The 243793-nt window shown below is 45.4% G+C and overlaps 1 protein-coding gene across 2 annotated transcripts; it reads right to left on the bottom strand.

Moving 5' to 3' along the window:
- Nucleotides 1-903: 903 nt before the first annotated feature.
- Nucleotides 904-223927, bottom strand: LOC146797466 (protein SSUH2 homolog). Of its 2 annotated transcripts, none has more exons than XM_085624492.1 (13): nucleotides 170690-170756; nucleotides 108541-108608; nucleotides 105640-105750; nucleotides 99875-99953; nucleotides 96030-96159; nucleotides 94455-94515; nucleotides 73967-74091; nucleotides 73526-73588; nucleotides 65576-65655; nucleotides 54786-54878; nucleotides 42261-42366; nucleotides 40813-40920; nucleotides 904-5243 (listed from the first exon to the last, which is right to left on the bottom strand). In XM_085624492.1, exons 1-13 carry the CDS (start codon nucleotides 170710-170712, stop codon nucleotides 5103-5105), a joined length of 1188 nt encoding a protein of 395 aa, XP_085480618.1. In that variant the 5' UTR covers nucleotides 170713-170756; the 3' UTR covers nucleotides 904-5102. The 2 variants fall into 2 exon arrangements, with proteins under 2 accessions (XP_085480618.1, XP_085480619.1); XM_085624493.1 differs by lacking the exon at nucleotides 170690-170756 and adding an exon at nucleotides 223550-223927 and having other exon boundaries at nucleotides 3554-5243.
- Nucleotides 223928-243793: the final 19866 nt, after the last annotated feature.

The raw sequence follows: 243793 nt of genomic DNA, 5'->3' as shown, positions 1-243793 counted from the left end.
ACATTTAGTGGCTCTGTAGTGCAATTGCAAAGTTTACATAAAAAGGAATTAATGAGACCATTTACTTATATACTTTTTCACCGTACATATTGGCTGCATAACTGGTTTCAACTTGCAATCATGAGTCGACTGTGCATTATCCTGGGGCATACTTTGCATTCCCTAAATCAGAAAAGACTCCCACCTTTCCATCTAACGCTATTTCAATAGATAATCTATTCTAAATTTCAGAGAAAACATACTCAGAATGTGGCTAAAGATTAATTGCACAGTCTTTGGTGTTAAAAAGAGCCACGAGATTGGCCAGACATAATATGCCACATAGTTCCTAAGGAAGTACAAATAGTGCTTGACAATATGAAAAGGCCTCATCAATTATAATTCATTTTCAGCAGTGAGGATAGATATTGGTGGCAATTCACAGATACGTTAAGACGCGTATTCTGAAGACTCACAATGCTGCAAACATTCTTTGAACTACAGGCAGTTATGCAATGTCTATAGCTTCCTGTAGTCAAATGAAAATGAGGGACAGCATCATCAGCCCTTTGCAGCACGAGACGCCTATTTCCGCGTATAGGAGATTCGTGCTGCTCAGCAGCAGTACCCCACATAGTCTGGTTTCACCCAACCATCTCTGTGCATAAAGTTTCGTTGCTTGCTTGGCGCACCTGCACACCGCCTCTGGCATGCATCCTGTGTGGCTCCATCCACACCCAATAAGGCCTTCATATTGCTGCACCTCAACCACCACTGTCCACCCCATGGCCCCTACAATGATCACATGAGAGTTTAGTTTTCAAAACTATTGCTAGGAACATCCTAGAGCATTAAATTATGAGGGCAGATGGGGCTGACTAGGGCTGGTGCACTTGGGAAAACCCAGAAAAAGTTGGTACAACCTTTAGGTCAACATTTTCAGTTTATTTTAAATTTTTGTATTAAAAACATTTGATAGTAAAAAAAATCTAGGTTGCATAAAGTTGTACATAGTAGCAGAGGTGATTCTGCTTGGCTCCAATCTTCTGAACAGAAGAAAGCATACTTTCTATGAGTTAAGAAAATACATTTTGGGTCTTCGTAGCAGACCTGCAGGAGAATACCACTGTTTGGTTTATAACACAGTAAATCATGTCTCATATAAAATATCCAAATTAGGATAATCGGAAGGTTGTGGCCATTTCACTATATACACTTAAGTAACTGAGACAGGGCCATATCAAGAGATGTATTTGCTGTGTTGAAAGCATGAGAGCGAACTTACTGTGAAACAAAGTCAGCCTTGTTCAATGAGGTTGAGGCCTACACATTAACCAAAGTCAATACATATACTGAATTGAAATTGAAGGTTGATGATCACAAAATTAGGAGTCTCATGGGATACATGAAAATCATATACACTAGGTAGTGAATACAATTAACATAATTCAGTGGTGCATCTGTAAAGGCTTAGCAAGCATTAGAATTGTGTTCCTTGAACATACAGGCCATTTTAACATATGTGTCAAATTTGTTTAAAGCCCGATTAGTGGCGTGCCACTGCTCGCTCTGCGCAGCACTGCTGTCAGATGCTCACAGCGTATACGTTTCATGACAATGGAATACACTGGTATGCAAACCTTTGTCACAGTATAGCAAACCATCCACTGAAATTTTAAAATACACCACTAATAAGATTGGGATGCCAATGGTGATATATACAAAAACTGAAATATGCATGAACATGGATATGGAATGCTCAACATCCATTGAATCTGGAATACGAGCCGATACAGATAATTTGCTATAGCTGGCAGGACATTTATAAAAATAAGCATCAGTATTTCTAAATTGATCTTTCCCTGCAGAAGGCTTAAATCTTGAACAAGAACTATTAATGATGTTGATCCATAGATGGCTATAAATACAAAAACAACTGGAATATGCCTCAATATTGACCTTTGGATACAGAACGTTCAACATTCGGATTCATACTTAATAGATTAAGAATGTTCAGGGCACAACATAGATCCTAGTCAATGGATGGCAGAACATCTAGAAAATATGGAGTAAACATTATCAATGACCGTGGCCTATAGAAATCACAACGTACCACCTGAAACAAAATACTGAACCTGACTTATGGACAGCAAAACAAGCACAAAAAATGCAATAAACATAGGTAGTAAGTAATCTTGAATTTGCAAGTCATAACATTTATGAGAAGTGAAAATTATTGCAAAAATGCCCTCGGTATTTGGAAGAGACAACATATATTAAAACTAGAATCTGCATCAATAATGATCTTGAGATTTAGAGGGCACAACCATACGTCATAAGGATTTATATGTGTCGTGGGAATTTAATAACACACGGATTTTTTTTTTTTAAATGAATCAATAATCCTTTTAGGTTTTTACAGAAGCAACATATTCTGAAAATGCAGTAAAATAAAAATTATCTTGTACTTTACAGGAGATGACAAACTCAAATATATCTTAAAATAAGGATATAAATGAATGATGCAGAAGGCATACCCTAACATAGAAACTGAAATAAACATCAATATTTATCTTAGCCAATTAATGTCATGTATATAATGTGAGAGAAGCATCAATAATCAACCTGGGTAATAAAAGACACACAAAAAAAAGGCCTTATTTAGAGTTTGGCAGGTGGGATACTCTATCACAAAGTGGTAGATATCCCATGTACCATATTTCAAGTGTCATGGCCCATAACACACTTGTAATTGTGACAACGTCTCCTATCTGCAAAGCTCTAAATAAGGCCTAAAGAAAATAGATGATGTTTTCAAACTTGGCCTTTGGGAAGGAAAAGTGCAATAAAAAATTCCAGAACACTGTCTACTGTGTGTTTTGCTGAACAAAAATAAAGATTTTGAATCTAAAAGATCAATCTAAAGGAAGGCCCCAAAGTCACTTTCTGATAGCCTTTCCGTGTCCGAAAGTCCGGCACGGAAAGGTTGTCGTGAATCGACATCGTAGTCTCGGCTTCGGAAACACCGTCCATACGGGATTATGGTGCGGGTCCAACCGGCCGGAAGACTCCGACCATGTCGGATTGACCGGCCGGTTCACGCTCTGTCAGCCGACATCGTAATTCGGCAGTCGGACCGCAAACCGACCGTGTCGGACGGAAAGCCTCCGACTGCGGTCAGAAAGTTTCCGACTAGCGGTTGGAGGAATTCCAACCGACATCTTAATCGGCCCCTTTGTGTTTTGCTAGTTTTTTCCTACTATTATTACATGAAGGAAAATAGATTCTCAATGCAACCACTCCAGTCATTAACAAACAGCAGCGTGTTTCGCCTCGCTCCACATGCCCACCCTATATGTATTTGCATCTATGTATACCCTAAAGTAAAGTGGAGTTCCAAAATATCTCCAAATGATTCAAAAATCTGCTGCTACATTTGGAAAACCCTACAGAAGTTAGTGGCATTTCTCATATCCTCTAAAGATGGCTATTGCTTTTCTCACAATTTATCAGAAAGCAAAACCTCCCACATAGTTTGTTTAAAAGAACAAAACATACTTAGGTACTCATTGCATCTGAAAGTTGTAAACCTCTTTATAATAAAAGTTGTTTTACCACCTTTCAAAGTGTAACAAACACTTGCGTTTGCTAATCGGTAACAAACTTCACATAACACAAACATAACTTTCACTAGCAAGTGGTTTGGGGGCTTATTTTTTAACATGGCTGCTGGAAGAATGTTTTCCAGCATTTACATTGTGCACTACAAATTACCCGCATTATTATGACAAAGCAATGTGAAAATACAAAACAGAGAATACAATACAATAAAATATAGCAACGGTTCAGGAATGACATGTTCTAGTAAAAATAACAGCAAACAGATTACAAAGGAAACAAATTAAAGAGTGGCAGTGACACAAAATAAAATTATAAAAACATTGTCTGCAAATGTGATAGAGGTATGCGGAGTTGTGAAGGTTTTTGAAGTAATGATGACGTTTTTTCAACATTTTGCAAACTGAGTGAACGTTAAGAAATTTTTTGGGGAAAAGAATGTGTTTAATTTACTTTTAAATATATGCTAATAGCAGAAAAACTGCTAAATCAGCTTTCGGATCCAAAGCTTTTTAACATCTTATTTTTTGTGAGAACCGTTTTTGCCGGAAAACACCTCCAGAAGAAAAGTTGATTAAAACTGCTTATGATGGGAGACAGGAAACCTTTCAAAGGCACCGGAGTGTGAATTTTGCGAGCTTCTCCTTGGGTTGAAACCTATAGTTTTTTCCATTTCTTGAATTTGATTGAAAGACTTTTTCTGCAAACGGAATAATCTCTAGGTACTATGAAAAATGTTGCTTTAAAAAGTATTTATTTTACAACAAAGTTTATTAAAACCTCGTTAAAATGAAAATATGTAGAAGACTACTTTACAATGTGAAATGTGTTGTTTCAGAAAATCCTGCACTGGAAGCCCTGGAGCCGGAGGTCTTGGAAATCAGTGCCAACTACTCAAACTGCATGAAAAGGCAGACAAGCCACTTAAGTTTATATAATGTAATTGTGAGGCCTCTAATGTTCACAGAACACTGGATGAGTGCTCCTGGGGTGTGAGATGGTGAAGGGGTTAAACAGACTTTACGCATGTGCCATGTCATTTCGCTAAAATTGTTAACCCAGGTGTAAATTTACAAAGCATGCTTTGTGCATGTGTGTAGCTTTAGTGACAATACATGTACTCTGGATAAATAAAGACATGTACACATGGAAATCTGACACCATATGAATGTCTATTTTTCAAAAGCTTCCTACAGTGTGCACCCATCTATTCATTTACTTATAGGTTCTTTATATAGGAATTGCATCACTCGCATGTTATTTCAAAGCATTGATATCGGTATGTAAATACAAAAGCCATAGAAAATAACTGCAAAAGAGATAACTGCAAAAGGTGCTTAGATATAGACCTAAAATAGATAACAACCACCAAAGGCGCATTAAGAAGGGGGGTGAAATCATTCTGATGAGATTAGCCGGTCGACGTGTTTAGCCGATGTAGTCCAGGGAGAGTATGGTTCGTTCCTTTTCTTTGCATTTCACGGGCTGACTGCTCCCTCTGCTGGTCACATGACAGAGCAGCAGCACTTCGCCGGATAGTCGTCTGTGAACACCTGATTCTCCACTCCATACACGAAATAAAAGTGTGACTTGTCTTTCCAGGCGTACTCCACTCTGGTGAGTGGAATCAGCTCAATGGTCTGCCTCTGGAGGAGAAAGCAAAACAGAAAAGGTAAAAAAAGAAAAACGTATACATGATTACTCAACTTTCCTTTTCATCATAGGTGGAGAATCATTAATGAAACTGGAAGGAATTAGAGAGAGAAGGGGCTCACACACCAAAAGACGGACATAACCCTTATTTTCTACTAATAGTAAGCCTAGGCACCATATCATAGTGGTGTCCACTGGGTGATATTGTCGACCTGGTGAATAATGATATTTCTCCCGCATTTTATCCCTGGACCAGTTTTTCCTTTTTCGCCGAAAGAACTCCCAACCCGGTTCTATAGCATCCATGCCAACATCTGTACTTTCTTTTCACCGGTTATGATTTTCACTTTCTATTGTTCATCTAAACATTGTAAGATTTGAAAAAAAAAAATCTCTGTCCTATGCTCCTATAATTGTCAATCAGAATTCTATTAATGTTAATTAACTTTAGTACAATAATATTTGTGATGAAGCATTTTCCTTTGAAACAAGTGAATGGCTCCTGTTTTCTCTACCCATAGCCACGTTAATACAACTAGGGAGGTACTGTTTCCTCTGTCTGCCCTTGGACTGTGGTCATATAGAATGCACAGGCTTCAACCTAATGCTCCTTTGTGCTTTGGTTCATTCCTGTGCCACTGTGAGTGAGGCGAGTAAGTGTGATACTTTCAAACAGGGTCTGCTTCTTGCCAGTTGCAATTTGCTTTATTGGACCTACTACAGTACCTGCTATTGAGAATGCAGATGATTCGAAATATGACTCAGTAAACCCATTCTCAAATTCAGTAGGTACACTTCCATCTCTTCACATCTGGTGTGGCTGCAGTGGCTTCCTATTGCCAAGTGTGGCACAAATAAATGGCTGCCGTTCTGCCATAGAAGTATAAATCTTATAGACCCTGGTTTAACACATCCCAGGGTCATTAAATCCAACCCATGCAAATCCTTTGTTCCTCAACTCCAAATTGCTGGTGGCCACTTCTGTACATTGTTACCGCCTGGGAGGAAGCCCTGTCTCGTTAAACACTGCTAAAGCTTAGAACTCGCTGATGTCTTCTTAGCATTCGTTCCAAAATATATATATATGTTCACAGAAAAAACATAGGTTTCAGGCACATTATAGTTAGAAATTAGCATTTAAAAAACCTTAGAAATTCACAGAAAAAACCATAGGTTTCAGGCACGTTATAGTTAGAAATAAGCATTTAAAAAACCTTAAAAATTCACTGAAAAAACCATAGGTTTCAGGCACGTTATAGTTCGAAATTAGCATTTAAAAAACCTTTGAAATTCACTGAAAAAACCATAGGTTTCAGGGATGTTATAGTCAGTTGGACATTTGACTCATAAAACCAGAGAAATTCCCCTGTTATAGTTAGTTGAGCTAACTATAACTCACGCCCCCGCAATGCACTGCTGATGACGTCACATATTACATCATTCATGACATGGTCAGTGACATCACTGATGACATCACTGATGACATCTCAAATGACATCACTGTCCCTGCCCTGTTCCGTCGTACGCCACGCCACTGTGATTACGTTCCGACGTTGGCCCCACATAGCTACCTGTCGCAGGCGTACTCGCTGTTTGTGTGCAGGTCAGTGGTCTAGTTCTCAACATCTCACGACCACTTCTTCAGGGCAGGTTTGCGCACACACCACACCCATCCGGCACATGCGTCACAGGCCATGTGACCACGCAAATATAATAGATCGACAACGTCACATCCTTTATTGACGGTGCTGACTAGATGGCGCACGCTCCACGTGTCTCAACCATAAAGAGTCTTTGAAAAGTTGCGCAGGTTAGTGGCACTCTGATCTGTGTAGCCATCAGGAGTCTACCACCCCCTTGGCACTGACTTCAGATGCACAGGGTTAGTGCCACCCGAAGCTCATATGGCCATCAGGGGCCTACCACCACGTGGCACAAACTTAACTTCCACAGGCTTAGTGGCCCCAAAAGCTGATGTGGTCTCCGCCATTGATGACTCAGGACTCAGCGACATGTGTGAGATCTGCCGGGCCGTGGAGAAGATGATGTGGTCTCCGCCATTCATTACTCAGGACTCAGCGACATATCTGGGATGACTTTTGACGGGCACGTGGAGTGCCCACTGCTGCACACTCAGGTGGCACCAGGTAATTATTTGCTCATGGATGCGCAGAGTCGGCAGTGTCTGTCTGTCTCTCTCTCTCTTCCTTCTTTTCCTTCTATCTCTCTAACTCTTTCTCCTCCTTCTCCCTTTCTTTCTTTCGCTCTGTTTTGTTCTCTGGTTTTTTTTTTCCATCTCTGTTTCTCTTGCCTCTCTCCTTTGATATGCCCATTACACACGTCCTTATTTTGTGCTTTATTTTCCAGGCTCTGTCGTCGACATCCATGGTCCCCACATGAGTGTTCCGCCTCCTTGTTTTCTATTATTTTTGCTACATTTTGTTTATTAGTTTATCACTTATATATATGCTAATAAAAAAAATAAAAAAAATAATTTTGCAAATAGTTTTTCGTTTATCGTTTACATATATATTTATACAAAAATAAAGTTAAAAAAAATTAATAACGTTTTTAGTTGTTCTCTTCACTGCTGTGTGACTCTTTCTTGTTCTTATTACTGTTATTTGATGGAGTCCACCATGGTGTTAAATTTTGGGGCACTTATCGTGGCACTTATCGTGGGAATACTGGTGATGTCTGCAGTTTACACCAACTTCTGATTAGTGTGTTAGATTTATCTCAACTTTACTTCCATTAAAGTGCTGATAATGAAATTCAGACTAGCCGTTCCCGTACAAAAAGACACGAGGTGCACCTTTGCGATTTATTCTAAATACTAAAGTATTGAATTGCACTGAGGTAGCGGCTGCACTTACAGTGTACACACAAAATCAATAAAGAACTCTCATTGTATTTATATTGATTGGGAATAGTGCGTCATGTGCTGGATCTTGACGAGATACACTGCTCAATTTGTATATTGTTCTGCACATGAAAAAAATCACATCACAACTTTCACACCAATTGCAATGCGAAACAAATTCTGGCGATAAGCCACGTTAGCACCAGATATTTTACACCTGCTTTCTGCTGGTGTTAAGCAGGACGACTACCTGCACCATGAAACGGAACACAGCCAAGAGCCACACCAGAACACCCACAGGTGCCATAGAATCAATGAGCATGATGCAGGGATACCCATGAGGGCCACAAGACTCATTGCAACAACTCCAGGACCGCCAACGCCCCTCAAACCCGCATCTGAGCAAGCGTGTCCCTGTGGTCATTGTCTTAGCATGATAGGCACGAGCCCTGCAACATCACAGTGTGCTGTCACCTCAGCGTTGGCAGCGAGCCTGGACATGTAGCTACGCACGCATCCTCCTGCATGCACAACCGGCATGTGCTGGTCTGGAGTACACAGGTCAGCGCAGGGGTGTGGCTATCCGGCAAGGGGAACAGGGTGTCTCGGACATGTCCATGTACAGGAAGTGTGGAAAGTGTGTCTGTGTTCTGGTGTGGCCTGCCACAAAGGCCGCAGCACTCAATGTTGTAAAGTGCCATGCACCACCTCCAAATGGCACTGTGATGGTGTAGTTTGAATGTAGCAAGACATGCGTGAATAGGCATTACAATGGTGTGCCGTACGAGTGCACGAGATACAACAGCGCACCGTAGAAAAGTGTGGGGGCTCGTGGGAGGGAGAAGCAGCTGTTTGGCAATGTAACACACAGTGAACTCACCCATGTGCCACGTGCTGGGCATCTCATCCATGATAACCAACGACCGGCCTTTGTACACATCCTGTATGAATGCAGCGTGGTTTTCACTTCTATGCTCGTTCAGTGGTGTGATGTTGGCGGGTTGTGTGACTTGTGCTCCGTGTTGGTGTGTTTCATTCTGGCCATTGTTTGTCTATACTTGTGCTGTACTTAATTGTGCATGTGTGCCATTCTGCCCATTTCCCCCCGTCCCCCCACTCCCTGCTTCTTCCTCTTCCTGGTGCTGTTGTGTCTATAATTTTGTTGCTCCACACATAAGCACATGTAAAGAAGAAATTAGAATAGTTCCTTGATTCTTTTAGGTTTCAAAACTTCTCTCTATTGGTTTCTTTTTAATTTTCCATATAAACTGTTTTTAGGTCTCGGCTGCGAAGGCTGCGCTTGCGCAGTCTCGCTCAGAGATTTAATGACTTGGAGAAGAGGGGCTTGAACCCGCCCCTCTTCTCCCCTGTTCTCCATTGGCTGGCCTCTTGAATGCTGGCCAGCCTTTGGAGAAGAGGTCAGTCATTCAGATTAGGCCCCGTCCTTTTCGGATCGGGGCGCGTGTTTTTTGCGAGAAGTCTCAAGGAGGAGACAACAGCAAAACACGCCCCCGAATCCGAAAACGACGCTGCCTTTCTCCGAGGCATTTCTGCTCTGCCTCGGAGAAAGGCGGTGGTGTGCTTCGGTGTGCTTCTTTGTTTACTTTTCTGTGAGGTCGGCCTGTTAATAAATCAATCGGAATGACGCGCTCCTCTTGCTATCATCCCACCGGGTTCATTAAAGCAAGAAAAATAATATGTTTTTCAGGAAAGCTCCGGTTGAAATTGTAATTCCGTCCGCCAAGGGGTTCCTGTGCGCCGGCTTGCATGCTCCTGGCCCCGAAGGACGCGTCCGCCTCACTACGTAATGCACTGTTTCTTTTAAGATGTAAAGTTATGTAAGTGCGCAAAGTTGTCGAGCAGATGCTTTGTGTGCCGGGGCTTAGCTACATTTATTTTTTAAATCTGCGCCGGCTTGCATGCTCCTGGCCCGAGGGACGCGTCCGCCTCACTCGGATGATTTCTGCATTGTCCGCCTTACGTCAGTGGACGAGAGTTACCCGCTGTAAGGAATCCCGCGAGAGTTCATGATTGGGCACTACGTAATGCACTGTTTCTTTTAAGATGTAAAGTTGTCGGCGAACGGCATATTCCAGTGTCAGTACTTGTCTGTTCTGCCTCGCCGCCTCTCTTTTTCTTCCTCTGTCTCCTTGTTTCCTCCATGTGCATAGAACTGGAAATGCCTTCCTCCGATTGTTTTCTCCTATGTCCTCTCTCTTTGCTACCCTTCTAATCGCTTTGTGTCTATCTCATGTCTCACCTCTTCCAACCTTATCACATTGTCACTCAGCCGCCGCCCTTCCCTCTCTCTCTCTCTCTCTCTCTCTCTCTCTCTCTCTCTCTTTGTCTTTCCACTCCCTTACCTCCATCCACTCCTCGACACAACATTGCTTTATTGCCATAGGATAAAGTGTTTAAGGCAGCGCCAGTGCAGTGCGTATGGATCACTTAATCCTTGAGAGACAATGTCAGAGGCTAAGAGATTTACTGCTCCGATACCCCCGTCTCCTCTCCCCCCTTGTCTCCCAGGCCGATCTTTCTCCACGTCCTCTCCTACCTTCGTGCCTCGGTCTTTCCTCGTCTCTATACCTTTGTCTTTCCTCCTTCCTATACCTTTGTGTCCATGTCTTTCCTCATTTCTATATCTTTGTGTCTGTCCTTCCTCGTCTTTGCAACTTTATGTCTGTTTGTCCTCCTTTCTATACCTTTGTTTCTGTCTTTCCTCCTTTCTATACCTTTGCGTCTATGTCTCTCCTGCTTCCTCGTCTCTCTCTGCTTCCGCGCATATCTCCTATATTGCTGGGATTCTTTGAGATGTTTCGTTTCCACCCCTCTCTTTCTTTTTAGTCCTCTCCTAATTCTCTTTCACTCTAGTGCTCTCTCTCATTTACTTTCACCTTTCTCGCTCTCGTCCTCTTCTCTCCATTGCCCCGCCTTCTCTTGCTTCTCTTTTTTGACTCTCACTCTCCTTCCTATATTTCTGCGCTTCACTCTTCACCTCTCTCGGCTTTTCGCTCTCTTTACTCGTCTTCTCCTATTTCACTTTCTTTCCCTGCCTCTCTCCCCGTTCCCTTTGTGCTCGTTCGCTTCCCTCTCCATGTTCACAACGCTCTCTTTCCGTCTCTTGCTTTGTGTCTTCCTTTCGCCTTCTTCAGATCCTCTTTTCTGTGTTTCTCAGCTTAAAGCTGCCACTTACTGAAACCCATGAACTGTGCTCCTATCTCTCACACCTCGTCATCCAGCACACTGCTCCGCACTGTGCCCCAGAACACCATATAACCATGTCGGTGATCATACACACCACAAAGGATCCCAAAACAAAGACCACAGCCTTCCAGTCGCATACCCGACATGGTGTAGCTGGCTGCCCACCTAGGCAAGCGCTTCAGTGCCCCACAAGCGCTAGATAAATGGTGTAGTACTGTACAATATATGCCGTCTCTTCTGCTGCTCGTCTTCCCCTTCTCATTTTTAAATATTTATTTATATAGTTCTTGTCATCAGGAAGGTTTCATGGCACTGACATGCCAGGCGAGGGCCATATTAAGATTTCACCAAAGCTTAATCGGAATAAATAAATTACTGTAGCCCTCTACAAGACATATAGGGGGTCATTAGATTTCTTCTGACAGGTCTCCTGTCTTAGCACTAGACAGGAAAAGGTGCGTCTCCCTGTCCACTCTTTCTTCATTCTGGAGATACAGAATTTCAGGTCTGTCTTGGGATGTAGTGCACAATAAGGGAGAAACTTACATTTAAGATTAGCCATGCCAGATTGTATGGCCTATGGAGAGACATTTGGACTGTACACTTTTCTCTCTTTCTCTTCTACTCTCTTTCTTACTCCATACCCATTTCTCTCTCCACTTTTCTCTCTTTGTCCTTTTATTCCCATCTCTCTTTTACTTCCCCCTCCTACCCCTGCCTCTCTCTATTGCCCCCATTCCACATGGTTTTAGTTTAGACCACTGTTTAGATAACACCAGTTTCTGTTAGTAAAGTGCAAAGGTCATCAATTCATGAATTTAAACGAAGCACCAGACGGGGCCCTCCGTGACATGTAGGTTGCAGTTTCCGGGGAAAGGCCAACTACCACTGAAATCTCCCTGATTGGTTAATAATACCCCTTTTACTAATTTTGAACCCAAATAGTCTGAAAACTGTTCACTTGGAACAGCCCTAAAAGCCCCTTTATTGCCATAAAACGTACAGTGTCGAAAGTGGAAAATGTGAAAGGAAGTTGTTTTCTCGAGTTGGGAGTCCACTGATTTGGGAGCAGCGGCCCTTGCAGCTCCCCTGCCTAGTGTGTGATGGGACCAGTGGTGGGTGGAGAGAGTGAGCATTCACGAAACCCCGCATGCCAGCAAGAGAGCTCATAGTTGTGTTTAAAGGCAGCTGCCTTCTTTACCTACACAAATAATCTGCACACAAGTCACATGGTGTGATTATTACTCTATACCTGAGCAATCCCTAGTCTCTTCTGGCAGTGCCTGCTTCTTTGGAGATGTCCAGAACCACCAGCCTCTTCATGGACTGAATAAACATTGTCGAACTGTATCCCTCACCTAGCAGTCAATAGTCAAACTGACCCTTCCCAACGATGAATCCTTTGCAAAAACCCCTTACCAGAAAGGTTCCTGACTAGGAACTGACACTCTCCAGTCCTAATAGCCTTTCAGAGGTACCTTTTGTAGGAAAAAATGTGTTTCCTAGAGGCTGTTCCACCTCACCTATTCTTGGGTTGTTGTGGGCACCTCGTCACACCGACATCTTAATGTTCTCACTTGTGTACTCAGTTGATAATACACCTTCCATACCAAAACATATAAAATACAGACGAAAGACCACAGTCTGTTGGTATTCATTGTAGGACATAGCTTTCTTTACTTTATATCCAAACACCAGATATGTTAAAGTTTACGCATTCTTTCTTTACAGACTTCTTAATGGCAGAAGATTGTAAGACTTTGTAAGAATTATAATTACATCCCCTCAAGGCAGGCTCAGATACCTGACAACATTCTTTAAATAGCATATCATAAGGCAACATAGCATCAATTATTCACAAGTGAAAGCTATGAGAACTTCCTGGGCTGCATCCCTGCTAGGGGCACCTCTAACTGTCCCCAGCCACATCCTGATGAACTGTCCATCTGTGGGCAACTTTGGGATAGGGCCAGAAGGATTGAACCACCATCATGCCAGCCCTACCTCCAGCCAGCGCCTAACCCACCAAAACCTCACAGCAAGAGCAGACAAGGAGCTTCCAGGCACCATCGCTGCTCAGGGCACCCATGACTCAAGCTACACCCCAATGAACTCCCCATCTGTCAGAAACTCCAGGATAGGACAAGAAGATCTGGTTCTTTTATTATTGCCTGCAGACTGGGAGGGTGTTTATTGTGGAAGGTGAAATGGTGATTTTGTTTGATGTGACTAATGGGTTCTCGTTCGGAATTATGTTAATCACGTATGGAGGGATGGATACACCCCAGGATAAATCACAGAGCAAGTGGTAGGTGAAAATGTAAATAATTGAGAGAATGCATCTGCGAGGAGCACACTGATGTATGCATGAGTGATTTATTTCGAGAGGCATGTCTGTGCCAAGACTGGAACACAGAAGAGGCGCTGCACACGGGGCAACAGGAAGGGTTGTGATTCCAATACAGCACCACCGTAGTAACAGGATGGGTTAGTCATGCGTAGGATCCCACAATCCGGTCAAGTGAGGACAGCCAGGATAACAACACAGGTCTTCTTAATCCTACAGGTGACATATCCACTAAACCCCATCATAGATTTCACAACCATCTGAAAGGGGAAAACTGTACACACTCAAGAACACTGCCTGAACACAAAATGAAGGCTGCTTGTATTTTCCTCTGCGGAACATGTTTTATTTAGTTTTTAGGTCTCGGCTAGCGAACAAGCATTTACAATGCAACGGTCTCGGCATTGTTAAAGTTAGAGCTATTGGCATTGCTCATGACATTTTTTTTGTTTATGTTTTTGTTTTTAAAACATGTAAAGAAACGGCATTGTTATTTACAATGTCAATAGCTTAATCAGTGTGTGTGTAGGTGGCTCTGTGTGTGGGTGCAAATGCAATAGGCCTCGCATTTGAGAGTGATTAAGCTATTGACATTTTAAATAACAATGCCGTTTCTTTAAATGTTTTAAAAACAAAAACATAAACAAAAATAATGTCATGAGCAATGCCAATAGCTCTAACTTTACCAATGCCGAGACCATTGCATTGTAAATGCTTGTTTTAATATTCAACAACACATAGAAGTCAGAAGTGCAACGTATTCGATCAACACACTTTCTAGAACATTCTTCAACACGTGCAGGTTAAAAGTTCATCAATTTTTTTTGGCCTGGGGGGGTAAGCAGCCGAGGGTGTCCTGGGAGACCCTCACTCTCCCACAGAGACAGGGTGGCCTGGCTGCGCCGGACTTCTCCTTATATGCATACTGTGCACAGGCACAGTTCTTGCACTACTGGGCACACCCCACACCGTTTCAACCGCACGTGGCGATCGAGACCGACAGGGCGGCACCGCTGCCGCTGACTGTTGCCCTCTATGCGCCGCACGTCCGAAGGTGCACAGAAATCGACCCGGTACACGCGCTCAGGTGGGCCTGGAATGGTTTGAGAAGCAGGGCCGGATTAGATATGCTTTATACCCGCTCGGTGCCCCTGCGCGGGAACCCGATGTGGCTGTCGCTGCGGGCTATGCGAACCGGGAGGCGGGCCGCGGAGCTGGGCCTCCACACTGGAGGCGATCTATTTCCGGGTGACACCTTCCTAACGCTGGAGCAGATGTGTGGATCGGAGGCACCGACGCTACTAGACACGCTTCTGTATTACCAGCTCCGCCATTCAAGCCGGAGGCTGTTCCCCACTTTCCCGGCGCCACCGCCGGATCTGCTTGCTTTGGAGAATGTGTTGTCTGTGGATTCTGGCCGCAAGCTGGTCTCCAGATTGTATGTGCGAATGCAGGCTAACCACCCCGTGATGCATCCGGCGGCGCGGGGCATGTGGGCGGCGGAATTGGGAGCGGAAATTTCTGATATACACTGGGATCTGTGCTGTAGGCAGCTTGAGCTTCTATCCCCTAACTACAGGCTGCGCCTGATCCACTTCAAGTACATACACATGCTTTACCGCACACCAAGACGGTTGCACCGCATGGGACTAAGGGATACCGATGAATGCTGGCGCTGTCATGCACCGGGGGCCACCTTTATACATATGGCGTGGGGCTGTACTGCAATAGCGTTGTTCTGGACAAGGGTGCTGGAGATAATATGTACTATCACGGGCCTACTGATCCCCTGCACACCCCAGGTTGCATTGCTGGGGATTTTGCACATGATTGAGCCCAAACACCGTAAACTGCCAGCAATGCTATTATTATTGGCTAAGAGACAGGTTGCTATGCATTGGGGGGCGGGCACGTCACCTAGCATTAAGGTATGGGTTCAAAGCGTTGTTTACTGCCAAACCCAGTTAGCCCTGTACTGGGAGCTTATGCCGATGCGGTCCAGGCCCAGGGACATCTGGGAGCCCTTCGTACACTGGCTGGAGCAAACCCCGCTACAAATGCTGTAACACGTTGCTCTCCACTCGGATGGGAGGGGAACGTTAATATTTGCTGCTGCTCGTGGGGCGGGTTGGTGGCTGTCGAGGCGGGATACCCGGATGGGCAGATGTGGCGGATTGCCGGTCGGTTGAAGCGTAGATTGCCATGTAATACTGACTTGATGTCCTTTACATTCCGTACCCTGTGCCTTGTTGGGAGGGGAACTTGTCGTCACTGTCTGCGATGTGTACATAGCAGTGTGAAGCAATGTTTTAAGTTTGTTATTGAAAATGTCAATAAAAAGAATTTAAAAAAAAAAAAAAAGTTCATCAATTTTTTTAAACTTAACGATATTTTTTTGCAACATTTTCTCGAACATTTAACGGCACGTGCAGGTAGTTCACGATTGTTTTAAGTTCGAACAGTGCCTTCCAAATGCAAGTAGCAGCTGTGGTACAGTTGAGCAAATTTTATCCTATTATATGTACTCCACGTTGAAACTGCTTTTTCTCAACCAATCACAAAGATGCTGTTCCACAAAACAAATGTGCACCCTACTTTTAAAAAAGAATGCTTTTCAACTCCCAATCACGTATTGTTTTGTATGGCAAAAAAACTACTTCCCCATCTTTTAACATATCTCTTATTCTACCAAGGAACTGCATGAGCTACAGACATATTTCCATACCTTTCAACCATACCTTCAAAATGCTAGTGTGGATCGTCGAACATAGCTATATTTTCAGGTGCAAGAGGTATGCAGAACACAGACGTATTGACTTAGACCTAGGTTTACAAAATGTGGACATTAAATGGTTTACACAAAGAAGATTGAAGTTGCACCAATTGCTACCTTTGGTTAAAACCTCTTTGCATCTTCCACACCCTGACCTCATGATTGTGCATTGTGGTGGAAATTACCTAGGCACATTGACTGGGGTAGGTTTGGAAATGCTTATGAAGGACACCTTTGGACACCTCAGCTCAGCACCATGTGACTCTGGGCAATAGCTCACTTAATAGCTCACATAATTTCCACGCCGGCCTCGAGGGCCTTCAGACCCATAGGGGTGAGTAGTTTGCGCTTTACAAATACCGTATTGATTTGATACGCGCAAATTTACCTTCACACTCCCTGTATAACACACCCTAAGCACCATACACAAGTTACAACGTTCAAAACAAAAGTCCTCCAAGTAGGTATAACTACATGCTGACACTACTTGACAGATGTGGCACAGCGGCCAGAGCACATGACTGCACAGCATATGACACACAGTTTGGACTCACGCTTTCCTCCCCGACTCCGGCAGCACCTCAGCATAGCACCATGAGACTCTAGACAATACCTCACATATTTTCCGTACCCCAGGACTTTCAAATCAGTAGGAGTCAGTAGTTCGTCCTAGTAGGTATAAACACATGCTGACACTACTTCCACAGGTGTGCTGCAGCAGCCAGGGCACATGACTTCACACCATAAGACACACAGTTTAGGCTCACGCTTTCATCCCCGACTCCCACAGCAGCTCACCTTAGCAGCATCAGACTACGCAATACCTCACTTAGTTTCCGTACCCAGCACTTTCAGACCGGTAGGTATGAGTAGTTCGCTTCGCACCCCCTCTATAGCACACCCTAAACACCCCACAGAGGTTACAGTGCTCCTATCCTCCTATTTTCCTCTTTTTTCCCCTGACTCGCTTCAACTGAATAACAAAATGGCGGCCAACACTTCCTCCTTCCATGAGACTCTAGACAATAGCTCACATATTTTCCGTACCCAGGACTTTCACACCACTACGGGTCAGTAGTTCATCCTAGTAGGTATGAACACATGCTGACACTACTTCCACAACTGTACTGCAGCGGCCAGGGCACATGACTTCACAGCATAAGACACACAGTGTGGGCTCACGCTTTAATCCTCGAGTCGCACAAAAGCTCACCTTAGAAACATCACACACTAGCCAATACCTCACTTAATTTTCTTAGCCTAGAACTTTCACACCGGTAGGTATGATTAGTTCACTTCACCCCCCCTCTACAGCACACCCTAAACACCCCACAAAGGTGCTCCTACCCTCCTCTTGCCCACATTTTTCGTCCTTTTTCCACCTTACTCGCTTCAACGGAATCAAAAAATGGCGGCCAACACTTCCTAGTTGCAAACGCTCGCAGCCAATCAGCAGCAAGCTCGTGCTCGTAACGCCTCAGCCAATCAGATGGCAGAATTCCAAAATATCGATATCTGTAAATTTAGATATTTCTCAAATACTGCTGAACGGATTTACACCAAATAAACAAAAGCGTGCTTTCTAGACCAAGACCCTTCTCCCTGCCAAATTTGGGGTAATTCCGTTCACCTGTTCGACCTGTAGCCTTGTCTAAAGTTTCCTATGGAAATTAACATTGAAATACACGTTTTGGGACCCCTATTTTTTCCCGGCCCCCCTTTTACGAATCACCCCCAAACTTTCAACATAGGAGCTGATCTCAACAAAGAATTCGTTTTGAAAATTTCATGAAGATTCATCAATCGGCGCCAAAGTTATTGCGAATAGAATGTTGCCATTTTCCTATAGTAACTAGGTCCTAACTATAACTACCTACTGGCGACCGCCAGTAGGTAATATTATTTGCAAAAATCTCAAAACCTGGTGCTTCTCTGCCATTGTAGATTAAACTACTGTCATTTTATTCACACTAGGCTTTGTTCATTTGATCCATTCGCTTTTTATGGTCTTTTTTTCCTTCTTTAGAGCAGGAGGACACCCTGTCTCAGGGCAGCAGCTGTGCTTTAAATGTATTATGTTTCCTTCAACCAGGGATCCATACCCCTCTTTCACAGGTATGGACAGCTAGCCCTACTTCTTAGGTACAAACCGGACTTCCTCTTATACATACATGGAGCTGGACACTCCTGCACAGGCATCTGGGCTATATTACACCTAGAGGCAGCTCAGCCATATTCTCCAGCAGAAACTGACCACTACTTTACCCTGTGGCTCCCACTTCTGAATGTCAGCACTTTCTCTGTAAAGTAGCGACAGACCCTTGGGCAGAAAAAAGACACAAACTGGGTTTGGCTCACATGCCATCCACACACAGCCCATCATGCATGCAAAGTGTATTTTTTTAGAGAAGTGTTTCTCAAACTGTGGGTCGACGGCAGATTTTTGGTGAGTCGTGAAATTACAAGCAATAAATAAAGATGGCTTTACATTCTGTATTTATCTTGTCACATTTGCAGCGCTTCAAAGACAGTTGTCAAATTCTCAGGCTCTTTCTTCTGACAAATTGCTGTTTATTTTTAGATTTGGCGTCAGTGAACACCTTTTTATTTTACAAGAATTATATGTATAATATACTTATTTAAAGAGGCTTTCAGCCAGCTCTCTTCGTCCATTGGTCTGCTGCTGTGTCATTCACATTTTGCTTCCGCCCACTACAGCATACATCAAAGGACAGTGGGTTAGCCTACTTCAGCCACTGGCTAACTTTACTTTGAGTGACTGCATTTTGCTCTTTTACAAGGAGCACATCCAATCACAAGGTAGTTCCCTTCAGTGCAAGTGCTTTTGTTTGTATTGAATTGTTACTCTAGTATTGCCTTTGTGTTTAGAGTCAGGGTCAGACAGGGACACAAGATAGGCCCGGTCACCAAAATAAAAGTGGCCTCCCGTTAGCAAACCAGATAACTAAATAAAGTGACCCACATTTGCAAATCAGTCCAGGTTTGAACTTGTAATGACACCTCTATAGGTATTGTGAAAAGTATGGGAAATTGCACACATTTGTGTTTGCTGCAAGCAATGCCTGTGGAAATATCAGGGAAATCCGCAGTAATAAAACAGCCTACCTGGCCACAAAACAGGCCCACAACCTACATAAAAACCAGCATACGCACTGATCTGTCAGACCAACCCATTAGGCACTGCCGGATTACCCTATAGGCCAGTCCGACACCGTTTAGAGCCTGTCTTGATAGCAGGACGCGTTCTACCAGATCTTTACAGCACAGGACACATTACAGTTTTGTCAGTTGCTGCCTCCTGCTAATAATGTTGGAAATTCCTTTCAGAGCTGCCTTTGTTATCTGATTGCTGCTATTTCAGAGTATACCAGAATGTGTCCATTTGAATCTACTATTTATAAAATAGTTCTCTCTTTAGAATGCACACAACGAAATGCATTCATAACTGCACTCCTGTATGTATTTTACATGAGGACTATGTCTCTACTTCTAAACCAATTTAGGCTGTATGTCTTTTTAGTTTGCTTTCAGTGCTCTTGTATGTCGTTATTATATCCATATTTAATTATTATATGACTAATAGAATTTATGCTTTACTATTTATCAATCTATTTTTGCAACCCACTTTATTTGCCTATCTACCTCTCATGTGTCTATCTATCTGTCCCTCAGTGTATCTATCTACCTCTCTGTCTACGTGTCATCTACCCATCTATCAACATGTCTATCTACTGTGTATCTATCTATCTATCTATCTATCTATCTATCTATCTATCTATCTATCTATCTATCTATCTGTCTGTCTGTCTGTCTGTCTGTCTGTCTGTCTGTCTGTCTGTCTGTCTGTCTGTCTGCCTGCCTGCCTGCCTGCCTGCCTGCCTGCCTGCCTGCCTGCCTGCCTGCCTGCCTGCCTGCCTGCCTGCCTATCTATCTATCCATCTATCTATCTATCTATCTATCTATGTAAGTCCATCATTCTTTCTGTCTATACAACCCCACTTGTCTTTGTGAGCCCCTCTAGCTGTTTTTGCAAGGTTCTCTATTCACCTATCCTTTCAACCCTCTTTCCATTTGTAATAACGATTTAGCAAAGCAAGAGGGTGGCAGCCAACACCAGATTGATTATTTTTTTTAGGTAGGTGTTAGTTTAAATAACATAGTAACTTATAGGGGTTTTCAGTCCGACATAATCCACATGTCTTTGGTTGTGTCATTCACATTTCTCCAGCTCCCTCATACATACATCAAGGGGCAATGCGTCAGCTCATTACAGACATTGGCTGACTTAACTATGAGTTACTGCATGATGGTCTTTCACAATGAGCACATACACACATAAATTAGTTCCCTTCAGCACCAGGGAGTACTATAGTAAAGTATGTTTTTATTAGACTGACGTACTTCTGTTAACTTGCCAGACAATAATGTTTTGTAAAAACTATGACAACACAAAACAAGAATTTAAAAAAGCTGACGGACACTGGCAGACCTATTGGCTTTTTCAATGCTTGTTTTAACGTGGGGATAGGTGTTTATAAATCCTCTCACTTTGCAGTCAGAGAAAGAAAGGAATATGGTACTTACCAGTATGCATCTGTTCTTGGCATGTAGAGCTGCAGATCTACACACTTTTGCATAGATCGCCATCTGGTGTTGGGCCCGGATGTTTGCAGTTTGTTTTTCCTCTTGGAAAGTCTTTGGAAGTCACAAGGTCGGTGACTCCTCCTTTGGATTGTATTGCGCATTGGCTTCGGCTCCATCCTCAGATTGTTTTTCAGCAACAGGGAAAGATGGAGCGTAGTAATAACAGTGAAGAAACCCATGTGTGTTGTATCTAAATAAGATAGACTGGAACAGATACAGGTAGCCGGGGAGGCGGGTGGGCGTGTGTAGATCTGCAGCTCTACATGCCAAGAACAGATGCATACTGGAAAGTAGCATATTCCGTTCGAGGCATATGAGCTGCAGATTACACACTTTTGCATAGACTATATAGCAGTTCCCAACCTTAACGGCGACCACCGGTATCTGTTGCAGTGGTTTGAAATAGTGTTTTTAGTACAGCCTGGCCCACACTAGCGTGTTGCTTGGTTTGCACATCTACACAGTAATGTTTAGTGAAAGTGTGCGGTCTTGACCATGTAGCTGCCTTGCAGATATCATCTAATGGGATGTTCCCTAGAAAAGCCATAGAAGCCCCTATCTTTCTTGTAGAGTGGGCTTTAGGGGGAACAGATAGCGTGGTGTACCGGAATGTGGAAGTATGCGTCTTTCAAGTCCAGTGTGGTGAGGAAGTCATTCTGGGAGAGGAGCGGAAGCACCTGCTGAAGCGTTACCATGTGAAAATGGTCTGAATGTATGTATGTGTTTAGGGGCCGGAGATCTAGAATAGGTCGTAGAGTCTCGTCCCTTTTTGGTATTAGAAAATATAGGGAGTAGACCCCTAAATTTTGCTGATTGGCGGGAACTTGTTCTATTTCCTGTTTTTGTAGAAGGGAGATTACCTCCTGTTTTAGTAATGTGGAATGTTCTTGTGACATTGGGCGTTGCCTGGGTGGAATGTTTGGGGGGGTAGATGTTAATTCCAGGCAGTATCCTGACTGAATAATTTGGGTCACCCATTTGTCTGAGGTGATGGTCTCCCAGACCTGAAGGAAATTTTGTAGTCTGCCCCCGACCAGAGTGGGATGGTCTGGAGGGAGCGGGGGGAAGTCGGTGGGTAGGCGGTGTGGCAGAGCGGGCGGTATTTGTTTTGCCTCTGCCTTTATTGTTATTGCCTCTATAGCCGCCTCTTTGATAACCCCTTGTGAAGGTGGACTGAGTGGGGGATTTGTAGGAAGTGGACACGCTATCTGAGGAGTAGCCTCTAGACGTGCTCCGAAAGGAAGAGCGGCGAAAGGAGCGCCTAGGAAGGTGTGACTGCAGGGCTCCCATGGATTTTGCCGTATCAGTGTCCTTCTTCATTTTTTTGAGGGCCTCATCTACCTTTGGGCCGAATAGGTGTTCTTGGTCAAAGGGATGATTTAGGAGGGAGGCCTGTACCTCTGGTTTGAAACCTGATATTCTCAGCCAAGCATGGCGACGGAGGAGGACGCTAGTATTAATGGCCCTGGAGGCTGTGTCTGCTGCATCTAAGGCACAGCGTATGGAGGTGTTAGTTATTGTCTTACCCTCTTGAATTAATTCATTGGCCCTATTTTTGTATCTTTCCGGGAGATGGTGCATTATGGTTTCTAATTCATCATAATGTGCCCTCTCGTATCTGGCCAATAGCGCTTGGGTGTTGGCGATATGCCATATATTGGCTGCCTATGACGCAGTGCGCTTTCCTGACGCATCCAGTAGCTTTGACTCTTTGTCAGGTGGTGGTGCTTCGCCTGACGCCTGGGAATTTGACCTCTTTCGTGCAGTGGAAACCACTAGGGAATCTAGTGGCGCTGGCCCTTTGATATAGGCAGGATCTGTGGGGGCAGCTTTGTACTTTTTCTCTATGCGTGGGTTAATGACCCTGGCCCTGACTGGGTCCTAAAAAACCTCTGGCGCATGTTTTACCACCCCCTTGAGCATAGGTAGTATGGAGGTAGACCTATGTGCGGTATCAAATGTGTCGAGGAGGAAATCCTCCTCCACTGGGTCAGTGTGTAACTCTACCCCGTGATAATGTGCCGCCCTCTGAAGTAGGTGGTGGAAACCTAATGAGTCTTCCGGTGGAGATGGCCTGGAAGGGTAAAGGTCATCTTGTGGGACGTCTGGAATATCTGGGTTATTGTAGTTGTCCCATAGGTCTGGGGATCCTGTAGGGGTGGGGTCTTGGGGCACATCCCCTGGATCGTTATATGGGTCCCCCTGATCATCATCGTCTGGAGACGGGGTCGGAGATCGACGAGGTGGGGGTGGAGAAGGCGGAGGGGGCGGAGGTGGAGAGGGTGGAAGAGGTGGGGAAGGTATTCTGAAAGGGGAGGTAGCAGAGTCCTTCCTCTTTGGAGGTGGAGGCAGAGCCGGTTTGTACAAATGTCTCTTTTTGGACAAGAGTGCCAAATGTCCAGTTTTTGGATCCTTGGTAAGAGTTTTTTGTAAGGGATCCGGTGTAAACAGTTCCTGTGACAATGTTTGTTCCATCGGCGCCGAAGTCTTCGGGGCCGATGACTTTTTAGGCTTGTCCGTGCCGGTTTGCTTAGCACTGGGCTTGGAAACCTCCGATTTCTTGGTCGGTGCCGAGGTGGGCTTCGGCGTGGAAGTGTCGGTGCCGAAGGCCTTATGGGGTTTGGTCGGTACCGAAGATGGCGTCGGTACGGAAGCGCTGGGTTTCGACACCGAGGACTTCGGTGCGGAGCTCGGTGTCGAGGTTGAGGCCGGTTTCTTTTTCTGTGCCGAAGTGTGTTTCTCGGCACCGCTGGAAGGCTGGCTCGAGCTCGAGCCCGAGCCACCGGAAGGCTTATTTGGCTTCTTCATCGGGCCCGAAGGTGGGGTGTGTGAAGCAGTGTCTCTGGTCTTGCCTAGGCCCGGAGGCGAAGGCGTGACCGAAGCCTTTTTGGGTGTCGGCGCGGGTGTGGGGGGGGGCGTATATTACTCACGACCCTCTGCGCCGGAGTGATGTCCTCCACATCTGAGTCGTCGGCTTCGGAAGCACTGACGAGGTCCTCTTCGGTGCGCTGCTGTCCCGGATCTTCGACGTCCTCTCCGAAGATGTCGACTGGAACGGAGGTCGAGGAGTGTCCCATGTTTCGTCTGGCTCTTCGGTCCCGAATTGTCTTTTTCGATCTGAAAGACTTACAGGCCGGACAGTCTCGAGCCTCGTGTTCAGGGGAGAGGCAGAGGTTGCACACCTCATGAAGATCGGTGTGGGGGAATTTGGACCCACATCGAGGGCACTTCTTGAATGGAGTTCTTTCCATCAGCCGGGACCGGAGCTTGGGTAGGCCCGAAGGCTGCCGTCGACGACTGGAACCGAAGATTTGTCGATGAGAAGGTGATTGAGGAGATCGCGATCTGAACAATACCGCGATGTGAGTGAGGATTCCGCTTCGATCGTCGAACTGGAAATGTTCGGAACTGGAGCGCGAAGATTACATCCAAGCCCGATGGCGGAAAAAAACTATCTGAGGATGGAGCCGAAGCCCATGCGCAATACGATCCAAAGGAGGAGTCACCGACCTCGTGACTTCCAAAGACTTTCCAAGAGGAAAAACAAACTGCAAACATCCGGGCCCAACACCAGATGGCGATCTATGCAAAAGTGTGTAATCTGCAGCTCATATGCCTCGAACATAAAGCACCTTTATTTGTAATTCTGAAGTGTGATCAAAACAAATCAAGACACTTTACGTGATGATGCACAAATGACAAATATTCACTGACCCCCGATTTCCACACATTATTATTGGTATCCAATATACCTTGATCAGTAAAACTGTATGCCAGTGCAAATTTTGTGGCCATTTCAATGGAAAATGTGCTGTCTGTAAATGACAATGGGTACCACGAGATGGATAGTGACACTAAAACGTGGCTGGTCGCAAATGTTTGTCATTCTAAAAAGTGGGTCTCGCTTATAAAAAGTTCAGGAAGCACTGGGTCAGAGCACATAGTTCATAGTTTCTGAAGAACTCTATACATCAGCACTCTAAAACCCAATGTCAGACCTTCCATCACTCTTGCAGTGTGACAGACATCGCAGGGACTCCATCTAGGTTATGTAGAAGGGTGAGGGTGGCATCCGTTGTACCAAAGCATTGCACAGAGACTCATCTCCTCAAGTATCTCCAGTTCCGTTGGTAGCTTTCATGCTAAGCACTAGTAATATGAGTAAGATGATTTAATCACTGAAAACTATAAATGTAAAAGAAATAGAGAACAAGTCCTCCTGTGAGTGAAACTAGAGGGCAGTGCGAGCCATCACGGTCAAGGAAGGATTCACTCTCCTTACAAAACAGTTCACACCATCACTGTCAAGGAAGGATTCACTCTCCCAACAACGCATTGAGAGCCATCACTGTCAAGGGAGGATTCACTCACCAAGCAACACAGTGCATACCATAAGTACCAAGGAAGGATTCACTCCTCCGAGCAAGTCAGTTTCACACCATCACTGTCAAGGGAGGATTCACTCTCCCAGCAGTACAGTGCATATCATAATAGTCAAGGGAAGATTCACTCTCCCAGCAAGACAGTGTGCACCATCACGACCAAGGGTGGATTCATTCACTAAGCAACACAGTACATACCACCAGTCTCAAGGGAGGATTCACTCTCCCAGCAAGACAGTGCTAACCATCAGAGCCAAGGGAGTATTCACTCTCCTAACTGCTGATCTGTCGCAGGCACTGTGGTTCAGTCGAAGAGCCAGGTCTTGAGGTCCTTCCTGAATTGGGGCAGTGACAGTGATTGCCTTAGGTGGAGAGACAGGGTGTTCCAGCTCTTTGCTGCCAGGTAGGAGAAGGATCTTTCCCCAGCCATTGTCTTGTGGACACATGGGATGGCGGCCAGGGTCAGATGGATGGAGCGGAGGTCTCTGGTGCATGCTTGGAATGCTAGGCAGTGGTTGAGGTATGCAGGTCCTGTGTCGTGTAGGGCTTTGTAGGTGTGTGTGAGGAGCTTGAAGGTGATTCTTTTGTTGATTGGGAGCCAGTGGAGGTCTCTCAGGTGGCTGGTGATGGGACATTGAGGATGAGCCTGTCGGAGGCGTTCTGGGTGCTTTGCAGTTTCTTGAGGAGTTTCTGGGTGATGCCGGCATAGAGTGCGTTGCCGTAGTCGAGTCCGCTGCTGATGAGTGCATGGGTGTCCGTCTTTCTGGACTCAGTGGGGATCCGCTTGAAGATCTTTTGGAGCAGGCGTAGCGTGAGGAAGCAGGATGACGAGACAGCATTGAACTGGCGGTTCATGGCGAGCGAGGAGTCCAAGATGATGCCAAGATTTTGTGCATGGTCTGTGGGTGTGGGTCCAAGATCTGTGGGTCACCAGGAGTTGCACGAGGCAGAGGGGGTGGAGCCCAGGATGAGGACTTCGGTCTTCTCTGAGTTTAGCTTAAGGGAGCTGTTCTTCATTCAGGTGGCGGCAGTCTTCATCCCGTCGTGGAAGTTGTTCTTGGCGACTGTGGGATCGATGGTGAGGATCAGCTCCGTGTCGTTGGCGTAGGAGACAATGTGGAGTCTGTGGTTCTTGATTATGGCTGCAAGCGGGGCCATGCTCAGTGGGGCTCAGGGAGGAGCACTGAGGCACTCCGCAGCTGATTTCTATGGGTTCCGAGTTGAACAGTGCTAGCCTGACTCTCTGTGTTAAGCCAGTGAGGAAGGATCAGATCTATTTCAGGGCTTTTTTGCGAATGCCGGCGTATTGGAGTCTTGTGCATAGTGTTCGGTAGGAGATGGTGTCAAAGGTGTCCGAGAGGTCCAGGAGGATGAGGGCTGCAGTTTTGCCTCGGTCCGACCCTGTTACATCCAACCCTACCTGTGTAATGACTGTCTGGAAAGTATGCACAAAGCCTAGCTGTCACTCTGCCCTAGACATGGATTGGAGTCTGGTTGTAAAGCACAATTCATTAGCACAGAGAAATGCCCACTTTCTAAAAGTGGCATTTCTATCATAGTAATGCAAAAAACACCATTATTCCAACCATACTAAACATGTCAACGCTTCCATTTCCATATCAGAAACCACACAAAAACATATCAGAGGAATCCCAATGCAAACCTATAAGAGGAGGAGCAGCACTCACCTTAGTGAGAAACAGGGTGTTTGGTGGAGGTGGCCAATCAGATGACCAATAGCTGCCTCAAACTAAATGCTATTAAAACGGAGGTTCTCATTGTGAGGAAAAACCCTTCCATCTGAACATCAGCCTGGTGGACCGATGTAATGGGTTCTACTCCAGTCCCGAAGGAGAAAGTAAAGAACTTAGGAGTCTGGCAGGCCCCGGTGCTATCTCTGGAACATCAGATAGCTGCAGTGGCAGGTAAATGATTTTACACCTTGAAACTACTAAGGATGATCTTTAATGTTCTTCTGCTCTCGGCCAGGAAAATCATCGTACAGGCAGCAGTCACTTCGCAGTTAGATTACTGCAATGTCTTATATCTAGGGGTCACCAAAGGGAGATTTCAGAAATTACAGAGAGTTCAAAATGCTGTGGCCTGCCTAATGCTAAGTCTCCCAAGGCGTGCTCCTGCAGGGCCAGCTTTGGCCACTTTGCATTGGTTGTCAGGATGTAGCTGTGGCGCCTGCCTGAACTACAGTTCCCATGATCACCGGGGCTGTAACTATATTTCCCATGAGCCTGAGCAGCCGGACAGGATATAGGGAGGCGTGGCATCTTAGGAAGTGTTCGTGATTTTGGTGAACACAGCGGGAGCGGCTGCTCCCGTTTTCAGGCTTCCATCCCAGTTGAAGCATTCCTCGGAGGATCGTTGCAGGTTCCCAGCGACCTGCAAAGGTATTGTGTATCGGGAAAGATCCCGTGTTTGGATTTATTGGTTTGGAGCGGAGGGCTCGAACATTTGAGGGAGAGACAGACAGTCTATCTTCCGACCCGGTAGCAGCTGATGGTGCGTCTGTTTGCACGGCGAAGCTGCACGCCAGGATATAGAGTGTACCGGCCTTCGTGTTAGGTTATTGCAAGTGGCGGAGTGCAGGGGGAGGACGACTCCGCACTGCCGGCACGAAGAGGGTACGATTGTTTTCAGGATTACAAATGTCAAAGCGGACGGCGGTAGTAAATACACTATGCCCTGCCGTATTTGTCGGACTAGTGAGAGGGGAGGAGTCCAGCGGGCTTCAGTGTATATGAAGGAATATACACAGTGGACCTCCATATCTTTAACTTGGATCACCTTGGTTGGAACTAAGGAACTGATAACCTAGACCACGACTGGTGGGGGGTTTTTGGATACACTATTGCTTAAGTACTTCACGGAAGGGTATGTGACTTACTATCGTATCAGTGTTTTGTCTCGAAGTAACGCATTGGTTCATACTAATGGGGGTTTGTCTTGTATTAGGTAGGATCAGGCAGACAAGGAGAGCTCCATCGCTTTGAGGTTCCTTCCAGAAGCTGCTCAGGTGACCACTCTATCTTTAGCGAGACATTACTGAGAGTAGGAATTGGCTATGTACTAACCTGTGTGTTTTATTTTACAGCTTCCTCTCCCTGCCGTCCCTTCCCTTCCTGTGGTTTTTCCCCTTTGGGTTTTTTTCCCTTGCCGTATCCTTCAAATACCCTGTATACATCTGTGACTCAGGGTGTTTGGAAGGTCCGGAGGTGGAGGTTATTGCTGCGATTGAATCCTGCAGAGTGACGGCCTGACAGAATCACGAACCCACGAATTGCATTCTGCCCGGTTCAGTCATAGCAATAATGGCGTCCATGGAGGAGGTGCTACATGCTTTAGTCCTGGTTCAGCAGGAACTGGCGTCAGCTAGAGCTGAGACCACGGCGTTACGAGATAAGGTGGAACAACTAACTAGGAATCCTTTTAACGCAGCTGCTTCTGCCTCCCCCATACAGGTGACCGTGCCTCCACCCATTCCTTTGGCCACCCCTGAAAGGTTCTCAGGCGATCCTCGCAAAACACAAGTTTTTTTAACACAGATTTTGTTGCACTTTTCGTGTAAGCCGGCTTCGTTCCCCACCAATCACTCACGAGTAGCCTTTGCCATATCGTATTTGGCGGGGGACGCGGCCAATTGGGCTGTACCTTTAGTTAGAAACAATGATGCTATTCTGTCCGATTGGTCTGCCTTTAAGGCAGAATTTGAAAAGGTATTCGATCGCAGGGCAACGACGTTTAGTGTAGACAAGGAACTTCTGGAATTGAGACAGGGCAAGGGTGAGCTCATTACGTACTTAACCACGTTTAATAGATTGGTGGCTGAGGCCGAATGGCCCGAGGAAAAACGAATGTCTCTCTTTTATCAGGGGTTAAAAGAGGAGTTGAAAGACGTGGTGGCGCAAGTAGACCCACAGCCCACTACGTGCGTGGATATGATTAACCTAGCATTAAGACTGGACAGTCGCCTGACGGAAAGAGGGGGTAGCCGGCGGAAATGGGGATCATTTAGTTATGATAGGTCCACTCGTAAGCCATCGGGAGGGATAGAAGGCTCTCCTGAGCCTATGGAGGTCGGAGCCCTCCGAGCCCCGTTATCGAAAGAGAAGAGAGAAAGTCGGCGTACGCAGGGCCTTTGTATGTACTGTGGGAAGAAGGGGCACTACGTTAGAGAATGCCCCTCAAAAACCAAGATCCCTAGTACTGCTAGAGTCAAAAGAGTCGCTGTTTCTTCCCTAGCGTCTGAAACGGAGCAGTTGGATAATCCGAGAGCTGAGGCTGAGGGAGGGATGCCATGGAAACTCACATCGCTCTCCTCTATGGGGATAGGGGAAACCGAGACACACCTTGTCATAGGCATGACGATTACATGCGAGCAGGAGATCCACCAAGTATTGGTTATGTTGGACTCCGGAGCCACGGGCAATTTTATCGATGAAGGCTTGGTGTCCCGTTTGGCATTACCCCGTGTTCCGAGAGAGAACCCTGAGGAGATCTTGGCTGTAGACGGACAACCGTTGAAATCAGGTCGCATAAAGGAAAGAACGAGCGAGTTAGGTCTCTCAGTGGTAACAGAAGGGTATACCCATTCAGAGCTTTTGACCTTAAACATCATTGCGGCGCCTCAATATGAGGTCATCTTAGGTATGCCATGGTTATGTAGGCATAATCCGGTGGTGGATTGGAGGTCTAAGACGCTCCTTTTCTTGCCCGAGTTCTGCCAAGATCATGTTATGCCTAGTTCCCCTGCGCACGTAGCGGTGTTAGCCACCTCTTATTTGGCGGCTACGGCCGTGGAAACCAACGTTCAACTCCCGGTAGAATACAGTAGCTATAGTGATGTGTTCAGTGAAATCAAGGCGGAGTCACTCCCCCCACATAGGGAGTATGATTGCCGCATTGATTTGGTGGAGGGTGCAACCATTCCCTCGTGTAGAGTGTATTCTCTGTCAGTCTCGGAAACGATGTTATGTTATGTTATGTTATGTTATGTTATGTTATTTGTACACTTCTATAGCGCACGGCCACTCCACTGGAGTATCCCGGCGCTTTAACGAAGACTCCCAACCGAAGATGGGGAAAAACATAACACCAAAAGGGCATACAAACACAGAAACAGCATCAAGATTACGGGAAGAGCAAAGTCTTAAGAGCCTTGCGGAAAGACAGAAGACTAGAAGTCTGTCTTAGAGAGATTGGAAGATCATTCCAGGCATGAGGGGCTAAGTGACGAAAAGATCGTCCTCCTGCTCTTGCTCGTTTGATAGTGGGAACACTCATCTTTGATAAGGACGAGGATCTAAGAGATCTGGGAGGGGTATACCAAGACAGTCGTTTGGAGATATATTTGGGGCCTATGCCATGCAAGGCCTTGAAAGTCGTGGTCAGAGTTTTAAATAGAATCCTTTTTGCAACTGGGAGCCAATGCAATGTGGCAAGAAGATCCGTGGCTCTGACTTTCCTTGGAAGACCAAAAATGGCTCGGGCTGCAGAATTCTGGGCGATTTGCAGACGCCTGACCAAATATTTGGGAAGTCCCAGAAACAGAATGTTTGCATAATCCAGCCTGGAGCAGATCAGTGCCTGGACAATAATTTTTCTGTGCTGGATAGAGACTAGAGGGAGAAATTTGCGAAGCATCCGCAGGATGCCGAAACATTTCCCAGTAAGAGATGAAATATGTGGTCCGAAAGATAGCTTGTTGTCAATCACCACTCCCAAATTTTTGGCTTTCACAGACGAGCTAGTGGGAGGAGACATATCTTTCGGCCACCAGGTTTTCCAATCGGGTTCAGATGTACAGCCAAAGAAGAGCAGCTCCGACTTGTCTGCGTTGCACTTCAGCCCATGGCGTCCAAACCACTCAAAGACAGCACTCAAACATCCGTTGACCTGGACGCTATCAAACTGACCATCCCTGTTACTTACAAAGAGGAGCTGGGTGTCGTCAGCATAGCTGACAATCCGGGCGCCAAAAGCCTCCGCTGTCACCGCCAGGGGGGCCATAAAGATGTTGAACAGGAGGGGGCTCAAGATGGAACCTTGAGGGACCCCCACTTCAAGTGGTGACATTTCAGCAGAGAAGGGTGGCGCCCAGATTGTCTGCCGGCGGTCGGCTAAGAAGGATTTAAGCCAATTCCACACCGTTCCCCGCAGACCAAAGTCCCAGAGTCTGGAGAGAAGAAGTGCGCGGGGAACGGTGTCGAACGCCGCCGACAGGTCCAGCATAATCAGTACCACTTTTTTACCAACATCCAACTCCTCCCTGATGGCATCTGTGACTTCAAGGAGCGCGGTCTCCGTGCTGAAATTTGCACGGAAACCAGATTGAGTATTATGCAACAGACCCCTTTCCTCAATAAAATTGGAAATAGATCTGTGAGCAAACCTTTCAGTCACTTTCGCCAGAGCAGGGAGTAAGGAGATGGGTCTGTAATTTGCATAGACTGCAGGGTCGAGCGCAGGTTTTTTTATAAGTGGCAAGATCATGGCACTCTTCCAAGCTTTGGGAACTACCCCGGAAGAGAGTGACAGATTCAAAATGGGATTAATCAAATCATTAAGAACAGGTGCCATATTTGCTAGACACTTGGCAGGGCAAGGATCCTGTGGAGATCCGGATTTGAGACTTGTCAGAATAGCAAGAGAGCTCTCATGATCTAATAGGGGAAAATTGGACAGAAAGGGGCCATGATCTGGCAAGGGACACCCCAGACTTGTCGTATGCTGCTGGAAAGTGGCCTGGAGAGATGATTGAATAGAGGTGATTTTCTGTACAAAATAGACAGCTAATTCCTTCAACCAAATTTCGGAGTGAGCATGGATCGGAGTATAAGCAGAGGGGGAGGTGAAATCTTTAACCACCCTGAAAATTTCCTTGCAAGAATGCTCCGCTTCATTTATTCTAGATTCCAGATAGGATTTTTTACCATCCCAAATTAATTTATGGTAGGCTCGAGTCAGCGTCTTAAATTTTTGCCTCAGAAAGATCATAGGATCGCCTCCATGCTCTTTCTGCTTTCTTAAGATCTGGTCGTGCTTTTTTTAGATGAGGGGTAAACCAAGGGGCAGATGTTCTCTTATCTGCAGAGTTTTGTTTCATGGCCGGAACCAAGCTCTCTAGACGGTCTGTGAACCAATTATGGAAGAGATCGCTGTACTCCTCTACATTGTCAGAGGTGGGACACGGGAAGTTAGTTAGAACATTTGATAGCATCTCTGTAGTAAGAAGATGGAAAGATTTAGAGAGATGCTTTAGCGACCCTACTGGTTTAGACCGTGATGGAACCATGACAGAGATGGAAAAAGTGATGAGAAAATGATCTGACCACAAAACTGGCATGGGAGGGTCAACACAGATAGGAGAAGTAGAAAAAATCTGGTCGAGCGTGTGGCCTTTATTATGAGACGGTCCTGCCACATAAGGAGATAGGCCAAACACGGAAGTAATATCTAACAGTTTTAGAGTGTCCGGATCCGAGCTATTATCCATATGGATATTTAAGTCACCTAATAAAAAGCAATGATTGGACCTAAGGCATGGTATTGATAGGGCTGCCTGTAGTTCTTCCAAAAACAGCCCCACCGAACCTGGTGATCTATAGACCAGGATACCAGTACAGGCCTGGGAAGATGAGAGCTGGAGAGTAAAGCCTAATGCTTCGCAGCCCTGTATATTATCTACTGAGAAAGTATGGCATACAATATTCTTATTAACTATAATAGCCACTCCACCACCTCTACCAGATGACCTATCTTTCCTATAAATGTTATAGGCAGAAGGTACGGCATTTGCCAAATCGGGTGAGGAAGATTCGGACAGCCAAGTTTCCGTAAGGAACAGACAGGATATCTTAGAATCCTGTAACATATTCCAAATGTCTAGAGCGTGGCCGGGTAGAGATCTAGTATTCAGTAGTAAACATTTATGCAGAATAGGTGGGCTGACCTGTGTAAAAGAATTCCGAGCAGGAAGGCGCCAGCCACAAGTACTACACCCTGTCTTCAAAGCCCGCCCTCCCGGGAAAACATGATGGCAGTGACCACACGGGGGGCGGAAGGAGCGTAGCTCGGGGCTGGAATACCTGAGTATACAGCGACACATAGTGCCACTGGCACAAATAGAGGGTATATACGTAGACCGTCCGGCACCGTCCGCCTCCGTGCCGCGGACTGGCGCAGACTGGCTACTCTTTGGCGCCTCTTCGGCGCGTATTCGGCGCTACCGCTGCGCGTCACCGCTGCGCTAGTCTGTGAGGGGTCTTATAGATTAGGTGAGGGTGGAGACTAGTCCGCCGACCTCTCCAAGATGGCTGACCAGGATGGAACAGCCAGGAACCAGGAAGTGATGACGCTCCAAAGCTCCCTCCACGACAATCAGCACAGAAGCTGTGGTGGACCGGGGAGTAGCGAGCAAACTGCAAGTATGGGCAGAGCAAAAGTTTTCTAAAACACAGTATTACATTTAAAGCACACAATCAATAAATCACGCTCGAAAATGTTTTAAAATCCTAAGAGATCAATAAAATGCTATAAGTTGTTTGTAGTAATTCTAGTGCGACTATAGCGCTGGTAAAAGTGTAGCGCTGGCGCTGCAAACTTCGTTTAATCAATGATTGCGCGCGTGAGACTCCCGCCCTCAAATAGTCAGGGCGAGGGGGAGACTAGTCCGCCGACCTCTCCAAGATGGCTGACCAGGATGGAACAGCCAGGAACCAAGAAGTGATGACGCTCCAAAGCTCCCTCCACGACAATCAGCACAGAAGCTGTGGTGGACCGGGGAGTAGCGAGCAAACTGCAAGTATGGGCAGAGCAAAAGTTTTCTAAAACACAGTATTACATTTAAAGCACACAATCAATAAATCACGCTCGAAAATGTTTTAAAATCCTAAGAGATCAATAAAATGCTATAAGTTGTTTGTAGTAATTCTAGTGCGAGTATAGCGCTGGTAAAAGTGTAGCGCTGGCGCTGCAAACTTCGTTTAATCAATAATCAATGATCAAGGAGTACCTGGATCACTATCTCCGCTTGGGGTTCATTAGGCCTTCTCGCTCCCCTGCCGCGTCCCCGATTTTTTTCATATCAAAAGCTAATGGGGATTTACGGGCTTGTGTGGATTATCGCGTCTTGAACAAGAACACAGTGCGCAACCGTTATCCTCTCCCCCTCATCTCAGTGCTGCTCGATCAGGTGAGGGAAGCAAAAATCTATACCCGTTTGGATTTGCGGGGGGCTCACCTGGTCAGAGTACGCGAGGGGGATGAGTGGAAGACGGCGTTCAAGACGCGTTATGGACTTTATGAATATTTGGTGATGCCGTTCGGGCTTTGTAATGCCCCGGCGGCTTTTCAATTTTTCATTAACGATGTGTTGAAGGAGTATGTAGACCGTTTTGTGGTCATGTATATAGATGATATCTTGATATACTCCCAAGATGAATCTGGCCATGCAGAACATGTGAGACAAGTTCTGGAGAAGTTGAGGGAGCATCGTTTGTACGTGAAATTGAGCAAGTGCGAGTTCGGGGTACAGGAGGTGGAATTTCTGGGGGTGAACCTTAGTCATAAGGGGTTGCAGATGTCGGATCGGAAGGTCCGGGCGGTTCAGGAATGGCCGGCCCCAAAAAACGTGCGGGAAGTGCAGAGTTTTTGGGGGTTCGCCAATTACTACCGTCGGTTCATTGTACAGTTTTCACAGAAGGCAGTTCCCATAACCAGGTTATTGAGAAAGGGGGTACCTTTTGTATGGACCAGAGAGGCCGAAGAGGCATTCAAGGCCTTAAAAAGGGCGTTTACCACAGCGCCGGTGTTGGCTCATCCGGTGTTAGAACATCCCTTTGTGGTAGAAGCTGACGCTTCTGAGGAAGCAATAGGGGCTGTTCTATCTCAGAGAGATGCGCACACGGGCCACCTCCATCCGGTGGCATACCTGTCAAGAAAGTTGAGCCCTGCGGAGGTCAACTATACAATAGCGGAGAAAGAGCTTCTCGCTATTAAGCGAGCGTTTCAGGAGTGGAGGCAATATCTGTGGGGGGCCTGCCACGCGGTGACCGTTTACACCGACCACCGCAACCTCCAGTATATGACTTCGGCTAGGCATTTGACACAAAGACAAATGCGTTGGATGCTTTTCTTTGCCGAATACAATTTTGTTGTGACCTATAGACCTGGCATTGACAACAAGAAAGCAGACGCCTTGTCCCGGCAAGCGCTACCAGTAGAACAACGAGAAGCGGTTCCTCAGGCCATCATCCCGGCAACCAAAGTGGTGTGTGTGGTTCGGGCGGAGAATTTTCTGGAAATGATTAGGAGTTCCAGGTCATTGACGGCGTGGGAAAGATGGGCCGCCGGTAAAACTGGAAGGGTAGTAAGACAAGGGCTGCCTTTTCAAGGAGAGTGTTTGTACTTGCCTAATATTAAGATTAGGAAAAGGGCGTTTGGTTGGTGTCATGTAACGCCTATGGCAGGTCATCCCGGAGTTACAAAGACTGTGCGCCTGCTCCGACGATATTTTTGGTGGGAGTCCTTGGTTACTGACGCTAATCAGTGGGTGAAGGAACGTGTGCGGTTCAAGTGCCTCCTCGTCTGTCACCGAATTGTCTGGGGCAGGTCGCCCGCCTACCTTAGGGATCTAGTCAGTCGCTACGAACCAACAAGGACCCTCCGGTCGGAGGGTGCCGGGCTGCTGACAGTACCCAGGATAAGGAAGGCTAGAATGGGTGGTCGGTCTTTTGCGTGCCAAGCAGCTCAACACTGGAACAAACTCCCTCCTGCTCTGAGGCTGGAGAGCAGTGAAGCACTGTTCAGGGCCAAGCTTAAAACACATCTATACACTGGGTAGGACACAGGCTCTTATGGTGATCGCTGGTAGCTCTAGCGCGGGGACACGCCGAGATGGCGTTACTGAGCGCTCTATAAGCTCTTTAATAAATAAATAAATAAATAAGGAATGTGAAGAGTGTGCCAGATCTAAGGGAGAGAACACCAGGAGGAAAGGACTACTAATGCCCATGCCCACGCCTGCTCGCCCATGGCAGAATATCAGTCTAGATTACATCACAGGTTTACCTCTGGATCAGGGCTGTTCAGCCATACTGGTGGTAGTAGACAATTTAACCAAGATGGGTCATTTTATTCCTTGTTCGAACCTCCCCACGGCGAGCCAAACTGCCCAGCTTTTGGCTTCTCAGGTCATAAGATTGCACGGCCTTCCTCAGGTGATAGTGTCGGATAGGGGCCCGCAGTTTATTGCCCGATTTTGGAGAGCTTGGTGTCGGGCATTGGGAATCGAAGCAGCACTTTTAACGAGTTTTCACCCACAAACAGACGGACAGACGGAACGGGTGAACCAGACCTTGAAGAAATACCTACGGTGTTATTCTAAGGAAGCGTTTGAATCATGGGTCGACCTGCTATGGATGGCCGAACTGGCATATAACAATGCGTGGCATAGCTCCACGGGCATGTCTCCTTTTAAGGCCAATTATGGTTATGATGCAAACACATTGCCCATTCACATCCCTCCGGAGGTAGCTAATCAACCCTCTGTATTGGCTCGCATTCGAAAATTGAAGAAAGTGCATAAGTATGTGCATACACATTTGCTGAAGGCCAAAGAAGTGTATAAGAGGTGGGAGGATAAGCACAGGTCTCCCTGTCCTCAGTTTCAAGTGGGAGATCAGGTTTGGCTATCCACCAGGTACATCCGATTTAAGCTCAGAAGTGTATTTCATCCACGCTTTATTGGCCCCTTTCCGATAGTGAAACAGATCAATCCTGTGGCGTTCAAACTAAAGTTGCCTTGCTCCCTCAGGATCCATCCCGTATTTTATGTCCAGTTATTGAAGAAGGCGCTCACGTCCCAGAAGAGGAAACCGCCCCCGGTGGAGAGAGACGGCGGACTTGAATATGAAGTGCGGTCCATACGCGACTCTAAGTTGCGTAGGGGGGTGCTTTGGTACTTGGTCTCCTGGAAGGGTTATGCGGCGGAGGACGACTCCTGGGAACCCTGGAGTAACGTACACGCCCCGAGAGCCGTCGCCTCCTTCCATAGGAGATACCCCTCCAAACCGGGCCCTAGGAGGCGCTTGGGAGGAGGACGTACTGTCAGGATGTAGCTGTGGCGCTTGCCTGAACTACAGTTCCCATGATCACCGGGGCTGTAACTACATTTCCCATGAGCCTGAGCAGCCAGACAGGATATAGGGAGGCGTGGCATCTTAGGAAGTGTTCGTGATTTTGGTGAACACAGCGGGAGTGGCTGCTCCCGTTTTCAGGCTTCCATCCCAGTTGAAGCATTCCTCGGAGGATCGTTGCAGGTTCCCAGCGACCTGCAAAGGTATTGTGTATCGGGAAAGATCCCGTGTTTGGATTTATTGGTTCGGAGCGGAGGGCTCGAACATTTGAGGGAGAGACAGACAGTCTATCTTCCGACCCGGTAGCAGCTGATGGTGCGTCTGTTTGCACGGCGAAGCTGCACGCCAGGATATAGAGTGTACCGGCCTTCGTGTTAGGTTATTACAAGTGGCGGAGTGCAGGGGGAGGACGACTCCGCACTGCCGGCACGAAGAGGGTACGATTGTTTTCAGGATTACAAATGTCAAAGCGGACGGCGGTAGTAAATACACTACGCCCTGCCGTATTTGTCGGACTAGTGAGAGGGGAGGAGTCCAGCGGGCTTCAGTGTATATGAAGGAATATACACGGTGGACCTCCATATCTTTAACTTGGATCACCTTGGTTGGAACTAAGGAACTGATAACTTAGACCACGACTGGTGGGGGGTTTTTGGATACACTATTGCTTAAGTACTTCACGGAAGGGTATGTGACTTACTATCGTATCAGTGTTTTGTCTCGAAGTAACGCATTGGTTCATACTAATGGGGGTTTGTCTTGTATTAGGTAGGATCAGGCAGACAAGGAGAGCTCCATCGCTTTGAGGTTCCTTCCAGAAGCTGCTCAGGTGACCACTCTATCTTTAGCGAGACATTACTGAGAGTAGGAATTGGCTATGTACTAACCTGTGTGTTCCCTTCCCTTCCTGTGGTTTTTCCCCTTTGGGGTTTTTTCCCTCACCGTATCCTTCAAATACCCTGTATACATCTGTGACTCAGGGTGTTTGGAAGGTCCGGAGGTGGAGGTTATTGCTGCGATTGAATCCTGCAGAGTGACGGCCTGACATTGGTTGCCACTTAACAGAGAGAATTCTATTTGGCGTTTGCCATAGAATCTTTAAAGATAGGGGTCCACGTTATCAAACACCAATCCAGTCAGAGTCTTAGATCTTCTGGCACAAATCTAGCCGTAATCCCACGGGTGAAAAAAGTCAAGTGGGGCGGCTGGAAAAAAACAGGAGGAAGGAAAAAAGTGTGGGGATAACCCCACAAAAAGGGCCAGGTCCAACAGGAGGATTCATTCTCCCAGCAAGATAGTGTGCACGATCAGTGCCAAGGCCTGATTCACTCTCCCAGCAAGACAGTGCACACCATCACTGTCAAGGGAGGATTCACTCTTCCAGTAACACAAAGTGTATCATCACGGGCAAAGGAGGATTCTGTCTCCCAGCAATGAAGTGTGTACCATCAGTGTCAAGGGAGGATTCACTTTCCCAACAAGACAGTGGGAACAATCATTGTCAAGGGATGATTCACTCTTCCTTGACAGTGACTGTATGCACCATCTTGCTGTCTCCCATGTGGGCTGAACTATTATCATTTTATCATTACAATGAGAACATGCACTGTACCAATAGTCATGTCCTGACCCCTGATGCAAGTTAACCAAGTACCACTGCAGGTCCTAACGTTGTGGGCCGCTTCCTGACTGTTTACAGATTTCCCCACAAAGGTATTCACATGTGCGCCCAACTGAAGTGCCCTTTGGATGCTTCACTTTGGAGCACACAAACAAATATAGTGGGTCTTCACCATTAGGACCTGCTGAGTGAGTACAGTTGTGTTGCCTTCACCCTGGTTTTGACCTTTATTCTTCAAGGCTCCTTCCAACCAGTTTGTACCCAGTTTATTCTCAGGTTCCTATTGGCAAAATGGGTCGCTGTTGTAGGCTTTAAAGCCACCTGTGTTAAGCATCCATCTTACAAAGTTATTTTTTCTGCACTTCTTTATCATTGCATCTATGGAAACCCCTGTCTAGGCCTCTGTCTGGCAAACCTCTGCTGAACTACCTGTTGGGCAAACTCTCCTGCCCAGGGGTGAGGCAGCACCATCTCATTCAGAGATCTTGAGGATTCAACATTCATCTCATGCATCAAGGACTGACACTCTTTAGTTTCAGATGACAAATACTGAAATGCCTCTTAACTATTTGATAATATAAAAAATATAAAACGCAATAACCTAGGTGCCTGAGTTTCACTCCCTTCCTAACAATACTCAATAGGTTACCTTCATATTGGGCAAGCTTCTAGAGGCCACTATCTTTATGGCCCTGTTATTCATACCCCCACATTATCTGTACACTTCACTTACTAGCATTCTGCATTTACGTGAGAATGTCACAAATGATCTCTGACAAACATTGTTACCATAACCACCCCCCTGTGAATGTCTGTCCTGCATCGCTGTGCTCAAAAAATCAAAGTCCTGCACCATTATTGCCTGAATAGTGGAGTGATGACAAACCTGTTCAGATCTCTTGGGTCATCTCATCTACTGCAGATATATCTATTAAATGCTCATTACCTACATGAGTCTGCAAACCGCCACACAAGATACCAACTATCCGTGGTCAGGAACTCTACTTCTCAAATTTCTTATCAGTACCATTTCTGGACATGTGCTGTAGAGCTCACCTACTTCTAAAGTGTCCTCCAAACAAGCACAAGAGCAGAGGAGACAGAAGCTACACGGTCATTGGACGTGGCCTCCGAAATAGCCTTCCACTGGAAATCGGCAACATCCCACCGATGTTGACCCCTGTCAAAGCTGCTGGTATACTGTTTTGCACATGACATGTGACACTAGATGCCTATGAAATCATCTGATGTACATGTGTTTCATATATATGACATTCTGCTCAACAGGCAGAGATCAGATAAATGCAACTCATGCTGCATATCAAGAACATACGAATACCTAAGAAAACTACTTGGAAGCGCCTACTCTCAGCTCAAATGCAAACAAGCCGCCTGTCTAAAGAGTACCTAGACTCAGTTAAACTAACTGTAGACATATGTCAGAAGGAACCATCCTCCCTCGCTGGGTATCCATGTGTGGCAGCCCCTCTGCTTTCCTGGTGGGTCACCTACACGTGTCACACCAACATAGCCTGAAGAATCTGTTGTGTCTCACCTGTCTTACAATGCGGGATGCTGAAGCAAACTGGGCCTGATGTTGCTGAATAGCAATCTGGGAAGCCTGATTAATGGAAGCTTCAGGGAATGTCATCAGCGGATAAACCTGGGAAAGGAAAAGCAATTAAGATCACGTCTGTTACTTCTGAAGCTGCAGAGCCATCTTTTTAAACACAAACCTAACATCCTACAACACTCCTGAGCTAAAGTTTGAAATTCTGATACTTAGGACAAAGTTAAGATAATTTTTGCCTTCATTCATTTTTTTTAAATGTCATCCAACAGCACTTGCATAGTGATCTATTTGTGACATACTAAATCTGAAGGTGAGAAACATTCTTTATCTTGAAGCCATTCCAGTCCTCCAGCAGATTTTCAGCAGGTCTATATAATGGATCCTTTAGCAACACCAACCAAAGGTCCATTGACGTGCCAACCACAAGTGACAATACTGGCTCAAAAAGGACACACCCAGCACTGGTGAGATCAGTTCTACCTTATTTTCTGTGATTCATGGAGGCCACAATGAAAAGAGAGCAGAGCCAAAAATTAAAATTGAATAATCTTGTTAGAAGGAAACCATTGGCGCTGCAGTACTACGGAGTGTAAATAAATGTGTGCTAAGATTGAGTTTTTAAATACAATGCTGCCGGGTGATGTTGCGGTTGGTTAAGTGAGGCAGAGAAACAAAATAGACAGCACACCAGAGGAGTGTGGGTGCATTTCAGGCTCCTGGTGCATTGGCATGGACGAGCTGTGTGCAGGTGTTGCAGTACTACAGAGTAAGGTGTAAATGTGTGCTAAGATTGAGTTGTGCAAGCAATGCTGCAGGAGTGTAGTAGGGTTAGTCAAGTGAGTTAGAGTGACAGAGTAGACTGTACACCAGGAGTGTGGGTGCATATGAGGCCCATGGTCATTGGCATGGATGAGTTGTGTGCAGGTGCTGCAGTACTACAGAGTGAGGTGTGAATGCATGCTAAGATTGAGTTGTGCATGCGATGCTGCAGGAGTGTAGTTGGGTTAGTCAAGTGAGTTAGAGTAACAGATTAGAATGTGCACCAGGAGTGTGGGTATATCTGAGGCCACTAGTGCACCAGGCATGCATGAGGTGTGTGCAGGTGCTGCAGTACTACAGAGTGAGGTGTAAAGGCATGCTAAGACTAAGATGAGCATGCAATGCTGTAGGGGTGTGGTGGGGTTAGTCAAGTGGGTTAGAGGAACAGAATAAGCTGTATACTGGGGGAATGCGGGTGCATTATCAGGCTTCTGGTGCATTCACAGGACTGTGTTAGCAGCTGACGGTGCAGTCCGGTAGACAGACATATAGAAGCATCTACAGCGTAAAAGGTACTTGTGCTCTGTACTCACTAATGATATATACTTTTAAAAATAAATATTCAAATGTTGGTGATTCTAAGAAAATGAAAATCATGGATCATGAGTTACCATGAATTGTTCATCTGTAAAGAGCTGCTTGCCGGTGACCTCTGCGAATAGCTCAGTGGGAAACCCCAAGTTCTTGTCAGACAAATATTCATGGATATTATTCTTCCTGTCCGGTAGGAAAAGAAACATTCTTGTATCATAAAGTGAACCAACACCAAAGACTTCGAAAGCAGTTCCCATTACCTTCTCTATCCCTAGCACATCCTGTTTTTGTAATTTGGTGTCAGCCGGACTCTGCACAACATACTCTCTCATGTACAACATCAACAGGACCCCGAGCAACATATTCTAAGCACAATATCTACAGGAACAACATACATTTCCATGTACAACATCAAGAGGACCCAGCACAACATACTATTGTATGTACAACATTGACAGAAGCCCGCACAACATACTCTTCCATGTACAACATCAACAGGACCCCATGCGACATCATTTTCTATGCACAAAATCAACAGGATCGCGACAGGACCCGGCAAACCATACTCTTCCCCGCACAAAATCAACAGGACCCCGCACAATCTACATTCTACTCTTCCATGTAAAAGATCAACGGACCCCACACAACATACTATACCATGTACAACATCAACAGGACCCAGTCAGGAGCTCTCACAACATACATTTCCATGTGTATCAACAGGACCTCACACAATATACTATTCAAAATACAACATGAATAGGACCTTGCACAGCATACTATCCTATGTGCAACATCAACAGGACCCCGCACAACATACTCTTCCATATAGAACAACTGATGGCCGACAGCCACCTCCTTCAAAGACAAATGTTATCACTAAAGCATTCTACTGCTCCATGGTTGGTCTGTGCTTTACAAATGCCACCCAATGTAATTTAATAAATAAATTGAAACTTTAAAATCTGTTTTATGTTAGTTAAGAGAAGACTCAAGGATCATTGTGTTCAACTTTTGTGTGCTTTGGAGATTTTGTGCAACTATCTAGTGGATGAAGATTTTTCTAATAATAAAATATATACCACATTCAGGCTAAACACAAAAATGTTGCACCCAAGTGTTGAGTCTTGTGTGCTGTGGTCATGCCCAGTGTGGAAGGCTAGAATAAGCAAAAGGTGAGTAGGATGCAAAAGGTCCCATCTTGTTGCAGCCTTCCACACACCTGTGCATCAGCAGCCCTTCTGCACAGCAGTTCAACAAGTCATGCTTTTAAGGTTTGGCTTTAGGGTGGAAATATTCAGATGCCAAACAATATATGAATATTGTCAGAGTGATGGTGCAATGAAATGACTGTTTTTTCAAGTATCAGGGGATAGGGGTTAGCTTCTACATAATAGGATTCCTAAGGCAGCTGCTGTGTGCACTGGTGTCCCAGAAATAGAAAACAACATTAAAGTGTTACTTCAGACACATGTTTGTTTAGAATGAGGTACACCCAAAAAGCAAAGAACATTTCAAAGAAATCATAAAGAGAAAATGTGTCTTTTATAGCCAATCAAAATGTGTGTCGCTCTCAAGGCCTTCATATCATATATTCATTTTACATGCCACAGAGCACGAACGAGCCTCAGATTCAGTAGCGCTGATATTTGCTGAAATTGAGATATTTTAGGCTGCTTTAGGAGGGTTTATAGAAATTTTTAATAATTTTAGATTTGTTATTGTTTTATTTATTGACCGCCCTGCAATACCCTGTGCTTTCACATTGTGTTTAACCCCTTCGATGCTGCGCAGATTCCGCCGCTGTGCTGACGGAATCTTGCGCGGGTGTGGTCATGACGGAATGGTTCCGTCATGAGCACAGCTCAACCGTGGGTCATGACGGAACCATTCCGTCATGAGCACCGAAGGGGTTAAAACTGAAAATCGGCACCTACCCGACCCGCTAGAGCGGGGGGAACTGGGCACTCGAACACGTCCACGAGTACCAGCCGCCATCTTAAGGCTGGCTCGGGACGCGTTCTAGCTCTTCTCCACTTCCGGGAGAGAGCTATATAGTCCTAGCTCACCCAGGATGCACAGCGGACGTGCGCAGCGGGCGCGCGCCGAAGACGCGCCTAAGACAAGCCCGTCTGCGCCCGTCTGCGCCAGATCAGGCCCAGGGCCACCCCCCCTGGTCCGGCTGCCACTCACGAAGCCATATCTACCCTATGCTACACCTCCGCACAGCTGAAACAGTGGAACACAGGTGTGGGTAGGTCTTGTAAAGTATTATTGCAATGTAAACACTTGCCTACCGCACCTATATCATGTGTAGGTTGCGCTTTTTCTTTGCCATCTCCACGGCTTGCGACAAACACCACACCCTACTCCCAGGAAACCCCCAGCGCTTCCCCATCTATCGACCAATATGTAAAAGCAGCATTAATCAATGTACGCTCACTCCCTCAACATAGTCTGGTAATAAGGGAGACTATTATTAACCAAGAACTGGATATACTTCTTATTACCGAGTCATGGGGAGACGATGCTTCCGGTCCTGATTTTGTACTGGCTACCCCAGAAGGCTATTGTGTAGCTAGACAAGATAGGATCTCAGGGCGAGGTGGAGGTTTAGCCATCATTTATAGGGACACCTATCGAACAAAATGTGATCCTATTCACAGCACTAATTGTGAAGCTGTTGCATTCGCTATCAATCTTACCCAGAAACAAGCTTTTAAAGGGACACTTGTGTACAGACCTCCAGGAACACGTACCAAATTTTTAGCAGCTCTTACAGATATCACAGAATCAGTAATAGGTTCACCATACTATACGATTCTTGGGGACTTTAATTTCCCGCTTGAAAACATGGATAATCATGATACAATCCAACTTATCGCTGACATGCAGGCAATAGGACTGCAGCAGCTAGTGAGGGGCCCCACGCACAACGCTGGGCATACACTGGATGGTGTATTTACTAACGACCCCAAAATTGAGACATCAGTAGTACTTCCTTTGATATGGACTGACCATCAAGCTATAATTTTTAGGATCAAACTGTTACCTCCCAAACTCTCTCAGAATAAAGTCCTCCTGCCAGTGGGGGCACGGACGTGGAATAAGGCAGATATGCCGTATTTTATTAATCTCCTGATGTCATCTATTCCAGAAAACACAGGTGATACTGAGACCATGTCCACAAATTTTCAGGAATGGATTTTAAAGGCAGCCAACCAAGTTGCACCTGAAAAATATCATCGCCCCAATAGAGCTACGCCATCTGCTCAATGGTACACAGAGGAACTGCGCCTCCAACGTCAGTACTGTAGAAATCTTGAAAGGCGCTGGAGGAAACATTACAGTCCCTCTGCTAAGCAAGATTATAAGAGCGCTCTAGCAATCTACAAAAAAGCCATCAACACGCAAAAGAATCTCTTTTACACTGGCCAAATTGAACAAGCACACAACTTAGCCAGGATGCTCTTTCAAGTTGTGAATTCTCTTTCTAGTCCAAAGGGACCTATAATTGAGAACTCGCAGGAACTATGTGATTCATTAGCCACTTTCTTCAAAACCAAGGTGATGGACATCTATTCCACTTTTTCTAATGAACAGGCAGGAAAAACTGATGCTACACCCATCATTTATCCAATACCCAATAACTCCTCTTTTGATCAGTTTCAGCCAGCTACTGAAGATCAGATCAGTGCGCTGATCTGTAAGATCAAATCAGGTTCCCCACTTGACACTTGCCCTCCTACAACAATGAATAAACTACAGAACGTTATCACACAGCCGCTAACTGAAATATGTAATTCCATATTTAAATCTGGTGTCTACCCAGCAAGCTGGAAGAAGGCCATTGTTAAACCTTTAATTAAAAAACCTTCCTTAGACCCCACTATTTCGTCCAACTACAGGCCTATTGCCTGCCTCCCCTTCACGTCCAAAATTATAGAGGCAACTATGAATAAACAGCTCTCAGAGTTTATTGAACATCATAAACTCTTAGACGACACTCAGTTCGGGTTCCGGAGGGAACACGGAACTGAGACAGCACTAATAAAATCCTCAGACGAAATTAGAGAGATTATGGACTCAGGAGGAGCTGCAATTCTTATTCTATTGGACCTGTCGGCGGCCTGTGACACGGTCGACCACACCATCTTGGTCGACCGTGTCGCAACCCGTGGGATCAATCATCTGGCCAAAGATCTTATAGCCTCCTTTTTAGCCAACCGTAGACAGGCAGTAAAGCTGGGCAATTATTATTCGCCCACTACTGAATTGCCTTGTGGGGTCCCTCAAGGATCCTCGCTGAGTCCTACACTCTTCAACATTCATGTTTCGGACTTGGCGAGGGTCATTAAATCCCATGGGATGCGTTTAACCACCTACGCCGATGATACCCAGCTCGTGTTGGCGGTGTATAAGAATGGCCCCGTGGTAGCAGCTAAGTTTCAGGAGGGTTTACTGGATGTACAATCATGGATGCACAGTAACTGCCTGAAACTTAATGCGGAGAAGACTGAGGTTATGACCTTCGGCACAATTTCTCCAGAATGGTCTCACACATGGTGGCCTAGTCAGATGGGCCCGCCTCCGGTGCCAGCCACCAAAGTCAGGAATCTGGGAGTGATTTTTGATAATAAGTTATCTTTTGGATGCCACGTTAACAAGGTGGTTTCGGCTACTTTCTTTGTACTGAAGAAAATAAAAAAACTCTTGCCGTATTTACCAGTATCTGCAGGAAAAACGCTAGTTACCACACTAGTATTTTCAAAATTAGATTATGGAAATGCTCTCTTTCTTGGTACACACAAATACATCTTAAACAAGCTTCAGTCCGTCCAAAACATGGCAGCACGGATCCTGCTTAACATCCCTAGGCGTCATTCCACTTCTGCAGCCATACGCCATCTTCATTGGTTAAGGGTTGAGAGCAGGATCAAATTTAAGGCTCTTTGTATAGCCTATAAGGCCATCCACCAGACAGGACCAAAGTTTCTAAAAGAGGCTTTTCAGGTGTACATCCCCAAAAAGAATCTAAGATCAGCAGCTAGCTATCTTTTGACTGTCCCCCGCACAAGAACGGCCACCTGGGGTGACAGGCGATTCTTGGTAACAACGCCTGTGCTCTGGAATTCACTTCCTTTGCACATTAAAACCGCTCCCACCCTTATTAACTTCCGCAAATTACTGAAGACCTGGCTTTTTAATCAATGAGAACGCGCTCTGATCTGTGCTGTAATCTAGAGTATCTCGCTGCGCCTAGACACCTTAGGGTATTAGTTGCGCACAAAAAAATCTCATAAATAAATAAATAAATAAATCATGTGTATGTTCAGCCGGCTGTAGATTTTAGCCTAAGAATGTTGCATTTGTGTAGTTTCAATTGTACTGCTAAGTCTAGGCTTAAAAGTCCCAGCATTCCACACAATGCTGACCAGTAACTCAGGAGTAGCAGAATAGATACTCCTGAGTTACTTGCATTTGTCTGGGCAGTGTCTTCTTAAGGATTTTGGGAGGCCCGGGCAACAATATTTATGGGGCCTCTCTATGGAACAAACCTGAATTTTATCACCCATTTTAAAGCCCATGATGCTAAAGAAAACAAAATTATGTATGTTACATTTGAACAAGGTCATGCAAAAGCACTTGGAATATGTCATGAGTTAAGACTCCAAAAACCTTAGGATGACACTGGTTTTGTGAGACAGAGTTAGAGGTAACGGTAGGCAGAAGGGGAGAGATTTAGGAAAGAGAAGTAGAATAAACAAAGGTCAAATAGAAAGAAACTTCAGTTTCCCAGGGGACCTTGCAATTGCACACTTTGACCATGCCCTAAAACGTCTCTGTATCTGGGTTACGAATTTCGATCTGTATGGCTCTATGTATTACCTGTATACATAGGGCTATGTTTGTTAGCTCTATGCGCGGTCCTGGTACAAAACAAATCCATTTTCAATATGGTATCTAGTAACACATAATTTTCTTTATACCTGTAAATGGATTACTCAAATACATGCAATAGAAAGTCTTTACATTAGAACTGTGGTCATAGATAATACACAAATGGCATTATCTGTATTCAAGAATGACACGAGTAGCTTATTCTGTCATAACGTTTATGTTCTAGAACAGCACCACATATGCACCACTAGGGTAAAGTGTTCTGCAGTAATATAGCAAGGAACCAATAGGATTTCAGAAACGAGGTACATCACATTTTGCACCTACAGTTTAAGAGTGCATCATGCCACTTTACCTATGGGTGCAATCATGGCACAAAAATATTGTGGAATGCAGACTGCTTTTCTCTCACTGTGAGTGACTGGATACATTTTCTGAACAAATTAACCATTTAAAATGGTGTATTTTCCCATCAGGAGGATTTCACATAAAATGAAATGTGAACAGGCTTGCAAGCAAAGTGTTACACTAACTATGTTTTTACTTGTGTGCATAAAAGATGCAATCATTAGCAAACTTGTAGTTCATAAAAGCTTATTTTCTTGATTTACAATCCTGTCCAATGGTTACTAACCCCTCGGTATTACCAGAAGCATGACTTATTGTAAAGTCTTTCATGGTAATCTATTGTTAATGTAGACAAGTACGAGGACCATTTGCATCTGTGTAGGAAAGGATGTTAATGTCCTTCTCTCAAGACTTACAACCAGGCTTTCACAGGGCCCTCACTGTGTCCCTTCACCAAAGTCGGAAACCTGTACTCCTGTTCCCATTACATCCATGTGATCTTCAGACATGCACTTCGGATAAAGACACGCTTCCTGGCATGCTCAAGGCAATTTACTCCAGTGTATACAAGTATTAGCCACAGGCCCTTTTCTACACTATTGGGAGACATGCGATATATGTCAGTAAGTTTTCTAGGTTCGCATATATTAAAGTTTCAACCCCTTCTAAATGTTTACAACTTAGTAAAGTAATGAATATGTAACAATTAGTGCAATGAAAAGGTTTTTTTTCACCCTAGTAAAGTTATGTTTAAACACAAATTTTTAAAAATCAGGTACATTGTTTTAAAATGTTACGGTCGACATGTATTTCCCATGTACCAAAACACCCAGATATTTCATTTCTACAGATGTTCCAATGGTCATGTGTATCAAGGTGCTAGTATGGGTATTTATATTTTCAGGTTTTGAATAGTAGTCTATGTTTTCTTCTCATAAATTGTACTTCATCAATCTGTGATCACTGGTCTTGTGTGCTTTTTTTGTATGTTCGGTCATCCGCTCGACATTCATCAGGATCAAAAAAAGTCATGACTCCCACTTATGTTCTTTTTGCAAAACAGGTAGCCTTGCACACTAGCAATTGTTCAAAGTGTCTGCTGCAGGAAATGAACCCGGGCCCAATTCATAGAACTAACTTAAGACAAAATCCTCAACTTACTACCATTTACTCATGTTGGTATTCACAGAAGGCACTTACTCATCAATGAGTAAGTGCCGTCTGTGAATACCAAAATGAGTAAAGTGCCTTCAGTGAATACCAAAATGAGTAAGTGCCTTCTGTGAATACCAAAATGTTAGTAAGTTTAGGATTTTGTCTTAAGTTAGTTCTGTGAATCAGCCCACCGCTTTTTAGGAACACATGCATTGAAGTGTCTGAATTGTTGTGTAAACTAGAGCTCTGGCCTAGTTCTACAACGTTTGGCTTTCCCACCCATGGGTACCTGAACTTTGATCAGTGTACCAACGTTTGAGTGTTAAAGTCCAGGCTATTGTAGCCTCACACAACCTCACGTGACATACTTGTCAGTGTGGTGTCTGTGCTTTCTGAGTTTCTAACAGTACTGTAAAGGGGCCAAGGACGTAGTGGTAATTCAAAATCAATTTAATTATTTAGAATGCCACACAAAAGTACTGCAATAAGCAAAGACACATTGGACCAGACGTACAAACATCAGGAATACCGATTTCCTAATTGTGATTATGTCTGAATTGGAATTTGGAAATCGGCATTCCTAATGTATGAAACTCAATGAGTCTCATTTAGGGATTCCTTGTGTGTCGCAAATTGATATTAATGAGGTAGGTTGCAGTTTGCGATCCATTACGAATCACAGCCATCACAGGGATGGTGACCTGCTGAGGTCAGCAGACCACCATGTCTGTGAGCGCTTTTCAATAAAGCAATCTATTTTTTCTAAACGCCGCCCGTTTTCCTTGTAGGAAACGGGATGCGTTTAAAAATAAAAAAATGAAACCCTGATGTCTCATTTTTTAAGACTAGGCAATGGCCCCTGGGACCACTGCCTGCTCTTAAAAAAATATTTGTATTTTCATTCTTGCTATAATCCAATCTCTTCCCTACTTCTTTCCTTTTTTGCTGGGGGAGTTTAGGTGGTTCTTCATTTTCATTCTTCATGCAACTTTTCTACTCCCGCCATCTTTCTACTTTCCTCTCTCTTTTATCTTTTCTGCTCCTCATCTGCCTCGTGACCACTAACTAATCTATCCCAACATTTTAATATCTTCTGGACTGTCTCACACTTTGAGGTCACCTTCTTTCTTTTAAGATCTTTGTAGCGTTGGATTAATCTCTGGTTGGCTATTTTTACACTCTTAGTAAGTAGCTATTGTTCTTGTGTGATACCTGTTGCTTTTTAAATACAATGCTGCACATACACTCAAGAACTACTTAATGTGTACATGTGGTTTCATTCCTGTCTCCATGTGTAAAGTTGCTACATTTTGTCCAGTAAAATTATTCAGAGAGCTAAACACTCCTGTAGGATTAACAATTTGTTTTTCTAAGCACTTTAAAAACAATGTTACTGTTGCACAGTTTAAAGACATTCAATTTACAGATGAATGAACGGCTAATTTTGCCTTGATGGGATTTGAGAAGTAACCCTGAATTTGCAGCTGTGCCTTAATAAAATAAATGTGCCCTAGCAATGGATTACCCTGTGAACTAAGCAGTGTGCCTTGAAGGGACAGTGTCTAGCTACCAATAGGAAGTAAAGAGGCTCAATGACTTGTGTGATTTGATGAAGCTGCCAAATGTGTAGGATTTGTCTTGCTGTCCCATACTGGAACAGAATAGTAGGTGCGAGGTCCCTTGGTAGCTTATTTGCATCATCTAAGTGAGACACTACGAGGACAATGGAGGCTGGAGAATCTACAGAAATATAAATAAAAGATGTACAAAGAGTTTGTATGAGAAATGATTTCTTGTGACCTGGTTAACTAGGAGAACAAGTAAAAGGCTGAAGTCGTTAATAACACGTTGGGCCTGATTCACAAAGGTAAACATAAACCCGAAGTCTAAGGGCCCATTTCACAAAACTAAACTTAGATCTGAAGTCTAAGTTTACCTTTGTGAATTGGTCCCTTGACCTGAAGTCTAACTTTAGACCTGAAGTTTAAGTCCCAGAGTATAAAGGTAACCTTAGACCTGAAAGGCTTCTTCCATGGAAATTGCCTTACGGACGATTTCTGATCTGTTGTCTCGTGACATAAAGGAAGGGTAGCAAATCTGTTATTTCAGCGAGTGTGACAAGGGAAAAGTGTAAGTGTAATGATGACTCCAAAGTAATTCTGTGCTGGGCAGAGATTACAAAGATGAGTAAGAGCAATAAATCTCCATGCCAGTTACTGGAATACGCGTATAACATCTGAATGGAATGCAGACGTTTGTGAAATTAATTTGCGGGTTCAGTAACAAAAAAATTAATGGCCCTGTAAGGTCAAACTAAAAGAGATTTTGGAGGCTTTTCAAACTCAGTGCAAAAAGAGACTTCAGGGATGAAAGAGTTTTCCATGTAATTTTCCATGTAATTTGTAACACATTCAGCCAGTACTGGAATTTTAGCCAATAGCTCACTGCCTTGTTTCCCATTAAAAGATGAAGGAAAAGAAAGTAACATTTTTTTTAGTATCTAACTTTTACTCGCTTTGGTATGTGTAGTAAAACAATAGTAATGCAACATGCTAGTGGGGACAGAGTAGGGTATGTTATGTAATGACGTGGATCAGTTTTCTTCAGGCTCATAGTGTTCATTATTGCCGCTGATTTTAGGGTTCGATGGGGGACTTATCAAATTTGGTCACTGGGTTTTTTGCAAGGGTATTAGTGTTCACAATTTCAGTACTATCATAAGTTTTCTTGTTCACAGGGGAGAGTTGATGTTTATGACTTACAAAGATTTTTGTCCATCAAGAGCAAGCACTATTTAGTGTTGATGTTGAAACACGCCCAGTTTTTGGCTTTTAGTCAAACATGCTTTAAAACACACCATTTGCCACATCTACATATCTTAAATGAATGAATGAGCCTCCTTGGTAAGGAACACACACCAACCATAATGAGGTATGCCGGCTCTTTGATCTACCAATAAAGGCCGGGTGACCTGGATTAGACTAAGATATCAGGGGAGGTGAAGAGGCAAGTTTGGAATGCTTTCCAAAAAGCAGAGTGAGATGAAATAATCAGAAAAGAAGTGAGGAAGATTTCCAACATTTAGAAGCAAGATATCTAAATGAACGCCTCCCACTCTTTCACACCTGATTCAGGCAACAATGAGAAATACGGCATTGCATTTCCTTTGGGGTTGAATACATACCCTTCACTTTAACCCCTTCCATGCTCATGACGGAACGGTTCCGTCATGAGCATCGGTTGAGCTGTGCTCATGACGGAACCGTTCCGTCATGGCCCCGCCCGCGCTCGAACCCTTCAGCACCGCGGGGGAATCCGCGCAGCGCTGAAGGGGTTAAAGTTATTCTTAATTATATCCAGTTTTTGCCATGTTTACTCCATTGTACTAAGAAATCTACTATTTGCCACAAATCATCTCTGTATTTCCTGCAAGGGATCCAAAGAATTATCTGTAAAGTTGTACTTAAAAAATTTCTTGGGGTGGACCTCTAAAACCCATTCACATGTACCTTTACATTTGTCCACTTTTGGTCAGTTACGGGTAAATGGGCATTATACGCACATCAGGATACTACTGATCCTCTCCCTCACCAAGGACCCAGCCTTCGCCAAATCCAACCTACACGAGGGAATGAAGGCCGACGCAGAGTGGATGAAGGCCGTCTGAAACTGAACTCTGACAAAACGTAGGTCCTCATCCTCGGCTCCAACCCGTGCACGTGGGACGACTCCTGGTGGCCGACCACGCTGGGAGCTGCACCGACACCCACCGACCATGCACGCAACCTGTGGTTCATCCTGGACTCAACCCTCTCTATGACCCAGCAAGTCAACGCTGTCTCCTCCTCCTGCTTCAACACCCTCCGCATGCTCCGCAAAATCTACAGATGGATCGCCACCGAAACCAGAAGAACGGTCACCCAAGCCCTCGTTAGCAGCAGACTGGACTACGGCAACGCCCTCAACGCGGGAACCACAGCCTAGCTCCAGAAACGGCTCCAACTAATACAGAATGCCTCCGCATGCCTCATCCTCGGACTCCCTCGCCACAGCCACATCACCGCCCACCTGAGAGACCTGCACTGGCTCCCGGTCAACAAGAGGATCACCTTCAAACTCCTCACCCAGGCTCACAAGGCTCTCCACAACGTCGGACTAGCCTACCTGAACGAACGACTCTCCTTCTACGCCCCAAACCGCCAGCTTCGCTCCACTGACCTCGCCACCGTCTCAAGCATCCGCCACCTCGCCACCAAGACATGGAACACCCTCCCCATCCACCTGCGGCAGACCCAGGACCTGCTGACCTTCAGGAGGCTCCTCAAAACCTGGCTTTTCGATCAGTAGCTGCGTCTTTCCCTCCCCTTCCAGCGCCTTGAGACCCTCACGGGTGAGTAGCGCGCTTTACAAATGTCTGATTGATTGATGACTGTCCCCTAAAATTCCTTTTGGTGAGTGCCAGACCACTTGTAAAGATAAGTTTATATTCTAGTTCCAATCTACATGCATTACAATGTTTCTCACAACCTTGACCCAGAAATCTTTCACTGGAAATTAACACCATAGTCCAAACTCAAACATTGTGCAGTGTAATATAAATTCACACATAATAAACTACATTTTTAAAACAGAACCCTACTTTCATTTTTATGATTCTTGGTTAGAGAGATGGAGGGAGGGAGAATGGGATCACCATCCTCAAATTGTTGTTAAACTCTGCCAAAGTCAGACAAACACCATCTCTGTGAGGACCACCACCCTACAGAGACGGATCTTCATAGTGATTTGGTCCACAGTATAACCTATTTCAGTATCAATGCGCACATAGATTTAGAATAGTAAAAGCACACTCCATTGAAGTCAATGACAGGTCTTGATATTTAAAAAAGGGGAGAGAAAGAGAGAGAGATGTAGAGAGAGTGTGTGCGTGTTTTTTTTTTTTGCATGGAAGGGTGACGTGCAAGCATAAAAGTGAAAATCATAATTAAATAGCCCGAGAAGGCGTTTCTTCAACAAAAAAAAAATAGCACATCTTGATAATAAGTGAAAACATGGTGCAAGTCCGGTTATCGTAACATCACCTGTAGCCCAAAACATATGGTGCTCAAGTATTCTCCTTTTTGCATATTTCGAATAGGAAGCTGGTGTACACCAGACATACAATACCCACCCCAGCCCAGTAAGCGGGCCATGCGTACCATGTGACCTTCATCTCGATGAAGCATAGCAGCTGCCTCCTTCCATTGCAGACAGTACAGGCCGTGCGGCCTTGACCATGGCAAGTAGAACAACTGCAAAACAAGGAAAACACAGAAGCTCCTTTGAGTACAGGACTACATCAAAAATATAATCTCCACACATATCATCCCACCTCTTCTAACCTCAGTGGCATTAGCACACATTCCAAACTTTTCTTTTTATCTCCAAACCCTGTCCATGCTTGACCCCAAAGTTCGAGGAGGTACCAAATGGCCACTTTACTATGAATGGTGTTGCATTGTCCTACTTAAATGCACTTAGCTGGAAAGCCCCCTTGAACAGCCCTATTAAACCTCATGAGTTCTTCCATCATTTCAACAGAGAGCGTGCACAATACACTCTAAATTCTACAATCTATTTTTTAAGTCAATCCTGTTTAAGGTCTGGTTTATTTCTCTGCTTGCTAAACATGATTTTTGTCCTTTTTATACTGATGGTCACAAGTTATATTTTCAAACAGGATTGTAATCTATTTGTTGATATAACCATTTGCTTATTGCCTGTACTTTCCTATTTCAGAGTTTCAAATAATACAACATGTTATCTTCTGGATCCTGTAAAGTCCTCAGTCAAGGAGCATAGCACAGGCTGAAGAAAGAAAATGACTGCTGGAAATTATACTCCAACCAGGTGTGAATCATGACCCCTTGACGGCTTTTTCTCAGCCACGACCCTTGACACTGCAGGGCATCAAGGCAGTCTGAACAGCTTAGTTTCCAGAAATCTCTTGTAGAAGAGATGGCTCAGGGCGTTCCACAGTTGCGGACCCTGAATGTTCAGCTCTCTTATTTGGTGCTTTTACTGCTTAAAAGCTCATTCACCAATGAGCTTTTAAGCAGTAAAAGTGAGGTGAGCTCATAGCATGAGTGGAGTACCTGTTTTTGAAGGTAGCAAGCATCGTTGTTCTACATGCATGAATCTACCCATACGGATTAGGCAAGGTCTGTACAAGGACTGTGAAAGATGTCTCAAAAACTGAAGTGATAGCCTCTAAAAACTGAAGTAATAGCCTCTTGAAGGTGGAGATGAAAGGTGTGATGACTTAGGGCATGGGTCATTCCTAACCAATAAATCAAATAAATTTAAGAGTACAAGAGGATAAACTGACTAGCATTTACCAGTGCACAGCATATTACTAGGACTTGAACTGGTTGAGCACTGTAACCGATTAGACGGTTTCCCATATTGAGCTAAGTAGTGATGCGAGTAGACTGGTCTCCATGTTGGACAACTGACTTCGCATAAAACAGTACTGACAGAAGTGGGATTGGTCAATACTACAACAATTAATCATGTTCAATTGTGCATGATTAATTATGGTAGTGAGATTGCTTGGTCTTTAGTGTGTTCAGCAATAACCACTGCAACCAGGTTAGCCGGTTGTAAGCATTGTCCTTGTAAGAAATTGAGTTACTGGTTAAGGGGGGTGGGGGGAGAGGGAGGCACCGACTACAATTCTTTGCAGGGTGAAGTCTCAACAGATCCTAAATTAACCAGTGTTCAACCCTCCGGTAGCATGGCACAGAGCACTCAGGCTTACCTTAGAGGCAATGTGTAAATTATTTGTGCAATACTTCAAACAGTAACACAGACCACGAAAGGAGCCCACAACTGAGTTAAATAAATAGTGGATTTTTTAAGAAGTAAAACAACAGATATCAAATTAGTAGAACCAGAGATATTGAATTTGAAAGTTTTTAGTGAAAATAGTGCCAAAAGGCGTTAAGCAGCAACTGTGAATATCTGGTTGTGCCGGACCAGTACAAAGTCACAAGTTCAGGCCAACTGCACACAGAGCATGTGCCGACGACAGGGACCCAGTTCGGCCTGCTGAACAAAAGCACCTTAACTCCTGGTTTGCGGAGCGTTACGTGGATCCACACCGAAGATGCAAAGCGAAGCCAGAGTGATGCATTGGTTCTGAAGATCCCGGTAATGGGGCTTGTGATGCTTCCGAAGAGCTGTGAGGCCACGATGTGGAGTCTGGTGTCCAGGTGCATGGTTGTTGGAAGCCTATCACGCCCCTGAGGCTTCAGATCAGGAGTCAAGTCAACTAGCCCTTGGAGTCACTCTGGGTTCTGGATTCAAGAGCTGCAGGTCCAGCCCTTCTCCACCTGGCAGGTGGTCAGTATGCAGCAGGCCAGCACGGCAGGGCAATAGTCCAGCAGAGTGGCAGTCCTTCAGCAGTACAGCAGTCCTTTGCCCGGAAAGACTATTCATAGGTCCAGAAGTGAATTGAAGTGGTGATATCTATGGTCTAGTACTTATACCCAGTTGTGCCTTTGAAGTGGGGGAGCAGCTTTGAAGTGAGGGAGAGGTTTCCCTCCGAAGTCTCCAGGCACCCTGCCTCCTCTGCCCTGGCTCTAGACTTACAACAGGGGGTATGCAGCCCTTTGTGTGGAGACAGGACACATCCTATTCAGGTGCAAGAGGGGCTATGTCTCCTGTTTACATCCATCCAGTGATAGCCCATATATGCACACCTAAGTTCCCTATTGTATGTGGCTGTCTAGAAAGAATACACAAAGCCCAACTGTCAGATACACCCAGTCGTGTGACCAGAGACAGACTACGGACACTAAATGGAAAAGGCAGTAAAATGCCAACTTTCTAAAAGTGGCATTTTCAGAATTGCCATTCAAAATCAGACTCCACCGTAAGTTAGGATTTTAAATTGTGATTCCAGAAACACCAAACATGAACTGGTTATCTCTTCCCATTCGGAAATTACAAATATAAAATGTAATGAGGCAATTCTAATGTTATACTACGGGAGCGATAAGCCGGGCAAGAGGTTAATTATGCCAAGTTGAAATGGCAGTTTAAACTGCACACACAGGTCCTGCAATGGCCGGCCTGACCCCTGTTTAAAGGGCTACTTAAGTGGGTGGCACAATCAATGCTGCAGGCCCACTATTAGCATTTAATTTACAGGCCCTGTGTACATGTAGTACCACTCTCTTAGGGACATATAAGTAAATTAAATATGCAAATTGGGGATTAGCCAATATTACCATGTTTTTAGTACATTGACTTTAGCACTGACAGCAGTGGCAAAGTGCTCAGAGTCCTTAGGCCAGGAAAAACTACATAAGTAAAAATGGAGGAGGAAGGCAAAAAGTCTGGGGGAAGACCACCTTAAGGCTAACAGGTCTAACAGTCCTGTTCTGGCTACTTGATTAAGCATTGCAGTAGGAAATTAAATATGGATCTTGAAGGGGCACACTTAAATAGGTCAACCACTAATGTGAGATATTTTTTGGGAATGGCCCAAGCAGGTCAAATTCCACTCCAACCAATGTCAGACATGGACCCTTCCTGCCAATATTCATCAAGCGATATGATCGACATTGCTTTCCATACTTTCAAGATTGCAATGTCCATTGCATCATGACATGCTTTGAATCGATGTGACAATGCAAAACATGTTACGTCACGCAAATTGGTGGCCAACTTGAAACTACAGAAACCAATGTTTTGTTGTTTTCTATACTTCTAACTTAGCAGTGGAATTTTGGGAGGGAGGGTGATAAGCGACAACCAGAGCATCATGAAGACTGCCATCTGGTCTACTGTAGAGAAGCCGTAAGGGAAAGAAGAAGAGTCTGGGTTATTAAATTAGAGTGCACATGCATGCTCTGAAAACAAAACCATGCATTCTTATCGAGTGCTAAACCACTAAAACAAAGTAGTTAAATGACATCAACAGAGCAAGGCTCTACCCTAGCCAGCCAACTAAAAGCAGTGGCGGCTTCTCCGCTATGGCGGAGGAGTGTCGCCCCACTGCTTTCAAGCAGTGCGGGAAGAGGAAACATAAAATGATAATAACTATACGTTATTATCATTTTATGCTTCCTGCTGCTTTGCAGGCAGGCGGGAGGGTGGGCTGCTCTGCTCTCGGAGCTGCATTACAGCGTGCATGGAGAAGAAGCCATTCCCTGGTTGTGCGTCGAACCAGGACGCTCAAAAACAATCACAACGCTACATTGCAGCATTGTGACTGGGCAGGAGAGCCTCAGTGGCTACCAATCACAATGCTGCATTGCGGCATTGTGGTTGGTCAGTGGGGCTTGGCTGTGCTTCTGTCAGTGAAGAGCAGGAGCGGAGACGCGGGACCCAGCGCAATGGTAAATTTATTTATTTATGATTTAAAACGAATATGCTACTTACCAGTATGCATCTGTTCTTGGCATGTAGGGCTGCTGACATTCATATCTGTGCATAGATCGCCACCTAGTGTTGGGTCCGGATGATTGCACATTGTTGTCCTGGAAGAGTCTTCGAAGTATCACGAGATAGGTGGCTTCTCCCCTGGACTACAGTGCGCTTGGGCATCCTCTCCATCCTCAGATTTTTTTTCGCCATTGTGGCAGTGATGGAGTAGATATAGTAAGTGATGACCATGCTATACAGTAATTCTGAGTGCTGCAGCCGCTACAGGCGCCGGGGAGGAGGGTGGGCGATATGAATGTCAGCAGCCCTACATGCCAAGAACAGATGCATACTGGTAAGTAGCATATTCGGTTCGAGGCATGTGGGCTGCTGAATTCATATCTGTGCATAGATTATATAGCAGTCCCTCCATTAGCGGCGGCTGCCCGTGCCAGCTGCAGCAGTCTGAAAAAGGGTTTTGAGAACAGCCTGTCCTACAGCTGCCTGCTGTCTTGAGTGTACATCTACACAGTAGTGTTTGGTAAATGTATGTATAGTGGACCATGTGGCTGCTCTACATATTTCCTCTAAAGGAATGTTCCCTAGGAAAGCCATGGATGCCCCTAACTTTCGTGTTGAGTGGGCTTTTGGAGGAATCGTTAAAGTGCGTTTAGCTTTTTTATAGCAAATTTGAATACATGTAACGATCCATCTGGCTATTCCTGCTTTGGAAATGGCGTTGCCCTTGTGTTGTGGAGAAAAGGCAACGAACAGTTGTTTTGTTTTCCTAAAATCCTTTGTTCTGTCTATATAGTACATGAGGGCCCTCTTTACATCTAGTGTATGGAGCATTCTCTCTGCAACATTTTCTGGATTTGGAAAGAAAACAGGCAGTTCAATAGTCTGATTCATGTGGAACTGCGATATCACTTTAGGCATGAATTTGGGGTTGGTACGTAGTACGACCCTGTTTGCGTGAACCTGTATGAATGGCTCTTGAATGGTTAGTGCCTGGAGTTCACTAACTCTTCTCAACGAAGTGATTGCCACTAAGAAAGCTACTTTCCAGGTGAGGAACTGAATCCCACATGAATGTAGAGGTTCAAAAGGTGGACCCATCAGTCTGGTGAGGACCACATTTAGGTTCCACACTGGTGCTGGTGGGTGTCTTGGAGGAATCACTCTTTTGAGACCCTCTAAGAAGGCTTTGATGGCAGGCACTCTGAATAAAGAGAGGTGCTGCCTGTTCTGAAGATAGGCTGCTATTGCGGTTAGATGTATACGTATGGAGCTGTATGCCAGCTTGCACCGGTATAAGTGTAGCAGGTAACAGATGATGTTCTGAATGGATGCATCCAGCGGGTTAATGTGATTGTTTTTACAGTAAATGACAAATCTCTTCCATTTAGCTGCATAGCAAGCTCTGGTTGTGGGTCTCCTGGCCTCCTTGATGATATTCATACATTCAGGAGGCAGGTTCAGGTTGCCAAACTCTAAGACTTCAGGAGCCAGATCGCCAGGTTCAGCTGTTGCGGATCTGGGTGCTGAATTTCGCCATAGTTCTGCGTTAGAAGTGTGGGTGTTAGCCGCAGCCTTTGATGCGGCACCACGGAAAGTTCTAGAAATGTGGTGTACCATGGCTGGCGTGCCCACGTTGGAGCAACCAGGATGAGCGTCATTGAGTGTTGCCTCAGTTTGTGTGCCACTAGCGGTATTAATGGCGCTGGGGGAAAAGCGTACGCAAATCTGCCTGACCAGTTCATCCATATTGCATTGCCCTGTGACTGTGGATGCGGGAACCTGGCGGCAAAGCTTTGGCATTTTGCGTTTTCCCTTGTGGCGAAAAGGTCTATCTCTGGATGACCCCACTGTTGGAAGTATGGTTGAACTACTGATGGATGTAGCTCCCATTCGTGTACTTGGTGGCTGTGTCTGCTGAGCAGATCCGCCATCTGGCTGTCTTTGCCTGGGAGGTGTTCCGCCATGAGGAACATGTTCCTTTGAATGGCCCACTTCCACATGCTCTGAGCCAGATGAGACAACTGTGGAGAGTGTGTTCCTCCCTGCTTTTGTATGTAGTACATGACAGTCATGTTGTCCGTCCGGATCAACACGACTTTGTTGCACAAGTGTACTTGGAATGCCTTCATGGCTAGGAAGATCGCCATCAGTTCCAGAAGGTTGATGAGCATCTTCTTTTGCTGTGTCGTCCATAGTCCCTGCACTGTGTAATTGAGTACATGAGATCCCCATCCCTGGAGAGAGGCGTCTGCCGTCCGTATTATTTGTGGAACAGGCTCTTGGAACGGTCGGCCCTTTCAAAGGTTTTGTGGATTCCACCAATGCAGAGAGTTGTATGCCCGACCGCTCACCAACACTAGGTCCTTCAACTGACCCTGAGCCTGAGTCCATTGACGTGCCAAGCCCTCCTGAAGCGGGCGCATATGTAGTCTCGTGTGCGGGACTATGAAGATGCAGGAGGCCATCATGCCTATCAACTGCATGAACACTCGCGCTGGAAGGGAGTTTTGAGGTCTGAATTTTTTTATCAGCAGTTGTATGCTGTTGATCCTCACAAGATTTGGCTGAGCTTTGGCTGCCAGAGTGTCTATGGTGGCGCCCAGGTACTGCCGTACGTGGGCGGGTTGAAGATGTGATTTTGGATAATTTAGTGAGAATCCCAGACTGTGAAGAAGATGAATGGTGTGGGACATGTGGCTGGCACACTGCTGGGCTGACTTTGCCTGAACAAGCCAGTCGTCCAGGTAAGGGAAGACGTGAATGTGCTGTCTCCGTAAGTGTGCAGCCACTGTTGCCAGGCATTTGGTAAAGACCCTGGGTGCTGTTGTTACCCCGAAGGGGAGGACTTTGAACTGATAATGTTGATCCTGAATAGTGAACCTGAGATATTTTCTGTGTGATGGGTGTATGGGTATGTGGAAATACGCATCTTTTAAATCTAGTGTTGCTAGGAAGTCTCCCTGACTGAGTAACGGCAGAACCTGCTGGAGGGTGAGCATATGAAAATGCTCTGACAGAATGTATTGGTTGAGAGGTCTTAGGTCCAGTATAGGTCTTAGAGACCCGTCCTTTTTTGGGATCAAGAAGTACAGAGAGTACACTCCTGACCCTTGTTGTTTTACAGGCACGGGCTCTATGGCTCCTTTTTGCAGCATACTTAGTACTTCCTGCTGCAATAATGTTAAGTGCTCTGCGGACATAGGAAGGTGTATTGGTGGTATGTTGGGTGGATTGGATGTTAATTCTAGACAATAACCGTACTGGGCAATGTCTGTGACCCACCTGTCTGTGGTGATGGACCTCCAGACCGTCAGGAACTGTTGTACTCTCCCCCCGACAGGTGTTATGTGGTCGGGGGGCAGTGACAAGACGTCACTGTTTGTTATTGGCGGAGGACCTGGTATTATTGTTGCCCTTGCCTCTGCCTTTGGTGCTGGATCCACGGTATCCACCCCTATTGTTCTTATTATAGGTACTCTGGGTACCTCCCTTATTGTACTGCTGCTGGGACCCCTGACCTTTAGCTGCTCCTGCATTCCTGGGGCGACGAAAGGAGCCACTCCGAAACTGCTGCGATTGTAGAGCCCCCTAGATTTTGCATTTTCAGTGTCCTTTTTAATCTTTTCTAGTGTGGCGTCAACTTCTGGGCCAAATAAAAAGTCTGGGTTGACTGGTTGATGCAAGATATTAGTTTGAATGTCAGGTTTGAAACCTGATATTCTCAACCATGCGTGCCTCCTCAACATCACACTAGTGTTGATTGCCCTTGCTGCAGTGTCAGCTGCATCTAGTGCGCATTTGATGGACGCATTTGTAATGAGCTGTCCCTCTCTGATGAGGAGCTCCGCTCCCTCCTTGTAGTCATCTGGTAGGTGTTCTATAAGTGTTTCTAGGGTATCATAGTGGGACCTGTTGTATCTGGCTAGGAGTGCCTGGGTGTTGGCAATGCGCCAGATGTTTGCTGCTTGTGCTGCCACCCTTTTTCCTGATGTTTCAAGCACTTTGGACTCTTTGTCCGGAGGAGGAGCATCACCAGTAGTCTGCGAGTTTGCTCTTTTGCGAGCATTAGAAACTCCCATTGAGTCTAATGGCAATTGACCCTTAATGTACATAGGGTCTCCTGGGGCTGGTCTGTATTTTTTTTCTATTCTTGGGTTTAATACCCGTGTTCTGGTTGGCTCCTTAAAGATGTCTTTAGCATGTTTAAGAACCCCTTTTAGCATTGGTAGAGTCTTGACCATTCTTTCTGATGTTGAGAACGTGTCCACCAAGAAATCCTCTTCCACAGAGTCAGAATGAAGTTCCATTCCGTGATTGGCAGCTGCTTGTTCAATGAGGGCATTAAAAGCAGCAGTATCTTCAGCGGGAGATGGTTTTATATTATAAACATGAGTGTCAGGAGCATTTTGTGTGTCTCCAGGGTCATTAGGGTCACCCCATGCTTGATCCTGGTCGTGCTGTTGGTCATCAGGGTCATCATCCATAGGATAAGTGATATCCTCATAATAGCCGTCTCCTGCATCCGCCTCCGAGTGTGTGGGAGAAAAATATTGTGGTTCCTGTTTATATGTTTGGTAAGGTTCCACAAGCACTGGTGTGGAACCTGACGCCGTTTTCTTTTTGAGTGGGATTTTGTATGAATCCAAAGTGTTTACTGGGACAATTTTGCGCTTGCGGAACAGCAGTCTACCAGTGTCTACGTCGATAAACTGCTCCTGTGAGTCTTCGACATCTGTTCTTTCAGTGGACGTTGTTTTTGGGTGCTCGATACTCTTCCTAAGTTCGAACATCTTAGATGTCCCCGGTGGTGGCAATCCAAACGTGATAGGCGCCGGCGTCGAGGGAGCTTTGGCGACCTTCTTTGGTTCGGGGCCTTGTTTCGGTTCGAGAGTGTCCCGTTCCCTGATGCGCTTTAGGGACTCCGATACCTGCTTTAACATGGATGTTGACGGTGCTTTTGATCCGACAGGCTCTTTGGAGACAGGCTTCGACGCGGTCTCCGGTTTCTTTGCTGTTTTAGGGGCTTCGATCCGAAGTTTCGGGTCGACGCTTTGTTGATCGGGCATCTTTGCAGTCTCAGCACCCCTCGGTGTCGATGTAGTCTGATCGACCACCCTGACTGTGGTCTTCGGAGCCCCAACCTTCGGTGCCATAGGCCTTTGCGTCTTTTCGGGACCGAGGGCCTTTGTTTGTTTCTCGGTGCCGAAGTCCTTGTTAGGTTGTTCGGCTCCGATGTCCTTCTTTTGTGTTGACGGATTGGAAGGTTTCGATGCCTTCGATCCGACCAGGACCAGTTTCAGTTTCGATTTTACTGGTGCAGCTTTTGGTTTCGATTTTGCGGGATCGACTCCAGTGTTTTTAGATATTTCTGGCTCTTTTGTAATGTTCGAAGCCGGGCCTGCAGGCGGGGCTGTAGAACGATCCAACCGATCTTGGGTAAGGCCCGCAGGCGATCCCTCGACCTGAGCCTTATGGAGACTATGTCCCTCGGCCTCCGTATGGACGGATTGGCTTAGCTCTTCGCCTGAGCTATCTTCCTCGGCCCCAAGGGCCTCATCGTCGTCTCCTACCTCGTCGACGACGTCTTCTTCCTCGAAGATCTCCTCGTCGTCATCGTAAGATTGGGAGTCATGCTCCGAAGCAGGATCCGATTCTACTTCTTCGACGCTCTCGACATCTTCATCCTCTGTACCGAATATATTGACCGGGGTAGGCGCCGATTTGTTGGCCTCCAATCGAGCCGCTCGTCGATTCCGAAGTGTTTTCTTGGACCGGAACCGGGCGCAGGCCATACACTTGGTCTCATCATGATCCGGTGATAAACATTTGTTACACACCGGGTGGACATCGACGTGTGGATATTTGGCGTGACATAGAGGACATCTCTTGAAGGGAGTCCTCGATTCCATCCTCCAACGTTGATTGATGTTCGGACCGAACTCGATCCGATAAAGGTGAATAAAATAATCTATCGATACCGAAAAGTTTTTCCTAACTTGAGCTAAGATAAGCACATCTGAACCCAATGGCGGAAAAAAACAATCTGAGGATGGAGAGGATGCCCATGCGCACTGTAGTCCAGGGGAGGAGCCACCTATCTCGTGATACTTCGAAGACTCTTCCAGGACAACAATGTGCAATCATCCGGACCCAACACTAGGTGGCGATCTATGCACAGATATGAATTCAGCAGCCCACATGCCTCGAACATATATATATATATATATGCACAACCCCCATTCCCCCCCCCCGTGCAGCCCGCGACCTGCCTGTCCTGCCACCTGCAAGCTATGCCAGCCGCCTCTGATCAAAAGCAAGGGTAAAATAGATGTGTTCCCGGGGAGGTACAAACAAAGAATTGGGAGGAAAAAAACAATAAGAAACAACTGAGATTGATGAGAAAGCCACGTTATCATATGCAAGGGTACACTCTGTGGAATATTGTGGAGCTGTCTGTAGCAAGACTGTAAAAATAGAAAAGGTGGCAAGAATATGTATGAGGGTATATCAGAAAAAATAAAACACTAATGTAGTGGGGTTGTCCGTAAGTGCTTACCTTGCATTGCCAATGCCATTGCACTGGGAACAAGCCTCATTCCTTTGATATCTAGAGCCATTGCACACCATGCACACAACCTGTGCAAAAAACACATAAATGAGTTAAAAATAATCATTTCCGATACTGCCGCAGTTTTCTACTTCCCTCAAAGCTTTTGGATTGAAGCGATCGTGCTTTTGAACAATAACATCACATTCCCTTGTCAACCACTGACCGAGCTGTGCTACCTCCCTCAAGGATCTCTACTACTACAGTGAATACTCAGAGACCATTTTCATTCATTATTTTGCAAACTCAGGTTCCTGTTAGCCTTGTTATTTTTGCATCATCCATAAGGGGCCCATTATGAGCCTGCAAGAGGCCTTTACTGGCCAAAGCAGGAGCATCAAGAGAGGAGGAATGAAGCCCTAGTTACAGTACCAAAGTAGAAAACACAGTGCAATAGAAGACCTTTCAAGTGTGTCAACTTTCAGCATTTCACAAGAAATAAATATTACATTTTATTAATGTATTTATTTATTTGCAGTTTTACTTAATATGGACCATATGGAGCAGCAGAGAATTTTACAGATCGTAAATGATACAACTTGCAGTTTATCCAACTTTGCATCAATAGACACACTTATTGAACTGTACAGCGGGTGCAGAAATAAACTCTGGGTCAGAAAGAATGCAAAAAAACATACAGTACAATAGTGCAAGAGAGTAATCCATTGTGCGAGCGGCTTCACTATAGGTTCTATAAAGCATAATCAAAACAGCAAATAGTTCTAGTAAAATATACGACTAGAGCAATTTATCCAGGGTTTGGCGAGGGCCATCAGTGCACGCATTCGGACCAGGTAGGCTTTCATAGAGGGGATGCTGTATCAAGAAGCGTCTCTGCTCCATTCTGATTGCGAATGTTCCGTAGGAGCAATATGTCCTGACAGGGGGAGGGATAGAATTCCATATCCAGACTATGCTCGCTGAGAATAATTGCTTAAATGTTATTTTTATCCTCGAGATTGGAGTTTCTATAAGCAAGCTATCCAATGGCGTAACTCCGCTGAGTGGAAACTCTAATATGGTATGCTCCAAGCTTCTACCACCCACTTGAAAAAGTTACACTCTACTGATTTTTTCGGGTGCACAAGCAATACATAAAAAAATATTTCTATTCTTCTTAAACTCGATCCCCTAACGATCACTGTGTGATCTGTAGCATTCTCTGCCAGAAGGAGTTGAGGCCCTTGATTCCTGCCTTATGTCTCCACCCTTTGATGATTTCATCCACCCCTTTCAACCATGAGGTCCATTAGACATGGACACATCAGCTCCACTTAGCGTCCCACAAGAGTCCTGCCTACCCTAGGTCTGCCTGTTGTAATATCCAGCGCAACAACTGCCCGTATGTAACATAATCCTGTAGGAGTAAAGAGGGTTCAGCCTGAAGCTCAAGAAAACTGTTCATGGTGTTCCAATTCATATTATCCCCATAGTTCTTAGACAACTAATGATCCAATTAATAAAACTTGTCTCCATAATTTCTGCAGAGAACATAGGGTTTTCAAAAAGAGCGGTGGCTCTGGTATATATTGGTTTGTGCAATTGCTATCAAGGGTTTAATACATCTAATGTTGCACTTCTTTCAGCTCATGTCTCTTTTTTTGAAAACATTGATGTAATTTAAATGGCTATCCTTTTAGTGTGTGGGGCAAAATCAATTCTAAAATACACACTTTGATGAATTTTGAAGAGAGTTCTATAAAGAAGTTTGAGGATGCTTCTTATGATGATTTTGCACTTTGTAATTACTGTAGACACTCAAATTACAAGGTGTTTTTATAGTTGTATACATTTGAAGAGCTTTCATACGGATGCATCATAAATAGGACGACTTGAAACAGTACCTGAATTCAAAAGCAGTGGGGGTAGGAGGACTTGGAGTAGCACCTGAATACAAAGACAGTGGGGGTGGGGTGGGGGCGGGGGGTAGTCACATTGAAAGAGGAAGAGATTTCGATATCCTATGGAGTGAAGACCAGGACAATTTTTTTGTTGTTGTTTTTGCTCCTTGAACCACGAGATCTCTTTGCTAGCCAGTTCTTGGCATTTTAATGAGCAGCTCCCACAGGAAATAGAGAGCTTTTTGATGGGGTGTGTTGGTAGTTTTGGCTTTTTTTGATGAAACAACATATAAAGTACAAGATTTGAATAAAATGCTGGTCTGTAGGCAGAGCAAAGTTACTTTGGCAAGGGCTGAGTAATGTGGCCAACCCTAGCCATGCTTCCTATGACATTTAACAATTTGAACTTGGGGGTATTTAGCTGGACGCACTGCTATTTGAAAGTTCAAATGTTTGTATAGTTGTCGGGTCCTCGGGGAATCGCTCTCTGACCAAAGAGCGTAATGTGATACAATAAGTCGGTTGCACCACTCAACTGAGTGGAGTCCCCCGGGCTCCTATGCCCCTCAATTGGGTTTCAATAAAGTAATCAAAAGTTCTACATAGGTTGATGTTTCATGGTGTTTTATTCACACACAAGTTTCTTTAAAGTTTTCTTTTAGCATTATTCCAATGCGGAGTCCCAATGCATTTCGGCATTAACATAACATGCCTTCATCAGGGGGAACGTTTCGAGTTAGGCGTGATGATTCTCGCGTAGTGTGGAATAATGCTAAAAGAAATCTTTAAAGAAACTTGTGTGTGAATAAAACACCATGAAACATTAACCTATGTAGAACTTTTGATTACTTTATTGAAACCCAATTGAGGGGCATAGGAGCCCGGGGGACTCCACTCAGTTGAGTGGCGCAACCGACTTATTTAACAATTTGAGCAATCTTGATCAGTTTTCCATGTAGAGGTCTCAAGGAGGACCAGGAAAGCCAATGAGTAGGTCATTACGTCATCAAGATAGTAGAAGATCATGTATTTTACCAGGGCTGTATGTTCGTTTAGGGCACATACCATATGGTGTTGCAGATAAAGGATGGCTGCAACATTGCATCTTGAGTTTTTCGGTTTTGAATGGCTGGTTAGGAGTCAATTCAAAAGACAAATAATTTGTTACTAGAGGTGGTGATAGGAGAGAAAGCGTAGTCTCTTGTTATTCACAAGCATGGTGATTTTATTTGTAAGAAGAACAAAACCAATCTTGGTTGTAGAGGAAGAAACTATATATCTATATCTTTATAACGGACCAGCAGCCTTCTATTTTGGACAATGCAGGAGTAGAAAACAGGTATAGTTGGATGCCATTGCCATATTGAAGTATGAGAAATAGTTGTATGACTAGCAAAGACCAATAAAGCCTCCATGTAAGGGTTGAAGAGCTTGGGTGATAAACTAGGTTCTGAGAAGGGATGCATACAATAGGTGATTTGATCTTCTACAAGTGAGCCTATGCAATTTGATTAGAGAAGAATGAGGAGAAAGAACTCCAATCAGTTGTGCTCAGGTAGTGAACTATGTTTTGTGGCCTACCATGTCGAAAGCTGGGAAGAGGTCCATTGGATTAGCTGACCGATGCCTCTACGATTGCAGTGGAAAAAAGAGTTCTCCAGTATATGAATTGTGGTAGTTTATGAATTTTACCAGGAGGCTAGGTGTTCCAGTGTTTGTTTGGAGTTTAACAGCAAATTACTTTTAACTTATTTTCCCAAATGAGTGAGCAATCAGGGAGGCACGTGCCAAGTTCAAAAAGTATATGTAGGAGGTGTAGAATGTATTCACTTTCAGAGAGGCATAAGCATGATTGAAAATGTGGACAACCAGCGTTGTCATCCTTATTGGAAGTGGCTACAATGGGTGAGTTGGTATTGGACTAGTCGATTGGTGTATATAAGTGAATGGCCAACCATTCAGTTGTCTGGCAGAGAATAGTGGAAATAGGCATAGCTGGTTGATTGCTTAAATAATTGCTGCAAAAGATCTTGCCTTTTTTCAACTAAAAACCCAAATGATGTCTGTTGATTTTTCAATGAAATCTGGTATGGAATGTGTGTGGAGAGAACTGATGCATTGGGCACCATTACATTAAGCTTCACATTAATTGATAGCATTACCATTGGTTTGTCAGTAAAAGCTGGAGTTTGCTAACGAGATCTCCTTTTGCACTACGTCCATAGGTTTTTTTAAGATTCATCTGCACAGAAGATCAAGTATTGTTACTGGCAGATAACCCTTAAGTAAGGTTCTTCGGTGTACCAGAGGTTGCAGGGCTTACGTTTAATATTGTGGAGCTTACCTGAAGCATAACAAGAATCATTGTTTTTGGTAATCTGGCTGTGGGTGTGAAGTAAGGGGCTAACATATTGATTCAGATGTAATGTTTATTGACAATGCATAATGGTCTGTGCTATGAAAGATATTTTGAACTTGAACCATAATTGTGTCCATTTGGCTATGGCAAGATAATTCAGAATGCATCTCCATCACCTCACAAACGATATAGTGCCTCAAGATGAAGCAAGAAATCAACTTTCTAGTTAATGGGGGGTGGGGAGGGGTGCAGGGTTGTTGCTTAGCGGGAACATGCATATGGGTCTGATGTGGCTGGAATGAGGGGAGACATGACAGTGCCATTCCCCACTGACTAAAATTAAGACAGCAGGGGTTGATCAGCTCCTTTCTCAGTCTTCCCTTCTCTGTCAAGTTCCCACTTTCACCCAGGCGCAGTTGTACTTCTACTATGTTTTCTCACAGCTCATTGAAATGAGCTTTGAATGTTCAGAGAATTAGTTTAACCCACTGCCAGGATTAACAATTGTGACCGTCACCAGCTCCCTGCCCTCCCTTTTCTTCCAGCCCCTTTATATTCTCATTTAAACAAGTTCAAAACCTGGTTCCAGGAGGGCCTCTCTCTGCTCACATTGGCCTTTAGGAAAAAGAACAGCCAAGCAAATACTATTAGAATGGATATTTATATTTGGCAACATACAAACCTAATTTATTTATGTATTTAGCAGTTTTATATAGTGCCAGAACCCCGATAGCTACTCAAGCTCTTTCGTAAAACAATGAACAGAGAACCTCAGTAAACAATAAACAGAGTACATTTGGACAGTTTAAGTAACAGGGGGACTTTCAAAGTGCTGGGGAGAGAGGTTGGGGGAATAGGGAGGCGTGCAGTGAAAAAGTGTGGGGGCCCTATTATGTCATAACTCACTATCAAGAATCAAGCGTCCATGGCTAGAATCCAATTGGAGTGTCTAGATTCAGTGTAATACAACAGAATTAGAGTTCTAAGGGTCAAATATTTCAAAGTATATTCTGCCGAGGTGCATTTTCAGACCTTTGCTGAAAGAATAGTGGTCAGGAGCCAATCTGAACTGCATGGGTATGGAGTTGCAGGTGCTTGGGGCTGAGCCGGAGAAGGATTTTTTCTTTACCAGCCATGATTGACAGGTTTTCAGATAGAGAATTCCACTGCCTGCATCTATCCTGGATGACCACAGAGCAAAATGCAGTTCTCAGTTGATTGTGGGACAGTAAATGCTTTAGTTCCTTTAACTGGTGTAGGTGAAAATTGGCAGATTGAGTCTATTTGTTGGCGAGGAGGATCAGAGATGGAGAGAAATCCATAATGAAACCTCAGGATTTGACCTTGATGTTGAGTGATGGACGTGACCAAAATTTGATAGTTATGTTATTAAACATGAGTGGATATTACCTTTCCTTTTCAGGATAGGAGAATAAATTCAGTTTTTACAGGTTTAGTTTTAAGCAGTGTGAAAACCTTCAATAATACAATTTTCTTAGACTGACCTGTAGAGTGGGGATACCATTGAATGATGACATTTTTGAATGCAAAGGATTGTCATTTACACATTTAGGTCTCTTGAAGGTTCGGCGTGCAAATAGAATAACATTTGGGAGAGTGTGGCTCCCTGTGGAACTCTGCAAGTTTCTTCTTTGTGTGAGGGTAAGTAGTTGTTCAGTTTTATTTGATGTGATCAGCCTTTTAGGAAGGCCTTGAACCAGTTGAGTACAGTGTCCCTGAAGCCCACCTGTGCTTGAAGGTTTTTAGTAACAGATCTTGATCCATTGAGTAGATGGCTGCCTACAAGTCCAGTAGTATCAGGAGGCAGGCTTCACCTTCATCCAGTATGTGAGGAAGGCCATCCTTTTCTTCCAGCGTGGGTGTAACCTGCCGAGTCCTTCTCAGAAGCCTGATTGAGAAATGGCTAGTAGGGAATTCTTCTTTATGAAACAGTTAAATTGTGGAGGCAAGGAAGGTTAGTGATAGGCCTAAATCTTTCCATATTTTGGTCTGAGTTGGTTTTGTTTAGGATCGGCAAGATCTGATGAATCTCTGAACTAATGGCCCAATTTGGTTGACAATCTCATAATGAGATGTGGCCAACTTTACAGGAGCAAACGCCACTTTAAAGCAGTGAGACGATTTATATAGCTAACGTTAGAGACATCAGCTGCAAGATGTTTGTGTAGAACTAGTGCACATTCAAAATGTCATATTGGGAGTGAGGGATTGAAGATTTAGGGCATTATTTACAGTTTGGGGGGTAGTGTGCCAACCCACCAGGGTGGAAGAATTCAGGCTCCATCAGCCTGGAGGTGAACCATTTGCAATTGTGAGATATGTTTGCTACCTCGCCAAGGATCATTTCACCAAAGGTGCTCCTGCAGCGCAGGCGTTGCTTTAGGTGAAAAAGCACTGCTGGCTGGACAAAGCAGAGGGGTTGTTTCTGCAAAATCAAAAAACCCAGACATTCCTGATAACTACAGAAGGAGGGTGAGAGCACATTGCCTCACATCCCAGCGCTCAATTTGCCCAAGTGCATCCTAGTAAATACTGCGTATGATAACACTTACTTACATTTTTTACCCTTGTTGGTGCAACTTGTTCTGTGTATCGCTAGAAAGTGTTTCTGGATTCATTCATTCATCAGTAGAGAGTAACAAGTCATTTTGGGGGTGAGGGAAATGCTGCTCAAAGTCTTCCAAGGGCTCTGTACCACTTACTGGGCGCTGGTGCATCAGCACAAGCTCATCAGCTTAGAAGCTCAAGGAGGCTTTTTAAACAGAAGGAGGGTGGGAACACACTCCTCACATCCTCACAACTATCCTGAAACACGTGACAAGAGATAAACAGTTGGCTGCACCAAAAAGGGTGAAAAAGTAAAGACTGCCACTGAAGTAAGTGTTATCATGCACTGCGTTTACCATAATGTACTGGGGAGAACTGAGTGCTGGGATGTGAGGCAGCGTGCTCCCACCCTCGTTTTGTTCAAAGAGGCTCCCTTGAGCTAACGGTCTCTGGCTGATGCACCTGCGCCCGGAGAATGGTACAGAGACGCGAGAAGACTTTGAGCAGCATTTCCAGCATCCCAAAATTGATGTTTGGCTCAGTACTGAAGAAGGACAACTATCCTGAAACACATGTTTAGAGATACACAGCAGTGGCTGCACCAACAAGGGTGAAAACCTGAAGACTGTCACTGAATAAGTGTTATTATGCACTGCATTTACCATGATGTATAAGGGAGAAATGAGTGCTGGGATATGGGGCAGAATGCTCCCACCCTCCTTCTATAGGATCCTGAAAACTACCATGGATAAACGTCAATCACAAACTTGAGAAAAAGGGCATCAGAAACCTAGCTGAAAAGGCAAAATCCTTTTGATACTATAGCCTGTGACTAGTAATTTACACGAGCTATAAGTTTATGATAGCAGAGTCTGGATCGTTCATTGCAGACCAAGCAGCTCTCTTATTTCTAAATGAGAAAGGGAAAATGTTGGCTTGTCAGAAATATTTAGGGAGACAAACTAATCGAGGTGGCTCCCCATGTACTCACCAATCTCTTAATGTCTCCTTTAGTTTAAAATTTTCTGAAAGGCTTTACAAAAACATGTCATGCCTGAGCCTCACAGGAAAACAATATTAAGCATGCAATTCCTACCAGTATGAGCTGATATTGCAACAAGATGCACTCACCCTGCCGGCTCCATTACATTTTTTGCAGATATTTTGTCCCAAACCCAAACATGATTCACAGGGCTGCAATCAAGGAAAAATAGAAGAAAATAAAGGTAATTGTATGGACACGTCATTTATACTATGTATTTAATTGTTTCTGCATATATGTCCACACATAAAGCAAAAACTAAGATTTAGAAGTGAAGTCCTTGGATCAAATGTCTAAAATTCATATAATGGCCTATTGATGAAGGTGCTCATCTGTTTGTCATATCGAGAAAGTTTAGAAGAGAAAGCAAGCCATCAACCCTCAAATGAGATCTGGATTTCTACATCTTTTTAAACTATTAAAAGGTAATCTTTGGTCAAACTGCCAGATGGAATATTGATCAAACAGGGTGCTATTCCTGCATCACGGATGGTGCAACAAAAGTTAGAAAACACATGGTGCCAGCATACCTTAACAGAGGACGAGCGAGGCACCTTGATCGTTTGGTTAGCATCTTTGAACATGGCAGGAACTGTCACTGGGATGTCCCACGGAAGAGGGACTCGACCACTACCATAAGCATCTATAACTTCACCTGAGATGAAAAATGCCACGTTAAGTAAATAAAGTTTAAAACATTTCTTATAAACGTATCAGATCACAAAGTCATTGGAAAGATACAATAAAGAATCAGGCCACACAGCAGTCAGCCAAGTGTTCATAAAAGAAGCCATGAAGCTCAAACATAAACCAAACTGATGCACAGCACAATTCTGTAACATACCCCTCTCTTTAATGGTGCCTATATGTGCACGCATTTGGGTTTAGTGAGTGTATAAGCAATGCACAGTGTAATAGGTTCTTACTGACACTCCGAATATTCAGTATTGTACAGCAAAGTTGACCTTTGGCTGCTGGTTAATAGATCTATTCATTATGCTTACCTCTCCTGAAAAGGAGACAGACACTCCCAACATGCACCATGTAAACAGATTTTCCTCCATGTGCTGAAGCTGCATAGAACCTTAGTCTAAGCCAGTTGTGAAGATACTGTTAGTACATAATTACTTTGAAAAGTTTTTCAAAAGCTGGAAAGGTAATTATCCCCTGTAGAATGGAGGAAAATGATTTTAGAAATGACTGCTCCCAGGAGGATATTTTCCTAGCACAACCACCAAAATCACGGCTACGGCTAGTGTTGACAATGATAAAATACCTCCCACAGAACTGTTGATATGTTTTTTCTTCTGGTGCCAGCCATATGTGCTTGGGATACAGCGAGTGCTGACTTCTGAATGTTATTTAAGAAATATTCCCTAAGTTGTATTTGTGATGTTGCCTTTTGTAAGAAAATGGGTTAGTATCTAGGAAGGATGTGAGTCCTTCTCAAATAATGAGGCCACAATCTTCCCTTTACTGAGAACCAAGGGCCTCTTTTAAACACTTTTCACTCAGGGTGTTAAGGCAGAGCAGTCCAAAGCTTACTAATGGGAGGAGCTGTGGGCCAGACATGCAGCCCTCTGGAATGCAGCAAAGAACGATTAGTCAGCTATTTATCTTATCAAAATGAAAAATACTTTGTTTATTGCATGCAGTATGAAATACTATGCACCAATTCACAATAATATACAGGATGGCAGATGGAAACTGCTTAGGGGAAACCATCTAAAGGACCTCACAACTAACAGAGGGCGCATACTAAAGAGAGTCCCATGAATAGGTAACTCCCTAAATGCACCCTGTAGCCTCTATGCTGGAGATACCACTTACAGCCTGCTCAACAGCAAGCCCGGAATCCGAAAACTGCTGAACGACCCCCTTCCCTATATGATGAACACAACACACTGGGTGCAGTTGATGAAAGTCAGGCCAACTGGACTTGTCAGGATATCATCACAACAGTTAAAGTAGAAATGTAAAATAAAAAACCAATGCAGACATTGTTGTGTTGCTTGTTCTGCTGTGTAGGTGCATGGAATGTCTGGTGGATGACATGATGGTTAGATCGTTGGATGCAAGGGAGCCTAGCAGACCTGTTTCCTGTGTAAGAAGCTTATTAACGGATTCAATTACAGGACGTGAGGCTTCGGATTATGCTATCTCTTTCTTTTACTGTAAATCACAGCAGCCAATTAAAACATTCAATTAGTTAACAAAAACTACATTGTCCATGATACCTTGCATCAGTCATGCCCTCTTAGCACCCAATAAGAGCCATGAGCACAGTCCCATCATCCTCTTTCTTTGCTGCTCACAGCAGAGCTAAGTACTTCCCCTCTTGATATTGCATTATTGCATTGTTGTAATTATCGTGCTTGACAAAGTGCTTAGCGCTATAGTTACTTGAATTTGCATGAGTTGCTACATGTATTAATGCTGCTTATTTACTATATTTGAGCATTGTGTGCTTCGTGGTATTTTTTATTGTCTGTGTTGCACATTGTGAGGGCGCGCGTCGCTCGCAGAGACGGGACTCTGTCCTGCTTGCCAGTACTGCTGGGTTTGATTCCTGACAGACGCGCTACTCGGCACGAGAGTACCTGACCGCTTTGGTGGTGGATTTGGGTCTGGTGGCTGGTGTCCTGGCCTTCCCTAATTAAGGGTTCACGGCCGACGTGCTCAGCGCAAGCGAGCCCATTGGGCTCCTTTTGGGCTTGCGTTGGCGAAGAGAAAACAGAAGGTCTATGCGGACAGATACCACTGACACCGACACTACCACAACAGATGAAGACGCCTCTCCCAAGAAGAAAGCTAAACAGGTGGCTTCATCCACCCCAGAAATGCCACCCAATACTCCCTTTACCTTCAACCCAAGCGATATCGTACACCCCGATCTTCGGATTGGGCTCCGGCACCGGATGTTACCGAGTATCTCCACGAGAACCTTCGCAAAGAGTTCGATAAGGAAGTCCGTAATCGGCTCAGGTTAGAGTGTCCTCGGCCTGATTTACCAAACAAGGTGGCTGAAACTCCCGAGATCGACGTTAGACGTGGGTCCCGTGCTCACTACGCCACCGGAGTCAAGCTATCCTGGCTGAAGAGGGGTGAAACCCCGAAACCGGTCCTAGAATGCTTGATTCCGGTCCAGGGAAGACATGGCTTGGCAGTTCGGAATGGACTGTTCCCATGAGGTACAGGGTCAAGACTGATTTGCATATGGCCATGTCTGAACTGGGGTGGCGTGTTGAGCAAAATAACGATGGAATAAACCCAGATCTGTGACTGGGGGTGAATGTTTTGCCAATGTGCAACATTCCGTCCATCATCTTGTGTGTTTTGCTGTTCGCCCTATGTGGGAAGGGTAGGCCCAGACGTGGGTCCCGTGCTCACTACGCCACTGGAGTCAAGCTATCCTGGCTGAAGAGGGGTGAAACCCCGAAACCGGTCCTAGGATGCTTGATAACGGTCCAGGGAAGACATGGCTTGGAAATTCGGGCTGGACTGTTCCCATGAGGTACAGGGTCAAGACTGATTTGCATATGGCCATGTCTGAATTGGGGTGGCGTGGTGAGCAAAATAACGATGGATTAAACCCAGATCTGTGACTGGGGGTGAATGTTTTGCCAATGTGCAACATTCCGTCCATCATCTTGTGTGTTTCTCTTTAATAGTTGGCGAGCGAACAATCTTCTATCTAGGAAACAGTTGTTTGCCAAATTGGCGATGCTTTTATGTTTATCAGCTTGTAGGCGTTCATCGGACGTGCGGGCCTTGGACATTACAGGTAGAGTATTTACTCCGGAAGGAGTTTCCTTTACTATCACAGGACGTACAAAGACTCTTTCAAGACACATTGATTATAATGCTTTTCCTAGCAATGACAAGTTATGTGTTGTGCAATGTTTAAAAACATATGAGGAATGTACTCGTTCTCTGAGACCAGAGGGTTCTACTCAACATTTAATTGCTTTGCAAAAGCCCTTTAAGCCTGTGTCGGCTGCTACGATAGCCAGATGGCTTCGTTATGTTATGTTATGAAAGAAGCTGGTATTGACATTCAAATGTTTGGTGCCCATTTCATGCGTGGTGCCATGGCATCAAAATCTTAAATGTTAGGTTCTAACATTCAAGACATTATGCGTTGTGCCGATTGGTCATCTGAATCAACTTTCAAACAATTTTATTATAAGCCGGTGGGAGATATAACATCTGTTGTTTTTGATAAGCGTTAAACTAGCATAATCCAAAGCCTCCGATCCTGTAATAGAATCAAAAATTTGCTAGCATTCGGGCAAAGAATTTCCAATTCTATTAAGGACACAGAGACGAGGATTATCCCACCCGGCTATGTACAATAAAATTGTTCATGCTTACCCATCCGTAGATGAAGTAATGTTGGAAATTTACAATAAGCAGAAATTACGGGTTGTTCCTGCTTTTCTTCTAGGAGCAGATAAAAAATCTGAATACGAAGCTTCTTCACGTTGAAGTCTCTCTATGGACATTGGTTTCCTGTTAAACTTCCTTGTTGGAGGATGTTATTTGATCGTTTTGTTGACTTAGTGGACTTTTAAAGTTCGAGCAAAGAAAGAGGATGATGGGACTGTGCTCATGGCTCTTATTGGGGGCTAAGAGGGCGTGACTGATGCAAAGCATCATGGACAATGTAGTTTGTGTTAACTAATTGAATGTTTTAATTGGCTGCTGTGATTTACAGTAAAAGAAAGAAATAGCATAATCCTTGCCTCCGTGTCCTTAATAGAATTGAAAATTCTTGGCGCGAACCTCACTGGAGTTATGCATGCTATGTTTCCAGCACACTTCAAGTTGGTGACGAGCTGGCGAGGGACATATTTTTAATGTCCATATGGAATCCTAGGAATGTATGGAATTGTAGCGGAGTTTTAGTAGGGGAGGAGCTGGAATACGACTGTCCTGGTGAGAAGAGAATCCGTGAATGGCAAGGAGATCTATGGAAGTGCCTCGATGTGTGAGTATTGAGAAAAATTTCATGTGAGGTGTGCGTACGTGAACAGAGTTAACCGCTTGACTCAGCCGCATTTGTCGAGCGGCAAGCGGTATTCTCTGCACGCGTCTTCAGTATCGCCGAAAACGCCTGCACGTCAGCTTCTGCCTCCGAGTGAAGCTGTCATAACGTACAGGTGACCTCTACATCTCTGACATCACAGTGTGACCCTGCGTGGAAGCCATATTTGTTTTGTTACATCTTCGTGTGCACTTTTCTTCAGCATCGGTACCTGAAGCTGGAGCGAGACGTGGCCGACATCGACAGCAGGACTGCAGGAGACAGTGGACCGCACCCGTTGGCTGCTGACAGCACTCCGTATGTGATGGGGGCCCTAGTTCGTGGAGACCCTGTCACAGGCAGAGACTCGCGCTCCCCGCTGGGAGACTCGTGGATAGAGCATCCCTACATGAAGCATGACAACAGGTGAGAGGCTGCACGAGGGGGAAGCCAGGGAGCCCCCATTGACGCCCACCACGGTGCCCCGCTGACGCGGTGGTGAGTGGAGCCCAGCGCCTGCGGGTCAGGCCCTGTAAGAGCGAGCGGTCGGGTGATGTCCAGAAGGGGTGCACTACTCATTGGAATACATTTGCAGGGGTGAGACGCGCTGTGGCAGTGCCTCAGAAGAGTCCAGGAAGCCGCGTGCAGTGAAGGATCTCGTCCCGGGCATAGTAACGGCCCATGGAATATCGGCAGTGCAGTGGGATCCATAACGCGGCCTAGCAGTGAATCGAGGTGGGGCCACCAGGAGCGGGAACCAACACTGCGTAGCAACCGCCTAGCCGGTGCGCCTGCCGGCAGCACAGTCAGGTGAGCCCGGTGGCCAGATCAGGCCCAGGCCCTGGCAAGGTAGCATGAAGGGACATCCAGTGGTTATGCCTGTGGTCACTAGAAACGCAGCCCGCCTCCTTGGGAAGACCTCAACACGATAAACAGGCGCCATCTACAACCACAGCATCACAGAGGACACACCCCATGAGTTAAAGGCACCGCCTCACTCTTGGGGAAACCTGGTAGGGATGCACCTCCATGAGGAGGCCCTGGTTGCGTCGCACCCCAGAAAGGGGCCACAGTTGGAGCATTGATCAATAGAGACCCGGTAACAGATCTACTGCCTGGCACATTGACTCTTAGCCCAGTCACACAGCCAAGTGGACGAGCAACACGTGCGCTTACACAGTAACAATCCACTTGTGGTGAATGCCTTCAGCACAGCAGTTAGCAATAGGCTGGCTGCGCAAAAACGCTCAGCAGAACAGCACGTGTACTGGCAGCTCTGAGTCAGTACGCACAGACGGAGACAAAACCGGCGGCACGCCACACACAGCGCTTGCTGCCAAACTTGACTCGTTGCTGGTGGAAAAGATCGGGCTGCACTGGACCAGACAAGGTCCTCCCTAGAATCTAAGATCCACAAGGTCACCTCGGACTTCCCCGTACTGCTCGCTGACCACCATAAATTAGTTGAGAAGGTTCATTTACAGGATCAATCTTTAATGGAGCTGAAACCCAAAGCCACACCGCGGACCTACAGGACATTCTAGACCGTAGGCATGCACTAGAAGACAGGGTCGAAGACGGGGAGGGCTGCTCCCGCCGCAATAACGTCCGGGTGGTGGGTCTCCCGGAGGGAGAGGAAGGGCAAAACCCAGAAGACTATGTTGATCGCTGGCTCACAGATATCCTGCCACCAGGAACACTATTGCCACACTTCGCAATTAAAAGGGCGCATCGAGTACCGGCACACAAACCTCCCCCACGGGCCCGACCACGACTGTTCCTTTTCAGACTTCTCAATTATAGAGACAGGGACGCGGTGCTACGAGAAACCCGTAAGATTGCAGATCTCAAGGTCAGCCGAAGTTCGATCATAGTATTCCCAGACTACACGGCACAAGTTCAGAGGCGTAGGAACACTTACGCAGCTGTGAAACACCAGCTCCGTGAACTGGAACTCACCTACTACCTGTTGCTTTCCGCCAGACTGAGAGTGGTAGCGAAAGGTGTGGTCCGCTTCTTTGATTCACCCGCCGAAGTATGGGCTGGTTGGAGGAGTCAGGGCTGTGGACAGTGCCCAGACCCTCTACAACGAAGCCTACTAAGACACCTGGCAGAAGGGATCGTTGGCACGGAAAACGCAGGGAATCCGGCTTTGGTCACAGCTGCTCTGAACTCTGAACAGAGGAGAATGGAACGTCAGGACGCCTTACAAGTAGCCTTAGCAATTGGGATTACGACACATCGAGAAGGTCGGCATGCGAGACCCTCTGAGTCAACGACAGCCAGCGGTTCATCGTCCCCAAGACCTGACGACCTGGACGACATGCAGTTGCCCGATGTCACTCCGCACACTGCAGATGACATCATCTGATTGAGCACAAATTCTGTGAATCGAGAAAGAGACTGCAAACGCAAGTAGAGACTTTATAGCTACGTCCTGCTGAGGTGCCGGTTACACACATGAACAATGTTAAATGATGGTATCCCAACTGTTCACGCGTGCATGCCACACACAATTTCAAGACCAGCGATGCACGCAGCTCACACACGTATACCCTTACATGCTGGCTGGGAAGGCGGGTGGCAATACTTCGACATAGAGGGACAGCTAAGCTCCAAAGTCAGCTATACACCGCACATACCCTTACCAGCCACTAGACTGGAATAGTTACTGCCATAGTTGGGCACAAAAGTTTGGACGGACGTCACCGCAGAGTTCGCCCCCAACAGTTATAAATGTTACTGTTCAAGCTTATCCTTTTGGTTTTAGTAATGTCAGTCCGGGCTCCCATATGCACCACATATTTAGTCATGTTCTACTCATCCCAGGTTCCCCTGAAGGGCGCAACAACCAGACATGACACAAGTTAACGTAATCACGTGAAATGTATGCGGAATGCACACACCCACATGCAGATACTCCATATTTTCATATCTACAGCGTCGCTCAGCCGGCATCGCCCTACTACAGGAAACACTTATGTCGCACACTGAGTTGGAACGGTTGCGGAGGAGGTGGAGAGGCCAGGTAGTTGGTACCACTTACTCAGCGCATGCGCACGGCACACTGATATGTCTAAGAGCGGGAGTCACGTTTATCCGCGAAGGGGACATGACTGATACTGAGGGCAGATACACACTCGTGAGAAGGCAGTTAAATGGTCAAACAATATTGTTTGGCTCCATCTACGCCCGAACATAGACCAAGCCTCCTATGTTACACGTTTAACAGAGACACTGGCTCAATGGAATGGAATCCCGTGGTTGGTGGGAGGGGACTTCAATTCAGTGCTCAGTGTAGACTTAGATAGATCATTGCCACCCCTCAACAGAACCCCTGCCACATCCAATGCGCAAGCCCTGACAGACTGGCTCATGCATTGGGTACTACTAAATATATGGCGTACCCTCAACCCCAGGGCACGGTTTTATTCACATTACTCCGTAGTACATGGGCTCCATGTGCGACTTGACAGGTTGGTGGGATCACAGTCGCTACTCCCCCTAGTTCCCCTGATCCCCAGGTGGCGACTCCAGACTAATGCACTGGAAGACCCAGTGGTTCACTTGTCCCTGGGTAAGGCAACTCTCGCATACTCTGAAACGAACGAGGATACGGCCAGCAGCGCACTGATAGAATGGGAGGCATTCAAGGTAACGATAAGGGGGCACTGCATGGAAGCCATGTGGAATGTCCGCACACAATTGTCTGCCTCCCTTGCAAAAATAGAATCCCAATTGCTGCAGTGTGAGCAGGAGGGGGAGGGGACGGGCAGGGACCCACAGCGATAGGAGGCACTGCGTGCAGAGCACGCTGAACATCTAGAGCGCCTCTGATGCCACAACTACACAGCACACACAACCCACACACACGCCATGGCTGACGTGGGCGCTGCGGACAACCACGGGGCCTATACTACATACGCAACATGCAATACATATGGCCATGAGGTAGCACTACACTCAGTTGTATCAGTCCCAGGGGTGCTGTAGTGAACAGTGCTTGGAAAGTTTCCTGGGCCTCTTACAATCACCTACGGCGACGGATGAACACAAGGAAATACTTAATGAGCAGATCTAGTTAGAGGAGATTGGAAACTCCATAAAGTCATTAGCCGACGGAAAATCACCAGGACCGGACGGCCTACCAGCAGAATATTACAAGGCGTACCGGGCGTCACTAACGCAGCGGCTCCATGTTCTATATATCACTGCTGTGGAGGGATGGCAGACCCCCTCCATGCAAGAAGCGCATTTGGTATCCTTATTAAAGCCCGACAAAGACCCCATGGAAGTAGGTTCGTACTGACCCCTTGACCTACTCAATACTGATTACAAGATACTTGCAAAGTTTTGGGCGGACAGACTAACACACGTCGTCCCTACGTTGGTCCACGCGGACCAGAACGGCTTTGTGCCATCTGGTAGTACCTCCCTCAATCTGTGGCTTTTTTCAGAGTGGCAACAGATACTGTGCAGGAGTGTCAAGGGCCGGTTGTCTCATATTATACCTGGAGAAGGCCTTCGACTCCTTAGAGTGGGGCTATCTCTTCACTACACTCGAGAAATACGCCTTAGGCCCAGTGTTCGTTCAACTAACACGTCTGCTTTACACTGACCCAACTATCAGAGTCGAAATGGGCCCCTACATTTCGGATGACATTCCAGTGTGGCGAGGGACAAGGCAGGGATGCCCTCTATCCCCCCTCCTCTTCGCGCTGACAATAGAGCCATTAGCAGAGACAATATGTACCCAACTGGGAGACGGTGTCCCTCTAGGAGATGCCACACACCAAGTATCGCTCTATGCAGAGGATCTCCTCATTTACATAAGGGACATTGAGAGGGTCCCTGGACAGTTGGCACAAATATTGCAAGACTTTGACACACTCTCCGGGCTAAAGGTAAACGTCGATAAGTCCTGTATATACTCGTTCAGCAGAAGTAACCACGATCCGGGCCTTATCATCAATGACAGAAAGGTGCAGTGGACAGAAGACATGATCTATTACCTGGGCATCCAGATCTATCGCCAGCCGAAAGACCTGTTCGATTGGAACCTAGGCAGAGAGCTAACAGCCATCAGATCACATATGCAGTTCTGGGGCACACTTCCACTCGCCGTAAAGGGTAGAGTGGCACTCGCCAAAATGGTAATCCTCCCAAGGCACCTATATTACTTCACAAACCTACCTGTATATATTCCAGCTCCCTTTTTTGACACACTGGAGAGGCTAGTAAGAGACTTCATCTTGGGCAGTACCAAACATAGAATTGCACTATGGAAGTTGTACTTACCAACGGACCAGGGGGGTTTAGCAGCTCCTTGCTTTGAGCACTACTATTTAGCCGCTCAACTGCAGTGGATAGCACAGCGGCTATCAGACCGACATCGCGAGGACACAGCAACCACACAGCCGCCCTACTCATTGCAGCGGATTGTCGGGCTCTTCCACCCTGGCACAAAGGCGAGACCTCCAGACCCCCGGTTACTTGCTGTGGCGTACAAATTTTTTCACAGGAGTCTCCACATAACTCGGGACATTATCCCCTATGTGCCAGCGATACCCTTAGAGGGGTCCCCTAGAGGTCAGACAGTAATCACAGTGCATGCAATCCGGGAATGGCAGGAGGGGGGCATCCAAATGCACGGGGATTTGTACCGAGAGGGGACGCTTATACCATATACATCTTTGTTAGGAGGGGCTTCCACCAGCGCAGTTCCTAATACACCGTTCATTGATAGCCACACTCACAGCCAAGTGGGGTGACATCACCACAGAGCCACAATCGCACCTCACCATGCAATACTTGCCTGTTATGGGGCAGGGCAGGCAATTCACATGGTGGTTTGCGGCTGTGTTCAGGACCCACGCATCGGTAAGCCTAGATTCGCTCCGACACAACTGGGAACAAGACCTAGGCCGTCAGTTCGCAGACACAGAGTGGGCTCGGGTGCTAGAAGTGTGTGTATTATCCTGGTCTGGTATGGTTAAGATGTGCCAGTGGAATGCTGACAGTGTGATGCTGGATGGAATGTTGGGAGTGGGAATGGACAGTTGGAGAAGGGCTGAGCACCTGGAAGGCTGCTCCTGGTGGGGCTAAATACTGGCTTTACTCTGTTTAATTACTGGCTTAATTACAACTAACTTACAACTTGTAACCAACGTCAATAAAACGACATGAAACTACCTCCTGGATCCTGGCATGTTTACGACCATTTTATGGTGACGATTTGAACTAAAGAACCTGCGTCTGCTACCTCTGTAACCTTCAACTTCAAGTCTACTTCAAGTCTGGAGTACCTACTCTCAAGCTAAAGCAACTCATGTAACTACAGCTGCGATTATTCAACCAACTGGCACACCATAGCCCCACCAGTGACCTCTACAACGGTCGCCCTCTACGCTAAGGTGCCAGTTCCTGTCTCAACTGCAGCTCAAGTCTCTGTTTGATGTCAAGAGAGGGTAAGCCTCTGCTGTGCCCTCAGGAGAGGGTAAGCCTGACTCTCTATAATGTTTTTTTTAATGATCTGTGCCTTCAAGTGACCACAAAAAAAAAGGATTTTGCGCAACAAGTATAAGGCACTGCATCTGTGTTATTTTTATGACCCAGCGTCATGTTTTGTGGTTTGGCAACAAACTATGGCATTTTTGAAAAACTCAAGAACTGTTCCTGTGTTCTTTGCAGCGTCTCAATCTACAAGGATTTAGTGTGCCAGGTCTTTTTAAAGACTATCTTCAGTTTTCAACTTTTCAAAAAAAAAAAGAAGCTGTCGTCGTTTTTACAGGCTTCTCCTCGCTGCTGCCTTCCCACACTGAGATCGTGAGTACAAGCTTCCCTTTGCTGCTGCCTTCCCATACTGGGATTGTGAGTTTTGGCATTTCAAAGGGGTTGGAAGTAAAGGAGAAATCAGGCGTCGCTTGGTACAAGACATGGGGAGTCCCTTCTATCTCTAATCAGCATGCGTCCGCAAGTAATGCTGCCTTCCACGATATCATTTGGGACAAGTTTTTTTCTGCCACTAGTTCAGCACACCTTGATGTCGCTGCGCAGAGTGTATAACTTTAACTATATGTCTGTCAACTTTGTTACATCTAATCTTCATTACTATGATGGTCAGGTTACAAGACGTGTCTCAGCTGGAGAAGGAGAGGTGAGACATTGATGGTATATGTTTATTTTGCCTTTGTTTCACTGTTTTTTTAAACATTGAGTGTGGGGGATTGTGTGGGGAATACTGTAAATGACTGCTTATTTACAACAATTTTATGGCGACGATTTGAACTAAAGAACCTGCGTCTGCTACCTCTGTAACCTTCAATTTCAAGTCTACTTCAAGTCTGGAGTACCTACTATCAAGCTAAACCAACTCAAGCAACTACAGCTGCGATTATTCAACTAACTGGCACACCATAGCCCCACCAGTGACCTCTACAACGGTCGCCCTTTACGCTACAGTGCCAGTTCCGGTCTATACTGCAGCTCAAGTCTCTGTTTGCTGTACCTACAGCGTCTGTTTTGTTGCAGATCAAGCCTGACACTCGTCAAAGCTTGTGTCAGGTGCTGTGCCCTCAGGAAAGGGTAAGCCTCACACTCTACAAAGTTTTTTTTTCTGTGCTGTGCTCTCAGGACAGGGTAAGTCAGACACTCGACAATGCTCTGTTCCTGTGCTGTGCCCTCAGGAGAGGGTAAGCCTGACTCTCTACAACGTTTTGTTTCACGACTTGTGCCTTCAAGAGACCACAAAAACATAGTTTGCGCAACAAGTATAAGGCGCTGCATCTGTGTTATTTTTATTTGACCCAACGTCATGTTTGGTGGTTTGGTAATAGTCTATGGCATTTTAAAAATTCAAGGACTGTTCCAGTTGCCCCTTCAGCGTCTCAATGTTCTGTGCCAGCTTTTTCAACACACAGGTGTCATGTGTCCAGTGACAGTTTCTTATCAATCTTTAGTTTTCAACTTTGCATCCAGAAAAAGAAGCTGTCGTCATTTATACATGCTTCCCCTCGCTGCTGCTTTCTCACACTGGGATCGTGAGTTTTGTGCATTTCAACCGGGTTGGAAGTTTTGGATAGTTGAAGCTTCGCGCTAATCTAAGTGGGAATTTCCTACATATTTTCTCTCTGTGCAGACATTTTTTACACCGGACCAGAGTGGTGGACGTTTGGTTTTGTGTTTTTAAACCATTCGAGTTGTGCCTACGTTTGTGACATCTGGGGTGAGTTTATTTTTGTTTGTACTTTGACCCCCAGTTGCACCCTCAACATGTGGCAGTTCAACCGTCACCATAGTCATTCAAAGTGGGTGAGCACGAGCCATGCAATGCACGCGCTTACCTGTCCACTCTCTTCGTCGCGCGCTGCTACTTCTGAGTCCCCACGTCACCTCCATCTCGGATCCTGTAATCGTCCTTTTGGTGCACGCTGATGCCGGGAGCCACCCAGCACAGCGTGAAAAAGCGTGCCGCCATCTTGTGGCTGGAACTTGAAGCTCCGTGCATCCTATGCAGTTCATATGGGCCCAAGAGATTTGATCCCGATCACACTGGCCAACCACGATCTGTCCTGTTCAAACCACTTTCTCATTTGAGCAATAAAGTTTTTTGTTCAAACCCGAACCGACGCGAAAGAACGACTGGGATATTTTTGACGTGAACAGTGGTCCCAGTGCATCGTGTTCTTGAACTGTGGGGTGAGATTCGTTTTGTGACATTGTAGTGCTTCAGGTGTTCTATACCTGTGTTACGCTGCCATCCGGTGGGGAAAATCTATTTTGAGACTGTTCATGCCATCTGTACGACGTCGCTGACTGAGCATCGAATCTGTTATCTTATAGTGTTTTGAGAGACTGCATTTTTGTTTAAATTTGTTTTGAGCACGTTTGTCTGGGAGAGGCAATTTATTCAACAATTATATGGGTCTGTAAGATCTTTTATTTGTGTTAAGTTTTCAAGTTACCTTTGGTTTTCTTTACAGGCGCTTAGTTTCCTGTTCTGTGCACAACGTTTCCTACCTCCACAGGGGGTGTATTTATGAATGTCGTTTTTATTTACAGTGCACAATATTTCTGGTTTTGTTTAGTGCACGATTGGTTTTTCTTTCACTACTGCACAATGTTGTTCCCCACACGAGGTTCATTCCTCGGGATGTTTTCACAACTATTACAGTGTACAGTGTCTCATGTACACATGGCTATGTGTGGACTAGTATCCCACTTGCGCATGCTCATCTATGGACCTCTCCGTGAGGTGTGTTTTTGGGGTTATGCTGGATGGAATGTTGGGAGTGGGAATGGACAGTTGGAGAAGGGCTGAGCACCTGGAAGGCTGCTCCTGGTGGGGCTAAATACTGGCTTAACTCTGTTTAATTACTGGCTTAATTACAACTAACTTACAACTTGTAACCAACGTCAATAAAACTACATGAAACTACCTCCTGGATCCTGGCATGTTTACAACAGTGTCCAACACGAATCCCCAGGAACATGCGGTTCCGGCAAATCCAGTTGTATATAAATCAAAGGGCAAATCTCACACCTGCTAAAATTAATTAGTACTTCAAACGCGTGGATGCTGCGTGTCCGAGACGTGTTGAATTGGGGGCAGATCTGATACACATGCTTTGGGGCTGCGCTCGGATCGGCGCTTATTGGAGGGAGGTAGCCACTATACTACACTCCTGTACTGGGCGTGAGGTGCCTTTTGAATGGCCGACGTACCTACTACACAAATTCCGAAGAACACCCAACACCAAAGAAACATCCAGATTCCTAGATTTAGGAATAGTTGTAGCCAAGAGGCTGATAACCAAGAGGTGGAAAGCACCAGATCCCCCACATATACAGGCATGGCGAAATTCATTGCTGGCATGGGCCAAACCGGAAAGCCTCGCATTCAGGCGAGAGGAAACCTTGGGTCTACGTCAGGTCCCCATTGCAACATACTGGGATGCGCTCTTGGCTGAGCTACAGCGGAACGCGGGTGAGGATGAAGGGGATTCCTCAGTAAAGTAAAGCTGCAGTTAGACACCACAAATACTCGCCTACACACTTGTTACACAAGCACACATATATGCACGCCACAGTAGGGAGGTAACAAGCAGACAATAGGCATAGAAACAATGCACAAGTTCCAAACAGGGAAGTGGGAGGGGTACTACGGGCTGGGTTAATGTTTCAAATGTTTTTCTTTTACGTTAATCTCTCAGTTCTGATCAAAATTACACTGATATTTGCACTAATCTGGTTAAAAAACTGCAAACACCACATGGCATGCAATGATATGTATGGTTTGCACAATGGCAAGTTTCCTATACTCGTAAAAGTCGTCAGGATACACTAGGTAAACATAGAACGCATTGTGTTCAGCAAAACGCCTATGATGTAACCTGTAGTGTACCTTTAACTTGCTAAAGTATGTACACCATATTAAATGTGTTTGCAAGAAAGCAGAAATTACTGTATGTGCAAGTACTGAAAAAACTGTAAAGTTTAATAAAAATAGATTAAAGAAAAAATCAAGGATGCCTGCTCCTTTGGATGAATGTGTGGATGACCCGTGGAATGATTACAAACTAGCATTAGTACATGACTCTGGGATTCCGGCTATTAAAAAAGGGGAGTGGGAGGCGGAACAGAGTAAGGACTGTGTTTTGCAAGGAGTTTTGAAATGTTTACAGAATGGAAGGCCAAGGAAAGAAATTGTATCTGAGGAATTAAGGCCTTTTTAGGAAGTAATGATGGAATTGTCAGTAGATAAGTATTTGGGTTTTAAGGGGTGAACGCATTGTTCCTCCCTGTTGTGTCACGAAGGACATTTTGGGATAGTCTGGACAAAAGCTGTGGTCAAGAAAATCATCCGGTGGCTAGGTGTGGACAAAGTGGTTGATAGATTTGTAAGATCATGCACGGTATGTTCCTCGGCAGAGAAGTCTTTGTGTACATTGAGTCCCCCATGAGTAAAGGTTTAATTACAAAGCAACCATGGGAATGTGTGGCTTTAAACTTGTTGGATCCTGTGGGGGAACTAAAGGAATATGTTATGATGCTTATGGACCTTTTCACTAAATGGCCAGTGGTGGAAATTGTAAATAAGGCTGATACCACCACGGTTTTGAAATTCTTAGATAATGTGTTTGTGTCTGAAGGTATTCCAGCTGTATTGTTGAGCAACAATGGAGTGCAGTTTACATCTAATGTGACTAAGAGTTACTTTTAGAGGATTGGAGTGAAGCACAGGACAACATCGCTCTATAATCCTAGTGGGAATGGCACTGTGGAGAGATTTAACTGCGTAGTTATTCAAGGACTGTAAACTACAAAAAGATTTGGCTTGTGGAAGTAAAAAAGGCCATGTGGGCGTATAGGGTCACTGTCCATGATATCACTGGAGAACCCCCATTTGCCATAATTAGAGGTAAAAGACCCAGGGGCAAATATAATCCAGCATGGTTACAGGAATGGGAGGTGGTCCCTCAATTCTGTCAGAGGGAAATTAGATGAAACGCATTTGAGAAATAAATCATATTATGACAGCGTTCATGGTGTTAAACCTGTGCAGGTGAAAGTGGGTGACTGGGTGCGGGTGAAGAAACCAACAAAAGTTGCTAAGGGAGAGAGCAGATTCTTTGACCCAGAGGAAGTGGTAGAGGTTTTGTGAAATGCAGTTCGGCTGAACAGTGGTAAGGTATGGAATCTTGAGAGGGTTGCTTTAAGAGCCAATGAGAGAGAGTGGACGAGGAGGAGGAAGGAAATAACAATACTGAGTTGTTGGAGGACATTTTTTAAAACAGCGTAGTTCAAGACGAAATGAGAATGACAAGGTTGAGTGGGAATTTGGAGAGCAGAACAAGTATGGATGGTATACTTGGAGATGCAAACACCCCAGAAAGGATTAACAATAGCAGTGGGGGCCAGTTGGACCAGGACACGAACATTTCAGGCCCAGATGATCCTTCTGGAAATTCTTTTTGCAGGGGGAAGGCTGTAAGAGGAGAAAAAAGTCGCCAGGTTGGTTAAAAGACTATGTTGTGGGGTAGATGAACAAATAATTTGCATTGTTGGTATAGAAAATCTGTGTTATTCTTGTTTTTTAAAATATTTTTGGGGGGTTTTTCCTCTCTCTCTCCTCACTTCTTTCCCTGTTACACTATTTGTTTTGAATTTTGGGGGAGGGGAGCGGTGTGTTGTTCTAGGTTACTTATTGTTGTGGTAAGAGGGGGGATGTGTTGTGTTGCTCGTTCTGTGCAGGTGAATGGAATGCCTCTGGGCATGACATGCAGGTGTGTGGAATGTTTAGGGAATTACATGATGGGGTTTTATGCCTCAGTGTCATTGGTTAGATCGTTGGATGCAAGGGAGCCTAGCAAACCTGTTTCCTGTGTAAGAAGCTTATTAAAGGATTCAACCTCTTTGGAGTGACACGTGCTATGTTTCCGGCACACTTCAGAGACTATTAGATACAGGATGATACCACCGTTTTAGAATATTCAATCACATGTGTAATGATTCCCTATTATTATCATTAGCAATAAAGCATTGAAAGTTTAATAATGTGTCATGCATGAGTCTTTTCTGATACTTTTAGACTTGCAGGACTTTTAAGACCTACAAATAAGCAGACTCCAGGACCTTGGAACCAAAGTCCCTGCTCTGAGCATGCTTTAAAGCTGAAGAAATGTCTCCCAAGTGCAGTCTTCCATTCAGTTTTTGTAATTCCTGCTCCTGGGGTGTCCGCTGAACTCCTTAAAGCACCCCCAACCATGTTGGACCATACCTGGTGATGCCACTACTCCCCTCTTTGGGCACCACACGCCAGTATGAAAATTTGAAAGCATGCTTTCCGGGCTCATGGGGCGCTTTTAAGCTCTGAGGCATCTTCAGATGTAGCAATTCAGTGCAGTACAAATTTCCTTCTTTGTTCAGCAAGGTGTGCTTTCAGATGCCTTTTAATTTTTAAAGGTAAACAAAAAAGCAATGGGTGGAATGCTTAAATTAATGCTCAAATTAATATCAGCCACTGGTAGTAATTACTTGCCACCAGTTCATGCCCACTATGCCACCTCAGACTAGACCCAGCCATATGCAAATCAGTATTGATCCTGCCTGGAGAGTACTGATCTCTAGGAGCAATCCAGGCCAAGCTCCCAAGCCACGTACTCTCTGAACCGGATTACAGACAACCCAAGGCCAGTTTTACCCTAGTTGGAAATCTTCAGTCAGGTGCAGCTTGGCATACTGAGCTGGGGCCTATGTCTGGGCATACCTGTCACATTTAGTGCATCAAGTGCATCACATTAAGGCAAACAAAAAAGTTCTAGATGGAATTCTTGAATTAATCTCAGCCACTAGTAATTACTCCCAGTCCATCATTTGTTTTGCACACTTGCCACCTCAGATTAGACCCAGCCATATACAACTCAGTCTTGATCCTGGAATCCCAAAGACCTCAAGGCATAGTCCCCTCCCTACCTGCACTCTCCAAGCTCCATGGCCTCCTTGCCACATGCATCTCATCTATATATCAAGTAGGATTCAGGAGTCCCCTTGTTGGGTGTTGCCCATCTACAGGACAAGTCCATAGAAGTTTTTGGGAAATCCTCTACTCTCGGATCCCCCAGCAGGTCCACCGCTCTGCAGTCCACCTCAGAGTGTGGAGAAGTCAGTGCAACTGGCCTTCGAGTGAGATATCCACAGAGTCTAAGTCCAGCATTCCCATCTCTCCAGACAAAATCCAACCATCAGGGGTCTAACCTTTTATGAGATTATGTAGAATGTTTCTCTTTTATTCTCTCACTGGTGCAGGGAGGTTTAAGTAGATTGAACAATTTGAGATAGTGGGCACATCTTTCTAGTCCAAAGAATGCAAATGATCACACCAGCCTTTTTCTAATCCTTCTGCACAGCATGGTGTGACTTTTCAAAATTGGGACTTCAAGTGGTCACAGCTCTCTGAGATCTGCCCCTAACACAGCAACTTAGTGCCTTTCCACAAAATCTCAAAACAGACTCTGTCTTGGGAGTGGCGCCAGAGGTCTGGCTGCCACTCTTTGTTTTTCTGACGTTAGACAAGCCTAGGCTTATAGGCAGTGAGAAATGTCATTAACTTAAGCCGAATAAGCCCCCACAACTGTCCTCTACCAGTAAAAGTCTAATCCCTTCCATTTGACACATAGTGTGGATAAGGCTATGATAGTCCTGCTGGCCAGCAGAGTGAATAACTTGGCCCAGCAAGGAGATTTAAAGCATACATCTAATTTGGTGCTGGCTCAGAGAAATAAGATAAAAATGACCAGGCATGAAGTATATGAATAAGTGAAAGTATGAATAAAATAATTTTATATTTGTACTCAGGACTCAAGAGGTTTATGCATCAAGCTCTTCCTCAGGTCCAACCAATGCAAATACAGTTAAGCACTTTAGACTTCCAGTGAAGCACTACAGATTTACACTACAGCCAATAAGAAATAGAAACATTTCTTTTCCAATGCCAATTCAAATCATAAGGCTTGCACAGGCCATAAACAATTTACTAATGGTCCCATATGTGACAAGCTACCTGTGAATAGATACAGGGTTGAGTTAGAGAGTAACCCAACTTGCTCAGCATGCACAGATGTGCACAGGTATGCAGAGGCATGTGCTCACATGGCCATGAGCAACCAGCCCTGGTCCTCTTACCCCAGCTGTGCAGAAATAACCCTTTTTTTAAAAGAAGGCAAAATCATTGTATTCCAAAGATTATGGTAAGTGTTATTCAGTGAGAATCACTCACAGTATAGGTCACGAAACTAGGTGTCCTAAGACTATAACAACAAGGGGCGCGAAATGGGTTGGAACACACTTTCTCACACCTTTGAGCAACAACTTACAGCTGATGATGTTGAGATGAGTATTTCTTTAACATCAGACAATTCTTTGGCTCCGCTACCCTGAGCAACCGTTCTCTGGCTGGAAGTGACTCAATTATCATTTATATGCTGCAAAATATATGTTCGATTACCCGCGACATGGTCAGCCCTATTCTCCAGAACCTGGGGCAAATAAACAATATAACAGCTACAATGGCACACGGAAAGATTCATGTAAGAAAAGTGTATCTGATCACCCTAGAATAGTTTGTCATAACATATCACAATAAAGAATAAAAATAATATATAGAAGAGTAAAAATGAAAATGAAAAATAGTAATACAATTAAAGATGAATATACGGAAGTATCCACAGACAAAAGATCTTTTTTTTTTCAAAAAAGATTTTTTTGTTATTAAGATAACGTTTTATAAAACATAAATATATCCAAAAAGTAATACAATTGTATATAAATGGTGCTCATAAAGTTACACATAACAAATTACAGTGTAACCAGAAAACAGACATAATGGCGGATGAAAAATTCTACAGAAGGTATCTAACAGGATTATTTATGCCATTGTAGCTGTTATATTGCAAAATATATGTTGGCATGCAGGCTACATCGCTAATTAACTGTAAGTTACTCATCAATTTCACTATTTATTAACTTGAACATCAATTTAAAATTATTCAATGTTTCTTCTTGAAGTTTATTATACATACTGCACTGCAATGTCTGCCTTTCCACCAGGAATTAAAAAATACAAGGACGGGCACACTAATTACCTTGAAAGATTCATAGATGATTTAGGACCTAGGATTAACTTTACTTACCTAGAAAACTACCAACATTATTGTAGGATACTTGGGTGAGTTTACCCAGATCTAGTAACTGGTTCCCTCTGTGCCAAGATGCCTTCTGGCACACAGTGATTTAAAAACTGGACTAACATAACAAATGAAGTTAATAGTTAGCAGTTTCACTTGAATACTATTGCCTTTATCTACCATGCTTTGGCATTTAGCAATACAAGCTCTATGTTTCTCTCAATGGAGGAAATCGAAGGTTTTCCTCATTAAATATCATGCATTAATTTAAGTCTCTTAGGCAAGGTATTAGATGAAACCCCAGCTTACCATTATAAGGAACACTTTTCCACTCTGAGGTTCTGGACTCAGTGAACGTCTCAAGACGATACTAGGAAAAACAAATCATATAGTAATAAAGAAATAATTGTACTTGTTACTATTTCAAAAGAAACAAGAAGAAGGCACGTACAAGACTGGACAAGATAAAAGAATGGATATAAACTTAAAGACTTCTTGCAATCTGCTTTGTGGTTTACCCAAGGAGAGAATGGCACACCTTCTTCTAGCTCCCTAGATCTAGTGAAGCTCCCTGAAAAGACTACATATTTTTTTTTTGTTGTTGCATATTTATATAGCGCAAACTTGACCCAAAGGTATTGGAGCGCTTTACATGAGCACAGTATTTACATTACACATTCAGGCACGGGGAGATTAAGTGATTTGCCCAGAATCACAGGATGTGGACGCGACCTCGAGGCTCGAACGCTGGTTTGCTGCACCAAAGTCGGCAGCTTAAGCCGACGGACCACATCCTCTCACATGTACATGATAGCTCATCTGCGTCACATCACTAGACAATGTGTCAAAAAGGTAAGGATAACTCTCTCACAATCATGACAAGAAAACTACAAGTTAAGTCCTTGGGGTGAAGAGGGGAACACGGAGTGGGCATGAGGTGAACTAAACTCCTTAAGAGTTCCTTTGAGAATTAGAAGGAGGATGGAAGCCGACAACCCCTCATACCAAGGGGTGATCTTTCCAAACATTAAATAGTCATTGAACTGAGCAGAGTACTGATCTCTAATCATATCACAATAAGGTTGGGCAACCTGCCAACTAATGCCGATCAGCCAAAGTGGAAGTCCCAAGAAAGTGAAGGGTGCGGGTTATGTGGCGCAGCAAGACAAGATTTTGTCCACCTGATTTGTATATGCCCGGCTCTTACACAGGAACGTCGGAATTGGTTGAAAACCAAGTTCAAGGAGTACGGAACACGTACATGTCGGTCCGCTGTCATACAAACTTTATGTACAGTAGACCCACAATTCATTTGTAGGACAATCAAATTCATTGAACTTTTTGAGAAAAAGCAAAAATTATTAGCAAACTGTTGAACTTGGAATATGTTATTTCTTACGGTTGCAAGTCATCTGTTCCTATCTTCATTTTTTATCTTTTATCATGTTTACAGTAGTGTAAATTCTTTGTGTCTTAGTATATTGTCGTATTTATATTTTGTAATGGTTTTTATTAACTATACAATAAAGCATTTAGTTCTTCCTCATTAGTTCTTCCTCATAATCATATCACAAGATGAGTGCCCTGTGCATTAGCAAACAAATACTGGCTAAGAAACAGACGAGATTAACCCTCAAAGCCAAATACAAGCAGCCAAGCCACAAAAACACCCATGTAATCAATAGGCAGGCACTTCTACAACAAAGATGTCAAAGTTTCTGTAGGGATTCTAGAGCATACACAGAGGTTGTTGAACACCCTCACTGCACACACAACATACATTTATTGCTTTCCTCAACATTTGTAATGGCATCCTCAGACACACCCAGTAACTAACAGGGATTCTGGAAGGAGGTGTATGATAATTCCTTCTGTAGTACATACTCTGTATGTGCTGACTGGATGGAAATCGCGAAACACCATTTCCTTGGCAGGAGCACTTCTGTAGCAGCACTTGCTCTTGGCAAACTGTATAAATGCTTGCTTTGCAGTATCTTCAGTAATTGAAGGAATACTAGAAGGAGAAAAATGTGTGCTAAATTAAATACACCAGGTTTATTTATAGTGCAGTGTGTGTTTGTGATAAGTATGACAATGCATTGTTTGTGCGGGTCTGTAGATATGTTGAGTGCTGAAGGCACAGCGCTTGTTCGAAGTCTTAGCAGAAATTACAAAGACTAAGTCATCATGGAGTCTGGACTCGCCTCTTACACTACTAACAGGACAATGGTGAGTAATGTGAGAATTACTCAAAGTTATCAGAAAACTAGTATAATTTTGTGGGACACTTCTGGCACTTCTTAGCAGGGTTGCTATGTGTATAGAAGCACAGGTATGCGACTCAGTGGAGAGGCCAAAGGCAGATATGTGCGTAAAGACTGAAGTTCCATTTTCCCTTTCTGAGTTTGAATTATTGCCACTGTTACCACACACGTCAAATCCTCTCCACCTGATACTGCCCAGCTAGAGATTGATGCTGCCCCATCACGGCTAGACTTTGAGAAATAGATTATACGTTAAAGTGCTTGCCTTGGCTTCCAGGATCTAGATGAAGATATTTAATGCTCAGTAGTGTATCTGCAATTACAACCCCTTCTTTCTTCAGCCAGAATTAGGAAGATTAATATGAATTAATGACAGAAAAGTGCTGCATATTTACTGAATATTGTTTTAATTTTTTTATTTTAATTAATAGTGGTTAATTAGAAAATAAAGAATACATAACTACATTTTATTGTGTTGATGCCAAAGAGTCTATCTCTTACAATACGTTCACGTATTTTCTAATGAACTTAAAATTCACGAAGCCCCACGTGTCAAATGTGAAATGTAACAGATGAGGTGACAAGGCATGCCTCGAATTTCAATGTACGATGCCAACACCTTCTTTCTTCCCCAGGGTGAGACAGGCAACAGTAAATCTCCCCCTCCCCCCGTAAAAATAAAACCCCAAAATTAAGCCAAACACCATATGTTTTACAAGTAGTACCCAGGGTGTTCAGTTTCACACATTCTCCTATAATTTATCAACATGCTTAATTCACTTCTAGTTTCCACTCTTTTCCTTTTCAACTACATCATGATACATATAATATTATGGAGAATCTTCTTGGAAGGAGCCGGATGGGAAAATCCAAATCTTACTGCTGGACCAGGAGACAGTCAGTCTTCAAACCCTGGCACAGAGTCTGTTTCCATTTATCTGAAGATGCCACCATGATTCCACAGCTGCTGGAACAGCTAGGGTTCCTAAGGAATTACTGGTCAAGGATGCAGGTACTACTAACTCAAAAGTGGTCCAGGTGATTGTGTGGTGCTACGGTCACTTTGATGACTTCACCACAGCACAATATTTACTGTAAGTGGTGAGTGCTGAGATACAGACCTCCTATCCCACAAGGCACCTAAAGGGGCATATAGCGAGGATTGGCCCACTATTTAATCACTGACCCCAACATTGCGTCCAGTTGGATTCTTACTGGACTCTGGGCTCAAGAGATTGCACCCTGCAGCCTCAACCAGATACCAGTGACTGGTTAATATGTTACCCAGGGCACTACAGGTATTGCCCAAGACCTCTCTTGTGCAAGCACATGTAGTTTGGGTGATGGGATTTTAGGCTTAGACAGATTTTTAGTGACACCCCCTTTTCATCTACGAACTGTGGTCAATTTTAAGGGATGACTCCTTTCATTCTGCTACATCTTTTGAACCACAGGCAGCTATGTCAGAAAGGTTCCTGGGTAAGAGTAGCTGGCCAGCATCCTGCTATCCCCCTCATATTTTTGCAAGGAATTGTACTGTTTCCAAAACGATTTGAGATGTCCCTAAGCAACCCCTACAAAATAACATTGGCTTTCGGTCTCCATGTGAAATTATTTTCTAAAGCTTAGTGCAAGAGAACCCTAAAATATTTGCAGTTGTATCTTTTACCCTTATTTTGTTAGGACCTTCTGGCTTCCTGTTTCTATCAAATTGATAAAGGTACTACTTTAATTACCTAATATTGAAGTCCTGTTCTTTATATAACATGACATATTATCTGGACTCTGAAATTATTAATATGTTATGAAGGTGCAATGACTTTCTGGTTTTCTTGGTGTGTCATAAGGCTTATACTTCCTCAGTAAAAACTGTGCATTTGTAGGACAACATAAACGTCAGGATTGTGCTAGATTCATTTCATGCACACCCTCAGGATATATTGGTCAGTGCACCATCTGTACCCCAAACCTGACAAGGTAACAAACTGATTATTTAACCTCAGAACATGACAACCCTGACTCCGAAAGGAATCGTGGTACTAGATCTAGAACCCTTTCGTTTGGTTACTCATGCATACCTAAAGAGTTACACAAGAAATACTCAGCAAGGCCTTTCAATATTTATTGAAGCATTGTAATTTTTCTAAAAAAGACATGCGCTGCAATAACCAATAGAAGGAAACAGAATAACGTAATTAGCATTACGAGAATGGTAAAAAAGATAAACAGTTCAACCATTGTGCCGAAATAGTGTAAATATGCTTGCATATAAGTACTGTAGTATATATTGTACTCCTACTTAGCGCTACCTATCCTAGTATGTCTAGGGTGGGTGAATCTGCCAAATCCCTGTAGGGTGATCAAACTTCCTGTTACCTGTGGGTAAGTAAGTGTCATCAGAGTGTCCGTCTTGGTCGAAAGCTGGATATCCTCCCTCGCAGAGGTAAACAGGAATTAGCTGTGATGGAATTCCGGCATGGAGTCTCCTTTTTAGTGCCGGTGAAATGCTCCTCTAACTAAACAAAGAAGTGATGCTGTTTCTATAATAAACATCACCCATGCTGACATGCCGAAGCCCTTTCAGGCTGCTATTGCTTATTATATTGTGATAGCTCTGTCTCTGAGCAGACAAAAATAAGCAACAACATTCTGCATAATGAACTTAGTCCTTGTACAGAAGGTTCAAGGTAATGATAATATGCCTACAAAGTGAAAATGTAAGCAAAGCCATTTCAGAGAATATTATCCTACACGGGCATGCAATGAAATGTGTGTCAAATGTCAATGTTCAGTGTACAAGAAAATATGTCAATATAACGTGAACATGGAAAATGGTGGTGTTCTCGCTCGATTCGAATGTGACTCCATGACATGTGTATCATATTCATATGCGTACTATTTTACTTAGTTGATAGTAAAGTATTGCACTTTTTATCAAGTGAAGCATTAACTGGATTTAAGTGTTGTCTAACTGTGTCATACTGAGTCTTTAAGCCCCTACCCCTCATGTCAGCCTTGAGTGTTCAGTATTGCTGTCGTGAGAGAGTCAAGTGCTTGACAGGAGTCACTTGGATATCTAATTTAGAGTGAAATAGGACTGTGGTCTTATAATACCAGTGGTAAAGAATGTTACCCATAAAAAGTACCCTCTCCAAGACTCTAAGGGAAGCTTTACACCAATTATGATGCGTAATGTGGAGTAACACTCCTGGAGTCTGACAGGCCTCAAGACTTGTCGCTCAATAAAAGTTAATAATACCCACAAAAAATTACATTTGGCATTAATATTTGTGCAACTGGTACATTTCCATTTAATGAGCCTAAGATAAAGTATTGTTTTCCACATACAACTGACATGCAGTCACCACAGAGGAGAAACCAATATCAATCTTTTCTTAGTGTCCCAGGAACAGTCAACAAAGAAATACAAATGTAATGATATAGTAATTCACATGAAAGTCTTACCTCCAATGTATATCTGGGGGAGCAGCAGCTTCCCCAGGGCCTGATCCTGGGTATGATGGTGGAGGAAAACATTTTCCACCTGCAAAAAAGATATTATAATCAATTCAAGTGGAAAAGGCAAAGAGATTCTTGCAAAGTTGACGCTGTAGTTGAGGCATTGTATGTTTCGGACAACCTTTCAATTCCTTAGGTGTAGCTAAATATGCTGCAGTAAGTTAGGTATTGCCCAAGAATTATTTTGTGGGTGGACACATTGTAGTTTGGGTGGTAGGATTTTAGGCTTAAACATCATAGGGATTTTTAGGGAGCCCCCACCCCCCATTTAATCTAGGAACCTTGGACAATTTTAAAGGATGGCCCCTTTCAGTCTACTACATCCTTTGTACCACATGCAGCTAGGTCAAAACGGTACTTGGGTAAGAGTAGCAGGCCAGTATCCTGCCATCCCCCTAAAATGTTTGCAAGACATTGCACTGCAGGGTTGTGGAATTCCTATAGGCCGACGCCCAGGACATACTGTTTGGGGTCATGGACAACAAGTTTTCACATGTATTTTGCCCATAGGACAAGTAGGCCCAACCCCGTGCAGCACAAAGTAGATTTATGAAGCAACCTGCCCCATGGACAAGTACATATTTTATTGAACTCCACACCCCTGCACTGTTACTAAAAAAGACCCAAGATGTCCCTAAGCAACCCCTACAGAACAATATTGGCTTTCAGACTCCGTGTGAAATTATTTTCTAAAGTTTAGTGCAAGAGAGCTCTAAAATATTTGCAGTTGTGCCCTTTACCCTTTTAATGCAGGCCAAACCATCCTTTTGTTGGGAATGGATGGGATAAGATGAAAACAGTCACATAAAATTAATAGAGCTAGGTCTTTTTCATTAGAGATGCATGCTGTAAAATAGTAGCGGTCGTGGCATGAGACACTAATGCAGTTAATCAAGGACAATACAACAAAGAACAATTATTCAGCATAAAGTCTGAATTTGGGCATCACCCTTTAGTCAGGAGCAATGACAACCAATCAGTTGATTATCCTGGGACAGACAAAAAGGACCTATGCCTGGGCATCAAAAGCAATCTGGCGACCAGGTATTCTGGATGACCAGGAAGTCATCATTTGCTTTGCTGACCATTTAGAAGAGGAGCCATAGTAGGAAAGCAAGAGTAATGATTTGGAGTCCAGGTAGAATCAATGTGGATAGAAATGGGCAAAGAAATGAACGGGTAATATGAGATTAGGTAAGCAACTTTGTTGCTGGACTCAAGGCTTCTAATAGGGGCTTAAGGAGTTACTCCCCAGCACCTCATTACACACATGGATTGATTTCTACTCGTTCAAAGTTTCTATATCTGATTTGCCTATGTAGCAAATGGACTGTTGAAGATTTTCAATTCAATTCAGATTTGTAAAGTGCATGCCTACCCCACTGGGGTTTCTCATCGCTAAAGTGTTAAGAACAGAAACAAGAAAGAGATTGTCAAGAAGAGCAAGGTTTTAACTATCTTAACTATCTTCCTAAACAGCGCATAGGAGTTGCAAAGGCGACGAGTGACAGGCAAAGAATTCCATAACTTAGGCCCAAAAAAAGAAAAGTCCGCCTGCTCTGTCTTACGTGACCGAAGTTCTCGCCTGGGAATGCACGAATGAATCAAGGAACGAATACATGGAGGACCAGCATGATGCATAGCTTTAAACACATAGCACTTTATACTTAATTCCTTTAGCTATAGGAAGTCAATGCAGTGAGCAAAGATGTTGGGAAACAGACACACTACAAGTAATATGGCAAAGTAGGTGGGCAGCCCCATTCTGAACAATTTGCAACCGCTTTATCCAGGACTCTGTTGTGCCCAGATAAAGAATATTGCCATAGTCCTGTCAAGAAATTATAAGGGCCTAAACAACAGTTCATCGGTTCCTGGAGGTAGGAGCCATAGGATCGTTCTTAAGCATCTGAGCAGGCCAAAGCAGCATGAAGCTACCTTGGTAATATTCTGCTCCATAGCCAAGTAAGTTGTCATCCAACCAGTACACCCTACATCCTTAATCACCTTCCTGGGAACAGTACAGCTACCCAACTCCAGCCAGCAGTGAAGACCCCATAAGAAGGACTGGGTTCCTAAAAGTAAAACGTCTGTCTTACCCTCAATTATTTTAAGACAGTTATGGCATATTCAGTTCACAGGTTGGATGAAGTGCTATCCATCAGGGGAAATTATATGACGATTTCAGTGTCATCCGAATAAGAGTAAAGAGACAGACCATGTTTTTACCCTGTATCTGCTAATTTACTAATTTATTTATACTATTTATATAGCGCACTATCATCATACAGGTATCCAAGTGCTGGAGCTTTGTCTAGGCAAAGGACAGACTGCTATCGAGAAGAGCCAGATCAGTAAATGCTAATTACACAGGAAAGAGCTCGTTTTTTACAGCTTTCCTAAAGTACAGTAGATCAATTTCAGAACCTAAAGCGACTGGTAACTTATTCCAGAGCTGAGCTGCTCTGACCATAAACGCTCAACCACCCTTGTTTTCTGAAATTTTGCAAAACAGATAAGATTTGCAATTGCGGAACGAGATTCCTCCCTGAGACACATCTTTTGAATATTCATTGCAGGGGCAAAGGGCCCTTAAGTTGGAGTGCTTTAAAAACTATGCAAAGAGATTTAAAGGCTATCCTTTGTTTCATCAGAAGCATATGGAGTTCCTTCAAAGTGCTGGATAAAGAGGATGTTATTGGCCTGTTTAATGCCAAATTTGCAGGTGCTGCTTGAACACGGTACTGCCTTTTTACCAGGAAGTTCGGTGTTCCTAACAACAAAGTGTTGCAGTAGTCAAGCCTACTTAAAATAACACTTTGCACAATCAAAGTTCTAGCTTGAGAGGGCAGCAGCGGCAGGAGTTTCCTTAGAGACCGAAGAATTGCAAAACAGGTAGCATTAACGTTGTTAACATGGATCTCCATGGACAGCTTATTGTCTAAAATGACCCCCAGATTGCAAACTGTCTCTGAGTCTCTTAGTTCGTCATCTTTTGTCAGTGGCTAGAAAATTTAAGGAAGTTTCATGGGAACTCTGTTAGCTGAACAACACAGAAACTCAGTTTTGTCCCCACTGAATTTTAAGGAATTCTTGTCATGCCAGTTGACAATATCACTCATACAATTGTGGAAGGAGTTTAGAACATCAGGTTTATTGCTTTCTATAGACAGAATCAGTTGTGTGTCATCAACATATTTAATAAGTTAAGAGTTATTATAACATTGGAATGTGGAGCACTCCATTGAAGACAATGGAGTGTTCCAAGCTTCTACGGGCCAGTAAAAGCCCGGAGCTCCAACATTCCAATGTTGTTTTACAAAGGCCTCTAGGAGCCCAAGGGGACTTAACCCCCCTCGGGTTCCGAAAGGCCTTTGTTTTATTTGTTAGAACATTCTGCCCTCTAGTGGCAGAATGTTCTATTAGCCTTATAGCCCTCCGTAGCTGGGCGATACCGGCCATTAAAGTCCTGCTCCCTTGTTAAAGGCCCTTGCCTTCAGCTCGGGCCTTTAACGCTGGAGCGGGCCTTTAATGGCCGGTATAGCCCGCTGCGGTGGGCTATAAGGTTATATTAGAGGCCGCTTATATCAATGTTAAAAAGAATTAGGTTCAATGCTGATCCTTGTGGGACTCCAAGGTTGTTCGACCGTTTAAAAAAATCAGAGCAGTAAGGGGGTAGGGAAACACTTGACAGCGCTCTGACAGATATGAACATATCCACTTCAGTACTGTATCACTGACTCAATTCATAGCTAATCTTGCCAATAATATTTTGTGATTCACCCTGTCAAATGCGGCTGATAGGTCAATAATACCAGGACCGCTGACAAACCACTGTCCACCCACATCTGAAGTTCATCCAGTGCCTCTACAGTGCTGATTCAGTTCCATGTCCGTGTCTAAATCCAAACTGATCCTGTTCTAGGAGTTTTTGTTCTTCCAGATGCATGGATAGCCTTTTGCTCATATATTGTTCTAGGATTTTTACTGGAAAAGGTAGTAATGATATTGGTCTGAAATTAATAAGAACCAGAGGGTCCGCAAGGGGCTTTTTCAGTAAGGGGGTGTCTAAGTCGTTTTTCCAGGCCTGTGGGACATAGCCTAGTTCCAATGATTGGTTACATATCTGTAGTAGTGGGGAGATTAATTCATCAGCGATATCTTTCCACACAATCTAGGGGTAAACCAGAGGTGGCAGACATTGCTATTGCTCGAAAACAGTCCTCAGACTTTGGTTCGAAGATTCCAGTCTTTAAACATGGCTGACTGGGATATCATATAAACAGATGCTATGGAGTCTCAAGGGTGAGATGGCCTCCAAACACAATGTTTCCAGTCAAAAAGAGCTACCCGAGAGTTCTTACTTTTCATAGTTATGTATCCCTCATTGTTCTACTCAACATAATTTCCAAAGATGGACATACAAAAAAAATGTTACGGGATGTTCTCACACACCACCAGGTGTCATGCTTCATCATAGGACAGCTCACGCTCTCCAAAAACCCGGATATCGGCCATATTACAGGCATTGATGCTTAATTTTTCACATCTGATAGGGGAGCTGTGGGGCATGATCTGTCATTTGGTGAGTTTTTCCTATATTCTCTAGAATCTTTTTAATCTTGTTCACAAATAAATCAGCAAGATTATTAAAGAGCCCTTATCAAATAGCCCTCTACATTTAGAGACTAGACCGAAAACAAAAATGGTGGACCATAATGTCTCTATTAATATAGCTGTCTGGCAAAGTCCTAACGCAGTTTTCACTTAATACAGTACAAAAATAAGAAGAACTCCAAAAACACTTAAAAGTTCAGTTTCCCCCCATAGTTAGTGAAAAGTTAAGAATCACTCTAAAAACACTTAAAGGATCAGTCCCCCCCCACTATAATTTGTGCAACAATTGCAATAGCAGCAGTGAATGACCGTCAACTGCAATACATAAAGAATAAATAAATAAGCATGGCCACATTACTCAGCCCTGGCCAAAGTAACTTTGCTCTGCCTACAGATGGACATAACTGCTAAATAAAGTCAGACTCAGAGTTGAGCCTTGGGGAACTCCATGAGGTAATCTGCATGCCCGTGATTCAGAGGGTATAGCCATCACCTGAAAAGAGCACTCTTCCAAGAAATACTGAAACCATGAAATAGTGATTCCTTCAATGCCCACAACTGCTAGTCTCTTGAGAAGCGCCTGATGGGATATGCCGTTAAAGGTGGCCCTAAAATCCGCAAGAGCACCAGAACCCCCTCTGTTCAGCTCCCGCCTGGGATGTCCAGTAACCGCTAACAACACAATTCCAGTGTTGTGTTCAAGTTGAAACTCAAACTGAGAAGAGTGTAGCTCAGTTTGGGATTCTCAAGGATCTTAGCACAAAGAGGCAGCAGGGAAATGGGGCCAAAGTTGCCCCAATTTATTGCCTCTAAATTAGTATTTTTAAATAGTGGTGATACCGTGGTATTGCAAACATACAACAATTTAACTATAGATATATATATATTTTTTTAAAGAAAGGTAGAATAGAAGGGAGGTACATAATTTACAAATACTCTGAAATGCTATTGTACTGGAATATCAAGTTCTAAATATTATGCTGAAAAAATATTGAAGTCCAAAATGATGACAACCAAAATATTAACAAGGTAAGCAGTCACCTTCACTGTATTTCTGAAGTCTATCTTACGCATATAATTAGTTTTACACCTACCTTCACCACCTGCTGATATCCCTTCATACCCAGTTATATTGTCCATCAAGTGAGAGGGCGGAGCAGAAGCAGCATTGCCATCAATAGGGGGCGAATATGGACCTGATGCATCTAAATGGAAAAAAAAGGTAATCAAGCAGCCATCCACTGCATTTGTATGAAACATTTAGATGAACTTTGCACTAATTTATCACTTGCCGTGATTTCTCAAACCATGAATCAAACACCCTACCTAAATTAGAGACGCTTCCGAACTGATCTTGTGAATTGTCAATCCATTCCTCCTAAAAACTGAATTTTCAGGCTGGATCATTTGTCAAAAGTTTAACTTCATGGTGGCATCCCTCTGCATACATTCTCAGAAGTGTTTCTGTGATTTCTCAGTACACCAGTCCTTTCTAGTCCTGATTGAAAAACGGCGACTCCGGATCTTCTCTGAATGATATCAAAGAAAGCGTCTTGACTCAATGCTAAAGTGATCTTTACATGCCTCCTGGGTGGCTATTTACCAACAGCACTATACACACTGGGACCTTTGGGACCTTTAACCCCTTCCCTGCTCATGACGGAACCACTCCATCATGAGCCACGGGTGCCATGTGCTCATGACGGAGTGGTTCCGTCATGCTGCGGCCGTTGGCGGCCGCTCCGCCCATGCAGCGCTGATTCCCCGCCTGTGCGGGCGATTAGCGCGAGTGGGCGGAGTCGTGACGGAACCACTCCGTCATGAGCACAGCGCGCCCGTGGCTCATGACGGAGTGGTTCCGTCACGAGCATGGGGGCGCCGCGCTGCCCCCAAACCCCCCCAGCGCCGCGGCAAAATTCGTGCCGCGGCAAAGGGGTTAAGTCCCAGCAAGCTAAGTACTGTTTTTTTTTAAGGAAAGAACTGGGTAACACTAACACTTGACAAAGAATCACGCAGCAACTGTGCCTTTAACTACTGCCCCAATTCACCATTACGCTTGGTCCCAAAGTACTCGATTAAAGTCACATACTTTCTAAGATTTAACAAGGAAAACATAGTGAAGGAACTAAAAGCATTTTACACTCCAACTACCTCAATTTATTGAAATAATGTAAAACTTACTTTTAGTTAGGCTCACTGATTGATGGTGAGAATTAATATGGCAAGTTATAAATGTCACACTACAGAACGGATTGTATACTGACAAGTAATTAATAGGCATTAGTGCTGCAAAATTCATCATATCATCCTAGGAAAGATGAAAGGCGGAGGTGGGAAATATCCTTCAGGTTCCGCATAGTCTACTCTAACCCGTAGTACCACAATGCATCACTTAATAATTTGTAATGGCGCATTTGGCTTCTTTAACAGACAATTCACTGGGACTCTCTAGAAAATGGCAGAGAATGCCATTAGTATGCCATTCTGAACATCAGAGGAAAGTTGAATTTATTGATCTGTGTTAAATCTTACACTAATTTCTGGACTAGGTATCATAAACATTCCAAAAATAGGTGGACAGCATGCTTGAGTTCACTAAAGATCTATTTCTTTTGTATTTCAAGATCAGAACAAAAGAAAGTGCACGTCAAAACCACTAGAGAGTGGCATAGTCTCTTGGCAGGTTCATTCATTTTGGCACTGATAGGGTTGTAATCGACAAACTACTTCTTTTCAATCGTAACATCTGTCACTTGATATGCTTTATTACACCTGGGCAAACTGAATTAACTCAAACTAGAATTAAAGTTTGATGCAATTTAATATTTAAGTAACACCTAGACATTTTGTGATTCAGCTTTGGCCACTTAACCTGCTGCCCCAAGTTTGCATGTCACAAAAAAAGTGTTTTTTCTTAGATAACTTTAGTGGTCAATCAACCTAGAAACGCCTAGAACCTGCCTTCTTCTTAAAGTAATATTATGAAAGGGCATTTGAGGCAGTTCCACCTACAATTGATTCGTTTAATGTGATCAAATGCCAGTGAGAGATTCAATAGTCTCTTGAACCAATATAAATGATTTGCCCAAGGCTAAAATATACCTCTTGAGAACAGTGGGTTAGAATATGAATCCATGTCATCTTTCGTTAGCATTAAAGATCCGCCAGGAAATATATTTCCCATTAGGATTACCAACTATTTGATCTGTTGTCACTTCAAAATTTGAAAGCCAAAATGTCCGAATGTTTTCAATAGCTCATTTCAGCAGTTATGGAGGTGTTGTTTACGCTCTCATTACCAGCACGGTAGGCATACACAAAGGGTGGGAATATCTATAGTGTAAACATACTGCTGGAGTTCAATCCAGATTATTGGCTTAATTACCAGCTCTTTCATATTTTATGATGTTTTGCCATGTTTGTCTTTTCGGTTTTGCACTTTTTTTACTTTGATGCCCAAACCTGAACACATAACTGTAACATTCAAATAACAATTTGTGATAAAATCTTGCTTTGTCTTCACACATTTACATTTTCACATTGTCAGTCTAATTTTTGCTCTTCTAGTGCAAGCTCGTATGGCTATCATAAGAGCTAGTTTATTGTCATCATTGTTAGTTCTTATGGATTGCGTAATCTTTGCAAATACGAAGCATATATAGTATAAAGTACAACCAAATAAAAGTGCAAAGCAGCTTGAACATAACCACTTTAAAGTGCAAAAATGATAATACATAACAACTTGAATTCAAATTTTCCATGGAACAAGAACTTTCCACCATATTTTTTCACTTAATGGTGAAATAAACATAACTCAATGAGACTGGTTTTCCGATTGACCACTCAAAATGGTGCAACAAAACCAAGCAGATTCCAAATTCAGCGTTTTTATAATCCAAATGTGTATATATATCCATTCATGAAAGTGAAACCAAAAGTAAAGATGCTTCATAGGTATAAATCCATTTACTGATAACGCAGGTATTTTATCATACCAGGATCTCCAGAGAAGTCAGCACCAAGCAAAAGACTTGTGGATCCAAAATTTGGTCCCGAGGCATTTCTGTGGGACGAGAAGAAACAAACATATTTCAGGAAGAAAGGTGTTGCCAATAGACCCAAAAAGATTTAGAAAGCAGCCATAGTTGATGTCAGCAATTCTATGTGGGTCATCGAAGACACAGGACTCAGATAAAGTAATAGAATGCTTAAGTTAAGCAGTTATCTGTTGAGGCTCAGTATCTGAATTTGTTTTAGATTGATGAATGTGTGAAGAATCTCTGCATGTGGGTGTATCTAGAGAGACAAAGGGCCATATGTATCATTCAAAATTGCGATCGCAAATGCCGAAATTCGCAGAATTTGGCGTTTGCGATCGCAATATAGCTAAGTGGGATGTATGAAAGGTAAACAGCCTCGCAAAGTAAGAAATCGCAAAATGTGCGATTCCTTATTTTGCGCTTGCATTTAAGGAATCGCAAATTGCGATTCCTTAAATGCAATGTGAGAGGCCCAGAACAAGTGCAATTTGGCCTTAAGGAATCGCAAATTACCACCAACTTCAAGTTGGTGGTAATTTGCGATTTCTTTGAAAAATTCACTTTTTTGCATTTTTCAAAGTGCCATGTGGCACACATACATGCCCTTAGGGCATGTATGTGTGCCACATGTGCACAGATGTACCTTTCAGGGGTGCAACAGGGTGTCCTTTTGACACCCTGGCACCCTTGAAATTGCATTCTCAATTTGCGATTCTCTAATTGAGAATCGCAAATTGAGAATGTCTTCCCATTCATTCCTATGGGCCTCTAGGCCCATAGGAATGAATGGGGAGGTATTCCTTAATTGCGAATTGCAAGTTGCGATTCGCAATTAAGGAATATGTAGGATTCGCAAAATTCTTTGCAAATCCTACATACATAGCAATTGGCGATTCTCAAATAGCAATTCTCTAAAAATCGCCATTTGAGAATCGCAAAACCAAAGTTTTATACATATGGCCCAAACTCATTAAATCATTGCCCATGGGTTCTTTAAAAGAATCTGGCTAGAATGTTTTTCTCTCATTTTTCGCCTGTTTTCCTCAACCGAAAATGAAATCTTTCAGACATCTAATGTATCAAGATTTAATATGATTTTATTTCCATTATAATAATGACATCAAACGTATATAAGATCATTATCGGATTAGAAACACATATTTAAAAGGCATGTTGGTCCCTGCTTTTTCTTTTCAGGCACCATCCACAATACTCTTCATGTGTGTATGTTAATTGCACAGGAGGAACATCCGAAGAAGAGACACATAACTTTCTCTATATCATTAAGTATAATGTACACTGTTCACAAGTTCTTATTTTTTGTAAATTGCCCCTTTCATGTTTCAAAAGTTTGAATATCCCACATGGCCCATAATACATATGCCCTCCTGTTTTGCAGAGCTAATTTACAGATTGTACACAGTGTTTTCACACAAAGGAATGTGTAACATTTCCCATTCGTTTTGTATATGTTCTGTCTCGTTATTCACCTCAGTACTATTGAGATGATGGTCATATTTGTATATAATTGTTAGTGGGTGGTGTATAGAGGACACTAAGGTGCTATCCCATCAGATCCCACATTGCAACTTCGATAAGAAGAAATGTAAGGAAACAGGAGGAAAGAGTTGAGTGGAAGTCTGCCAGTGGGTACGTTGACCATGAAAATCTCTTTAGGAAGCTTAGCTTCAGCGCCTGGTTATGTTCATGGACATTGTCTGGTTTCGTTTCTTACTGGTTCCCAGGGCTAGACCCTCCTCAAGCAACAACCTGACTCTGACGTAAGTTCCTTCTGCTGGACTCAGGCGCCCGTAAAATCCATGTCACTATCGAAACTTCTAATATGCAATTATTGCACCCATAAAAAGACCCCCTGGCTTACTCCTACAATCCCATCGTAGAAATGGTGAAATTGAATTTTTCCTAATAGATGATTTTTTGAATGACGCGCCAGACTTAAATACATAAAAAAACACCCAATCACCTCAAGCTAAAGGAACGTTTGGTGCTGCAAGTGTTGAGATGTTTTTGTGCATCTTTTAAAACAGGCATTTCTTTTAAGATACTTTTACCTTATTTCTATAACCTCTCAAACCATCCCACAGGATCACAATATCTAATGCAAGTAGTTTCCAGCAATGTTACACTGAGGTAATCCATTTTACGCATGTGAGAGGAATGGTGTTCATCAGAAAGGAGTTGGGGATAAAGATTATTTACATGAAGGACAGCAAGAGCAAAGAGGAAGAGTACACAAGGGATGATTATGATGACAGACATGCAACAGTGAAATACACAATCCTGAGAGAGAGTACTGGTGGTGTGACAATGAGTGAGTAACTAGACTCCTATCAGTATTTCTTAATTTTACATACAGCACAGGCCTGGTTGTATGCTAATATGGTCACTATGCAATACAGATGGCAGAGTGGTGGTGCAATTTCAGGGCCAAAAAAGCAGGCTAACTCGTCTGTGCTCTTACTACTGAATATTTTTCTTATGTGTTTCTTAAAATACACTGTCAAATAAGATCAGGAAAATGTTTATACTCTGCACACGCACTATTCATAGACGCGGCAGCTAAAACATGGCTACAAGAAAAGAAGATATATATGTTCTGTCTATTAGGAATAAGAAAGAAAAGTAACACTAAGCTTCCGTATATAACTATATTTTGAACAAAAACATTGTTCAATAGCCTGTGTAACAATACAGGATCTGATTATGAGTTGACCTGTCCACCCTCCACTGAACACCTAGCTCGCTAAATATAACACCGCAAAATAGTAGCACAGGGGCAGGGTTAGTTACACAGACCAGTTGTTGGAAGGGGTGCCGCAAACCAGAGGTCGACTTCAGGCCTGATGGAACAATGAGGTGCAAAGGGAGACTTTAAATGACGTGGAATATTTTACTAGTAAATGCAGACATGATTGATTTGCATTAAAAGGGAAGGCATTCACACTGTTCACCAAGAGCATATAGTAACAAATAACAAAGGGGTGCAATTTTTAAGCAATTTGTAAAAGCAATGTAACAATGGATTGACCCTAACAGGACTTCAAAGACCACAATGTAATGGGATTTTTGGATCGTACCCTAAGATCCTTTTCAAACGTAAGTGCATAATTGTGCAATTAAGTCACATTGCAACATCTTTACTGACAAAAACATGAACTATTAATTCCACTTAAAATCTCCTGTCACCTTTTCTTCAGGTGTATCTAGCTCTCATGTTGCTCCATGAGGCTTTATCTTCCTTTTTCTCTTTTCTCCTCATCTTCTAATCTCTGTCCTCACTGCCACTCTCACTCTTTTCCCCACTACACCTTTGTGTTTGCCGCTGAATTTGTCTTTATTTGCCTTCATGTGTCTCCTGCTCTTTCTTGCCTTTTCTATTTATTCTCCTTTCTTTTTCTCAATCTGCATTCCTCTCCTTTTCTAGAACCTCTTCTATCCTCTCTGTACTTTTCAATATTGTTTGTCCTCTCCATAGCCCCCTTCTCTATCGACTATGTATGACAACTGCAACTTTCTTCTCGCTGTGCATGGCCATGAGCAGCAGCTGCCATTTTTCTTAGCCAACTGTGCTTTTTAATGTTACCCAGTCCCAGAAGCCTCCTATTCTCTAGGCCTTTCAGAAACTGGAGAAGTATCCTACGACCATGGAACAAAGAAGGTAATGCAATTTGGCCATCATATCCCTGGAGCTTTTTGTCCATTATTGTTGGGCAGAACATTAGGCTGCATGCTTGTGGTAGGTTTTAACTGCTTTAGGGCAAAGGACAACTTGTTGACATATACAGTTTACCTTCACTTTGAAGTGGACTTCAACAGGTCGTCCACAGTACTGGAAAAATAAAATGTTTCTAGGAAGAGTATTTGCACCCCTCTGCAGGAGGCACATTAACCTAACAAACTATCCTGCTCCTGCAAACAAAATTAAGAACTCACTAGGCTATAGTTCACAAAAAGGCAGTGGTCCTAGAAAGACTGTAGGCTGAAGCAATGCCAGTCAAATGAAGTGATACCTGACTTGTGATGACTCTGCCCCAACCATATAGCTTAATCAAAACACAATGCCATATTGAAATCGAGATATTTCCTGATTAGACATTGCTTCTGAATGGCTGGTAGGTTTATGTAGCGACAATCAATTGTGTATCAAGAATAGGTAAAGCCATGAAAGTTACCAGCTTACAAACAACATGACTGAATATCCTGCACGGTTGTACAATCTTTTCACACAGCAAATTCTATTGACATATCACAGGTGAATGGTGAGAAGGGAGTTCAGCTAATGGCCATTAAATTCTTGGCCAATCAGCTGTGACTGAGAACAAGTGTTGGTACCACTTTTCACCTCTGCTCCTCACACACAACATTGTGGCGTCCCTCAGGGGGGCATTATATCCCCTTTATTATTAAACATTTACCTAACCCCATTACCATACCCGATTAGATCATTCAACCTCACATTTTACAACTATCTAGATGACATCCAAATAATTTTAATAATAGATGACCCGGAAAACCTCCACAATTTAAAACTTGATGACTGCCTTTGGACCATAAGAATGTGGATGATGAATAACAATTTAAAGCTCGATACCAAAAAGACAAAGAGTATTACCTGCAGAAAATGGCAAACATACCAGCCTACCTACATGGGGCCTAAGGACCATGAGGCCCCTCTAACTATATCTAGAGAAGTAAGAAACCTTGGGGTAACCATGGATTCAGACCTATATCTGATACAACATCTTAACAATGTCACATAGAGTGCCTTCTACACAATGAAAACACTATGTAACTTCTTCCCATATCTTGAATACCAACAGAAACGACAAGCAATCCTCACAGTTATAATCTCCAAACGTGACTATGTCAATAACCTATAGCTTGATGCACCACCATTCATGATATGCACAATACAACTCATCTAAAAGACTACAGCAATACGATTTTTCCATCTCCACCCAAGAGAACACATGACACCAGTCTTGCAATCACTCCACTGACTACTTGTAGCTAGAAAGGAAATGTTCAAGGCACTTTGCATGGTACATGGAGCCTCCCAAGGAAAAGTACCACTATATTTATAAGTCCAATTCAAGCAATACAAACAAAAAACTACGCACTTGGCTTACACCACTCATCATGCCACTTTACCATAAGAAATTCATAGGAGGCATTACTTTCTAAGTACAAGCTGCCAAGCTCTGGAACTCACTACCAACCAACATTAAAAGTACCCAGGAGCATATATACTTTGAACACCGTTGAAAACATGGCTATTTCCAAGACAACTACACCACCAAGAATGGGCGGAGTTCCCGGAGTTCTGCTATGTGGAACTTTGCGAAGTGCAAAAAAAACTCTGCCGCGCTTATGGGGGGCACGCAAGTGACGGATTGCATTAGATAAAGGCCATTTGCAATGACTTTCAGTGCCGGATGTTTGTCCGCACTGTGCAATCATCGCAAATGGCACCATGCACAGCTCAAGTGGGTGCAGCTTCCTTTCTGCCACTTGAGTATATTGTTTACTCGAGGGGCAGCTTTCTCAATGGGAGCGGACGGTTTCTCAACGCTAGTTCTTGCGAGCATACTCGACCACTCGCAATGAGAAATCCGACCGCCTGCATTGAGAAATCTCGCAGGGGTGTTGATTTTCCATGCTCGCACTCGCCAACTTGACATTAACAGGCACATGCATCAACAAAGACTTTTGCGATTCCTTAATTACGATTTTTAAGGAATCGCAATTAAGGAAGTGCAAAAGCCTATGCATGTAGGAATCGCTATAAAAATAGCGATTCCTACAAATTCCTTAATTGCGACTCGCAAATTGCGAGTCGCAATTAAGGAATGCCGTCCCATTCATTCCTATGGGCCTCCAGGCCCATAGGAAGGAATTGGAGATTGCATGAGCAATTTGCGAGTACCAGTAGGTACTCGCAAATTGCTCATGCAATGTCAAGGGTGCAAGGGTGTCAAAATGACACCCTATTGCACCCCTGAAATTCATCTGTGCACATATGTTGCACACACACATGCTCTAAGGGCATGTGTGTGCGCAACATGAAACTTTGAAAAATGCACAAAAGTGCATTTTTCAAAGTTTTTGCAAATTACCATGACGTTCAACTTCATGGTAATTTGCTCCCCCATTAGCGAAATCGCTAATTTTTTAACTTTCATGCATTGCATTTAAGGAATCTCAATTTGGGATTCCTTAAATGCAATCGCAATTTAAGGAATCGCAATTTAGAGATTCCTTAATCTGCCCTTTTGCGACCGGTTTTTACATTGATGGATGTGCCTGTAAATGATTGCAAACGAGGAAAAATATCGCCGGGAGGTAGATTTTTCTTGCTCGCACTCGCCAACTTGCCGCTGACGACCGCGAGCGAGGAAAAAAACCTCTGCTCCACGGAGCAAGGTTTTTCTGAACTCTGCGAGCTCAGCCTAACGCGGAGTGTGGAAAACTCCGCAAACTGCGCAACTGGAGCGGAGTTCACCTCCCAGGGTTATACACAATCTTCAGCTTCCAATCCACAGATTAGAAACAACCCAACCAGCAAACTACCCTCAATAGGCAGTAAGTTAAGGAGGGCTGACCTATGGTTTGCCAAGGTATTATAAAGTTATGCAATTTCATAAATACATTTTCTGGTCCACACTAATACTAATACTAAAACACTCACCACTCTGCTATGTGCTGCATCTCATAACATGTGAACCACAAATTGGTGGTCATTATGCACAACATGGAAATACCTGCCACATATGATCACAAAACTACAACTCTCTTCCAACCATGCACCCTATATGGAGTACCTTGTTGCCCATGTAGGTAAGTGCTTTAGTTTCCCACATTAGGGTCAATGGTGCACAGGGTTAGAACCCTGAAAAGCCCACTGAACCCTGATAATCGCAGAATTTTACTATCCCAACAGCAGTCAAACAGGCCATTTTCATTGCTTGCACAAAGGCCCATACAAGCCTTGTCCCTCTGCTGCATTTAGGTAGGAAGCGCTATACAATTGCTGCATTACAATACAATACAATATTTACCATTTGTGCGTCACCAAGATTTGTTTAGACCCTATTAAAATCTTTTTTTCCATCATAATTTCTGCAGTTCTTTTATAGGTATTTAAATGCTGCGTATTAGAAAAGAAAATGACATTTATAGTCTTTCTTTTCATACTCCCTGCACCCCAGCAAGATTGCAACAAGTTTAATTTACAAAATTCTCTCACTTCCGATTCAGAGAAAGAAAAGTAAAAAACATCTCTATGTTCAAAGAATAAGCAGGAATTTGTCAGGAGACATAGTCTGATATTTGACCTCTGTCTTTGAAAACAAAGCAAATGTGACAAGATAAATGCACACTTAGCAAGCACTTTTATTGCTCATGCACCTTCTGAACTCTAGGGTGCTTATTCTGGGGGTGAAGCACCTCTACTTCCAATGCGTCTATTTTTCCATTGTATTGTATACATTCAAATGTGAATGCAGTTTTTTTTAGATGAACAGAGTTTTCCTAAATGTTGAGCCAGCTGACTGGGTCATTTGGAGGGGCTAAAACATAGAATAATATGGTCTGACCTTGTCCTCAACTGCCCCACCTCCCCCTACAGCCCTGTGTAAATGCCTCATTTGTACAACGCTAATACAAAGCATGGGGTTTTACCAGTGACCCTCTAGAGTATGGGAAATATTAATATACATATGACTAAGTACTCTCTGAGGAATTAATATTATTATTATTTTGAGTTTTATATAGTGCTAGCTAGTGCTATATAAAACTCAGAATAATAATAATCAGAACGCTTACATGTTATGTGATAACGTTTACAAGAGGTATATGAGGGGATTTATAAGAGTCATAGTTGAACATACAGCATTAAGTGGTTTGACACAAGGGAGTACCCTATGCCCATTCTATGCACCAAATTGTGTACACAGAGTAATTTCACACATTAGCCAAAAACCGAAGGTTAAAGTGACAGAGTTAAGATTTTAACATATAATTAAAAATAAAAAAAACATTGAAAAAGCATCTTCTTTCATACTCTTATTGACATTACACCATAAACCCGTACATCATTTTAATAGGCACATTCTGTATTTATGTGAAATCAATGAAAGTTTTGATTTTTTGGGGAGAAGAGAGGGTAGGTGGTAAATTAATTGCTAATCCACCCTAATGCATAATTTTTCTTCTACTTATTTAGTACCTCTTTTTCTTGGAAGAGACAAACATATCCTCACACATATTTTCATTACATGCATATTGAATTTTCTAACTTTTATTTATTTATTTTAAAAGTTTTATATAGCGCTAGCTTGACCTGTAGGTATCAGAGCGCTTTACATACATACTGTAAAGAAAAAACAGACGGAAATTGCATTACGTAGTAAAAACAGTTGGAAATTGCATTACATAGTAATAACATTATTTTGCAAGTATAACACCCTTTTGTTTTTACATATACATACACTCATATAGTATACACAGAAGAGTACCTAAATGTACAGGATGTTTTATTTGTATTATCCACTGTTTTCTTTTAAATGTTGCGGTTAAATGTCCTGAAGCCTTATCAAATTCATGGAGGACCTATCTCACTCGTCCTTATACGAATTCATCACATATCTTTATTCCTGCTTTCATAGCTATGCGGCACATGGGCTTTATATATATCGATGCTTTTCGGTACGTATTATTTCTTACTTTGGTTCATGACTTGTACAAGGATCTGAAAGAATTAAATTTTGTCTATTGGTTTGCATCTAAAATTGATAGTGGGTGACATAGGGAAACCTGCTTCAATGTGCCCCTTATACAGTGTGTGCTACATTTAGGGTTAATAAACACATTCCACTAATCCCGCTCATAATGTGCTTCCATGCAGTTCATTTTATTCAGATGCGGCTTTAAAAATAGCTTGATGCCTGGACAAGATCCAATTAAAGAGCCTAAAAGCATCTCATGGGAGTTTTTACCAGCTGGGTATTAGCAGGCTAGCACAATAACAATAAAAAAAACGGAAAGGCCGGCCCCGGGGGATGGGGTCCCTGTGGCCATAATTGGCCTGAGGAGGGGGACCATGCGGCCCCCCTCCAAATAAGTGAAAATGGAATTTTAAAAAAGTCTGGCCATGCCTCCGGAGGATGGGGTCCCCGGGGCCGAAATTGGCCCGAGAGGGGGGCCACGCAACCCCATCCCGATTTAAAAAAAATAATTATAAAAAGGGGTCAGGGCCCTATGGGATGGGGGTCCCCAAGGCCCCAAAAATGGTCAAAGAAGAGGGCACACAGCCCCCCTTCTAAAAAACAAAATAAAGAAAAAAAGCCGGCATCTCGCCTGAGGCCCCGCCCCCTCCCTGCACCACTCTGCAAACGCGCCCCATTGCGCGTTGTAAGTTGGGGAATTAATATTATCATTATTATTACAGCTTGTAGAGCGCACGGCTACCTCCAACGGAAGTGTGCCGGTGCTAGTAGTGCATTTAACCTATGAAGAGAGATCAAGGAGACGTGGGGCTCTATGGTAGGCCGAAGAGCCACGTTTTTAGAGCTTTCTTAAACATGGATTCCAATTTGGTCTTCCTCAGATGCTCAGGCATAGAGTTCCAGAGTTTAGCGGTTTTGACCGAAAAGGCCCGGCCACCAATCCTGGCCTTCGCAAACCGTGGCATAAACAGTAGTTTCTGGTCATTCGATCTAAGTACTCTATTCTTGCTGTATTTCTGAAGTCTCTGCCTCAAATACTGCGGGCCAGTGTCATTCATTGCTCTATTGGCCAGTGCTTTATATTCTATTCTTCTTTTCACAGGCAGCCAATGTAGACTACGCAAATGAGGGGTAATGTGGTGTCGCAATGGCACATTCCTAACGAGCCTTGCTGCCGCGTTTTGAATAATCTGTAGCCTTCTGAGCAGATACTCAGGGAGACCCAGATAAAGGCTATTCGCGTAGTCAAGCTGGGAGGTGACTAAAGCATGCACCACGGTCTTCCTGCAGTCCATAGGCAGAAAGTGAAGGAAACTCCGTAGAGCCTTCAACTTCCAAAAACATTGTGCGGAAACATGGGAGATTTGCACTTTGCCAGCCATTTGCGTATCAAACTTGAAACCTAAATTCCTGGCAGAGGCAACTGGAAGAGGAGGTGGATTTAACTCAGCCGGCCACCAAAGTTCTGAAGGAGTGGTGGTGGACTGATTAAAAAACAGGACCTCCATTTTATAGGTGTTCAGTTTTAAGCAGCTATCCTTCATCCATGACGAGAAATTAAGAAGACACTGCTTAAAACTGACAAAGGCTGTCTCGCTGTGATCTCTGAAAGAGAACACCAGTTGCGTGTCATCGGCGTAAAAGACGACCTTCACCCCACATTGCCCAATAATGGCTGCAAGGGGAGTAAGATACACATTAAAGAGCGTTGGACTCAAAGCAGAGCCCTGCGGGACCCCACACACCAGGGGGCTAGAGGTGGAAACATGAGGATGGAGGGTCACCTGCTGTATACGCCCCTCTAGAAATGAGCGGAACCAGGCCAAGACAGTTCCTGCCACCCATAGATGTTAAAGTCTATTTAGGAGAATCCTGTGTGACACCATATCAAAAGCTGCAGACAAGTCCAGCAGCACCAGCATCGCACAGCTTCCTTGATCTTAAGTTTCACGGATAGTCTTTGCGACTTCAAGTAGAGCAGTCTCTGTGCTATAACCAAATCTAAATCCAGACTGGGAGTCGTGCAGATAATGGTTCAACTCCAAGAAGTCCCCTAGTTGTTTCTGAACTTCTTTTTCTAGAATTTTAGCCAGAACCGGGAGGAAGGAAATAGGTCTAAAATGTTGGGCTCTGCAGGATCAGCGTCTTCTTTCTTAAGAATTGGTTGGACAAATGCATTTTTCCAACCGGTAGGATAAATCCCAGTTTCTAAGGAAGAATTCCAGATTGAAGAATCTAGCGGGGCAGGGGTCGGCCGGGGAGCCTGCTTTTATTTTATTAAGTTCCCCCAGAGATGCTTCCATGCAGAAGTTTCGAAAGACAGACCTCATACTTGCACGACATGATGTATGAGGTAGTTGGTCTAGTGGTCCTAAAAGTGGAAAGGAAAAGTAAATAACTTGGATTTTGTTCTGAAAAAAGGTAGCTAACTTTTCACAGAGAGTCACTGATGGGGGATAGTACTCTTCAGAGCTGCTGGATTGATAAAACTCTTTACTATCTTAAAAACTTCTTTCGCAGAATTGTCAGAGGTTTTGATCTGATTAGTGACATAGTCCCTAATGATCTTGTGCTTTAAACCGTGAAATTTTCTTTGCACTGCTTTGTATGTGCACTTGGCCACTAGCTCATAATTTTTTTGCCAGGTACGCTCCAGCCTATTACAAGCGCTTTTCTCCATGCGGAGTTCTGCTGTAAACCAGGGGGCCGAGGGTTTACTCCTGTCCAATTTCATGGTTTTGGTTGGGGCAATTCTATCAAAGGCTGAGGTAACCCAACAGTTAAAAGTTAAAGTGTCATGGCTTGGTTCACCTGTAAGCTGGGGAGGGGTGTTCTGTAACTCACAACCCATCGATTCAGATGAGATCTTCCTCCAGTATCTCCTATCCTCTAGGACCGGTGTAGTCTGATTATTACAGGAAAACTCCACAATAGATTAAAAGAGATCAACCAGTGATCCGACCAAGTTATAGGTAAGGGGTCCACTATCTGCAGAGTATGATCATTGTTAAAAAGTAAATCCAGCATATGGCCACCCACATGGGTGGGTGACGATACCTTTTGAATCAGATTAAGCCCTTTGAGGGTATCAGCCAACTGGACAGCTAAGGGGCAGTTGTCGTTGTCCATATAGACATTAAAATCACCGAGAACTGTGAAATTAGTATACCTAAGAGAAAGGTCGGAGATAGTGTCATAAAGTTTCAGCAATTGGGCGGCTGGGGCGTTTGGGGGTCTATAAACCAGCAGTCCGGCCACTGAGGAGGCTGTGGAGAATTTAATGCAGAAGGACAAAGCCTCAATCTGCCCTATACTTGCAATTCTCTTGTGCGAGATCTCCCAAACCTCTCTCATAATCACGGCAAGGCCACCTCCTAGTCTATTTCAAGCTCGGTTTGCCTTGGATATTCTGTATCCTGCTGGAATCGCCAGTGATATATCAGGGTTGGAACTCTCGCTCAACCAAGTTTCAGTTGGAAACATGATGTCCCAAGCATTTGTCTTTAAGGTAAGCCAGATATCATTCGCATGCTTTTGGAGAGATCTACAGTTAATGAGACATGCCTTGATATTGGGCCTGAAGGGTGGTTTGGATACAATGATAGACCCAAACCCAGGATAATCAGTGTGCTCACCGTCTTTCACAAGCCCATTATCCAGCTTGAATGTGCAGGACTTGCAATGGGACTCTTGGGGGTTCAACCTCTTTCCCTCCTCCAAACTGAGGTCCAGACACATAGGCCCCGGGCAGCCAGATGTTAGAGAAGGCAAGTAGCTGCTCTTTGGACCAAACAATTCTGGATGATGGGACACCACAGGCAGCATGGCTGGCGCTGGCCGCGGCCAGGACACGGACGGGCACAGACGGGTTTGCCTTTGACGCGCCGCGTCATCCGCCCCCTTATATCTTGGGCGTGCACGGTAGCATCCAAATAGACTGGACCGCTAACCTCCGTGCAGGATATTATTAAAAACGTGCCCCTGGAGCATTGAACACAGCTCCACAGTATGCCACGCTACAATAGTGCAGAACAAGTGGGAAATATAACAAGCATTGGCATAACCAATAGGTCTCACCTTTGGGACCTTATAAGTGTTTAGCCATGCAACAGTTGCATAACTAAATACTTATAAGGTTCCAAAAGCGAGACCTATTGGCTATGCATAGCGGACGTGCGGCCGCGAAAGTAAAAGTGATCGCGATCACGATCAAACATCAAAGCGGCCGTGCTGCCGCAAAAGTGAAAGTAATCGCGGTAAAGCGCGGCGCGCGCCCCCGCGCACATGCACTGTAGCTCCAGGCTGGCCTGGTAGTACTTTTTGGAGCCCTCTCAATAAATCTCGCCAGACCAGCGCATGCGCTGGGTCAGGCGAGACCTAAAAACAGTAAAAGTAAGTATGTTTGTTAAAATGACCCTCCAATCCCTGCCACGGCTTCCGAAAGTCAAAATGCGCTACTGGAATTAATTAGCCTTGAATACTGAGGGTCCCTGGGGGCCAACTAGCCTACCAGGTACCTCCAGTATGCGCCACAGAGCTGCGTTGCAGAGAGGTGGTCCGAGGCCACGCCCCTTTTTACACCACTCTGCAAACGCGCCTCTGTCTGTGTGTATCTGTAAAGTTTAAATATGTTTTATATATATATAGGCCAAGGTGTATTGAAAAATGAGTGGGTGTATGACTGTCTGAATGGATGATTTAGTAGGTGTGTGACTGACTGTATAAGTGAGTGATTAAACGTGTCTTACTGAATGCATGGGTTAGTGACTAAACTGTGAATATCTGTATCAGTCTGTCTGTTGGTGTGTAAGCAGTTGCATGGGTTGGTGAGTAGCTACATGAGTGTCTATATGGGTGGGTGGGTGAGGTGCGTGTGACTCACTGCATGGATGTGTGAGTGGGTGATTCACTGGGTTCAAGAGTGCGTCTGTGAGGGGCTGTATGGGTGGGTGTGTATGGGTATGTTGGTGAGTAAATGGATGTCTCAGCGGTACATGTGTGAATAACTACATATGTGAAAGGCAGTATATGTGAGTGTTGGAGTATATAAATGACGATATGTGAGAGTGAGTGATTGTGAGAGTGGCTGTATGGATGAGTGTGTGCTTGTATCAGTGATTGTAAAAGAGAGTAAGTATGTGTTAATATCTGTATAAATAAGTGAGGTGGTGTATGTATAACTGTATGGGTGAGTAAATGGCAGTGTGATTGATTTTTTGCATGACTGACTAGGTGTGTAAGTAACTCTATGGAAGAGTGGTGGTGTGTGAGTGTCTGTATAGGTGTATGAGTGCAAATGATAGTGCTCTATTGATGAGTGACTACATGTATGAGTCAATGTATTGGTGAATGAGTGGACGTGTGTGTAGATCTAGGAATCAGCGAGTGGGTATGTAGTAACTGGTATTGGTGTGTCTATGGTTTCAAAAATGGTAGTCTATATTTTAAAGTGGGTGTATCAAAGGTAATATTAGGGTGTGAGGAAGTGCATCAGATTATCACGTGGATGATGTCATCAGTGATGTCATTAGTGATGTCACTGACCATGTCATGAATGATGTAATATGTGACGTCATCAGCAGTGCATTGCGGGGGCGCGAGTTATAGTTAGCTCAACTAACTATAACGACCGAATTTCTCTGGTTTTGTACTAGTGAAATGTCCAACTAACTATAACGTCCCTGAAACCTATGTTTTTTTCAGTGAATTTCTATGTTTTTTTAAATGCTAATTTCTAACTATAACTTCCCTGAAACATATATTTTTTTCAGTGAATTGCAAAGGTTTTTTAAATGCTAATTTCTAACTATTCCTACAGAGGTAGGACATTTGCAGAAAGAGGAAGAAATGCGCATTACGAAGCCAAAGAAATGCAAAAAGACGCAACAGAAGTCCAGAAAGCCAAAGAAAGGTGCAAAAAGAAGCAAGAGATATGCACAAAGAACCAGCAGAGGTGCAGAAAGAGGCCTGGTTGCAAAGTCATCCTGTACCCACAACGTTTTGCTGACTGGTACTGGTGGTAATTGACTCTGACTAACCAGGCCCGGAGCCAGTGTTATCCTGAAAGACACTTAGAATACAGTGAAAACACCTACGTACACTAGGGTACACTATGGGTTGGGGTACCCCTGTGATTGGCATGACCTCCCCTGTAAGGCCCTAGTACATAATAGGGCAGGGGTATTAAAACTACCTTTAAGTCAGAGGTGCAGAAAGAAGCAAGAGAAGTGCCGAAAGATACAAGTGAGGTGCAGAAAAAAGCAAGAGCAGTGCAAAAAGAACCAACAGAGGTGTAAAAAGAGTCAAGAGGGGTGCAGAAAAAGGTATGAGCGGTGCACAAAGAGGCACGAGAGGTACAGAAAGAGTCAGGAGAGATGCAGAAAGAAGGAAGAGAAGTGCAGGTTGGGGCAAGTGAGGTGCAGAAAAAAGCAAGAGCAGTGCAGAAAGAACCAACAGAGGTGCTGAAAGAGGTGTGAAGTGTGCAGAAAGAGCCCGAGAAGTGCAGAAAGAGGCAACAGAGGTACAGAAAGAGGCAAGAGAGGTACAGAAACAAGCATGAAAGGTACAGAAACAGGGAACAGGGGTGCAGAAAAAGGCAAGTGAGGTGCAGAAAAAGCAACAGAGGTGCTGAAAAAGGCAAGTGAGGTGCAGAAAGAGGCAAGAGATCTGCAGAATAAAGCAACAGAGGTGCTGAAAGAGGCAAGAGAGGTGCAGAAAGAAGCAAGAGAAGTGCAGAAAAAACCAAGAGAAGTGCAGAAAGAAGCAACAGAGGTGCTGAAAGAGGTAAGAGAGGTGTAGAAAGTAGCACTTGAAATGCATAAAGAGGCAACAGAGTTGCAGAAACAAGCAAGAGAGGTGCAGAAACAAGCAAGAGAAGTGCAGAAGGAGAAAATTGCTGAAAGAAGCAACAGAGGTTTAGAAAGAAGCAAAAAAAGTGCAGAAAGAGACAAGTGAGGTGCAGAAAGAAGCAAGAGCAGTGCAGAAAGAACCAACAGAGGTGCAAAAAGAGTCAAGAGGGGTGCAGAAAAAGATAGGAGTGCACAAAGAGGCAAGAGATGTACAGAAAGAGATAGGAGGGATGCAGAAAGAAGAGAAGTGCAGGTTGGGGCAAGTGAGGTGCAGAAAAAAGAAAGAGCAGTGCAGAAAGAACCAACAGAGGTGCTGAAAGAGGTGTGAAGCGTGCAGAAAGAGCAAGAGAAGTGCAGAAAGAGGCAACAGAGGTACAGAAAAAGGCAAGAGAGGTACAGAAACAAGCATGAAAGGAGCAGAAACAGGGAAAAGGCAAGGGAGGTGCAGAAAGAGAAAAGAGGGGTGTAGAAAGAGGCAAGAGATCTGCAGAAAAAGCAACAGAGATGCTGAAAAAGGCAAGTGAGGTGCAGAAAGAGGCAACAGATCTGCAATAAAAAGCAACAGAGGTGCTGAAAGAGGTGAGAGGTGCAGAAAGAACCAAGAGAAGTGCAGAAAGAAGCAACAGAGGTGCTGAAAGAGGTAAGAGAGGTGCAGAAAGTAGCAAGTGAAGTGCAAAAGGAGACAAGAGAATTGCTGAAAGAAGCATTGGATTTCCACCCCTGACATTTCCGTTATATACCGCACGACAGCTGACCAATAGCAAACCACCCTTCCACACACCCATGCAAGGTGTAGGAAGTCTGCTTCAGGATGTCCACACCTCACGCAGCGACCAGAATCACGCAGTCCATAGCGGTGCAATCTCATCGGCATGTGGTACACCTGATGTAAATATTTAAAATGTATTATACGCAAATTTCCATTCACAGCAAGTTTTCCTGATAAACCACATATGTGCTCCCAATCTTCCTCGATATCGGGGAACTCAGGCAGTCCACTTTTCCCTGCTGCTGTCAGATCCGTCACCGCTCTCATCATGTATTATTCTATGTAACCTAGTGATTAATTTCTTGTTAGTGGGGGTAGTTCGAACTAGTTGCAAGGATCGCAGCGTAGGGGGCTAAAGGGGGTAAGTGACATTATGCGTTCTAATTGCGTGTCGCAGCCTATGTATCGCGAAGTGGAACAGCAGCGTGGGGTTGCTTATGTATTGTAGGGTGTCTGTGGTGTGAAACGATCCCCTGGGTACAAAATTTGCACCGTCTGCAAGCCCGCCTCTTTTAAGAGCCGCATCGGTCCCACCCCGTGGGTCACTGATAGCGCAGCATGGTGCTCTATCTGCATGGCCGGGGCATATATGGGCAGTTTGTGGGCTATTCTACCTATCGTCTGCCACGCAGCTATTGTCGTGTCTATTGTGTTAATGTCCGATTTCCTGTGTGTGAGTAAACTATGTAGAGGGACAGGGAAGGCATCTCCCTCTTCCACTGCCACGTGAGGGGTGAATGCATGCGGCCTTACCCAATAGTACGCATACTGCGCCTGAGCACTCAAATAGTAAACATGCTGGTCCGGGGCCCCGAACCCCCCCCTCTCATAAACGCGTGTAAGGACAGACCAGCTCACACAAGCATGCTTGCCCCCCCAGACCAATCCGAATACAGCCGTGCGAAGGGTGTAATAAAAAACCTTCGATAGCATAAGTGGAATGTTAATAAACAGATACAAAAAGTGCGGTAAGACCACCATTTTTACAAGCGCAATGCGGTCCGCCAGAGACAGCGGTAGAGCTACCCAGCAATCGATCTGCTGATCTAGTGAGCTGCAGGCCCGGCCGTAGCTTTTGCGAATAACCACTTCCGGATCACAATGGATCCAGATTCCGAGATATTTAAGTGGTTCTGCAGACCATACTAGCGGGAACTCCATATCTGGCTTGGACGTGGATTCCGTCAGAGGAATAATGGTGGATTTATCCCAGTTCACCGTCAGTCCCGACATCAAGCCAAAGCGAACATATTCTCTCAGGAGCTGCGCCAAATACCGAGATGGCTCACGGACGAACAGCACCATGTTGTCCGCATATAGCGAAATGGCGACAGGACGATAGTTAAATTTCAGGGCCGTTTCCCTATGCCTTTGACGCAAGACACATGCCAGTGGTTCTATCACAAGAGCGAAAAGCAGTGGAGACAGCGGACAACCCGATCGGGTGCCTCGCTCGATATCAAAGGGCTCTGACGTCAGACTTCCCACCCGTACACGGGCCGATGGGTCAGCATACAGGAGTAGCATAACCCACTTTATGAAAATTAATGCGAACCTCATGCGTTGCAAGACAAAGAACATATACTTCCACTCGATCGAATCAAAGGCCTTGGCAGCATCTAACAACACTGCCGCCGCAAACAGACCCGGTTCCAATACGTGGAGCATTGCGAAGATGGTTCGCAGGTTGTGCGATGTGGAGCGTTTGGGAATGAATCCCGACTGGTTCGGTAGAATCAAAGAGGGCAACAGAGGCTGTAATCTAGTGGCAAGGATTTTGGCAAGAATTTTCACGTCTATATTAATCAGTGATAACGGCCTGTATGAGTCACACCGATCTGGGGGCTTATCTCTTTTGAGCAATGTAATAATTAATGCCTGTCGAAGCGAGGGGGGCAGAACACCAGTGTCATGCGCCTCAGCATAAACCTCCAGCAGATAAGGGGCAAGTAGGTGTGCATACGTTGTATAAAATTCAACAGTGAGGCCATCAGGCCCAGGGGCTTTCGCATTTGGAAGGGTTTTAATCGCAGTTTTAATATCGTCAGCACCTATCTGACTCAGGTAGTCCCTATGGGCATCTGATAACCAAGCACACGCCCTCAAAATAGCTCTCCATCTCAGAAGTTTCAGCCCCTCCTCTAGATGTATAGAGATTAGCATAGAATTCACGGAATTGCTCAGTTATGTAGAGCGGATTGTAGTGTTCTCCCCCGAGAGGGTTTGTGATCTTATCGATATGAGGTTGCTCCGACCGAGTCCTGATTTTGTTCGCCAGATCACAACCTGGTCTCTCCCCCTCCCCATATCTGCGTGCCGCGTGTCTACGGGAAACATATCGTATCTCAGTTTCAGCTAGAGTATCGTATTCCAATATGAGCTCATGTAAGCGCGAGAGAGTGTCGGCCGACGGATCAACAGTGTAGCTATGTTCTAGAGTTTGAAGTGTGGTCTCTATTTTAGACAGTTGGGTTCTGAGGTCCTTCACGATGCCAGCGGTTGTGCCTATGCACACTCCCCGAATTATCACCTTGAAGGCCTCCCACAATGTTGAGGCGCTATCCACCGTACCCTTGTTCAGTTCAAAATATTGTTCTATGGCAGTCCGAACAGTGGCCTCGTATACTGGATCTAACAGCGCTTCTGAGCGCTGCCGCCATGTAAAAGGGCGATGTATTACCATCGGAATCGTAATATCAAGTTTCACGGGGTTATGATCTGACAGTGTACGTGGAAGGTTAGCAACCACCATCACCATTCAGCTGCATCCCCCCAGCAACCAATAATCAAACCTAGACCAACTATTGTACATCGGTGTTGCATGAGTACCCTCTCTAAGGGAGCAATTGCGCACTCTCCATACATCAATCAACCCAAATTCCAACATGGCATTATGAACACACTGAGCCACTCTGGGGGTACGGTTTGTTAGAGGATTAGATTTATCTAGGTCAGGGTCCAGGTAGGTGTTGAGATCCCCCCCCCCCCGACATCAGGGGTGCATCAGGCCATTCCCTTAACTTGGAATACATCCTATAGAAGCACTCTGGGTCATCTGCAATAGGGCCATACAGGTTTACTATGGTTACAAGAGAGCCACCCAATTTACCCTGCAGCATTGCACACCGCCCCTCATCGTCTGTGTGTGCGCAGTAGAGTGAATGCAATATCTCGTCTAATCAAAATGAGCACACCCCGAGCATATGAGGAGTATGAAGAAGCAAGCCTATATCCGGCCCATTTAAGTGCAATGCCACGCTCCGTATATTTGGCTAAATGTGTTTCCTGAAGTAAAGCAATGTGTGTGCCATGCCGGGACAAGTATGCATTTATTTTGAAGAACAAAGGTCCTTAGCATAAGAGTAGATAGTGAAACCATTTCGACATAGACTACAATGAGCACTATGGAAAGTCTTCCAATGTCCAGCCGGACAGAGGAACATTTATTCAAAACAATACACTGGGAATGAGCGGAATAAAGGAAACAACAAAAGGTGAAACAAGGGCACAATCCTGTACCGAGCTTCGAAGAAAAGGAATTGAAAGAATGGAAAAAAGACGAAATAGCAGGCAAAAACTTTGGGAGCAATAGGTGGCTTACATTACACAATAATCTTAAGTAAGCTCATACCAACAGACACCACAATATAGTTTACACAATGGTTAAATTGCGGTGTTGCTAAACAAGTCGACGTTTCGATCCCTAGCTTCTAATACAGTGGGATCATCATCAGGACTAGAAACTAAACAGTTGCCTGATAAAATTTAAAAGCCTGTAAAATTAAAACAGGAAAAAGGAGGGGAGGAAAGAGGAGAAGATAAATAGAATTAAACACTTAATAAGGTCCACCATTAATTACGCATATCATGTAGACAACCGTTCAGGTAGTGAAGAGCATATATACACATAATAGTAAGGAAAAGGTGAAGTGAGCATGACGCTGTGCTACATGCGAACACGAATTCCGTATTAGCTGAGTGCTATAGCGCGCAGTCTTTGTGGAAAAACCGTGTGGTGAAAGTGATACATTAAGCCACATTAATTGTGTATTTACAAACTGTTGGCGGTAAGAGTGATGTCCCTAATCGTACCATAGGGGTGGCAACACAGGGAATTGCGGCACGTGGTCTAGTCAAGGGTAGACCGATAAGGTGCTCTTACAGCTGAAGATGTTACGCAGTGGACAATGACGGCGCTATTGACGAGAATACGGGATGTCCCAAAGTGACGGAAAACGGCGCAGTGAGGGTGTATCATGCTAGCAGGTAAAATAGTACGCTAACCTTGCATGAGGCTCTATGAGTGCCCAGTACGGGGAGGGAGGCACGGGAGTGTCCCAGGACGAACCTAGGACAAAAGAGGTGGAAGGGAATAAGTAACAATTCCCGGGGCCAATGGCGAGGAGTAAACAGGAACGGGCGGTATGTTTACCTCAATGGAAGTGAGAGGAGTCCAGGTCCGGGTAATAACGGACTGACAGGCCTAGGTGCGCGAAACAACTGCGGGAATAGCACAGGATTGAAAAAACGAGCAATGGCTGTAGAGACCACCGGAGCTGTGGGAGGGAAAAGGTAGTCAGTGGGGGAAAAAAGGGTTGGAGCAGGGGATTGCTGAGGGAAGAAGCAATTGCTGGCGTGGGCTTACCTCAATGGAGTCACCGGGTGCCGGGGAGGCCGGAGAGTAATATCCTTCAGTGCCTGGGTGGACGGAGGGAGTTGCGCAGAATTAATACAGCGGGCAATGGCTGTAAAAGGTACCGGAGCTGTGAGCGCGGGAGAAGGTAGTGAGTGGGGAGGAGAAGGGAGCAGGAGATTGCTCAGGCGAGGCGAGAATGCTGGCGTGGGCTTACCTCAATGGAGTCACCGGAAGCCGGAGAGAGCAAGGGTCTGCTGTTCCTTATGGCATAGTAGCGGGAAAACAACAGGGCAACCTGCATGTTAAGTAGGTAGTGGCGTGGCCAGGACCGGAGGGAGGAAAACATAGAAGAAGAACTGTGAAACCGATATGGTCGAGACGAACCGAAATCGGGGCCATGATGGAAAGGGGTGCTGCGATGGCGGACATCATGAAGTGGTGAAAAGGAAGTCAAGTGAATTTAAGCAAGTACTAGCTAAAAGGAATTTATGCAACGGTGCAACGTGGTTCTTATGTGCTGAAACCATGGAAAGTAAAGAGCTATTCTATACATATTTATATTTACAGTCTATGGAACAATTTAGTAACCATGATGAGTAAATGCATATATGTAGCGGTAACACTTATATGAGAAATTGCAAAAACCGCAGGTAACATTACAATGTGTTACAGAAAAATGGTTAAAGGGTGTGCACCGATGGTGGTTATACACTTACATGGTTGGCTTCATACTAGGACAGTATGAGCTGAAAATGGAAGTCATATTGGGTGAGTGAGATTGAGGTGAAAAACACGTTACTACAGAATTACAATTGTTTACAGCAAGGATGTCCAGTCCTCTGTTCTATTGAGTCCATTGTTGATGGAATCAAAGAGGATGATTGACTTTAGTTCCTCTCTGTTTAGCAATTGTGCCATATTACCACCCCTTTGTGGTAGCTTCAGGGAGTTCAGGACTGTCCAACGTAAATCGTCTTCGCTGTGATTGTTGTCAGAGAAATGTTCGACAAGAGGTGCATTCAGTGTCTTGCATCGGATGCGACTTCTGTGTTGACAAATCCTGGTCTTGACTCTTTGTGTAGTTTGTCCAATGTATATTTTCAAACAGGGACATTGGATGAGATAGATAACGTTGGATGAATTACAGTTGGTGAATGATTGACAGTGCACTGTAATGTTCTTAAACGTGAAGCTTTTGCCCTCAATGGTGAACAAGCAAACATTGTAAGAACCACATTTATAGTGACCAATGATGGGGGACAGACCCCAGCTAGCAGTAAGAGTAGTATTGGAGGTGACAGGTAATGCAGCTCTAACAAGGTGATCTTTCAAATTTCTACTCTATTTGAAGGCGAATAGAGGTTTGTCGATGGTGAGACTGCCTGCATTCAAAATAGGCCAGTGGTGCAGTATCGTTTTTCTCAATTTGTTAGATACCAGGGAGAAAGCAGTTACACATGCAATTCTCTGCAGTTCTTTTTTAGGTTTGGGGGTCAGTAGGACTACTCTGGGACAATACCAGGCTCTCTTAGAAGCATTTTTTACAATTCTTTTTGGGCAACCCCTGTCTTTTAGTTTAGAGGCCAGAACAGTTGACTCTCTGAAGTAGTCAGCCTTACAAGAGCAATTTCTCCTAATTCTCAGAAATTGAGAATACGGCAAAGAATCCCTTAGAGCCCTAGGGTGATTGCTGGCATAGTTGAGGAGGGTGTTGCGTTCAGTAGGTTTGCGGTACAGGCGTGTTAGTAGTTCGCCATCTTTGTGAAAAATTGTGAGATCTAAAAATGCTATAGAGTCAGTGTCAGTGGTGATAGTAAAGGATAACCCAGAACAATTGTTGTTCATCCAATGTAGGAATTGACGTAGGACATCGACGTCTTGTCTCCAAATGATGAAGATATAGTCGATGTATCTACGCCAAAAAACAATACCTGGAAAAAAGGGGTTTGATGATGTCAGAATGACATTGGTTTCCAATTGGTCCATGAAGAGCACTGCCAGATTTGGGGCAAAAATAGCACCCATAGTGGTGCCTTTGATTTGCTGGTAGAAGGTATTGTTGAACATGAAGAAATTGCGAGTAAGGCATAGTTCTAAGAGCTGTAGAATCAAATTACTGGGGACAGCATGAGGGCGTGGGCGTGACTCCAGTATCCTTTGTATTACCAGAAGGGCAGCTGTCTGAGGAATATTAGTGTAGAGAGACTACACGTCCATAGTGCATAGAGTCTCTGACAAAGGATCAAAAGGGTGATGTTCAATCATGTTAATCATTGCCATTGAGTCTCTAACGTAACATTGAGTGGTAGGGATGAAGTCTTTGATGAAGAAATCTACATATGCGCCAAGAGGCTCCAAAATTGAGCCGCATGCAGAAACAATAGGGCGGCCTGGAGGATTAGAAATACTTTTGTGGATTTTGGGGAGCGTATATATTACAGGAGTGCGTGCCGATTTTACATTCAAGAAATTGAATTCCTTTTTTGAAAGGAACAAGTATGCAAACACCTGACAAATTTTCTTTGGGGAGTTCAGTCCCCTGACGTTCCAGGTCAGTAGTCTGTAACCGTCACCCATAGTGGATACCAGCAGTGTCAGTTGACCCAATAGTGAGAGTGGGCCCATACAGGACCTGAGTAGCAAACCCGCCCAGCCCAGACCCACATTCAGCTCCATCTCCCAGTGTAGACATCAAGATCTCATGAAACAAAACAAAAAGCAACATATACCCCATCCCCCTACCCGTCCTCCCCCCTCCCACTCCAACCTCCCAATTAGGTCGAGTCTGTCTCCCCCCCACCCTACCAAACACCCAAACCTCCATAGAGGAACTATGCAAAAGTGGGAACACTCGCTGGGGGAGAGGGAATGGTGGCACACACCCACCTTGCGGTGAAGAGGCCAGACTGTAACAGTCGGTCCCACCAATGCACCTCAAGTCACAAATAGATTCCACAACCGGGATCCCCGGCAGTCAACAAACAGCATAACATTATTCAGAAACATGTAGCCCAACTGCATCAGCCCCGTAGCGGAGCTCGCATCAGCCTCATCGTGAGAGGCATTCACATTGCTCAACACAGCTCTACATATGTCAGAACACCAATTAGTTGTCCGCATCGTCAGGATTCAGTAACGTGGCCGGGCTTCCCCTGGTGAGATCTGTTGTTACAGATGTGAACTTCAAGGCAGACTTAGCGTCTGTGAAAAAATGCGCCTGACCATCATGAGTTATTTTCAATTTAGCGGGATACAACATAGCGTACGGGACAGAGGCAGATTGCAGAATCTTTGTTGCCGGCACAAATTCCCTGTGGGCCGCCTGCACCACCGGAGTGTAATCCGGGAAGAAGGATAAATTGTTTCCCTTGTGATTTATGGGACTCTTGGCTCTGGCCTCCCTCAGGATAGCATTCCTGTCCGCATAATTGAGAAGTCGTGCAATGATCGGGCACGGCGGCGCTCCCGGCTTGGGCTGGTGGCCCAACGACCGGTGCGCCCTCACCATAATCATAACTGTAGATAGCACAGGGGCAAACAGTTCCCGCAACAAATTGCCAATGAAAGGGTCCATTTTTAGGTCTCGCCTGGCTATCGCGTAAGCGATCGCTCAGCGCGACTTATGTAGGGGCTTCAGAAAATGCTCCCAAAGGCTTCCCAGGCGGATCGGGTGGCGGTTACGCGCACAACCACTCACATTCCATTTGCCACCAGCTACTTCCTGCGCGTGCACCGCCTCACGCATTCAGAGAGATTTAGTAAGGGGCACAAGACCTTAGGAATGCGGTTTATGGCCAGTGCATGTGAGGCATTCAAGCACGAAGCTGGCATCTGGCATCGGACTTGAAAGCAGCAGACTGCTTTCGCCAGCGCGCGCTCAGCCTCACTTCCTGCATCCCCTCTTACAACAATTAACTTTAGTTATAACTCACACCCCATATGCTCGTTCCCTCCCACCCTTCCTTTGATGTCCGCTTTTCTTGTTGTTTACAAACCACGCCACACACTGCTGCACGCCGCACACTGCTGCACGCCACACACTGCTGCACGCCACACACTGCTGCACGCCTCACACTGCTGCACGCCGCACACTGCTGCACGCCACACACTGCTGCACGCCACACACTGCTGCATGCCGCTGCACGCCACACACTGCTGCACGCCACACACTGCTGTGCGCCACACACTGCTGCACGCAGCACACTGCTGCACGCCGCACACTGCTGCACGCTGCACACTGCTACACGAAACACTGCTGCACGCCACACACTGCTGCACGCCACACACTGCTGCACGCCACACACTGCTACATGAAATACTGCTGCACGCCACACACTGCTGCACGGCACACACTGCTGCACACCGCACACTGCTGCACGCCACACACTGCTGCATTACTCACTGCTGCATGCTGCACGACACTGCTGCACGCAGCACACTGCTGCACGCCGCACACTGCTGCACGCCGCTGCACGCCACACAGTGCTGCATGGCTCACACTGCTACACGAAACACTGCTGCACGCCACACACTGCTGCACGCCGCACACTGCTGCATGCCGCACACTGCTGCACGCCTCACACTGCTGCACGCCGCACACTGCTGCACTCCACACACTGCTTTTATGCGAGTTTATGCTACTGACATTGTAAATGACAATTCCTTTTATTTGTTTTAAAACCAAAACATAAATAAAAGGCATTGTAATTTTACAATGCCAATAGCTCAAACTCTTATAAATGCGAGACCTATTGCATTGCAAATGCTTGTTTATTTTGCCATCGACTCTGGTAGGCCAATTAAGAGCAGGTTGTTCCGGCGGGATCGCACTTCCAAATCTTCGTTCTTAGCTTTTATGACCTCCAACACTTTTTCCATATATAGGATCTGTGTGCGCGACTCCGCCTGCGAGTCCTGTGTATCCGAGAGCCTGTTTTCCAGGACTTCCAGTCGATACTCATGTGCGTCCACCTTCTTTTTCACCACATCTAAGCTAGAGGCGAGTGCGTCGATCTTGCTGTCTATGGATTTCAGGCCCGAGCGCAGTTCCAGCAGGATGGTTCTCGTATCATGCTCCGGGCTCTCAGCAGCATCCGACGTACTCTGAGTCGCAGCAAGCTCCGCCATGGTCTCCACTGCGCACGTAGCACACTTGCTTTTGAATGGGATTTTCTGCTGCTTGGGGTCAGGCTTTCCCATAGTGTCAGCGTCCAACCCTCGCCCGGGCACCAGTCACTCCACGTGTCCTCAGCGGGCGCCTAAGGCCCTGCCAGGATTCCTGCAGCTATATGCGAGCAAATGGTGCTATCAGGCAAGGCGCAGAGGAATGATGCACTGACGATCCCCACGGGAGTCACTGCGGAGATCACACAACCAAAAGATAAGCTCAGGCCGCCACAAGTTCAAGTCATACCAGTATGGGCTCCACAGGGCGCCCAAAGAGCCCTCTTGTTTCAGATAGTTGCGCTTTCCTGTACCCAGCTCCTCTCGCGAGCCAGCTCGGGCCTTCAGGTCACCGCAATGCACCCTCCAAGCAGCTGGTCAATCACCAAGACGAAAGCCCAGAGATCAGTCCCAGTGGCATGCAGGCTTGGCAGTCCGCAAAGTCCCAGTATACAGAACCCAGCACCAAACCTCCGCCCACAGCGGAGCCACCAACAGTGCCCCAGGCACTCCGGCCCGCCGAGGCAGACCAGATTGTCCCTAGATCTAGACCGTCAGCACCACCACGCCCTCAGCAGCACAGCTAGGCCGCACATCCCACCGGCAAGGGAGCAGAAGCAGCCTCAATGCCCCGCCGACCTGCTCCGGCATGCCCGAGCCCCCCAGGAGCTAACGTCCGAGGATGCCCTGATCGTCCATGCGAGCCTGCCTGCACCCAGCGCAGCGAGCCGCCCCCGCTCCACTCACCGCAACACTGCAGGATCCCGAGGCATGTACAGCACCAGGCAGTTCCACCGCTCCGCCGTGTCCTCCAGGGCACCGCTCCACATCGCCAGCCTCAGGTCTCCGGAGCGCCCTCTCGCCGGTCGGCACCCTGGCTCATGATGCCCCCCAAGCTCCGCCACTAAAGGATATATTCCAGGGCAGCCACAGCCAGGCCCGCAGCCCGAGGGCGCCGCAAATCAGCACGTCAAGGGTCAGCGCACCGTCCGCTCAGCCCCTCAAGGCCCGGCACCCCAGCTGCACTCAGGGCCTGGCGACCATTTTCAGTCAGGTCCGGCTGCTGTGTCACCTCTCCGTCCGGTGGGTTCACGCCAGCCAAATCTCTCCAGAGTTCTGCTGATCGTGCCTGGGGCAGTCCTCAGCCAGTATAGTAATGTTTTATCGGTGCAGACGCTCCTAAACAGTGGTATTTGCCGGATTGTGCAGCCTGGCCGATGGAGCTCCCTTAGCAGGCAGCCATTCCATCTCGTGCTGTAGCCACACTCCCCAAGAACTGCAGAAAGATGCAAGAGACTTGCAGAAACAGGCAAAAGGGGTGCAGAAAGAGGAAACAGGTGGGCAGACTGAGGCAAGAGAGGTGCAGAAAGAGGCAATAAGGTTCAGAAAGAGGCAAGTGAGGTGCAGAAAGAAGCAACAGAAGTGCAGAAAGAGGGAAGAGGGGTGGACAGTAAGGCAAGAGGGGTACAGAAAGAAGCAAATCAGGTGCAGAAAGAAACAAAAAAAGTGCAGAAAGAAGTGCAGAAAGAGGCAACAGACATGCAGAGAAAGAGGCAAGAGAGATGCAGAACACAGAAGAGATTTGCAGAAAGAGGCAAGAGAAGTGCAGAAAAAGAAAGCAATGTGCAGAAAGAAGCAACAGACATGCAGAAAGAGACAAGAGAGGCACAGAAGGAAGCAAGAGTGGCTTGCACACCATTAGTACCAATTTAACACCCACATTTAGCAATAACAGGTGACCATTCTAGGTTTGCAAATGGCCTTCCAACACGCTGTAACACTTGTCGCTGCATTTTTGGTAACGTTTGAGCCGTTTGAGCTAGAAACAAGGCTTTTTTTTGTTCAAATCTACAGATTAGGGAGCAGATGATCAATTATGTGGCTAATGCGGAAAATGTATATTTGTGCGAAAGTCGGTGCAGCCAAAGTCGCATAATTCCAGTGGCCCTGCTCATACCTCTGACCAGGTCCAGAAGTGCTCCTCAATGATTCCTTTTTTTTTTGTCTCATTGAGTTCATAGTTGAGCTTCTATTGAAACGAGGAAGACTAAACCTGACATTACCACTGCACAACACAGACTACCATACCACATAATTATTCTCCATAACACATAATCCCACTCTACATAATTCCTAAAAAATAAATACCACATACTTTCTATCCACATAATTTCTCTGCGCAACTTACCACATAATTCCACTACACACAATGTACATCCACTCCACTCCGAAAAACATTAAGAAACGTTTACATTTACATTGCCAATAGCTCTAACTCTCGCAAATGCGAAACCTATAACATTGCAAATACTTCTTTAACTAGAAGTGGCGTTTGCAGTGTGGTGGAGAAAGGGTGCTGGGCCTCCGACCAGCGCTCAGGAATTTTGCTGCGTAGGAGGGAAGGTCGCGTGGCCCCCTTCCTGAGGTCAATTTCGGCTCCGGGGACCCCATCCCCCGGGGCATAGCCAGAATGTTTTATTTTTTTAATTTATATTTAGAGGGGGGCCGCATGCCCCCCCTCCTAAGGCCAATTATGGTCCCGGGGACCCCATTTCCCGGGGCCGGCCTTTCCTTTTGTTTAATTTTATTTAATTTTTCATTATTGGGGAGGAGGGCCATGAGGCCCCCCTTCCAGGCCAGTTCTGGCCCCAGGGACCCCATCCCCAGGGCCCTGCTCTCTCCGTTGGGGTCCGTAGGGGGAGCCCAAATGCCCCCACGGGAGCCGGCATTGCTTTTGCATAAGGGGAGCTGCTGACATGCAGCTCCCCTTGGGCAAAAGCAATCCTGCTTTGCTTCATTGAAGCGAGAGCAGGATTTCCTGCTCTCGCTTCAATGAAGCAAAGCAGAGTTTGCTATGACAGGGCGGGAGCCATGCTCCCGCCTTGCCATAGCACACAGCAATGTCCCGGGGGTGGGTACCGTGGGACAATGCAGGAGCCTGCCCTGGGGGTGTCGGTCTCCAGGACCATCAAGGGCTCCAGGAGGGAGGCCGCGCGGCTCCCTGCCAGCATTTTCAACGCCCCAGGAGGTGGTGGTCCCCAGGGCCTGGGGGTCCGCTACGGACCCCCTCATTGAAATGAGTATGTGCCCCAGGGAGGTGGTGGCCCCCGGGGCGTGTGGGGGGGGGGGGCTCTTACCCACCTCACACCTCTTCTTTTATTTTAAATCAGAGCCCCAGGGAGGTGGCGGGCCCTGGGGGAGCGTGGCGTGGATTGGGACCCCCCACGCATTTATTTTTAAGCCCCCGGAAGGTGGCAGGCCCCGGGGCTGTAGGAGGCCGTGTGCCCCCGCATGCAATTAAATAAGCCCTGCGGAGGTGGCGGTCTCAGAGGCTGCGGGGCCCCCGCAGGTTAATTGGTGAGTGCCCCTGGGACCTGGCCCACCCAGAGGTTTTCAAAAACAAAGCACAGGAGCCCACGCTTCGTTTTGTTTTTATTTTTTCATCCGGATTATTCAGACGCTTGCTAAAAAAGAAAAAAATGGTTTTTTTGGCTTTGGCGGTCCTAGTGGGATCCCCTGAGCAGGCCTAGGGGTCAGGGTGTTTGTACCCTGCCCCCTTTACTTGTTTTTCACCTTATTTTTACTCTTTTCTTGTTTTTCACCTTTTTTTTGCTCTTTTCTTGTGACTTTCACCTTTTTTTTACTCTTTTCTTGTGACTAGGTTACCGAGTCACAAGATTTAATTTAATTTAATTTAATAGCGATTTATAAAGCGCCTGGTGACCCAAGGGCATCCCCGCGCTATAGAGGTTATGATCCAGTTGAGGGAAAGGAAGGGAGGAGGGACGATTAATTAGGGAATAGGTGTGTTTTCAACTTTTTGCGAAATGCCAAATAGTTGGGTTCAAGTCTGAGGGAGCGTGGTAGGGCGTTCCATCCAGTGGCTGCTTGGACAGAGAAGCGTCGTCCTCCTGTACGTGCCTTTTTACACCTGGGAACGCTGGCCAGGTGCTCATTCTCAGATCGTAAGGATCTGGGTGCTTTATAGGGAGTGATCATGCCGCTGAGGATCGCGGGACCAGATCCGTTGATCAGCTTATGTGACATGCACATGGCTTTGAACTGCACCCTTTGGCGCACAGGGAGCCAGTGAATGGCCTTGAGGGCAGATCTGGCGGATACTCTAGAGGGAAGGTTGGTTATCAGACGTGCTGCAGCGTTCTGTGTCCGCTGCAGTTTCGTCAGGGTGGCTTCAGGGGCTCCCAGGTAGACTATATTGCTATAGTCCAGGCGGGACAATACTAGTCCCTGGATGAGTAGTTTCCTGGAAGCAAGAGGCAGTAGGGGGAGAATCTTGCGAGTCGTGCGCATGAGCCCGAAACAGGTACCCGAGGTTTTGGTTGCTTGCGTCTTCATGGTGAGTTCTGGTTCGAGCCATACGCCGAGGGTCTTGACTTCACGCTTCGGGAGGGGGATTTCTCCAAACACGTCGGGCCAGATTGCTGGGGGGATGGTCGTCCATTGTTTCCCCAGGAGCATCACTTCCGTCTTTGACCCATTTAATTTTAATGATGAGTCACTCATCCAGCTGTAGATTTCTGTGAGACAGTTGGTCAGATTCTCTGGGTGGTCGATAAGTTGTGATAAGGAGACGACCAGTTGAGTGTCATCAGCGTAGCTTATCATTTTGATATTAAATGGTGTCACCACGTCCTCAAGGGGGGCCATATATGTATTAAAAAGCGTCGGGCTCAGGGAGGAGCCCTGAGGGACCCCGCTTGTGAGGGGGAGGGTGGACGAGTGGTGATTATCGTCCCATACCTGGAACGTACGTCCAGTGAGGAAGGATTCAATCCAGCCAAGGGCCGTCCCGGAGAGCCCTGCTGCCGCGAGTCGATGAAGAAGGACACGATGGTTGACTGTGTCGAAGGCTGCGCTGAGATCCAGGAGGATCACTGCCACTGACCCTCCTGAATCCAGGATGCGCCTTGCTTCTTCGATAACGGCAAGAAGGGCGGTGTCTGTGCCATGGCCCGGGCGGAATCCAGTCTGGGATTGTCGTAGTGCGTTATTGGTCTCAAGGAACTGAGATAATTGTTCGTTGACCAATTTCTCGGCTACCTTGCTGATTCCGGGAAGTAGTGATATTGGCCGATAGTTTGACATGTCCGCTGGGTCAAGCTGGGTTTTTTTTAAAAGTGCCTTTACCACCGCACTTTTCCAGCTGTCAGGGACAGATCCCTGGTCCAGCGAGCTGTTGATAAGCTCCGTGACCGTGGGAACGATGAAAGGGGCCACGGTTTTCAGGAATCTGATGGGTGCCGGGTCCAGAGGGGACCCGCTTTTCATTTTAGTCAAGGTTCGTTCTACCTCTGTGAGGGTTACTGGCCGGAGTGTAGTAAGTGTGGGGGGGCGAGGGTTGCTTTTGCTCAGGCCGGGGGATGAGCGGCTGGCCAGGTGGCTGCGAGGGCCGGGCGGGGGAAGGGAGGCCAGGATGCGGGAGATTTTGTCATTGAAGTATGAGGCAAGTTCATTACTTCGGTCGACCCGGGGGGTGATGGAGAGAGGGGTGTTGGGTACTTTCAGCAGCTCCTTTACTATTAAGAAGGATTCCCTGGCGGAATTGGAGGATTCTTTAATCCGTGCGTCATAGTGGGAAGCTTTAGCGTGCTTAATGGCCTCTTTGTAAAGATGGGTGTCAACACTTCCTGGTATGGAGTGTTGGCAGGCAATCAGAGTGAAGCTCGTGCTCGAGGAGTCGTGACTCCTCCTCGGTGCTCAGATATCGAAAGTTTTCTTTTTTTTATTTCTCAGGAACTACTGAACGGATTTACACCATTTAAAGCAAAGGTCGCTTTCTGGACCAAGACCTACATTTTTGCCAAATTTGGTATAATTCCGTTTAGCAGTTCGGGCTGAAGCCGTGTCTAAAGTTCCTATGGAAATTAACATGGGGAAAACGCGTTTTGAGACCCCCCTTCTTTCTCGTCCCCCCCCCCCCCTGACGAATCACCCTGAAACTTTCAAGTCAGGCGCTGACCTGAGCGGGCCATTAGTTTTGAAAATTTCGCAACGATTCATCAAACGATGCCAAAGCTATTGGCAAAACAAAAAACGCTTTTTTAATTGAAACGAGGTCCTAACTATAACTACCTACTGGCGACCACCAGTGGGTAATATATAAATATATATATATATATCCATTTTCCTCTCACAGTAAGGCCATTTTTGACCTTATTGGTTACATTCTGGCAGATCGTAGAGTAGATGGCCTTTAAGTAGCAACCACCAGGTCTGATTTCTTAACAGTATGCTTGGTGACTGTCACTGGGAGCAACATCTTGCCTCTTTCCATGTGAAAGGGACTTCTGCAAAGTGCAAGAGTCTTTCCCTTTCAGCCGAAGAGATGAATATCACTCTGTTCTTTTGATTTGCATTTACTACCCACACATTGTTTCCATTTCACGAAAGCAAAATGAGGAAGGAAATGTATAAAAAAAAAAAGGAAGCAAAGAAGCAAAACATTAGATAGTCACAAAAGGACTGTTAAACATGGTAACATTGGCTTACACCCAATTGGAGCATTTAATTTACTTATAAGTCCCTAGTACATAGGTACTACATGTACCTAGGACCTGTAAAAAAAAAAGGGAATACTGGGCCCGCAGCACTTATTGTGCCCCCTACTTAAGTAGCCTTTTAAACGTGTTTCAGTCCTGCCATTGCAGCCTGTGTGTACAGTTTAAAACAGCCATTTGGTCAAATAAAACTTTTGCCATTCTTGAACCTTTCTCTTTTATAAATATATGTCACCTCTAGTGTATGCCCTAAGCAGCCCAGTTCGCAGGGTGCAATGTATTTAAAAAGTTAGACATATACTTTTAGGTTTTACATGTCCTGGTAGTGAAAAACTCTTAAATGTTTTTTTCACTATTGCAAGGCCTACCTCTCCCTTACGATGACATTGGTTACCTTATTTCATTTAATAAGTGCTAACTTTCAATTGGAAGCAAGTATGTCAAGTTTGGTGTCTAAAGAATTGCAATTTAAACCCATCTTTAATGGTGAAGTCGGATTTTAAGTCACAGTCATGTCCTAACTCTTTGGTGCCTGCAGCATATATCCAGGGTTGCAAGATTAGGTTTAGCTGGCAGTTGGTCTTGGTGTATTGCTTCCAGGCAGTGAGACAAAGGGGGCATAGGTATTGGCAGAATTGGCAGGACGGGCCATCTCTGACTTGATGGGGGGAAGAAGCTGTCACCTACCACACTTGCACATCACAAAGCCTCTGTCTGAACATACTCACAAAGGGTTTGACACTAGTCTTTATTCCCCTATGCATCCTGGTTCCAGGGCAGGGAGACAGGATATAACAAACACCTCTGGGGGTGGAAACCTCCAGAACCTTCTCCTACTTCAAAGCTGGCACCAGGTATAAATATTGTATACTCAGACCCAACTCTTCAGTACATTTCTGGACCTGAGGAAGACACAGAAAGACTTATGTGCTGCCCTGCTGCCTGAGTGAATATGACTGGACCTGCATCTTGAATTCAGGACCACAAGTGACTCTAAGGGCTGTATGGTTGACCTCCTGATCACAGCCTCATGGACAGAAAAGACTCCAACCACCTTGAACCCAAAACCTGGACTCTGTCTGCTGGAAGTCCTACACCCCCTACCCCAAGTGATGCCACTCCAGTCCTGGACCCTTGGAAGTGAGCCTGAAGGTGCTCTGCCAGCCCATTTGTAAACCTTAGGTCAGCATCGACGCAGAGCAATGCATCTCCTCAGAACTGCCACTGTGCAACGCATCCTCCTTTACATTTCAAGCCCCCCGTAGACAGCATTTTTGACATTGATGCAGGACTTCCCATCACAGCCCCACAGCTCCTTGGAACTTGGTACTATGCGACGCATTTTTGGCATGGGATCTCGCAGTGCTCCATATCCAGGATTTACGGTACTTTGTTCAACTTTGTACCTGCATCCAGTCCACGCACCATCATGGTTGGCCTGAACTAAGAATTTTGTCCTGACCAGGAAACGACAGTTGGCACATTTAGGCACTATTTTCACTTAAATATCTCCGGTTCTACTAATTGGATTTTTGTTTTTTGGGTCTCAAACAATTGATTAAATTTTACTCTATTTTTCTAAATAAGAGTGGGTTTTTCTTGTGTTGTATTTTCCCTTTTTTACTGTTCGAAGTGCTGAATAAATACTTTACACAATGTCTCTAAGTTAAGCCTGACTGCTTTTGTGCCAAGCTATCAGGGGGTTATTCACAGGTTAATCTGGGGTGGCTGTGACTTCACACTGACATCTTCACACTGACAAGAATTGTGGTTGCAGCTCGAGTAGGGTTCCACCCCCCTCAACAAGTTACCAGTATCCCATACATATGAAGAAGGGTTTTATGCACTCTTCTCTGCAGTACCACATACCCGCAAAGACCTTAATCATGTAAGAAAGCCCTGTGCCTCTGTGCAACGCATCCACAACTCAGGACCTCACATCGCAAGTCCCTCGTCGACAGCTCTTCTAAAACAACACAGGGCTTTGCCTCACAGCCTACAGCTCCTTGGAAACGCAGGTGCGCGACGCCTCCTTGACGCAGGACTTCACATTGCAAGCAGCCCGTAAATGGCATCCTCAACGACTAATCAGTTCCTCGCATTTCAGCTCCATGCACCACATCCTCGACGGGGACCTTGAATAATCCACAACCAGGATTTAAGGTACTTTGTTCAGAGGGCCCTGTATTTGGCCCGTGCTCCATCACAGGGGGATTAACATTGTGACTTTGTCCTGGTCTAACACGACCAGATAACAACAGTTGGTATTTTGTGCTTTTAAGCATTATTTTCATTTAAATTACTAAAATTCAATATCTCTGGTTATACTGATTGGATTTTTGTTGTTTTGGTGTCAAATAATTAATCAAAATGTATTCAGTTTTTCTAAATTGGTGCGGGATTTGTTTAGTGTAGTGCTTTAACTTTGTAAAAATCTGCCAAAGTCCAGTATATCATCCCCATCCACGCAAGTCCCGCTGACAAAATGACAGAATGCATGAAAGGTTAACAGAACCAACAGATGGATAAAGCTACACAGAAATCATCAGAAGAATAATTGTTCCAAGGTAGAATTCCCAAAACTAAACTGTAGTAGAGCAATTGGAAATATCAATGCATAATTATCGCATAAATCTTCAAAAGCATGTGTGAGACGTGGGAACCAAATGCAACCCAACATCTTTGGGAAATATTACATTATACTTTTCAATACTCGTGACCTTGCTTTTTTCCTGTGAAATTGATCACCCTTCTATATTGTTCTTAGTTTTCTGACAGTTACCTCATAAAAGTCAGGATGAAAAGGGTTTACAAATCCAATAGGTTTGACCTATAACTGAAAATGACAGCCAGCAATCATGGTGAGTTACTGATTATATAATATACATACATAATGGTTAGAGTTATGTTATAGATTGGTTTGGTAATATGATCTTAACATATGTTAAAAATAAACCAAAATTCACAGAAAGACACAGTTAACATGCAGTTATAGTTACAAAATAACAAAACCCCAAAACTAATGAGATTCCCCCATCTATTATTTAATGAACTAGCTATATAAGTTGCTCCCTGTCATGCCCTGCTTATGACCTCACATATTACATCACTCACAACATGTTAACCCCTTAACTGCTTGGTCTCACCCCCATATCTGAGCCCTTTTTGGCAATTTGCGGTTGTTCACGCATAGGGCACTATAACTTCTTTTCCACATAAGGTATCCACACATTTCCATCCTTTTTTCCAACATCATAGGGATTCGAAAGTTAACCAGGGTTTCTGGAGTACAGTTTTAAGTCAGATACTAAAGGAAGAAAATGAATAAAGAATTCTCAACAAAAAATACCTAAAGAATTTTGTGTATTGTAAAAAATATGGATTTTATGTGTTCATCGCTTGTAAAAAAAAAAAAAGCTTTTTGGGCTGAGCTCATGAACAAATACAAGTGACATGTTTTTCTAGGGTGCTGAACCATTCTAGATGTATTCAAATTCTGGAGCCTTCTCCACGAGAAGTTGAAAGGGGTTGAGCTTCTGGTTCTATGCACCACGCTAAGCATTCAAATTACTGCCCCCACTCTTTATGGCAGGTGTGGTAGCTTTCTGCCTAAATCCCTTGAATATTTGTTTGAGGGTTTGTGGATTACCCTGGAGGGGAACTGAGAAAATAGGCAAAATTTAGCCACATTATAAGTTTTGTGGGAAAAATAGGAAAAAAGTGCTCTAGATAAAGGTGTCTGATTTCTTTTCCTAAAAATTGCATCAACAAACGATTTACTTGCATTACCATCTTCCCAACTTTCAGGAACATGCAGAGCTGAATTTAAAAAAAAAAAATTTTTACCACAGTTTTGGCATTTTTCAAAGAGGTAGCCAATCCTTTCCTGTTTTGTGTGCTCTCAACATACTTCCAGTTTGGGGTGGAAACTAGTGTGAAACCAATAGGTGATCCAGGAAAGCTTTCTGACAAGTAGTCAAAAATTCCGAATTCAGCAAGGGGTCATATGTGTAGATCCTTCAATGTTTTACCAAAGAAACCAAACAAAATAATATTGATGCGTAGGAAAAAAACAGCTATTTGTGACAATATTTTCATCTGTAACTTTTTGTCACAATAGCTGATTTACAAAAGCAATATACGATTACGTCTGCTTGACCCTACTGGTTGAGGGGAAAATATAGGGATTGTAAGTTCTCCAAAATCCTAAGGCACCCAAAGCCAACAACTGAGCTTGACCATACAATGTTTTTTCATTGTGAACTGAGTATTATTATTTTTTTTAGTTTTATATGTTATTATTTTGAGTTTTATATATCGCTGGCTAGATTCGAAGGTAACAGAGCGCTGTACATGTTATGTGATAACGTTTACAAGAGGTACATGAGGGGATTCATAAGAGTCATAGTTAAACAATACAGCATTAAGTGGTTAGACACAAGAGAGTCAATTCTATGCACCAACATGTGTACATAGAGTAATTTCACACATTTGCCAAAAACCTAAGGTTACAGTGACAGAGTTAGGCTTGGTAACAAGATTTTAACATACAATTAAAATAAAATCACTGAAAAAAGCATCTTTCTTCATACTTTTCTTAACATTACACCATAAACCCTTACATAATTTTAAAAGGCATATTCTTTATTTATGTGGAATACTGTTCAACCAATTGTTTTTCTGTCTTTCCTTGCGGTTCTCTTGGGGCCTCCTGAACATATTGCTCTACTTCTAATGTATGGTGTAGTAATGTAACACATTTTAATAAGATAAAGAATTACATTTAAAAAAAGAGCAAAGGCAAACACTGCTTGGGCTTTTGTGCTCCAAAGCTGCCTATCCTGTATGTATGCATATGGTATTTCAATATGACAAACCTAGCCAAAGAGCTGCAGAATTCTAGACAGAGTAAAAAACAAGAATACTGTTAATGAGTGATAGGAGAGGTAGCTGGTTTGTGGACAGTTAATAGATTGTGATTCTTTAAAGAAGTGGGTTTTTAACTTTTTCCTTAATTGGAGCGGCATTGGGTATGTACTGATGGATACAGGGCTGTAATTCCAGAGCCTGGGTGCATAGATGGAATAGGCCTGGTGCCTTGTTTATTACTTTGTAACACTTCTTAGTCTGATGCCTTATGGCCCCATGGCTGTGGGTGTACCAAGAACCACCACAGAAGGTAAGCTAAGCAGGGTTGTTGTTCGTGATGATGCAGCTGGTTTAGAAGATGGTGCAAGAAATCAAGGGGAGCCACAGTGTTCCATCTGGATGGGAGTAATGTGATCATGTTTCTTCAGGCCCTGGATGAGACAACCTGCTGGGTGTAGGATGGGTGTCAGTGTGGCGTCTGGAAGACCATGGAACATCTAGATGCCAGAGTCTGAAGGCTTGAACAGCAAGCCTGAAATCGCTTGCAGGAAATATTGTTTCACTTTCTTTGGAAGAGACCTGGTACCAGGCACCAACTATTTTCATCCGAGTTTCTAACCAGTTTTGTACCATTTTTGCAGCTGCACCATCTCAGAGGGATAAAGAGGTCACAACCCTGGTTTGGGGTCTACTTTAATTGGCTGAGGGAAGCAGTCTTAAATTGAGAACTACCTTACTACTCTTACATTTCTGGAAGTAGCATAATTTTTAGGTCTCGCCTAGCGACGCAGCTCATGTGCGCTGCTCGCCTTGGCGAGATCTATTGTTGCCGCTTTCTGTGCCGAAGGGAGACAGGAGATGGCACGCATACGGACAGGAGATGTGCCCTCCGTACGCGTGCACATCTCCTGTCCCCGGAAGCTGGCGTTACACAGCGTGCGCATCCCTCCCCTTTCTCTTTTCCTCCCCCCCCCCCCGTCGGCTCCACGGAGCTGTCAGAGTGAGGTCAGAGGGCAAGGCTGCTGCCTCACAAAACCTCTTGTTTACAGACAATGCTGCGCATTACCAAGTCACGGACTTCCTGCACGCAGTCTCGCGTGTAATGGCGAAAGTCCTGAGCGGATCTTGGTGTCTGTGTTGAGGTCTCTCTTAAAATGTGAATTTATGGGCCAGAGTGAGTCTAGCCTTTCCTCTCAGGTAGTTCAATGAAGACTAAGACAACACTCGAGTGGGGGCTCTACCGCCCCACTTTCCAGCACCCACGTGACATGTCCAGCACCTCGTACTACAAGAAGCAAGAATAAATAAGTTTACATTTGTTGTACATCTTGCGCAAATATTTAGAAAGTTTCCAATACTTAAGAGGCTTCTACACATCCCCCTGTGCTGTGAATGAAACTCAACAGGCCCTCTGGAGGTTCCATAACTTCCCACTGCATATGTGATATTCACAGTAATAACTTGCTTTATATAGCTCCTGTAATTGCATTTTTAGCGGCATGACTGCAGCATAAATAATAGTAGTATTCGTATTATTAACCCTGGAAGGATGAAAGACTGGGTTGGCTTTGCTGGGAGTCACATCTTTTCAGACTACATGCAGATTTTGACAGCAGTAATCCACAGAGCTACCTAGCTGTCCACACATGAAGGACATGTATGTTCCTCTCAGCTGCGTGGTTCTGAAAAAAAATGGGACATGCAATATAGCTGATATGGTTTCTCAGTGGACTAATACCAATTACGAGCACAGGGAAACCTTCCATGTCTAGGAAATACTGTCGACCTCCAGGCTTTTAAACAAACACAGGGGGCGGCAGGCTTCAATGGCAAAACCATGGAATGTTTCACATTTTTCATAAACAATAGATGCATCTGCCATCGTGGACTGGTAAATGAACACTACCTCGGTCTCTCTAAAAGAAGTGCTTCGAAGCACTCCCGCCGCTCTGTGTGTGCAGCCGCAGCACCACTTGTGCACAATGCACTTGTGGTATTCTCTAGTGGCAGAGACACCTCCCCCACCCCACCCCACACACACATACACACACGCTACAGAACAATATTTACTACCGCAGTGTCTGATTGAATGTGTCGTGTTCGTATTTTGTTTTGGTTTCACACACACACATATCACACAGCCTTCAAAAAGTGTGTGTGTGCGTGTGTGTTAGTGACTCCCAAGCTTGACCCTAGGGTTTAGGTTGAACACCATTTCCTTGCTAATTGGGAATCTCGAGCACGACATACCATCTCTGTAGCTCCTTGGGTAAGAGTTTGCCCAGTGCACACTTCACAGCGCGATTGGTCATTAGATATAAGACGGACGGTCTAATTTGATGTGCCCTTACTCCTGGAAGGTTATGTGTGTGTGAACTGCTATGATAGCCCTGCAAACTCGTTTATTACGGCTGCCCCCTTAAAGCCCAAAATACCACTCGTGAAAAAAAAAAACAAGGGCAATGTACGCTTTTGCGCAGAGTGGGGCGGGCCGTTTGTAAAATACATTTGGAAAACCTCTGCTATCAGCTACTCGAGTGAGCCATCCCTGCCTCCATTGATAATTTGTCAGGGCGTGGCCCCTCAGTGTAATCGCTGAATGGCTATTAAATTATAAATATTATTTGCTGTGTGAAAGCCATATTGTTGCGTAATCTACATACTACACAAAAAGGTGTTATTTTGGCCGACTTGTTTTCCTCTAAATTGTAATACCTTAGTATCAATAATGTAATACAGTATCTTCGTTTCCTTTGTGCCTGAGGCTCGGTACTTTTAGGGATTTCGAAAACTGAGTACAAGCACAGCACGAATTTGTTCTAAATTGTTTACTGCAAACAATAAGACCGAATATTTTAGATTGTAAGAGGGCGTTTTTAAAATACATTACGGCGAGTTTGTCCAAACCCTTGGCTGCTTTCCAGGACTTTAAATTTAGAAAGTTTGCATTAAACAACAGAAAGCACTTTCTGTGGCATTCGCAAGCTTGATAATAACAAGCATTTGCAATGCAACAGGTCTCGCATTTACGCAAGTTTGAGCTATTGGCATTGTAAACGCCAATTTCTTTTATTTATGTTTTGGTTTTAAATAAAAGGCATTGTCAGTTACAATGCCAATAGCTTAAACTTGCATAAACGCGAGACCTATGGCATTTCACATGCTTGTTATTCATGTATGGGCCATAACCCCTAAAGCCAAGACCCATTTGAAACTGGTGAAGTCTTGGGGTTCAGCGCTTCATTACCTCTGGGTCAGGCACTATTTAAAAACTATAAACAATCAATAAATAAATCTAACATCTTTACTTAGGTATGATGGTTTTGTAGGTTCAATTGTATATATAGGAGATGGTACATTTCAAACTTTACCCCCAAACCCTCACTGGAAACCCTAGCAACTGCACAATAAAATAATTCAGGGTAGCACTTCTGTGTAGTCATAAAGGGCACTGTAAAAGATAACGGGCAGTGAAAACATTCCTTTACATTCATACTGTTTGCGCTTTGGATCCCTAGGATCATGGTTAGCTACAGGTCCAGTGCACATTACATCAAGATCTTCGAAGGCTAAATGTAGTTTCCTATTGCAGCATGCACTAGATTAAAGTTGAAGTACCCAACCTAGAAGGGGTTTTGCATTAATCTTGTCAAATTGCTATCACATAAACGCTGGTGGATAGATAATGAGAACCTGCAGCAGCAAACTTGCAATATTGGATATTTCGAGAGAGGAGAAGACTTGGACACTCAGCCAGCTTCTCGGATGCTGCCTCCAGACTTTGGAATTCCTTTCCTCTATCTCTATGGTCAGTACCTTCTCATGTAACAAGCCAGTCATATTTAACCACCCAAAAATGAAATGTTACAAGTGAGAATATTTGAATTGTTGTGCCTTCTGAAATCATTTTCATTTGCCTTTAATGTATGTTTATGTTTTTATATTAATACTTGTAATGCTGTTGCTTATGTAGATTCCCACTTTTGTAAGGTTTGCAAAATACCATATAACAATAATCAGGGTACACACAGCAGCTTTTGTATAGTCACTGCACACCTAATTAATTCCTCATTGTACATAAGAACATATAATGGTTCAAATCCCAAAAAAAGGACCCAGCTCGTACATTCTACTATACCAGGATGATTTAGAACGAGAAAACATTAAACACAAGAAGTAGGGTGCAATCATGATCAACAATGTGTAGGTGAAATAGGCTGCTATAAACAAAAGAAACATCTTGTAACGAATTTGGTCGTACTTCAATTTCTTTTCAATTCATATTTATTTAATGTTTTTTCCATTTTTATTGTGTTTATTACGGTTTTGATATAGTGTGTCTAAGGTGCTAGAGAATCAGAACGCATTACACGAGTCTGTACATGTACACAACATTTTGCAAAGTAGTGGAAAAGTAGACTATAGGAAAAGGTCGAACAAAGATTAGCAAATATATTAATGAATAGCTAAATAACAAACCACACATGCTGGTGTCCCAAAAGCTCTTGGACTGCAAGGAGATAACAAGTAGTCCAAGCAATAAACAATCCAATTGTTTAATTACTAATATGAATTTCCAACAAATTGATATCATGACTAACTGTCCCTTTCAACCAACATTCATCACAATCAACAATGATTCTAGTAATGCAGGACTATTTAACAACTCCACTCCTGAAGTAAATATGATTGAGAAATCATATGTTGAAACAAAGGTGTTCATCAGGCCTACTAAGGAAATCAGTAGTACTTTGGGCATGAGCTTGTAAGTATTTGATGAGAAAGTCTCTAAGTTGTTTTATAAACTGGTAAGGAGTGTAAAGTCTTAGGGCCAGATGTATCGAGTCATTTTCTGTTCGCAAACGGGCCTATCCACAGAATCGTCCCGTTTGCAAATGGAAAAAGGCCTTTTCTAATGTATAAAAGGCTTGGTATTCGCAATTTAGGTAATCGCAATTTTTTGCGATTATCTAAATTGCAAAGGCAAATAGAAAATCGTTATTTGTGATTCCCTAATGCACATGCAGGAAGCCATTCCTAAATGAGAACTGGGCATTTAGGTAACGCTAATTACCATCAACTTCAAGTCCATGGTAATCATGTGCACACTTTGAAAAATGAACAAAAATGCATTTTTCAAAGTGCCATGTACACACACATGCTCCTACGGCATGTGTGTGCTTTACATGTGCATACTTTCTTTTTTGGGGTTGATTCAGGGGGGCCTAAAAGGCACCCTTGGCTTTGCATTTGCCAATTGTAAATTAGCAAATGCAAAACCATTCATTCCTATGGGCATTTTCGTCCATAGCAATGAATGGAGTCATATTTCCTAATAGCAATTCGCGATTTACCGAATCGTTATTATTTAGCGATTCCTACATGCATTGCATTTACGAGTCCAAAATCGTAATTTTAAAAATTCACTATTTTAGAATCGCTAAATGTATGGTTGATACACCTGGCCCTTCATTTCTTGGGGATGGAGGTCATGATTTGGGAGCACAGACCAAAAAGGACTCTCAAGAGGTACATCTTCTTGAAAGCTGACATTTCGAGATAAAGTGAGTCCTTACTACGAAGCTGATGGAAGCAACCAAAGAACTTAAGTTTCTTATACAGTAGTGCAATTCATGATGAGTTTATGGACTTTGCAGACCATTAAATGTATGGCCGAATAGTATTTTCACAGCCAATTCTTGATAATACGAGTACTTGAATAACTTCTTTTAGGGCCCGTCCGGGTAAGATGGGTTTGATCCTCCATCTGAGTCTGAGCTGGCGATTTACATTTCCGGCCAAGGTTATGATATGTTTATGCAGATTCAGTCTGTTGTACAAAATTAAACCTAGAGATTTTGTATTAACAATGATAAACATGAAGATGTTTAGCCATTCTTGTATTAGTGTAGATGATGCCTGTGGTAAAATAAGAAACAACTCCATCTTTTGAGGGTTGAACTTAAGATGGTGCATTGTCACCAAGGACTGTACGTTATGCAGGGTTGGGGTCAGTCAGGAGGTATCATCAGGACGTGAATCTCAAGTAAATTGGAGTGTTATCTGAACACTGGTGATAAGCTATACCAGATTCTTTTTATAAAATCATCCAGATGATTGTGGTAATGATTAAATAAAGCAGGTGTAAAACACATCCTTGGGTGCCTCATGAGAGATAGCTACCCGGTGATGGCTCCAAATTAATCATGACTTTGCCTTCAAAGCTCATGCGGTCTTTTAAAGTTTGAATGAGGATGTCAAGGTTGACAGTGTTGAATACCTCTGAAACATCAAGTATAATTAGTAGGGACAAGTCACCATTGTCCAAAATACAAAGACACTTGCTTATGATTTGTAAGGTACCTGTTATGGTAGTCTGACTGACTCTGAACCCATGTGAAAATCACCCAAAATGTTGCTGTCTTTGAGTTGAACATAGATACAGTTTCCATCATATTGGCAAGGAATGAAAACCCAGAGACTGGATTGGAATAATTGAGACCTGCTAGATCAACCTTGGGTGTTTTTTTACTGTGTAACTCTATTCATCACGGTCTCTGTTTCTCCTGTACCCACCTCCCTTTATGAGTCTATGTTATGTTATATGTATTTATCAACCTCGAGGGTATCCTGGCACTGAGCAGGTGTGTGCCGAACCCTACATATGGTAGGTTAGTTAATTGAAAATCCACGTCTTAAGCTCCTTGCAGAATTGAATAATAGAGGAGGCTCTGATGTGGATTAGGACAGCATTCCACAATTTAGGAGCAATGTAAGAGAACCTTCGTCCTTCTGATCTGGTTCTGTGCATGCGTGGAAAGTGTGCGAGTAGGAATCCTGCGCAACTGAGGTTTCTGGGTGGTTGTTGGAAAGCGACTGTTCAAGAGGTGGGCCTCTGTTGTGTAGTGCCTTGAATGTGTGTGTAAGAAATTTGAAATGAGATTATTTGTGTGTCAGAGGCCAGTGGAACTCTGTGAGGTATAATGTGATGTGAGTTCTGTGTGTAAGATTGAGGATGAATCCAGTTGCTGAGTTATGAATGGTTTGTAGTCTTCTAGTGAGTTGCTTGGTGACCCCGGTATAGAGGGTGTTCCTGAAGTCCAACTTGCAGGTGACTAGGGAATGTGACAGTTTTTCTGCCTTTGCTTGGGAGCCATTTGAAGACCTTCCTCAGTATCTTTAGGGTGTGGAAGCAGGATGCATTGATGGCGTTGACGTGTGCAGTCGTGTCAAAATGCAGTCGATGATTATTCCAAGTTTTCTGGCACAGGTGCTAGGTGTGAATTCTAGTTTGGCTGACCACCAGCTGGAGTCTCATGTTGAGGTGTTCATGCCAAAGATCACTACTTCTGTCTCGTCGGTGTGAGCTTGAAACAGTTTGCTTTCATCCAGTTAGCAACTTTAGTCATGCAGTCGCTGAACTTGCTTCTTGTGTTAGGGGTCTCATCTGAGAGGGAAAGTATGAGTTGTGTGTCAGCAGCATCAGTGGCTTTGCTTGTCGTCTTTCCAAATCACATTATAACTTAATTCATCTAAGGACTCATTTCTCATCTCTTTCATACTGTTTTACTACATTCTTGTGACACACAATTTCTTGCCTAAATTTGAGACTGCATTCATTACAGGTTTAAGCCTGTTCTTCGAAGGCTCAGTTGCTCGTCTCTCCTGCTTTCATGGGGTGTGTTCAGTATTTGCTCTTGTTCTCCTTTCTCTCTATTATCTTATGACTCTTTTCTATCACAGGTTCTGTTTGTCACCTCTTCCTCTCGCCTTTTGACTTCATTCACCTCATTTTGTATTTCTTCTCTCTTCCTCTTCACTTGTGACTTCATTCTTCACAGACTGCTCCTTGCTGCTCCCTCTGACCTTTTGCCTAAAATCATCACAGGCCTTACTTCTCAGCTTTCATTCATGACTATTCATCACATTCTCTGTTTCTTGCCTTCCCTTCTTCTCCTGCTCATCCGCTAATCAATCTACTTTGAGGCATACACCACCTTTACCCTCTACTCCTCTTCCATACCAGACTCCAACAAGAGATAACCGGCAAGCGCTTGAAAGATGCTGAAAATACCAGCCTTAAACATACTCTCTCGTGAACACAGACACACCTTCCGAAACCTATAGGATTGCTTCCCAACAACTCCAACAGAGGTAATGATTTCCAAATCTCCCTGAAATTCAGATACACGTTGCATGCTCCCTAAAATTTAAAATAACTTCTTTTATTTAGTTTGTGCAGCTACAAACTGCATTTTTCTAGCACTGTAGATGACATTTGTTACAATCACACAACAAGCACAATCAGGGGGTTCTGAGCAGCTTGGGTGAAATATACCAGTGTGGCTCAACCTCAAAGGGCCTCATCCCAACTCACAATCTGCCAAATTATGCATCACTTACTCCACTTCGGGCCAACACAATAGTTCAGTCTCACTGTTTTCAAAGTGCTTTTGAACACCTCAAAAACACTCTGCACTGTATTTCTCCTGCAGTAACCCAAATGATGATGAATAGTAACTTAGTTATTCTACGGTAACCAGTGCATTATCCCCAGGTAAGAAGAAACTGAGGTACGAGAAGGTGAAACCAGGATGAGACGAGTGTCTGCATTTTGGACCACTTGGAACCAATGAGAGAGAGGTACGGAGAGCGAAGAAGGGTGTTTCTGATCTGGGAAGCAGGAGGCAGCTCTCATATGGACCTTGATTTGGATGAGATAAAAATATTGTAATATTTCAAAAACATTTGTTTCAATTATAACACTTTTAGTGAGCTAATAATACAAAGGCTGCCTTTGATCTGACACTACACATGCTCTCTATACCCATCTAACCCAGGTGTCTCCAGACAGTCAATAGCAAGCTACCAGTAGTTCCCAGACACCTTCAAAAGTAGATGGCAAAAACACAGGGTCACATTTTCTTTTAACATAAAGGGAAGGCTGTGTTTACATTATTATCATCAGGCTGCAGATATCAAAGTCTGATAATGAGCAGTGCTCAGTCATATTAATTGGCCAGGATGAGTCACAGAGGTGAACTGAAGCACTGAAGTATCTAACTCTTAAATAAAATTCCTTGTTGACACATGAGAACAAAATCATGTTTCTGAATGTTTTTAAATGGAAGGAAATGAAAAGTTACCTTAATGATTAACTCTTCATTTCCTCCCATTTCAAAGTGTCACATTTACACGCCAGAGGTATTTTTGCTCCCACTGAGCAGTAGACATTATGCCATATTTATAACAGAAAAATAATATTTTTTTCAAATGGGAGAAATTGAAAGTGAAGAATATTTTTTGTATGAGTCATTAAGTATTAATGTTTTTCTCTACTTTCAATTAAGCCAAATATGTTTTAATGAATTATGAAGCATGTTTATTGACTTAAAATTCCTCCCATTTAAACAAATGGACCTTTCTGTTATGAATATGGCACCATGTCTGCAGGCAACCGCGAGCAAGATGCTTTGTGCTTGTGAATGTGACACTTGGAAATGGGAGAAAATTCAAATGAAGAGTTTTATGGAATCCATAAAGGAAGGAGAAGGCAGTAAAAAACAAAGCAAAAGCAGGAAATAGCACTCAGAAAAACAGGGAGGAAGTGGTGCAGCAGCACGGGAGAGCTGGGCCTGGGCAGTGGCGTAGCTAGAGCTTCTGGCGACTCGGGCTATCCCTCAGATTGCCACCCATGGTCGGTAGCGGGGGGTGGGGTTCTGGGGATAAAGGACAGCGAGCAGCGCGGGTGGATTGGCAGGGTTTACGTTACGACACCACTCTCTACTCCAATGCAGGAGAAAGCAAAGGTTGGAGCAGAGGTGCAGCGTGCCCAACACTAAACTCTCCCAGCTCCCAGAGAACATGGGCTGCCAATGCGCACGTACTCAACTGATTAACGACCCTTTTGATCGAGTGGCCTGGAACCTCACACTTAAATGTAAATGCAACGGAGGGAGACAAAAGCACACAGCTTATCTCTTCACAGGTACTTGAGAGGCATGCATTTTACTTTGTTAGGTCCCTTTATGTAAGTGCATGAACTTTAATAATGTCAGATGTGTTGGTGTGTCCCAGTATTTACACACAATTTAAATATCACTATTGTATTCCTTTTATAGCGCTACGCATCCCAATGCAGGGTGTCAGAGCGATTTAAATAACATACAGATTGACAATAAATCATGCAAGTGTGTAAATCAGTGTACAAGATGTGTTGCATGAGTCAGTGAAGGTTAAAAGGTGTAGCAGTCACATATCCTACATAGCTCACTGTGCTATATTAAAAGCTCTACCATTTATAAACTGCAGGTGATGAAAGGATCTTTGTTCAAAGCAGTAACCAACTTACCTAGCTACATAAAAAAAATTAAGAAATCTGTCATCGGCATATTACATGATGTGCTTCAACCTTCTGTACTACTTTGAGTCAGATCTGGCCCTACACAAAACAGAAATCTCTCCAAGAAATACTTTAAACTCCTGGGTTATCTCACCAATTATTATTCCCTGATATTTACCGGGCACCTCTGCAGCAGATGTCTTAACCCCATAAAAATATTTTAAAAACGCAGACTTTGTAACCAATTAAGCATAAAAGATCTACCAACATGCTTCTCCATGTTGCCAATTTTCTGTGGCAGGATTTTAAAAAATGTGTAAAATTAGTTGAGGCCCAGATTTTGCATCGCGATTGCGCAGTTTTTTAGCACAACCCCAAAGCAAAATCTAATTTGTTAAATCTCATAATGCGCTTAAATGCACTCATGATATGTGATGTCACTTACTGTGATGCCATGTGTGATGTCATGCATTGTGACATCACAAGCTGTGATGGCATACACCATGATGTCACTTGTATACTGACTAACTAGGTTAGTCACCTGTCCCCCCCCTTCCCACATGCTGGAGCTGCAAGAATTAAACGCACACCAAACAAACTTTCAAGAGAAACGCAACTGGAAATCTGCATCCTGTAAACGAATTTCACATCTTGAACATTTAGTTCTGTGCCTGTGGTATGTTAAATTGACTTTCCTTGGAAATAGAGTGGGTTTTGTCATTATACCTACATGTTCCCATGCACAAATATACTGCACAGGACAATCATATCTCTGAAATAAAGGCGTGAAAAAGTCAAAGGGGAACTGTAATGGTGGGGATGTTTGAATGGCCTTTTAAAAAATAATGACGTTTTTCTCTGCTTTGAAAGAGGGAGGAAGAAAAAGAGAAACTATTGACAGTTCTGTGTATGGATGTTTTCTTTTTATTCAGCGCATATCTGAGAGTTACTTTTATGATGTCTAAGCGTTAGTATTCACAACCACCGTCATCATCAATGGTGAACAGACATTTTTGTTGTACAAGGCCTGTTTGGTTGGACATGACAGGTGCTTTTGGGAAAGTTGGCAATTACTGAAGAAGCACTTACTTTGGATTCTAGAGCGGAATCGGCGTTTACCACTCAGTAGATTCAAGAACTATGGAAGTTCTAGTCACAGCGTTATGAAATGTGCACAGAGACTTTCACATAAACCTTTCCTGAGTCAGGTTTAAAAATTGCGTGCCACAACACTCAACACAATAAATCTAGAAACAACCACAAATATGGTTTCAGAACCAAAAATCATCAACAGAAAAGAGAATCAAAATCTGTGATCATGCACGAATAGTAAGAGTAAATTGAATTCTTGTCATTTCGTTCTTCTGTTTCTATTGTTTCATTTTAGTCAATAACGGTGTTTTTCTCATCAGCCGACGCGTTTCGTCCTGTTGACTTAGGACTTCTTCAGGGAAAAATAGTGGCACACCGGCCACACTTGAATCAAAGTATTTGTATATCCATATGACCGCAGCAATTTTATGCGTAGATTCTATTACTACCCAGTGGTTTCTATTAAGGATACTTTCAAAAGATCCATAGATAATTAAGGATGTCAGATACACATCTACACTGGCACTTTGCTATCTGTAGGCAAAAATGGCTTGATAACCAAATTCTTAGGGAAATGTATAGCCAAAAAATTCCAATAGGAAAATATGGCAAAAAAGAAACAAGCAGTGTCCAATTCAACTTGTACTTGAAGCAGGCATTGTCTCCCGTTCGATCAACCAAATTTTGGTCCGATTTTGAGTCTTGGCAAAAGTGATTCCTGCAGCCTTTCCCCAGCTCTGTGACTTTATTTTGAACCGGAGAAGAAGCTGGTCCTACCCTTTAGGTTCCACTCTGCCCAGTGCGGGCGCAGAACTGACATCATCGAGGTGCATTGAGGATGCACGGTACCTTACAGTACAGCTCCTCCTAAAATACATGCTGCTAGGACCAATACGTGGTTTACCCTATTTGAGCTGATCAAAGATTCTCAGAGGCAAAGCTCAGAGGATGGTAATTTGCAGAATCTCATTTACACTCAAGCAGAACTTGTGGCAGGTTGCTTGCGATGGTGCAAAATGAAAGCAACTCATCGAATCAGCCATGATATTCAAGTCTTAGAAGTCTCCTAATGTTAATTTAGCCAATGCACTTGATTACCTCCATGCCTTAAGTTTAGGCCACCCAGTGACACTGTAGTCTTTCTTCTCCCCTACCACTTGACAGTGTCACTCCATTCCACCAAGGCCTTCCACATTGCATTTCTTCCCCCAATGTGATCTCACTCCAACACTATTCAAAGAGTCTAGGGGCCTCATTTAGAGTTTGGCTGATGGTGAACATCCACCAAAACATGGCAAATGTACTGTCTAACATATTACAAGTCCATTCATGTCAATGGGTTTCTAAGGATGGCAAACGGGACATCTTCCACTTTTTGGCAGGTGCCCCAATCCGGCAAATTCTACATTAGGCCCTTGGTCCTTTTAAAGCCCTCATATCTTATGTTACTAGTGGACTGGCAGCAATCTTGAATTTCAGCTGTGCATCAACTAACATTCTCGTTGCTAGCAAGCAGGCATATGTATAGGTCTGACCAAGACCCAGATTAAAGGTATGGATGCTCTGGGGTGGTAACCGCTAAAGCAACTAGGTCAGGGCTAGGCAGGGCTATTCAATTGTGATGGGTCAGAGTCTGCAAGTGGGTCATCTAAATAAGGATTATAACAGGAAGATTATTTGTTGGGGCAAACTAAAAATGTGAGAAGAATCCAGTGTCTTGGGTAAGAGTTTGAAAGATTTGACAACACATTAATTTTGGAATCGACTCTGATGACATACGTACTGTTTAGATATTTTAGATAAAATGTGTGGTTTAGTGCAGGTCAAAGGTCCCTCCCTGGATGACTTTGCATCAATATTTATTGACTGATTTTGCAATTAACATTGCAGTGTACTTCCATATAGGCACAGCCCTGTCAATGTGGATCCTACATGCTGTGTGGACAGGTAAGCACAATGTGCGTTTCAGCACAGATTTAGTAGCTGGACCCAAAACCTCTGGAATCCACAGATGCCTTTGAACCACTTACTGTGTATTTTTTAGGAGCTAAGCAGACACTGACGTGAGAAGGAACAGAGTTCTTCTACTTTTTATTACTTTTAAATGCTTGCATTACATTCTTTATACGGCAGTTTTCTGTTCTTGTATTTTTCCGTCTCCAGTTAAAGCATACATCGTTTTAGATTTGGCTGTGGTGACTATCGCTAGACTAGAATATTGCATTGCTATTGATTTATAGGGTTTAATGTTCTTCATAGTATGCCTTACATTTTTTATTGCTGATAACGTAAAGAGGGTATAGATGCCACAGAGCACAACAGTGACTGAAAGACATTATGCTACTTCAATTTAGTATAAAACCCAGACTCAGATAGAGCAGGTTCTGGAAATCCTCAAACTAGAGCATTCTCAAAAAGGCTAAAAGCTGAATTAAGGGACTTAGACCTTTTGGACATCTGAAGAGAATCCAATGACGACACTAGGGACCACACATTTTTACACATAAACATCAAATCTATTTAAGGATAGATTATGTATTAATTAGAACCAACCTAGACGCAGCGAACAGGAGAGTGGAAATTCACTCAACCACTTTTTCAGACCATGCCCGAGTGACACAATCCATAGCCCTGGGTTCGGACTGGCTTATAGGGCAATCAGGCATTCCCCAATGGGCTGGTCTCATCGGTCAGTGTGAGGGACGGTTTTTGGCAGCTTGTGGGCCTATTTTTTGGTCTGTTGGACGGCTTTTACTGTTGATTTCCCTGTTATTAAAAAAAATTGCCTGCAACAAGCTCAAATCCATGCAGTCTTCCATACTTTGCAAAACACTTATACGGTGTGTCTTTACAAGTTCAAATCTCCCCCAATTTGCAAGCATGAGCCCAACCTCCAGGATATGCTTAAATGCTGATACTTCCCTGCTATTTCATCTTTATAGTGGAAATAGTTACAGGTGCCTTCTATCCCATCCTATTAATCCTTAGCACAGAGCCACTGGCAATTGGGATCCAGGAATAGCCCAGCACAGAAGGAATTTGTTTGGCCCATATAACCATGAAATAGTAGTATTTTCAGTCAATGTTCTCCTTACCCTCTCCTCTCCTGAAGCATCACTCACAAATCTCATGATGCTGCTGCCGGCCTTTGAAAAGGTGGCAAGTTCTCAAAGTAATTTTAGCAAGTGTGAGCTACTCAATGTATCCATCAACCAATAAAAAGCTGATTGCCTTCGGCAGGGTGGCTACGTTAATTAAATATTTATGCATCAATATAACAACTTATGTGGAACAAACTACCCAAAGTTTGTGATCGTACCATGCAATCACCTGAGAAAAGTATGCCCTCTGGATATTTCCCGGGAAGGGCAAATCAATCCTATCAAATCGGATGTCGCTGAGACCTACTCGGTCTTTTTCTGGCCCTTCCAGTAACAGTATAGCATAATTTTGTTAAAGGGCCCAATCAGCATCTGACCTTTGGGATAGTTGGCAATAGGTTCTGGCAAACCAAATTGTTGCTGCTGTACATGGTGCGTTTGTTTTAAGCATTAAACGTGTTGTGACTGACATTTCCCAATTTATCACTCTTCAATTGCTACCCCTACAAACCTCAAACTCCTACAGCACCTTTCCCTCATTATCCAGCCCCCTCACACCTAATGTCCTGACTAATTTATCTGATGGTCACAACCAAGCCTCTAAGCCAATGGTCTTCAAACCCCCTTCCCCATGGCGGAAGACCCCCATGGTGGGGGCACAGGGTTGTCAAGGGGGAGCAGGGTCAGGAGAAGAGGAGCACTTACTCTGTCCCTGTTGAAAAAGGTTTTGAGATTTAGTGAAAGAAAACAGAACAGCTGGGAGCCAGTTGCTAATGGGCAGCTAGCAACACTTGTCAATCAGGTATTGGTTAGGAGGAGGGGTCAAAAGAGGCCTCCATACAACAACCAACCCCCCTCAATATTGATAAAGCATCATATTATGACATGACAATTTTAAGGGTGGATGTTCTGCCAATGGCCAACTAGCAAACATGTATTTCAGGGTGCTTTTAAAAGGAATAACTGAACATAACTGCAGCATTTGAAATGTTAAATATATTCAGACCTGCAAGAGCTCCCATGTCTGGTGTACCATCATTGAGTCCAGATATTTTAGCCATGGTGCATTTGTGGGACTAGTAAATTCGCGTTTAACATTGTAAGTACAAGCTTAAAAAAAGCCTAGCATACAAAGTGTGTTTGGCTAAAAATCCAGAACCTGAAGCTGTAACACCATAGCATAAGGTCAACTACCCAGGTATGATAATGTCACAAAATAAAAGGAAAGACTGAACAACAATTTTTGTTTCACACCTTCTAAACTCCCTTACAAATTTTGACTCCTTTGCTTCCAATTTAGTTTCAATTTCACACACTTTTTCTTAAAATAAATGCTGTAACACAAAACATTGCTTTTAGGTTTAATCCTTTAAGAAGCCTCTATATCCACAGTGACCCAGAGGGATCCCCCCAGAGGACAAATCGTGAAGAAAGCAAAATGGGTACCACAGCCCTTCCATAAAATACCACGGTTCTCCCGTGGGAGCCACCATTCGCGCTTTGAACCCACAGTATATTTCCCAAAAGTTGAAAGTTGGAAACCTGTGGTTGGAAAGTTCCAACCACAGATTACAAAGCACAGGATAGAATTGTTTTTAAGGTACAGCATTTTGGATAACGGAACTCTGCTCTGTGGTTTAAATGCTCTCCACTGGCACACACATGGTGGAGGCTCAGTCACGACATACATACCTACAGACCCGATTCAGGCAGGAGACTCCCGATTGTAGAAGCCAAAATGGCTTTATTTTTGCTCTCTCCTGTCTAAAATCGCCTCTGCCACAATATAAATCAATGGGGAAAATAAATGCTACTGGTGTTTTGCCCAAATTCTCCCACTTTCATGCTCTAAAATGTGCAGCATATGGAGGCTATACACACTAGAATCCCTGTGGTTCTGGCACCAGAGGGATTCCCTTTTACTGAAAATAGCCTCGGGAGCTGGGGAAGAGCTTCCCCAGCTCCCGAGGCTCGCCCCCTGCTTTCAGTGTAATGACGATCGGCGCGCACGTCACGCCAACGTCATTACACTGAAACTGAAATGAGCCAACAGGCTCATTTCAGTTTCACTTTGTACGTGCTCAGGGGGCAATCTCAGCCCCCTGAGCACGTAGAAAGACGGGAGAGGTATCGTTGGAAAGGGGAGAATCTCCCCTTTCCAATGGTACCCCTCTCCAGTGGATCCCTGGTTGGGGATCACCACAGGAGGGCGATCCCCAAGCAGAGATCCACCCACTAGACACCAGGGAGGGGGAAGCGGCCCCTTGGGCAAGGGCATTTGCTCCCCCCAAATAATTTTGGCCTAATGTAGTCTTTTTGCCCCCCCTGGGGAGCTTATGGGGGCGGTAGCCCCCAATCTGCCCCCCCCGGAGGGGCAAAAAGCCCACTAGACACCAGGGAATTAAAATTTAAAAAAAAGGGGTGGGTCTGCCCAAAACGGGCAGGCCCATGCACCCACCCCACACCCCAATTATCACAGTCTAATCTGCCCCTTCAGGGGGGGGGGGCAGAAAGCCCACTAAACACCAGGGATTTTTTTGGCGCAATTGTTTTTAGGGTGTGGGCTGCCCGAAACGGGCACACCAATGCCCCCACCCTCCCCCCCACAAAAATGACAGTCTTTCTGCCCCCCAGGAGGCAGATGGGAGCTGTAGCCCCCAATCTGGCCCCCCCGGGGGCACAGAATGCCCTCTAGAAACCATGGATTTTTTTGTTTTAATAGTGTAGGGGTAGGGGCTCCCCAAAATGGGCATGACAATACCCCACCCCACCCCCAGAGAAATTCCAGTCTTTCTGCCCCCCCAGGAGGGCAGATGGTGGCAGTGGCCCCTGATCTGCCCCCTGGGGGGGCAGAAAGCCCACTAGGCACCAGCGAGTACGCAGGCTTTTTTTATGTGTGGGGGTGGGGGCTGCCCAAAATGGTCATACCAATGCCCCCACCCCCACAAAAAATAGCCACAGTCTTTCTGCCCCTTTAGGGGCATATCAGGATGAAACCCCCTTCCCCGATTCCCCCCCAGGGCGGCAGAAAGGCCACTGGGCTCCAATTTCTTTTTAGCAATGTGCATACCTGTGGATTTTGGGCCCTAGCGCAGTTGGCACGTAGGCAAACCTAGCAAACCTGTACATTTTTTAAAACTAGACACCGAGGGGAATCCTGGATGGGGTGACTTCACTGGCTCTCACCAGGTTCTGTTACCCAGAATCCATTGCAAACCTAAAAATGTGTCCAAAATAACACATTTTCCTCACATTTCTGTGGTGGAAAGTTCTGGAATCTGCGTGGGTCCACAAAATTCCACCCACCCTGCGTTTCCCAAAGTCTTCAGAGAAAAATAGTACCTCACTTGCGTGGGTAGGCCTAGTGCCCTCGTCAGGCAAGGGCCCAAAACCTATTGAGGAGACATCAAAATTACCTATCACAAAACAACATGGTTTTGCAAAGGGGGTCCCATGAGTTTTTGGCCCCGGTCTTGGCGGCCATCTAGGGAAACCTACCAAACCCACACATTTCTGAAAACTAGACACCCAGGGTATTCCAGGTAGGTATGGCTTGCGTGGATCCCCCAACGTTTCCTTACCCAGAATGCCCTGCAAACCTCAAATTTAGCTTAAAAAAATCACATTTTTACACATTTTTGTGGGGGAAAGTTGTGGCATCACCGGGCTGACACAAATTTCCTACCACCCTGCGTTCCCCCGGGTCTCCCGATAAAAACCGTGCCTCACTCGTGTGGAAGGCCCAAGTACCCACGACAGGCAAGGGTCCAAAACATAGTGCGCCTCAACAGGCAAGGGTCCTAAACGTAGTGCGCCTCACTATGTTTTGGGCACTTGCCCGTGGCGGGTCCTTAGGCCTCCCACACGAGTGAGGCACTGTTTGTAATCGGGAGACCCGGGGGAACGCTGGGTGGTAGGAAATTTGTGTCAGCCCAGTGATGCCACAACTTTCCCACACAAAAATGTGTGAAAAAGGTGATTTTTTCAGCTAAATTTGAGGTTTGCAGGACATTCTGTGTAAGGAAACGTTGGGGGATCCACGCAAGCCATACCTCCCTGGAATCCCCCGGGTGTCTAGTTTTCAGAAATGTGTGAGTTTGGTAGGTTCCCCTCTGTGGCCGCCGAGCACCGGGCCAAAAACCCAGGTGACCCCCCTTGCAAAACCAGGTCGTTTTGAGGTAGGCAATTTTCATGTCGCCTCAATACGTTTCGGGCCCTTGCCAGTCGCGGGTACTTGGGCCTCCCACACGAGTGAGGCACCGTTTTTATCGGGAGACCCGGGGAAACGCTGGGTGGTAGGAAATTTGTGTCAGCCTGGTGATGCCACAGCTTTCCCACACAAAAATGTGTGAAAAAGGTGATTTTTTCAGCTAAATTTGAGGTTTGCAGGGCATTCTGGGTAAGGAAACGTGGGGGGATCCACGCAAGCCATACCTCCCTGGAATCCCCCGGGTGTCTAGTTTTCAGAAATGTGTGGGTTTGGTAGGTTTCCCTAGGTGCCGGCAGAGCTATGGTTCAAAAACTACAGCTAGGCACTTTGCCAAAAAAGGGTCATTTTTCGCAACGAAATTGAGGTGTGTCCACCTTACGTTTTGCGCCGTTTCCCTTCGCGGGCACTAGGCTGACCCACACAAGTGAGGTATCATTTTTCTCGGAAGACTTTGGGGAAAGCGGGGTGGGTGGAAATTTGTGGATCCACGCTGATTCCAGAACTTTCCACCAGAGAAATGTGGGGAAAAGGTGTTTTTTTGGGCAATTGTTTAGGTTTGCAAGGGATTCTGGGTAACAGACCCTGGTGGGAGACAGTCAATTAACCCATCCTGGATTCCCCTGGGTGTCTAGTTTTCAAAAATGTATAGGTTTGCTAGGTTTCCCTAGATGCCAGAAGAGCTAGGGTTAAAAAACTACAGCTAGACACTTTGCTAAAAAAGGGAAATTTTGCATTGTGAAAATGTGGTGTGTTCACCTTGGGTTTTGAGCCATTTCCTGTCTTGGGCACTATGCCTACCCCTACAAGTGAGGTACCATTTTTATCGGGAGACTTAGGGTAATTCAGATTTGTAAAGGAACTGTTATTACCTATTGACTTTCGATGCATTTCTGCCTTCCAAATGAAAGACATTGTGTAAAAAAGAAGTCATTCTAAAAAATGACTGATAATTCTCATGCTAGTATGAGTATCCCAATTTCGGAAATGTGCAAATATTTACTGTTTCTAAACTCTATATTTTGTTCCCATTTCAGAAATACATAGGTGTCTTTCATACCGATTTTTCCATGTACACATTTTTACAGAATAATTACTATATACCCGGTACATAATAAAAAACCATTGCAAGTTGCTGCTCAGTTTTTGGCTCTGGGTTCGTCGGGTTCTTGGTGAACCTACAAGTCCTATATATCCCCACAACCAGGAATGTCCAGCGGATGTAACGGTATATTGCTTTCAAACAGCTGTCAAAATTAGAAGAGGTTACAGGTGAAAACGACACAAAAGGCGCTTTTTTTCAACAAACTTTCAATTTGTCCTATATTTAACTGTTAGTTTCTATAAAGAAACCTTGATGGATCTACACAAATTACCGCTTGCTGAATTCAAAATTTTGTCTACCTCTCTAAAATGTATAGCTTTCCAGGATCCATTATTGCTTTTGTACCCATTTCTGCCATTAACTGGAAGGAGGTTGAAAGCACAAAAAATAGCAAAAATAGGCTATGTCCCAGAAAAATGCCAAAACTGTGTAAAAAATTTTGGGTTTCTGACAAAAGTCTGGTATCCCCTAAAAGCTGGGAAAATGGTGATTTCAGCCCCACAAACCTTTTTTTGATCACATTTGCAGGGAAAAACCCAGATGCTTTCATTTGCAGCCCGTTTTTCCCATTTCCCACCCAAAAAACTACATTTTGCTGTATTTTGGCTCATTTCTGTGACCCCTCAAGGGGAATCCACAAACCCGGAGTACCTTCAGAATCCCCATGATGTTGGAAGAAAAGGACGCAAATTTGGCGTGGATACCTTATGTGGTCAAAAAGTTACAGGCACTACCCCAAATAGCCAAAAAAGGGCGTGGCACAGGAGGGGGAAAAGGCCTGGCAGCGAAGGGGTTAAAACAGCGTTATTTGTTGATTCTTTCACTCAATAATTACCATTTCAAAGATGTGCTGGTCTGTAACTGTTTTTAATAACTCACTGAAATAGCTGCTCACTAGAAGACAGACTTTATTTTCCATTATGTGCAATGTCTCACTTTCTGTTGCAGTATCAACAAACACATTACCAGACTGTCCCATTTCATCTCAAAACCAGTGCAGTGGCGTAAACGTTTTACTTACCAGTTACAGATAAAAATTCTGGATAACTACATGTCAGCATGAAACGAAATGCTCCAATACTGGGTTCTTCTTTTACAAATCATAGTTTATAGCGAGGCATAGCTACTATTAGTGCAGCCGGTGCAGTGCCACTGGGGACATAAGGACCCAATGAAGTCTTATAATTGCTGTATTAACTACCCCAACAGCAGTCAAGTGGGCCATTTTCCTAGCTTGCACCAGGGCCGCTAGCATCCTTGCTACACTACTGGTTTTCAGGAATATTATTTCAATATGAAGCAACTGAAGTTAACAGGGACTACAACACCCAGAATGTAATAAGTCTGTTAAACGAGAGACCACACTAGGAGAGCTGCATATTTATGGAAATGTGGTCATCTAGTAAACTTAGCTATAAGATTAAGTAATAAAAACTGTACAGGGCTGTTGGACCTGGCACTCTCCGCAGGGTGACCACCAAACATTATGCCTTAACCCTCCACTTTTTGTTGAATCTGTTTTTCTTGGCCTTAGGACTCTGTGCACTTCATCACTGCTAACAAGTGCTTAAGTGTTTGCGCGCTCTCCTCTAGACATGGTAACATTGGCTTACACTCAATAGGCACATTTAATTTTTTTGTACCACCCTAGTAAAGTGGTACTTCATGCAACCAGGGCCTATAAATTAAATGCTTCTAGCAGGCCTTCAGCACTGATTGTTCCACCCATATAAGTAGTAACCCCTTTAAACATGTCTCAGGACAGCCATTTCAGCCTACGTATGCAGTTTTTAAACTGCCATTTTGAAAATAAACCTTTTGCCAGGCCCAAACCATCCTTTTTAATAGGGGTGGGCGGAACTCGCGAAACTCCACAAGATTCCACGAGCGGTAGAGTTCAGTACGCTGCGCTGCTCAAGGTGATTTTTAGTGCCGGAAGCTTGTCCTCGTTGTATAATCAGCACAAAAGACACTACATGGTGCACTAGAGGGCGCAGCTTTTTTCTGCCGCTCGAGTAGATTTTCTACTTGAGCTGCAGCTTTCTCTTACTGTTGGCGAGCCGCTTGCGAGAAAAAACTCTGCCATACAGCGGTTAGAGGAGTTTTCCTGGAACTCCGAACTCCAAGTGGAGGGTGGAGTGGGCAAAACTCTGCGAACTCCACCTGAGGTGCAGAGCTTACTGCCCACCCCTACTTTTTAATACATATGAGTCACCCCTAGGGTAGGCTCTATACAGCCCATAGGGTAGAGTGCAGTTTATTTAAAAAGTGGGACATGTAATTTTAAGTTTTACGTGTCCTGGTAGGGAAAAGCCCTTACATTTGTTTTTCACTACTGCAAGGCCTACCTCTCCAATAGGAAGCCCTTGAAGTTACCTTATTACATTCAATAAGCTGTAATTTCCATATGGGAGCAGGTAACCCATTCCTGTTCGGTGTCTTTGGAATCGTAATGAAAAATCCTCTCTCATGGTAAAGTTGGATTTTAAATTACAATTTTGAAAATGCCATTTTCAGAAAGTTGGCATTTACCTGCCTTACCTTTTTATTGCCTGCAGCCTGTCTCTGGGTCACATGTTATGTTATATGAATTTATTTTGCGTGCGGACACTCGACAGAGTGTCCCAGCGCGTACTTGGGAAAAGGAGACATAGACCAGGGCAACAGCTAGAAGAGAAAGGTTTATAACTTTCTTTTAAAAATTGCAAGATCTTGAATGCCGCGCAGCACCAAGGGTAAGGCATTCCATGCCAAAGCAGCTTTCCGCACAAAGGAACTCCCAACAAGCCTTTGGCGTTTGAACCTAGGGGTGTGCACCAGAAGTTGGGAAGAAGACCACAACTGGCTTACTGGATAGTAAAAAGCGAACCTCTTCTGTAGGTAGGCAGGACCCGAACCATGAATGGTCAAAGTCTTACATTTTATTCATGACTCCACCGGGAGCCAGTGTAAGGAGCGCAAGTGAACGCGCACACTGTACCTTCTAGATAACCCCAGCAACAGTCTGGCGGCCGAATTTTGGACAACCTGCAATTTATTCAAAAGGTAGCTGGACATGTCTACATAAAGTGTGTTGGCATAGTCCAGGCAGGACAAGATCAAGGCGCGAACAACCGTTTCTTTAGCAGGTTTTGGAAGGAGAGGAAGAAACTTCCTCAGAGCTTTCAAAGTGCCGAAGCAGGTCCCAACCAGCTTCTTAACCTGGTTTCTCATTGAATCAAACCCCCAGATTTTTAGCAGCATTACCCATTGCACTGGGCAAGGGGAAGCTGGGGGGCCATAACCTCTCTCTGAAGTTAGCAGGAAAAGCGCCGTACAAGAGGACCTCAGACTTCTCTTCATTACACTTTAGCTGCGCCTGAGCGAGCCAACGAAAGACAGAGGACAAACAATATTGAGCCGAGAGAACTGAATCATCATCCCTTCCCCAGGAGAACAGAAGCTGGGTGTCATCAGCATATGCCATCACCTTAGCCCCTGACGACTCCGCTAAATAAATCAGCGGAGTAACATAGATGTTAAAGAGAAGGGGACTAAGGGAGGAACCCTGCGGGACCCCTGTGGCCACCCGCCGGGGCACAGAGGCACATGGAGGCAGCCAGATCTGCTGCGAGCGGCCTTCCAGGAAGGACCTGATCCAGCCCCAGGCAGACCCGGATATATCAATCTCCGAGAGGCGATCCAGGAGCAGAGAATGGGGCACAGTGTCGAATGCCGCCGAGAGATCTAGCATGACCAATGTTGCTCTCCCGCCGGCATCCAAACACTCGCGAATAGCCTCTGACACCTCTAGCAGAGCTGATTCCGTACTAAACGAGGCCCGGAATCCAGATTGAGCCAGATGAAGCAGACCTGAGACCTTCCAACTACATGACTGCATGCGCTATTTCCACTGAAATCTTTAAACCTGCATACCCCAGGTTCTAGCGAGTGGATTTTTGACATTTTGATCTTGTTTTATTTACTTTAAAAAATTATATTTTTCTAAACTGGTGGGGGATCAGTTTCTGGTGTGTTTCCACTGTGTTACTATTTGAACTGTTACACAAATACTTTACACATTGCCTCTGAGTTAAGTCTGACTGCTCTGTGCCAGGCTTCCCGAGGGTTGAGCACAGATTAATTTAGGGTTGCTTGTGACTTCACCCTGAGAAGTATTGTGGTTGTTGTTTAAGAAGTGTTTCACCCCCCTCGGTCTTCAACCAGTAACCCGACTTCTTACAGGGGCGATTCGGTTCACTTGACATGCAATCTTATTTCCCCCTGAAGTGTCCTGTGCTCATCCCCACCCGATATGTCTTCCCATTTCTGCGCCTGGACCCTCGTAAATATGATAGTTGTCAAACACCAAACAAAAGCGTCAATTGCTCAATGCATAACCCCTTCCTCTTCCCATCAGCAGCCAACAGACGCTCATTGGCCTGTTTATTATGCATGCAGTGAAAACTCACTTTTCTTTCCCCTTAAATCCGCCATTACAATCAACAAAACACAGAGCCCTGCTACCACATGTGGCGCCCTCGAACGTCTCATCAGGCCGCCCACACCCAATGCCTCTGAACTTCACGCCAGTTTTGTGTCCAGAACTCTAAAACGCGAACTTTGTCTACACTAAGCATCGAAAGCGCCTTGTTAAATTAAAGTTCTTAAATTGCGCTATCCTCAAAAGCGCTCCACGCCTGAGGGCGAGGAGTTCTCAATGCTCACCTGAGAGACGACCCAGAGAACATTCTGCTGCTGTCTGTACTTCTATCAGCGACGTTAACATGAGATGGAGGAGGTAAAAAAAAATGCTGCCTGTAACGCAGCACTCTCAGACACAGGGCATGCCTAATGAAGCATGAACAATGTGTGCCCGATTTCAGCTACTTTTTGTGTCACGCGTCAGATTATCCCATTGTTAATGTGACGCTCAGAGCGCACTGTTGTGTCACGTCAGTGAACATGCCACAGGACACCACACAGCACCACAACGTTTTTATTAACAACACACGTTAAATTTTAGGCAGAGTTATGCATCTGCATGAACACGGTGTGCTTATGGACCCAGCATGTTTGGAACATCCCAAACTAGAAAGCGTTATTACCCAGATCGGGAACGGAGAATTGAAACCGAAACCTAAAGTAAGTTATTGTGCAAGGTATAAAAAACTAGCGGGCTGTGTTTATATCGGCAGCGTAGTAAGGATGGCATGGGCCCTGGTGCAAGTAAGGCAAAGGGCCCCCGTGACTTCTGCTGGAGGTAATAAAAGCAATTATCAGGGTTGAATGGGTCCCTCGGGTCTTTTTACCCCGGTGCTACTGCATCTGCTGCGCCAATGGTAGCTACGCCCCCACAACATATCTATTAGTATAATAAATGTAATGGGGACAACAGAGGCAAATCAGATTTTGCTACATGACGTTACGCCTTTTCTTTTTAACACCCGAGTCTTTTAAACACTACACAACGAAACAGCCATGTGAGAGTTATAGTTGAAAGTTGTGTACAAACGAAACTTTTAGTACCGAGCAAAGGGAAAAGTGATGACGTCAACATGAAGGATAGCACGAGGGTTTGCTTTGTTAAAATGGTGATCTAAAGTTAAGTACATAGGTTGGATTATTTCAGTTTTCATAAAGCACTTTTTCACCCATAGCCGTGACCCCCCCCCCCCCCGCCCCCCGCTTTAGCAGCTACAGCGGGGTGAGGGTTTTTTTATGGGCCTCGTTTATCTGCAACTTGGCAGCAAAATGCCCATAATTGATACAAGAAGGATGGACTTATGGAAAACAGAAAGAAGGATGAACAAGTGGATGCATGAGTGGGTGAAAGTATGGATGTGTAAGTGGGTGAAAGGAGGGGGGATGGATGGATGAGTGGGTGAAAAGATGAGTGGGTGAAAAGATGAGTGGGTGAAAAGATGGGTGGGTGAAATGACGAATGAGTAGGTGAAAGGATACATTGATTGATGAATGGTTGAAAGGATGCGGTATGAAAGGATGGATAGGTGAGTGAAAGGTGAAGTGGGTGAAAGGATGGGGACGAGTGGGTAAAATGATGCATGGATGAGTGGGCGAGAGGATGGGTGGGTGAAACAATGATTATATTGGTGAATGAAAGAAAATCTGAGTGGATGGATGGGTATGGGAGAAAGGAAAGCAGAGTAAATGGTAAATTGAGAGTATGGATGGGTGGTTGGGAGAAAGGATGGCAAAGTAAATGGAAATCTGCGAGGGTGGGTGGATGGATATTGGCATGGATGAAAGGACGGCAGAGTAAATGGAAATTTGAGTGGATCGATGGGTGAGTGAAAAGATGGCATCGCAAATTGAAATTTAAGAGGATGGATGGGTGGGTGAAAGGATGGAAGAGAATGAAAAAGTCAGAGAATGTTTGGGTGATGTGTGTGAAACAGTTGCAGAGTAAATGGAAATTTGAGAGAATGGATGCACTGTCAGAGGAAAAGATAGAGTAAATAGAATCTAAGAAGATGGATTGATGGGTGGGTGAAAGGATTGTAGAGTGAATGGAAAACTCAGAGGATGGGTGAACGGATTGATGGATAGATGGATGGAAGTACAGCAGAGTAAATTGGAAAAGAGAATAAATCAATGGATGGGTGGGTGAAAGGATGGTACCGTAAACGGAAATCTGAGTGTTTAGATAAATGGAAAAGTAAACAGAAATCTGAGAGGATGGATGGATAAGTGAGTGAGTGGGTGAAAGGGCAGCAGAGTAAAAGACAATCTGAGGGAATAGATGAATGGGTGGGTGAAAGGACGGCAGAGTAAATGGAAATCTGAGAGATGGATTAATGGATGGAAGGCATAGCAAATTGAAATCTGAGAGGCTGGATGGATGGATGAACAAAAGGATCAATTGATGGATGGCTAACTCAAATGAGGGATATATGGGTGAATGGATGTATGTATGGATGTTTGCATAGATAATTGATGTGTGAACGGATGGATGAAATGGCCAATGGATAGATGGAATGGTGAAAGATTAAATTATGAATGAAAGAATGAATGAATGACAGAATGTAAAGGTGAAATGGTGGATATCAACGGGTGGATGGAAGGGTGAAAAGATTAATGGATAGAGACTTGGATGGAAGAGAGAAGGGGGCTTTTCTTGAGAGGTTGAAGCTCACCACCTTCGCTTGCTCGGTGCTATTGGAGATTTGGTTACAAGTGGGGGTTATTTTAAATTTTCTGGGTACTCTCTTGCGTCGGTCTGGTGTATATGGCAATTCGGGCACTGCCAGAAGGGCGGTCTGACAGGCCAGTGTGTAGGTCAGGTTTCTGGCTGTTTGTGGGCCTGTTGTATTGTCTGGTGGGCCTTTTTTCCTGTTGAAAAGTAAAGATTTATCCTGGTCAAAGATTTTACCATCTGACTTAGGGACTGATTTACATTTAGGGAGGCGGACAATTTTCTCGCCAGGGTGATGGACTAAATTACTACGTCGCCATGATGAAAATGCCGCCCGCCTAATCTAGACGCTGCAGTTCTGTCAATGCTTTTAGCAGTTTGGTACACAACTCCGTCAACATGATGGAGCTTTGCATCAAAATGTTTTCTTTTTTATTTTCAACAAGAAAATCCTGAAGTGGGACTTTTTCGTTTTTTTTTAAATAAAAAGGAAAATGCTCCCCTCACCATGGGAGTCCTTTCCCATGGCAAGGGGAGTATTTAGCAGTTTTCACCGCCCCTTACTGCAAGGGTTTCCTGACAATGACAGGCAGTGAAAACTGACCTCTAATTCCACTTATCTTTAAGTAGGTGGGTGGAATTAGTGGTCTGTCTCCAATGGACCTTAATCCACAGGGCCATCGCAGGAGTTCAATCATGGCAAAGATGAAGTAGTCTCCACTGTGATTAAACCTATGCGAGTGGAACACTATGTTGGCAGGGAGGGAACACCATCGCCTTTGCATTGCATTTTCCTCTCAGCCAACACATACATTGGGCCCTAAGTTTTTTAAGTCCCAACCAAACGCAGGAGTACACTTCTAAAGCCCTTAGGGGTTCACAGGAGCCATTTAAAGACTTCTAGGGTGTCAAGCAGAGGCCATCTTCTGGGTCCAGTCCAGGTCCATTTGCCACTATTCACATGGGTACTTATAAAGAGAAGGGCTCTTGCAGCTTCTTGTCTCCCTATAGCCACACAGCAGGTCAACCATCTGACCCTTAGTGTTCACTTTTTTGACCAGTGTTGAGGAAGGAACAGGTCTGGACCTTCAGGGCACCTCTTAGGTTACAGGCAGCATTCCATTCCTCTTTTGATTTGTTCTGAACTGGATGTCTGGGGATGCCACATTTATGCCTGGCACTAGCTAGTGAGTAGGAGGGAATCCTGAGTCTTTCTTTACCAATGGGGTAAAAGTTTCCAGAACCTGACCTACCCACATTTGTAGTAGGTCTGGTTTCCTTACTGCAAAGAAGTCCAAAATGCCATGCATCTGAGCATTTTCAAGATCACAAAAGTCTTCAACCACACTAAACTTGTACTCTGAGACTACGAGTATGAGTGAGAAGTTTACTACAGTAATCCCAGTGAAAAATCTGGAATGACCAAGCAGGAATGGGAGATTTCCTATAACTTTAAAAAGACATCGTCAACCGGCAACTGGTGCAAATCATGAAGGTGAGACGATACAGGCACATATTCCCCGATCCCCAAGGACAGATAGGCAGCTGCATTTTGGACCATTAGGGGCCTCTAGATTAGTGTTTTTGGAAAGCCAAGGCAGAGGGGATTACCATAATCAAGTCACGCCACAATAGTGGCTGTGACGCTCATCATCTCGTGGACAAGAGGTATGAAAGAGAGAACATCTTCAAAACTTTATGAAAAAAACAAGTCGGCAGTAACGTCAGAGATATGTTCTTCGTTGTGACAAATTGGGAGTGACTGGTTAAAAATGGAAGTTAACCAATCAAGAGCACAATACCCGACTTCAGTCTCGGCCAAGCATTATTTGCGTTGATTTTAAACAGAGCTTACATTGACAGTCTACGCGGCTCCATGTCAACAGGACAACCCCTGAAAGGTAATCCAATGCACCTACCAGGAGTAGGCAATTACCAGTAGAACATGATACTGCTAATTTACGAATTGAAGCTGACTTTTATATTGCATCAATAGGTATAAACTGGATGATGCTATATACCAGCATCAACGGATTACGTTCTTATAGAAAAACTGGACAATGGACAGCGTTGTGTTGAAGACTCACTTCTTCCAATTACACCATCGCAATGCATTAACTGGCCACAAACCAGCTTCCTCTCCTATCACTTGTTGACTTTATGCTTCTCTTTGTCCATGTACAGTGATCCACTGCCTTTTGGTTAGGTCAGCGCTATAGAAATCCCATCTTCATACATACATGCAAACATACAGCGAATTATTAAAATGCCTTTCTAGAACATCTAAAAATGGACATTACCAGAAAACAAGCAGTCACGTTTCTCAACTTTTTTAACCTTTACCGGAGGGTGAGAATCGGTAATTTTGATGGCATTCCCATTGAAATCAATAAGGAATGCATATATTTTGAATAGTGCAGTATGTTGTCTGAGTGGGTGATCCTAATAAAATATATTGGAAACAAATTGCTGATTTGGAAGGTGAAGAAGAGTGGAGACAACCTCCAAATGAGTGAGTTGAGTGGTAAGATATTGGACCAGACACTATTCCATCAGCACAGCGTGCTGGCAATGGTTAAGAATGCTAGTGTGTCTATTTCCCAGAAGCAAGCTATTCCCTAAGCTCACCTTCTGGTAGCAGTACTGACTCTGCTTGATATTATGCAGAGGATAAATTGGGCAGGGAAGGGGGAGGTTAAGGGTCTACTGGGAAGGGGATCTGAGTTGAATGATTGAGACGAGGTAATTTAGTATTACATTACAATGATATTGCACTTAGTACAATGTTTTTATATGTAACTTTGCCAGGGTATGCAAGGACAGTAGGGGTGTGTAAACACCCAGGTTTACTATATATAGTAACATGAATCCTCCCCGAAGCCTTATAGAGCTGCAGTAATATTAGTGCTGCTAGCTATATCTCTATTGGCTGCAACCTGTGTGCTCCAAAAGTTCCAAGATCAACGCACATAAACTTCGGGATGAGAGTCTTTGGTCACCAGTAGAAAGATACTACAATGTCCAGGGAGTTCATGGTCACATCATTCAGGGCCACTAGCAATGCCACATAATAGTTTGTAATCACTGGAGCATGGATGACACATTGCACAAATGCAGAGATGTCCTATGAAGCACTGCGGCTAAAGGTTTGGGCCCAGATTTATCAAGGACTTGCGCTGCCCTTGCATCATGCAAGGTGGCGCAAAGCAATGCAGGCCCTAAAGTTAGATTTACTGTGCCAGCGTGACCAAATTTGCATGGCTCTGCGTGGCATAATAAATCTGGAGAAAGCAAAGGCAGCACATTACTCTGCGCGGAGAAGGAGTTTCATGAGTGGAGCGAAGGTGTTTCCACACATCCAGCCAGGGTTTTGGAATCATTCCTAGATTTACTAAGAATAGTAAACCTGGGAATGCGTCAAAATGCTATGCCTTCCAGGGGAGTCCTAACGAGGGAAAATATGTTTATTTCTCCTCGTTATTCCCTATTTCTACGTGTGCTGCATTCTACAGCATACGTAGAAAGTGTCTCTGGGGATCGGCTTTTTGCAGGAAGATGGCCTACCCTGCTCAAAAACAATCTTGGTTGTAACCCAGGTCCCTCTTGCAACATGGTACCAGGGTGCCTCCATTGACGCTTGGCAGTCACAAGTACGCCAGCACAGGGAGCGAGCAGGAATGCGACATATGTTAGTAGCTATACCGCATTCCTCCTCTCTCCATTTCATGCAGTGCAGCAAGTTGTCTTGCTGAGTCACACTGCATCAGATGAAAGTTAATCTGGGCCTAGGTTGCTAGGGTTTATCTGCTAAAATGAGTTTTGCTAGCACATTGTGTCGTATGCAGCCCTAAGTTTATATGAGGTCTCAAGAGTAAATGTGCTCCTTCCCCGGCAACCTCTGGTAGGATGACAATGATGCCTTCTGAAAGTCTCCAAGAATCTGATATTCCGATCACAAATCCAGCCAATGGATGGAAAGCACATGAATATCAAGCATAGGCAACAATACAGCATCCCTTCCTATGCAGATGTTCCCAGAATGGTCACTTTCATCGTTTTGCAATGCATATTCAAAGATCTGTAGCCCTGCTGAATCCCAAGACCTCTTTTCATCTTGGGGACCATTTGTTTCTCTCTTGATTGCAGGCAGTGGTTGGGTTGCCTAAACCTGGGACCGCTTCTGAAGTACTGTCAGGGCTGGAGAGGATCCCACTCATTTACCGAAACTCATGAAATCTTCTTCCTTCTCTAACTATGTCCCTTGTGTTCCTGCTGGTGGTTGTGATATAGTGAACAGCTGCAAGAGATGTTTTAGGGTTTTATTTAGCACTCGATGGGAGGTCTACAAAGCTTCCAGGTGAGCGAAAGATGTGGCCTCTCCTGTCCTAGTGAAGAACCACCCTCTCTATTTAAGGGTGCTCTTGTGTACATTGAATGAGACTTGGGGAGAAGCGAAGGAGAATAATGGGTTGGCACTCTAAATGAGAGTAATCATGCTGTCCTTAACACAGTGCAATAAAGGGAGTTATAACAGTAGCGGCAGGTGTGCCGGCGGAGTGGCGGTTTAGGGGGGGCGACGGACGAGGAAAACTCAAACTAAAAAGTAAAAAAAAAGAATTTACCAGCCACATCCTCACCGGCTGAAACTCTGCTTTTCTGCTTCTTCCTCACTGCTGCACAGGCTCCCAGCCTCCCCTGCGGCCAATCCGGACGCTGCTCTCATGAATGAGAGCAGCATCAGGTTTGGCTGATCGCCGTCGATTTGTGCTCCTGGGGAGACTGGGAGCCTGTGCCTGCAGTCTCCAACCAGGCAACGCAGCTGGGTTGGAGACAGCTTCAGTGCGCATATAGGTTTGGCCATCCTGCGATGGCCGGCCAAACCCACATGCGCACTGAAGGCAGTGCTTACCACTCCCCCTCACGACTTGCCCCACAATGGCCCCTCCCCCAAAACTCATTCAATGGAAGAAAAATAAAACGATAAACAGGTTTTTAAAATTGTTTTATTTTTTAAATATGGAGGCTGCCGGGGGGAGGGAGGGGGACGCTCCTCTGCCATTGGGGAATAGCCACCGCTGGGTAATAATTTTGGACATTTTTTGCGGTCAAGAGTCCATCAGGGGTTGGCTACACAGTTTGCAGATAACGCTACTTAATTGCGGTTTGTCACTGATAGACGGTTGCCCAATTCATATATAATTATCTGTGAAAACGGTATAATTTGGCAGTACCCCACGTTCACCCTTTAACAATTTAAGCAACAAGGAAGAGTTATTAAAACTTTGCATCTGGTCTGTTAGTCCCATTTTGTAATGCGGCTGAAGCAAAAATGAAGCCGTCTTCTTAAAAAGTTATTAGAATATCCTCAGAATACTAAAATAATGCCACATTAGGAATCCTTATAGACAGTGAAAACAAGGATAACGCTAGATCCGCCCGATTACTGATGAGTTCATTAAGAACTATTGGTATTACGCCCTGAGAAAGAACCTCTGAAAAGTTCACCAGGGTGATGAACTCTAATCCTAATATAGTCCAAGATACATACATGTGCACTGAGGGACAGTGGCATTTCCGTTGTACACAATACCCACTTTAACACTATCCATATTTTCGAGAATTCAAAACTATCATTAGAGCAGTCAGATGGAATTGTACTCCATAGACCTAGAACACTTTCAAAACTTCACCCACTTTCGTAACTCACTAGCAATTCGCAACACTAATTTATGCAGAAAAGTTATGTTATGGTATTTACATTTCAATTTCTTCAAAATAGAGGAACCATGAGTATTTTTATGCAGGTCCTGCACACGTACTCCCAAACGTTAACTGATATGGAAAAATTGGTGCGCAGTTCCTAAGTGTGGGTGAGAATGTTCAGTTCTTTGATGAAGTGCCCTCACACACCCGGAAGGATGTCATGCTTCATCATTGAGCTAGCTCCCCGTCGGGCCAGCGCTGCAATGCCCGAAGGGAACCTGCGAAGGGGCTCTTTAGCGGAGTTATTTTGGTGATGAAGCCGTTCTGTGCATGAGGGTGTGTGGGCTAGGTAGTGCAGTGAGTGTAAGGTGGTGTTAAAATAGGTTTAGAGCAGCCCTATAGTCTAAATTTTATTCCGGTCCAGGGCTTCCCTGGACTGACAAGCATCCTGACACTGACATGGCAGTTTGGGCTGGACTGTTCCCTTGGGGATCAGGGTCAAGACTGATTTCCATATGGCTGGGTCCAAAATGGCATGGGGAGCAAATAAACGATGGATTTAGGCCCAGATCTCTGTACTGGGGTAAATATTTGACATTGTTTCAGCATTCTGTCCATCAATTATTGTTTTTGCAATTAACATCCCTCATAGTATGTTTATTGCCCCTTAAACGTGTTAACCATTTTGGACAAACTAATGGACACATGACTTTTTTTTAAGACCAGGCTTAACTGTTTACAAATTGTAGAGGTGGTATAAAAGGCAAAAACCCTAAGTGGACTGTAGCAACACTTTCACCACCCACCTGCTGGATTAAAACCTAGCCAGAGAGCAGACATGTTACAGTGTGGGCAAAGCCCCAGTATTAAAATGACAACTGAACCTCTTCAGCCTTTAATGAACGAATCTGTCAGCTGTAAATGTAACTCAAGCAATAAGGTCCAGCTGCACAATCCTCAGATTTAAAATATGTAAATGTGTCCACTTGCATGTTAAAAGGGAAATGCTTTCAGGAAACCATCTTTTCTTTGCATTATTTCTTTTTGCATCATATTAGTGATTAGAGGTTACACAAACTAAAAATCTATTGGCAAATCAGGATTTATTTTTACAAAGGTCACAGGAATTGCAACATTGGCGATTGCCAAAGTACGATGAACATCTCACTGAAGTGTATAAGACGGCCTCCTATGAGAGGCTTATATATAAACTGCAGGACTCCATGTAGACCTTCCAGGCTTTCTGGTCACTGTTCCTGGTCACCACCCATGAGAGGCACCATGGGGCTAGTACTTGTGGGTGAAGAACCCGTGTTCTTGGCGACCCTTCCACTCATTCCATTATATATCTTTACACCCCCTAGCTTCTCTCCTCCCACCATTCTCACGCGGATAATGTCGTGTGGGCATCTCAGACTGCTTGGTTGATAGCCCATAGGGCGCATGGGATTACTATGTACCGTAGCTTGTTCCAAGAACACCCCATTTACCCTCTCCTCCAACCCCACCCATCTCTCTTTTTGCACCACAGTGTACCATCACTGTGACTATTACAGCTTCCTGCATGGCTGTTGTAGTGGTGTTACTTGAATTGGGGAATGGGAGGTTGGGCGATCTGGGAGTCCGGTGTGGTTAACGCAGTCCCTTGCCCCATGGCTCACCTATGGGGTCGGTGTGTCGTCACACATTGATCTACACCCTCTTCCTTAGACTTAGAAGATAATTCTTTCTAGGCTGCCGAGATACTTTTGCGTTTTCCTAGCGAGGGTCTGTAAGTTTGTTCTTTCATCTTCGATGTATTCTTTATACTCTCTCTAGTTATACTGGTAAAACACAAACAACAACAAAATACAAATGTCACATGTAAATGTAAATGTTGTAGACTTGTAAAGCGCACAGCTGCCCCAGCAACGGGGCGTCCCGGCGCTGTAGACCGCTGGGGAACCCGACCTGGCTATCCCTGTGAGATGGTCCCTTTCTGGGAATCTCCAAGGTGAAACCAGGCATCCCCGGCATGAATGACTTTTAGAAATATTGTTATCTTAACGTCTTCCACAAACCAGCTACTGCTGCTGGATGGCTTCCCACAGAGCACAATGAATTACTGTTTGTACCAAATTAGAAAGTGCAATGTCAATTAGACCGCAATACACTTTGTTTTGGCACCATCGACTGAATGAGTTTGTGTTCCTCGGTCAGTAACCTTTGTATTTTTTGGGGGGAGCTGAAATAAAAGATACATACAGCAAACAGCAAAAAGACCGCTAGCATTAGTCTGTACCATCCTATAATTCATCCGATTCATCAACATTTGGATCTGTACTATACATTTTGCAATGTCCAATGTAGTGATTGCACTAACAGAGAGGAGGATTTCATTGATTAACAAAATGGGTCCAAATGAACCACTGTTTTGCTGTTACAACTCATGCCCTGGTTCTTCTCGGTCACATTGGGCTGGTTTTTCAGATACAGGGAAATAGATCAACAGGGCTGCCGGGTGAAAGATTGTGATTTTAGGTCCTAATAGCAGGAGGAGGAGTACAAATATTATTGTTTTTTAACTTTAAAGGACTAGCGCAGTTACCCATTTACAATACATGACTTCCCATCATAATGTAAGGTCTATGACGAGAAAGAAGGACAAAGTGGTAATGTTTTTCAAATTCGAATGCTGAGATCTCTTTTTCCACAAGCCGCGAACAAAGCATCCCCACTGCATGATAAAATGCTGCTTTGTGTCAGCCTAGCCACAAATCTGGGAGGGTGAAGTTGTGAAATTCGGAGTTCCATTGACTTTCAGTGCCTTGCAGCCAGGTTTGGTGAAGCAAACTAGTAGGTGATGAATGGTTCCTCCCTTTCTGAAGATCATTTCACCAGTATCCTCTTGTGTGGATACAGCAGCATCTCTCCCAATGCTTGTTTTTCTCTGAGCGATTTTGAATTCGAATGTATTAATTGGCTGTACAATTGATTAAAATCATTACAGTAAAAACAGTTGAAAATTAGGAAAATAGACAGACTAAAAATTGGAGAGCTTCAGATGAAGTTTGGTGGATGTGCCGCCGCCACCCCATGCCCCTCCCCCCACGGTGCACGCTCGATCAGACGCCACCTGTAATCGTAGTTGTGTGGCCTTGCGCAGGTTTTCTAGAGTCCCCAATGATCAGTAAAAATAGTCTACTTTAAAAGTCTGTAAGCCGTTCACCTTGGCACTTCAGTTAAAATCCATAAAATAACGCAGAATTAATGGAACGGGTGTAGGGGGGGGAAAAGCCTTAGTGTTTGTTGGAGGCCAGGCTACTTTCTGCCCCTGGATTTGCTGTGCTCGTCACCATAGTTTGATTGTGTTCATTGGCAGCCTTTAGGGCGATCCTGATCTAATGCGTAAATTTCCCCAGTCTTGCTAGGGTCGTCGTGATTGTTGTGGATAAGCACAAGGCTGACGCTTCACTACACGACTTTGTACCGTTGGTGATACAAATCAGGCGTAGGAGTCGCAGACGTTAGTTTATGAGGTTGGGGCAGCAGCATAGGAGATACAACCAAGATTCCCTCTTGTAGGAGCACAGTCTGCAGTTTGTGGATTCCCCCATGCAGGGTTAAAATCGTCGATTCCTAGTATGCTTAATCTCATGAAAAGAATGTTGCTTCTGGCTTGTGGTGTGAAGGCCTCGCTTAGGTAAGGTTGTGCCTTACCTACGGTGTAGGAGCTGTTCAGCGAGTCTAAGTAGCAGCTTGAGCCAAGAGATTTTAGGTTAAGATCAAATGATGTTTTGCGCACTTGTCTATTTATAGCTTTTTTCTAGGTGTTCAATTGAATTTCTAGCAGCGGTATACTCTCTTCCTCGATCTTCAGTGTGTTGAACGCTATGCCAAGACTAATGTGCCAGGCCGAGCGTGGCCCCTTAGAAGATAGATCTCAATTGTTGTCTTTGAGAATTGTCTGGGGCCCTTAGAATCCTTAGGTATAGCTTTATGATCTCCCCTTGGCAGATCAAGTCTGGCCTTGCCAGACCTAGCTCCAATCTTAGCCTTGACTCCCTCGCTGACCTTGAAATGAGGAGAACTGATTTGTATGCTTTGGCTTGGGCTGAGATGAGGAGGGCATCCTGTGACCCAGGGAAGGCCAAGTGGCCATAGCTAATGGCTGTCAGCCATTTCGCTTTTAGGGCGGTCAAAATTGGTCTGGGAGAAGGGCTTATCAATTGTTGGCTCAATTGCTTTAGCAGGTATATAACCTTGTTGGCCTTAGAGGACTGCTGTTTCAGGTGGATGTTCGCCTTGGCCCTTTCCGTGAGCCAAACCCCTAGGTAGTTGTATGAAGCCACTGTGTTGATTTGCAGGTTTACCATTAGCCACTGTGCCTTCTTTTTCAGATGGTAGCTCCCAAAGATGATGACCTTGGTCTTCCCCTGGTTAACTGTCAGGTTGTTGTCGATGTTAAAGCGATTCAGTGCGTTTAGGGCTCTTTGTAAGCCCACCCTCATGTGGTCCATTATAAATGTCATCTGCATATTGTAGCACTGGCAGCCTCGCGCTTCCTAGTCTCGGTGCTACTAGGCTGGCTCCCCAAATCTGCTGTGTACAGGTTGAAAAAGATGGGGGCCAGCACGCATCCTTGTTTCAGCCCATTGTTCATTGTTATTTTGGGGGGCACTGAGTGTTTTAACCCGCACGCAGGTGTCTTCGTATAGCGATCTAATTGCCTTCAGGAGGTTTGGTGTGATATCCCAGTTTTCTAATTTCCACCATAATCTTCTGCATACAACTTTGTCGAAGGCTGTGCTATAATCGATGAAGCAGCAGAAGAGTGGTGGGTTTTTCTTCTTTGTTGCTTGTGTTGATAGGTGCGCTAGCGCCAGTACATTATCCATGGTCGATGACTGACCTGATAGAAGGGAATAATGCTTTTTTCTTCGGCCCAAGTCTCCAGATCCTTCAGTAAAAGGTGGGCATAGGCCTTGGCTTCGAGATCGAGCAAGGCTATGAGCCTGTAATTTGATGGTTTTAACCAGTCCCCTTTTTTGAAAATAGGGACCAATATGGAGTCCCTCCAAGAGTCAGGGGTTTTAGCTGTCAAAAAGTATAGTTGTAGAGAGGAGTTAGAATTGTTGCCCAGAAATAGGGGACCTTTTTGAAGACCAGTGCAGGTATCCCATTGGGCCCGGGGGCCAGTCGTTCTTCATGTTCTTGAGGATCTTAATGACCATTTCGAGGGTTTATCTGGGCTGGCGGTGTGCAGTGCATCTCGGCCTGGTCTCTCTGACCCACAAGGGAGTTGCCCGGGCTGGAGGTTGTTTCCCCTTGCTTTGTACTGAATTGCTGAAGTTGACCTGCCCCATGGCTGGTCTCTTCTGAATTGCCTTTGTTTGAAGGGGCGATTGAATATAAATGCTCACGTGGGTCAGCCAGTCTTGCTCTGCTACTCCATTTTCTCTTTGGGCTCCTCTGCTGCTCAGCTTGTTTATGTGTCTCCATAGTCCTAATGGGTTCTTCTGTTTAAGCAGGGAGAAAACTTTGAGCCATTCCCTCTTTATGTGGGCTTTTTTAGGTTCCCACAGTTTCTTCCTTAGTGCTGCCCTGAGTGATGTGACCGAAGGACCCTCCGTTTGTCTGCCCCCTCTCTTCTATGTTGCAAGGGCCTTTCACATGAGTCGTTTACTTTCACGTATATCTTTAGTTGGGCAAATGCTTCCAGCAGTTGGTTGCACTTGGGACCTAGGGCATTGTGACTGGGGATGATCCATCTTCGCATGTAGGTCCTCTACAGTGATCTCCCAGTCCTTTCTGGGTGAGAGCAACTTTGATAGGCTCCCTTCCTATTTCTGTTCCAACCAGTTCTGGAGCTTCATGCCTGTCTTGTCTGACCATTTAATCCTCCACAGGACACTATGTTTTTCATCCCCTCTTGACTCTCCGATGGCTTGGAGAACGGTGGCTGACAGTACTTCCAGCTGAAACACCGCTCTTAGTGGCCTGTGATCGATTTCCATTTTATCCTCGTCTACAAAGTCTTCCAAACTAGCCGCCATTGCTTCACTGACCATGATGTAATCAATTCTTGAGATGTCCCGGTAGGTCGGTTGGGGATGCCCGGAGTTTGAGCGCGCTTCTTTCAATGCATGAGGTATGGTTAGCTTGTGATTATTGAGGAGGTCATGAAGGGGTGCAGCCCAGCCCGAACCCCGAGGTGGGGATTCGGCTTTGTCGAGATCCTTCAGGTTAAAATCCCCAGCTAGAATAACCTGATGAAATTTGTATTTGGTTAAGAGGTCATTTAATTTCCATGACAGTGCCTCCATCTGGGCTTTCATGGTGGTCTGTGCTGGTTTGATATAGCAATTTATTATCAGGAGGCCCATTGGCTGTGAATTGAACTTCAGGCCTCCGATCTGTAGGGCTTGCAACCCGGATGAGTTCAAATTGATATCTGTCACGGCAAGGGTGCTTGCATGTTTTATGAAGACTGATAGGCCGCCAGAAGGGTGGCCAAAGAGATTCCTTTTTGTTGCTGGAACATAGTGTTCATGGTACCCTGCCAGTGGAGTACTAGACAATGCCCAAGTCTCTTGAAAGTAGAGTATGTCTCCAGTTTCTAGGAACTGCTTCAAGCTTTCATTTTCACTGATTTTGGTGATCACAGCGATGTTCCATGAGATTATGGTTAATTGCTGCTAGGAAGGTGTTCCTCCCCTGGCCTCTCCACTGCCCGGCCTAGTGTTGTGCTGTTAGGGATGCTGCTGCGGACATCTTGAGGTTCTGGTTTGATCCGGTATGAGAGGGGTTGCACAGATGACCCGTTGGTTGTTCCGGCATGAAATCCTGATGCCCATGCAGTCCTTGGAGCCTGGCCGTCTTCTGCCAAGGAATCCTAAGCGGTTTGTCCCATGCAGGACCGACCAAGGACCCTTTCCCCCTTTGACTGGTGCTAAGATGTGTGGATATTTTGGGTGTAACAGAGTCTGAACATCAATGCCCCACTCAGTTGTGTGGAATTATTCAGGATGGCTTGTAGTATTTCCTTTTGCTTTAGGCCCACCACTGTTGAGTTGCCATGTGTGTCCCCCTTGATGCTCAGGTATCTCACTCATTCTAGATCCCCAGTTTGTATCTGGTCTAGGGTGGCAAGGTGTTTGAAGAGGCGAAGAATGTTGCACGGGTTCAGAATGTCATTCTGTCCCGTGCTGTGGAATCTTGGGGTGAGGAATACCTCCTGGACAAATGTTGGTGTGCCCGAGGTTTGGGCCGCTCTTTCCCTTCCTGGGGCGTGCACAGCCGAGGTTGATCCAAAGCTTATGCTTCCTTGTTTGCTTGTGGCTAATCCTGCTTGGGGCCTCGTGCTCAGGCCTTGAATGCTCCTAATGCCGGACTGGCGTACAGGGCTTAGCTGGAGTAATTTTGAACCATCCGGCTGCAGCAGTGTGGTGATCCTCGCTTGCTGGGAGGTTGTTTCGGCCGGTGCAGGGCTTATTCCCGCTGTCGATTAATTGCCTGTGGGCCGGCCTTAACTTATAAGTGGCTTTTGGCCCATCACAATGGAATTGCTTGATAGAATTGGCTGCGTTTGCTGGTCTCCAGGAAGCAGGACGCTGTCGGGGACCTTCTTGCCCCAGTTTTTGGCTATGACGATTGGGTAGAGCGGACTGGCTTTGGCGTCCCCTTGTGGGGGTATGTCGTCGTTCTTCCTTAGCTGAGTTTGTCTCCCTCTTAGCTTTGTTTTTTTCAGTTGTTTCTTCAGCTTCTTTTTTGCTCTCCTGGATAGCGTAGGTTCAGGAGTGACAGTTTTGCTGGGAGTCAAATTTTGAGAGTCAGTTGCCAGGACGTCGCTACCCCTGCTTCCCTCATTATTGGCGCTTTGTGTGCCTTGGACTACTGTGGGTCTACGGGCGGAATTCTCGAACCTGTGTGCCCCTTTTTGGCCCGGTCCGACTGTTGTCTTCGGGCCGGATAGGGTTCCTTCTGTTTGTCTCGCCGCCTGGGAGTATCTGTCTGCAGACGCCCTATCATCTGTTTTGGTCAAAGTCGTAATTTCCCTTCTTCCTCTACTATGTCCGCTAGGACCTCGGGAAGAGACGCCTATTTTTCCATGATGATTGAGCAGGAACAGGAACATTCCCCCAGGTTGGAGAGTAAGTACTGGGTGATCGTATTTTCCAGTTCTTCAACCCTGGAGCTTATGTTGACTAGTCGGCCAGCAATCGATTGCAGGAGATCTATTTGAACTTCCATCTTAGATGACTGCCTCAATAGGGCTCTATTGGTGGCACTATTTGTTTTGGTCGTGGGTGATTTCCGCAGGTCTGCTTCTGCGCTATCATTGAGGGTGTAGTGATCTACTTTTGTGTTGGAGACCCGTGTGGGCCCTAGTAGCCCCAACCCCAGTAGGTTTGGGGCTAGTTCTAAGGTTCTCTCAATTTTTTGGCGTAGATTTTGGAGGAACGAAGCTGTGGGCTCCCCTGCAAACTCTAGGCGCAGGTCAGCTGCGATCGTAGGCTTGTAGGCGATGGTGCGGGCACTGAGCTCTCCGCGTTCTGGAGGTCTAGGCCATGGCAGTGGCCTTTTGACTTGTGGATTAGCGCCCTTGTCACTGCGGCATGATCCGCTTTGATCAGATGGGTTACGTGGTTCTTGCCAGTTGTGGAGTTGTGCCCCTTATCTATGGATAGACTAGGATTTTGAGCACTGGGTAATCCATTGGTCTACGCACAGTCGAGTTGCATGCAAGCTGAGTCGACCGTTTCCTGCTCATTACTGGGCTCCAGGCAGGGTGGTGAGCCGCCCATGGGTGTGAAAGTGTAACCAGAGGGTCGTTCGCTCGGCCTTTTGGAACGGATCTCTTGAGCGATGCACAGGTCGGTGCCAAGCAATGGTATGTTCTGGGCTGCGTGCTCTTGCCAGCCCTTGATGGAGCCCTGGTTGGTGCTGGGGGTGCCATTTTATTTGAAGAAATACCTGATCGACCCCCTTTGTTCTGCGTCTTGAGGCATTTATTTAGGCTTTCTGTTAGTGATTTGCTCCTGGTAATCCTTTTGGTAGAGGAATGGCTATTGGCAAGTTCCTCAGGGGTCGGCCCTTTCTTTTGGGACCCATTTTGCTGAGTGAAGACGCTAGTAAGGCTTGACTGTTTGGCTAAGGGGCTGGCCGGCCAGACGCACTGTGAGGTAATTGGTCACAGCAGATTTGTTAGTTTGCTGGGCTTGCCAGGATTTTGAGGGAGTTGTAGCCGGGTGATGGTGAGAATCGTCGCACCCCCAAATCGTGTCTGCTGTTGTTGGTCCCCTGTTGTTGATCCCCGCCCTGGGTTGGGCCTGCCTCCTGGGGACTGCCCAACTACTCCACGTCGCTCTCTTTTCCGTTTTGTATGCTTCTGCTGATGGAGTTGCTTCTCTTTGTTAATGCTGGGCTGTTGCAGGATGTGGCCTTTGGAGGCGGACGTAATTATGCGCTATTCGCTACTCCCAAGGTGTGGGGTTGTCCCCAGCCGGATTGGAAAGGAGCAGGTGGAGGGAGGCAAGCTGGGCTCGCAGGGCGGGTCACAGGCTGCACTCGATCTGATCGGGCCACCTCCGTGATACCGCCAAGGGCACACACTCGCTGCAGCCTCCAAATAATGAAGGCTGCGCTTGCCGTTCGCCTGCGCACTGCTTTACCGCAGAAGCGCCGAGGCTGGAGCGCTACTTGTGCTCCGCAATGCTCCCCCGCTAAGCTCCCCGTACAGGCGCTGTGGAGAGTAAACCGCGCTTTTAGCTCTGAGCACCCTGCCTGCTGCCGCCCGTGTAGGAGCTGTGCAGGGACCCCGCTGTGTGGGGATCAGGCGGGGCAGCTGGTTTGGGGCTCACTGCTGGGAGACCGGTGTCGGCAGCTTCCTCATCGCTCGTCAATCCGGCCATGAGGCGTGGCGAGGCGGCGGTCGGCGTCAAACCAATACATCTGGAAATGGGCTAAAGAACTACGGTACTGCCTTGGGTTCCAAAGTTTCAATAAGGATCTATACAACTATGCATAAACCTAACCCCTCCTCCCGATATATATTTGTGCACCCACATGTCTTTCTATAATCAGGATTGTGTCTTTAATGGCAACCTTTTGAGTTTGCTCATCTGAATGTTTATACTTTAGTTCAATGTAGTGCTTGGCATGGCAGCCACCCAAACTTCCCATTCTCTCGTGACTGTGCCCATTTCTCTATTTAGCCATGTGTGTGTTGGTCACTTTTATTAACAAGTCTGTATTAACTAACTGCATATGCACAATGATATCTGCCCATGAATGCTTGGGCGGGGCCCAGACTGCGGACCGCACGCCGCCTGATCCCCCGTGCTGTTGCCCATTGGGACAGGATCCTGGGCTCGAGGTCCTGGCTTGCCTCCGTCGCATCTATGCGCTGGCTCACGGCCACTCCGGAACAACATGGAGGTAGAGAGTAAACAATGATAATAAAGCTGGCTAAAACCACACATACCGAGCTGGGTAGTCTGGATGCAGCCTGCCTGACCTTAAAATGGCGGCCGCCGCTGACTACCAGACCTAAAGTGGTGTGAAGCAATGCAAGGCAGAAAATAGAAACATTTGTCTCCTTTCCCTGTCGTTTTTCACATGTTGCCTTCCTCTTCCCTGCCTTATTTCCACGACCATGTCAAATAGACTGCTCCCTATTAAGGCATCAAAACGATCGACAAAATGGAAGTAACCAGGAAAGGGCAAGTGAAAGAAGACTATGCACAGAAATAGAAAAGGGGCATTCAGCTAGTAGGTGAGCTTAAACCACTAAGACGGCGGACATCTTGGAATGACTCTATACAGCACCAATGAATGGAAATGTGGAATGGTCTGGGAAAATACACTGAAGAATACTTTTCCATACGACCTAACCAAATGACATAGAACTAGCTAAATTCTATGATCACAAACCTAAGGTACAAATAGAGAGCCAAGACAGTAGCAGAAACTACAGAAAGACCCAGGGGACACGAGGATACATCAAAGTGGGACACAAGGAAACAAAGGAGAGGAGAGAGACTACAGAGATGACAATAGACCTGTAAACAGCCGGAAACAGATAATGACATCTAAGTTAGGTCACCACTGCAGGAACACCCCGGAAAAGCTTTTCACACCACTCAAACAATATGGCCGGAACCAATTTAAAAGCAGCAGGCACAAACTCTTAAGTACCCAACTAACGTATCCAAGAATGCAGCCAAAAAATTCAAACACAATTTAATTAGTAAAAACACGGACACGCTGATCTCGGACCCCTCCTTTAATCCAGACAAAGGCATTATTGTAAACGACCTGATATTTTTCACCAGAAATACGGCTAAATGGCGCACGATCATTACGAAGATGCTCAACATAAAAAATGTAAGCAATATCCCACATGGTACAAAACTAGTGATCACACCGTCACCTAAACTAAGAGCGGACCTATGCATAACGATCTACAAGAATGGTTTAGTGCTTATACAAGCAGCCAACAATGAGTTAGAAAAGTTCCACAACATGTTTTTAACCCTAAAAGAGTTTCTAGATAATTCAAGCTCCCAACAACACTGGACCACACAAGCAGCCACCCTATACATCACCAACACGACCACCACAGACATCATAATACCTAGAGACCCTTAAGAACCACAACATACGATGCTGCCAGGAGACACAACCTTGACAGGAAGCACATTGGAATGGAAGGATACAGAGACAACAGAAATATCTATATTATATACTAATACAGCCACAATGCAGCTACAGGGGGAAGAATCAGTGCCTCTCCACCAGGATTTGATCTCTCCCACACTTAAGCCAGTCAACAGTAACCTCCAACCAGAAATTAAGGATATGGAGACTAACACCCCTTCCATACCCCCATCTACAACAGCACAAAGTGCATCTATGACACTACGAAACTCATTTCCCCTGAGCCTGGTACCAAGATCACAGGACACAGGGAACGCACCTCACATCGCACATAGAGGAGGCACAGACAATCGAACCAATGGCAAAAAATAAACAGTTCTAAAACAATAGGACACAAACAACAAATCCCGAAATAGGGAGATGCGCACTCCTAATAATATGTCTCCCCAGACTCAGAAAGACATCGAAGCTCTTCAAACACAAGTGGGCAAGTTGTCACAAGACATTCTAAGTGCACTGCAAGCTATGGAAAAAATACTAGAAATCACTGTAAGCACTCACTCCAAAGTCGAGCACATCCAAAAATCAGTGCTTAATTCACAAGGAAAGAGCAGTGAGACATCCATGACATTATCAAGTAGGCATAATCGACCAGACAGAAATCTTAAATACTTATCGGAAGCGGAAATCTTAACCTTACTCCAGTCATATGAGTCTAAAGACAGCAGCAGAGGGGAGGAAATTAGATCAGTCCCGGTCGATGCTAATAGAACATCCTGGCCTAAGAAGAGGAAAGCCAACCTTAACAACCTACAACAAGTCCAGCTAACTGCCAAGTCTCAAGAGCTGAACCCTAGTAGCACAGAAAAACCACTGAGATGCCTTCTGCTCAACTGTCTGTCTGCAGCAAAGCATGCCTCAGACATCGCTGCCCTAATCGTTAGCCAGGAAATTGACGTGGCAATCCTAACAGAAACATGGCTAACGGAATCCTCTTCCCCTTCCATGGATCTACTGGTGCCCCCTCACTATAACACTGTGAGACTAGACAGACTAAAAAAGACAGGAGGCGGTATTGCCTGCATTCACCGATCAGAGATAGAGGTCAGCAAAATACAATCCGACCCACTCGAATCCTGTGAATACCTCGGTCTTAGTATAAGATCTGCAGATAATCAAAGGTGCAACCTGCATGCGATTTACCACCCACCAGGAAACCTTCATAGACCAGTTAATGGAGATCATCACGGCTAACTCTAACATCCACTCTAATAACATATTACTAGGCGATTTTAATTTACATTGGGACGACAATAATGACAAACAGGTCAACGCACTTAAAGACTTTTTAACAGATCTAAACCTTACCCAAGCCTGCAAACAGCCAACACACTCCAAAGGGGCAACCTTAGACTGGATAATCTCGAGAATCAAGGATACTACAATCCAATCAATCGTTCCTTGCGATTGGTCAGGTCACCATGCCATAACCTTCTTGATACCCACCATGAAAAAACAAGACCACGCAGCCTATCAAACTCAGAAAGTGGACTCGGGACACCAAAGACACTAATGTTGAGCTACTAGCAGTAAGATGTGACAAGGACCTAAATCTGCCTAACAACTTGCGGAATGTGAACAAACTCACGGATCACTACAATACGTCTATGACGGTTATAGTCAACTTCACCATGCCACTAAAACTGAAAAGAGTCACAGAGGAAGATAAAAACCCATGGTTTAATGGGACACTAAGATAGGAGGAGATTGAGACTTGCAGAAAGAAAATGGAGACAGCACCCATCATCTCCACAGCTGAAATCTCTCAGAAAAATCAGAAACGAGTACAACAAAAGGGTCCTCAATTCCAAAACGGAATTCTTTAGATCGAAAATGGACAACGCCAAAAACAGACCGCGGAAACTATTCGAGATGTTAAAGCAACAATCGAATAAATTGGCCAAATCTGCCCAAGAAACTACTAAAACTCAACTGAGCTGCGAAGAATTCTCAACATTCTTCACCGACAAGGCCAACACGCTAGAAAGAGAGCTCAGGATGTCAGCCGACAACCTCCCCAGTCAACCCCCCATACCGAACAATGCTACCACGACAAACGATCATGGTAGCATGACAAACGATCATGATAGGGTGAAAAACAAGGCACAATGGGCAACCTTTGAACTATATGACCAGAATACCATTGCCAAAACTCTCTCGGATATCAAACCTAATAACCACTACAATGACCCACTCCCCTCTAAATGCCTAAAAAGAATCAACCATATCGTCGTCCCAATATGGACAAAAATAATAAATGCCTCACTATTGCAGGGGATCATTCCAGAATGCCTAAAAACAGGTCAAGTCCTCCCCATCATAAAAAAAACCTACAGCGGACCCGGCAGAGCCAAATAACTTTCGCCCTGTAACTAATATTCCATTACTTGTCAAACTAATTGAGAAATGTGTCCAAAACCAACTGAGCCATCACATAGCTAATTTCAAGCTGCTGCCAATTAGGATTCAAAACAGCCCACAGTACGGAAACAGCGATTCTACATATAGTGGATGATGCGCTACAGGCCCTAGATCACAATCAAACAGGTCTACTAGTCCTTCTTGACCTGTTGTCTGCTTTGACATGGTAAATCATGAAAAATTACTAGCCAGGCTTAATGACAGGATGGGTCTATCCGGAAATGTTCTGAAATGGTTTGAATCCTTCCTTCAGAACAGAACACAAAGATTCCTGGTCAACCAGACGCTATCCCCATCATGCCCAAATTCAATTTGAGTCCCTCAAGGATCTACACTATCTCCGTCACTATTTAACCTGTATGTCGAACCCCTTACTGAAATTCTCCGAGACGCAAACATATCCTATCACATATACGCAGATCTACATCAAGATCACGTCACTGGAAGACATCAAGTTAATGAATGAGGCCTTAAAAGTGTCATTACACTGGTTAACTAGTAATCATCTGAAACTAAATGCGCAAAAAACAAAATTCCTATTAATTTCACCAACAAAGAACCACACAAAAGTGAAGGAATGGACAGAAATGATCACAGCACTAAACTGCACCCCTATTCTAGTTGATTCAGCGAAATCATTAGGAATCACACTGGATAAGAACCTAGACATGAAAGCCCACATCAAATCAATGGCAAAAATTGCCAGTTTTCATTTAAACTATATTAGAAAAATTAAACCAGTCATTTCTACAGCGGACCTCAAATTGGCAGTCCAATCCTTAGTTATTTCAAGGATTGAATATGGATGTACAACTTTAACAGGTCTATCTAAAATCTCCACAGCACCACTAAAAGCATGTCTCAATGCGGCCGTAAGACTCATTACTGGATCTAGGAAATATGACCATATCTCCCCACACCTGAAAGCCTTAAACTGGTTACCATATGAAGCCAGAATTCAGCTTAAACTGGCATGTATTACCATAAAGCGCTCCACTGCAAAACACCGAGATACCTAGCCCAGAAAATTGAGCTATCAGGGGGAAGTAGACCAGCCAGGAGTGCCAGAGAGCTGCTGTTGAAACCACCCATCTTTCGGAAGAAGAAAACGTATGACAGAGCTTTCTCCGGGGCAGCCCCCAGAATCTGGAACTCTCTACCTCCAAACATTCCCAACACCTGATATAGGTGTTACCAACACAGAACAACTACGTATGTAGAGATAAGGTCACCAGTTAGCGGAGAATAGGCATTAACGGTACAGTACTATTCGGGACTTGTTTTGATGTAGAAAGTCATGATAAAAGACACTTCAGAACCATTAGTACAGGAACACTGTTACACCTTGTACACTAGTCAGTTTCAAAAATTGTTATTTGAACATGAGCAGAAAGACATGTGCAGGAATTTCAGATTTATAAGACACTGCTGCTTTCAAGTTGTATATCATAACTGTATATAGAGCTTACTGCTGCTTTACTAGATGTTGGCATTCCTACCTCATGTAACTGTGAAGCGCTCTGATACCCAAGGGTCATGTTCGCGCTATATAAAACTCTATAAATAAATAAATAAATGCTTAGCTTTCTAGAACCTGTCGGTTAGAATAGCAAGTACATGCCAGCCCACTAAATCCCAAAGACTTCTATCTGCAAAAATAAAACTAAAGGGACATCACAGTACCTGGATGAATAGAAACAGTGAAACATTTTTGGTTACGCCATACATTGGTGACCCGATTTCCACATTAGGTGGTTCTCTACCAGTCAGCAGCAAGCCCGGGAGGAGCCTGTTGTGCACCCTGGCTATTTTATGCCTGCCACGGTGCGGACACTGATTCCATTCTGAGAATTGCCTAGGTTGCCAAGTTCACTGATCTTAACTGCTATTCAGGCTGTTTTTTATTAATTTTAAAACATTTCCTTTGGCTTACTTGTTGTTCGTTCTTTCCGCTTATCAGGAAGAACCTGTTGTGCCCCACGACTATTTTATGTCTGCCACGGCACGGACACGGTGATTCCATAACCACTGCTGAGAATTGCCTAGTTTGCCAATTTCACTGATCTTAACTGTTATTTAAGCTGCTTTTTATTAGTTTTAAAACATTTCCTTTTGCTTACTTGTTGTTCGTGCTTTCCGCTTCCCGCTATGGCCTGGCATTGTGCTGTTTGGCTGGTTCTCTACCCATTAGAGCCCCAACTGACCCCTGAACCGACCAGGACTTGGCCCCGGCAGAGTGCCCTCTGTGTTGTGAACAATGCGGATTTAAAACTAATGTAGACACTTCTACGGTGGCACCCCCACCCCACGCACACACTTTTAAATTTTAGTCTCAACTGCTGCTCCTTTGTAAAACACAATGCTGAGGTGTTCGACTTGATACAGGAGAAGATACCAGATATCCTCATTTTAACTGAGACCTGGCTCACCTCCGACACAGAGGCTGAGCGGCTATTGGCCCTGCCACAGGGCTATACTCTAAAGAAACAGAACAGAATGGGCAGTAGACACTCAGCTGATCCTCTCCCTCACCAAGGACCCCCTCACCGCCAAATCTAACCTCCACCAGGGAATGAAAGCAGTCGCCGACTGGATGGAGGACAGCCGCCTCAAACTGAACACAGACAAGACGGAAATCCTCATCCTCGGGTCCAACCCCTCCGCATGGGATGACTCTTGGTGGCCCACATCACTGGAGTCCCCCCGGCCCCCACCGACCACGCACGCAACCTGGGAGTCATCCTCGACTCGAAACTTTCCATGACCAAACAAGTCAACGCAGTCTCCTCCACCTGTTTCAACACCCTCCGCATGCTCCGCAAGATCTACAGATGGATCCCAACAAACACAAGGAAAACAGTCACCCAGGCCCTAGTCAGCAGCAGACTCGACTACGGAAACGCCCTCTACGCCGGAGCCTCGTCCAAGCTCATCAGCAGACTACAGAGAATCCAGAATGCCTCTGCACGCTTGATCCTCGACGTCCCGCGCCGCAACCACATCACCCCCCACCTGAGGAACCTGCACTGGCTCCCCGTCGACAAAAGAATCTCCTTCAAGCTCCTGATCCACGCACACAAGGCACTCCACAAAACCGGCCCAGCCTATCTCAACAGTCTCCTTCTACGTACCCAACAGGAAACTCCGCTCCGCTGACCACGCCCTGGCCACGGTCCCGCGCATCTGTAGAACAACTTCCGGAGGCAGATCCTTCTCCCATCGCGCCGCCAAGACCTGGAACACCCTCCCCCTCTACCTGCGACAAACCGAAGACCTGCTGACCTTCAGGAGACAACTGAAGACCTTGCTCTTCGACCAGTAACAGCAACACCCCACCCCCCCTCCCCCTCTCCAGCGCCTTGACACCATCCCGGGTATGTAGTGCGCTTTACAAATTATGTGATTGATTGATTGTAGAGGAGGGGGCATTGCAGTCATTTTTTAAACCGGTTACGCATATAATCTTACCAGAGAGACTATTGCGGATTGTGAAAACGCACTCTTTGAAATCTCCCTTAAGTGCAACTTTACTCTATCAGGATTATTCATCTACCGCCCTCCGTGTCCATCAAAACATTTTAGGGAAGCACTAACAAACTTGGTTGGTATACTTGCAACTAGGTTTGCCAACTTCAACTTGTGGGTGACCTTAACCTCCACCTAGAGGCCGGCCAAGACAAGGTCGCCGCCAATTTTCTAGCTGATCTCGCTGCATGTCAATTAACGCAATGCGACCCTAGTAGCACACACTCTGCAGGGTCTCTTAAACCCTGGCATCACCACTATAGCTGCTTTAAAAGTCTGTCAGCCTCTTCCTATGACCTGGTCTGGCCACTTCCTTATTTTCATGATGCTACTAGGTGAAGGCCCTTCTTCAGGTGCCCATTTGAATCCCATCCTAAAACGCCCCTGGCATAAGTTAGATGTTAACTATTTTCCTGACCTCCTCCTCAATCAGATGCCCCAACATACTGGAAATATTGAAACTGCAAACAGCCTTCAGTTTGAGTGGCTCATGCACTCCCTCGATAAATGCATCCCCCCCAAATTCACCTATAGCTGTAGAACACAGTCCGGTCCGTGGTTTAAGGAGATGCTGACCCAGGTAAGAAAAATCAGCAAGGCTCTTGAACGGGACAGCACTATGATCCAACCCTAAAACACAATATCGCGCCGCCATCAAGGTCTACCACAAATCCATCCATAAGTCGAGAGCTGATTACTTTGCAACAAAAATTAAAAATAGCAGCAATCCATCTAAAGCAAACTTTACCTTGCTAAAACCCCGGCACAGTCCAATGAATCCATCATTACCTCGAATTATCAATGTGAGGCGCTTGCCTCCTTTGTTAAGAAGGTCGAGGACATCTAAACCCCCCACCCACACAAATGACAATCTAGGCCCTAAGGTCCCCCATCTGCTCCACTGTCCCCCAACTACCCGCTTTCCCCAGGCTCTCCCAGGAAGCTATATGACAACCCTCTGCAATAAAATTAAGTCGGGATCCCATGCGGACCCTCTGAAACTGGATTAGTTCCAGAAATTTCTACCCCAGCTTCTGCCCGCTTTCTGTGACCCAATTAACTTGTCCTTGTCCACTGCAGAAGATTCCGTAGCATGGAAGCATGCCAAGGTGATCCCCTTGCTTATAAAAACCCACCCTAGTTGACTCCAAACTAGAGAACTTCCTTCCCATCTCGCTCCTTCCCTTTGTTGCTAAATTTACTGAATCCCACATCAATTCTATTCTTACCACATTCATAGAAGTCAATGAATTTCTGGACCCATCGCAGAATGGCTTCAGACCTCGTCATAGCACCGAATCTGCCTTATTGACAGTTACGAAACATTTACAGAGCTCCCTGGACAAAGGCAATACCTCGGCTCAGATTCTCCTTGACGTGAGCGCCGCATTCGCCATTGCGTCTCATCAGAATCTTCTGCGGCACCTACAGGAGATCGATTTCAGAGGGGCTGCCTTAAACTGGTTTTCATCATTTTTAGCTGAGAAATCCTTTCAAGAGATCTACCTTCAGGTCTCAGGTACACTCCGTGCATCAGGGGGTGCCACAGGGATCTGCTATGAGCCCCACTTTATTTAAAATTTATGGTCAACGTCTAGCAGCTGTAGCTAAGAGTAGGGGCCTCTCTGTGGTGTCCTACGCTGACAACACTCCGCTTGTGACCTCTCCATCTAATGACTCTGACCTAAATGTGGCAAAGTTTCAAGATGATGTGGTGGCCATCACAGATTGGATGTCGACCAACTGCCTACAGCTGAACAGTTTTATTACCGAGTTTCTTCTCCTGGGAAGAAACAACCACCTATGGAGCGAGCACTGGTGGCCTGCTGCACTAGCCGCCACCCCCCCCCCCCCCCTACTCTGACGTATTGAGCACAGACAAAGTCCGTAGCTGGTGCATGTTTCGGACTGCTATGTGGACTCAAGCCACTGCCTGGGTCTTTAGACGCCAATACCCGCCAGGTCATCATCCAGTCTACTATATTTTCGAGACTGGTTTACTGCCCCTCTCTGTTTTTGGGCACTAACAAAGCAGAGACCCACCGCCTACAGAGGGCACAAACGCTGCAGCTCAGATGCTATTCGCCCCTTCCCAAATTTTGCACAGCTTCCAACATCCTACAAAAGCTCCATTGGCTTCCGGTGGAGAAAAGAATCCACTTCAAGGCACTATGCATCTCCCACAAAATTCTGCATGCCCAGGCTCCCGCAATTTTGGCCAATCTTCTTACTCTGTTCATTCTAAACTGCATGCTGCGCTCCTCAGAACAACACTTAGCATGTGTCCCCCGTGCCAAAAGGGAACGGGCCGGACACCGATCATCCCTTGCCCTCGCCCCTGCACTTTTGAATGCTGTCCTTGGCACCATTAGAAGCATCCAAAACCACAAGGCTTTCCGGAAGGAAATAAAGACCTGTCTCTTTCCTAGATAAGCCCTCCTTCCTAGCCCCGACACCTTTCCCTTTCTCTGTTGGCTGTTTGGGATCAGTGCTGGGACACCCTGTTGCTGGGGCAGCCATGCGCTTTAAAAATCATGTAACATTACTTTATCCTGGAGACCCACTAGGACATGGAACCCACTCAGACAGCTGATCACAAGATACGAACAGATGGGTTGCTATATAATATATGGAATGGTCTCAGATTGAGCCACAGATGGGTGGAAATGGGAGAGAAACCTGACGGAGGAGATAAAAGACAGTGCATCATTTATAAGAGAATACATGTCAAGGCCCTAAGTTTTGCTCAGGAGCCAGTGGCCGGTGCTATCAAAGGTTGGGGCGGCAAATACTAAGCCTCGGTAGTCTTGCTAACACCACGTATCTCTAAACCACCACCAGACACTCCCTGCCACTTTATCACACTTCTGCAGGCTATTTTTCATCCTGCTTTCTCCCATTGTCAATGTTTTTCAGTCTTTCTCCTCCTCCTTCTTTTCACCCAGTTTAGGAGTCTTAGACAGAGAGTGCCATTCTCTTTCAGACATTTTGTCTTCTATCAATGGGCTTATAGACCACCCATTGCTTACCTTTGGTGGCTTCATTGTCAGTCTCATTTGTTTGCTTCTTCAGCAGGTGCAGGCTTCCTTCGTATTCGGGTCACTCCGCAGGAGCATGGACACATCTCTTGCGGCTTTCCACAGCTTATTTCTAATCACTGCCTTTTGGTGGTTAAGTACTCTTCCAGAGTGTGCCTTTTTCAGCTGGCTCCCTTGAGTATTTCTCTCCCTCCCCCTTGTTGTTGCTTCACCCGGATCCATCCTTCCTCTCTTGCCCAAATTGTTGCTTGCCCGTCACACAGAACCAGACTCCATGTTGGTGCTAGCCTCCCCCCCACCGCCCACCATAACCCAAACAAGCATGGCGCCACTGCGGTTGCATGGTTCCTACCCCACAGTCAATGCATGGTTAAGCGATGCTGCCAAGAGCCACATAACCTCTAAGCGCTACTCCATCTTCCAGACATGGCCAGACCAAGTGATATCTGAAGCCCAGATATTTCCTGCGTAAAAGAGAGTAGATAGAAGCTTGACACGCTGTATGAGATGCAGGAGTGTAATCCACATATTCCTATTAAAGTTTTACTGTTCAATAACTGGGAGCCATATACGATAATGTTAATCGGAATAGAGCGATACCACCACAGTGCTATCGCCGAACATTTCGGATTAGCTGTGGCTAGACATGTGTACATCAGTCTACATATTAGGAACCACAGATGTGCATATGGTGTGATACTCCATTGTACGTGAAAGGGGAAAATTGCTATTGAGGTACTGCTTAGGTTATATTTGTCCGATGCAGATTGGTGAAGGGCGAAACAATATATTAAATAAATAAAAATACAGTAGCAACAAATAGTGGAGGTTTTGCAACTTTGCACACACGCAATGCAACACAGGCAACATGACTGCCAGAACATATTTGGCAGGACTCAAGGTAACCAGAAAAAAAAATGGTGTCCTGTTAATTTTAAACCAAACCTATGTTGCACCAAAAGTATCTAGCTTATATCCACCACATTACCTAGTACAATATTATGGTGTAGCTTTCTCAGCTGCATTGAGTTTGCACCAGACTTTGCTCTTCTCCTTTTGTGGTTACCCGCACTGGCCTGTGCCATGGACTTTTTGCCTACTTGGCATTACTGAGAGAAATGTTGGATATTTGATTTCTGCAAGTTTCCCCTCACCTAGGGACTTTTGTGTAAGGCTTTGCAGAACCCTGCGATGTTACTTTGAGGGTTTCTGAACACGCCAGACCTGGCACTCCAGATTAGTGGTGCGGTGATTCTGAGGGCACGGATTACCCTGAGGTGAAAGGTGAAACTGAGTCTATTACAGCCTACAATACCTGAATGTGTGATGTTGAGGTTAAATGTAACTCTCATCAAGTACATGCTTTGGAAAAATCACCAAACACATTAAAATGAAAATTTATTGGTGAAGAATTAACAACCCAAACTTCGCTATATGTTTGCTACAAGTGAACAGCCACATTGAGATCCTGCTCTTTTAGCCGGTCATGAAGCCACAGATCAGTGTAAATATCTTTCCTGGGGTAGTCTGTGCTTAATGGCTGATATCCATGTTGGGCACTGTCATCTACTACTGGTGTATCAGGGTTATCAATAATGGTGCACTCCAAAGAGGACCAGGTTACTTCACTAGCGTAACTGACAATCTGGGGAGGGCACAGTCGAGCAGTCCATGCAAAGGCTAGTAGGGGTTGGAAACTTGACTCTAGCAGGACGGTGAATAACCCCAAATAAACCTAGAGGCCTATTTATGGGGCAGTCACGCAGTGCAGCAAGAGACCTGGCTGCGTGAAAAGGCAGGAATGCACTGTATTTTAGGCAATACGGCACAGTCCTGTTCTTTCCCTTGGGCTGGCGCCCTTTTGGCTGCCTAGCCCCAACGCAGGCACACTTGCACCATGGTACAAGCTTGCTTGTGTTGCATGCAGGTTTGTTTTTGTGCAGGAAGGAGTTCCTTTTCTCACAAATACAATTGTGGAAGTCATATTACTGTTTCTATGTGTGCTGCATAGAAAGAGGAAGAAAGAAGGAGAAATAGAGCTTTATCCTTGTTATGCCTCCCCTAGAATGATTTAAGGTTTTGCCTCATTACCAGGTTTGCAAGTTCTTGTAAATGTGGGAGTTGCATGGAAACACTTATGCAACACCCATGGAACGCCTTCCCAAGGCAGAGTAACACAATGCAGTGAATTGCGATGAGTTAGTCCAGATTTTTGGAGCTGCTCAAACCCATGCAAAGTGGCTTTGCGTGGCTTCCAAACTGTTAAGATTTGCGTTGCTCGTGCACCATGTTGCTTTGTGCAAGAGTGACGTAAACAGCCTCGTAATTAGGCCCCCAAATGTCTAACCAAAGGTCTTAGTCCTAAGGCAACTATGACTTTCTTTAGAGATGGATAAAAAAGGGCAGCTTAAATAATTAATTAATAAGAAAATCAGAAAGGTCTAGAAACCTTTTGAGAGAAATGGCACCAGATGTAATTCAAAGCATTTTCACACACAACACCATGGGTCTTCTTTAAACATTGCCCCTCAGGCCTGCTGATTGCAATTAAGAAGGATTTGGATGTTCTTGCTAGCACTCAGGGGTTGGTGAGCTTACAGCAGTTTCCATTTCTACTTATTCAATGGGGCAATGATCCCAGACAAGAAAATAAAATGCATCTTGTTCACGTAGGATAATTCTGGCACACCTTCTTCAGTGTCTTTATGGCTCCAGGTGAGAGGCTGGAAAGTCAGTGGGCGGCAATCTTATCCTCGGGTTCCCAGAAAATACAGTGCACAAGTCCAGTAAACCCCAACTAGCGGTCCCATTCATATTTGGGTGGTGTCCTAGTAGCCAAAATAAATCTTAACAAGCCCCCTGCCCACTGAACGGTTGTACCAGAAGTCAGTACCCAGCAAGAACATGTGGGGTGAGGCCAATTAAAGACTCTGCAGATCTCGATGTCTAGGGGGTTTGGTGGAGAGGGTACTCCATTGCAACGGCGAAGGAGTATACTCTCTGCCATACAGAAGGCCTGCTTCCTTAATTAAGAGTTGGGCAGACCTTCTGTATGTCGATGGTTAAGATTAAGTCCAACAGAAAAATGGCCATCTGAGGTTTTGCCAACTGGTTACCTGCCATACTTTAAGAGATCAGAGACATGGCAAGTTTTCACTGTCTGTCATCACCAGGTAAAACCTGGCAGTAAGGGGCAGTGAAATCTCCAAAATGTCCCCCTTTGCCATGGGAGATAACCTGGTGCTGGTGCTCCCCACGGTCGAAGCCCTCCTCCTGCCATCCTGCCCACGCTTCATCACATATCATTTTGTTCTAGACAGGACAAACTAACAAGGCTTCTCCGGAGACCATGACTTGTTCCAATCCACCATAGGAAACAGATGCTAGCAAGGTACTCTTCTTGATGAATATCTTGCCTGTTCTGGTGGACAAGATTTCTGTAAACTCCTGACAAAGCTTGTATTTGGGATGTAGTATTCTATTCTGTGGCACTAGCGCGATGGTGCATACAGCCCAAATGTATACGTCTTCCAGTCACTAAGATGCACATCTAACTTCTATCATCACCCTGAGCTTTGCCTGTCAGGAAGGCAGCAGGGGAAATATCAGGCTCAAGAATTGACAGTGCTCTCCCAATCGAATTTGCCATGGTCCAACAAAATGCTTGTGCATGACACATGTGCCTCAGTTGAAGTGAAGATCGACGGTTGGCATATGTGGTGGCAAAGCACCACTCCAGTCAGGGCGAAGCTTTCGAAGAAAACGAGAGCCTCCCTGGTGAGATTATTCATCTTTGGCCAGAAACCTGCTGGTGAGGCCATGAAAGAGGTACTGCGCAACAGTGAGCATTAATTAATATGGAACGATAATGCTAAAGGCAGAAACAACCAGGCACAGCGAAACGCTAAAGGCAGCGACAACCAAGTTCAGAAAAGTGCCGAACGCCGTGATAGCTAAATGCAAAGAAGCACTGAAGGCAGCGATAGCCAAATACAAAGAAGCAATAAAAGGCAGTGATAGCCGGGTGCAAGGAAGGTAGAAGATAACTAGCCTAATACAGAGAAATGCAAATGGAAGTAAAAACCAAGTAAAATGCAGAAGGGTGAAGACCAGGTACAAGAAACAAAACCAGCTCTTACTGTAAAGGAGGAAGAAGGTGCAGTGCATCCAGTGAGTGGGCCAGATGACCCTCTTGGCAGCATGTCTCAGGGCCTCAAAGCTTTCATAAATGAAGCAGGCCCCAGCGGACAGGAAACTTACTGAAGAGAACCCCACTTTCAATGTCAGGAAGTTCCACAAATGTTTATAATGCTTCATCCAAGAATTCTCCTGTGACATTGTGAAGCGACAGTGAAGAAGATGGATGTGCGAGGTTGATGTTCACCTCAGAGAAACGTGTCATGTCAGACTGGCATTTCATGCAAGGAATAAGACGAGTCAAAGAAAAGTCGACAAGTCAAATTCCAAAAGTTATTCAAACATTATCCTAAAATTACACTAAAGGTGAATGGTTGCTCTATACCAATGATTATAGACCGTGGTGGGTCAAAAAACATTGGGCCGGAGGAGAAGTACCACAAACTGTCTCCTGTGCCCAGTTTCATACAGTTGAACACTAAAGAATATACATGGGCTGCTTCAACACCATTAATAAGTCAAATTGTCAACGTTCATTCGTAGCAACCATAAAACACAAAAGACATAAGTACAGGCACCCATTCATGTACTTCAAGGTACTGTGTCGAGTGCCTGTGTACTCAGTTTCAGTACTGCTGCGGATATGGTCAGTTCCCATCTTTGTTTCATGGATTAGGAAGTTTTAAGACCATGAAAGTGCAAATGCATATCAATGAGGACGTTCATCCTGTTGTTCAGAGAGACTGTCAAATTTCATTTAATTTACAAGACGTTTTTAAAAGAACTTGAGACATTACTAAAGCATGATATTATTGGGCGATCTATGGGATCTCTCGCCTTGATCTGAACAAAGGGTACCATCAATTGGAACTCGAAGAAAATTGCAGGTACATTACTACCTTTTCTACCTATATTGGTTTGTTCAGATATAAAAGATTACGTTTTGTGCGTCATCTGCTGCAGAATATTTTCAAGACGCAATTCGACTAATAATACACCCTGTCACGAATGCTTTAAATTACAGTGATGACATGTTGGTCTTTGGGGCCACACGAAAAGAACATGATAAAGCTCTTACACAAGTGTGTCGATTATTTGCTGATGCAGGTCTTACCTTGAATGCAGAGAAGTGTGGGTTCCACAAAACCAAACTCAAATTCTTTGGCCATATTTTCTCTGATAGGGGAATGACTCTAGATCTGGCTAAAGTACAGGCTTTGTCAGCCACCCGTACCCCCACAAAATATTACCATGTTACAATATTTTCTTGGCATAGCCAAGTACTGCTCCAGGTACATCCAGTGACTTTGCCATAGTAAGTGTTCCCTTAAGAGACTAATCAAAATGAAATGCTTTGTTTCACTGGTCATGTGAACAAAGTTTCAAGAGAATTAAACATGAAATTGAGATCATCACTGACATGGCCTACTTTGATCCGAAACTTCATGCAGAAGTTGTTGTTGATGCAAGCTGGTTCGGTGTGGGCGGATCTCGCCCAACACAATGGACAACCAAAAGCATATTAAGGCATATTGTGGCATATGCTAGCAGAAGTTTGTCAAACTGAACGCGCCTATTCACAACTTGAAAAAGAAAGTTTAGCAGTGGTGTGGGCTTGTGAACATTTCCACATATCTTTTATATAATAAGCATTTCACTCTTGCCACAGATCATCAAGCATTGCTTACCATCTTTGTCAATCCTTAAGCCAAGATGCCTCCTCATATTGAATGTTGGGGTCTGCAACTACAGGAATAGGACTACACTATTGTGCACCAACCAGGGAAAGATCAAAACCCTGCTGACTATTTTTCATGAATGCCAGTACAATGTCATGGTTCCACCTCCAAAGCAGCGGAAACATCAACTTCATCACGAAATCCAGTACATCTGCCACTATTTCATTGGAACAAATCATGACGGTCACAAGCACAGGTAGTGACATGCTATACGTAAAGACATTATTGCACATCTATCCTGTAAATAGCACACTGGACCTCTCACAAATGACAGTGAAAATAAGAAATTCAAAAACGTGAAAGATGAACTGTGCATTACTTAGGAAGGTATTTTCTTACAAGGGTCATGAACTGTCATTCTGGAAAGTCTGACAACAAGGAATTGAAGTGGCACATGAAGGACATCATGAAATTGTCACCACTGAACGAGCTCTCCAAAACAGAGTCTGGTGTCCTCATCTTGATGATGGGTAAAAGGGAATTAAAGGTCTGTCATTTGTGTACCTGCTCATCTCCCAGAGCAACTCAGCATCCATTAAACATGTCTGATCTTCTGAGGACCCCTTGACAATGGACATCACCTGATGGTGGCCATTTAGGAGTATTCTTGCTTTCCTTTGGTAGAAGACCTCTCAGTAATCACTCAGAAAAAATTTATCGAGAGGTTAGATGCCATTTTTGCAACATGGGGTGTTCCTTCAATTCTGACGTCTGACAATGGCCCGCCTTTCAACAGTTGAGAATTCAAATCCTTTTTTTAATCATCTCATTGTTCAGCATCAGAGAACACCACCACTTTGGCCACAAGCACATGGTGATGTTGAGCGTATTATCAACATGCTCAAGAAGACCGTTTAGTGTGCTGCAGGGGAGAAGCTTGATCTCAAATCAGCTCTTCATTCTGCTCTTGGTACCAACCGGTCGACTCCCCATTCAACAGGTGAAAATCCTGCCACCCTGATGTTCGGTAGAGCCGTGACAACCAGGTTGCCACAATGGACCAATGATCGAATGATAGTGAACTTCGTTAAACAAATTTGTGTCACAAGCACATTATGAAAATCTACACAAACGCTGATGTGCTAAGAACACTATGTTTACAGAAGGAGATCGAGTCATAGTAAGGCAAAAGATCAAATGCAAGTCTGATGCTCCATTTGATGTTGAACCATTTAAAGTTGTGACTAGTAAAGGATACATGGTGACTGCTCACCATCCTGTAAAGTCCATTACATGAGATTCTTTGCATTACAAGCATCTGCCTCAGCCGTCGCCAACTCCAGATGTCAGAAATTAGACTATTTCAATTGAGACTTTAGAGAGCCCAGATTGCACTTGCCTCTGTATAACACTTATCCTAGCTCTTTGCAGCCTCATTGGACTTCTTCTGGGTGATTGATTAGAGCTCCACGATGACATATCGAAGAGTTGCAACGTATACATGCAATATTTGTTCTTTTTATTTAACAAGGGGGTGGGAGGTGTAGTGTCTTGTGAGTTAGAGATAACGGGACCTTTTTGGTTACTGACGGACTCCGTAGAACAAATGACCCAAGTATTTGGGTGCGGTTAATGTAATTCATGATTTAGAATGTTGAGTTCACTGCTACACGCTGAGAAATAAAATCGTGTAATAACAAGCTCCCTGTGAGGTGAAATCACTTACATGTACCGAGGGCGGGGGGGGGACGTTACAGGTACCAGTGCACCGACTGCTGAGGAGCTCCGGCCGGGAGCTCCCCGACCAGGGATCGCCTTTTTGGCGAAATATCCCAGAGTGAGCCCCCTCTGGGCTCCACCACCCCTGGGGATCGACAAGCTGCGGCTGTGATTCTCCGGTTCTGCCAAGCTACCGTCTGTCGATTTGTTGACGGCGAACAGCCCCATTACAGAGCCGATGGCTGTTTGTTCTCGTCTCTCCATCAAGCAGACTCCGAAAGCGTCACCGGAGCCATAGCAAACCTTCCCTCGTGGCGAGCAACACAACCATGGGTACTACAACCGGGCTGCCAAATTATAACGGAGGCATAACCAGAGCAAAACAAGAGATCACCTGGTTTTTATTTGATGGCGTAACTGGGAATCAGCCGATTGAACTCAGACCTACGAAAGTCACCGGCGCCATTACTAGTTCTCCCTCGTGGTGCGTGGCAGACATCACAACCATCGGTACTGCAGCCGCCTCTCCGGTAACTCAGGGGAGAGCACACACCCCATCGGTGACCACCGGACACTATCCGGTCCTCGGAAACAGAAAGCCAACAAAGATTCTCCTTTTCCACTATCTTATGCTCTTGTAATCTCGATCGGGTGCTCAACCGATAACCCAAGTGCCTGACCCTAAGATGGAGGTTCAATGCAGCCTCACAAGTTGCACATTGAAACTAAAGTACAGGTTTCAATAAAATGTTTTACTCAACTAACGTGCTATTATAGCTGATGCACCCAACGTGCTAAGATCTACCTGATCGCTTAAAACCACAACTGTTTATAAACAAAATGTAAAGCAGTGCCTGACCCTAAAATGGCCGCCGTTTGCTAGATAAACAGTGGCTTTTCTCGATGCTTCCCGAGCAGAAGATTTTTCAGATCAGAAGGATTGAGTTCACACCAACTACAACCAACCAATCCCTACTTTGGCCAGCAGCAACCTAATACGCAACCTGCCAGCAGCCGCCTCGTTTTCTCCAATGACCCAAATCTCATTTCCCCTTCTACAGTGAGCTTATTTTTCTTCCAGCTCGACTCTCCCTAAAACGGCCTCCATAAGTGTGCTCTTGTCCAAAGCACTCCTACTCCCCTTGTTGGGGATGGATCCAGCATTTATACCATGGAGTCTGAGACCCCACTGAGAGAGTCCACAGCGACAAGGGAATCACACATAGCGGAGGACTGGGAAAGATCCCCTTACTGCTGGGAGCCGTCTACTACCCAGCTGGACGTTGGACACGGTTTCTGCTGGGTTTCCTACCCCCACCTCTTCCCTCCTTCATTCTTCAGTGTGCGCCCGTGGCCAAAGCACTCCTCTCCCCTTGTTGGGGAGGGATCCAGCATTTATGCCCTGGAGTCTCAGAGACCCAGCTGAGAGTCCACCGTGACAAGGGAATCACACATAATGGAAGACTGGGACTGATCCCTTTACCTCTGGGAGCCGTCACCTACCCAGCCGGATGTCAGACACTTACTTCCTCGTCTCCACGCTGTGTCTCCTACGCCCCTCCCCCACCTCTTCACCTCATTCATTGTTTGGTAACTCCCCTATTCTTTTCCTCTCTCCCCTGGATTTCTCTCTCCCTGACTGCTTTGTTTATCCTTATGCCTATGCTATGCTTTTGTAACTCATGTAACTCATGTAAATATTGCTCCAGCAACTGATGTAACTGTGTAACTATGTTCTGAAACAATGATCTTCCTCATGTAAAGTGCTCTGATACCTCCGGGTCTAGCCAGCGCTATATAAAACTTTTCAAATAAAAAAAAATAAGTGCGCAGCTCTGTAAATTTAGGCTATTTTAGATGTGCGAAAAAGAGACCACTCCACAGAATTGGCGGTACAAGGGCAATGAGGTATCTACAGTTAGATAGAGTATCCACCAGAAAGAGTGCTATTGAAGCCAAGTTGTTTGTTTTTCAGATGGACACTTCTAAAACAGCTAAACTGGTCTTCCCAGCTAAGTTTGCTCTATACCATTACAAGTATGTGTACAAATAAAGCATAGGTAATTCAATTCTTTGAAAGGAGAGACTACTTTGGACAGAAACTACAAGTGGCTACGAAATACAGAGGTATACAAAAATGTGGTGGGTGGAATGCTTGAATGAATCTCAGGCACTGGTAATTACTCTGAGACCATCCCATTCCTTCTTTCTACGCCTATTGTGCAACCTCAGATAGGAGCCAGCCAGATGCAAATCAACTTTGGTCCTTCTGCATAAGGAATAGTCTAGTGCCCTCTGAACTGTAATTCAAGCAAGCACTTTCCATCCCCATTCACCCTCTATCAGCCTTGTCAGTATGGACCAGCTTGGTTCCAGTGGTGCAGAGCATGGGACCCAAATCTAGGCATACCTGTGGTGCTGAGCAATATAAAACGTGCGTGGAATGTATGCATGAATCTCAGTCACTGTGTCATAGGACTCAAGCTGTACCTTACTGAGGAGGCCCCACTAGGCTGAAATTGGTCTGTTCTCGCCTTCTGGAGGGTGGCTGGGCATCTAGCAGGTAGAGTTGGACTTTTCCCAAGAGCAGCAGAGTCTGCACTGATTTACATACGGGGGCCTAAATGTTGGCCCTGGCTTTGGCCAAGAGAGGAGTGGCCATGCCCTGAAAATCACCAAGGGGACCTAATGTGTAAACATGGGGGTCTGATGTCACTCATTGGGAACGGGCTGATGAAAGGGTGCTTCAGATGGAGGAAACATGGGGTGTTCTCCACAGACCTATTGAACTGCTCTGGAGGGAAGTGACTGATGAAGGGGGGGGGTCCCCTGGGACAGCAGTGGACTCTAATGTGGGGTTGAGTCCTGACAGCGAAATTGAATTTAACCCCAATGGGATGGGTGATGTACAGGTCCTGGTGCAGCTGTAGATACAATAAATTGCTCTTTCCTGGCCCCCTGCGCCACCTCCCCCCCTTGCGAAACCCCGACAGGATTGGCGGAGTGCAGGTCCTGGAGCTGTTGTAGGCAGAGTAGATTGTCATTCACAGGCCCCTTTCACCCCCCCGGCTTTGCCGCAATTGATGTTGCTCTTGTATTCTGCAATAAGACTTAGACGCACATGGACACGGTTCCAGTTTATATTTTAAATGTGTATTATCTTATGGCATCTAGTGCTCCTGAAAGCGATCATGAATCCATCCATCCCTTGTAGGCGTTTGCTTGCTCCTGCTTGCACAGCGTGGGCTAATTATTGTAAACCCAAGAGACTGATTGTGTTTATATTGTACTGCATTATTGTAATCATGGAAATGCCAATAAACAAAAGTATTAATATTAAGGTGGGTCTAAGTGTAGAGTTGCTGTTGGGCGAAAAACACTGGACTAGAAACGGCCGGAGATTAAATAACTTTCTATCCATCGCCCTGTTTGTTGCAGTCCACAAAATGCAACCCTGTCATATCATCCGGCCACGTTTCTATTTTTTTAGAAATCCGAAGACAATTCCAGAGCCAACACCTAGATGGCAGGACAATGCCAGGTAAAAGATCTGTAATGCTATACAAATCTGCACAAGCTGTGCCTAGAGGTCCCTAGTGATCATCAAACGTTTGGTCACATATGGTACTCTCCTAATGCATTGCATGCGAGACAGTACTACAAGTACATTCAAATAGCTATGTGTATCTATACAATTAATAGCTTTGAACTGTGAAAAAACAAATTATATTAATTCTGGATTAGGTTGTACTTTATGTGGAGCGGATTAAGAGAAATTCATTGAAGGTCTAACATAAATGTGAGATGTGTAAGAGCAGTACGCAAGCTGCGCCTCGAAGTTCCTAGTGAGCATGATAAACTTTAAAGATATGGTAAATCCACCCTACCCAAGACACTCTGCCATTCCCCATCAAGCAGGACTTCCTGAAGATTCTTGGAGTCTGGTTCGGTGGAGAAGGTGCAGTGGAGAGGACCTGGGAAGAGAGACTGGCGAAGACGAGGCGGAAGCTGGGACTCTGAAGCCTCCGGAACGGACGATCGAAGGGAAGCCTTTGGTCCTGCAGAACGAGTCCCTGCCAGTGCTCCAGTACGTCGCTCAAGTGTGGCCTGTGCAGACCCAAACGGCCAAGGCAATCACAAGAATGATCTTCTACTTCATCTGGAGCTTGAAGATGGACAGAGTGAAGAGGGCGGTGATGTTCCAGACCCACGACAAGAGAGGCAAAGGAGTGCCAGACATCAACACCATCCTGAGGGCAATCTTCGTGTGCCACTGCGTGAGGAACACCCTGACGACTGAAAATGAGAGCCCTGTTGGCATTCTGATGGCATGCTTCTTCCTGTTGCCAACGTGGAGGCACCTCGGATGGGCAGAGTGGGTGAGTGCTGTCCCGTACAACTGAGAGACCCCGCAGTTCTACAATAAATGGAGAAGTTCGTGAAGGGGTTCGGGTTGGAGGCTGCTGCCCGCCACATGTACCCCGAAGCTTGTCCAACGCCAGATACGAGCAAAGGACATCAGTGAACCGATCGGCGCCCTCCCCTGTGCCACAGCGGAGGACGAGAGTGGGGAAACGTCACATCCAAGCGCCCGACGAGCCAGATCAAAGGCATCGGCGGGATAGCCATCCAAGGAGGACTTCCCATGAGAGCCTTCATGCACGCAAGAGGACTCAACCGATACAGGTCCTACCCGAGAGGGTGCACGATGGACGCGACAACATACCATCTCCTCTGGAAGTGCTCGTATGCACAGGACCTGCTGAAGGCCCTAGTCACGGAGCTTAGGGCCTGAATACCTACTTCATGCATCACCGCTGACTGATGTATGGTTTGTTCCCAGGGACACATGCACTAGGTGACCTGCAGGGCTGCTGGAGGCTCCTCTGCTGTTTTAAAGATGTTCTTCTGTTTACCAGAAACCGCCTGGTAGTGGGGAAGAAGGAGACATCGATCCTGGTGTGCCGCAAGATGATCCACAGCCTCCTGCGTGACTACGCTGCAGTGGACAGATCAGATGGAGACTACGATGACGACTGAGGACCCAAAGGTGTCCCCTTGTACCCTTGCACGGGGGGGATCCCTGGAGGGGCCACTAACCTGTTTTAATCCTTTTTTCTTTAACCCAGGAACCGGTTGGTGACAGGGGAGTGGAGAAAGCGGATGAAGACAGGTGGAGTAAATGTAGTTATTTACTATATGTATTTGACTAACGTGACCTTTTCCCTTCACAGGTACAAGGTCAAGGAGATAGCTAGCGCACTTGTTGCCAAGTTTGTTACCAACAACTGACGAATAAATAGGGTGGTGTGGAAGGTGACGATTGATGTATCTGAACAAGAAACGACGCCCTGACAAAAAAATCCACCTTACACAATGCATTGCATGCAAGACAGTACCACAGTACATTCAATATATAAAAGTAGTAGCTTTAAAATGTGACAAAAGAGTTATTATATTAATTCCGGATTAGGTTGTACTCTATGTAGAGCTGATGAAGGGAAAGTTATAGAAGGGCTAATATAAATGTGAAATGTGCTAGCGAGTAAAGTAACCACTGCCAACCTTGTTTAGGACAGAGTGAGTGTCCCTGTCTGAAGGCCTTTAAGAAAATAGTGCCTTGAGTTTGTAATCAAAACCTCGAGCTTAACACCACATGTAATAGGGCGTGTCCTCATGTGAGGTTACAAAAAGAGACAGGAAGGTACTAAGGAGGGACTACAAAGCCTAATAACCAATGAAAAGCCACCATTTACAAAGGACAGGGGCAGGAACCAATTAAAAAGATGGGCAGGAAGTGGGTGGAGCTTTATGCAAATATCCTGAATACAGCATGTCTCGTAGAGACAGCGCAATCACCGCCTAGGCGAGACCTAATCACACTTAAAATAAAAAATTCATGGTTAATCATTCAATAGATATAGCAGCCACTCAACTCTATGAGGAGCCAAATTCACTAAAGTGCAATGCTAATCACCTAAAATCAATAAGACTAACACATTAAACAGAGATAAACTATCTCCATACACCAAGTTCACTCGTGTCACTCTTGTGTGTAAAAACAACCCTTTTAGAGATGAGTCAGAGACTCAGTTAATGCAACAAAAGAACATGTACTTCCTGCAGAAGAACCGATTTATAAGGTGGGAAGTCCAAATGATCCAGCAGCATATCAATAATTTATAATACACTCTGGTTCCTCAGAGATTTACACAGTTCATGCTAGAAGGGCTTGAAGAATGGGCACGATTGGTGAATCTTGTCCCTCCACAGCAAGCTGGTTTTACTCTTGGAACATTTTGGCTTTTCTCTTTTATTTATTCGGATTACAGGTTGCTATGGAAGATGGGTAGATTTTGTCTTCCTTAGGGACTGCTTGCTATTTTCCAAACTGAACAAAACAGAATGTGCGTCAAAGTTCAGATGAGCAACAGAGGGGCCCTAACAGAAAATTAAAAACAGCCTAAATCAAGGGTGTCTTCTATTCCTGTTATTATTTACATTGTACTGAGTAGAACTCCCATTAATGTGGCCAGTGGTAAAAACAAACCCACTAATGATTGATGGAGGAGCGGTCAAGTGTTCTTCCGCGTGCTGGTAATTTAGTTTGAATGCATTGCACACCCATTGGTCTTTAACACCAGCTTGAAGCATTGGACGCTTACAGAGGAGAAAACAAATTGACAATTAACATCAGCAAAACAAAGGTCACGCGGTTTAGCAAGAAGTACACAGACTATATATGGAGGCGGGGTTAGAAAAAAGTAGCTACGACTAAAAGCTACGCGTATCAGGGGGTTACTTTTTTTTTTTTTTTTAAAGAAACCTTTATTGGACTTCAAGGGGTTACAAACATGGGCCTACAACCCTTTGGGCCGGCCGCTAAGTAGCATGAGACGTATCATTCACCGTTATACAGATTGGTCAATCCGGGGAGCCCGTCAGTCCATCATCGCACCCAATGAAGGCAGAAGCAACAGTTGAGTGACAATATTAGATACGGTTTCAGTTTTCAATTTAAAATGAAGAAACATTACACACAAACAAGGCAATAGACATTGTGAATAGCAGGACACGCTCCCCGGGGTAGGGAACCAATGATCAGCGGCAGGGAAGGGAGGGGGGCACGGGAGCAGAGGAAAAAGCAAACTGTAACACACTCGTAACTTAACAGACGAGGAATGCTCGGCTAGGGGGACAAAGAGGCATCCAGTACAACAGCCAGGGGAGGGGCACAGATGTCTCCGCGATAAGCGTTCCACGGACCCCACACCCCCGTCCATTTCCGCGGCTTGCCTCTCGCTACATACACCGTCTTTTCTCTAAACATGCACCAATCCATATTTTCCTTCCACACCGAGACCGTGGGCGGCCTCTGGGAACCCCATAACTAAGCAATGTTACGTTTGGCCACCATATTTCCCAAAGTCGCCCACCGCGTCTGTGCCACATTATAATCGTTTGGCTCCCACACGTTCAGCAGGCATCTCCTAGCCTCTGGAAGCAGCGCAACGTGAGTGACCTCCTCCATTACCGCATGCACCCGACGCCAAAAGAGCGCCACCTCAGGGCATTCCCATAGAACGTGAAGGAAAGTACCCAGCGAACCACAGCCACGCTTACACATCCCATCCACGGAGAGACCCATGCGCATCAGGCGGGGACCAGTGACATACACTCTATGGAGTATCTTTAGTTGTACGAACCGAAGGCGGGCCGGAATTGCCACCTCCCGCGGGGAGGCTATTGCCGAGACCCAGTCCTCATCATCTAATTCCAGACCGTCAGCCACCCAGATCTCCCTCAAGCGGGTCAACAGATCCGCCCGATCGTTGATAAGCTTTTTATAGATCAAGGAGATTGTGCTGTCAGGAACGTAGCCATCGAGCACCCTATCCTCCAGCGGGGAATTTTCCGGGATAGCGGTGGCATCAGGGAAAACCGAGCACAACGCATGACGTACCTGGGCATACCGGAAATACTCCCTATCGTTTAGCTTATATTCCGCTTTCAGCATTTCAAACGTTTTAAACTCCCCTTTCACCCAGAGGTCACTCACCTTACATATGCCAATCATATCCCATTTCTCAAACCCTTTGGTTTTCCACAAACAGCCCAGCCTTTCAGAAGCATACAGTGGAGTCGCTCGAGTCAGGCGGTCCTTCCAACCCATCGCAGCATTAGCAGCATGCCACACCCGTACCGCTATCTTTGTTGGGCCGGTCAACTGCACACCAGGAGACTTCGAATAGAGTGCTCTATTATAGTCCCCCCAAGGCAATAGCATTTTATCCATCTCGAACGCCGGGTTCAGGGCCGGCCCGTACATCCAGTGGTTCACCGCCGCCAGTTGGGACGCTCAATAATAACGCTTGATATCGGGGAGTGCAATACCTCCATCATACCAAGGGAGTGTCAATTTTGTGAGAGCGATTCGGGGTCGCCCGTCCCAGAACAACCGTCTCTGCAGGTTCTCCACCTCACGGAAATAGCGGGCCGGTATGACGTCGAGTGTATTTTGCAGTGCATACAGGAATCGTGGCAGCGACATCATTTTAAACAACGCCGCGCGCCCGAGCGGCGAAAGCGGAAGCCGTCGCCACCTCGAGACGTCGGCCCTCAGTCGTTGGAGTGGGGGGGGGGGGGGGGGGGGGGGGTAGTAGGTTCCACTCATAACGGGCCACAGGGTCCAAAGTTATAAACACTCCCAGGTATTTAAACCCTGACAGCGCAATCTGGATAGGGCAGCCACGCGGAAGGAGAGGAGCGTCCCCAGAGAGAACATAGACGCATGACTTGGCCCAGTTAATGACCAAGCCGGAGTTGCGACCAAATGAGTTCAGAACATCGACCAGTACTATCAGAGACTGCCGGGGAGATGTGAGGTACAGGAGAATGTCGTCCGCATAAAGAGAAATGCGGTCCTCAAATTCAGGCGTCCACCTAATGCCGCGCAATGAAGGCTCTCATCGTAACCAGGCAGCCAGAGGTTCCAAAGCAAGCGCAAAGAGGAGGGGTGACAGCGGGCAACCCTGCCGCGTGCCTCTTCCCAACCCGAAGGGCGCCGACACTCTGCCATTCACAACTACCTGAGCCAACGGTTCCTCATACAGCAACCTCACCCAACCGATAAACCGGGGCCAAAACCAAATTTCGCAAGCGCCGCCCAAAGATATGGCCATTCTAGGCTATCGAACGCCATTGAATAGAAACAGTAAACCAAAATATGGAAGTGTCATCACAGTAGTCAGTCACCGGGAACCAAAAGTCTATTCCTGTCCATCCAAGTCTACTTAGTTCCCTTCGGTCTGTCCCTCTTGACGTCGTTGCTGAGGCAGGGTATCAAGCCAATCTCCAACCTCCTCCGGCCGATCAAAGAAGTGCGTCCGATCCTCAAACTCAACACGCAACCTGGCCGGAAAGAGCATCGCATATTTCAGGTCCATGTCTCTCAGCCGCCGCTTGACACCCATGAACTCCTGTCGCTGCTTTTGGACCAATTGTGTGAAGTCCGGGTAGAAACTGATATGAGTGTTCTCGAACTTCGTCGGCCCACTCACCCTCGAGGCCTGCAGTATAGCATCCCTGTCCCTGAAATGAAAAATTCTGGCGATGATGGGCCGTGGGGGAGCGCCCGGTTTGGGCTTGCCACCCGGAACTCTATGGGCCCGCTCAACCGCAAAGAATTTACTCAAGCCTTTGGGTGCTAGATGGTTGAGCACAAGGTCTTCCACGAAGAGGTCAGCCGCAGGGACCTCCGATTTCTCCGGCACCCCGATTATGCGCACATTATTCCGCCGCTCCAGTCGACGGGCAGACAAAGCAGTGGACGTCCGCAGATTACGGACCTCGGCTTGCAGGTCAGACACGTCCGTCACCAGACTCGACGTCGTCAGACCCAAGGATTTGACCTTTTCATTTGTTTGTGAAAGGTCCGCTCTGACTAGTTTAACGTCGATCAAAACCGCGTCCAATTTATGGGCCAATGTATCGAATTGCTGGCCGACCGCCACTTTCATCTCATCGATGACACCCATGACGTCCTGCAATGTTAACTCCGTTGACGATCCCGGGCCATCCTTGAGTCTCTCCGGTGACTTATGAGGGCCACCAGGGGAACCTCTCGACTGGGTATAGCGATCCATGTTGTTAGCTTGAGTATGAGCTCCCCGCCTAGTCGTCTTGGATTTTTGCTTATCTCCGTCCAATCTAGTCGCCATTGTCTGATGGTCGCCAAGGGTGTCGGCCACCAACACGATGAGCAATCCCCGGAGAGCCAATCTAGGGAACCTCGGTGATCCCGAAAGGTAATCCAAGCTAGTGTCCAAGAACAGGCAGGATACCCAGTCGTCCCACTATAAATCTGTGCTGACAATCCAAGGCCCCTCAGTTTCAGCGAGGAGACCCGAAATCTAAAGTGAAAGTAGGGGGTGCGCACCGGTCCAAGTCCCGCATGCCGTTGTTGTTCACTTTCTGCCCGGGCACCATGCCAACTCCAGTCCGGGGCAAGGTCCGGAGTAGGCCGCCAACTTGGACTCGATGCTATTCCGGTTCCCGATGTCCGATTCGAATTTGGTATCACCTCCACGTAGGTTCGCCCGTAGAAGCGCGTCGATAGAATCAGGATAAATTCAGGATAGACGTGGGAAGTTGTGGAGGCCCTCGGGAGCCCTGTGCCTACGCGGCCATCTTGGTTGCGCGCTAGGCTCCTCCCCCCAAGGGGGTTACTTTTGACTCTGCTTTTAATTGTTCTTAACACTTCAATTGCATCATGAGGAATGCCTTAGCAGTTAGTAAAGGCTTACGTAGATTGCATTCAACCAGCTATTAATGTGCATAGTCAAAACATTTTCAACATTTTATTACATGAAGTTGCAGCTATAATACCTGAACCAAGGCTCCCGCTTGAAAAAACAGACAACCGTAATAATTATAAAAAGGTTATTTAAACTGCTCTTAGTTCCTTTTGAGGATTTAAGACTGGAGATTGGTGTGAGGACTTAATGGTGATGAAGATATGTTAACATGTAACTGTTAACATCTGTAATATTATATGTAAATTAGAAACCAGCATTAATCAATCAGGTGCCCAGTTATGTTTGAATGACTAACTCCAATCTAAAATGAGGGTAATTTAGGAGTGGAAACGAGCAATTGGATTTATCTCAAAATCCAAAAATTAAACATTCAATCGAAGATAGCGTTGTACATCTTTCTCAGTCATGAAAAAAGCATTAAGATAAAAAAAATAAAAGCTTATATGATCAAGCTTTAATAAGAAGTTAATACTAAAAACGTTTTGTTATTTGGATATGGTTAAAAAGTCTCTGGGGGTTTAGACCTACTTATTGAACCGAGTTTATTCTTCTGCCAGTACAAGGTCAATTGCTACATCAATGTAGGGATTGGGAGAATAGAGAAAATATGTCCGACTGATTAAGGTGTCATTAAAATGAAAAGAAACGGGGCGTGGCCTGGGAGCCAAACATGGCGGACGCGTCTCAGTAGAGCTCCGCAGTTCGCTCCTTCCAGGGACATCATCCGCCATAATCCTGGTCCCAGACACTCAGCTTGGGTGAGCGGATTGCACATGGCAGGGAGCCCGATTCGGCTGCCACACTCACGACTCGCCGGACCGGTGGAGACCACGCACGCATCGGCGGGCGGCCGAGCTGCGGCGGCCATGCTTCACAGGCGACGCGGCTGGGGCGGACACCATCCTGCCCGGCGGCCCCCTTGTAGCTGCGGATCGAGTCCCGGTCCTGGGAGGCGGCAGGGGGCACACTACCATCACGGTGCCCCTCCACTGGCTGATACCCTGCTGGAGAGGCTTTGGGCCTGGTGAGGCCTACCCTGGGCCTGAATTTTGCCGTTGGGGCCCTGCGGGCCTCTGGTCTGCCGTGGACTGCCGCTCTGCCTGAGGACTCCTGTGCACTACTTCATTGCGGTGAGCTAGGCGGGGGACCAGTCGGGCTGGACTCTGGCACCCATTGCACCCATCTACTGCTACCCCACGCGCCTGACCTCCTGAGGAGGACGGAGGGCTCCGCCGGTCGGGGGTGGGTTTGGACAGGGGAGTCGGCCCGTGCCAGCCAGTTTCCTCCCCCAGGACCGACGCCTGCCCGGGGCGGCCGCACTGATTGTCCTGACTGCCCCAGTATATTGGAGGCCCCGGGGGCTCTTTGAGGGATACTGGTCCGCACCGCCTGGGATTGGGCGTCCGGGCTGGGGACACGGTTGTGGTGTTCCACTCCGCCCTGAGGTGGGTAGTGTACCCTACCGCTCCCCCCTTTATCTCTACCTCTGGCACGGACTGTTCTGGAGCAGACCCCCCACACCATCATGGGCAAGGGCAACCCCGGTGCGGCGGCACCCAAACAACCCACCATCGACCAATACACCACAGCCACCCCAGCAGGCAAAGGTGCCGCGGAGGGCGTCTCATCAGACACGGTGACACTCCTGGAGGCCATCAATCAGTCACAAACCGCCCTTGAGGCTCAGATCGGTGCTGTGGGGTCCAAAGTGTCGTTCCTCCGCTAGGACCTCCAGAAGGCAGTTGATCGAATCACCGAGGCGGAGACGAGGGTCTCCACGGTGGAGGATACTGTCTCCGCCCTCCAGAAGGTGGTCGACAAGCTGGCCATGGTATCTAGAGAACTGGCGGCTAGACCCGTAGATGCGGAAGGACGGACCCGCAGCAACAACATCCGCCTGGTGGGTTTTCCGGAGTGTTGCGAAGGATCCTCGATGGGTGGCTTCCTCACACTGGCTCAAGGCGCTGCTACCTGCAGACGACATCTCTTCCTGCTTCATGATTGAGAGGGCCCATCACGCCCTGAGCAAGAAGCCGCCGCCAGGGCAGCACCCACGAACGGTTATTGCTCGCCTTCTTGATTACGCTGACCGCGATGCCATTCTTCGCTTTGCCAGGACACATAAGGAAAAAATGGTCTTTGAGTCCCATCCCTTCCCGGACTACACCCGGACCGTCCAGCAGCAGCGTCAATCCTTTGTTGCGGCCAAGCGGCGGCCTTGCGATCTGAACCTATCCTATGCGCTTATGTTCCCGGCCCGTCTGAAGGTCATCTACAATTCAAAAACGTACTTCTTTGATACCCCGGAGGAGGTATTCGCGTGGACAGATGAGCGACGCCATCTCAAGCCACATTCTCCGCCCCCTTTAGACTCTGACTCTTCTCAAGGCTCGCATCCGAATGGCCGGCAGGGTGGAGACGCTACTCATCGACGACATCGATCCCGTTCCAACTGGCGCTCCCAGAATAAGAAAGACTGAGGCAGCCCGAGGCTGGGATATGCTTTGGTGTATGGACTCTTCCCCGTCTCGTTCGACTGCGGAGCCCGTTGGCTGCTGCTACATGCCGGGATATCCTTCCACTATGAGCTAGGGACTGCTGCTCTTTCCCTGGAGGGAGCGAGTCTTACACTCCTTCCCTGTTTTGAGTTCTCATGGGTAATGTTGGGGGGGGGGGTGGGGGGCGGAGGATCCCTTGGAGGGTCCACCAGGGTCTTCACGTTTAGGGGCCAGGACGAGATTCCTCCGCGACAGGTAATCTGTGTTTTAGGATGTATAGGGGTTTGGGGGGGTAGGCGGGAGGGGCTGTGGGGAATTTGCGGTTTGTTTCACAGTTGTTCTTTATGATGCACGCACGACGATGTCCCATATGTCCACATTGTCCTCTGCTCTACACCCCACCGATGGCTCATGACACACACAGCTAATGGCACTTCCCTAGGAGATCTCAATATCGTGTCCTGGAATGTACGTGGCTTGTTGAATAAGATTAAACAAGCATTTACAATGCAATGGTCTCGGCAATATTATAGGTAGAGCTATTGGTATTGCTCTATTTTTTTAATCATTTTTGTATCCCTAAATAAATGGCATTGTCATTTCTATTGGCATTAGCTTTTTTTTTGCATATGTGATACCTATTGCATTAGCAGTGAGGTAGTGAGAGAGTGAGGTAGTGATCTTTTTAGAGAGAGCAGTAGTGAGGTAGTGATATAGATAGAGGGGAGTAGTGATGTATAGAGAGTTATGTAGTGAGCGAGTGAGGTAGATAGAGTGTGAGGTAGTGAAAGAGTGAGTTAGTGAGTGAGGTATTTTCTGACGTAGTGAGATAGAAACAGTGAGTGATGTTGTGAGGTAGTGAGAGAAAGATTGAGGTAGTGAAAGAGAGTGAGGGATGTTGTGAGGTATTAAGATAGAAACAGAGAGTGATGTAGTGAAGTAGTGAGATAGAGCGAGGTAGTGAAAGAGTGAGTGTAAGCGACTTCGTGTATTTGAGAGAGAGAGTGAGGTAGTGAGATAGAGAGTGAATTAGTGATTTAGAAAGAGAGAGTGAAGTTGTGAGGTAGTGAGAGAGTGATGTAGTGAAGTTTTGAGAGAGTGTTGTGATATACAATGCAATGGTCTAGGCATTGTTAAAGTTAGAGCTATTGGCATTGCTCATGACATTATTTTTGTTTATATTGTCGTTTTTAAAACATTTAAAGAAACGGCGTTGTTATTTACAATGTCAATAGCTTAATCACTCTCAAATGCGAGACCTATTGCATTTGCACCCACACACACAAAGCCACCCACACACACAGCCAACCACAGAGCCACTCACACAGAGCAACCCACACACAAATAGAGCCACCTACACACACACGCAGTAGCCCACTGACCTATTTACATTATGTGCACTTTGTGATCTGCATGGTACATGTTATTTGCTGCAGGAACATTAACCCTATGTGCTACCTTTCCAGGAGTCAAAACTTCCACTAGACAAAACTCCGATCTCTCTCTAGGAAGAACATTAAACACCCGAGTCGTCATGACATTTTTATTGTTGCCGAAAATTGCTGGAGGGCAGGAAGGAGGCAGCAAGCACTTGTAAAACCTTAATTTACTTGCAATGTCTCCACCCAAAGTCAGCGCCCGGTCTCACCGGTTGCACTGCCCTAGAGCTGGCCATTCTCAAGGGTGCTGTGACCTAAGTGACAGAGTCACTGTTGTTCTTGGCTGTGCTGCTTCATAGGGCCGCTGATCATTGGAGATCAGCTTGATTCGAAGCTCTACTACATTTTGGCAGGTTGGGAAATCAAAACACATTCATGTACAGCGATCTGATCAGCTTTATGTTTTGCAAGCGACAACACAAACAGCTGGTGACGGCCCTTACACACTGGTTGAAAAAAGTAAACAGGTTAACATGATCTCAAACCTTAGTTTACATTTCTGAAACATTGTGAAAGTTGTGCGAGTTCTAGGGAGTACATTTATACTATATGAAGCATTGTATAAAAGCAGCATCCGCGAGTCATGCTACAATAGATGAAAAACTTGTGGTTAAAACCCAACAAAAGGCCGATGCCGTTGGTCCAAGGGAATGCAGTAAGTACTCTAAAGCATACCCGAAGGGTACAGTACTGGGTGTTGCATCTAATGTATCACAATGATGGATACATGCAATGATGAAAATAACCGGACCGGTGGTTATTAAGGGCCCCTAATGTTAAAGAAATATTAAAATGCAATGAGCAGTGGGATAGGCCAACCAGAGCATTGCATAAATCGTGTTCATTGTGAATCTAAAAGAACAACCTTCACGTACCCGTGTAATACACCACTATAGGCAAACTCAATATTTCTCTCATATGCGGAGAAAGCGTATCAGCATATGGGCGAGGCACCCACTCACCTGCAAAGAATGGACCCAAATTAGAATTGAGAATATTATACAACGATGTGTCCAATTTGGCAAATAGATGCTGTATTTACGTACCTCGTGTGTCCCATAAACGGTACCTAATGATTCCATACGAATCTCTAATGTCAGGAGCAAAACCGCACCATAGCTCGGCGTTTGCCTTAAAAGGACTCCCAGAACCAGAAGTTACTTGTAGTGCGACCACAACGATGTGAAGCTAGTCTGTGTTATCTATTAATTGTCTACGAACTCCTACCATATTTAGAAGGTGTTTACTCACAAATACAAAAAAAAGTGTTATGTAACCCAATATGCATAACAAGTAAGGGGAAAGCCGTAAATAACGTAACCCCATCAATCAAGCTTTTGTGTAGCAAAAATGTATAATATACCACACAATAGCACAGCATATAGGTTGCAACTCAAAGTTTAATATGAAAGTTCACAACAGAGTGTACATTTCAATTAAAGTGATTGGCAACCTGTCCGATTGTTTTAATAATCGTGAAGACAATCATCGAAGAAAGGGAACTGAGGTTGCACAACTTTTGTGAGGGTACAGAGACGAGTGATAGATTTTGGGGGGGGGGGGGGGGGGGGAGGTGGGCGCACGGAGGGCTTGATCGAGACCCAGGGAGGGCAAAGGCGCAAAGGCAGTGTCGACGAAGGCATCGGGTGCCTGGGAGAGGTGTGCAGGGACAGGCGAACTTAGGCGAACACGGGTCCGAGTGAGAGCAGAGTTCTCGGAGGCAGATGGTATAAACAGTTCGAGTTAGAAATCTTACCTTGTTTCCAGTTCGACGCTTTCCTCCTTTCTGTATTTTCTTTTTACCACTCCCGTCTCAGAAAAGGAGCGAAGCAACTCGGTTAAGGCAGCTCCTTCATAGCCCACGGGCCCCCAAAAATCGGGAGGGGCATCTCCCAGCCTGCAATGGAACCATGATCCCGGAGCGCGAGCTGGATGCGAGCTTGGGGCTCTAAAAAGGGAAGACGGCGGAAAATCCAAGCCTCTGCTGCCTGCTCTCCACCTTCCTTGAGACTGCCGCGGCGAGCGTGGTATAATTGCAGTGAACGAAAAACAAGGCTGAGAAGTGACCTGCTTAGTGATCGCGAAATGCTCAGACAGTCAAGGAAGCGATAATTGCGCGGGCAAGTTGATGTGAGGTTAAAAACATGCAAGGGAGGCGGCTACGGAAGAAATTGTGATAAATCTGTGAGCGTGATGCTAGCTGTTTAACAGGAAGCTTACCGGTTAATCCTTGTTATAGGGCTGGACCGGGGGCATCAATGTGCTCGTGAACAATTCTGCAGAATGGGAGAGTCGTATCAGTGAAAATGTGTGCTTGAGAAGGCAGAGGTAGACACAATGGATGGTGAGAAGACTCAACGGGTTGCATCCTTTAAGGTTGAAGAGCCACAGGCGTGTGTTAAGAGCCCAGCAGCCAGTCATTGAGGGAATCGCCCTGAACACCGCCGCCTTTCTCCGAGGTGAAGCAGAAATGCCTCGGAGAAAGGCAGTGGCGTTTTCGGATTCGGGGGCGTGTTTTTCTTTTTCTCTCCTCTTGCCATTGGCTGGAGAGAAAAACACGCCCTGAGAAAACCTCGCAACACGCCCCCGAATCCGAAAAGGACGGGGCTTGTTTTGCGAGACAAAGCCTCTTCTCCAATAGCTGGCCAGCATTTAAGAGGCCAGCCAATGGAGAAGAGACCTAAAAATGGCGGATGGAAGCTTCAAAACGTTAGCGGCTTCGAGGGCGTGTTCCTGCTGTTCTAAAAAGGGCGTGGCTAAAAAGTGAACACGCCGCCGAATCTGAAAAAGACGGAGCCTATGTGGAGGGACGGCTCTCTCCTCCAATGGCTGGCCTCCGTTTAGGAAGCCAGCCAATGGAGGAGAAGCAAAAAGAGAGGCGGGCTAAATAGCCACTCTAACATTAAATCTCCGGACTTCCGGCTCTGGCTTCAGCAGACCGGATGGTCCCTCGACCTAAAAAGTGCCCTGTGAAACCAACCGTTCATCAAATTTTGTGAGTTTTCATCCAGCAGTTTCTAAGTTTGCAAAAAACACAGAGTTTAAAGTCCAGAAAGTGATGACAGTGTACAGGGGCCAAAGAAGTGTATGTGTATTTTTATTTACAATTGGAATGTTTGCGAACATTAGATATGGCAAACTGCATGGAAGGTAATCACAAACATGCTGCACGCGCTGAGCACCTTGGCAGCTCTAAAGTCATGACTCACAGTGGCATACGGGCAACAACTTATTTTGGCTGCAAACATCTGCCTACTTTAGTGCCCGCCAACACCAAACTCAAAAGACATCAGCAAATGTAACCTGGGCAAAGCCCTCACCACAGTGGGCTCTAGTTAGACAGATATACTACCAAAACAGAGGAAACGACTTATGTTTGGTCCTAAAATTAGACTTTGTCCAGTGCTAGTGAAAATCACACTGAGCACATCAACAAAGTAAGCATGTCACCCCCTTGCAGAACACAAAAGACAACGAAAATCGATCCACAAACCCAGATTAAAAGTTGTGCCATCTTCTTAGACACACCGCAATCTTAAAATATATACCCCTCAATTACATGTACACCCACAATACAGCCCCAACATTGCATGTGGTTGAAAAGGGGGTGGTCAATGGTGATTAAAGATGAAAAACTTCAAAAGAAGAAATGTACAAGTTGAGTTTCTACTCTAACCTTATAGCCCCCCCTGCTCAACTCCCACACATACTCCCATGACTATACTGTCGTAAATACAATATCATACTAGGCAATGTAAAACATTGGCGATTAAACCTACAATGCTGTAATCCCCCTTTCAGAGCACAAAAATGCGTAACAAAATATGACCCAAAGTACGCCCGCTAAGTGTTAAATCCCCTTTGACTTCAGTTTTCTCGGTGAATAAATGCACGTTTGAGAACACTTGAGTTGTAAAAACACACACATATACGCTTAACTATACTGGAAATTACAGGACAGTCCCGTGTCGTAGTGTGGCCTGCAACACCACACACAGCTTCTATGACGCTACTTGTATATATGTTTGTATACAGTACACCAACCTCAGGTATACACATACAAGAAGCAGAGCCGAGAGCTTTGATATGTTAAATCCCTCTCCCGCTGCAAACTGGGAGAGGACGGTGGGCCTCGACACAATCTGAGCACCCATCATACAGAATGCACAAGTTCTTGGCAGGACGCATAAATCGTGTACAATATCCAGACATATATATGGGAGTGCATATTTCTCGGAGACAAACGTCACTTCAGAATTTAAGACGGTGAAGCTATGCCAAGACGCTGCTGGCGTGTATTTATGAGACGACAGCGTATGTAAATTGGATTTCTACTCGAAAGACGGTAGCTGGGAGGAGAAGGCGAGGGGGTGGGGGTGTAATTTGAGCATGGCGACCCTACAAACGGGATTCCTCTAAGGACCGGTTGTTGTGACGTCGAGGAATGGTATGTAAATACGGGTTATCACGTGACGCGATACACTTAAATAAAGGATTTTTGCTTAAAAGCAGAGAGGAACCCATTGCTTAAGAAGCCGCAGCGCCTTTGTGCTCCTCCGTCACCGCGCTCAGAGGGCTGAACCCCCCCCCCCCCTCCTCCCCCCGTGCTGACCTACACAAGCTTCTGTAATCAGCCTGTAGCTACCATTTCATGCAGGGCCTCCCAACAGATCGATTTTTAGGACATCCACAGAAGATGAATGTATATATATATATATATATATATATATATATATATATATTATCTACTGGTGGTCGCCAGTAGATAGTTATAGTTAGGACCACGTTTCCATAGGAAATCCGCAACATTCTATTTGGAATAACTTTGGCGCCGGTCGACGAATCTTCGCGAAATTTTCAAAATAGGTGGGGCGCTATGCTCCACTCCTACCCTGAAAGTCTCGGGGGGATTCGTCAAGCGGGGGCTGAGAAAAAAGGGGGGTCCCAAAACGCGTTTTTCCCATGCATTTTTCCATAGGACCTTTAGACACAGCTACAGACCGAACGGCTGAACAGAGTTACTTGAAATTTGGCAGAGAGGTAGTCTACAGGTCAAGGAAGTGCCTTTTGTAGGTTTGGTGTAAATCTGTTCAGTAGATCCTGAGAAAATAGCCTTTAAATCAATATATATATCTGTGGCAGCTTACGGTGCGCTTACCGTGCGCTTACGGTAAGCTTACCGTACGCGTACGGTGCAGTGCGCGAGCGCGATTCTGATTGGCTGTTAGATCTTCGTAAACATTAGAATCGGTCGAAACCAGGAAGCGGCGGCCGCCATTTTCTATCTCGCACTCTGAGGGGGGGAGGAAATACAAAGGCAAAAAACATGTAAAGGGGCTGTTTAGACTGCTCCCAACCACCTAGCCTTGATGAAGGTGTCCCCAAACAACCCCCAAGGCAAAAAATTCAATTTTATATTTTTTTGAAAAATCGCCGATTACGCTTACCGTACGTGTACGGTAAAAAAAAATTTAAAAAAATAAAATATCCACACTCTCCACACCTCGTGTGCAAATGGTGCCCGAAGGGCACCTTTTGTGCATGCCAAACCCAAATACTCATAAATAATCAAACATTACCTTTCACAACGAAGCGCATAGTATGTCCTCCATGTGCGCACGGTGCGCGAAGCGCATCGTGCGTACATGGCCCATCGAGCGTAACGTGGGCACGCGGTGTGCGTAGCGCACCGCGTGCCCACCGTGCGTGCACGGCACTAACTGCGTAAAGTGGGCGCACGGTGCGCAAAGCGCACCGCGTGCTCACTGTGCGCGCACGGAGCGCGAAGCGCACCGTGCGCGCACGGAACGAACTGCGTTAAGTGGGCGCGCACGCCACGAATGGCGTAAAGTAACTAAGCATTTAAAAAACCGTACAAATTCACTGAAAAAACTGCGTTAAGTGGGCGCGCACGCCACGAATGGCGTAAAGTAACTTAGCATTTAAAAAAAACGTACAAATTCACTGAAAAAACCATAGGTTTCACACATGTTATAGTTAGCTGGACATTTTACTGATAAAAAACCAATGAAATTCCCCCGTTATAGTTAGTGCAGGCAACTATAACTTACGCGACCGCAATCCTCTGCTGATGCTAATACTGTATTTAGACACTTATTTGCCCATGTCTTCTTCCATTAAATTTTAGCTATACATATATTACAATTTTTTTTCATAAAGACACATATGTCATCAGCAGAGGATTGCGGTCGCGTGAGTTATAGTTGCCTGCACTAACTATAACGGGGGAATTTCATTGTTTTTTTATCAGTAAAATGTCCAGCTAACTATAACATGTGTGAAACCTATGGTTTTTTCAGTGAATATATATATATATATATATATATATATATATATATATATATATATTCACTTAAAAAACTATAGGTTTCACACATGTTATAGTTAGGTGGATATTTCACTCGTAAAAAAACAATGAAATTTCCCCGTTATAGTTACTTCAGATAACGAAAAGTTTCTTACCTGTCGGTGTAGTTTTGCAGCTTGAAGATCTTTCTGGATTCACTATGCTGTGCATTATTCCGCGATCTTGTGGTTGGGTCCGGATTCGTAGTCTTTTCTTTTTTTTTTTTTTTTTTTTTTGTAGCCCAGGTGGGCGTCGACGTCCACCATTTGGTGCACCTCCCGTGACGTCGTCGTGCTTCCTGCGGAAGTCCCACCTTTGGGGCGCCATCTTCGGGTTCTTTTTTCCCTTTTTTTTTTTTTTTTTTTTTTTTTAACCCTAGGTGATTGATTAATCCTTTTGTCCATATTTCTGTACGTTTCCACTTCTTTGATCCTATCCATTTCACCCCCTCTTCCTCCAGCCTCATCTTCCTGGCGGAGGTGGGTGGGTTCGCTAGTGAATCCAGAAAGATCTTCAAGCTGCAAAACTACACCGACAGGTAAGAAACTTTTCGTTTTGCAGCGTGAATCTTTCTGGATTCACTATGCTGTGCATAGATTTTGTAGCGGTTTTCCTACTTTTGCGGTGGCTGGGTGGAAGATGATCGCTGGTCGTTGAAAATGTGTTGTAGCACCTTCTGTCCGACCTGTGCTTCCTTATTCATTTGAATGTCCACGCAGTAGTGCTTTGTGAACGTGTGCACAGATGCCCAAGTTGCTGCGAGACAAATGTCTTGGATGGGCGTGTTTGCCAGGAAGGCAACTGTGGCCCCCTTCTTCCTTGTGGAGTGAGCTTGGGGCCCCTCCGTTAGCTCCTGTCCAGCCTGTTTGTGACAGAATTGAATAGCGAGGGCAATCCACCTAGCGATGGTGCCCTTGGTGACTGGTCTACCCATGAAGCTAGTAGCAAAGGACACAAACAGCTGCTTCGACTTCCTGAGTTCCTTGGTTCTTTCAATGTAGTGCATCACCGCTCTTCTGGCATCGAGGGTGTGCAGGGCCTTTTCTGCGTTAGTAGTCGGGTTTTGGAAGAAACTCGGTATCTGGATACTCTGATTCATGTGGAACGCCGACACTACCTTGGGCATGAAGTGTGGGTCCGTCCTCAGGACTACCCTGTCCTTGTGAATTTGAATGTAGGGCTCCTGCAGCGTTAGTGCTTGAAGCTCACTCACCCTGCGTAGTGAGGTTATGGCCACTAGAAAGGCAGTTTTCATCGTCAACATTTGTAGAGTGGCTTTGTGAATGGGTTCAAACGGCGCCTTCATGAGCTCCGTCAGAACCACGTTTAAATTCCATGCTGGCGGCGGCAACATTTTCGGCGGTGCCATTCTTTTGGCTCCCTCCATGAATCTCTTCACCACCTGCGAGGTGAAGAAGCTTCCACCCTTCTCACCTCTGGTGTAGGCAACGATCACTGCTAGGTGTACCCTTAGGGAGCTCGAGCAGAGGTTACTCTTTAGAAGGTGTGTGAGGTACCTCAGCACAGTTGAGTCTCTTGTCATTCTGTTTTGCAGGCCCTTTTTCCTGCACCACACCGTGAATCTCTTCCACTTTGCGCTGTAGCACTTTCTTGTAGTAGGTTTCCTTGCCTCCCGTAGCACTCGCATAGTGCTCTGAGGTAACCTTAGGTGTGCGAACTCTAGGTCTTCAGGAGCCATGCTGCTAGGTTGAGTGTCTCTGGCTCTGGGTGCAGGACCTCCCCGTTTTGCATTGAGAGCAGGTCCTTTCTCCTCTCGAACCTGTACGGTTTGCCTTGCGCCATTTCTTGAATCTGTGAGAACCATGTCTGCCTCGCCCACTGTGGAGCCACCAGGATCAGAGTCATGTTGCTGGTTCTGCACTTGTCGAGCACTCTGTGCAACAGGGGTATCGGTGGAAAGGCGTAGGCAAATGTCCTCCACCAGCTTATCCATAGGGCATTTCCCTTGGATTGCTGATCTGGTTGCCTGGACGCGAAGCTTCGGCATTTTGCATTGTGGCGTGTTGCAAATAGGTCTATTGTGGGAGTTCCCCATCTCTGGAAGATTTTCTCCGTTTCCTGGCCATTGAGCTCCCACTCGTGTGATGCTGAGGTCTGTCTGCTTAGCCAGTCTGCCTCCACATTGTCCTTCCCTGGTAGGTGAATTGCCAGTAGATCTATTTTGAGAGGTATGGCCCATCTCCAAATCTCCTGAGCTAGGGATGAGAGGGGAAACGACTGTGTCCCCCCTTGTTTGTTGATGTAGAACATCGCCGTGGTGTTGTCTGTCTGTACCAACACCCTCTGGCCGAACAGGTGTCTCTGGAATGCCTTCAGGGCTAACAGTATCGTTTTCAACTCGAGGTAGTTGATGTGGCGGACCGCGTCTGCTGGGGCCCATAGACCCCTCACTCTGAGGTTGTCCATGTGCGCTCCCCATCCCTTCTGCGATGCGTCCGTGGTAATGGTCATTGTTGGGCTTGGTGGTGTCAGGCTTCTCCCCGTTGTTATGTTGTCTCTGTTCCACCAAGTTATCTCCTCCTGCACTGCGTGCGTAACAACCACTAGATCCTCCCAACTTCCGTTTGCTTGTGACCATTGCTGTTGCAGCCATTCCTGGAATGGTCTCATGTGCAGGCGTACATTCGGCACCAGTTGAATACAGGACGCCATCATCCCCATCATCTTGCTCACCGCCCTCACTGTCAGAGCTCGCCCCTTCTGGTAGAGCTGCGTCTCCTTCAGTAGAGCATCTGTCCTCCTGTCGCTGGGCACTACTGTACTGTTGAGGGAGTTGATCCTTGCCCCCAGGTAAATCTTTACCTGTTCCGGTTCCAGCGATGATTTTCCCCAGTGGATGGAAAATCCCAGATTTGTGAGGGTGTCTGTTACGCGTTTTGCGTGCCTCTCGCACTTCTCGCGTGAGCTTGCCTTGACCAGCCAGTCGTCCAAGTAGGGGTATACGTGTATTCCCTGCTTTCGTAGGTGTGCCGCTACCGCCGACAGGCATTTCGTAAAGACCCTTGGCGCAGATTTTAATCCGAAGGCCAGGGTTGTGAACTGGTAGTGTTCCTGTTCGATGTTGAATCTTAGAAGGCCCTTGTGCCTTCTGTTTATTGGGATGTGAAGGTAGGCATCCTTGAGGTCCACGGTGACCATGAAGTCCCCTTCTCTTATCTGTGGCAGTACCTCCTGCAGTGAAGTCATTTTGAACCTTTGCGTTCTGATGAACTTGTTTAGGTAACGGAGGTCCAGTATGGGTCTGAGGTCTCCGTCTACCTTCGGCACCACGAAGTAGTTTGAGTAGACCCCTTTGTTGCGTTCCCTGAACGGCACCGTCTCTATGGCTCCCTTTTGTAGGAGTTTCCGCGTTTCTTCTCTGAGTATTGCCAGTTCTTGGGCCGATCTCTGCCTTCCCTTCGGCTTCCTGTTTGGAGGTCTTTTCTCCAAGTCTACGCAGTATCCGTACTGCACGATGTTCCGTATCCACTTGTCTGTGGTTATACGCCGCCACTCCTGAAGGTAGAACCTCAGCCTTCCGCCTACTGGTGACGTATGCTCGTAGGCTCTTGAATCTTCTCTTCCCCCTGATGACACTTTTTTGCGCCTCACCCTTGGGGACCTTACGAGGGTAGGAGTCTTCTTGCGTGCTGAGTCACTTCGAGGAGGGCTGATCGCCCCCTCTCCTCCTTTGGCCACGTCCGTTCCCTCTCCCGCGAAAGGACTGGCCCCGAGGTTGATATTGCCAGTTTTGCTTCTGCTGACTTTGTCCGTGACCTTCGCCCTGCTGACCTTGCTGGAACGCCTGGTGCGACGTCCCCTGTTGGCTTCCACCCCTACCGTAGGGTCTCCTCGAGGGATTTCCTCGTCTCATTCCCCTCAGCTGTAGGGCCCCCATGGACCTCGCTGTCTCGTTTTCCTTCTTGAGCTGGGTGAGCTTTTCGTCCACCGTTGCTCCGAACAGTGTCTCTCCGTTGAAGGGGGTGCCAAGGATGTTGTTTTGCACTTCCGGTTTGAATCCCGAGATTCTTAGCCATGCATGCCTCCTCTCTGTGACCCCTATGGCCATGAGTCTTGCTGAAGTCTCTGCCCCATCCAACGCCGTCTTTATACAGGAGTTGGCGATGTTCTTGCCTTCATCCACCAGGTGAGAGGCTCTCTGGCGGTATTCTTCGGGGAGGTGCTTTACTAGCTCCCCCATCTCATCCCAGTGTTGGTATTGGTGTCTATTGAGGAGTGCATTCGAATTCGCCATGCGCCAGTGCATTGCGGCGTTCCTCTCGACCTTTCTGCCTGTGAGGTCGATCCTCCTGCTCTCCTTATCCGGAGGTGGCCCCGAAGTTGCTGGAACGTTGGCCCTTCTCCTGGCCGTGGAGGCTATGATGGAGTCTGCGGTGACGCTACCCTTGATGTAAGGTGGGTCCAGGGAGGAGTGCTTATATTTCTTCTCTGTCCTGGGCGTGATCGACCGGCAGGTGGCAGGCTCCTTGAAGGCTTCTCTCCCCTGGTTCATCACGCTTTGTAGCATGGGGAGGAACTGACTCCTAGTCTGGATGGGGAGCAGTGTTTCGACGAGAAAATCGGCTTTCGGCCTCTCCTCGTCGAGTTTGACGCCTAAGGCCATTGCTGCGCTCTTCACCACCATATTGTATACCCCGATGTCGTCGGGTGGCGAAGGCCTCGAGGGGTACGTGTCCACGGCCTCCTCCGGGTTTTCGGTGTCGAGATCGTGCCATTCGACGTCGTTGCTGGTAGATGCCGCCGATTCGTAGAACGACTGTTGGTCTTCTTCCTCGGCTTCTTCCTCATAATAGGGCTCCTCTTCTTCCTCGAGATCCCTTGTCAGCCCTTCGGCGTCGAACTCGCCTTCGACCTCGACGACGTCCGCCGATGAAACCGTTGGAATCTTGAATTCCTTCATCCTGGCGTCGAACTCCTTCTTCCTTTGAAGGATGTTCTCCATTTCGGCCTCGAGCCGCCTCTTCTTTTTCTCCATTTCGGAGATGCTTTCGGCGTCGACCGCGGGTCTCTTCGATGAAACTTGCGTCGACGTCGAACGTTCTTTCTGCGTCGATCGGCCAGTTTCATGGGACGATTTCGACGACCCTTGCCTTTCGGCGTCTTTCTGCTCCAGGGAGTCCTTTTGTAAGGATCCGCTGGGCCTTTTGTCCGAAGTTCCCCCTTTGGACGTCGAAGTTTTCGGCGCCGGGGCTCCCTTCGTGGACCTTGACTCAGTTTTTCTCGAGTCACCCTTGTGTTTTCGAGGTGTCTTTTGATTTGCGCTCGACGATTCTCTTACCTCGTCTTCTTTTTTCTTGTCGGTCTCTACGACCGTGAAGTTTTCGGCTGTCTCGGCGACGTTGTCCTCGTCGTCCGTGTCGAGGCCCAGCTCGTAGAGTGTCGGGGGTTTCCCTTTGCCATCCATGTTGGCGTTGGCTCTTCTCTGCCTCTCTCTCACTCTGAGTGTCTTCGGCGCGAAGGCTGAGCAGGCGTTGCAGTCGATACTCCGGTGATCCACCGGTAGGCAGAGGTTGCAGACCGGATGCTGGTCTTTCTGCGCGAACTTGTGGTGGCAGTTTGGGCAGAACTTGAATGGCGTCTTGTCCATTTCGCTCAGGGTCTCTGAGCGTGCATTCTCCAAGGCTGTCGAAGAAAAAAGGTTCGCTGGTCCTCTTTCTTCGCGCTCCTGATGAAATCTGTTCTATTCCTGATGTCTTCTCTTGATTCTATCGATGAAACTCGCTTTTCTTCCTTCTTCCTCCGAGTGAATTTCTGGAGCTTCCCGATGACGATCCAGACCCAACGGCGGAAAAAAGAATCTGAAGATGGCGCCCCAAAGGTGGGACTTCCGCAGGAAGCACGACGACGTCACGGGAGGTGCACCAAATGGTGGACGTCGACGCCCACCTGGGCTACAAAAAAAAAAAAAAAAAACAAAGAAAAGACTACGAATCCGGACCCAACCACAAGATCGCGGAATAATGCACAGCATAGTGAATCCAGAAAGATTCACGCTGCAAAACTATAACTCGCGTGCCCGCAATCCTCTGCTCATGACGTCACATATTACATCACTCATGACATGGTCAGTGGCATCACTCTTGACATCACTGATGACATCATCCTTGTGATAGAGTGGCGGTCGCGCGAGTTATAGTTATCTGAAGTAACTATAACGGGGGAATTTCATTGTTTTTTTACGAGTGAAATATGCACCTAACTATAACATGTGTGAAACCTATGGTTTTTTAAGTGAATATATATATATATTTATATTATCTACTGGCGGTCGCCAGTAGATAGTTATAGTTAGGACCGTGTTTCCATAGGAAATCCGCAACATTCTATTTGGAATAACTTTTGCGTCGATTGACGAATCCTCGCGAAATTTTCAAAATAGGTGGGGCGCTCTGCTCCGCTCCTTCCCTGAAAGTCTTGGGTGAATTCGTCAAGCGGGGGCTGAGAAAAAGGGGGGGGTCCCAAAACGCGTTTTCCCCATGCATTTTCCCATAGGACCTTTAGTCCGCGCTACAGCCCGAACGGCTGAACAGAAAACCTTGAAATTTGGCAGAGAGGTAGTCCTCAGGTCAGGGATGTGCCTTTTGCAGGTCTGGTGTAAATCTGTTCAGTATTTTCTGAGAAAATAGCATTTAAAAGCATATATATATCTATAGGCGCGCACCATGCGCGTACGGTAAGCGCACCCTGCCGTGCGCAATTCTGATTGGTTGTTAGATCTTAGTAAACATTCGAATCGGTCGAAACCAGGAAGTGTCGGCCGCCATTTTGTCTCTCGCAGTTCGAGGTAGGTAAAAAATAATGGTGGAGAACATGAAAAGGGGGCAGGGTGGACAGTTCCTGACCCCCTAGCCATTGTCAGGGGGTCCCCAAAGGACCCCCAAGGGCCATAAATGTTTTTAATATTTTTACGAAAAATCGCGGAGTGCGCTTACCGTGCGCGCACGGTAGAAACGGGAAAATTACGTGAACGGCGTAACTTGGGCGCACGGTGCGCGAAGCGCACCCTGCGCCCACAGAGCATGCACAGTGCGCGAAGCGCACCGTGCGCGCACGGTACAAAACCTCAAAAAAAAAAAAAAAATAATAAATACATAACTTAGCATTTAAAAAACTTTACAAATTCACTGAAAAAACCATAGGTTTCACACATGTTATAGTTAGGAATTAGCATTTAAAAAACTTGCAAATTCACTGAAAAAACCATAGGTTTCACACATGTTATAGTTAGCTGGACATTTCCCTCGTAAAAAAACAATGAAATTCCCCCGTTATAGTTAGTAAAGGGAACTATAACTCACGCGACCGCAATCCACTGCTGATGACGTCAGATATTACATCACTGATGACATATGTGTCTTTCTGTAAAATAATATGTATAGCTAAAGGTTAAAGGAAAGAAAAATGGGTAAATAAGTGAATAAATACAGTGATGTAATATCTGACGTCATCAGCAGTGGATTGCGGTCGCGTGAGTTATAGTTCCCTTTACTAACTATAACGGGGGAATTTCATTGGTGGTTTACGAGGGAAATGTCCAGCTAACTACAACATGTGTGAAACCTATGGTTTTTTAAGTGAAATATATATATATATATATATATATATATATATATATATATCGTATCTACATGGAACTAAACTGCACAGTCCCCGGTCTGCCTGACAACCAGCGAGGGAACCTGCGCGGCGAGCCTTCCATGGACACACTGATGTAATGAAACTTGAAAGATTTTCACCAAATAAATACATGTTGATTGGAGAACCCGTTCCCACGAGGTAAATACCCCAAAAGCAGATATCAGGGTAGGGGGCATGTGTCAAGACTACAAAGGGGTGGAGGGTACAGGGGGAAAGGCGCTAAATGGGGAGGGAATACGTGGCAGTACTACAACCTGAGGGGAAGTGCGCAGGTGAGAAAGAGCGCAAAGGGGGTGGCAGGAGTAGGGAGGGCAAGGGGGCCAAGGACGCAAAGTGAAAGGCACAGATGGAAGAACCATAAAGAGGGGAGGCAAAATTGTACAGGGGAGCAGGGCACAGGACTTAAGGCCATAAGGGGGGAAAAGGGCAATAAAAGGTGCAGATGGCAAGAAAGCAAAGGTTTGAGGGCAAGGGTGGCAAGAACAGAGATAAGGAAGGCCAGGGTGGTAAGGAGGAACAAGCAATCCAAGTCTCTGCTGAGAGTGGTTACCAGACTATATAGGTAGGAGATATCCCGTACAACACTCGAAGCCTCCCCTAAGGATTCACTCACTAAATCCAGGGTTTCAAAAGCGCACCGGCAGCGCCGCCACCAGCACAACAACACGGCGCCGGACGGATGGATCCTCACGGCCAGACAGCAAAAAAATGGCGGATGGAAGCTTCGAAATTTTTTGGGATTCGGGGGCGTGTTCCTGCTGTTCGAAAAAGGGCGTGGCTAAAAAGTGGAAAGAACAGCACGGAACACGCCCCGAATCTGAAAAAGACTGAGCCTATTTGGAGGGACGGCTCTCTCCTCCAATGGCTGGCCTCCGTTTAGGAAGCCAGCCAATGGAGGAGAGCCAAAAAGAGAGGCGGGCTAAAGAGCCACTCTCAGAAACATAAGATCTCCGGACTTCCGGTTCTGCCTTCGGCAGACCGGATGGTCCCGAGACCTAAAAAGGGACTGTACTGCACCTGGCAAAATGTTACTCAGCTGATTTCTTGCTGCTGCAAGAAACTCACATGCTAGGCAACAAGGCCCGTGTCGGTCTCGCTATGGATATGCCACGGTGTACCACTCCAGCTTCTCTAGGGGGGCACGCGGTACAGCCATACTTATTCACCGCAGAGTCCCGTTTCAAGTTACTCAGCATTGGTCCGACCCGAGCGGCCGCTTTATGGCCGTTTCTGGCACCCTGGCTGGGGAACAGATTTCAATTGGGAGCATATACGCCCCACCTCTTCTCGGTCAGACGTTCATTGACAGACTGACGCAACTCCATTTCCCTGACGGCTTACCTATCCTCGGTGCGGACTGGAATGACGTAATGGCTCCCCCAGATAGGTGGCAGGCACGACCTCCGACCACCCCTCCTCCTAGGTCTAAACTTAACATCTTGGCGCATACATTGGGTTGGGCGGACACATGGCGGGCCTTTCATCCCTCTGAAGCTGGATTTACATATGCATCATCCATACACCCCACCTGCTCACGTCTAGGTTACATGTTCCTCCCATGTAGCTACCTGCACCGGGTGTCACATACCTCCAGCCTTCCACTTGGCTTGTCCGATCACTCACCCATTCAGCTCAAACTCCGCCTGCAGACCAGTCGTCCCTCATATCGTTGGCGCATGTCTCCTTGGTGGTTTAGAGATTCCGGATATCAGGAGATGCTCCATCGAGCCATGGCAGATTATTTCGCTTTCAACACCGGGACTACTCAATCCCAGATAATATTGTGGGAAGCCTTTAAACCTACGATTTGGGGGGCTGATATCAGCTATTGCACTGGGGAAAAGCGCCGCCGCCAGGCACAGATTCAAGACCTAGAAGATAGACAGCTTGCTCTCCAGGCCTCGTTAGTGGAGGGCTCAGACGCCGGTGACTGCCGCAACCTGCTCCATATCCAACAGCAGCTGCACCAGCTGCTCACGAACAAGGCCAAAGATGCCTGGCTGGCAACTCAGCACAGGATGTATCAATGGAGCGATAAATCTAGTCAGATGTTCCACAGACTATGTCAAGCAAGGGCCTCCCCGACGCAAGTTCCTTTATTGAGGTCCCCTTCCGGCGACATGTGCGCCTCCCCGGGGGCAGTGGTGCAGACCTTTGCCGATTTCTATGCTGCCCTATACAGTGATCGTGAGGGACTCTCTGAACCACTTATAGATGCTTTTCTTGTAGCTATCCCTCCAAAGTGCCTCTCTGATGAGCAGCGAGATGTTCGACAAGCCCATCTTTGGAGGAGCTGCAGGTGCCCCTCACCAATACTCACCCGGGCCGTGCACCGGGCCCCAACGGGTTCCCCTGCGATTTTTTGTGCCCCCATATGGGGACCGTCGGTCCCCACCTTCTTGGCGCGTTGCACCAGGCGTTGGGAGCAGGAGATCTTGCCCCCGGACTGGCGCCATGCCAAAATTGTTGTTTTTCTCAAACCGGGTCGCCCTCCGGAGGCCCTGGGCTCATACCGCCCCATATCCCTTTTAAACTTCGAGCTGAAATTACTGGGAAAGGTGTTAGCTGATCGCCTCTGCACCTGCATTCTAGACCTCGTTCTCCCAGACCAGTCTGGCTTTATGCCACAACGCTACACCAGGAATAACAAACGGTGCGCGCACAATGCTGTTGCCGAGGCCCACCGTCTGGGACGTCCTACTGCTGTCCTGCTAGCTGACATCAACAAGGCGTTCGACTCCCCGAGTTGGACCTATCTTTTAAAACTTTTGGAAGCGGTCAACCTGGCACCCCGGTTTCGCGCATATGTTAAATTGCTGTATACAGATCTTACAGCCTCGATTCGTGTGGCCGGCTACCGTTCTCCCTCCTTCCCATCCGCAGGGGGACCAGACAGGGTTGCCCCCTCTCTCCGCTTCTTTTCGCTTTAGCGATAGAGCCACTGGCTGCGTGGGTACGCTTGGATGCGGTTTATTAGGGACTGGTCTGGTCGCCAGAGTTCTTAGACAGGATAGCACTCTATGCTGACGACGCGTTATTCTTTTCCGACCCTTGGGTCACCGGACCGAGGGAGCTTCAGATCTTGTGGGTGTTCGGTGAAACGACAGGACTACATGCCAAACCGTCCAAGTCGATCCTTTTCCCCATATGCGGCGAACAGGGAAGTCAAACCTGGGCCTCGCAGCTGGTCATTGCAGACGAGGGGTTCAAATACCTCGGTGTCCATATCACTAGATGTCCCACCTTGGCGTGGTCGCGCAACATTGGGCCCTTGCTTCCGGCGGTACGTGATGAGACAATGGTATGGTCCCACCTTCCCTTATCCTTATACGGCCAGTCTGCTATAATCAAAATGGTGTCCCTGCCGCGCTTGCTTTATAAGCTGCAGAATTTCCCGTATCCTATCCCTCCGTCGTAGTTTCTTCAAATGAATGTGCTCCTAAATAGATTCCTCTGGTGGGAGAGGGGCGGTACGGGTGGCTCTAGTAACCTGTATCCAATCCACCTATTGTGGTGGCATTGCAGCAGCAGACGTACAGGCGTATTATTGTGCGTCTCAGCTCTTAGTCATTAATGAATGGTGGTATTCCCTCAGACTGATCCGGCCTATGCGGTGGAGCGGCTCTTCCTGGCGGAATACCCACTATTGGATCTCTTATACAGTGTATCCCACACAAGAGGATCAGAGGTAGAATAATGCTACCAAATACTTCTACCAAATAATCATCCATCACACCATGTATAGGGTAGCACGAGTTAAAGGATTAAAGAATTTGGGCACAACCTAGTTATGGACGAAAACCCTCACTCACCCGAGGGTGACATGCTTCATCATTGGGTTCCTCCAACACATGGGGACCACAAGGTACCCCATGTGGGCTACAACTTAACCCCTTGTGGGAAGGAGCTGGAGTGCAAAGCATGTGTTGGATCTACCAACTCAAAAAAGGTAAGGCGGGGCAGAGTGCAAAAATTCAACTGTGATTAAAAACTACCTACTCAGGGGCACCAACTTTATTCTTCCTCCCAAAAAGTGGTAGTAGTTAAAAAGCAAGTGAAAGAAGGGTTAATTGTATATACCCTTATTCTAATTAGGTCGACATGTTTCAGCCATGACGACAGTTCGGTCCATAGGTCCTGAAGAAAGCCCAGAACTTAAGTCACTCTGCTAACAAAAAGTGCAATTTATTAAATAAAGTCTTCATTACTAAAGCCACAATACTTGACCAATCTTGTGAATCCTCATTGGTTGATGGTCAAAGGGATCTAGACTTCATAATCGTAATCCCACTCAACCGTCCACAGAGTCACTCACCTCTGTCGGTTTCGACTAAATCCGACCGGGTCCCTGTGTTGGACTCTGGTATACAGTAACTCGTCCTTGGGAGGCTCTTCCCCCGGCCTGCCGTACGGTAATCCAGATCTGGAGACGTGTATCCCGGTCCATGGGCTGGTGGGGTATGCTTACAAGCACGACTCCCCTTTGGCGGGGCACGCACCTCCGGCCCGTCTCCACTCTAACCGGGTTCCATAGATGGGATACTATAGGAATATCTACATTAGGTGATGTGATGCGCGGGCCCACGCTTAGATCCTTTCAGAGGCTGCAGGAGGAGTTTGACCTACACAAGTCCCAGTTCCACAAGTATCTTCAGCTCCGCCATGCCCTGTCCCCCCTGATAAAGCATCTTACGTCCTTACCCGAATTCCACCCACTAGAGGGCAGACTGTTGATGGGGGATCTGGAAGGACACAAAATCCGCCAACTATATCAGACCCTGACAACGCACTCCAAGACACACATACACCAGACTAGGGCAGCATGGGAGGCAGATTTACCGGCCCTCACGGACGATGACTGGACTGAGGCCCTTGCCAGCCCCAGGTATGCAGCTGTCTCCTCTAGGTACAGGTTGATTCAGTTTAAGTATCTTCACAGAGTATATTACACCCGCCTTTGCCTTTGGAAGATGGGGGCTATTCAGTCCCCTACCTGCCTCCGTTGTAATTCTGACGACGGGTCCTTCCTCCAAACGGTCTAGAGCTGCACTGCACTACAACACTTTTGGTCGGGGGTGCTGTCCTGTCTGGGGTGGGTGTTATGCTGGGACCTCCCGGAGGATCCTCGACTAATACTTCTTCATGGCACGGAAGACCTCAGGGGAAACAGATATAAGAGGCACCTTCTATTCCTCGGTCTCACCGTAGCCAAGCGCGACATTGCGCAGCATTGGAAGTCTTCCTCTCCCCCCGGGGCGGCGGCAACCCTAGATAAGGAATATGGTACTTTCCAGTATGCATCTGTTATTGGCATGTAGAGCTGCAGATCTACACACTATGCATAGATCGCCATCAGGTGTTGGGCCTGGATTTCTGCAATTGTTTTTGTCTTGGAAAGTCTTTGAAAGTCACGAGGTAGGTGACTCCTCCTTTGGATCATAGTGCGTATGGGCATCGGCTCCATCCTCAGATTGTTTTTCACCAGCAGGGAAATGATGGAGCTTTGTAAGAAACAGGAAAGAAGCCCATGTATGCTGTATCTAAGTAAGATAATACTGGAACAGAAAGGTAGCCGGGTGGGCGTGTGTAGACCTGCAGCTCTACATGCCAATAACAGATGCATACTGGTAAGTAGCATATTCCGTTCGAGGAATAGGAGCTGCAGATTACACACTATGCATAGATTGTATAGCAGTATCCCCTCCTAGCGGCGACCACCAGTATCTGTTGCAGTAGTTTGAAATAGTGTTTTGAGTACAGCCTGGCCCACACTAGCCTGTTTAGTTTGCACATCTACACAACAGTGTTTTGTGAATGTGTGCGGTGTAGACCATGTAGCTGCTCTGCAGATAGCGTTTAAGGGAATGTTCCAATGCCATTAAAGCCCCTAGCTTTCGTGTAGAGTGGGCTTTAGGAGTAACAGATAATGTAAGTTTTGCTTTGTGGTAGCAAATTTGTATGCATTTGACAATCGACCTAGCTATCTCAGATTTTGATATGGGGTTGCCCTTGTCTGGTGGTGAGAAAGACAAGAATAGTTGTTTGGTCTTACGAAAAGGTGGTGTTCTCTCTATGTAGTACAGCGGTGCTCTTTTGACATCGAAGGTATAAAGAGCTCTTTCTGCAACTGTTGGGATTGAGGTGGAAGGGAGAAATGACTTTAGGAAGGAATTTAGGATTAGTTCGGAGACCAACCTTATGATGCATCTACAGAAATGGTTCCTGAATGGTTAGTGGTTGTAGTTCGCTAACTCTTCGTAGAGAAGTAATGGCTACTAGGAAAGCAGTTTTCCATGTTAAGAATTGTAGCTCACATTTATGTAGAGGTTAAAATGGAGGCCCCATTAGTCTTGTGAGAACGAGGTTTAAATTCCACACAGGTGAAGGTGGTACTCTGGGGGGGGATTATTCTTTCGAGTCCCTCCATAAAGGCCTTTATCGCAGGTACTCTGAAAAGTGATAGATGTCTATTTTGTAGATATGCTGCTATGGCAGCAAGATGCAGTCTGATAGACGTGTAGGCTAAGTTGCATCTTTGGAGGTGTAGTAAGTAGCCTATGATGTGTTGGATGGACACATCTAGGGGGATCAGTGTTGTTGTTATGACAGTATATTACAAATAGTTTCCACTTGGCTGCATAGCATGCTCTAGTGGTAGGCCGTCTAGCTTCTTTAATGACGTTCATACAGTCAGGAGGAAGGTTAAGGTAACCGAATTCTAGGACTTCAGGAGTCAGATCGCTAGGTTGAGCTGAGCTGGGTCTGGGTGTTGATCTCTCCATGGTTCTGGGTTAAGAGGCGTGGAGAGAGGTGTAATTTTTGGTGCGGAACTACGGAGAGTTCCAGTAATGTGGTGTACCATGGTTGTCTGGCCCAAGTTGGAGCAACTAGGATGAGCGTTAAGGAGTGTTGCTGTAGTTTGCGCACCACTAGTGGAATGAGTGGGAGAGGCGGAAAAGCGTACGCAAATCTGCCTGACCAGTTCATCCATATTGCATTGCCTTTGGACAATGGGTGAAGATATCTGGCAGCGAAGCTTGGGCATTTGGCGTTTTCTTGGGTGGCGAAGAGGTCCATCTGTGGTTGCCCCCACATTTGAAAAAACGGTTGAAGAACTTGCGGATGAAGTTCCGACTTGAGGATCTGTTGTGTTTGACGGCTCAACAGATCGGCTATTGTGTTGGACTCCTGGGACATGTTGGGCTAGGAGAAAAATGTTCTGAAGTATAGCCCACCTCCATATGTTCTGTGCCAGCTGAGAGAGCGGCAGAGTGTGTCCCGCCTTGTTTATGTATAGAATACATGGCTGTCATGTTGTCCGTGCGGATTAAGACGCTTTGCCTGATATGTGTTTTAGAAATGCTTTTAAGGCTAGGAATATGGCTAGTAACTCTAGGTGGTTGATGTGGAGTAATTTTTGTTGGTGTCCACCTGCCCTGCATGGTGTGATGTAGTAGGTGAGCTCCCCAGTCGGAGAGTGATGCGTCCGCCGTCACATCTATTTGAGGAATCGGCTCTAGGAACGGTCGCCCTTTGGAAAGGTTCTTGGTGTTCCACCACTGCAGAGAGCGATGGGTACGACTGTCTACCAACACCAGATCTGTTAGCGGACCTTGAGCCTGGTTCCATTTGGTGTGCTAAGCACTCTTGGAGAGGACACATCTGGAGTCTTGCATGAGGCACTATGAATATGCGAGAGGCCATCATCCCTATGAGTTGCATGAACACTCGAGCTGGAAGAGTGTGTTGCGGTTGGAATTAGGTAAGAAGAGCTTGTATGTTTGCTATCCTGGCGGGACTGGGATAGGCTAGCGCCCTTGAGGTGTCTATTTTGGCACCGAGGTATTGTTGCATGTGGGACGGTTGCAGCTGGGACTTGGCATGGTTTACTGTAAACCCCAGGTCGTTAAGTTGTTGAATAGTGGCGTGAGTGTGTTGTACACACTGGTTGTATGAGCTGGCTTTTATGAGCCA

This window comes from Triturus cristatus, chromosome 9 (assembly GCF_964204655.1).
Source record: "Triturus cristatus chromosome 9, aTriCri1.1, whole genome shotgun sequence".
NCBI lineage: Eukaryota > Metazoa > Chordata > Amphibia > Caudata > Salamandridae > Triturus > Triturus cristatus.
The sequence above is the reverse complement of the archived record's forward strand: the minus strand, read 5'-3'. Positions and strand labels throughout refer to the sequence as shown.

Excerpts from the sequence above, each read along its gene's own strand:
- LOC146797466 (XM_085624492.1), bottom strand. The coding sequence starts at position 170,712 with ATGTTCTCTGGGTCGTCTCTCAG. Across the intron at positions 105,751-108,540 it reads TGACTTCTCTGGAGATCCTG|ATGCATCAGGTCCATATTCG; the intron begins GTATGATAAAAT and ends TTTTCCATTTAG. Across the intron at positions 40,921-42,260 it reads TTACAGATGAACAATTCATG|GTTTATCCGCTGATGACATT; the intron begins GTAACTCATGAT and ends TTCCTTTCCCAG.